The following is a 288,358-nucleotide window of genomic DNA, read 5'->3' as shown; positions in this document are numbered from 1 at the left end:
AAGAAAGAGGCCTAGTGGATATATATAGGACACTCCATCCCCAGAAACCTGGATACACATTCTTCTCCAATGTACATGGGACATTCTCCAGGGTAGACTACATGCTGGCACATAAAACATACCTCCATAAGATCAAGAGGATAGAAATTTTGCAGACTACCTTCGCTGACCACAAGGCTCTGAAATTATTTGTGAACTCCAAAGAGACTCAGAAGAAACACTTTAACACCTGGAAGTTAAACAGCCTCATGCTCAATAACCAGTGGGTCCGAGATGAAATCAAGGAGGAAATCAAAAGGTTCCTGGAAACAAATGACAATCAAGACACAAACTCTCAGAACTTATGGGACACAGCAAAAGCAGTACTGAGAGGAAAATTTATAGCTTTGCAAGCACACATCAGGAAGGAAGAAGGAGCTTACCTGAGTAGCTTAATGACACAGCTAATAGAACTAGAAAATGCTCAACAAAAGGACCCAAGAATAGGAAGACAGAAGGAAATAACAAAGCTGAGAGCAGAAATCAACGAAGTGGAAACTCAAAAAACAATCCGAAAGATCAACGAAAGCAGAAGTTGGTTCTTTGAAAAAATAAACAAGATTGATAGACCACTGGCAAACCTAACAAAGAAAGAGAGAGAGAGAAACTTGATAACTCGTATCAGGAATGAAAAAGGAGAGATCACTACTGATATGACAGAGATTCAAAGGGTAATCAGAAACTACTTTGAAAAACTCTACGCCACTAAAAATGAGAACCTGCAAGAAATGGATAAATTCTTGGACTCTTATAATCTTCCACGGTTGAAGGAAGAGGATGTAGCATATCTAAACACCCCCATCACCATTGATGAAATTAAAACAGTAATCAAATGTCTGCCGAAAAACAAAAGCCCAGGTCCAGATGGATTCACTAATGAATACTATCAAACTTTCCAAGAGGAACTACTGCCAATCTTGGCAAGACTCTTTCATGAAATTGAACAAACAGAAACACTTCCAAATAGCTTTTATGAAGCCAACATCACCTTGATACCTAAACCAGACAGAGACGCTACCAAAAAAGAAAATTACAGACCAATATCACTGATGAATGCAGATGCAAAGATCCTCAACAAAATCCTGGCAAATAGGATTCAATGCCTCGTTAAGAAGATCATCCACTATGATCAAGTAGGTTTCATCCCAGGAATGCAAGGCTGGTTTAACATCCGTAAATCTATCAACATAATACACAACATCAATAACAAGAAAAATAAAAACCACATGATCATATCAATAGATGCAGAGAAAGCATTTGATAAGGTCCAACACCCATTCTTGATCAAAACTCTCAGCAAGATGGGAATGGAGGGAACCTTTCTCAATATAGTGAAGGCCATCTACCACAAGCCAGTGGCAAATATTATCCTCAATGGAGAAAAACTGAAAGCCTTCCCTCTAAATTCTGGCACAAGACAAGGCTGTCCTCTCTCACCACTCCTATTCAACATAGCACTGGAAGTACTTGCTATAGCGATTAGGCAAGAAAAGGATATCAAGGGAATCCAGATAGGAAAGGAAGAAGTCAAGCTCTCACTGTTTGCAGATGACATGATACTCTACTTAGAAAACCCTAAAGACTCTATCAAAAAGCTTCTAGAAACAATAGACTCATATAGCAAGGTGGCAGGCTACAAAATTAACACACAAAAATCAATGGCCTTTCTATATACCAATAGTAATAAGGATGAAATTGACATTAAGAAAACAACCCCATTCACAACAGTGCCACACAAACTCAAGTATCTTGGAATCAACTTGACTAAATATGTGAAGGACCTATACAAAGAAAACTATAAAACTCTGCTCCAAGAAATAAGAGAGGACACATGGAAATGGAAACGCATACCCTGCTCATGGATTGGCAGGATTAACATCATCAAAATGTCAATACTCCCCAAGGCATTATACAGATTTAATGCCATCCCTCTAAAGATACCCATGACATTCTTCAAAGAAGTGGATCAGACACTTTTGAAATTCATTTGGAACAATAAACACCCTCGAATAGCTAAAGCAATCATTGGGAAAAAGAATATGGGAGGAATTACTTTCCCCAACTTTAAACTGTACTACAAAGCAACAGTTATCAAAACAGCATGGTATTGGAATAAGGATAGGTCCTCAGATCAGTGGAATAGGCTTGAATACTCAGAAAATGTTCCCCAGAGATACAACCACCTAATTTTTGATAAAGGAGCAGGAAATCCTAAATGGAGCAGGGAAAGCCTCTTCAACAAGTGGTGTTGGCACAATTGGATAGCCACTTGCAAAAAATTAAACTTAGACCCCCAGCTAACATCATGTACAAAGGTAAAATCCAAATGGATTAAAGACCTCGATATCAGCCCCAAAACCATAAGATATATAGAACAGCACATAGGCAAGACACTCCAGGACATTACAGGCATCTTCAAGGAGGAAACTGCACTCTCCAAGCAAGTGAAAGCAGAGATTAACAGATGGGAATATATTAAGCTGAGAAGCTTCTGCACCTCAAAGGAAATAGTGCCCAGGATACAAGAGCCACCCACTGAGTGGGAGAAACTATTCACCCAATACCCATCAGATAAGGGGCTAATCTCCAAGATATAAAAGGCACTGACAGAACTTTACAAGAAAAAAACATCTAACCCCATCAAAAAATGGGGAGAAGAAATGAACAAACACTTTGACAAAGAAGAAATAAACATGGCCAAAAGACACATGAAAAAATGTTCCACATCACTAATCATCAGGGAGATGCAAATCAAAACAACGATGAGATACCACCTCACACCCCAGAGAATGGCACACATCACAACGAATGAGAATAAACAGTGTTGGCGGGGATGTGGAGAGAAAGGAACTCTTATCCACTGCTGGTGGGAATGCCGTCTAGTTCAACCTTTATGGAAAGCGATATGGAGATTCCTCCAAAAACTGGAAATCGAGCTCCCATATGATCCAGCTATACCACTCCTAGGAATATACCCTAGGAACACAAAAATACAATACAAAAACCCCTTCCTTACACCTATATTCATTGCAGCTCTATTTACCATAGCAAGACTCTGGAAACAACCAAGATGCCCTTCAACAGACGAATGGCTAAAGAAACTGTGGTACATATACACAATGGAATATTATGCAGCTGTCAGGAGAGATGAAGTCATGAAATTTTCCTATACATGGATGTACATGGAATCTATTATGCTGAGTGAAATAAGTCAGAGAGAGAGAGAAAAACGCAGAATGGTCTCACTCATCTATGGGTTTTAAGAAAAATGAAAGACACCCTTGTAATAATAATTTTCAGACACAAAAGAGAAAAGAGCTGGAAGTTCCAGCTCACCTCAGGAAGCTCACCACAAAGAGTGATGAGTTTAGTTAGGGAAATAACTACATTTTGAACTGTCCTAATAATGAGAATGTATGAGGAAAATGGAGAGCCTGTCTAGAGTACAGGCGGGGGTCGGGTGGGGCGAAGGGAGACTTGGGACATTGGTGATGGGAATGTTGCACTGGTGATGGGTGGTGTTCTTTACATGACTGAAACCCAAACACAATCATGTATGTAATTAAGGTGTTTAAATAAATTAAAAAAAATAAATAAAGCTATGAAACTTCACAAGCTTCGACGCTTTTATCAAAGGAAGGACCCCTGATAAAAGTGTTCAACTATTTTGTTCAATTTTCAGAAGTTATCTGATTAAACACGTCCCTTTATCTCATAGCACCATTGTCACAAATACAGTGTACACAACATATACAAAGTTTAGAAGTATACAAGTGTCCTCTTTATAAAGACATTACTATATGACCTCAATCAATATTTTTAGAATAAATATATGGGAAAATAATTTTCTTTAGAGAAATTGTTAGTGAATAAATTATAGTAGGTCTAAAACGGGCCTCTCTTCAATTTAATGCAAAATTTTATCAAATTAAACTATTGGAGAAGAGTAATCCATATTATAAACTATGAGGAAGGAAATCAAACCCACAGATATTGCTTTATATTAAGCAGGATATGTAGAATCCAAAAGATAGATGAAAACTGTTCTGAGTGGAAGGATTAACCAGAGTTCTCAGACATTGCTATTGATAATGAAAAATTAATTCATTGTAGTATCAATCTAACACTTTTTATCTTGTCAAATATTTCTCAGTAAGATTTAGTCTTGTCCTCCTTGACATGTGTTCAAGAGAAAATATAAAATATTTTATATTAAAACATATACCAAACAAACACCAGGACTGATACCTGAGAATCAGTGCCAGAAGTATCCTCTAAGCACCACTGGTGTGGTCCTACCTGCCCCCCAAATTGATGTATTCTCCTTTCATTATGATATTATACATTATTGAAGAACAAATCTGTTAAAGTAAAACCTTGAATTTGATGTCTTTTCCTTGGGAATTCTTACTTCACAGAACAATTTATTTTGTATATTTCTTTCAGCATATTATTCCTTGGATGCCATCTGAGTCTTTTTTTTTTCAAAACTATACGTAATAAATTATGCAAATATTGAGATGATAAAGGCAGCACATGTATTTTGTGAGTTTGTATCACCTTTGATATTTTAAAAAAATATTTATTAAGAAAGAAATATCATGTGGGTATCTTATATTAGTCTTTAACTGAGTTACTTATGGCTTTTAAAACTCTGTGTGTGTGTGTGTGTGTGTGTGTGTGTGTGTGTGTGTGTGTTGGTTTTTGGTTACACATGGTAGCACTCAGGGGTTTCTCCTGGCTCTGTGTTCAGAAAGTATTCCTAGCAGGTTCAGGGAACCATATGGGATGCCAGGATTAAACCCCGGTCGGATGCATGCAAGGAAAATGCTCTTTCCTCTTTGCTACTGCTCCAGCCAAATGTGCATGCACATTCTTGTTTTTTTCTTACAAAAATCTCCATTATGCATTTTGGACCATACCTTTGCCACCCACATAATTATTTCTATGAGTGTCGTGATCCAACATGTTGATCAAAAATAACTTTGGTGGGGCTGGAGCAATAGTACTGTGGGATAGGGCATTTGCTTTGTAGGAGCTTGATCCTATCCCTGGGATATCATATGGTCCCCTAAGTATCACCAGGAGTGATTCCTGAGCAGCCAGCTAGGAGTAACCCCTGAGCACCTCTGGATTTGCCCCCAAAATAAGCAAAAATAAAAATGTACTTTCTCATGTCTTTGGAAAAAGACTGTCCCTCAGATGCAAGTGCATATTCTAAATACAGAAATTTTCCCCACAGCACTTAGTGCCTTAGGTCATACATTTTATATCCTCATATCCTCAGAAAGGTTACTTCCATATGTCTAGAATTGGTTTTTACACAAAGAAAGCATATTCCTGAAATAAAGTATGATTTCCTCTCTACCTTTACAGTTATCATAACAGTCTGTCCTTAGTAAGAATAGCCGTAATGTAGCATGGGTACTGATAGCACTAGGTAATACTAACTTGTAACTTTAGATTTAACTAAATCAGAGGTGGAATCAGATTTAACTAAATCAGAGGAAGATGGGTTCTCCTAGGAATCATTTAGTGATGCTTTACAATATAGGCCTAAGGCCACTTTCTTTTTATTTCTTTTCTTTTTTTTATTTAAACCACTGGGATTTGCAAAGTTATTCATAGTTGGGTTCTAAACATACAGTGGTTCTGGATCAATCCCACCACCAGTATCAACCTTCCCCCACCAATGTTCTCAGACTCCATCCCATACCACATATACCACCACCACCTTCCTCACCCCAACATGCTATCATAACAGGAACCTTTTCAAGTTTGGTTGTTAAAGTTTGAGTCCCATGATTTCATTGTTGTTGGCTCTGGTTTGGATATTTAGTTCTATCCTTTCTTAACTCCAACAATGCACTGAGACCCCTTCAAGGTAATGTTTTACTTGACCTAACTAGAGGGACTTTCTTGGAGGAAACAGAAAACACCAGTTTCACTCCTTTCTTCCGGTTGAATCTCTTTAAGACATTCCCCTTGTATTGGAGCTGGAAATGGCACAAAGTCTTTGCAAGGTTCATCTCAGGCTATAGTTGGGATCCACATTTTGGTGTGCTAGGAATTAAGGCCAATCTTAGGACAACTAGCTTCTTTTTTTTTTTTTTTTTTTTTTTTTTGGTTTTTCGGGCCACATCCGCTTGATGCTCAGGGGTTACTCCTGGCTAAGTGCTCAGAAATTGCCCCTGGCTTGGAGGAACCATATGGGATGCCGGGGGATCAAACCATGGATCGAACCACGGTCCTTCCTTGGCTAGCACTTGCAAGGCAGACACCTTACCTCTAGCACCACCTTGCCGGCTAGATTCATTTTTAATCAAATCTTTGCCATTGACTTCCAAGGCAGATATTTTTAAGTCTATTTTTCCCCTCAGAACTTATAGAATCAAAGTAGTAAAGATTTAATCATATACTCATCATCAGCAAAATTATCACCACAGGGAATGGAATATAATCTCATAGGCATTTAACTGTAACTGACATGTACAACAATTACTCAGAAGGAATCTATTTAGATTGGAACAGACAAATTCATAGACATAAAAAGCAGACGGAGCTTAAAGAAGGAAGGACGGACTGGGGAGATAATATCATAAATTTCAGTTTGGGAAGATGAACAAGTTCTCAAAATGGACTGTGATGATAGTTGTAACAATAACATAAAATCCATAGTCACACTGAATTCTTCTTCAAAGAGTTAAAGATACCTATTAAACTGTTTACATTTGACCCTACTTAGCATTTAGTCTTAATTTTTTTTGTTTGTTTTATCAGAGACCTCAGACCTTAGGAGAAAATAAGAGAAAGTTCTAAAAGTTTTAGGTCAGTAAGTCATCTGTAAAAGTACCTTATGTGGGACCAAGGGATAGCACAGCAGGTAGGGCATTTGTCTTGCATGGAGCTGACCCTGGTTTGATCTTCAACATCCCATATAATATCCCAAGCACCACCAGAAATGATTCTTGAATGCAGAGCCAGGAGTAATCCCTGAGCACTGCCAGGTGTGGCAAAAAAAAAAATTAATGACATGCATATCTCAATATAGCTTTCATACCATTTTACCTTCTTTAGAAATGCAAGCAAAAATCTTGTTCAAATAACCACCATCTGTTTTTATTTGGGTCAGAGATGTGGTATTTTTATATACTCAATAATTCTATGTAGTAGCTACTGAGATCCTTATATTTAGCATTCTCTGGTGGGAATATAGAAAACAAAAAGCTCTAGAACAATAAAAAAATCTTCCAGTGGACTCCACTAAGGAAGCAGACTTCAAAGTTTAGAGTTATTTAAAGGACACTTGTCAAGCTGTGAAGCATCAGCCTGTAAAAAGCTGCACCTAGAATAAGCTCAGCTGTGTCTGTCCTTCCATAGGATACCAAGGCCCATTATTGTTTGACTCCCAGATATTTCCTTCAAGCCTCCATCTGAAAATTTAATCCCAACACTTGTTTTTCTGTTTCAAATGATGGCAAGTGGCCAGTTAACTTGGGAAGAGAATCCGATTATTTTTCTTTCCCACCGTCTCAGGTATTTCAATAGCTGTGGTATGACATTCCAGAAATATTTTTGCATTGCCTTTTTTTTTTTCTATTTCTCTCTGATGTAGAGTGAAGGACATGGCTGCCTGTAGAAACTAAATAAACCAAAAAGAAAAGAATGGGGGAGGGGAGCAAAGGGAAAAGGAAGAGGAGAAGAGGAAGAGAAAGGAAGGAAAAATTAACCTCCCCAAAATGTTCAGACAGATGTGCCCAAGATTTGGAACAAGACTTCCCAAGATACAAGACAATGGCATACAGATGAAAGGCCGAAGTAAATGGATAAATTATATGTTAATGAGCAAGTTACCTTCTCTGAACTGCCTCACAGATTAAACATTAAGAAATAAGCCTTTGGGGCCAGGTACGTGGCACTAGATGTAAAGTGTCTGCCTTGCAAGTGCTCCGCCCAGCGTCCCATATGGTCCCCCCTAGCCAGGGGCAATTTCTGAGCGCATAGCCAGGAGTAACCCCTGAGCGTCAAACGGGTGTGGCCCAAAAAACAAAACAAAAAAAAAAAAAACAAAAAAGAACTAGGCCTTTGTTCTATTTTTTAACTCTGGATGCCTTTGTTTTACCCCACTGGCTTTACTTCCCACACCCAAGTGAATTTTCTTTATACAGAATATAAAGAACAGTAGTCCTTCTGTTCTATTAACCTTCTTAATATTAGTTGCTCAACTTGTACTAGGACAACAGATGGGTAGAAGGAAATTTCCTCTCTACCCCTGTTTTGCTCTTTACTATTGTAAATTAGATATTAAATATATAAATTAGAAAGCAGAGTAATTGCAAGTGACACATAGTGACAGGAGCCCTTAAGAACAGCAGAAAACTTAGCTAAAAAGCAGGGCCTTGTGACCAACACTTAGCTAAAATGCAGGGCCTTGTGACAGGCACAGAATTTAAGATTTAAGGGCAACAAACACAGAGCTATAATAAAAGCAGGCAGACTTGAGAATTAAATGTAAACATTTAGAAACAAAGAAAGCACAGGACTTTGGTCCTGGGAAACTAAGTCTAGTCTGTAAGGTCCCCTTACCTGTACATTTCATCTTCCGAAATTATCCCATTATCAGTACATCCCTGACCAGATGGAGACAGATTTCATTATCTGCACATTCCATCTTACCTGCCAATGAGTCCTGTTATTTGTCCTGTTCAATATATCTACCTCTTATTTACGAGCGAAACTGTGCCCACAAAAATGTATATAAGCCGAGCCTTGAGTTTCAATGAAATTGGATTCTGATTTGTCTGGAATCTTTTCCACTTTTGTTTGTCTCTGTGACTGTCTTTGTGTTTTTGCGATCTCCCTCCAAGAAAGAATAACCACATCTTAATTGGTGTCCCTGCAGGCAGGGGCACCCACAACATAGAGCCTGGTGTAACTAGTGGTTCCAAAATATCAAGTATAGAGCAGCTTTATCCTTCATGTACCTGTAAGACTGGAAATTTGGGGTGTTTATGTTTAACATTTTTTTCTTTATTTAAACATCTTGATTACAAATATGATTGTGATTAGGTTTCAGTCATGTAAAGAATACCCCCTTCACCAGTGCAACATTCCCACCACCAATGTCCCAAATCCTCTCCATCCCATCCCACCTCCACCTGTACTCCAGACAGGCTTTCCAGTTCCCTCATCCATTCACATGATTATGGTAGTTCTCTGTGTAGTTATTTCTATAACTGCACTCACCACTCTTTGTGGTGAGCTTCATGAAGTGAGCTGGAAGTTCCAGCCCTCCTTTCATAGTCTCTGAGGATTGTTGCAAAGATGACTTTTATTTTTCTTAAAACCCATAGATGAGTGAGACTATTCTGCGTCTCTCTCTCTCTCTCTCTCCTTCTGACTTATTTCACTCAGCATGATAGATTCCATGTACATCCATGTATAGGAAAATTTCATGACTTCATCTCTCCTGACAGCTGCATAATATTCCATTGTGTATATGTACCACATTTTCTTTAGCCATTCGTCTGTTGAAGGGCATCTTGGTTGTTTCCAGAGCCTGGCTATTGTGAATAGTGCTGCAATAATTATAGGTGTGAGGAAGGGGTTTTGTGTTGTATTCGTGTGTTCTTAGGGTTTATCCTTAGGAGTGAAATAGCTGGGTCGAATGGGAGCTCAATTTCCAGAGAAATCTCCATATCGCTTTCCATAGAGGTTGGACTAGACTGCATTCCCAGCAGCAGTGGATAAGAGTTCCTTTCTCTCCACATCTCTGCCAGCACTGATTGTTCTCATTCTTTGTGATGTATGCCAATCTCTGTAGTGTGAGATGGTATCTCATCGTTGTTTTGATTTGCATCTCCCTGATAATTAGTGACGAGGAGCATTTTTTCATGTGCCTTTTGGCCATTTGTATTTCTTTTCTTTATCAAAGTGTCTGTTCATTTCTTCTCCCCATTTTTATGTTTAACATTTCTAACATTATATCCTATTGGTATAGTTCCAGTGACTGTGATGGGTTGTTTTCTCTGAACTAATATATAGAAACATGACTCTTAACATTTTAGTTGCCTGCTAAAAGTGAAATAAATACCTTCAGTGCATTTTCAAAAGAATGTCGGATGTTAAAATGATATTAAACCAGTATTTAGAAAGATTCTGGGTTTCTAGCTTAAGGAAGTGAAAGATGAAGCGCCATATAATTAGCTATTTTCTGCTCCCCTGGAAAGTTCCTTTCAATAACGTAACTTAGTTGAACATGAAGAACTAGTTTTTGTACCAAACTGACTGTCCAGATTAGAGTACCTGAGATGAATTTATACTACAGAAGCTCATATTTTCAAAATGAGAGCCTTTCATTGTTTTCCCTTTTGCACCGTAAGCATCATATCTCTAAAATTTTTCCTTCAACACACCAAAGATGAGAGACAGGGCAAACATTCCAAGAGCTATTCCACCTCCTTATATCAGACCCTCCACCTTTTCAGGTGAGGTGACTTCTCAGCTGATATCCCTACACCCTATTCTGAAATAGGAAGCAGACAGATTTACATCCACTGTCCAATGTGTCAGCAGTGCCATCTCCGTATCTCATAAAACTGAAAGCTACTTACATGACCAGGCAATAGCCCGACTCATCAGCTCACATTTCTATTTCCTATTTCTGGGTAAAGACATTTAGGGGAAAATAGAGCAACACTCAGACTAATCCCCCAAATTTTCCCACTGTGTGGGAAATACATCAAACATAATGGGAAAGACATACAGAAGCCCAACAATGAGTAAAAGGCTTTGTCAGTAACAATCAGCCCTATAAGTTCTGGGAGATTGACTTCAATGCTATCAGGTTGAAATTGTCTCATGAGCTTAAAGAAACACTGGTATTATCTGTCCACCACTCACCTAAAAGGCTTAATATCCAAGATATATAAAGCACTGGTAGAAGTGCAAAAGAAAAAAAAATCCATCCCTATCAATAAATAGGAAAAAGAGATGAGCAGTAATTATCTCAAATAATACAAATAGCCAAAAAGTATATGAAAAGATGATATACATCACTAATCATCAGAGATATGCAAATCAAAACAACAATGAAATATCACCTAACATCATAGAGACTAGCACTCAGCAGAAAGAACCACCACCAGTGTTGTTGAAGACGTGGGACAAGAGAAATCTTCATTCTCTGCTGGAGACTGGTCCTGCCTTTTTGAAAATCAATAGGGACATTTCTCAAGAAAAATACAATTGAGCTTTTATATGATACCCAAAGGGCCCAAATAGGAGAATGCAAAAAAGACATCTGCACTCCTATATACATTGCAGCCCTATATACAATGGTAAAATATATATTCATAAACAGGTAAGTGAATAAAGAAATTATGATACATGTACATAATAAAATACAACTGGCTGTAAGGAAAGATAAAGTCATACAATTTGCTACTATATACATGGATCTGGAGAGAATCTATTGAGAAAAATATATTTGACATAAAGAAACTTCATAGGAGCTGAAGTGATAGCACAGTGGGTAGATCATTTGCTTTGCACATGGCCAACCCAGGTTCGATCCCCGGCATCCCAACCCTGCCAGGAATAATTTTGAGCACAAAGCTAAGAGTAAACTCTGAGCACTACCAGTTGTGCTCCCCCCAAAAAAAATACAAAACAAAACTTTTTAGGGGACTATCAATAGAAATGGCAATAGAAACAAAGAAGAAGCAGAACTGGTCTTCTGTAGAATGTTTGCCACTAGGGCAGGGACTGGGGGAAGTAAGGATAAGTTAGGGAAGGGAACATTAGTACTATGGGGGAGGAGGAAAAATGCCTATCACAGAGGCAGGTGGGATGGGGAAGGAGGGGCAAGAGATAAACTGAAGGGTAATGGCCAATGAAGAGATTGGTGTTGGAACAATGTATGCTGGATCCCACTCAAAAATATCTTTGTAACTTTGTAATTCATAGTGATTCAATTTTGCAAACTATTCCTAATAAGTTTTCTTTTAAATAATGGGCATAGATTTCACAGGTAGGCTCACTGAATTAAGGTGTTTTTTGTTTGTTTGTTTTTGTTTGTTTGTCTTTTTTTAAAAGAAGGGGCTAGAGTGATAGTACAGCAGGTATTTGCTTTGCATGCTGCCAACCCAGGTTTGATCTTCAGCATCCCATAGAGTCCCCCGAGCCTGCCAAAAGTGATTTCTGAGCACAGAGCCAGGAGTAACCCAAGTGCTTTCAGGTGTGGCCTCAAAACAAAAAACAAAAATAAATTCAAATAAAACTTTTTTCGGGGTTTTGGGTCATATCCAGCAGCACTCAAGATAACTCCTGGCTCTATGCTCAGAAATCACTGCTAGCAGGCTCAGGGGACAACATAGGATGCTGGGATTAGAACAACCATCCTTCTAATACAAGGCAAATGCCCTACCTCCATGCTATCTCTCCAGCCCCAAATTTAAATACATTTTCCAAGAAATATAAAGTGTAAAAATGATGGTAGCTAAGCAAAGCACAATAAAACACTAACATTATTTCCCAAGAGTTGAGTGCAGGCACCAAATCCAATTGGCCTGAAAGGTCCCAGTAATACAAATCCAAATAGAAAAACTATAAAACATATTATAATCAGGGGTCGGATCGGTAGCGCCTTGCCCGAATAGCCTAGGACAGACTGCAGTTCGATCCCCAGGGATCCCATATGGTTCCGGAAGCCAGGAGCGATTTCTGAGCATATAGCCAGGAGTGACCCCTGAGCATCACCTGGTGTGCCCCCCTAAAATAAATAAATGAACAAATAAAAAAAAACATTATAATCAGAATGACAAAAGCTGATGATAGATTATTCAAAGTAGCAAAAACAAAAAAGCAGGTACATGGAAAAATCCATTAAAATACAAATAAAAAGGTCTGAGGAGAAGAAATGTGGTTGAGGGATAAGAGTACTTGCCTCACTTGCATGAAACCATGAGTTCAATACCTGGTGTACTGTATGGCCCCTGGAGCACAGTGAAGCCTGAGAAACAAGTCACAGGCCCACATCACCATCCATCATTGATCACCCCTGAAGTGGACTTGAACCTCCCTAGTCACTGGATGCAGCCCCTACCTAAAAATAAAAACAAAGTAAAACCCTAGGTTTTTTGTGAAGGAAAGCTCTGTGGTCTTAAGCTTTCTTTAGAGTCATTGGTTGTATTGCTAGGCCAGATCCTGACCCAAGTTCACACTTACAGTCTTCAGAGACCACATTTGAGACTACAATTCTGTATGTACTGGGTCAATGAATGGTTTCCTAGGATCAGCCTGACTTTGATGCACTCACTATGAGGTACCTGGAATTGAGAGGCAAACCTTCACTTAGAGACTCTCTCAGTGGATGTTGTAAAATAAATCCCCACGGTTTGTGTAATCACCCCACACACTGTATCTCCAAACCCAAACAGATGGGTCTAAAGCAAGTAGGGTACTGCAAAGGCTTAATAAACCAAGCCAGTCAGGAAAGAATCAGAGAATCAGTGGCTTTTCGCCTTATGGTATCTCTGCACACCAAACTGGAACTGACCTTTATTAACCCAGTACAAAATTCACCAGGGCAGGGGGAAAGACGAATGATCTAGGTGGGCTTTTACTAAGTGAAAAAGAAAGAGAAAATTGAGAATACCTTTGTTTTGAGTTAATAGCTGGATGTCACCTTACAGGTGTAGAATGGGAGCTGTCTCCCCACATTCAAACATAAAGATCATAGACTGGGTTATCTATTACCTTCTGCTAGAGGAGAAATTCCATGCTGATCAATCTAGTATGCTTTTATTCTCTTTCAGTGGTGTCATGGTTACCATAATTGGGTGATCTTAAATAAGATCTATGCTGTCCGGGCCCTGATTTATGATCGAGTTCACCAAAGAGGATCAACATAGCCAGAGCTCAAACCTAGGCAATGGGTTGGCTCCCTTTGAAGTCGCTCTTTCCACAGTTATTTATTCCAAGTAATATATTAGGAGATTTTAGAACCTTGTAGGGCCTTCAAAACTAACAAAGCAAAGGGCCAGAGTAATATAATAGCAGGTAGGGTTTTTGCCTTGCATGCGGCTGACTCAAATTTGATCCCTGCCATCCTATATGGTCCTCAGAGCCTGCAGGAGTGATTTGTAAGAGCAGAGCCAGGAGTAACTCCTAAGCACCGCTGGGTGTGGCCCCCAAAGCAAAAAGATTTAAATTAAAAAAGTTAAAACACAAGCAGGAAAAGTATAAATGCCTTAAAAGAAAGACAGTTCTTAAATATCACTTGCTTCATGTCTGTAACAATTTCATTTTATGACACAAGTAGGAACACTCAAAGAGCTGTTGAGAGCTGAGGTGAAAAAAATGGAAGGAGCCTAATGGTGGAAAGAGCATCCCTCACTGCTCCTTGGGATTTTTCTCAGGCAGGCCGAACTGTCAAGGAAAAGCAAACAGGTTAACAAAAAACAGATCCAGCGATTGAGTTTTATAGACACTCTACAAGGATATAAACTCGAAAGTAGAATACAACAAAGGTAGTTCTATTGAGCCCAGGAATTTGATGGAGGCCTGGGCTTCTCTCTAAGGGACTTGAGGCAAATTCAAAAATCCTGTTTGTCCTAAACATGGAGCTTAGACTGAAACAGTATTTCTGAAAATAAAGCAAATGTGAGGAATCAGTTTAATTTTCATTTCTCTAGGAAATTCAAGATATTCATGTCCATATACCTTGTAAACCTGTAAGGCCTTGACTGACCTCACCTACCAAACAGACCACATGCCAACGAGGCATCTATTGGCAAAATCCATGCTGACAGCTAGGAAATGCCTACCCTCCAGTAAACATGTTAACACACTTGTTCTATTTTTGCTCACCTATTTTGTTTTGTTTGCATTGGGGGTCACAACTAGCTGGGCTCAGGGCTTATTCCTGGCTCAGAGGTCCCTTCTGCTGGTGCTCCAGGAACCATATTTGGTAACTTAACCCTTAACTGCTATTTTTCTAGGTTGCTAATCTATTTGAGATTATAAGGGATAATCAAGAACTCAGAAAAGGAAAGAGATATTATTTTCCCTTTCCTACATCATGAAAACTGCATTACTAGAATTCAATTTTCTGAGAGGTTCTATTAGCCAGTCCTCTAGACTTCTGTGGGTACATCATAAAAATAATATATTCCAAAAATAATCTCAGGGGGCTGGAGTTATAGCACAGCAAGGCATTTGTCTTGCATGCAGGTGGCCCAGGTTTAATCTCTGGTCCTCTGAGTCGCTAGAACTAATTTCTAAGTGTCATTGTTTGTGACCAAACCCCACTCCCAAAATCAAATTCTATAGATTAAATATTTACCTTCTTTTGCAGTCTAAAATGACTTACAAATAAAATATATCTTTAGAATGTAAGATAATAAAGCAATTAATTTAGTACACAGAGACTAACATTGATTATATTTCTAAACTAATGTTAGCTCCAAGTTAATCATTAAAAACCAAAAAGCACATGGGGCCGGAGCAGTGGCACAAGTAGTAGGGCATTTGCCTTGCACGTGCTAACTTAGGACAGACTGCAGATTGATCCCTTAGCGTCCCATGTGGTCCCCTAAGCCAGGAGAAATTTCTGAGTGCATAGCCAGGAGTAACCCTGAGCGTCACCAGGTGTGACCCAAAAGAAAAAAAAAACCCTAAAGCACAAAGAAAGCACTTTATTCTTTATCATTGTTTCAATTATTTTATTTTTTTAAGTAGAGACCTCTCCAATAGTGTTGGGTTGATTTCAGGCGTCACTACCGGCAATATTCATTGGTCACCAAAGCAAACCAACATGTTTCAGGTACCACTTTTGGTACCAAAGATCAATTTCAGGGCCTCATATATGCAAGGCATGTGCTTTCCTTTGAGCTATTTCCCAGGCATCAATACTTGTTTTAATTCCAGTAATCATACGCAAAGAAAGTCTCTATTCTTTAATTTTTTTAACATAATATACAGAACCACAATACTATTTCAATTTCAAATTATGGGTAATCACATCCAAATACATTAGATATGACAAGTTGCTATTACAATACTGAGAAAATTTTTGAAAAAGGTGTTTAAGAATTTATAAGATAATCAAGTATCTTTTCGCTACATAGGCCAATGCATTAATAATAATTTGTTTAAAAACATAGTCTTAGACTTCAAATTATTACAAAAGAATATCAAGATTGCTTCTGCTTTCTGACTTTCTCAACCATTCCAGTGTGAAAGCTTAAAGTCAAATGTTATATACACCAGAATATTTCATCAGACCATATTTTCTTTGTACTTACTAGAAAAGCCAAAAACTGAACTCTACTTTTCTCAATGACTTAACTATTTCTAAAATGCATTAGTGTATTCATGAAAGCCTACTATACCTAAATGATCATTTCTATAGGAACAATTTTCACAATACATCTCTGCAAAAAAAAAAAAAAAGATTTTCAAATATTTCCCTCACAGCACTTAACATAATAGAATCTTGTTTTAAGAAACACCTACTCTTTCCAGTTTCAATAAACACCTACTCACTTCTTCAGTAGGAACTATCTACACATCCAATTAAGTAGTCCAGTGAGATGTGTCCTTAGTTTCATAGATTAACATGATACAAAGTTTTTCTGCAGGTAAAAATGCTAAGAAAAGGCCACAGTGAACAGTGCCACATACTGTGAATAGAGTAGATTACAAGGTACCTCTGAGGTTCAGAGGTGACAAATTTCAAAACCGTTTCAGCAACAGAAGAAGGAAAACAGAAAAAGAAACGTAAAAAATATAATTCTTTTTTTTTTCCAGACACTGTTTCCCCACAGCCAAATTAGTTTAACTTAAAAGTCAAAGAAAGTGAACAAGGTTGAAATAGGAAAGATTTTCCTTGTTTGTTCATCAGAGGAATGCGCTAGGATTAGCACGAGGATCTTTCTGGTTCCTGTATCTATAGGTCAGCCAAACACCCAGGATCTGAAATGGAAGCAGAAAAAGAACAAGAAAGTTAAGAGTTATCTCTAAGGAGGAATTTGAGTGTAGATCATTTTGTCTTTCATTGTCATGTTCTCTATGTGTTTTTTTTTAGTCTCTAAAGGACATGTATTGTTATAACTTTTCAGATTTTAAATCAATGTGTTTTTTGATGTGCTATATTCATTTTTAAGTATTATAAATAGTCAAATATCTCCATTTTACCAATGTTAAAAAAAGACATCAGCTCTGGCGTAAAAGTAATAGTATAGCAGGTAGGGTGTTTTTCCTGCATATGGCCAACTTGGGTTCAATTCCCCGCATGCCATTTGGTTCCCCAGAGAACCATCAGGAGCAATTCTTAACTGTGGAGCTAGGAGTAACCGCTGAGTATTGCTATGTATAGCCTGCACTTCTCCCCCAAATCATCAGCTAACCTCAACCCTACAAAATTTCAAGTGAGAGAACTGATAAAAAATTTAACCGGTTTTCAACAGGAGACAGATCAAATAAAAAGTATGGAATCTAAATAAAAAATATGGAATAAGGATAAAATATAAAATAAAGTATATTTACAAATATCAATATGAAAGAACCCTGTAAAGTCTAAGACAAGGAATTACTTGTTTATTGTCTTTCTCTTACCCTTCCTCTCTCCTTTCGTTGCATTATCAGGGCCTCAGACAAGAAAGGTGTGTTATATCACTGAGCTGCATCTGTAGTCCCTGAGTTTAGATACAGTTTTGGTTTTTTGTGCTCAGGGGTTACTCCTGGCTATGTACTCAGAAATCGCTCCTGGCTCAGAGAACCATATGGTACACCAGGGATACAACCCAGGTCAGTCCTGGGCAGCCTTGTGCATAGCAAACACCCTACTGCTGTACTATCACTCCAGCCCCTAGATATAGTTTTGTTATTGTGGGCAACACCAGTGATGCATTGGAGTTACTCTGGGCTTGGTGCCAAGGGATCACTTCCGGAAGTTCTCAGGGGACCATGGCACAGGTCTGCAAACACAGGCCATCTGCACACCTCTCTGAAGAGCATGTGGTCCAATCTGCTGAACTGCCTCCTAGACCCTCTCTTCTCACTCTTTCCCTCTTTCTTCTTTCTTTCCAGGATGGGGAACTGAATCTCACACGCAAAAGGTAAGTGCTGCCTCACTTACTAAGCTGGATCTGTGCTCCTGAATTTTTGGTTTTCTGTTACTGGTACTGTTTTGTGCCTAACCTAGCACTATGTATGGACTACTACTCCCCACTTAGGTGACTGGGAGCTGCTACCAGGAGAGCTCTGGGAAACATATGGTGTTGAAGATCATCTACAGGACTCCAGCAAAGAAAGCACATGCTCTGGGTAAATCCAAGACCCTGAGAGCTTTTAGTTTTGTACTTTGAGCTATCTCCTGACCCTGAATTTATATTTTCCATGAATATCTATTTTAAATAAATTCCCTAATTGAATTCCCAATTTAAATAAATCCCCATTTAAATACATTTCCATTTTAAAAATTACAGGGCAGGAGTAAGTGGGAACTTCAGAATAGTACTAACTTTAATACTCTAAGTATTTTAGTATACTCAAAGAAAAGTACTATCTATTTATCTTTAATATTGCAAGGATAGAGATATAAAATACATTTGTGCCCATCTATAGAATGTTTTCAAAGAAACTCCTGGTATAAACTAGGGACTCTGCCAGATGAGGATTTGTCAGAACCAGTTTAGTAATTGGGACAAACGTACCTAAGGGAGTAATGCTAGCATGAGAACTATGCGTTAGTGGAAAGAAATATGTGGGAAATATTGTATGTTTTTTCTTTTCTATTTTGGGGGGATTGGGACCACCTGCAGTGCTCAGGAATCACACTTGGCAGGCTCAGGGGACCATATGAAATTCCAGAGATTGAACCCGAGTCAGCATGTACAAGGAAAATGCCTTATTCACTGTGCTATCACTCTTTCCTGTTATCTTTTATTATTACCATGAATGTAAATCAACTCTAAATAAAGTTTTTTTTTTCTTTAAAAGAAAAAAATAAGGCAAAACTGAGAATCAGAAGATTTGATGAGAAAATAGAACTCAGGACCGGCGAGACAGCATGAAGGTATTTGCCTTCCATGTACAAGGATGGTGGTTCGAATCCCGGTATCCCATATAGTACCCCATGCCTGCCAGGGGTGACTTCTGAGAGTAGAGTCAGGAGTAACCCCTGAGTGTTGCCGGGTGTGACCCCCCCCAAAAAAAAAAAGACAGAAAGAAAACAGAACTCACTGATGCTCTGACAGCCATTCACCAGAAGCTATTCTCTTTCTCTCTTAAACATACTTATTTATACATAATAAGCTATATGTCTATGCAATATATAAAGCATATGCATAAATTAATATCTACCTATATACTCAAATATAACACACAGGGGCCAGAACGATAACGTAGTGGTAGGGCAACATAGTGGTAGGGCGTTTGCCTTGCAAGCAGACAACCAAGGATGAACCAAGGTTCAATCCCCGACATCCCATATGGTTAGCTGAGCCTTCTGGGCCGATTCTGAGTGCAGAGCCAGCAAAGCCAAGAGTAGTTCCTGAGCACTGCCAGGTGTGGCCCAAAACCAAAATAAAAAAGTCAAATATTACACATATCTATGTGTTAAACATGCCACTGAAATGTGTCAATCTAAGTTATTGGTTACTATAGTTGATAACAATTATATATTTATATTTATATAATATATAATATATGTATTATATATAACAATTATATAGAATTATATATTTCTAATGTCTAAGAAAATGCCACCAAAATAGTCTCACACAAACAAGTAATATAGGAATAATAAATATGAATTAACTAGATTGAAGAATAAACTAAATGATGCATTATCACATTGTATGCTTTCAACATCATAATTCATTTGTAGATTTTATCAAGAAAATCATAAAAAATAAATATATGTAATTCCTATCATTAAAAGGAGAACTTGCTATACACACACACATACACACACACACACATACACACACACACACACACACAACTAATAAACCATTCAGAAGCCAGAGAAACAGTCTAGTGGTTAAGATACAAGTGTTTGCACTTGATCCAGCTTTAATCCCTAGCACCTCATATGATGTCAGCAACATCACTAGGAGTGTCCCTGGAGCACAAAGTCAGAACACGGAGTAACTTCTAAGCACCACCATGTGGGGAAGAGAAAGGGAGGAAGGGAAGGAGGGAGAGGGGGAGTAGAAAAATCATTCCAAAGAAACTGAAAGTGAGCAACCACCTTTGGTACCTGGATTTCTTGGACCATCCCTCCAACCTCAGCCTATGTGGACAATACTTATTTATTGCAGGAGAGTTGAGATATATCCTGTAGTACTCAAGGCATATTCTTTGCTCTGATATTAGGGATCACTCCTACCAGTCTTGGAGGACCATACAGGGTACTGGAGATTGAAACCAGGTCAGCTATGTGCAAGACAAATGCCCTGCCCAACAATACTTCTTAAAATGTTTTAGACCTAAGATTTGTACTCCAATCACAGAAATCCCCTTAGGAACAGACTGTTTTAAAGTTATAACATATATAGAAAAGACAAATTTGGGAACTAAGCAATAACATGGCGATAGGGCTTTGCCTTACACACTGCCAATTCGGGACTGACCCAGGTTCAATCCCCCAGCATCTTATATGGTCCACTGAGCCTGACAGGAGCGATTTCTTAGTGCAGAGAGGATCACATACCAGATGTGACCCCCCCCCCCAAAAAAAAAGGAAAGGAAAAAAAATCACAAAAAGAACAAAAATAATCCCCCCCCAAAAAAAAGAAGAAAAATTTCTCTTCAGATTTACTAGTGACATTTTCATCAATCATTTCACTCTAGATAAAATTAGAGCTAGATCTGAGGTATTCTGGACCTAAGCTAGGGCTCTTTCTTTGTAATACAATGCCAATCCTCAACAAACATAGCCATCAAGGAACAGACTGACAGTACCATGGGGAAGGGAGTTTGCCTTGATTATGGCCAACCTGGGTTCGATCCCCCACTCCCTCTCTATATGGTTCCCAGAGCCAAGTAGGAGTGATCCCTGAGAGCAGTACTGCTCTCAGTACTGCTAGGTGTGGCCCAAAACCAAAAAAAAATTTTTAAATAGCTATTTATATATTTATAAATACAAGATGCCAACCTAAGCTTAAATACCATGCCCTCCTGGCATGACTCAGAAATTCCCATGACAAGGTGCAAACTTGTGACAGACCCACTTACCTCCGTGAAACTGAAGAAGAGGCCGATGCCACCAACAAATCTCAAAACTTCTCCAGCATATTTTCCTATGATGGGAGCACAAGGCGAGCACTGCTGGCTGCTTTTGTAACAACTCTGCGGCAATTAAGATAAACAGCATCATTTCAGAGGACATTCAGCAAGCAAAGATCAAAACTACTCCCATAGAAAAATGAGCGTTCCACATCACAAAGAATGAGAACAATCAGTGCTGGCGGGGATGTGGAGAGAAAGGAACTCTTATCCACTGCTAATGGGAATGCTGTCTAGTCCAACCTCTATGGAAAGCGATATGGAGATTCCTCCAAAATCTGGAAATTGAGCACCCATTCGACCCAGCTATTCCACTCCTAGGGATATACCCTAAGAACACAAGAACACAATACAAAAACCCCTTCCTCACACCTATAATTATTGCAGCACTATTCACAATAGCCAGGCTCTGGAAACAACCAAGATGCCCTTCAACAGACAAATGGCTAAAGAAACTATGGTACATATACACAATGGAATATTATGCAGCTGTCAGAAGAGATGAAGTCATGAAATTTTCCTATACATGGATGTACATGGAATCTATCATGCTGAGTGAAATAAGTCAGAGGGAGAAAAAGAGAGAGAGACGCAGAATAGTCTCACTCATCTATGGGTTTTAAGAAAAATAAAAGTCATTTTTGCAACAAACCTCAGAGACAATGAGAGGAGGGCTGGAACTTCCAGCTCACTTCAAGAAGCTCACCACAAAGAGTGGTGAGTGCAGTTATAGAAATAACTACACTGAGAACAACCATAATCATGTGAATGAATGAGGGAACTGGAAAGCCTGTCTGGAGTACAGGTGGGGGTGGGATGGGATGGAGGGAGATTTGGGACATTGGTGGTGGGATTGTTGCACTGGTGAAGGGGGGGGGTGTTCTTTACATGACTGAAACCTAATCACAATCATATATGTAATCAAGATGTTTAAATAAAGAAAAAAAGTTCCAAATAAATTTAAAAAAAGAAAAGAAAAGTTATAGAAATGTCAAAAAGATAAAAGAAAACTGAGCGTTCATCACGGATTTGGGTCACTGTGCAGAACAGATGCCTGGCACACATGGGTTCGAAGCTTTGCAACGTAGGAGAAAACATGCATCTTCCTTTCATTCCCCCTACTGTTACCCACCATCCCCAGCTATCTGAATAGTCTTAAGATTTTTGTCCTGGTCTAAACAATGACCTTGGAGTGTTCATTATATTAGATGACCTCGGATTTATAAGCATGATGAGGTGACCACTCTCATGTTGTATTAAGTAAAACTCTAACTTGGCAGAAGGGAAATTCTCATGCTAGCTTTGATGCTAAGAGGTAAGAAGAGGACTGCATAGTTAATTTGAGAATAGTGGAGCTGAAAGAATAGCACAGTGGGTAGAGCATTTGCATTGGAAATGGCAGACCCAGATTCGATCCCCAGCATCCCATTTGATCCCCAAGCACTGCTAGCAATGACCCCTGATCAGACATAGAAGTAACTCCTGAGTACCACCAGGTGTGGCCCAAAATAATAAATAAATAAATAAAAATTTTTTTGAGAACAGCCTTTTAGAGCTGAGATCCAAACCAAAAACACAGGACTCCACCACAAGAAACTAACTTTGACCAATAAGCTTGCAAGAAAACTCCTCAGCTGACACTATAGTCTTGGATCAACATCTTGGATTTTACCTTGGTGAGATTCTGGGCAGAGAACCCAGCAAAATCACAATCACATTTCTTTTTTTTTTTTTTTTTTTTGGTTTTTGGGCCACACCCTGTGACGCTCAGGGGTTACTCCTGGCTATGCGCTCAGAAGTTGCTCCTGGCTTCTTGGGAGACCATATGGGACACCGGGGGATCGAACCGCGGTCTGTCCTAGGCTAGCGCAGGCAAGGCAGGCACCTTACCTCCAGCGCCACCGCCCGGCCCCACAATCACATTTCTGAGTCACAAAAACTGAGATAATACACCATAAATGGGTGCTGTTTTAAGGTACAAAAATGTGTGATTATGTGGTATGCTGCCCGAAAATGAATTGACCCATTGACCGTCCCCACCCCCCATGATTCAAGAATTCCATACAAGAGGCCTACATGCAGAGTTAATCAGCTCAGGTCTCAAAGACTTTGTAATAGCAATATTCCCTAAATACACAAGCACATAAACTTTCTAGGAGAGTAAAGTTCAGAATTTATATTTTCATATAGTGAGACTAGAACTAAAAATCAGAAATTGGGCCAGGGACATAGATTGATTCTAACTGGGCCCAAACAAGAGGGCAAAAAAGTAGTGATGGGGAAGAGGAAAGAAAAGAGTTTTTGTGGGGCCGGAGTGGTGGCAAAAGGGGTAAGGCATCTGCCTTGCCCGTGCTAGGCTAGGACAGACCGTGTTCAATCCCCCAACATCCCATAAGTTCCCACAAACCAGGAGTGATTTCTGAGTGCATAGCCAGTAGTAACGCCTGAGCATCACTGAGTGTGGCCCAAAACAAAACAAAAAAGAAATAAGAGTTCTTGTAACCTCTAGTGTTGGTGGTTGCAGATTAAGAAATACAAGCTTCACTATACAATGCTCTCTCCTACCAAAATTGATATGCTTGAATCAAGTTATTTGCATCTTTCTGAATGTTTAAGATGCACCCACAATTTTTTCTGACACAAATTTTTCGGGACTTGGATGGGAAGAAATTAAAAGGGAAAAGAGCATACAGGGAATATACTGTATTATATGTAAACAATTTTAAAATCAAATTGAACACTAGAAAGTCAACTTTGTCCATGTGAACCATTTGACATTTGTAAGCGATATATCTTCAAATGTCATTTTACATGTTGGATTACTTACAGCCAGGCAGGTATCATTTGAGTTGAAACTTCTAAAGCCGCAGCAATTTAAATTTCTCTGGAGGTCATCTCGAGCACTCGCCGTGTTGTTCCACCCAACCTCCAGAAGTTGACCCTAAGCAAATTCATGGAACATGTATATTAAAAAGTGTCATCCGGGGCACTAGAGGTAAGGTGTCTGCCTTGCAAGCACTAGCCAAGGAAGGACCGCGGTTTGATCCCTCGGCATCCCATATGATCCCCCCAAGCCAGGGGCAATTTCTGAGCGCTTAGCCAGGAGTAACCCCTGAGCATCAAATGGGTGTGGCCAAAAAAAAAAGTGTCATCCACCAAACTCTGAAAAACCATGGGTTTTTGTCAGTAGAAAGTTGGCAACATCGGGAAGAGACAGTGGGTCAAGTCCCCACCTTGCCAGAGCCATGCTTGTTGCATCCATCATCCATAATTGTTGTTTTGCCTGTGGCTCTGCCTCACCACTATCATTCAATGATTCACTTCAAGAACACCAATCTAACCAAACTTCAGGTATACCAGTGTTTGGGCTGATATCACCAGAACTTTTTTGAGAGAGTGCAGGCAGTCACCCCTCATATTTTCCTTCTTCTAGGCCTGGAAACTTAAAACAGCTTAATACACAAAAGCCCCGTAGCAGAAATAATGCTTTAAATTCCTGAGCAACTTCTTTCTCTGATGCTGTCATCCCTATAGGAACATACCAAATTAGCAGAATTAACAGCTAACAACAAGAGCTTACTAAATCTCTGACACTAAATTAATGACTTCACTGGAGATACAATAATATTCACAAATGTGCTTTCTGCTGTACTTCCTTTTTCTTTCTTTTCTTTAAATTTTCTTCTCTTCCTTTAACATTTTCCTATTTTTTTAAATAACTTCATTCTCCCTATCTGGGAACAAAAATGTGTTATGGTCAAACATGTAATGCATTTTCTTTAATTAAAGTAAAAAACATGTCATCCTGAATAAAAATTCTAAAAAATTAGGGGCTAGAGATAGCATGGAGGTAGGGCGTTTGCCTTGCATGCAGAAGGATGGTGGTTCAAATCCCGGCATCCCATATGGTCCCCCGAGCCTGCCAGGAGTGATTTCTGGGCATAATGCCAGGAGTAACCCCTGAGCACTGCTGGGTGTGAACCTCCCCCCAAAACAAAACAAAAAAATGTAAAAATTATAATTTTTATAAACTTCAGTAGTGAATTCATTCTTTATAAAAAAAAATTAAAACTTTTCAAAGAATCACACATTTATCTGCTACCAAAAATTAAGGTAAAGCTTTTAACTTAAGAATAAAATAGGGGCTGGAGAGATAGCATGGAGGTAAAGCGTTTGCCTTTCATGCAAGAGGTCATCGGTTCGAATCCCAGCATCCCATATGGTCCCCTGTGCCTGCCAGGAGCAATTTCTGAGCATGGAGCCAGGAGTAACCCCTGAGCACTGCCGGGTGTGACCCAAAAACCACAAAAAAAAAAAAAAAAAAAAAAAAAGAATAAAATAATATTTCTTTTACATGATTTTAAATGAAGTAATTGATTTGAAGGCAGGTTTCTCTGATAGTATTTCTGCTGTCCCAACAGAGAGCTATATTACTCCACAAATTATAGAGTTTGAAAACAGTACATTTTAGAAGGAAAACCACAAATATTCTAGAGTGAATGTTACATTGTCTGTACAGGTAAGGCAGGCATGGCAGAAATTAGCTGTGTAGAGTGACATGGCAAGAGGATTATCTTATTTTTCATTTGTCACCATTTCCCCCAAACGCAGTATAATAAAGCAGAAGGAAAATGTACTTGCTTACCTGTTGTTCCTCATTCAGGGCCAAACAAGCACAAGATACAGAAAACTGAACAATAAATACAAGCAAGAGAATAATCATGTACTGAAAATTAAAGTTAAGGACATTTCTAGATACTTTTAAGGACATAACATTAGAACGCACTAGAAAATATTCACCAGGAAAACAAAAAAAAGAAAAATAGCATTCAGGAGTTCCAAAAAAGTAAACAAAATATTCTGATACAGTGCTAATATATATGCATATGAAAAATAACAATTAATTAAGAAATGAATATATTACAAGCACATTGGTAAAAATTAAAAAATTTACATATGCAAAATAAGAAATAAATTTTCTGTAGACGAAGTGTAAAAAGAATAGCTCTGATATGATCAACCAAATATTAACGACTCTTGGAAGGAGCCCCCAAATCATTTAATCAGCTCAATGAAACTTTTATAATACAAATAGGCATATAGGGAACTCGGAGACTCTGGTGTGACAGTGTTAAGAGTGGGAATGTCTAAATATAGAAGAGCTTTGCTCTATAAAAATGTTTCTGATGTAGAATAAAGAGCAGGCCAGGACTGACTGGCAACTGCTTAATGTAATTTTTTGGGTGAGCTGCAATGATCAACAGAGTAATAAACAAGAACAATCCCAGTTGGGTGAGAAATTCTACACTGAAAAAGAAAGGATACAAAAAACAGCAACACTTGATGGTGCTTCACGGCTCCAATCAGCCCGACGAGTGCAATGAGGAATAAGAAGATGCCCACTGCAATGACAACGCCAACAACCCGGAGGCTGGATATCAGCCCAAAGCCAATACCCCAGGCAGCAATTCCAATCAGCAGCAGGCTGACCAACTGTAAGAAACAGGGAAAAGGAGACATGCAGGAACAGAGAGAAAGAGAACATTAACATATACAATATCAAAACACTTGCCCACTATATCTTATAAGATACAAGAATTACTTATTAATTTTCAGTGTTGGAAAGCTGACAATCTTGGAAGGAGAGAGTGGGCCAGGCCTGCTTTGCCCGCTGCATCCATCACCCAGAATCATCATTTTTCTGATGGCCCTGCCTTTAAAATTGGGGGTACCAATCTGACCAGGTATGCAGGTATTTGCACTGACATCAATAACCAGGGCTTTGTTGAGCAAATGTGGGTACCCTTCTACAACCCCATCTTCCTTCTTCAAGGACACCTGGCTGCTAAAAACATGCCCCTAAAAGCTGTGCTGTCAGTGCTTTAAATTCCTGGCTGACTTCATTTATTTAATGTTGTCACCTTAATTGGAGATAAAATAATTTTCACAGTGCTTGCTACTGTACTTTTCCATTTTTTTTAACCTTCTTCTCTTCTATTTCTTTTTTATTTTCTCTTTCTGTTCTTTTTTAAATAACTTTGCTTCCACTTATCTGGAAACAACCGTATTTTGTCAACTATGACAACTATGTGAAGCATTTTCTTTAAATAAAGTTAAAAATATTATCAATGCTGGACTAGTTCAAAGTCTAAGGAGATATCCTTATTTTATCAAGTTATACAAATATTGCTAATATTTTTTCCTGAGCCTATTTTTCATTTGCTTGTTCTTTTGGTGGAGCTAGGGATCACAGCCAGGGTGTCACAAATATGTCTGGAAGGTCATCTGGTTAAGTCTGAAGAATGGAAAGTTTTTAAGCTGTTAGCATCATACAACAGTTTTTATTAGAGGCCTGTACACCTCAGTTCAACATACTGGGCCTATAACATATAAGCTTCAAACCATGCTGTAATGATTCTCTCTGTGGTATTCCCCACAAACAAAAGTGTTCTTATTCTCCAAAGAATGACAGCCTCTTCCTTCTTAGAACTAACTCTGTTCCTTGAATATAGTTCTATTGTTACCTTATCACACATTCACACTGTCTTCTCTCTGAGAAGACTAGACCCAGTTTTATTGTTAAAGTCCTATTTTTTTACCTATCTGCAACCACAAAGTCTACCACACCACTGAACACACAAGAACACACAAATGTTTGTCACACAATTATTGCTTTAAATGTAATTTAAATGTCTCTAAGATATGCTGAGATAGTAATACAGAGATACTGAAAAAAAAAAAAAGCAAAACCTCATATCTATCTGTATTTGATCTACTAAAAAAAAACTATTAAAACTTTCAGGATGAGTGTTACCAAATTTTAGCTTCTTAGGAAAAATTATTCTGAGCAAGAAGAAATAATTTTATATATCTGATTTATATACTATTACATAAATCCAAGTGAAAAGGCAGAACTCATGCTTTAAAACTAGTTATTCCCTACAAAATTCAAAGGTACTGTCATAGAAGTATGTATTATTAAATTATAATTATTTAAAGCTACTAAATACCATATATAGATAACTTATGAAGATAGAGCAAACACAGGTGCAGGAGAAGCAAGGAACTACAGAGCACAAAGAAAAGGTATCTTTGAGGCTGGAGCAATAGCACAGCGGTAGGGCGCTTGTCTTGCGGGCAGCTGACCAGGCTTGATCCCTAGCATCTCAATTGGTCCACCGAGCCTGCAAAGAGTGATTTTTGAGAGTATTGCTGGGTGTGGCCCAAAAAGAAAGAAAAAAGAAAAAGAAAATGTATCTTCAAATCTATTCAGAATCAAACATTTCCTGGAACAAGTTGACCCAATTTGGAAAATGAGTACATAAATAGAATATACTTCCTAGTATCATTTAAAGGGTTTAAAACTATTGAAATACAAAATAAAGGAGCATTTATCCAAATACATTTTTTCACTCAAATGGGTGATTTCTTACAGGTGAGCTTATTAAATCCAAATTTTGTTTTATGTTAATTTTCCCCCTTCCCCAGAACACCCTTCACCTTTCAACACCCAAATTTTTTTAAACATATCTATTTATACAATTTGATTACAAACATGGTCGTAGTTGGTTTTCAGTCGTAAAAAGAACACTCCCCCCTTCACCAGTGCATCATTCCCATCACTAATGCTCCAAATTACTCACCTCCCTACTCTCCCCCCATCCCCGCCAGCATTTGAAACAGGCTTTCAACTTCCCTCATTCATTCACATTGTTATGTTAGTTGTCAGTGTAGTTATTTCTGTAATTGCACTCACCACTCTTTGTGGTGAGCTTCCTATCCTGAGCTGTACCTTCCAGCTCTCACCTCTATAGTCTCTGAAAATTACTTTTAAAAAAAGTCTTTTAGGGGCCTGGAGAGATAGCACAGTGGTGTTTGCCTTGCAAACAGCCGATCCAGGACCAAAGGTGGTTGGTTCGAATCCCGGTGTCCCATATGGTCCCCCGTGCTTGCCAGGAGCTATTTCCGAGCAGGCAGCCAGGAGTAACCCCTGAGCACCGCCGGGTGTGGCCCAAAAACCAAAAATAAATAAATAAATAAATAAGTCTTTTATTTTCCTTAAAACCCATAGATGAGTGAGACTATTCTGTGTTTATCTCTCTCCTTCTGACTTATTTCACTCAGCATAATAAACTCCATGTACATCCATATATATGAAAATTTCATGACTTCATTTCTCCTGACAGCTGCATAATATTCCATTGTGTATATGTACCACAGTTTCTTTAGCCATTCATCTGTTGAAAGGCATCTTGGTTGTTTCCAGAGTCTGGCTATTGTAAATAGTGCTGCAATGAAAACTGGTATGAGGAAGGAATTTTTGTATTGTATTTTTGTGTTCCTAGGGTATATGCCTAGCTGTATCATATGGGAACCCAATTTCCAGTTTTTGGAGGAATCTCCATATTGTTTTCCATAAAGTCTGGACTAGACATCATTCCCACCAGCAGTGAATGAGAGTTCCTTTCTTGCCACATCCCCTCCAGCACTGATAGTTCTTGTTCTTTGTGATATGTGCCAGTCTCTGTGGTGTGAAATGATGCTTCATTGTTGTTTTGCTTTGCATCTTCCTGATGATTAGTGATGAGGAGCATTTTTTCATGTGTCTTTTGGCCATTTGTATTTCTTCTTTGACAAAGTGGCTGTTCATTTCTTCTCCCCATTTTTGATGAGATTAGATGTTTTCTTCTTGTGAAGTTCTGTCAGTGCCTTGTATATTTTGAATATTAGCCCCCTATCTGATAGGTATTGGGTGAATAATTTCTCGCATTCAGTGGGTGGCTCTTGTATCCTAGAAACTATTTCCTTTGAGGTGCAGAAGCTTCTCGGCTTAATATAGTCCCATCTGTTTATTTCTGCTTCCACTCGTTTGAAGAGTGCTATTTCCTCCTTGAAGAAGCCTTTAGTCTCGATGTCAAGGAGTGTTTTACCTACGTATTGTTCTATACCTAAGGGTTTCAGATCTGATATCAAGGTCTTTAATCCATTTGGATTTACCTTCATACATGATGTTAACTGGGGGTCTATGTTCACTTTTTTGCAAGTGGCTAACCTGCTGTGCCAACATCACTTGTTGAAGAGGCTTTCCTTGCCCCATTTAGGATTTCTTGCTCCTTTATCAAAAATTAAGTGATTGTATGTCTGGGGAACATTCTCTGAGGACTCAAGCATGTTCCACTAATCTGAGGGTCTGTCTTTATTCCAATACCATGCTGTTTTAATAAGTACTGCTTTGTAATACAGTTTAAAATTGGGGAAAGTAATGCCTCCCAGATTCCTTTTCCCAAGGATTGCTTTTAGCTATTCAGGGATGTTTATTGTTCCAAAGGAATTTCAACAGTGTTTGATCCACTTCTTTGAAGAATTTCATGGCTATTTTTAGGGGAATCTCATTAAATCTGTACAAAGCTTTGGGGAGTATTGACATTTTAATGATGTTGATCCTGCCCCATAAGCAGGGTATGTGTTTCCATTTCCACATGTCCTCTCTTATTTCTTGGAGCAGCGTTTTATAGTTTTCTTTGTATAGCTCTTTCACATCTTTAGTCAGGTTGACTCCAAGATATTTGAGTTTGTGTGGCACTAATGTGAATAAGGTTGTTTTCTTAATACCAATTTCTTCCCTATCATTATTGGTGTATAAAAAGGCCATTGATTTCTGTGTGTTAATTTTGTATACTGCCACATTGCTATATGATTCTATAATTTCTAGAAGCTTTTTGGTAGAGTCTTTTGGGTTTTCTAAATATAATATCATGTCATCTGCAAACAATGAGAGCTTGACTTCTTCCTTTCCTATCTGGATGCCTTTGATATCTTTTTCTTGCCTAATCGCTACAGCAAGTACTTCCAGTACTATGCTGAATCAGAGTGGTGAGAAGAGACAGCCTTGACTTGTATCAGAATTTAGAGGGAAGGCTTTTAGTTTTTCTCCATTGAGGATATTTGCCATTGGCTTGTGGTAGATGGCCATAACTATATTGAGAAAGGTTCCATTCCTTTCATTCCCATCTTGCTGAGAGTTTTTATTTTTATTTTTTTTTATTTTTTATTTTTTTTTTGGTTTATTGGGCCACACCTGGTGACGCTCAGGGGTTACTCCTGGCTATGCGCTCAGAAGTCGCTCCTGGCTTGGGGGACCATATGGGACGCCGGGGGATCGAACCGTGGTCCATCCAAGGCTAGCGCAGGCAAGGCAGGCAGCTTACCTCTAGCGCCACCGCCCGGCCCCTGCTGAGAGTTTTTAATCAAGAATGGGTGTTGGAACTTATTCAATGTTTTCTTTGCATCTATTGATATGATCACGTGGTTTCATTTTTACTGTTGTTGATGTTGTGTATTATGTTGATAGATTTGCAGATGTTAAACCATCTTTGTATTCCTGGGATGAAGTCTACTTGTTTATAGTGAATGATCTTCTTGATGAGAAATTGGATCCTATTTGCCAGGATTTTGTTGAGGATCTTTGCATCTGTCTTCATCAGGGATATTGATCTATAATTTTCTTTTTTGGCAGCATCTCTGTCTGGTCTTTGTATTAAGGCAATGTTGGTGTCATAAAAGCTATTTGCAAGTGTTCCCATTTTTCAATTTTATGACAGAGCCTGGCTAGGATTGGTAGTAGTTCCTCTGGAAAAGTTTGAAAAAATTCATTAGTGATTCCATCTGGGCCTGGACTTTTATTTTTGGGTAGACATTTGATTACATTTTAATTTCCTCAATAATGATGGGGGTGTTTAGATATGCTACATCTTCCTTGTTCAACTGTGGAAGGTTATCTATACCCAAATTTTATTAAATGTCTTGGCATACAAAACTTTTTACCCAATGATAGGTACATAGGTACACATAATAGCTAAATAACAAAAAATGCTGCATCTCCTTAATTTTGAGCCATGTATTATAAAGAAGAAAAACTTGAGCATGAAAAAAACCAATTTCTAGCATGACAGAAGTAAGTTACATAACTGAGCATTGCAGTTAGCACAAACAGAATGGTGGTCAGAGCATGAATAAAAGAAAGGAAATTCTAAACAACACTGCCACCCGAAATTTGTCTAGTCCCTCTGGCTTTGTCAACTGCTTTTTGCCAGCAAGTCTGTCTCAGGTGTCTTTCAACTTACAATCCTCTTACAGCTTCTATTTGGAAATGCAAAAAAAAAAAAAAGTCTTTCACTCTATCACAAGTGAGCTTATTTCAGACTCAGCAGAATCCAAATATAGAACATTTCCTTCCACAAGACAGAAAGGGCTAAAGCCTATAGAGGTGTGAGGAAGAAGGGAGAGGTTCAGGGTTAGGCCTTGCCACGTGAGGAAAGTGCTAAAATTAGCATCCTCACTGCACTGTGGTACCAAACTCTGGAGACAGGACTCATCTGTCAAGCCTGCTGTATCACTCGGGGTTTTTCTTGAGAGAAATAGAATTGATCATAAAGACATCAGATAGATTTGCATGAAGGTACTGCACAGGCTTATGTTGCTGACTGGTGGAGGGAAATAGACACTGATGAAGGGATTGTTGTTGAACCCAATCATGAGTAACTTCGACAAATCACTGTGACTATACATAAAACTGGACGGAAAAAAAAAGAACTGAAGAGTAACTGCTAACCTCCAACTCTATGAGGTTTAAATATTAACCCCATGTGAAGAATATCTTCATAGCAACAGTTTAGCTCCTGTGTGACCAGACATTGGGGCACTATGTTCTAGCCAAATTGACACATAAAATAAACCACTGCATTTGCCAACACCAAGCCCTGAGTATAATGTCTATTTTTATATTAATGGAGTTCAGGGACACAGTCATGACACTGTTTGATTTTTTTGTCTTTTTTTATTTTTTTTATTTTTTGGGTCACACCCAGCAGCGTTCAGGGGTTACTCCTGGCTCTACACTCAGAAATCGCTCCTGGCAGGCTCAGAGGACCATATGGGATGCCAGGATTTGAACCAATGACCTTCTGCATGAAAGGTAAATGCCTTACTTCATGCTATCTCTCCGGCTCCACACTATTTGATTTTTAGAGCCCAAAAGATGAGAAGCATGAATAATATGATGCAAAAAAAAAATCCTAATTGTATAGCTTCAAAGGCATTTTTTCCTCATATACATATATATATATATATATAATATATATATTATATATATATATAACTGAGATTCTTACAAGTTAAATTTAAATCGACACTGGAGCCTACAAATTCAATGGCTTTCCAGTGTAAGATTCCATTGGATTCTGGGTAAAAGTTTACATTATGATTTATTCATTAGAAAGTTAAAATAAATGTCACTGGAGAGCCAGCTGAACTTCTCAAGACCATAAACAGCCTGTCAGACATTGTCTTCAGTCCAGCTAGATAGCTCAGACTGTTCAAAGCAACAAGCAGCTTAAACACTGCTGCTGGTGGAGAACCAATCTTTGTCAATGAAGCATCTTCCACCTCCCCAATTCTACTGTTGCTTTCTTTCACCATACTCTGTAATTCCTGAGCTTGTCAGCAGCATTTTCACCATGGGGATGTGAGAGTTTTAATTTCTTTTACTTTTTTTTTTGTTTGTTTTGTTTTTGTTTTTGGGCCACACCCGGCGGTGCTCAGGGGTTACTCCTGGCTGTCTGCTCAGAAATAGCTCCTGGCAGGCACGGGGGACCATATGGGACACCGGGATTCGAACCAACCACCTTTGGTCCTGGATCGGCTGCTTGCAAGGCAAACGCCGTTGTGCTATCTCTCCGGGCCCGAGAGAGTTTTAATTTCTTTTGAAGAAATAAACATACAAATACAACCAAAAGAACAAAACACAATATAAATTATCCTGAAAAACATCAGAACGTATTCTAATGGTTAAGCAATCAAAACCATGTCATGGACAACTAGGCCAATAGTGTGAATGGACTTGTGGAAAGAACTCAAAATTCCTAGGGAAAGAATAGCAATGGATCAGTTGCTTTCTTTCAGAGTATTACAGCATTACAGTATTGTGGTCAGTATGATAATACAATGGGTAGGGCACTTCCTTTGAACAAAGGCAATACCAGGTTGATCCCTGTCATCACAAATGGTACCCCACGCCTCGTCAGGCGTGATCCCAGAGCAAGGAATAAGCAAGAAAAAGAACAAACAAGTATTGAGTTGTAGAGATGGTGCATTAAAGTCAAGAGGCAGGTAGGAATAACAGTTATTTTTCACATGGGAAAAAAATCATGCAGGGATATTAGTAACTTGCTCACTCTTATACATAGTAAGAATGGAGTAGAACTGGGAAATGAATTCAGGATGTTGGGCTGCAGACAGTATACTCTTTGAGCCATGCTATCCTGTACACATCCAATTAAAATTTCTAATTCTAGGGGGTGGAAAGATAGTACAGCTGGGATGGTGCTAGCCATGCTTGCAACCAAGCTGGGCTAGATTCCCAAAAGCTTTATAGTCACCAATGCTCTGCCAGGAGTAACCCCTAAGCACAGAACCAGGAGTAATGCCTGAGCACCATGTGTTTTGGTTCAGGTATGGCAAACACACACACACACACACACACACACACACACACACACACACACACACACGACCACCAACAAAAAAACAATCTAAATTGCTTGTGTGAGACCCAAGGTTATTCCTTGCACACACAAACCCCCCCCCCCCACACACACACACACACAGCAAAAGTGACACTATTCTTTTGTTTTTTTTTTTTGGTCTTACTATTCTTACTTTGTTTTCCTTATTTTTTTTATTTTTGTCTTTTTAGTTTTTGGGCCACACCCAGTGGCGCTCAGGTTTTACTCCTGGCTCTGTGCTCAGAAGTCACTCCTGGCAAGCTAGGGGTGTCACATGAAATGCCAGGGATCAAACCCAGATCTGTCCTGGGTTGGCAGCATGCAAGGCAAACACCCTACCACTATGCTATCACTTGGACCCTGTTTTCCTGATTTTTACTGAATGGTAAAACTTTGTTTTGTACCTTACTGTCTTTTGGTCATTTTCCACTGTGTATTTTTTCTTGTTTGGTAAGCAAATGTTCAGAAGATATTGCCTACTGATCTTAACTTTATCCTATCTTAATTGGATATGTATTTTTTTACATTGAAGTTGTAATTTTTGTTGGTGTGGGGGGAACTGTACAGGAATAAGCTTGGGTCTCACACATTGCAAAGCATGAACTCCTCCTACGCAAAGAAACATTTTCTTGAATATTTATCAATTCCTATCTTATTAAGGCACTAGTTCTAAATTCCTCTTCTTTGTTCTCCACTGTAAATTGACCCAAATGTCTTTACCCACCATTGGCTTCTACAATTCCCCAAAGATAGTCACTTTAATCAAAATAGTCTCATTTGTCCTTCAAATATCCAGCTACCAAGTAAGCACACATGGAGTCGCACACATGGAGTCACACACACACACACACACACACACACACACAACTACACATTTCCATTACACACACTAAGAAGAGGTTGTACAGTTTAATCCAAAATAAATCCTATCTTTGTTACTGAAACAGTAAAATAGTTCAAATATATGAATTTGAGTCATCCATTTTGATTAAACCTGATTATTTTTAATTTAAAAAATACAAAACAGTTTTCTTCTGTATAACTGGTATTACTAATTTACTGTATCAAAAATAATAGTTTTCAAATTAGAATATCTAAATATTTATGACATGCTTTTAATTATATCTAATGAACAATGTTCTTTTCATTTTGCTAAAAAAAAAAAAGAATATTTAAAAATAACAATAAAACCAAGAGCTGCTAATAAGTTTCCGTTACAACTGGAGTGCAATTTTGAAGAGAAAGCATTTTTTTTTTTTTGGTTTTTGGGTCACACCCGGCAGTGCTCAGGGGTTCCTCCTGGCTCCATGCTCAGAAATTGCTCCTGGCAGGCACGGGGGACCATATGGGACGCCGGGATTTGAACCGATGACCTTCTGCATGAAAGGCAAACGCCTTACCTCCATGCTATCTCTCCGGCCCCGAGAAAGCATTTTTTATAAGGTCTTCTCAACTAGCTATCTGAAACTTAAGGATGCCAATGAAATTCCTTCGAAAAGCATAGTTAGAAATTTCAAGGGTGTGACTAGAACTTGGGAGACCAAAGGGCTGCAAGATCCCTTTGTTCAGGAATAATAAGTTTCCTTATGAAACCTATGGTTAACAGGAGGCAAAATTAGCACTATGACAAATAGTTTCCTTCCTCTGGGAGACAGAACACTGATAAAAACAGCTTCTAGATCTGTTAACTTGTTGATAGTCATGTCTTTATGGGCAGGAAGCACCAACCTTTCCTGTTTTTTTTCTTTCAAACAAAGATATGAAATCAGATAAAAAGAGCTTTACAAAAAAGCGACTCTAAGAGCTGTGATGGGAAAGGCACACCAAAGGCAAATGATGAACTTCTCTCTATAACTGCTATTGCTTCCCCTAAGCAAATTCCAAGTAGAGTAAGTTGGTGATAAAAGCACCAGTTTGTACTCACCTGGACAGACTGTGATGTAGATGAGGACGCTGAGCTACCCAGTCTCTTGAAAATCACAAATTCATAGAACCCCACCCTCCAAGTGATTCTAATCTCCCTCTCCCTCTCCTCTCCTCTCCTCTCCTCTCCTCTCCTCTCCTCTCCTCTCCTTCTCTCTCTCTCTCTCTCTCTCTCTCTCTCTCTCTCTCTCTCTCTCTCTCTCTCTCTCTCTCTCTCTCTCTCTCTCTCTCTTCCCCCCCCCTCCTTTTTCTTTTCTTTTCTTTTCTTTTTTTGGTTTTTGGGCCACACCCGGCGGTGCTCAGGGGTTACTCATGGCTGTCTGCTCCGAAATAGCTCCTGGCAGGCACGGGGGACCATATGGGACACCGGGATTTGAACCAACCACCTTTGGTCCTGGATCGGCTGCTTGCAAGGCAAACACCGCTGTGCTATCTCTCTGGGCCCTCCCCCCCTCCTGTTTCTGGGTAATAAAATAACATGTTGGCTGAAATGAGGGCAGTAGAGGCCTACTTCCGGTTTGGTGACATTTTTTTCTCCCTTCTAGGCCACATCAACATGATCAATGGGGCTACACCTGCTTCACTGCTGAGGTCATTCCCAGCTGTACAGCTGGTGTTAAATATAGAGCCAGGACTCATGTATGTAAAGCAAGTGCCTCGACCCTCTGAGTTATTCTCTTGGCCCTAGAGATAGGGACTTTTTAACACTGGAATTATAATACCATGAAGAATAGTATTAAGGGGCCAAAGTGACAGAATAGAGAGTAAGGTATTTGCCTTGCACAGAGCTCAACTGGGTTCATCCTCCAGCATCCCAAATGATCCCCTAAGTTGCCAGGAGTAATTTCTGAGCAAAGAGCCAGGAGTAACTCCTGAGTGCTACCAGGTGTGGCTCAAAGTCCTATCTATCTATCTATCTATCTATCTATCTATCTATCTATCTATCTACCTACCTACCTGCCTACCTATCTATCTATCTTTTATCTATCTATCAATCACTGGCATTATACATCTATCTTCTATCTATCTATCTACCTACCTACCTACCTACCTACCTATCTATCTTCTATCTATCAATCACTGGCATTATACATCTATCTTCTATCTATCTATCTATCTATCTATCTACCTACCTACCTGCCTACCTATCTATCTTTTATCTATCTATCAATCACTGGCATTATACATCTATCTTCTATCTATCTATCTACCTACTTACCTACCTACCTATCTATCTTCTATCTATCAATCACTGGCATTATACATCTATCTTCTATCTATCTATCTATCTATCTATCTATCTATCTACCTACCTACCTACCTACCTATCAATCTTCTATCTATCAATCACTGGCATTATACATCTATCTTCTATCTATCTATCTATCTATCTATCTATCTACCTACCTACCTACCTACCTACCTATCTATCATCTATCCAATATATATATATATATATATATATATATATATATATATATATATATACAACCACATATATATTATTAAGTATCAAAAGAGGTGCTCTGGGGGCCGGGCGGTGGCGCTGGAGGTAAGGTAAGCCTTACCTGCGCTAGCCTAGGAGACGGACCGCGGTTCGATCCCCCGGCGTCCCATATGGTCCCCCAAGCCAGGAGCGACTTCTGAGCGCATAGCCAGGAGTAACCCCTGAGCGTCACCGGGTGTGGCCCAAAAACAAAAAAAAAAAAAAAAAAAGAGGTGCTCTGGCTTTGTAGCAGACTTACATGTGTCTTACATAGCATCTCTTAATTACTATTCCCATAGCACCTGCTATGCATGATACGCCAAAGAACCATAAAATCCTTTATTCACACCATTTTTCTATTAACTTCAAAATGCAAGCCATATTCATTTTGTGCCTTTTGCTTTTATTCTATCAATCAAGAAATTATGTCATATAAGCACAAATCACACAGAATAGGAATTTGAAAAAAAAATCTAACTGGAAAGAAAAAGTCTCTGAGATCACCCTAGCTAATAGAACTTTTTTTTAGTTTTTGGGCCACACCTGGCAGTGCTCAGGGATTACTCCAGGCTCTGCACCCAGAAACTACTCCTGACAGACTTGTAGGACCATATGTGATGCTGGATGTCGAAACCAGGTTGACCATATGCAAGGCAAACAATGTCCACTGTGTATCACTTCAATCTCTAGGTAAGAGAACTCTTTAAAGTGATGGACCACAAAAACGCCCTCTTCACTCCTATGTTCATTGCAGCACTGTTTATAATAGCCAAAACCTAGAAACAACCCAGGTGCCCAACTACAGATGAGTGGCTAAAGAAACTGTGGTATATCTATACACTGGAATACTATGAAGCTCTTAAGAAAAATAAAGTCATGACATTTGTCTATATATGGGTAGACATGGAGATTATTATGCTGAGTGAAATGAGTCAGAGGGAGAGGGGCAGACATAAAAGAGTCTCACTTACCTGTGGGATATAACAAAAATAAAACATAGTATAGTAATAATATCCAGAAATAACAGAGATGAGGGCGGGAAGGTCCAGCAAACGATATGAAGCTTACCACAAAGAGCAGTGAGAGCAGTTAGAGAAATTAACTACACCAACAACTATCATGATAATGGTAGTGAGTGAGAGAAGTAGAATGCCTGTCTCAAAGACAGGCAGAGATGGAGAGGAAGGAGAGGGAGGGCATTGGTGGTGGGAAGGTTGCACAGGTGAAGGGTGGTATACATTTAATGACTGAAACCCAATTACAAACATTTCTGTAACCATGGTGCTTATATAAGGAAAGTATTTAAAAATAATAATAAATAAATAAAATAAAATAAAATTTAAAAAAGTATGAACCAGGGCACCAGCGAGATGGTTCCCAATAGGTTATGAGCAGGCCTGGCTTGAGAAAGCCCAGATTTGGTCCTTGACATCATATGAATATTCAGTACAGAGTTGACAGGAGCACCTCTGGATACTTGTCAGGTGTGCCCCTGCAAAGTAATCAATTAATTAAAATAATTAAACAGCAAAAGAGAGAACTGAGTAAATCCTTTGCATGGTTCTGTGTTTGAACTCTGGAACCACATGGTCACCTGAGCACCACCATGCTTAGAACTGAAAATAATCCCTGAATATCACTGGTTGTGGTGTAAAACCAAAAAATAAATGAAAGGAAGGGCAGGACTGATAACTCAGGGTTGGAACATGTTAGGCCCAAGATTGATCCTTAGCTTCCCATGGTCCCTGGAACATAACACTGGGCTTAATCCCAGAGTATCTACCTAGAGAAGCTTCCACTCACAACTGGGTAAGCCAAAATCCAAAACCTAAATAATAATAAAGTTTAATGTGTATTTCAATAATTATTTAAAAATAAAGAAAACTATATGGCTGGGGCAGGAGCAATAGAACAGTGGGGTAGGGTGCTTGCCTGCTTTGCACAGGGCCAACACAGATTTAATTCCTGGGCATCCCATAATACCCGATCCCTGCCAGGAGTGACCCCCTGATCACTGATCAAGTGTCCCCCGCCAAAAAAAAATTAAATTAAATTAAAAGAAAATAACATTGCTTATATGTCTTTTAATAATACTCTCAAAAGTTAAAGAATTCAGCCACTCCATTAAGTCCTTTAAATAATTGCTAGAACATTCTAGATTAAGACTAGAAGTTGCCAAGAAAAGGCATGAACTCTCTCATGTTCATGAGATGCTCTCTTGAAACAGCATGTCTATTTCTTATAAAATCTGATAGAGTCTCGCTGTCTAGCTAGCAGCAGCAGCAACAATATTCTAGTCTTTCCTAATCTATTAATCATTCTTTTGTCCACAGTGACTGACTCAAGAGATAGAGCAAAAACCAAGAAAGTCAACTGGTCTGTCCTATGAGGTAGTACATGAATGCGATTGTCAATGAGGAATGGGAAAAATGGGTTCCTATAAAGAGTCAATCTTCTTTCTCATATAAGCAATGAATTAGCCTCAAGAAGAATATATGGGACTGGGAAGAAGCTTACCATGCACAAAGTCGTCCTGGGTTTAGTCCCTGATAGTGCATATGTTCACTGACTGCTACCAGGAATAATCCCTGGGCACAGAGACCCAAGGACCATAGCGTATTGACTGAGATAAAAGAAACAAACAGAAAGAATATAAATACAAGTAAAGGCACTCAAGCTGAAAAGTAGAGAGAAGGATTCTGATCTTTGCTGAATTCTTAAGATTCCGACTATATATGATGATCCAAACATGAACAGCCTTGTCCCATGAACCAGTACATCTTTTTAACTCATCAGAAAGAAGTCTAATAATTTCAAACTTCACATTATCTTTTAAAGAAAAATTTTAAGGGGCCACAGCAATAGCACAGCGGTAAGGTATTTGCCTTGCATGCAGCCAACAAAGGATGAATCCCAGTTCAAATCCCAGCATCCCATATGCCCCCTCCACCAGCCTGCCAAGAGTAACCTCTGAGCACAGAGCCAGGAATAATTCCTGAGTGCCTCCAGGTGACTCAAAAATAACAGGAAACAAAAAATAAATAAATTTTAAGATGAGAGCCAAAGCAACAGTATAGCAACATGTAGGGCAATTTGTCTGGCATCCAGCTGACCAGATCAGAACCCAAGCATCCTATATGGTCCTCCAACACTGGCAGGAGTAATTCCTGAATGCAGAGCCAGGAGTAACGCTGAGCATCACAGGGTATGGTCTAAACATAAATAAGTAAGTAAGTAAATAAATAAATAAATAAATAAATAAATAAATAATAAATAAGTTTCAACTAAATATATGTGTTCTCCCTTTTAGCAGAGAAGACCTCCCAAACTTTTTACTGAGAATTTTAAAAAAGGGAATCAGGGGCCAGAGAGATAGCATGGAGGTAAGGCATTTGCCTTGCATGCAGAAAGACAGTGGTAAGAATCCCGGCATCCCATATGGTCCCCCGAGCCTGCCAGGAGTGATTTCTGAGCATAGAGCCAGGAGTAACCCCTGAGTGCTGCCAGGTGTGACCCAAAAACCAAAAATAAAAGGGGGGGGGAATCAGTGAGCCTGATAAATTTCCTAGATGATCTTCTTTTTTGGTTTTTGGTTTTTAGTTTTTGGGCCACACCCGGTAACGCTCAGGGGTTACTCCTGGCTATGTGCTCAGAAGTTGCTCCTGGCTCGGGGGACCATATGGGACACCGGGGGATCGATCTGCAGTCCGTCCAAGGCTAGCACAGGCAAGGCAGGCACCTTACCTTTTGTGCCACCGCCCGGCCCCCTAGATGATCTTCTTTCTACAAACAATTCTACTAGGCTCAACAAAATTTAACTCCCACTAAAATAATACTACTGAGCAGGTCAGTGACTATGGGCAGATTGGAAATAGGGCTTATAGGTTGGTAGAGAGAAATAAATTAAGAAGGCATGGGAAAAGGGGGGCATGGGAAGAGGGGGTGTGGATATGTTTTGAATTTAGCTCATGGGTAAACATGTCAAACTTACCCAATTTACTCTTTAAATATATTTTCCTGATTATCTTAAGCCTCCTTACAACCCCCTTTATAAACTCCCTCTCCAAAAAAAAAAAAAAAGCCAGCTTTACAAGAAAAGCATCAAATAACATCATCCTTTTCGAATCTGAGATGCAATAAGGAGACAAAGAAAAGAAATCACATGATAGGAATGATACTGCAGAACAGATGCAGAGTACTTCAAGACTAGCTACTAAATATGTTGCTACATGAAAATAGTAAACCTCACTATTTGAAACATTAGCTGCTGAATTTTTATTACCTACAACTGGACTTTATTCCTAATATGACGGTCTTATAAAGACACAGGTCAGAAAGATCATAGGGCGTTTGGCTTGCATACAGCTGACTTGGGATTGGTACCTAACACCACACACAGTCTTCAGAGCACCACCCAGATGGCACTCAAAACAAAACCATAAGATCCAGGGCTCCCATGCCAAATGGTTCGTATCTAACCTGAGAAAAAGGTTCAAAACCATAAAAGTTCCATGATGTGAAAAAAAATGAAGCTAACTCATCAGCCTCGATCAAGCCTTTCCATCAAGGCAATATTTGTAATGTGATATTTCAGTACCTGGCCATGTGTTTGCTACAGAGGAGGGACTCAAAAGAGTGAATAAAAGCTAATAAAATGGCTTCCTAAGCTTTAAATATGAGCAAATGTTTATTCCCTAACATATACAATATCTGAGGGAAATATTCTAGATGATATTCTAACAGATCCTTTCTCTCTTGACCTTCTAACAGAGAATTCGGTTCTTTCATCAAATATACACATCTCAAAGATAAGATTAATAGAGAAATCTGGGTTATTTCTAAGATAGTTTCTTCTTATTTTTTTTTTTTTGAGCATCCAAATTCTGCCAGGGTAAATGAAATGTTTTGGTGACAGATCACAGCACATTTGAAGAAGAAATAAATGTATCTGAATAAATAATACAGCAGGTAGAGCACTTGCCTTGCACATAGCTGGCCTGGATTTAATTCACAGTACCACATATGATCAATCCCCTAAGCGCACCAGGCATGAGTTCTGAGTTCAGAGCCAGCATGTAAGCCCTGAGCATAGATAGGAGTGGCCAAAAATGTAATAATTCTAAATTAGTGCCAGAGTGACAGGAAATAATGTGGCATGCAGAGTGACATGAGATAGTGTTTTAAAAGTTCTGTGAACAGAGATGACTAACTGGCATCACAGCTATGAACAAAGTCTGCTCCTGTGCGTATGGTTCCAGAAATTGTGCTCTTTCATAAATACTAAGTGTGCTGTTAGTTTTCTTTAAGGTTACCGAGTTTTTGAGTCTCTAAGAACGTGCATTTCACATGGAATCATACAGATGTTTGCCTTTCTAGAAAGCACACACACATCGTGTCAATGGGCCCTTGTGTTCTAAAAACTCAACTATGAGACAGGTTTTACATATTAAGAAAGGAATCATAGGTCAAACCAATAGTATAGAGGGTTGGGTGGTTTTTTCACCAACCCTAGTGTGATCACTAGATGGTCCCCCGAGGCCTGCCAGGAGTAATTCTTGAATGCTGAGCCAGGAGTAAACTGTAAGGTCTGAGCATCACCAGTTATGTCCCCAAAAGGAAACAGAACAAAGCTTAACTTACTCTAGTCTTTAAATTTTGTTATTCAAAATTGTTTTGTTAAAACTAAAGAGAGTTGCTGTGAAAGCAACACAGAGTAAGAACTTTAAAGTGGTAACAAGATTTAGAAGCTCTACCCCCAAAATATAACATCCACAGTATATTGTATTACACAGATTTAAAAGCACTATACCAAAGTACAATATACTATTTCTTTCCTACTCATGATAGAAAAGAGTCCAGACATCTGTCTAATACATCAATGTCATAATGAGGATTTACACCTGAGTAGCAAATGCTTTCCTGAACTTCAGTTGACTGTGGAGTCAAGTCTACAAGAGATGATCAAGCATAAAGCCAAAGGATTGAATGAGAAATTGAAAACTCTGTAACTTAGTCAAATGTCCAGAAATTTCTTGTTATCAACAAAATCTCCATTCTGTTTCCTTTTCTTTTCCTTCTTCAAATTATACCAGAAAACCAAAGTACCTTCACCACGTATTTTTAGTCTTTATGTTCCTTACAGTTCCAGGTAGATTATTTTAAATGTACTAGGCACAAAATACACAGTATATTATTTCTACTGGGGCAAAAAATTGGGGGGGAGGGAGGGACTTTATGAAGAGAATCAAAAGTAAGGCTTCTCAACAAGACCATTTCCAAAGGCAGCAACCATGCTTGCAATAAAACTAATCCCACCCTATATTCCTTGCTTCCTTGGAGCAAATATTGGGATTGCAAGGACAGAACCAACACCTCACTGATTCCTTCATTCAGTTAACCGAAAGTTCATACCAGAGGCATATGATGTGTACTCAGCAAAGCACCTTTTTTGTAAATGTTGAGGCATATAATTTAGCATAAAAAATAGAGGGTAATAGCTCCTCTGCATGACTTATAAAACTCAAAACTAGCCATTCCTACTCAGTCTCTTTCCTTGGATCCTTAGAACTTCCTGAATGTCCTGGGTTCAATCTGGGTATCACTGTCCTTTCTCCTTCTAGCCTCACTCATTTGTTTTTAACCCATCTTAGCTTTACAATTCTGTCTGCTGAGGGCTCCTTGAATTTACACTCCAGCCACGCCCTTTTCCTTCATCCCAGGTTTAACACTTGATATCTCTTCTTTGCTATCTGCTGGACCACACAAGTAATCATGAACTCTTAGTTCATGCTCCACTCCTGACACTAGCAAATCAGTCCCTTTAACTGCTGAAGTCATAAATCATAAGTAATCATGACTCATGTCTTCATCTGAACACTATTCAAATCCACCAGGAAATTACAGTTGGTCACCTCTTAAAAATATAAACATACCCAAATTCAATTCTCTTTTATTCACTGTTCTGTTCTCATACTAGTTCAAGGCTACACAGCCTCGTCCCAAACAGCATCACTATTTCCACAATTCCTGACTGTAATCTAGTCTCAATTCAATGGGTGTACTGTTTTCAAAAAATAATTTAACGAGTATTTCAGATAAGGAAGGGGCTCAGACCCAGAGATGCTCAGGGGCTCAGACCCAGAGATGCTCAGGGGTTACCCTAGCTCTGCACTCAGAAATTACTCTTGGAGATGCTTGGGGACCATAAGGGATGTCAGCCACATGCAAGGCAAGCACCTTAGCCAGTGTACTATCACAACGGAACCAGCTGGATAGTATTTTAATATGAAAACCATGCCAAACTCACAGATAGTTTACACATTCTCTCACTGGAATAGGTCAAATCCTTATAATACTCTGCAGTTCCTTAATAATTTGGTACACAAGATTCTGATAAGGTCCTCCCCCATTCTTCCCCCCACTCTGATACAACCATATAGGACGCCCCTCTGTGCGCTGTGTAAGCCTGGAATATTTCTCTACCAGGATCTTTTTGAAGGCCATTTCTTCTATAAAAAACCCTATTTTCCCCCGATGTCCATTTACTTTAAGTTTTTATTTCAATGCTTTTGATACATGCCTGAAAGTCTGACCACCATACAGGAAACTCTGTACTAACCCATTCGCTCCACCCAATACCCTATCACTCCTTGCTCTTCTTACTCTACTTTTCTCCATACCACTATATAATGAATAATGTATTTACTTGTTTGCTTATTATCTCTCTTCAACCAGAAAAAATGGAGGCTTCAGTGTTTCTTCACTGTTGTTAATGTTCAATTAATATTATATTTTTGTTTGTTTGTTTTTGTTTTGGGGTCACACCCGGCGGTGCTCAGGGGTTACTCCTGGCTGTCTGCTCAGAAGTAGCTCCTGGCAGCCACAGGGGACCATATGGGACACCGGGATTCAAACCAACCACCTTTGGTCCTGGATCGGCTGCTTGCAAGGCAAACGCCGCTGTGCTATCTCTCCGGGCCCTCAATTAATATAAATAATGGAATTCATGAAAAAAAAATTACTGGGGTTCATCTTGGAAAATATTTATGTTAGGACCAAGAAGCAGGTGTAGAGGACTAAAGTACATGCATTGCATGCAGGGGCCCCAGTTCAATCCAAGCATCTCATTGGCCCCCAAATATGATTGAGAGCAAAATCCTCACACCAAGGAGGGTGGTTTCCCCCTTAATATCAATCTACAAAAGCCCAAAAAAAAATTGTTAGACTAGTAATATAAAGAATCCAAGTGCGGGCGGTGGCGCTGGAGGTAAGGTGCCTGCCTTGCCTGCGCTAGCCTAGGACGGACCGCGGTTCGATCCCCCGGAGTCCCATATGGTCCCCCAAGAAGCCAGGAGCAACTTCTGAGCGCATAGCCAGGAGTAACCCCTGAGCGTCACAGGGTGTGGCCCAAAAACCAAAAAAAAAAAAAAAAAAAAAAAAAACTCAAAAACCATAGCAGACTTGTCACTGGCAAAAGGAATTTGTATTATTTTAAGATTTGAAAGTATTTGGCAAGATTTTTGGATTCGGGGCCGGCGAGGTGGCGCTAGAGGTAAGGTGTCTGCCTTACAAGCGCTAGCCAAGGAAAGGACCACGGTTCGATCCCCTGGCGTCCCATATGGTCCCCCCAAGCCAGGGGCAATTTCTGAGCACGTAGCCAGGAGTAACCCCTGAGCATCTAACGGGTGCGGCCCGAAAAACCAAAAAAAAAAAAAAAGGTTTTTGGATTCAATTTAGGTCAATGTACCATATTTTTCCGGCGTATAAGACGACTTTTGAAACAAACAAACAAAAAAAAAAGTCAACCAAAAATCGGGGGTCGTCTTATACGTATATCCCGAAAAATGTTTCAATATGCCCCTAAACAAAACAAAAAAAAAAAGAAAATCAGGCCAGAGTTTCCAAATCTCTTTTTTGAGGGCTCCCAAACAGTACTCAGGAGATCTGGGGGCCACTACTGACAAAACCCAGCTAACCGTGTTGGTGGTTCAGTTCTAGGGTCCGAGGATGGGGTGTTTGTTTGGTTCATGTAGTGGGGGAGATTAACTGGCACCACCAGGGAATTGCCAGAAAAGGTGCCTATAATAAGGGACCAATCACTGCAAGGCTGCTCGGACCGCCTCTCTGACTCAGCCAATCCAAGCAGGCTTTTGATGCATGCAAATTAGACAATGTTCTGGACCTGAATCTACACTGTCAAAAGCCTGCTCAAAGTGGCCAGAGTCAGAGAGAAAGTCTAGGACAGTATGACCTTTGAACCTTTGCTTGTTGTGATTGGCTCACTGTGGGACATACAATTGCAGCACAGGAACGTTCTGTCTGATACAGCGAATAGAGGCCTAAACCTATGCGTTAACTGCAAAATTAGGGGGTCATCTTATACGTCCAGTCGTCTTATACGCCAGAAAATACAGTATCGTTTTCATGTAGGTTTTCATTAGGTATATTATATGTCTCATGAGAAGACGTCTGTAACCTCTGCAAATTTATTGAAGAAATAGTTACAGGACCAAAGAGACAATTAAGAGATAAGGCACTTATCTTGCAAGCAGTTGACCCAAATTTAATCCCTGGTGTCACAAGGTCCCTCAGCTTCACAGAAGTAGGCCCCAAGAACCACCAAGTGTTGCCCAAAAACAAAACAAAAGGAAGCATTAAAAAATAGAAATTCTGTGTTCAACGCCACCAGAGCTCAAAAGAATAAACATGATAAGATTGTTTTTGTTTTTGTTTTTGATCAATTTGTAAGTTAATGTTTCAGGGGAGGGAAGAGCAAGAAACACAAATGTTATCTCCAAAGCCAGAAAGTAGGGGTGTGTCAATGATAAAACAGATTGAGCTCATTCTCAATTTAAAGTTGTATTTTTAAAAAAAAAAAAAAAAAAAAGAGGGCTGGAACTCAGTACAGCAGGTAGAACTCTTGCCTAGCTAGAGTCCATCCACTAGGAGTTAACCCTTGGGCACCCCTGGATTTGGCCCCAAAAGAAACAAACAAACAAAAATGTACCGAAGATCTTTCTAGAATAACTAATTAGTGGGGTGACTGGCAGTAGGCATTCTGCTCCAAGTGTTTAGATCCTTGGCTCCACAAAGGCAATGAGAGCATTATGGGATTAGATCCTGCTTTACCCAATACAAAGACCTTCCTCAGCTCCCAGTATAGGTCTTCTTTCACCCACCTCCTTTTTACATGAAAAAGGCCCACCTAGACTACATTGGCTGGAGAAAGGTACTTGTCAATCTCTCTACCCTTCCCAGCCCCCTGAGAATTGAGCGTTCAATAGAGATTGGGGATGGATTACAGACCACCACATCCAATGAGGGTGGGATCCTCAGTCCCTCTACAGGAGTTTGCGATCTGTGAATCCAAGTAAACTTAGATTATTTATTTTGCTGGAGCACTCCAGTGGGAAAACACGTGACTAAGCATCTATTTAGGAGGTACTGAGTTCGATCCCCAAAGCATCACATGTTCCACCAGCACTTCCAGATGTGGCCCCTGCCACAATAAAAAGAAAATGAATGTAAAATGAATTAAAAAATATTTTTGAGGGGCCCGGAGAGATAGCACAGCGGTGTTTGCCTTGCAAGCAGCCGATCCAGGGCCAAAGGTGGTTGGTTCAAATCCCGGTGTCCCATATGGTCCCCCGTGCCTGCCAGGAGCTATTTCTGAGCAGACAGCCAGGAGTAACCCCTGAGCATCGCCGGGTGTGGCCCAAAAACCAAATATATATATATATTTTTTGAAACCTAGAAACTTAAAAAAAAAAAAGCCAGATGGTTTAGTACACAGGACATAAAGGAATTTTTTTATATATCTTGTATATGTGAGTTACTAAATTTAATCCCAGCACCACAAAAAATGGGAGGAAATAAAAGAATTATTCATTTTACAGTAGCAAGTTTGGAGGATAAAATGCAGTGAAATGTAATAAAAAAGAAACTATATCTAACAGGTATTATTCACCAGTAATTCATATGTGCTTAATGTGAAAGAATCCACTTTTATAATCTTAATTTTTTGGTTGATACGCACTGGTGTGAAATGTAAAATCAGCTTTCATAAATGTTCCACACCACCAAACTTCTAGTATCATTTGCCAACACTACCATTCTCATGGACGTTTTTTAAAATCTCCCAAGACTAGAAAAATTAAATCTTCACATGTGAACTGATATGTAATTTTTCTCAAGTATGTTTCTCAGAAATCTTTTACTTTGGGGGTGCAGAAAGGGAGAGGTGGGTGCCACACCCAACAGTGTCCAGGAGTAGCTCCTGTTAGTTCAAGGGGACAGATCATATGTGATTCTGGGGTCAGAAGCATTCAGAACAAGTGTGTTACCGCCATACTACCACTCTGGCCCTTTAGAAATGTCGTTTAATTACATAATTAAACTTGGTGAAAATCAGTAACTCACTTGGAGTAAAATAAATCGCATAAGGAAGCCAAAGTGATGGCACAGTGGGTAGGGTGCTTGCTTTCATTAGGCCAACTCAGGTTCAATACCCAACATCCAACATGGCCCCCTGAATCCACCAGGAATGATTCCTGAGCAGAGTGCCAGGAATCCTGGCACACCACCAGATGTGACCCTGCACCCCCCCAAATGGCCTAGAGTTGGAGATGTGGCTCAATAATAACACACACACCTTGCATGCATGAGACCTAAATCCAAATTCCAGCACAGCAGACACACTGTTTCTCCAAGGTACAATGGCACCCTTCTGACATTCTATAATTTCAATCAAAAATTGGGAAATTTTAGAAACATTTGGTAAAAGGCAGACTCAAATAATAGCACAAAAAAAAGCATTAAGTAAAAACTGCTGGTTCTTTTCATGGTGAATCATTTCCGTTCAAATGCAGATATTCAGATCACTTAATTATTTTAACAGTAGCATGAACATGAATGAGGTCATTGGAAAAACATTAATCTAATCTCTCATTAAGATATAAAAAGGAATTTGAAAAATAAATAATCGAGACTTTGAAAAATGTCCAAAGCAGTAATTTAAAAGCAACTGTACTAAATCTACTTCTTTTTTTTTTCTTTTTTTTTTTTTTTGAGGGGGGTCCATACCTGGCAGCACTCAGGGGTTACTCCTGACTCTACGCTCAGAAATCGCTCCTGGCAGGCATAGGGGACCATAGGAGATGCTGGGATTTGAACCACCATCCGTTCTGATCTGCTGCATGCAAAGTAATGTGCTATCTCTTCGGCCCTGAAATCTACTTTTCTTTGACTGAAGCAGATCACACACAACACTTATCATTTATCATACTTCATTGTTACTTACAACTGAAGGGCTGAGATAACTGTTGTGGGGAATATTACTGTTGCTGTCATTTGAACTAATAATGCACTAACTAGCCTGTTAGCTTGAAGATCTTTTTTCTTTCTGTAGTAAGTATCTGTAGTAAGTATCACATACTTTTTCTATGTCCACTTATTTTATCATCATAAAAATTCTTTGAGGTGAAAAAGTCTCACAAAATTATTAATTTTAAAATACTGAAGCTTTTTAACATTGAGAATCATTATTTTGCACAAGGTGAAATCCCAAGTGAGGAGGGAGTTATAAAGTTGGTATTCAAATTCAAAATTACTCTGTAGGTGGTAGAGTTAAAAATTTGATAATTTGATAATAATTTTTGATAAACAATTTAATAATAATACCGCAGGTAGGTCATTTGCCTTCATGCAAAGGACATCAGGTATAGAAACCATGGAGGCCTCAAACTACCAAGGCATTTTTATGTTTATTTTTTTATTTGAAAAAAATGCATCACATAGTTGACATAACCGGTAATAATACATTTGTTTCAAGATAAGAAAGAAAAAAATTAGAAAGAAAAACAAAAAGATAAACCAAAAAATAAAATGAAAGAAAAGAAAAAAGAAAGATGAAAAATATTTCTGAAAATTATTGTATCTCCAACAAAGTCATTAATACAATAGCAGATAGTTTAGTAAGCTCTTATTTTTTTTAGATAGAAATAAAAAAAAATACAATAGAAATGGTGTGTGTGCAGCAGTTGTTTGTACAAGCACAGCAAAATATGGGGGAAGTAGAAAGAAAAAACCTTAAAAATCAAGGCAGACATTTTTCTAGCCCCTGAGCAATCTCCCGCTCCTCTAAAATGACTTTTTTTTTTTTTTGTGGTTTTTGGGTCACACCCAGCAGTGCTCAGGGGTTATTCCTGGCTCCAGGCTCAAAAATTGCTCCTGGCAGGCACGGGGGACCATATGGGATGCCAGGATTCGAACCATGACCTCCTGCATGAAAGGCAAATGCCTTACCTCCATGCTATCTCTCCAGCCCTAAAATGACTTTCTTAATCTGATCTCTTCATACACACAAGAACATATGTATATCAGCAGTTCAATTGCAAAAATCTTGTTTACTGCTTAAGAGACACAAGCAATAGAACAGCTGGTAGGGAGTTTGCTTTACACAGGCTGATTTAAGTTTGATTACTGGCACCCTGTAGGGCCCCCTGAGCTGGCCAGGAGCAATTTCTGAGCAGAGGGCCAGGAGTAACCCTTGAGCAGCATGGGTGGGCCCCAAAAACAAAATTAAAAAAAAAAAAAAAGAATAAGCACAAGTATTACAGATCTGGAAAATATTGCCTACTTGGAAGCCAGGCACAAAGTTCAAAAGAACAGATCTCATGCAAATATAGCAGCCTCAGATTTGGATCCTCAAAACCTAGAACTTTCCCAGGGCCCAGGCATAAACTACAATATTAAAAAAAGAAAAACATTCGGGACCAGAGAGACAGCACAGACATAGGGCTGCCTTGCATGCAGCTGATAGAGGATGGTTGGTGGTTCGAATGCCAGCATCCCAAATGGTCCCCTGTGCCTGCCAGGAGCAATTTCTGAGTGTAGAGCCAGGAATCAACCCGGAGCACCGCCGGGTGTGACCCAAAAACCAAAATCCCCCCCACAAAAAAAAATCATAAAATATCACATTATGTCACATATTAGGCACCAGCCACCATAGTTTGTGTCATTTTAGCCACATCCATGCAGGCAACACTGACATCAGCTGCAGTAATGATATTTTACTCATACATAGTTTTAATCTTTACTTTGTTTCTCTCTCTTTTTTTTTTTTTTTTTTTTTTTTGGTTTTTGGGCCACACCCAGCGGTGCTCAGGGGTTACTCCTGGCTGTCTGCTCAGAAATAGCTCCTGGCAGGCACAGGGACCATATGGGACACCGGGATTCGAACCAACCACCTTTGGTCCTGGATCGGCTGCTTGCAAGGCAAACGCCGCTGTGCTATCTCTCTGAGCCCTGTTTCTCTTATTTGTCAAACGCTTTCCATCAAAATACTCTTTAAAAGTGAGTTGGAAACAGTACAGTAGGTATGGTACTTGCCTTGCGGCTCTGCTGACCTGGGTTCAAGCCCATGCACCACATAGAGTCACCTGAGCACTGCTCATGAGTAAGCCCTGAGTACTACCCAAGGTGTGGTCCCCAAACAACAACAAAATGATCTTCAGTGAGCTACTGAAAATAAACAAAACTAGAAGGAAGAGCTGCCATTTAAATTTCCATCCCAAGCAGTATGAAAAAGACCCATGCAATTTGATTTCAACCATATCTGCTTCATTCCACCACCTTCTCTCACTTAGAGTCCCCTGCTGCTAAAATGTTGACACTTCAGTTAGCCCTTTCCTCAATTGTAATTAATGCCTCTGTTGCATGCAACTTTGTTTTTACTAAATAGGTATTTGCCCTTGTATTTGTTTATATTTTCCGTGCAATAAAAGCAGATTGTTTACTGAAGAAAGGCATTGACATAAGGGATAGGCTGCAGAATAGAAAGAAAGAAAGAAAGAAAGAAAGAAAGAAAGAAAGAAAGAAAGAAGAAAGAAAGAAAGAAAGAAAGAAAGAAGAAAGAAAGAAAAAAAGAAAGAAAGAAAGAAAAGAAAGAAAGAAAGAAGAAAGAAAGAAAAGAAAGAAAGAAAAGAGAAAGAAAGAAAAGAAAGAGAAATCATTCCTGGCAGGGGATCGTATGGGATGCCAGGGATCCCAGGTCAGCCGCATGCAAGGCAAATGCCTACCATTGTGCTATAGCTCTTGGCCCCTGCCTCTTTTTATCTTGAAACCTCTTTGCCAGCAGGAAAAAGAGAAAAAGAGATAGATAAGAAGAAAGAAAGAAAGAAAGAAAAAGAAAGAAAGAAGAGAAGAAAGAAGGAAGGAGGAAGGAAGGAAGGAAGGAAGGAAGGAAGGAAGGAAGGAAGGAAGAAGGAAGAAAAGAAAGAAAGAAAGAAAGAAAGAAAGAAAGAAAAGGAAGAAGAAAGAAGAAGAAAGGAAAGAAGGAAGAAAAGAAAAGAAAGAAGAAAGAAAGAAAGAAAGAAAGAAAGAAAAAGAAAGAAAGAAAGAAAGAAAGAAAGAAAGAAAGAAAGAAGAAGAAAGAAAGAAAGAAAGAAAGAAAAGAAGAAAGAAGAAAGAAAGAAAGAAAGAAAGAAAGAAAGAAGAAAGAAAGAAAAGAAAGAAGAAAGAAAGAAAGAAGAAGAAGAAAGAAAGAAGAAAGAAAGAAAGAAAGAAAGAAAGAAAGAAAGAAAGAAAGAAAGAAAGAAAGAAAGAAAGAAAGAAAGAAAGAAAGAAAGAAAGAGAAAGGAGGGGCTTCAAGAAAGATTAATTTTCCGGAGCAAAAATAGAGAAGGTATCGTGCTTGCCTTTTTTCGGTCAACCTGGGTTCATATGATTCCCTGAGCACCACCAGGAGTGCTTCCCAAGTGCAGAGCCAGGAGTAACCCCAGAGCCTGGCTGGATGTGCCTCCCAAACAAAGCCAAAAAGAAAACAAAGATGTTGGATTCAAAGATAGTAGTGGTTCACTGCCATCTTGTCAGAGGACAGTGCCCTGCACACAGGAGGCATTTTCAGTTAGTTTAAATCTAAGAAGTTCCAAAGTCAAGTCACTCTCTTTCTTATGAAGGTACATGAACAGACTGTAACTTCCTCCTATTCACTACACTAACATAGCTGATCAGTAAAAGGAATCCTACACATTCAAACCAATCAATAAATAATAATAACAAAATAAATGGCACCTTGGACTAGTGATCCACTAGAAGAGTGGTTGGCAACCTGCGGCTCGCGAGCCACATGTGGCTCTTTACACTTTTAATTTGGCTCTGCTGTGTCTGCTGTGTGCGGGGCGGCCGCTCCAGGAGTCAGGACTCTGCTCCTAGCCTGTCAGTGCGCGCCCTGTGTGCAGCCAAAACCCAAACACTCCCCACCTCCCAAAAAATAGGGGCCGGAGAGATGCACAGCGGTAAGGCGTTTGCCTTGCATGCGGAATGTCACTGGTTCGAATCCCGGCATCCCATATGGTCCCCCAAGCCTGCCGGGGGCAATTTCTGAGCGTAGAGCCAGGAGTAACCCCTGAGCGCTGCAGAGTGTGACCCAAACACCAAAAAAAAAAGGGGGGAGGCCGGAGCCAGGAATAACCCCTGAGCATTGCCGGGTGTGACCCAAAAACCAAAAATAATAATAAAATAATAATAATAGTAGTAGTAGTAATAATAATAATAATAATAATAATAATAATAATAATGTGGCTCTCAAAATAAATTTCAATCGTGGTTTTGGCAAGATTTGGCTCAGTTGAAAAAAAAAAAAAACGTTGCCGAGCACTGCACTAGACCATAAGAACAACGAACAGGTAGCACAGCACTCTTACCTTGGCTGACCCATTCTCAATTTCTGGTAACCCATATTTCCCAGAGCACAGCCAGGAATAATTCCTGAGCAGCGCCAGGAATAACCCCTGAGCATGGCTGGATGTGGCCCAAAAACAAACAAAAAAGGGCCTTGACAAGTTCGGGAAGTGTTCCTTCTCCACTATTTTAACAACAGGATCTATGCTGGAGCATGATCTCTGCTATAGGCATGGGCTCATAGCAGCCTTCTCCACTATTTTAACAACAGGATCTATGCTGGAGCATGATCTCTGCTATAGGCATGGGCTCATAGCAGGCTACCGTAATATATGGATGGCCACTTTGACTGGGAAAGTCCCAAGTTCCTCTCAAGAAAATACAGATGCGGGCCCGTAGAGAGAGCACAGCGGTGCTTGCCTTGCAAGCAGCCGATCCAGAACCTAAGGTGGTTGGTTCGAATCCCGGTGTCCCATATGGTCTCCCGTGCCTGCCAGGAGTTATTTCTGAGCAGACAGCCAGGAGTAACCCCTGAGCACCGCCGGGTGTGACCCAAAAACCAAAAAAAAAGAAAATACAGATGCAAGGGCAACGTGGTTCACGGCTGTTCGTGGCCTTTACCCCTGCCACTCCCATACACAATCGTGGCTTTACTCACTTTTATAAAAGACCTCAGAATGAATTAGGAGCACACAGAAAAGTAGTTACCCAGACGGTGATTAGACCCTACAAAGTCATGAGTCTCTAGATTTCAATCTCTCCCCCAACTACCTCACCTCACACAACCTATCTTAAAATATTATGAGAGACAACAGAGACAAAATCTAAGTCAGGGTTCCTTTAACTTTTTCCACTTGGCGATTATTTTTCACCAGGGAAATTCAACATGGGTAAATGCTGCCTGAATCACCTAGGATTCATTATGTCGTTGATGCTAAATTTAACTTTTGGTTACACGTTCAGAAACTTTTGTGGGGAGACGCTCAGAGCTCCTGGTTCTGCATTCAGCAATTCCTCCTGCCATACATGATGCTGGGGATAGAACCTGGTTAGGTCAGATGCAAAGCAAAGTATCCTACCCTACTGTACTATCTCTCCTGCCCAGATTCAGAAACTTTTTAGTATAAACTATTTGTGTCTGTAACCCCTACCTTAAGATAAGATAGTGACCACAATTTAGGTTGGGATCTCAACACCAGCAGTGACAAATTTTCAACCATCTACTTACTAATTTAATGTTTCACTTAGTTGGCATAGACCGCCGGTTCAAACTGTGAATATATTTAAAGATGCACACCATATATAAATAGACACTAATTTGTTTGGGGAAATACCTTTTTAAAAGAGCTTAACATTCTTACAAGGCTGCGACTGTTCACCTCATTACATTTTTCTGCCTCACTATTAAAAATCAAGAGGATATGCTTTAAAAGTGACTAATTTAGAATGATATGGCTGAATGTTAGTAACATTTTCACCTTGCTAGTAACACTGTAAAGGCAACTAGAAATGATACAACACAATAAATTTTCAGCGTAAAATAACTTACCTTTTACGTCTACACCACATATCATAAACTATACACTCTACATATTTGATAAATTCTTTGCATTCACGCGTATTTCCTTTACAGGTGTATATTATGCATGACTTATATTCATTATACAATTATAAAACATATAGCAATATGTTGCAATATGCATATTGCACTTTCAATTAAGCCTGCAAAGCAGGGATTTTACTGTGTGTGAGAGAATTAGAATGCCAGTCCAGAATACAGGCAGGGGGCAAGGGAGGAGGGAGATGGGGGGGGGGATTGGTGGTGGGAAGGTTGCACTGGGGAGGTGTTCTCTTTATGACTGAACCCCAACTACAAACATGTTTGTAACCATGGTGCTGACATAAAGAAGATATGACTAAAAAAATGAATAATAAAGTGAAGCATCTAGTGAACAGATAGGTACTATTCATGGCGGTGGAGGGTAGAGAAGCCAGGGCACAAAGTAGGGACTAAGAATTTCTAAGCAGCTCATGAAGTAATAAGAGAAAATACCTGGAGAATTACTCAGCATTTACTTAATACTCAATGTGATAAGCAGGCTTCAGGTGAGACAAAGGTGGAGTTTGATCAGACTCCAAGTAGATCTCCAACTGCAAGAAGCTGTGTATGGCAAAAAGGCATTTCTGAATTTGGTCTCCAAGTCTATCCTCAGTGACAATTGCTGGTCGGATAGATTCCTTCAGACTAGCCAGAGAAGGAGACTTGATTCTAGGATTTAAGGCTCTGCAGTCTCGTACACAAACACACACACACACACACACACACACACACACACACACACACACACACACACACACACACTCACACAAAGGAATGGCAGCGGTAAAGAAGCCAGCCTCACTCTACTTTCTCTCTCTGCCTCTCTGTCTCTGTCTCTCTCTCTCTCTCTGTCTCTCTCTGTCTCTCTCTCTCTCTCTCTCTCTCTCTCTCTCTCTCTCTCTCTCTCTCTCTTCTCTCTGTCTCTGTCTCTCTCTTCTCTCTCTCTCTTTCTCTCTCTCTGTCTCTCACTCTTTCCACAAGCAGCCTCTTCAATCCAGGCCTGTAACCTAAGCTCGCACAGATGGCCAGCTCTCTACTAAGGCAGGAAACGGGGTTTGTTTTCAGGGTGGGAGCTGGAACACGCCAGGTGTATTTATAGAAGGGATAGAGGATGGAAGAAAGGAGACAGAGGAGGAAGTTTCTTCCCTCTAGGAAGCAAAGCCTGCAGAAATGATATCCATTGATGGCATCCCACTTCTAGTCTTGGGCTGCTGGACTTATTACCAGCTAGGTCAAGGTGTTCCAAATTCCCTAATTCCCTTGGTTACCCCAAGGTAGATTATCTTAAATATCATAGATCATCTTAAATATTATATCATATTAAATATTAGATTTTATTAAATATTACAGATGATCTTAACTCTGACATGTTAACTAGATTCCCTTGCCCATCAGGGGGCCTTCAGAGCATGCGTTTGGTCAAACAGGGGTGGGGCCAAGGAGGCAATCAATAACTACTTGCTCCCCCCATCCTTGGGGTCATCCTGAATCGCACCTTCTAAGCCACAAAAGGCAGGCTGCAATCTGCCCATTCCAAAGGCCTAGAGGCTAGAGGGCCAAAGAAGCCTTTCAATAGATCTCAGCCATGCAAAGGGGGAAACACATGCAAAAAACATCCAGCATGGGTTCCCACAGGGGGGGTGGGGTATCCCTTTATGTAACGACCTAAAAAACTTCGAAAGATGCGGATATCCTGTCCACCTTCTCCATGACCTCAATATTAAAAAAAAAAAATCCCAGAAAAAGCATAAAGCATGGTTGGGAGACCCACACCCACAGCAACCATATGCCACCACCTCGGAATCCTGCCAGACCCAGCAAATTTGGCTTAACTGTCCTCAATCCTCAAGATGGGGAGTGTATCTATGTATGGGGATGGGGGTGGGAGGAAGATGGGGTTCTCCAGCCTCCAAATCCCGCAACCCCAGAAGGTGTTTGTTTGCAAGCCAGGCTCGGGTGGGGTAAAAAAGCAGAAAGGCCAGGGATCTATCTGGGCAAGAAAGGTGAGGCTGAGAAATACAAACACAGGGCCTTGGGGATGGGGGTGGCGGGGTGGAGAGAGGTGGCAGAGACAATCAGGGGGCCCCAGAAGCGAGGCCAACCTTGCACCAAGCAATGCATTGATGGCACCCGGCGAGGGCAGGCCGGGGGCGTGCAAAAAACGAGTGGCAAGAGCCCAGCAGCTGGAGATGCAACTAGAGCGTCTCCGGCCAGGCAGCCCAGGGTGCAATCGAGCAGGTGCATAAAAAAAAGGAGCAAAAAAACCCTCCTGCGGGAGACCCCCCACCCCGGGTACTCACGGTGTAGAGCAGATTGAGCGCGCACAGGCAGTTCTTGGAGCACGCGAAGCCCCCGCAAACCATCTTGGGCGCCTGCGGATCCCGGCGGCCGCAGGGGAATCTGGCTAGGTCAGCCTTCTTGAATCGAGCTTGCTTTTTTGGGGGGGGCAGATTTTGGGGGGCGCTGGCCCAGGCGGGGTAGCAGAACAGCAAAAGCAGGGGTGCGGCGCGGTGCAGCACGGCGATCGCAGAGCTCGGACACCCGGACCTTGTCGGGAACCTGCGGCCGTTCCAGCACCAGCCGGGGCCCCGCCCACCAGGCCCTCTTAGCCCCGCCCACCCGCACGCTGATTGGCCGTCGGCGGGAACAAAGGTAGAAAGATGCAAATCGGGGCTCGCAGCCAGCCTCGCTCGCTCCTCGCCCCGCCCCGCACGCTGATTGGCCCACCTGTGATGAACAAAGGTAGAAAAGAAGCCAATCAGTGCGCTCAGCCGGAAGAAGCCCCGCCCGCCCGCCTTCTCGTCCCGCCCCGCGCGCTGATTGGCCACCGATGAGGACAAAGGTAGAAAGATGCAAATGAGTGCGCTTAGCCAGCCGGGAGAGGGGCAGGGCTAGGCGGCCTGGGCGCGCCATTGCATTGCAGCAGTCAAAGGTCCCAGCTAGAGGCCTTGTCTCAGTTTGCTGGGAAGCAGGTGATCTGCCCTCTGGGCTCTGAGCAATGATGACAGCAAGGATGACGCCCTGCTGGTGACCCAGCGGGTGACGTGGCACCGTGTTGAAGATTTTTACCAATGGAAACAGCTGGCCTGGTTGGAAGAAAAGAATGCATGCAACCCTTCAGGGAATGAACCAAATTGAAGAGCATTTGAATTGGGTTGGCATGGGTGCAGGGGAGCAGATAAAGAAGAAGAGTGAAAGGTGACAATGAGACCTCAACTGGGGCAAACAGAAGATAGGAAAAGCGCCTGGTCTATAATTGGGACTCTGAAATAGAAGGCCTGTCTTAAATACCAGCAAGGGTTGGGGGAAGAGGGAACTGGAGGGCACTGGTGGTGGGAAAGTTGCACTCACTGGTGAAGGGGGGTTGTTTTATTTTTATAAGTAAAACCCAAACATGCTTGTAATCAGGGTGCTTAAAGGTATTTTTTAAAATAAAAGAAAAAATTCATAAGATTTTATAAATGCACCTGTTTATATATGTATAAAAATATAATTGGGACTCTGATCAGAACCATATTTATCTATAGGCTTTTGGAAAATACTAATGAATTTTGTTAATGCAAAAGGAAATAAAGAAATTGGAGCTGGGGATAATAGGACAGAAGGTACAATCCTGGCTTTGTTTGCAACCAACCCAGATTTAATCTCAGAAAAACTACAGGGTCCCCAAGCTCACCAGGAGAGATTTCTGAGTACAGAGTCTGAGTAAGTCCTGAGAACTGCCCCCAAACAAACAAACAAATAAATAAGGAAGTCAATAAGTTATTTCATTATTTTGTTTCCCAAATCCAAATTTCTTTTCACAAATAAAAGCTTAAAGCAATTATTAATGGGGGCCAAAGAGATAGTACAGTGAGTAAGGTGCTTTTTTTGTATACAGTCAACCTGTCTTAGGTCCCACACATCCATAACAAGAGCCATCACACCCCGGAGAGATAGCACAGCGGCGTTTGCTTTGCAAGCAGCCGATCCAGGACCAAAGGTGGTTGGTTCGAATCCCGTGTCCCATATGGTCCCCCGTGCCTGCCAGGAGCTATTTCTGAGCAGACAGCCAGGAGTAACCCCTGAGCACCACCGGGTGTGGCCCAAAAACCAAAAAAAAAAAAAAAAAAGAGTCATCACAGCACTTCCAGGAATGATTCCTGAGCACAATCAGGAATAATCCCTGATCATTGCCAGGTGTGACCTAAAAAACACAAAAATTACATAGATATTAACGACCTTATACTCACTTTAGTTATTCATCACTTTATTTATATGTCTAATACATGAATGCATTTATTATTTACCTATAAATAGGAATTGTGACAATAAGTCAACTCATTTTGCATGTTATCTAGTATGGAGTAAGGGCTCAACAAATGTCACTGCTATTGGTAGATCTAACAATTTTAAATAATTATTGTTATTCCAGACACAAAGTGAAGTCGATAAAGATTTGATTTTTTATTGTTGTTTGTTGTTTTCTTGTTTTTGGGTCTCACCCGGCATTGCTCAGGGGTTCTTACACTCAAAAATCACTCCTGGCAGGCTCAGGGGACCATATGGGATGCCGGAATTCGAACCACCATCCTTCTACATGCAAGGCAAATGCCTTACCTCCATACTATCTCTCTGACCCCGATTTGATTCTTTTTATCATGTTACTTATTTGTTTTGTTTGGAGGCCATATTCCACATTATTCAGGGCTTTCTCCTGATTTTGTGCTAAGAGATCACTTATAGGCTGGACTCAGAGGACCCCATGTTGTATCAAGGAATGAATCCTGGTTGGTTGCCTGTAATGCAAGTTCCTTGTCCCCTCTACAATTTCTCCAATCCTTCGTGTACTTTGTTGGAAGGGGGACACTTAGTGATGCTCAGGAGCTATTCTTGGCTCTGTACACAGGAATGATCCTTGACTGTGCTTCCTGTAACAAATATGGTGCCCTGAATTCCAGCCCCTGGCCAGAGGGATGTAAAACAAGAGCCTTAACCCATCAGTGACATTACTTCTTTTTTTTTCTTTTTTTTATTAAATATAATTTTATTTAAGTAACATGATCATATTTGGGTTACAGTCATAACCAGAACACCCCCCTTCACCAGTGCAACATTACCCCCTCCCCCTTCCATCCCCTGCCTGTATTCGAGACAGGCATTCTACTACAGTAATTTGTTTTTAAGTTCAGTAAGTTGTATTTTTTTTCCTTAAAGGATAAGAGTAAAAAAATATAGTAAAGGTGTGATAGTGGCAATCACCAATGTTTGCATAGGTCCAGAAAAATGGAGAAAATAGTGACATTACTTCTACTTCAGATGACTCACTATCTCTCCGCTTCTAGTCCATCATGTTTCATATCAGAAAAAGTTCCTTGTAAAGAAAACGTCCAGAGGGGCCGGAGAGATAGCATGGAGGTAAGGTGTTTGCTTTTCATGTAGAAGGTCATCAGTTCAAATCCCAGCGTCCCATATGGTCCCCTGTGCCTGCCAGGAGCAATTTCTGAGCATGGAGCCAGGAGTAACCCCTGAGCACTGCCGGGTGTGACCCAAAAACCACAAAAAAAAAAAAAAAAAAAAGAAAAAAAAGAAAACGTCCAGAGCTGGTGACATAGTATAGTGAGCAAGGCACTTGCCTTACATGCAGCCAACCTGTGATTTAATCCCTGGCACCCCATATAGTAAATACAGCCCCTCCAGAAGGAATTTCTAAGTGCAGAGCTAGGAATAAAGTCTGAGAACAGCTGAGTGTGACCCCAAAACAAAACAAAATAAAACAGAATAAATAAAAAAAAAAAAACACAAACAAGAAGAACTTAAGATACTTACGAACATGTTCTATAAGTGTGAAATCATCCCATATGCCTTTTTCCAACCTCAGGTGAATGGGTCTAAAGCAGGTACCCTTGAAGAATGAATAAACCAAGCCAGTCAGGAAAGTATCATGGAATTTGGTTGGTCTCTCTGCTCACACCACACCAAACTGAAACCTGTCTATTACACCAGTACAAATTCCACTGGCGGGGGGGGGGGGGTGTGTGTGTCAAGTGAGACCCAGGTACACTTTTACATATCAAAAGGATAGATGAAAAGAAAAGAAATTGGGGGAATGCCTTTTTGGGGGGTGATAGTAAGGTGTCACCTAACAATTAGTAACAGTTCATATTTACAAGTAAGTTAATTGTGGATAGTACATTCCTGAATGAAATCTATCATGTAATAATAAATTGAAAAAGAAAAACAGGCTGGAGCCATAGTACAGCAGGTAGGTCTTTCTTTGCCTTTCTGATAAATGATTACTATGACTTGAGTTAAGGGAAAAAAATCACTACAAAGGGACAGGAGGTGATAAATTATTATATGTATTTATTGCATGGTTGCACAACAGTATTTCAATGATAGCTTGGTGTTGGAACATTGTGTACCTGAAACCTTATCATTAACTTCATTGTCAATCACAGACCTTCTAATAAATAAATAAAACCCTAAAAAATCACAGAAACTTACACTAAAAAGACTGAGCAATAAATGTTTCAATGGTAAGATCTATAAAAATGATGACTTTGGGCCCGGAGAGATAGCACAGAGGTGTTTGCCTTGCAAGCAGCCGATCCAGGACCAAAGGTGGTTGGTTCGAATCCCAGTGTCCCACATGGTCCCTCGTGCCTGCCAGGAACTATTTCTGAGCAAACAGCCAGGAGTAACCCCTGAGCACCGCCGGGTGTGGCCCAAAAAAATAAAATAAAATAAAATAAAATAAAATAAAATGATGACTCTGTCTATTTTATCTCAATCAAGTTGACTTTAAAATTATGTGATAATAAGTGCCAACCAAGTGCATGTTACATAAAAGGGGTTAGAACAATAGTACAATGGGAAGGGTGTTTGTCTTACATGCAGGAGAACAGGGTTTAATCCCAGTCATCCAATATTGTCTCTTTTTCTTTGTTTGTTTGTTTTTTGTTTTTCGGGCCACACTCGTTTGATGCTCAGGGGTTACTCCTGGCTAAGCGCTCAGAAATTGCCCCTGGCTTGGGAAGACCATATGGGATGCCAGGGGATCGAACCGCAGTCCTGATCCTTGGCTAGTGCTTGCAAGGCAGACACCTTACCTCTAGCGTCACCTTGCCAGCCCCATCCAATATGGTCTCACCAGGAATGATTCCTGAATACAGAGCCAAGAGATCTGAGATCTCTTAGAGCTATAGGACGTGACCTCTGAAACATAAATAAAACATTGTGACTCGTTAAAATAATTCATCCTTTTGGAAACTTGTATTCCTTCTTCTAACCTTTACTGATCTTCTAAGCATCACCACACCAAGAAGACCCCCATTAATTCATTAGCTTCTGTGTTCTGCATTAATTTTTTTGTCTATAACCAGAAGTATTCCAAAAATAAATCTGGGAAATGACCCTTAAACCCTAACCATACATTTTTGCTAAGTTTTTTTTACATCAGACAATTATAAAGTTATGGTAAGAAAATATATTCTTACTCTTCCCATTTCTCCATATCACAATATTGCTACTACTTGAGATACTCAACCAATAATAACAATGCTTTCTGTGCCTTCTTCATGCTGTCCTCTACTCCATATAATTTGAACCTCTTTCTATTATTCAGAAAAGCTTTATCTAGTAGTCAGAGGACCAGCAGAAAGGAGATGGTTGGCACTTGGTTGGCACTTATTATCACATAATTTTAAAGTCAACTTGATTGAGATAAAATAGTCACCATTTTTATAGAATTTACCATTGAAACATTTATTGCTCAGTCTTTTCAGTGTAAGTTTCTGTGATTTTTAGGGTTTTATTTATAATAATATAAATTTAATAGAGCCTAATTTCAAAAGTGTGGGCCCAATGAAAGGACTCAATAAAGGATGATGACACAGAACAGAGTTAGCAAGGAATGGAGGTTATGATTTTCCTTAAATCTAAGGGGCAATTGAGAAGAGGTGTTACAAAGTCAGAAAGGAGTTGTAGTGTTATGAAGGTCAACGGATAAGAAACAAGGCCTTTACAAAGGAACAACTACAAAACAGAAACAAAACAAAGAATCAGGCCAGATATAAACTACAGGAAGTAAGGCACTTGTGTGATTGCAACTGAACAACTCAGTTTTATTTTTCAGCACAGCATAATTTGCAATGGCACTATGAGGAGTAATATCTGAGCACAAAGTGAGGAGTAAACCTGAGTATTGCCCCTAAAAAGAAAGAAAACAAACAATCATGGTAGAGTTTTTCTTAAGACTTGAAGGTAGAAATATGTATATATTTATGTAAATACATATATACATATCCCCTCCCAACACACACAAAACTCAAAAATGTTAGTCCCACCCTAACATGGAAGACAAGCTACAGATAATTAGATAACTACAAAATCCAAGATTGGTTTTTTTGTTTTTGGTTTGGTTTGGTTTGGTTTTTGGTTTTGGGCCACACCCAGTGATGCTCAAGGGTTATTCCTGGCTGTGTGCTCAGATATTGCTCCTGGCTTGGGGGACCATATGGGACCCAGCAAATCGAACCCAGGTCTGTCCTGGGCAGCCATGTTCAAGGCAAATACCCTACCATTGTACTTCGCTCCAGCCCCCAAATCCAAGGTTTTTATTAACAACTTATAAAAAGCGACTGGGGAAGTGGCTCAACAACAAATCACATTGCTTTGCATGCAAAAGACATGTGTTTGATCTCCAGCACCACATGAAAAAAATGCTGGGAGAAAGTACTGCTGAGTAATATATGATGCATACTGTTCAACATTTCAAAAAAGTATTAAGTCTAAACAAGTAGACAGCATCACATTTTGATAAATATGGGTATTGTAAGAATTGCAGTATCTGCAATCTGAATGGAATTTCACAAAAAAAAAATCATTTCTGTCAAAGTCCTGAATGTGAAGCTTTTCTTATCTTTCAAAAGGGTCTTTAAGGGGCTGGAGTAATAGCACAGTGGTAGGACATTTGCCTTGCACAGGGCCGATCAGGACAGATCTTGGTTCGATTCCTGGTGTCCCATATGGTCCCCCAAGTCAAGATTGATTTGAGTCAGAAGTATCACCTCCTGAGCATCACAGGGTATGGCCCAAAAAATCAAAAAAGAAAAAAAAAAGGAGGTCTTTAAATGTTTCTTGCAAAACTGGTTTCAAAAGTATGAACTTCCTAAGCTGCTCTTTATCTATTCAATATTATTATTATTATTATTATTTTCTGTTTTTTGGGTCACACCCAGCAGCGCTCAGGGGTTACTCCTGGCTCTATGCTCAGAAATCACTCCAGGCAGGTTCGGGGGACCATATGGAATGCCGGAATTCGAACCACCGTCCTTCTGCATGCAAGGCAAATGCCTTACTGCCATGGTATCTCTCCAGCCCCATATATATGTTTGTTTGTTTTTTTTTATCTTATGTGGATTGGCTCCAAATATAACACAGAGTGAAAAAGAGTAACTAGGTAATCATTTAACAGATGTTCCAGGGCCCATGTGTGAACTAGCATGGGACTTTGTTATTCAAGAAGCCACAACCACAGTGCAGAACCACAGCTTCTTGCCATTTCAAACCTTTGACTTTTACCTACTATCAAGCGAATAGTCCCAAAGATTGTGGTTAGACAAGGGTGCTCCCTCTCCAACTATCTCAAGGTTCATAGGCCTTCTCTGAGTGCAAGATAGTGAATAAAAGCTCAGTTCAGGACATAAAGGTTGAGAAAATGCCTACAACCTACCTGAATATTCATCTCTCTTTTTTATTTTTAATTTTAATTTTAATTTTTATTTTTGGCAAAGGAGAAGCTCAGGGATCACTCCAAGGATCAAATGCGCGCCAACTTCATGCAAAGCAAGTACCCTACTTGCTGTTCTACTGCTCCACTCCAAGTACCTGAATCTCAACATGATCCAAACTGGTGGTTGCCAAAGGCTAGGGAATAGCAGAATAGAAAAATTTCTCTTTGCTAAAATCATGATGCAGAAGCAAAGAATATTCTCAGCCAGACTTGCTTTACAAGCACATAATCACATATTTCACTTGCTTGTCTCTGTTTCCTATACCACTCCGGAGAAGAGATATTCTCCCTTTAGCACGTATTTCTGACTTTCTCTCCCCTCACATCTCTCTAAATAATTTTCAAGAAAAACTATCTTACACACACACACACACACACACACACACACACACACACACACACAAGTTTTTTCCAGCAAACAAAAAACATTGTAATACAGAGATTTGCCCCTGCTCAGAATATCAATGAATTGACTTTGAAAAAAGCTCAAAGACATTTCCACGCAGACCTTCCTATAGAAGAAAAGCCTTTCCCTGCCAAGATACTTGAAGCCAATAATTATCTGAATTGAACAGATATCAATACTAATCTAGTTCAGCTACAAAGGGTACCCATAAAAAGGTACCCATAATTAATAATCTATCCTATAAAGAATGTACCCATTTTCTGGAAAGAAACATTATTTACTTGCCTTGGTTTTTCTTTTATACATGCTGGGACACATGTTTAAAATTTTTATTTTTATTTATTTATTTATTTATTTATTTTGGTTTTTGGGTCACACCCGGCAGTGCTCAGGGGTTACTCCTGGCTTCATGCTCAGAAATCACTCCTGCCAGGCTTGAAGGACCATATGGGATGCAGGGATTTGAACCAATGACCTTCTGTATGAAAGGCAAATGCCTTACTTCCAAGCTATCTCTCCTGCCCCTTTAAAATTTTTGAATATTTGAATGATCAAAACATATGAACTGTGGTAAAAATAATTCATTAATAGAAGCAAATTTAAAAATGATCTAAATATCAAAATTATCAGAGAAATCCTGAAAAAGAAATATAATATGTATTATAAAATAATCATAATATTAAAGTTTTTATTAAAAACATGCAGGAATATATGAACAAATTCAGCAGAAAAAAAACAATTTTTTTTAAAAAAGATCATAAAATGAAAAATACTCTCACATCTTCTAAAAATGTCACTTTAGAACATGGGGTGCAACAGAAGGAAAATTAACTTGAAGCCTGGAAGATAAATTATGCAAGATAAAGTACAAAAATAAAACTGTGAAAAATGAATCAGCACATCTGATATTTGTGAGACAAAATCAAGCAGTGTACGATTGAAGTGTGAGAAGAAAAAAATGGCGCCGAGAATTATGTAATTAGATATTATTCAGGAATTTTGCAAAGCTTATCAAAGAAAGCAATTCACAGATCACAGAACTGTAGACTGGACTTCAAGCTTGATCAGGTTCAAGGTTAAGGAAATGGAAATTCCACCTCCTAAGTATTAGGTTGCTAACTCACAGCGCCAAAGAATAGAATGTGAAATAATTTGGTTTATGTTTGCAAAAGAAACTTAGCAAATAATGTTCTTTCCCCATAATATGTCTTCTATTATTTCACTTGTAACAAATTGCTGGAGATTTGGGGGGATGCCATTTGTTTTGTTTTGTTTGCTCCACACTGGACTGTATTAACTCAGGGTTAAGGCTGGTGGTGCTCTGAGGCTCAGATATACAGTATCAGGGATCATCTGGGTTCATGCCTTATCTTTTATACTATCCCTCTGGTCTCAAAATTGGCTTTTGATATGTGTTTTGTGTGTCTGTATGTGTGTGTGTGTGTTTAAGTAGTGTATGGGTCTGTGGTTCTTTAGAAAGTTGTATTCGAGACCAAGAGACTATTTTTCTTAAATATAAGTGAAAGTTTGATAAATAAAAATGTGTTGTTGTTCTTTTTGAGCCACACCCGAAGATGCTTATGGCTTTCTCCTGGCTCTGTGCTCAGCAATTACTCCCAGGGGCCAAAGCAATAGCACAGAGGGTAGGGTGTTGGCCTTGCATGTGGCCGATCAGGTTTGATCCTCAGCATCAGTCCCCCAAGATTGCCAGGAAAAATTTCTGAGTGTAGAGCCAGGAGTAAACCCTGAGCACCACCAGGTGTGGCCCAAAAACAAACAAGAAAATAAATTACTCCTGGCAGGCTTTAGGAACCAGATTGGATACTTGGTAGACCACATGCAAGGCAAACGCCCAATACACTGTCTATCACTCCAGCCCCTTTAAATGAAATTTAATTTTTAAAACCTGAATCTCTGATGTAAACTATTTTTAAGTTTCAAAGATGCAAATTAAATCTAATCAGTTTTATTTATTTTTTTAGTTGCTGAATAAATCTTTAAAGTAAGTGAATTTTTAAAATAATTTAGGAGATTGTTCTACTATCTTCTCTTTCTCTTGTTCTCTATTTTAGTTATATTTTGTGCCAGTGAAGTAGCAATTCATGCTATTAATAGAGATCCTCTCAGAAGCTAACACCAAGACAGAATTATTGTACAGGACATTTTGTAGGAGAAGTAAATATAAAAAAAAAAATAGAAAAAATATTGCAGCCTCGGAGAACCACAAATTAGGAAAGAGGGAGGATTGAAAATAGAAAAGGATTAATGAGGCTTATCTCCATCAGGGATGGCTTTGGCTGACAGGTTGGGAGTCTTGTTGGCAGACGGATTAAAGTATTAAACTTTATTCCAGTTGTGTGGTCTCGTCTTTCTACTCTGGAACCATACATGTGGGGACTCTGCCGGAATAGAACTGACATGACCAGGCGCCAATAAGGCTTCCCAGGTCCCATGAATACACCAGGACACCCTCAAGGTATGTAAAGGCCTAAAAGATGGAGCTCCAGGGAAAAGCATAGAGGGAAAAACCAGAGGTGGCACTTCTCTCGATGGCAGGGGGCTAGAGGGATGCCATAGTCCTCCCACAGGTCACAAGTTGGGGCAGACACTGAGTTTGAGTCCCACTCGGGGATGCAGTTGCATCTCTGCCTGAGGTGATGTATGGGTTTGAGTCCCACCAGGGAATCTCGTGGGTTTGAATCCCACCAGGGGTTCCAGTGTCTGGGGCCTGCTTTTGTCTGTGGTTTTGTGTTTTCTCTATTCACAACTGGTATGGGGGGGGGGTGAGAAACATCATGTGGGTTCGATTCCCACTAAGTGCCCCGTGCATTCGAATCCCACTAGGGGTTGCCTTTGAGTCACTGCCAGGGGAGTAATGTGAGTGTGAGTCCCACCAGGGAATCTCGTGGATTTGAGTACCACCAGGGGTTTCAATGTCTGGTGCCTGCTTTTGTCTGTGGTCCTGTAAGGGCTGGAACACAGTTCCAGGAAAAGAGCTTGACTTTTCTGAAAGGCGGGGCAAGGTGAAAATTCCCATCACAGCTCATTGTAGGGACCTTCCTCGTATAACTATCATGTGATATCTTGTACTCTTCCACTGCCTCTGAATGTCTTAGCAGATGTTATGCCCTTATAAGAAATGCTAAATCATCCCCTACCCCCTCTCCCCTCCTTATGGTATATAAGGACTGACAAAGCCACGAAGTCCTTTGCCTCTGTTCGGTTCTGGACGAGCACTGGACCCTGGCCGGCCAAAATAAAGAACCCACTTGAGCTTTTGCCTGAGTGACTGTCTCTTCATTTCTGTGTCGGAGCAGCATTTGGACTACCGAACCTTTCAGTCCTGTGTCCTGTGTTTTCTCTGTTCACAACTGAGGGGTGTCCTGTGGGCTCCAGTCCCACTCGGGGATGTGTTCGTGTCACTGCTAGGAGTGGTATGTGGCTTTGAGACCCACCAGGGAATCTGTGGGTTCGAGTCCCAAAGGGGTTCCAGTGTGTCTGGTGCCATTGTGGAATGTGAGTTTGATAGCAACATGGGCCCTCATGGCTTCAACTCCCACTGAGAGTTCCAGTCACTCTGTCTGTTTTTGTCTGTGTGTCTGTGTTCTGGCTTTTCTTTGTCTTGTCTGGTCTGAACATGGAGAGAAACTCTAGGGAGAATGCCACCCCTCCTTAGGTCAGAAATTGTGTGTTGAATTGGCCTTACTGTTTTTGTGCAATTTAATTTGTAAGCTCTTCTAGGAACACAGCAGAGGGTGGAGGAGGCCATAAATTCCAGATTTCTCAATGACCATTGGGATATAAATTTGTCTTGAAGAATATATGGACTTTGCGACCACTCAGATGTTTTCCTGCCATGCTTTAGTTGAGGCCAGAGAAAGATGAAATTATCTACATGTGGAAAGAGAGGGAGGAAGGACAGAATCAAAAACATCATGGAAGCTATTACCTGGCCGCTTTTTGGTTAAAAAGTGGCTGAAGGAAAAAAAAAAAAGTGGTCGTTTTAAATTTCCTACTGGAGTTTACCTGAAAAAGAGAAATTTACCTAGCTCCCCTCCACCCTCCAGAGTTTATTATCTCTAATTTCAGATTCCACCTGGCTGGGAGGTGGAGGATAGGCAGAGTGATCCAGGTGGGTCCTTTACATATCAAAGGAGAGATATGGCTAAGGCAGAATGTCTTTGTTTTGTTAATGGATGGGAGTTCAGAAGGTAAAAATTGGGCCTTTAAGTTTCTACTGGAGAAAATTTCTGACTTAGATGTTTCTAAGAATGAATAATTGGTGGGAAATGTTGCAAATTATTGTGGTTGGTCTTTTTTAGATAATATTGTTAATTTTGTGAGTGCATAATATTGTTAAAGTAACTCAATACCATGTCAAATTTATTTCACCAAACTTAATATTGGTTTTAAGATAGTTTTAAGGACCAGAAAGATAGCAGAACTGGTAGGGTGTTTGCCTTGCAAGCAACCGACCCAGGACTAATAGTGGTTTGAATTCCGGCATCCCATATGGTCCCCGGTGCCTGCCAGGAGCAATTTCTGAGCAGAGAGCCCAGGAGTAACCCCTGAGCACTGCTGGGTGTGGCCCCCCAAAAATATGATAGCTTTAATGTGAAAATCTCAATAGTACTAGGTTGTGAATCTGAAGGAAAGGAATCAACAGAACTAGTTTAAAGATCTTTAATAAGTACTATAAAGAAATATTTGATTCCGCTTGCAGTGGTCCTCAAACTATGGCCCGCGGGCCACATATTGTATTTGTATCTGTTTTGTTTCTTCATTGCAAAATAAGATATATGCAGTGTGCATAAGAATTCGTTCGTAAGTTTTGTTTTTACTATAGTCAGACCCTCCAATGGTCTGAGGGACAGTGAACTGGCCCCCTGTTTAAAAAGTTTGAGGACCCCTGCTAGGTGCAATAATATTTAGCAATGTGGTTCCAATTGGCAGCAGACAATTTAAAGCTTCTCTCCTAGGGCTGCAAGGTCAAACTATTGTTACTAGTATATCTCTAAATTAGTAATAACCTTATGTGGGGTTAGAGTGGTGGTGCAAGCCATAAGGCATCTATCTGCCTTGCATGTGCTAGCCTTCGATCCCCAAGCATCTTATATGATCTGAGTGCATACCAGGAGTAACCCCTGAGTGTCATCAGGTGTTGCTCAATAATCAAAAAATTAAAAAATAAATAAATGACCTAATGTTTTTTTATAGAGGATTCTATAGTAAAGGAGTTTAGACTCTATAGACTCATGTTACAGTGCTCTTAGAAAAATTGGATGGGGGGGTGATTTGAGACATTGGTGATGGGAATGTCGCACTGATGAAGGGGCTGTTATTTACATGACTGAAACCTAAGTATAATCATATTTGTAATCACAGTGTTTAAATAAAGATATTAATAAAAAAGAAAAATTGGATTTTTACGAATTACATGGAAACAGATTTCCCAAGTGGAATTTAAAATTGGGATTTAAATTATATGCATAATGATTGTACTGTGTGTTCTGTCAATTGTGAAACATTGCTTTTTCTTTTTTCTTGGCACCTTCAGTATTTTTAACATTTCATAGCATTATGTTGATTTCCTCTCTGTATTGGAGATCAGTCTTTATGCAGAAGGGAAAGCTTAAAAGTCAGCTAGGAGACCCCAGAGCCCTCTTTCAGGGGAACAGATTTGGAAAGGGTTGAGATTGTGTGATAATCAGGTACCTTAAGCACCAGAAGTCCTTCGAGATGTAATGGCCTGAGAAAATCAGAGATCTTCTAGAAGTTTCTGATTAGCACTGACTGGCCACAGTCTGGGTTCTTCTCTCAGCCTCCAGAAAAGTTCCAGAGGTCAGGATCTATCTCAACCCTGAAGAGTGGTGGGGCAGGCGACCTCTAGGAAAATCCTACAGAGGGTGAGATGTTCAAGGCCATTCTTCAGATTATCGTGCTGAACTGACCATCTCATCTTTACATTGGTCAAGCCTGTGTGACCATGATATGATGGATGCCTTTATTGGCAAACCATCCTTAACTGATCCTCAGAAATTCCCTGTAAATAATGGGGTGCCGGGCCCAGAGAGATAGCACAGTGGTGTTTGCCTTGCAAGCAGCCGATCCAGGACCAAAGGTGGTTGGTTCGAATCCCGGTGTCCCATATGGTCCCCGTGCCTGCTAGGAGCTATTTCTGAGCAGACAGCCAGGAGTAACCCCTGAGCATCGCCGGGTGTGGCCCAAAAACAAAAAAAAAATGGGGTGCCCCAGAAGGAGATTTCTCCACTATTGCTGTATTGATGCATATAAACAAGCCAAAATGATTCAAATATCTGGCAAGATTCAAGGTGAAAGTGAAGAGAAAAGCTATTTTTGTAGCTGATTAAATTAAATGCATTCTAGTAGCCCTAACTTAAAACACACTTCTTTCGGGTACCCTATGTGGAAATGTTCTTACTAGTTATAATAGACCAGATCATAATGAATTAAATGCTGTAAATGCAATCATTAGTCTGGCTGAAGTAACTCAGAGCTGTGTTTATTGATAATGCTATGCTGCTTTGATTTTTGTTGTTTAACTTTTGTTATCATTACAGATAACAAGGACAGAGCTGTACCACTTACTGCTCCAGGGCCTCACTGAATAAGTAATGATTGATGCCTAATTGACCTGTTCATTTTCAGTTGTTGAGACAGCAGAACTGAACCACGTTTTTTTTATATAGTTTTTATTTTAATTATAGTGGCTTACATATAGTTCACAATAATATTCCAGGTACATATTTACATTGAATCAGGGGGATTCCCACAACTGACTTGTCCTCCCACAACCGCTCCCATCCTGCCTCCCATATCCTCCACTCCCCCCCACCCAGGGGCTGCTAGAATGTGTGGTCCCTTCTGTGTCTAGTTTATTACTTAGTGGTCTTATAGCTGTTTGGTCTTGGTGCCTCCATTACTGCCCCCTCTAATTGGGAGGTGGGACTAGAAAGTTCAAGTTGTGTGGTTTTGTTTGAGGAAGGTAATATAATGGGGTAAAAATCGACTACGCTGACTATGAGCAGAGTCATTCTAGAGGCTCTTATCCTTGGTTTAAGGGGCGAAGGGGAAAAGAAGAAGGTGAAACACCAAAACAGTTTAAAAAGAGGAATCAAATAAGATATCCAGTGAGTACTGCAGCAATAAAAATATGCACCACATAGTTGCCATGGACTTGAGATAGGAAATATGACAAGGCGCAAAGAGGAAGAAGAGAAAAGAAGAAAGAAAAATTAAATATATAATTAAAAAATAGACAACTACTTCAATATCTACCACAAAACAAAGAAATCGACAAAAACTAGATAAAATAATTAAAAAATTAAAAATTAAAAAAAAGGATTATTTAGTGTTTTTGTCCCCTCCCCCCACCCGCATAGGCATAGTAAATATTGCAGTCATTCGAAACGGGAGTCCCCTTGGCTTAAGAGATACAGGGTTTCTCTACCCTTGGAATATATTGTCATGGGATTATCTATAGACTTCTTTCACATTCATTTACTCTCCCCTTGGTGTTTTTGTGCCATATGGAAGACTTCTGCTCCAATCGGGATGATAAAGACAGACCTCTAAATCTAGAGGTCTCCGTCTGTGCACAGGTCAAGGAGTGGAACTTATGATGAAGACTTTCTTTGTGATTTTAGAAGTTCTGTTTCCTCGATGTAATTTTAACCTGTCTTCTGTGGTTAGTGGTCTTGGCCCTTGCACTGAAATTTGGATGGAGTCTGGGATATCGTCTTTTGTTATGTTTCCAGAAGACCCGTTCAGTTGCAATTGCCTCAGTCAGGACTCTGGAAATTGAGGTCATGATTGTTATGCAGGACATAGACCAAACCCTAGACTAGGCCTTTCTTGTTGGTCCCAGAATACAAACTGCCCAGTCATGGTTCTATCAGCCGATCATCTGTAGATCACGTTCTTGGCTTTTGCACAGCCCATAGTGTGGTAAGTCTTCTGATTTTGTTTTATCATTAGTTGGTAAGGTAGGATAACCTGGTCTTATGTCCATTTGTTCCCAATTTCCTCATTGTCAGGATATCATATTAGAACTGGCACATGTTGGAGATCGAGTAGTATTCAGGATGTCCCAGATGGGCTTTGGTTCCTGTGGATGTTGTGAAGAACTGTGTCAGTTCTATGTCTGGGGTTCAGGATTCAAGTCTGGATGGTCGGTGTATAATCTTCTGGAGTCTAAGATGGATGGATCCACATGACCACTTAACTGAAGTAACCTCACCCCTGTCTTCCTGCATAAACTTACCTGATGGTAAGACCAACCCATTTCTGAGAGAGGTCTTTGGAAGGTAACAAAAGGATTGCCTCGGGGGCAGAAAGGGGACTGAGAGAGAGATTCAGTGAGAAGCAGGATAGAGGGTTAAGAGAAAGGCTTGAATGCAGGGCTAATTATGGAGCTGGCTTAAAAGGTTTTAAAGTTTAGGATCCACACATGGTGGCTAGGGCCTTAATATAGTTGATGTCTCCTGAAACCTAACTGTCTGAGGATCATTTCCTAGTGGCTATCTTGAACCCTCAGACCTTCTGACTGGAGGTAATTGCAGGTGCATGGCTAAGACCAGCAAAGAAACATCTCTCTCCATTCATCTCACCATCATCCAGCCCCATCCAGGACTCAATAATTAATGTTTTTCAACAGAGTAACATGAGATTTAGCCCCTATTTAGGGAGAGTCCATTGCCAGCCTGAATGGATTACAGTCCATTGCCAAGAAATGACCATTTCTTCTCTATCATTATTGGTGTATAAGAAGGCCATTGATTGTTGTGTGTTAATTTTGTAGCCTGCCACTTTGCTTTATTGTTTCTAGAAGTTTTTTGGTAGAGTCTTTGCGGTTTTCTAAATATAGTATCATGTCATCTGCAAACAGTGAGAGCTCGACTTCTTTCTTTCCTATCTGGATGCACTTGATATCTTTTTCTTGCCTAATCACTATGGCAAGAACTTTCAGCACTATATTAAATATTAATGGTGAGAGAGGGCAGCATTGTCTTGTACCAGATTTTAGAGGAAAGGCTTTTAGTTTATCTCCATTGAGAATAATATTTGCAGGGGCCGGAGAGACAGCGTGGAGGTAAGGTGTTTGTCTTTCATACAGAACGTCATTGGTTCAAATCCTGGTGTCTCATATGGTCCCCCGTGCCTGCCAGGGGCTATTTCTGAGAAGATAGCCAGGAGTAACCCCTGAGCATTGCTGGGTGTGGCCCAAAAATTAAAAAAAGAAAATATTTGTGGGGCTGGAGAGATAGCATGGAGTTAAGGCATTTGCCTTGCATGCTGAAGGGCAGTGGTTCGAATCCCGGCATCCCATATGGTTCCCTGAGCCTGTCAGGAGCGATTTCTGAGCATAGAGCCAGGAGTAACCTCTGAGCGCTACCAGTTGTGACCCAAAAACAAAAACAAAACAAAAAAAAAAAGAATAATATTTGCCATTGGCTTGTGGTAGATTGCCTCTACTATATTGAGAAAAGTTACTTCTTTTCCCATATTGATGAGTTTTTTTTTTTATCAAGAATAGATTTTGGATCTTATAAAATGGTTTCTCTGCATCTATTGATATGATTATATGGATTTATTATTTTTTGTTGGTATGGTGAATTTTGTTGATTTATTTATGTATGTTAAATCATCCTTGCATTTTTGGGATGAAACCTACTTGGTCATGGTGAATGACCTTTTTTTGGCTTTGGGGCCACACCCAGTGGTACTCAGGGGTTACTCCTGGCTATTCGATCAGATATCATCCTGGTTTTAGGGATCATATGGGACACCAGGGGATTGAACCATGGTTTGTCCTAGGCTAGTGCCAGCAAGGCAGATGCCTTACCACTCTGCGCCATTACTCTGGCCCTATGAATGACCTTCTTGATGAGGCATTGGATTCTGTTGGCCAGAATTTTATTGAGGACCTTTGCATCTGCGTTCATCAGGGATATTGGTCTGTAGTTTTCTTTTTTTTCTTTTTCTTTTTCTTTTTTTTTTTTGCAGCATCTCTGTCTGGTTCTGGTACCACAGTGACGTTAACTTCATAAATCCTGTTTGGGAGTGTTCCTGATTCTTCAATTTCAGAAAAGAACCTGAATAGGATTCAAACCTCTTGAAAGGTTTGAAGGAATCTGTTAGTGAATCTATCTGGACCTGGGTTTTTGTTGTTGGGAAGACTCTTGATGACCATTTTAATTTTCTCAGTAGTGATGTGTCTGTTTAGATATGCAAGGTCATCCTGGTTTACCTGTGGAAGATTATAGGAGTTCAATAATTTATCTATTTCCTCCAGTTATTCATGTTGTGTGGCATAGTTTCTCAAAGTAGTCTCAGATTACCATTTGAATCTCTGCAGTATCTGTGGTGATCTCGCTCTTTTAATTCCTAATCCGGTGTATTAGATTTCTCTCTCTCTGTTTCTTTGTGAGTTTTGCTAGTGCGTTATCGATCTTGTTTATTTTTTCAAAGAATAAAGAATTTTTTTCAAAGAATAAAAATGCTTTTGTTGATCTTTTGAATTGTTTTTTCGATTTTTATTTCATTGATATCTGCTCTAAGCTTTGTTATTTCCTTCTGCCTACCTATTTTTGGTTCCTTTTGTTGGTCTTTTCTAGTTCTAAAAGCTGTGTCATTAAGCTTTTTATATAGGCCCCTTCTTTCTTTCTGATGTGTGCTTGCATACATTTTCCTCTTAGTACTGCTTTCGTTGTGTCCCATAAATTCTGACAATTTGTGTCTTTATTGTCGTTTGTTTCGAGGAATGTTTTGATTTCCTTTATGATTCCATCTTTGACCCACTGGTTGTTCAGTAGTGTAAGTGTTAAAATAAGTAGATACCAATCAACCTATGGGTTCGGGTTCTGGGGAAAGGGATTTTCTTTGCTGGATATAAGCATGAGTCAGAGTAGACATCTGGCAGCACAAAAGGAGCTAGACCCTGAGGCTAAGGCTGAAGGTCTCAGGCAAAGTTTTGGGAGTGCTGTCAACTTGAGCTGTTTATCCGAAATATCAGTCGGGCCTTCAAGAGAATGTACCCAATCTAAGTCTAGTGGGGAGCATCAGTTAAGGCAAATAAGTAGGGAGTCGGCAGCTTAACAGCCTTAAGGTGCCAGTGTATGCCCCTTAACCATATACCTCTTCTTGTCCCAATAACTAGAGGGGATGAATCACTCAGGACCATAATAATGAAGGCAGTGGTCCAGAAAATAGACTGGCTGCTCCTGGACTGAGGGGAGGACCACCCTGCAGAGAATACAAGATTTGGGCATGTGCTTCTTACCCACCCCTGGAGGGGCAACCAAGGTCCCCTCCCTTACCTAGACTATTGCAATGAGACTTCAGAGGCCAACATAGTTTCATGGGGGAAATAATCCCCATCAACTCTACATGGAACATGGCTTTGTGTGAATCAGGGAACTGACCCTCTGTATGTTTGCCATTGTTTTTGCACACCCAGATTATTTTTGCGTCATCAGTCATTCTCCCATCCCAGGTGTCATACCTGTCGGGAGAGGGTTGGTGAAAACATGATAAACTCTTCCATCAAGTGGATGCTGATCAGGATGTTAGCTGAAGTTGCTTTCCAGAGCAGGTGAGGACTAGACCAAAGCTCTGGGGGAACAATGCATCTATGCTAACAAGTCAGAAGTCACCCATGAGACACTGCAGCAGGTGAAGGCTAGTTTTCAGAAACAGAAAAGGGCACAGAATTATTCTGCCACCTGGTATAAACAGTGGTTCAATACCTCCTTGGAAAACCTCTTTGATTAAGATGCCTGTGCTAAGGTCCCAGTCTGTGCCCAAAAGCAGGGACAAGGAGAGTCAAAGATTTGACTCAGGTCCTTAAGAAGAGGATGGAATGTTGGGACCTGAATTCTGAACAAGGAGGGGTGCCATTTTGAAAGGCCACATGGCAGGCTTCTTCTCAGGTTCTGAGCAGGGAGAGATGCCATTTTGTAAGGACCACATGGTGTAAGCCACATGGTAGGTCTTCACAAGCCTATTTCCATTGACCCCACCCCAAGCTACGTGACCATCCCAGGTAGTCTATCACGGAAGGACAAGGGAATAGTAGGAAGGTACACAAGGGAATAGTAGGAAGGTACCGAGACAAGAGCCAATCATCTTAAGGATCATCAGAAAGGTGGAACCTCCCTTATCCCTTCCCTATATAATAATCTTCATCATGACATTGGGAGGGGCTCATCTCCTTGGGGGCTGGCCCTGGCTGGCCAGGCAGGGGGTCTTGTTGGCAGATGAATTAAAGTATTAAACTTAAAAAAAGGGTTAATGAAATGTAATGTAACCTTATAGTATAGGATCATATATTGTAGTATCATATAGTATTATCTTATTGTATAGTGTCATATAGTATGGTATCATATAATATAATGTAATTGTAAGGTGTCATATCGTGTAGCATCGTGTAGTATTGCATAGTATCCTATTGTACAATATATGGTCCTCCGAGCCAGGTGTGACCCAAAAACCAAAACAAAAAAAAAGAAAGAAAGAAAGAAAGAAAGAAAGAAAGAAAGAAAGAAAGAAAGAAAGAAAGAAAGAAAGAGAGAGAGAGAGAGAGAGAGAGAGAGAGAGAGAAAGAAAGAAAGAAAGAAAGAAAGAAAGAAAGAAAGAAAGAAAGAAAGAAAGAAAGAAAGAAAGAAAGAAAGAAAGAAAGAAAGAAAGAAAGAAAGAAAGAAAGAAAGAGTTGAGAGAAGGAAAGAAAGAAGGGAGCAAAAAAGAAGGAAGGAGGGAAGGGAGGAAGAGGAAGGAAGGGGCTGGATGGAAGAAGGAGAAGGGGAAGGAAGGGAGGAAGGAAGGAAGGGAGGGAGGAAAGAAGGAAGAAAGGAACGAAGTGAAGGAGTGAGGGGGAAAGGAAGGAGGAAGAGAGAGAAAGAAATGGAGGAAGAGAGGGATGGAGGAAGAGAGGGAGGGAGAAATGGAGGGAAGAAGGGAGGGAGGAATGGAGGGAGGAGAGAGGGAGGAAGGAAGGAAGGGAGGAAGGAAAGGAGGGAGGGACGGAGGAAGGGAGGAAGGAAGGAAGGAATGAAGGAAGGAAAGAAGGAAGGAAAGAAGGAAGGAAAGAAGGAAGGAAGGAAGGAATGAAGGAAGGAAAGAAGGAAGGAAGGAAGGACTTCTTACATGGCAAAGCTGTTTTAAGATTTTGGTAAGACAAACAGGAATCTCTGAGTCAATAGCAGGTATTTGAGAAATTCAGAAGTGATCTAGAAATGTTGTATATTGTTGTATATTGGTTGTATATTGGTTACCCACCCTCTTCTCCCCCAAGTCTCAGAGTTCTGTCCTGAGATTCTGGTCATATTCATATTTGTTGGAAACATCAGCAGAATACAGCTGCTATAATAGATTTCTGAGCATCACATCAGGTCTGTGTTTATGTACTTCACAACACATCTAAGAGGTGCATTTTCTTGAAAAATTCTAGCCTATAAGAATTTATCTAGTCAGATTTCAAATTGTCTTTTTTCTTTTTATTTTAGCAGGAAAGGGAATTATCAAATTTAGCCTAGATAACCTATCCCAAGCTTTAAAGGTCTTTCAAAAATCTCTTCCTGAAAGAGTGAAAGAGTGTGTGAGAAAGAAAGGGGAAGAGAGGTAAAGAGAGAGAGAGAGAGAGAGAGAGAGAGAGAGAGAGAGAGAGAGAGAGAGAGAGAGAGAGAGAGAGAGAGAGAGAGAGAGAGAGGTGTTTCCTAATCTGCTGTGAGCCTGCTGTAGGATCAGGAAAGCTAGTTGTATAAATCAAAACAAAACAAAATCCCGAAAATTGGCAGAGTGGGGGACAGTGGTAATGATATTAGCCCAGATTCATTTGGAAACTAGATAACAGAAGTCTTAGTGTCCAAGGGCAGGCAGAAGAAGACTGCAGACATGTCCAAGATCAAAGCAAATGGAATTATTTTTGCCTTTTCTTTTTTTTTTACGATCAGTTTCTCAACCAATTGAATTATGCATACACATACACGAATCTGGACTCTTTTAATTAGTCTGACAATTCATACCTTCTAAGACACTGAAATACTCAGATATCTGGGTGTTTCTTATTCTTATGAAATTGACACATCTGACTAACTGAACTGAACTGGAGAGACAGGACAAGAATTAAAGCACTTGTTCTGCTGTATCTGACCCTGGCTTAAACCCATCACTATGCATGTTCTGAGCACTCTCAAGAGTCCACTGTGAGCACAGAGCCAGAAGTAAAGCTCTAAATATCCCAGGATGAGGCTTTAAAACAAAATTAAAGCAAAACTAACCATTAAATAAAAGGGCCAAGAAGACCAGTCCATGGTAGGATCTTGCCACAATTAGCAGGAGAGTGCAGTTAGGGCAAAGAAGGAACCAATATGACAATAATAGTTGGAAATGATTGTTCTGGACAAGACGTAGGTGCTGAAAGGAGGTAAAGTGATAGACATGATACTCTGTCAGTAACAGTATTGCACACTACAGTAACCAAAATGAAAAAGGAATGAGAGAGAAAGAGAAAGATGTAAAATGTCTACCACAGAGGTAGCCAGGGAGGAGGACAGGAGGGAAATTGGTTCCAGAAATGTGCACTGGTGATGAGTGTTGTATGATGTAAACTCAATCATGAACAACTTTATAACTATATTTCATGATTGTTCATTTAAATTTTTTATTTATTTTAAAAAGAGGGACCAGAGCCATAGCACAACGGGTAGAACATCAGCCTTGCATGCAGCCTACTCTGGTTCAATCTCTGGCATTCCCTATAGATCCCCTGTGCCTGCCAGAAAGAATTGATTTCCCTGTGCAGAGCTAGGTGTGCCCCAAAACAAAAAACCAAATATATATATATCTCAAATTCTCCAGCTCCAAATTTTTTCATTTTTCTCTGGCTTTTTCATTGACTATATTTAGCCAAATTGTATTGGTTACTTATTGCTTTATACTACTTATGATTTCAGAAGTCTAGCTTCACATATCCATAGGTATAAAAACGATATCTATCAAAAATTCTAGATTTTCCTTATCAAAATGACCCAACCTTCTTATTCCTTCCACCTCCCCCCTTTTCCCTAATATAACCTTTAAGAGATTAAGAGCTATTTTTGTTGTTCCTATTTCCACTTGGATAGTTTTTAATTATTTATATCTCATCTCTGAGGAAACAATGTGGTAATTGTTTCCTGATTTATTTCCCTTCACAAAGCTGTCTATGGACATTTTCACAAAGAACATGGAGTACTCGTTAAGTACTACTAAGTATTACTACAGATTCCTTAGCCAATCATTTACCTGTGGTCTATGTAGGCGTGTTTTGGTTGTTGTGAACAAGGATGCACATTTCCACTCAAAGTAGTGTTTTCCTAATCATCGGATACATGCTGAGTGGTACCACTATTTGTTCATATGGTATTTCCGTTCTTAGTTTTGTATTAAATTTCCTACTGTTTCCCACAGAGGCTGTACTAATTTACATTTCCGTCAATAATGTGCAATTAGAGTAACTTTTTTCCTCATCCTTGTCAGCACTGGCTTCCAGTCTTTTTGGAGTGAGGGAGGTGGATTACTGGGCCACACCCTGCTATGCTCAAGAATTACTCCTGGCTTTGCATTTAGGAATGATTTCTAGCAGTACTCTGAGAACTATGGGAAGCTAGGGATTGAACTTAGATCTGCTAATGGCAAATCAAGCACTCTACCACTGTATAATCTCTCCAGTGCCTCTTATTTTTGTTTGTATTTGTGTCACACCCAGTGGTGCTCAGGAGTTTCTTGTATTCTTGACTGTGCTTAGGAGACTATGTTGGTGTTGAATCCAGGTCGCTCAGATGCAAGGCAAGTACCCTACCCACTATACTATTGCTCTAGCCGCTATATTAAGTCTTTCTGATATTACTATTCATTCTCATGGGTATGAGGTGATATTTCTTTATGCTTTTATTTACAGTTTCATGTCGCTTTTTAAAAATAGTTATTTTAGAAATGCCTTTAAAAATAAACAATCTTGGTTGTATTTGTTTTTGTTTTTGTAACTTAGTTTTCAAATCTTCGCCAAACCCTCCAAATCCTTCCCCTCCCTTTTATTCCCTTCTGTCACATCAAATCTTTGGTCTCCTGAGGTGGTAAAAATGGTTCACTCATTTATAATAAATTCTTGCACTCTCCCCTCCCCCCCCACACACACCAATAAGTGCTTAGAGCTTATTCTAAACTGTACCCAGGAAGCATTCCTGATACTATTTGGAAGACTATCATATAGAAAGTAAATGTCCTACCTGCTATAACATCGTTCTGGCCCCCAGAATTATTATTTGTTTTATCCTGTCCTAGTTCCCCAAAACACTTCTCTCTGATCTTGTCCTGAACAAATACTACCTGCTTTTTCAGTTTTCAGTTAATTTTCCTCATTCTAAATTAAATACACTTAACTAATGAGGAACCTGTCACTATTCTTTCGAAGTATATCCACACAACTGGGACTATTACATTTTATCTATGTTTATCTTTCCCATTAAAATGATACTTTAGCAAAGCCTTTAGGTTGTCTTGTTAGTGCTAGTCACCACAGATCACATTGCTGGTCTCACAATCCACAGTCGTCAAACACTATTCGTTTTGAAAATCATTGAAATGGGAGCTATCTCTCCTCAAGGTCTCTGTATAAAACTCTGGAAAGTGGATGATATCCCTGAATTCCAGCTTGGCTTTAGTAGGAAGGAAATGAAAATGAGGATCACACTAGTGATGCTCAGGGATTCTTCCTGGCTCTTCACTCAGGAATTATTCCTGACAGGCCTGGAAGACCATTTGAGATGCTGTGCATGGACCTTGTTGCATTGTCTACAAGGCAAGTACCCATCCTACTGTACTATTCATTCCAGCCTTACTGCAATGGCCATAATAAGAAGTTCTACTTGCTATAGAATTTTCAAAATAATAGCTGGAAAAATTAAAATACTCTCTTAAAAATTCTGGGAAATCATGAAACTTATTTGCAATGACAAAAGATTTCAAGTAGCCCCTAGAGAGATAGCATGGGGGTGGGGGTAATGTGTTTATCTCATATGTATTCAATCCAGGTTTAATCCCTGGTTTTCATATGGTGCTCTGAATACCTCCAGGAGTAACTTCACTGATACTCATGTGATTATCAGTTTTATGGTTATTATTTAAAAAAATAAATATCAGAAAGATTAGGAAAGAAGGTACCTTTATATACTGCTGATGAAAATGTATAGCTAACGAAAGCAGCCTAGATTTCTCAAAGCATTCAAATAGAAATGTTGCTTATACCACTTCTAGCTACTTACCTGAAAAATAAAAAATAATAATTTGAAAGATATGTGTACCCCATGTTCACTACAGTTTTACTTACAGTAAGCAAGAGCTGGAAGTCTAAATGTCTATCAAAAATGATTGGATAGATGTCAGAGTACTAGTACAGCAGGTAGAGCTTTGCCTTGCATGTAATTAACCCAAGATCAATCTTCTAGAGCTAGGCCTGAATACTGAGTCTTTTTATCTGAGTATTTGGGTAAATATTTCCTCAGCCTATAAACACTATTTGAAAGAGCTCCCCAAGAGCCAACTTTGGGATCAGAGAGAGTATGGTAAGTAGGACATTTGCCTTGCATGTAGCAGACTTGGGCTTGAACCCTGGAATTCCATATGGCTTTTCTTTTTTTTTTTTATAATTTTTTTATTTTGAATTATGAGAACAAAAGATGCAAAGAAAGAGGATAAGGTAAAGTTACAGTCGAAGGACAATCACCCATAACATAATTATCAGAAGAAGTCCCCTTGCTGATATCTTAACTTTGAACTTTCACCAAAGAAAGTTAAGATAAATAAAACAGAATCCATGTGCAATTACTTTGTCCCTCAAGTCCCCAGATTGTAGCACATTATAATATTTCTTAACAGCACACAAGGCAATCTAAAGCCATCAAACTTACGTAACTCCTTAAACATTAGAGGCATAGTACTTTTTACATTTCCATGTACATGCATATTAGCTTAAGTTAACCTCAAATTTTAAGTGGGTGCGTTTTAAGGATTAGAGTCAAAGGAGCACAGTAAAAACGGTGTTAGAGTGGCAATTGTTGTTTGCATAGGCCCACCAAAATATGAGAGGCATGGAAAGGAATAACCTTGGCCTAAATACAAAGAGATCCTACCCCTGAAGTTTCCTGGCATAAGACCGGCTCTAGGCCTCAGGAAAGTTATCGTTCGCTCCAAGACATTGTCCGTAGCGCCAACACACTTATCACACAGTCTGTTGTTGGTCTCATGTTTCTGTATTAAAGATTTTGGAATCTGCATGTCCTACATTGAAGTCATGATGTGGAGTGCCTTCTCGTTTCACCTCACCATGAAAGGGCAATGCAGGAAGCCCTGTCCTGTAAGCGGGTCGTTGTTGTTAAGTCTTCTCAGTGTTAAGGGAAGTCTCTTTTGAGCAGGACGATGTCTGAGCAGTGGTAGGGTCTTCCGTGGTAGAGGATTGCTTCCAGGTGATGTTATAGACAAACCTCACCATAAAGGGGCAATACAGCAAGCCCTGTCCAGTAAGCAGGTCATTGTTCTTGTTGTCTTCCCAGTGTTAAGGAGTGTCTCTTTTGAGTAGATCGATGTCAGAGCAGCTGTAGGGTCGTCACTGGTACAGGAATGCCTCCGGGTGATGTTATATACAACCTTGGATGTTTTGTAAATGTCTTCTGTAGATCAAGGGGTAAATGGAGAATGCCCATTCTTCTGAGGCCTGTGCCAGGTCTTTATGTCAATGTTCAGGGTGTAAGGTCTCATTGCACTACAAGATTTGTGTGTTCCCATTTCTATTAGATAAGAACTTATTGGTATGTATAGTATTTTCCCATGTTAGTGTGCCTACGCAAACAAGATATAAAGCCACGTGGTGCTATCAGATATATGGGGGCATAAGAACATTTCCAACAAGACCCATGACTTGGTTCAAACATAAGTATTAAACTGAGGGATTCTTTCACACCAAATTCCATATTGAGCAGTTCACAAAGAGAAGATAAAAAACATGGGGGGATCATCACTGTATAAGAAAGTATTTAGCAAAAGTTATAGCCGTCAAAGAAAACACCCATAAATTGTGGAAAAGATATGTGTCCTTTTTATGCCTTTTAAAATAGTTGGGTGGGTGTTAACTCTAGGGCACCACTTTGGTCTGTGACTTAGGACTCAACAGTACTTAAGTTAGAAAGGGTAAAAAAAAGGAGTAATGATGATAAGAGTTAAAGAAGTTAAAGAGAAATATGAACTTATGAAGGGGTATGCAAAAGGGCAGAGTACAAAATGGACATTCTGCATACATAAAAACATAATTCAATGATAGTGAGTACTATTAATGTTTCTTGTGAGAGTACTATTAATGTTTCTTGTGAGAGTACTATTAATGTTTCTTGTGAGAGTACTATTAATGTTTCTTGTGAGAGTACTATTAATGTTTCTTGTGAGAGTACTATTAATGTTTCTTGTGAGAGTACTATTAATGTTTCTTGTGCGCGCGGGGGCAATAGCCCCCGCGCGATTTTGAAAATGTAGACTGAACAGAGATTACCAGTGCCAGCCAAACCTCCTCCTGCTAGAATCCCGGCTCCCAGGAAGGAGAGATCCTTCAAGAAGCTGGAAGACCAGAAGTTCAGAGCCCCACCCAGACCCTCCCTAAGGAGACGCATGGATAGTAGGGGAAGGCCTAGGGTACCTTCAAGCTCCACCAAGGGACCCAACTCACCGGCTTGCCCAGGCGTGTGGCCCGGGGAAGCCCTGGAGATCTGGAGCAAGGCGGCAGAGGGGTGCTGGGGTCACCCAAGTCCCGCACCCCCCCTAGGCCCGGCCAAGCAGGCCTCCGGCATGGCGGGGGCCTGCCAAACCTCCTCCTGCTAGACTCCCGGCTCCCAGGAAGGAGAGATCCTTCAAGAAGCTGGGAGACCAGAAGTTCAGAGCCCCACCCAGACCCTCCCTAAGGAGCCGCATGGATAGTAGGGGAAGGCCTAGGGTACCTTCAAGCTCCACCAAGGGACCCAACTCACCGGCTTGCCCAGGCGTGTGGCCCGGGGAAGCCCTGGAGATCTGGAGCAAGGCGGCAGAGGGGTGCTGGGGTCACCCAAGTCCCGCACCCCCCCTAGGCCCGGCCAAGCAGGCCTCCGGCATGGCAGGGGCCTGCCAAACCTCCTCCTGCTAGACCATATGGCTTTTCTGAGACTGCCAAGAGTTATTTCTAAAACCAAAGACAGTAGTAACCACTGTGCATTGCCTGGAGTAGCCCATAAATCAAACATCATCAGTCCCCCCAAAATAGAGTCAACCTTAACTTGCAGATTATATATTCCATGAAAAGTTCGAATTTTAATTTTTCATTAAAATTATGAGACTTTTGGGGGCCATAACAATAACCCAGTGTGTAGGGTATTTTCCTTGCACATGCCCAACTTGAATCCTATCTCTATATGGTTTCCAGAGAACTTGCAGAAATGATTCCTGAGGGCCCGGAGAGATAGCACAGCGACGTTTGCCTTGCAAGCAGCCAATCCAGGACCAAAGGTGGTTGGTTCGAATCCCGGTGTCCCATACGGTCCCCCGTGCCTGCCAGGAGCTATTTCTGAGCAGACAGCCAGGAGTAACCCCTGAGCAATGGCGGGTGTGGCCCAAAAAAAAACAAAAAAAAAAAAAAGAAAAAAGAAATGATTCCTGAGCGTAGAGCCAGGAGCAATCCCTGAACACTGCCAGCTGTGTTCCAAAAACAAAAACAAAAAAAGGAGAGAGACTTTCAAAACAAACATAATAGAATTTATAGTTGAAAGTATAAACTATTTCTATAAAGGTAAGTAGAATTTGTTTCAGTATTCCTAACTCAGACTTCCATGATTTAATATTTTTGGTGTATAAAAAATTATTTTTGCTCATCACATTTACAGTAGACTACTTAGTTAACTACTATATTTAAATCTGACAAATGTTTACATCCGCTTTCAAGTTGGCAAAATCCCCAAATATTGAAGTTTTATAGACACAGCATTATACTGTTTATTTAATACCATGTGTTATAATCATCTGTTTTTTAAAAACAATATCCAATCTATTTTTAGATGCTCACAAAGTTCACATTTAACCAAAATTATCCTGAATATTAACAGTATATTTACTGGAAACCTGATTTTAGACAAATATCTGGGCTGTTTGTGCTTCATAGTCAACAAGCGTTTCCTCAAGAATTACCTTTGTACTGGCTGGTATGTAGCTTTAGTCATTGTAATAAAATACCATTGACTGGGAGACTAAAACAATAGACATTTCTCACAGGTCTGGATGCTGATAAGAATAAATACAGAGGCCTACTAATGTTGGCTTCTGGTTAGGACTCCCTATTGCATACCTTCTTCCCATGTCCTTAAAGAAGAGGGTGGGAAGAAAGAGCGCATGCCTGAGAGCACTCTGTGTCTGTTTTTCCAACATCACACTCTCACTGAAGTCTAAATATCTACCCACGGCCTTACTTTCAAGCATGATCACATCTGCAAGTTAGATCTGCAGTAGGCGTATTCTGCCATAAGCAAAGACTAAATTTTGTAACATCTGGCTAAGGCACATAAACAACTGACTTGGGCTGACAAAGTACCACGAACTGCATAGCATTTGTGACTTTAGAAATGGATTGTCGGGCCGGAGAGATAGCACAGCGGCGTTTGCCTTGCAAGCAGCCGACCCAGGACCAAAGGTGGTTGGTTCGAATCCCGGTGTCCCATATGGTCCCCCATGCCTGCCAGGAGCTATTTCTGAGCAGACAGCCAGGAGTAACCCCTGGGCATCGCCGGGTGTGGCCCAAAAATCAAAAACCAAAACCAAAAAAAAAAAAAATGGATTGTCATGGAACAAGAGCCAGAATGACGGTACAGTGGGTAGGGGGATTGCATTGCACACAGCCATCATAGGTTAGATCCCCAGCATACCTATGGTCCTCCAAACCCATTAGGAGTGATTCCTGGGTGCAGAGGCAGGAGCAAGCCTGCCTCAAAATATTGTCTGATAGTTAATGTAGGCTGTCAGTGTGAAATCAGTGTATCAGTGTTGTCGATGACTTCACTGCTGAAAGCAATGGTTTGGTTTACGAAATAATTGTACCTCTTCAACACCAAAGTGTCCATAACTGTTGTGCCACACCTACATTTTGATATTTGTTGTATTCTGTAAAAAGTATGTGACGCTTAAAAAGTAAAATTTTAAGTTTGTAAATAAAAAGAAAAATTATTTACAAAAAGGAACTTTCTTTTGATGTGTCATCTTAAATTACTCAGCCAAATCAAATTAGCAATTCACTTTGTTTCTTGGTCTCTACTTCCACTGTTAAAAAGTGGCTTCTCAATTGGCTGGTCAAAGGCATTTAATTATGCAGAAAGCAGCTTGCACTAGAGAGCCTTAATTAAAAGTCACTACTCAATTATTTATATACCACTCAGAGTATTCAAACGATCAAGAAGCTAGCAAGAAATATTGAGCACATCTGGCATATCACAGCTCAAGGTGAATTCAAAATACTTTTATGACGTCCTTCTTTGGGTTAGTACCATTAGCTTTCAAGAAAACTGTTAGCTAATGTCTAATGAAATCAGTAGTCAAGAAACTGCTAAACCTATTCTGAATAGGTTAGATTAATTTGAAGCTCTTCTGTTTTAACAGCTCACAGAAAAAGAATTAAGCCTGTAGCAAATACATTTTGCAGAGCTAAGTTATAATTACAGAGAAGGAAAAAAGAAAAAGAAAGAAAAAAGAAAAACAGAAAGAAAAAAGAAAGAAGAAAAAAGAAGAAAAAGAAGGAAGAAAGAAAGAAAAAAGAAAGAAGAAGAAAGGAAGGAAGAAAGAGAAAGAAAGAAAAGAAAAAAAAGAAAGAAAGGGAAAGAAAGAAAGAAAACAAAGAAAGAGGGATCAGAGAGATAGCATAGTGATAGGGCATTTGCCTTGCATGCAGTCAACCTGGGAGAGACCCAGTTCGATTCCCAGCATCCCATATGGTTCCCTAGCCTGCCAGGGGTGATTTCTAAGTGCAGAGCCAGGAGTAACTCCTGAATGCCACTGGGTGTGGCCCCAAAACCAATCAATCAATTTATCAATAAAATAAATTTGAAAAAGAAAGAAAGAAGAAAGAATTAAAACCAATCAATCAATTTATCAATAAAATAAATTTGAAAAAGAAAGAAAGAAGAAAGAAAGAGAGAAAGAAAGAGAGAGAAAGAAAGAAAGAAAGAAAGAAAGAAAGAAAGAAAGAAAGAAAGAAAGAAAGAAAGAAAAAGAAAGAGAGAGAGAAGAAAGAAAGAAAGAAAGAAAGAAAGAAAGAAGAAAGAAAGAAAGAAAGAAAGAAAGAAAGAAAGAAAGAAAAAGAAAGAAAGAGAGAGAGAAAGAAAGAGAGAAGAAAGAAAGAAAGAAAGAAAGAAGAAAGAAAGAAAGAAAGAAGAAGAAAGAAAGAAAGAAAAAGAAAGAAAGAAAGAAAGAAAGAAAGAAGAAAGAAAGAAAGAAAGAGAAGAAGAAAGAAAGAAAGAAAGAAGAAGAAAGAAAGAAAGAAAGAAAGAAGAAAGAAAGAAGAAAGAAAGAAAGAAGAAAGAAAGAAAGAAAGAAAGAAAGAAAGAAAGAAAGAAAGAAAGAAAGAAAGAAAGAAAGAAAGAAAGAAAGAAAGAAAGAAAGAAAGAAAGAAAGAAAGAAAGAAAGAAAGAAAGAAAGAAAGAAAGAAAGAAAGAAAGAAAGAAAGAAAGAAAGAAAGAAAGAAAGAAAGAAAGAAAGAAAGAAAGAAAGAAAGAAAGAAAGAAAGAAGAAAGAAAGAAAGAAAGAAAGAAAGAAAGAAAGAAAGAAAGAAAGAAAGAAAGAAAGAAAGAAAGAAAGAAAGAAAGAAAGAAAGAAAGAAAGAAGAAAGAAAGAAAGAAAGAAAGAAAGAAAGAAAGAAAGAAAGAAAGAAAGAAAGAAAGAAAGAAAGAAAGAAAGAAAGAAAGAAAGAAAGAAAGAAAGAAAGAAAGAAAGAAAGAAAGAAAGAAAGAAAGAAAGAAAGAAAGAAAGAAAGAAAGAAAGAAAGAAAGAAAGAAAGAAAGAAAGAAAGAAAGAAAGAAAGAAAGAATGAATTACTGATGAGCCAGGATATCTGCTGGTCCTTGAGAACCAGATGACTTCTGGAGGTATTGGAGTTGCTTTTGAGACCCCTGAAGCCGAAAAAACTTTAAGAGCATGTCCATAGTCCTTGAAGACAATGAGAAAACAAATGAGTGACAGGGGATATCATCACTTCTCCTGGCTACCTTAAGTGTATCCCTGAGGTGCCTACTTGTTAGATATCTGCTGCAGTGAATACTACCAAGGATACATTGATTTATTAGGCAAAAGTGATCTGGGGGAGCTGGTGGGTTTGTAATCCTGAGAGCAGGAATCAAATATCCCCCTCCTCTTGAATGTCAGGGGTCAGGGCATGACGTATGGAGTGACAGGGAGGCTCTCTAGCCAAAGCCAATTTCATAGTAAACCTCAAACCTCCGTTTTCATATATGCTCTGATATTGAAAGTATTAGTTTAATTTTTAAGTCTTAGTTTAGTTTTTTTCTGTTTTTATATCTTTTTGAGTAGGGGGCATACTGGTGGCACTCTGGTTACTCTTGGCTCTGCACTCAGAAATCACTCCTAGCAGACTTGGGGATCACATAGGATGCTGGGGATCAAACCCGGGTTAATAAGTCAATGCAAATGCCTTACTTGCTGTGCTATCGCTCCGGCCCCTGTTTTCATATCTTTGTCTAAATGATGCATTTACGCATCATTTGGAAGACATCCCTAAGCATTTGAAAGACTATTTGATTCCTCTACCACTCCTTGGCTTTACAAAACATTGAAAAATTAATAGGGCACTTGTAATTTTAATGCCCTGAAAGATAGATGAGTCAAGTAAAAGATTAAAGTGCATTATTTGACCAATAAACATATGAAGATACTTAGCACAGATCATTGGGGAGAGAGGAATCACAGCCTCTGTAGCATTTCACCACCACTTTTAGGAGGCTGTTGGCAAAATACCAGACAATTTTACAAGTGCTAGTGGAGAGACAGACCATTGTTGATGGGAATGTGAGATGATATCACAACTTGATGGGCTATGGTATGATCTACTTATCTTATTTCTGGTTATTCACCTAAAATAACTGAAATCGGGTTTTTGCTGTTGTTGTTTTGTATTGGGCCATACCTTGTTGCACTCAAAGACTATTCCTCTATTCCTGTCTCTGTGCTCAGGATAGATTTCTGGAAGTGCTCTGGGAACCATCAGGACAATATAAAACAGGAGACTTAAGCCCTGTGCAATCTCTCCAGCCCTAAAATCAGGGTCCTTGAGGGATATTTGCAAGTCTACTGCAGTACTACTCATAACAGCCAAGTAACCCTGACAGTGATGGGTAAGTAAATAAAATATGGCATCACAATGGAATATTAAGTAACCTTGAAATGGAAGAAAATTCTGACACATTTTGTCATAAATGAGCCTTGGGGATGTTATGCTAAAATAATGTAGTCAAAAAAGGGCAGCTACTTTTATGATTCTATTTATGTGAAGTATTTTTTGAGAAGTGGTGTCAAGTGGTGCTCAGTGGGTCCAAGTGCTAGTACCAATGGTGCTTGGGAGTCCATGTGGTGTCAAGGCTCAATATCAAGGCAGGCAAGTTTGCTAATTCCTGTACTAACTCAGTACTGCTAATGCAGAGCCTTCTTCAGTACTCAAACTCACAAAAATAAAATGTAGAGGGCCCGGATATCTATCTATCTATCTATCTATCTATCTATCTATCTATCTATCTATCTATCTATCTATCTATCTATCTATCTATCTATCTATCTATCTATCTATCTATCTATCTATCTGTCTGTCTGTCTGTCTGTCTGTCTGTCTGTCTGTCTGTCTGTCTGTCTGTCTGTCTGTCTGTCTGTCTATCTATCTATCTATCTATCTATCTATCTATCTATCTATCTATCTATCTATCTATCTATAGAATGTACAAGCATTGTTAGCATGGCTGCAAGAGAAAGAGTTCTTAATGAGTCCAGGCTACATTTCAGATGAGAGTTTGGCTTTTGAAGAATTTACATTATTCTAAGAGTATTACAATTTAAAATATTTTAAAATATGAGTTGTCTTCTGACTTGCTACAGGTGTGGTTTACACTGTGCACTATAAGTGGGGTTTAGTTTAGGGAACATTTGATTGCACTGAATCCTGACTGCAACAAAACTTCTGTATGAGTTTGAGTCAACAAATATTAATAAGTCTAGTGAATACGTTCAGCTTCCTAAGACAAAAACATTGTTCACAAATACATTGTATTCATAAACATCATTCTCCAAAACTCAGGTTTCACTAACATGAGTCCCTAAAAGATAATATGGTTTCCATAGTAGAGTTAAAAATAATTCTACATGAAATAAAAGAAATTGGAATAATTTGAAGAAAGTTTGAATATGCTGAATTATTATTTCATTACTTTTTCACATTAGGCACAGGAATTTATAGTATGATAATAGTAGGATTCCATGCATACAACATTTTAATACCCAACCTGCCTCTCTCTTTCTCTCCCTACATACCTCATCATGGTAAGCTCATAGACCAGTTCTCAGGTTTGCTTCTGCTTGATTTGTTTTTGTTTGTTTGTTTGTTTTTGGGTCACATCCGACGATGCTCAGGGGTTACTCCTGGCTGACTGCTCAGAAATAGCTCCTGGCAGGCATGGGGGACCATATGGGACACCGGGATTCGAACCAACCACCTTTGGTCCTGGATTGGCTGCTTGCAAGGCAAATGCCGCTGTGCTATCTCTCCAGGCCCCTGCTTGATTTGTTAATCCCTTCCCGTGTTTCTTCTTATCTCTCACATATGACAGGAAGGTCAATTTTAGGTATTAGTAAACAAACTAAATTTAGAATTTCTTTCTTTTCGTATGATGTTCAGGGATTATTCCTAGCTCCTCATTCAGAAATTACTCTTGGTGGCTCAGAGAACCATCTGGGCTGCTAAGGAGTAAACGCATAATAGGCTGCATGCAAGGCAAAAGCTCTACCCACTGTACTATTACTCCAGCCTTTGTTTCAATTTACTTGTTTATTTGCTTGTTTATTATTTTTGTATCACACCAGGTGGTGCTAAGGGGACCATATGTGGTGCCAGATATCCAACCTGGATTGGCTATATAGAAGATATGTATCTTAATTTTTATATTATCTATTCAGCCCTTAAGTTATAATGAATCAAGATATGTATGTCTAACATAGGCCAATGATCAGTTCTTTGAATGGCGTTATTAAACTGTTTATGTAGGCCTCCTCTTCCTTTCTGATGTGTGCTTGCAAAACTATAAATTTTCCTCTTAGTACTGCTTTTGCTGTGCCCCATAAATTCTGATAGTTTGTGTCTTCATTGTCATTTGTTTCCAGAAATGTTTTGATTTTCTCTTTGATTTCATCTCTGGCCAATGGGTGTTCAGCAGTGTGCTGTTTAATTTCCAGGTGTTAAAGTTTTTCTTTTGTGACCCTTCGTAGTTCACATCTAATTTTAATGCCTTGTGATCTGAGAAAGTAGTCTGTAAAATTTCTATCCTCTTGATTTTATGAAGATATGATTTGTATGGGCCAGCATGTGGTCTATCCTGGAAAATAACTCATGTGCATTGGAGAAGAATGTATATCCAGTTTTCTGGAATATATATATATATATATATATATATATATATATATATATATATATATACTAGGCCATTTTCTTCCATTTCTCTTTTCAGAGCTAGTATTTCAGCCTGGTTGACATATCAAGGGGTGATAGGGCAGTGTTGAGATCTCCCACTATTATTGTGTTGCTATTGATGTCTTCTTTCAGGTTTGTCAACAACTGTATTAAATATTTTTCTGATCCCTCATATGGTGCATATATGTTTAGGAGAATTATTTCTTTCTGCTTGTACATATCCTTTAATTAGTAAGAAATGACCATCTTTGTCCCTTACAAATTTTCCAAGTCTAAATTTTTGTGTCATATGATATTAATATGGCCACTCCAGCTTTTTTAAGAGAGTTATTTGCTTGGATGATTTACCTCCAGCCTTTGATTTTGAGTCTATTTTTGTTCTGACTATTTAGATGTGTTTCTTGTAGACAACAGGATGTTGGCTTCAGCTTTTTGATCTATTTTGCCACTCTGTGTCCTTAACTGGTGTATTTAGTCCATTAGCATTAAGAGAGAGAATTGTCATGGGATTTAGTGTCATCTTTGTGTAGAAGTTTTTGTGTCTCTTGGTCTGTCTTGTCTTAAAGTAGACATTTCAGTTTTTCTTTTAAGGCTGGTTTTGAGTCTGTAAAGTTTCTGAGCTGTTGTTTATCCATGAAACTATGTATACTTCCTTCAAACCTGAAAGTGAGCCTAGCTGGGTGCAGTATTCTAGGTGAAGTATTCATTGCATTGAGTTTTCACACTATATCCCACCATTGCCTTCTGGTCTTGAGTGCGTATTGTGACAGGTCTGCTGTAAATTTCAAGGATGCTATCTGGAATGTAACTTCCCTTTTTGATCTTGCTGCTTTCAGTTTTCATCATTGTGACTAGTATATGTCTTGGGGTGTTTTTCTAAGGGTCACTTTTAGCTGGTACTCTTTGGGCATGCAGAATTTGGTTGCATGTAGTCTTTAGCTCTGGGAATTCTCTGCAATGATATCCTTGACTATTGATTCTTCCTGGGGGTTTTCTTCCTGGTTTTTTGGGACTCCAATGACTCTTATGTTGTTTCTGTTGAACTTGTCAAGGACTTCTATTTTCATCTGTTCACAACCTTTAAGTAGTTTTTTAATTGTCCAATCATTTGCTTTAAGGTTCTTTTCCAATCTCTTCTGCTGTATGGAGTTCTGCATCTCATCTTCCAGCTCACTAATTCTGTCCTCAGTGCTGATACTCTGTTGGAGAGACTTTTCATTGAGTTTTTAATTTTATCTACTGAGTTTTTTAGTCCTGCCATTTCAGTTTGGAGTTTTCTGATTTCTATCTTTGTGTTCTCTCCAGCTTCATCTATTCTTTCTTTGAGTTCTATGAGCATCCTACATATTACTATTCTAAACTCCTTGTCTGAGAGGTTCAGTATGTGGTTGGTACTTTCTGAGTCATCAGAGTTACCATCTTCATTCTCTATGCATGTTGTTGTCCTGCGATCTTTCCCCATTAATACCCTTGAAGTCTGGTTCTTACTACATGCTGCGATGGAATTCATGTTCTAGAAAACGTGTGCAGCCACAGAGCGAAGCAGAGTGGCCACACTTTTTTTTCTGGGGTCTTCTTTGTTGTTGCTCAGTGGGAATGAGGAAGCGGTGACTGCTGCTACTTTTTATGGAGTCCCCCTTGGCACAAAGAGGCAGGATTCAGTGCATGTCCTTGTGGGCAGAGACAAGCCTACCTGTGCAGGGCATTTGAAAGCCATTTTTTGCTGGGGTTTTCTTGGTTGTCACTCACCAGGAATGAGGAAGCTTGGTCTATCATATCTTAAATTAGACCTTTTACTTTATTTTTTATTTTTATTTATTTTTTTGGTTTTTGGGTCACACCCGGCAGCACTCAGAGGCTACTCCTGATTCTATGCTCAGAAATCGCCCCTGGCAGGCTCGAGGGACCATATGGGATGCCAAGATTCGAACCACTATCCTTCTGCATACAAGGCAAACACCTTACCACTGTACTATCTCTCTGGCCCCTTCGTTTTTTAGGCTGGTTTTAAGTTTTTAATGTTTCTAAAGCTGTTGTTTTTCTATGAAGCTGTGTATCTTTCCTTCAAACCAGAATATAAGTCTGACTGGGTGAAGTACTCTTGGTGATGCATTCATTTCATTGAGTTTTGTCACTATATCCCACAACTGCCTTATGACTTTGAGGGTTTCTTGTGACAAGTCTTAAAGATTCTCTTTTGAGTGTAATTTCCCTTTCTGATATTGCTGCTTTCAGTATTCCATCCCTATCTACAAGTTTGTCATTCTGACTAGGATGTGTCTTGAAGTTGCTCTTCTATGGATCTCTTTTGGCTGAAACTCTGTGGGCATATAGGATGTGGTTGCATGCACTTTAGCTCTGGGAGTTTCTTTGTGATGATGACATTGATTATTAAAACTTCAAGGGGGTTTTCTTCCTATGTCTCTGGGACTCCAATGATTCTTGTTGTTTCTGTTGAGTTTATCAAAGACTTCTATTTTTGTCTGTTACCATTCTTTGAGAACTTTTCCCACTGTCTGATCATTTGTTTCGAGACTCTTTTTCAGCCTCTTCTGTTGTATGGCATTGTTATTCATCTCATCCTCCAGCTCACTGATTCTGTCTTCTGCCATTGTTATTCTGATGGAGAGGCTTTCTAGTGAGGTTTTCATTGTGCCTACCAAGTTTTTCAGCCCTGTTATTTCAGTTCGAAGTTTATTTTTAATTTTCACTCTCAAGTCCTCTTGACCCTTATTTGTAGCATGCTCTGTTCATTCCATGCTTTCTTTTAATTCTATGAACATATTCCATACTTCTTCTCTAAAGTCCTTATCTGAGAGGGTAAATAGGTGGTTGGTATTTTTGTGTCATCTGATCTACCATCTTTGTTCTCTAAGCATGGTGGAGCCCTGCATTGTTTCCCATAGTTGTGGTTGTAGGTGATTTTTTTCTATGTCCTGTGCATACTAGGAGCAATGTATGACCATGGAATAAAGCAGAGTGGGTTGTCTTTAACTTAGATTCTGTTTTTCACCTAGGGACTATTGATGTGACTTCCATGTCCAAAAGCCTCCATGTTGCCTCCTGTAGCCTTGTTGGGCTTGTACAGATTAAGCAGCTCTTCAAATTTTTATGATTTTAAGTTATTCAATTTATGGTGATTTTTAACAAGCTCCATAATCTATAAGCAGCTTTCATTTCACTCAGATGTGAAATCCATTTATGTAGTTTGTTTTGATGTTTTTAAGTGTGTTTGGGTGGCATGTACAGCTCATAGTGTGTGTGGTCAGTTACCCAAAAAGTGGGTGAAACCCAAGAGAAATGGTTCACAAGTTGCCTTATAAATAAAGACTTAAATTTCTTCCCTGAAGGAGAAACCTAAGTAGTCTGAGCTACAGATTAAAAGACTTATTCACTATAGCAAACATTAACCAATTAATTTTGACTAAGAGGAAGATGCATGGAAACACCAATAGGTAAGCCCAATAAGTGACTCTACTAAGTCAAAATGAATTATTTGTCATCATTGGTTAACCTGAGATTTGTATAAATTTGAATAAAACAGAATCACCTTAAATCTTTACTGCATTGATATAATTCTGGAACTAACAGATCAAATGTTTTCCAATGGCAATACTGTTACCTTCCATAATTAAATATCGATCTTGGATCCTTTCTCTGGCTATATCCGTTCACCTGGTTGGCTCAGAGCTCAGACTGTCTATAGCTTGCTGCTGAGTTTATGGAGACTTCAAAATATTTTTATTTCTTTTAATTCTCTTGGATGGTATTCTGGATTACTTGCTTTTTATTAATCCTTAATTTACCTTTCAAAATTCTAATCTTAGAGTTGTTGCTTCTGCAGCTGGTGTGTGTGAATTATCACTCTGTAAAAAATCTTGCTGGAAAAGGACCTGTAAGAGATCTACATTTTGGGAGGTTTGTTTTGGGGGCCATATTCAGTGCTCAGGGCTTACTTTTGGCGTTGCATTCAGGGATCACTCTTGGTGAGCTCAGGATTTCCTTCGGGAATTTCACCTGAGTGAATGGCATGTAACACAAATGCCTTAACCATTGTTCTACTACTTTGACCATGAGATAATATATTTAAAAGATGTGGAGTTATATCAGTTTACTTTGATAATATTTAAATCACGATTTTAATATTTTGTATTAAATTTATATTAATTTATTATTTGTTTGTATTATTTAATTTATATTAATATAGTTAGTTCATTATTTTTATGATTATAATAATGATAGGGGCCGGTACTATTTCTAAGTATTCAAGTTTCAAAGATTAGAGCTTTAAAAATTTATGCTTAACTAAAATACAGAATAAATATAATGAATAGCTATAAGTTGTGGCATATTGAATTTTATACAGACACTTGAATATTATGCAGTTGCAAGAAATGATGAAATCATACAATTGGTTGTAACCTGGTTGCAATTAAAAGATATCATGTTGGATGAGGTAAGTCAGAAAAAGAAAGACAAACACGAGATGATCTCTCTTATCTGTGGTATATAGAATAATAAGAAGAGGAAATGTAATTTAGTAAGTGGGGAGGTGCCTAGATCACCTATGATCCCAGAGCTTAGAGAGAAGGACAGAAAAGGAAAGAGCTCAAGGTGGGAAGAAATAGATGAGAAGGGGAAGAAATGGGGGAATAGGGCTCAGGGCCTTGGCTATATGGAGATGTGGGGAAGTGATCTAGCTCATATATTCGGAGCACAGACTCACAAATTGAAAACATGAACTCTAAACTGCAATTAATACAATCCTTGTCATTTCAGAAACATATTAAACAAACCAAAAATGTAATAAAAATAATTAGAATAAGGAATTTTTACTAACTTAAGGATGTTTTGTCTTTTGAATTCCAGTCTGATACTCTTGGCCCTAATGGTCTTCCCAAACTATCATAAAGTTTGAATAGTTTTAATATCTATTTAGAAATTTGCCTGGATAGTTGAGGGATATTATTTTGATCTGAAAAAACATGGAATATTACAATAATTTCCAATAGAATTAAACTGTATTTTTATTATTCCATGCAATTTTCTTTTTTTCATGCAATTTTCATGCAAAATAACTTTTATGTTCCCATGTATATGTGTGTGTATATGTACATTTCTTCATGTACAATTAATTATACTTCTCTCTCTTTTTGTTTCTTAGAAGGGGGCATACCCTGTGATGCTCAGGGGTCACTCCTGGCTATGCACTTGGAAATCACTCCTGGCTTGGGGGACCATATGAGATGCTGGGGATAGAACTGCTGTCTGTCCTAGATTAGCGCGTACAAGGCAAACACCCTACCATCTTCGTCACTGCTCTGGCCCTGAGTTATACTTCTCTTTTAAAATTCGAAGTAATTCAGATATTGACATATGTATAATTTGATATAAGACTATAATAAAAAATAAACACAGAACATTTTAGAATATAATATAATCCACAATCTATTGCTGGTTTGTTTGTTTGTTTATTTATTTATTTATTTTTGGTTTTTCAGTCACACCTGGTGATGCTCAGGGTTTACTCCTGGCTATGTGTTTAGAAATTGCTCCTGGCTTGGGGGATCATATAGGATGCCGGATATCGAACCAAAGTTTGTCCTGGGTCAGTTGCGTGCCTTGCACATGAATGACCTGGGTTTGAAATCTGGCATCCCATATTGTCTCCTGAGCCTACCAGGGGGGCAATTTATAAGTGCAGAGCCAGGAGTAAGCCCTGCAAGCTGCAGGTTGTCACCCCAAAACAAAAACAAGCAGAAAAGAGAACTGAATTTTCTCATGCTTTTAAATGAGACTAGTGCTACAGAGTTGAAAAATAGCTTCTATCTTATACATATATAAGTGAATAATTAAAAGGAATGGTGGATCTGTCAATAAAATTTCTAAGACAAGGCCAGAGAGCTAACTCAAAGTTTTGAAATAGAACTCATTTTTTATTTATTTTTATTCTTTGGGGTTACACTCAGCAGCACTCAGAGGGTTATTCCTGATTCTGTGCTCAGAAATTGCTGCTGGAAGGCTTGGGAAACCATATGGAATGCTGGGAATTGAACCGGAGTCTGTCCAGGGTTGGTTGTATGCAAGGAAAATGCCCTACTGCTATGCTATTGCTCGGCCCCTATAAACTGATCTTTTACCTGTGGAAGTCCTGAGTTTGATCTCAGGCTTTTCCCTGACCTTATTGGTATTTCTATAACTTTCTTCTCAACAATTGCACATGTAGTAATTTTGTGGGTATTCCCTTCCCCAACCTCTTGTTAGCCCTACCTGAATGATCATAACCTCCCACACTTGAAATGGGCAGTATGCCTGGGGGGAGTGAGAGGATAAGAAGGAGAGTTAGAGTAAGCAAAGGGGCAGTCAGCAAGGAAGCCTGGAGAGCAGCTGAAAGGGAGACAGAAGCAGAGAGAGCCAGAGAAGGATCAGAGAAGTGGCTGTTTGGAAAAGCTTTAGCATCGAAGCCATGTGAGGAAAAATACATTGCAGTAAGGAATGTGAATTCACGGAAAGCTGGCTGACTCCTAGAACTTCATCTGACTGCTTTGTGAATCTCTCTGCCCTCACCCTGCAACCTTCAGACCAGACAGGCCACAGGGGCTGCAGGAGCTGGGCTGAGCTGAGGAAGGCCTCACCACCCCCCTACCAACACATGTGGGCGGTCTATATAAATTAAAATAACACAATTTCACCAAGACAGACCATCTGCTAGGCTACAAAACATGTCTCAATAAAATGAATAATTATTGTTATGTAAGGCCTATGTTCTTTGAATACAATGAAATTAAACCAGAAAATAATAACAGTATATTAGAAAATCCCAAATATTGACTCTTAGAATACATGTATAAGGCTCAGGTATAGATCTGACGTTACTCTGCATGCTCAGTGCAATCACTGACACTAACTATGGCAGTTGCAACCAAACATATGAACCACAACTGTGTGGAAAATAAAATCATCATCGCATGGATGTTAGGGAGACAGAGAGATAAGACAGTGGGGAACACCTGCCTTGCACATATCCAGCCAGACTTCTATCTCTAAGCACAGAGGGATCCGTAAGCACATGGCTAGAAGTAAATTGCAAACACAACTAGGTGTGGCCCAAAAGCCAAAAAAGAAAGAAAAGGGTTTGCATTTAACACACATTCCCATTTTGGCATGAGGGAAATGCTAAAAAAAAAAAAAAAAAAAGCGATTATATGGGCTGAAGAGATAGCACAGTGGTAGAGCGTTTGCCTTGCAAGCAACCGATCAAGTATGAATTGCTGTTCAAATCCTGGCATCCCATATGGTCTCCTGAGCCTGCCAAGTGTGATTTCTGAGCACAGAGCCAGGAATAACCCCTGAGTGCTGCCAGGTGTGACCCCCCCAAAAAATCTATTATAAATAATGCAGGGGCTCTTCATAAATAATTTAATGTGTTTATTCTATATTGTGAAGCTTTATTTATTTATTTATTTTGGTTTGGGGCCACACCCTATGGTGCTCAGGGGTTACTCTTGGCTCTGTGCTCAGAAATTGCTCCTGGTAGACTCAGGGTACCATATGGGATGCCAGGAATCAAACCCAGGTCTGTTCTGGGTTGGCCACGTGCAAGGCAAATGCCTTACCACTGTGCTATCTCTCCAGCCCCATGTGAAGCATTTTAATGTGAACAAAAGACAGGATACCAGATGGATAGTTTTTTAAATTTGTGTTAGAACTTAACTTTGCCAAAAATTATTAAAAAGGTACAGTATTTCATCTGTTAGTCTATCACCAGCTTTAAATGCTGGTGATAATTTGAAAATCTTGTATTGTGTTACAAATTAGTTAGCATCTCACCCTAGGCTTCTACAAGAATGTGCCGATGAATTTTCAAAGACTGTCCCGAGTCTTTCACTAGTCTGTTGACAGATGATTCTATTTTCTGGAAGTCTACCTTGAGATCAGTGTTGGGGCCAGATTTTATAGAATTTAGAAAAGCATCTGCTTGTGACTGAGACCTGTTCATTGGTGGCGAGAACATTATCAGAAAGAATTGTTTTCGGGCCGGAGAGATAGCATGGAGGTAAGGCGTTTGCCTTTCATGCAGAAGGTCATCGGTTCGAATCTCGGCGTCCCATATGGTCCCCCGTGCCTGCCAGGAGCAATTTCTGAGCGTGGAGCCAGGAGTAACCCCTAAGCACTGCCGGGTGTGACCCAAAAACCACAAAAAAAAAAAAAAAAAAAAGAAAGAATTGTTTTCATTTTTGTGCTAAATACATAGTGATTTTGAGAGGAACTGTTCCTTTTCAGAAGGTGTTCCCATGTACGGGAAATGACTTCAGATTAGTTGCTCACTGTTTCTATAACTTGATCTGAGTCATACAGTGACAGAGCACTGCCATTCTCTTTCTTCATATGCCCTACCCCAATACATAGAAGGATGCGAGATCATCTTGCCCTCTCCAGAGACATTTTCCACTCTGATTAATCTTTCCTAAAGTGTATGTTAATATAGTGGCTTATCTACCAAGTAGTACTTTTCTACTGAACTTTTTCCTTGCATCTGCTCATCTTTCCTTTTTCTTTTTTTAAGGCGAAGCTTCAGGGAAATATTGGGAAGATTCCTAAGCACTGGACATCAAAACATATGAATACATTTATTGTAGCAAAGCCTCTCTTTTGGTTAACATGGTTGGGTGAGAATAACATCCTTATGGAGTCGCTGAGACAGCTCAAAAAGAACAGGATAATCATCATGTTGAATAGTCCTAAAAAATGTGGTGTCCAGGTCAAGTCGGGTAGCCAGCTGGTAATCTAGTCCAGCAATGACCAAGAGCCTTTTACAATATTTCTATCCTTAGCTGACTTTCTTGTTCTGGTGGGGGCAAGGTAGGGTACCCTGATGATGGTCATGGTCTTTTTTTCTGAGTGGACAGCATGCAGGATACGCCTTAGCTCTGCCTCCTTAGCTTAATTTCTGGTGTTTTTAGTATTTCTGCTTGAATTCATTGACTGTGCTCACACAAGATGAAACCACATATTTCTAACATATGGACATCTCTTTCTGGCTTAGTAACAGACAGTAATCAAAGGCTGCTCAATTATCCAGAATGGCAGCCTCAATTCTGTCTGTCCCAGTGTAGATAGGAAGAAGGGTCAAGGCTTATGACTTAGAATTGCGGGCCTTGACCAAGACACGGGCTAGCCATTGTTATTTCTCACATTCTGGGAGGCAAATCCAGGTAACCCAACTAAGAATAGAGCTAAACTCACATTCCTTGCTCCTGCTCACTGCTTTATCTTCATTAATGCAGGGTAACAGTACGAGCTACTCTATTTTCTTTTCTCCAAATACATGTGCCAACCCTGGAACAGACAACATTATTTGTCTTCCTGGTATAGTCAAAATCAGTAACTCTTGGATGAATAATATAACTCTTTAAGGTACAGCTGCTGCTTCTTATGAATAATTCTACTGTGTCTGGGGGGTACTGGTCCATCAATGCCAGTTGAAATCAATTCCAATCCTGCTTCAGTTGTGATGACTTGTGCATTTCTATTGACTAAATTGAGACTTGCACTCCCTACTGCTCCCTCTACTCTTTTATTCTGTTGACCATGTCATGGATGAGGTTTTAGAATATTCTCTTGTATAGGGCTGAGGACTGCTGCCTCACTTCCCCTATCCCTGCTGAATGGTTTTACCTTCCATATCATATTTAAAATCATGTTAATAAACCCAGTGATTTCCCTTCCTACAATGGGGCATGTCCCTGGAACTCTCTGTCTGCCTTCTGTTGATCCTTTTTCAATCTTTCTTGAGATGCTCCTGGCGCTCACAATGGAAGCAGGTCTTGTCATTTGCCTTCTGCACCTATGCCAACATCACCATATTGTGCAACATTCTGTATCAAATGGACCCAGGTTAGCAAATGGGGGAGTGCATAAGGGAGGGGCAGACTTTTTGTGCTTAATCATCTCCTTTTGAACTTCCATCTTTGCGATTTTCTTTCTAATGCTTTTTGTACTCTTGTCAAGAAAGGGGGTGAAAGGTTCATCTGCCCCTAAGCTCTCAGCAGCTGTTTGCTCAGTCAGTGTAAACTGACACCAAAGCAACCAGGGCACAAAGATGCCACTGATCAAAATTTTGTTGAGGCCTCAATGGAACCTGTGTGTCTGGGCTATTAGCCTGTCTTTCCCTTTGAGTTCTTAGTCTCTTTGTTTGTGTGGTTTGGCCACACTCAAGCAGTGCTCAAGGGTTACTCCTGGTTCTGACTCTCAGAAGAGGCTCTATGGGATGCCAGAGATTGAAACAGGGTTGGCCACATGTAAAGCTAATGCCCTCCTTGATGTGCTATAGCTCCAGCCCTGAGTTCATTGTCTCTAATGTTGATTCCTTAAGCTTTATTCTGCTCCCTTTGCTCAAACATTCATCTCAATACCTATTCCTTCATTGCCAATATTCACAACCTTCAAAAGACAGCTTGCACATCTCTACAGGGCCTCAGGGAACACAGTGCAATGCATAAGGGCAATAGTGAATGGGGTATAAAGACCACTGTACCTTACACTGTCCCCCAACTGTCTCAGCATCTTCCTGTCTACTGATTGGTTGGTTACTTCTCTGCCTCACTGGCTTGTGGGCCACAGGGAAGCAAAATGGCTCTTCTGGCAAGATTGGCTTAAGCCAGTCATTTGCAGAAGGAAACAAATCTGCTCCATCTGCAGCAGTGGGAAAAATATTCAACTTGGTTGTTCTGAACTATATGCAGCTCATTGATATCAATCTTCAGGTTCTAAAGGGACTTCTTTTTTTTTTTTTTTTGGGTCACACCCGGCGATGCTCAGGGGTTCCTCCTGGCTGTCTGCTCAGAAATAGCTCCTGGCAGGCACGGGGGACCATATGGGACACCGGGATTTGAACCAACCACCTTTGGTCCTGGATCGGCTGCTTGCAAGGCAAACACCGCTGTGCTATCTCTCCGGGCCCAAGGGACTTCTAATAGGGCTGGATGAAGTAGGATTCGAGAGGGGACAACAAGGTGGTGCAGCAGCTTTTGGAAGGCCTCTACTGGCATTTTATCAGATTGGCCTCAAAGGATTCATCCCCTTTACCAGTAGATCTTTTGGGGTTTCTCTTAATGACTCCAAGACCTGAGCTACAGTGGCCAGTGTGAGCTTTTGCAAAAAGCCTTGGAGGAAAAGACTTCTGAATATACCTTCTGGATATTTGGACAAATTCTGTTTCAGTGCTCTGGTATATTGTGCCCTTCTCTGGGATTGTACATCAAAACCTGATGCATATACTCTGATGTGTATAACTATTTTTTTTTTTTTTTTTGGTTTTTCGGGCCATACCCGTTTGATGCTCAGGGGTTACTCCTGGCTAAGCGCTCAGAAATTGCCCCTGGCTTGGGGAGACCATATGGGATGCAGGGGGATCGAACCGCGGTCCTTCCTTGGCTAGCACTTGCAAGGCAGACACCTTACCTCTAGCGCCACCTCGCCAGCCCCTGATGTGTATAAGTTGATACTCTTTTAACTGCTCCTTTGTTATTGGGTTTCTGCTTGTTCATATGTAGTTTACTAAAGTCAACATAATGCTCAACTTTCCACCTAGCAATCGCCCAGAACTTCTCTCCCAAATTTAGTTTACTCAGCAGCTTGGAAGTTCCTCTTCTTTTGCTCTCCATCCAGGGCTGTCCAGTCTCCTTTGCTTTCATTGTTAGATCCAGTGTTTTGGCGCCACCTGAGACACTTTTTTCACTTAACCCTTTCCTTGCATCTCCTTCAGGTTAAGGCTGTGTTTCTGTTGTTTGTGTTTGTTTAATTTAATTAATCAATTAATTGGTTTGGGGGCCACACCTGACAGCCAAGCTCTGGAGTTACTCCTGGCTATGCACTCAGAAATCACTCGTGGCAGGATCAAAGGCAGTTTAGGGATGCTGGGGATTGAACCTGGGTCAGCCATATATGCAAGGCTCATACCCTATCGATTTTTTGGCCACACTCAACCAAGCTCAGATATTACTCTTGGCCAGTAACTGGAATTGAACAGTGCCCAAGGTAAGCTTGTAAATTCCAGCCCTCTTTTGGCCCCAAAGCATTGGATTTCAAACCTAAACTCAAATCAGAATCACAAAGGGCCCTACTCAAATAGATTGCTGAAATGAGTCAGAGATTCTAATTTAGTGGATAAATTGGCTTTTAACTAGCTTTCAGGTGACAATGAAGCTCAGTTTACATTGAGAAAAATCATTGGGCTTTCCTGTTAAAGCAGAAAGGAAGAGAATGCTTTAAAAAAAAGTTTCAGAATTTACTCAGTGCCAGTAGGAAGTCAAGGCAATTTGAATTGAGATATTAGCCAAACCTTCTGGTGCCTCTTAAGCATATTTTAGAATTGCTTAGAATTTTAGAATTAGAGGGGGCTGAGTGATAGCACAGTGGGAGGGCCTTTGCTTGCACGCGGCCGACCCAAGACAAACCCCGGTTTGAATCCTGGCATCCCATATGGTCCCCCGAGCCTGCCAGGAGTAACCCCTGAGATTTGCTGGGTGTGGCCCGCCCAAAAACATTAGATTTAAGATGACAAGACTTTTAGTACTCAGTAAGAATGGTAGATCAGGGGCCGGCGCGGTGGCGCTAGAGATAAGGTGTCTGTCTTGCCAGACGTAGTCTAGGACAGACCGCGGTTCGATCCTCCGGCATCCCATATGGTCCCCCAAGAGCGACTTCTGAGCGCATAGCCAGGAGTAACCCCTGAGCATCACCGGTGTGACCCCCACTCCCCCCCCCAAAAAAGCTTTCAAAGTAGTGTAAATCAAGATGCTGTTCTATGGAGGCTGGTTTGAGGCAAGAAATAGGTTACTAAGGAATTAGAATGACCTAGATTAGATGTAGGAAGAACTCTATATCAGCACAAAAGTGCAAGTTGGGGGCTTGTTAAGAAATCCAAATCCTGCAGTTTCCTAAGGAGTACTGACTAAATCAGGAACTCCAAGACAGTTGTTGCCAACATTGTCTGATGAGGGGATGCTTAAAGTACAGCATGTAGGGTACTTGCTTGCATGAAGCTAACATAGGTCTGATACCCAACACCCCAAATGGTTTCCTGAGCACTGACAGGAGTGTTTCCTGAGCACATAGCCAGAAGTTAAATCTTGAGCAAAAGCCAAACCTCTTCCTACTCGCTTCTCACCAACTAATAAACAAGCTTTCTAGGTTTTTATTGAAGGCAAAGAATGGTGAACTGGTGTGCAATTTCATTTTTGTAGGCTAGCCAATATTGTGTGGTCAGCTCCTACAATTCAGTTCTAGTCCTGTAAAGACAATCTTCACAGAAAGTTTGTTTTTCTTTCTTTTTTAAAACAAGGCATGGAGTCAGATGTAGTTTATCCATTTCATCAGGTATCCACATTTTACCAACTCTTCTCCAGTGAATGGCATAAATCACTATGGTGAACTTAGAATATAATCTGGAATCTCAAGTATTTGACAGGTTGTGGTCCCAATGGTGAATTTTTTTTGGTTTTTGGGTCACACCCGGTAGTGCTCAGGGGTTACTCCTGGCTCCACACTCAGAAATCACTCCTGGCAGGCTTGGGGGACCATATGGGATGCCGGGATTTGAACCACCAACCTTCTGCATGCAAGGCAAATGCTTTACCTCCATGCTATCTCTCCGGCCCCAATGTTGAAATTTTTTAAAGGAAAAGGAATACAATAGAATATACCTGCAATTGAGGTCAGAGTGGTAGCCCAGCAGTTTGCCTTGCACGAGGCTGACTTAGGTTGGACCTGGGTTCGATCCCGGGCGTCTCAAATGGTCTCCAGAACCAGGAGTGATTTCTGAGCACAGAGCAAGGAGTAAACCCTAAGTGAGACTGGGTGTGGCCCCAAAAGCAAAAGACTTAAGCAAAATGATACTTAAAAAAAATATTAAAACTAAATAAGTGTTCATCTTTGTGGTAGAACATTATGTAATATTTAATTTTTTTAATAAAAGTTCCTTTAAATTTTCTAAAACGGTTTTTGATTTTTTACTATACAGATTTTATATACATGCTACTGTTGACAAAATTCATTATGTAAAGGGAAAATTCTCTTATCCTTTTCTCCCAGCCATGACTTATTTTTTTTTTTTTTTTTTTTTTTTTGGTTTTTGGGCCACACCCGGTAACGCTCAGGGGTTACTCCTGGCTATGCGCTCAGAAGTCGCTCCTGGCTTGGGGGACCATATGGGACGCCGGGGGATCGAACCGCGGTCCGTCTCCTAGGCTAGCGCAGATAAGGCAGGCACCTTACCTCCAGCGCCACCGCCCGGCCCCCCAGCCATGACTTATGAGTTATTCATTTTTCATACATTAATGAATATTGTTTTCACATATCTGATAAAAAGTAATCTGTGCAATTTGTTTTAAATGTCCAAATGAGTCAACAATCTTTTCTAGCATCTTTATTCATAGATGTTTCCATAATATGTCATTAATTCTGTTATTTTCCTCAAAAATATTTTCCCCAGTTTGTTGAAATGCTTATTTCCACCTGTTTTGGTGCTTCTATTTAGTTATCTTTCATTCAGAAAAATATATGTATATACATTGATGTATATGTATATATTATATATATTTGTTTGGGGACCACAACTGACAGAAGCCAGGGGCTGTTCTTGTGCCTGGTAGTATTTGAGGGGGTCTTAAGTATTGCCAAGGACTAAGCCAGAGCTGCAAGCAAGCAAAGCAAGCTCCTTAATACAGGTACTATCTTTTTGAAAAAGATTTAGTTGTTTTTTTTTGTTTTTTTTTGTTTTTGTTTTTGTTTTTGGGCCACACCCGTGGTGCTCAGGGGTTACTCCTGCTGTCTGCTCAGAAATAGCTCCTGGCAGGCACGGGGAACCATATGGGACACTGGGATTCGAACCAACCACCTTTGGCTCTGGATCGGCTGCTTGCAAGGCAAACGCTGCCGCTGTGCTATCTCTCCGGGCCCGAAAAAGATTTAGTTTTATGTCAAGACTTTTTTGAGTTCTTTTGCATGCTTTCCCAATGCCAGTTTTTTTTTTGGGGGGGGAGGCCACACCCGTTTGATGCTCAGGGGTTACTCCTGGCTAAGCGCTCAGAAATCGCCCCTGGCTTGAGGGGACCATATGGGATGCCAGGGGATCGAATCCCGGTCCTTTTTTGGCTGGCACTTGCAAGGCAGCCACCTTTCCTCTAGCGCCACCTCACTGGCCCCTCCCAAAGCCAGTTTTACAAAGGCATTTCTTTTTGGCTATAGCAGGTGGTACTTAGGGCTTATTTCTGTCTCTGCCCTTACTCCTGGTGGTGCTCAAAGGACCATATGGAGTGCCAGGAAGGAATGTGGGTTGGACACTTCTAAGGCAAGCACATAAACCACTGTACTACCTCTCCAAAACCTACACAGGTATTTCTTATACCTTTTCTTAGTGTTCTAATATTAGATGAAGATTTCAACCCCAAATTATTGCCTTTGTGATTTCTGTGTAATTGTCCTCAGTGTTGGCCCTCAATGGTTCTCCTTCTACCATGTACACCTCCAATTCCCCCTTCTATGGGGAGCCTGGGCTGACTGGGCTCAGGTAAAGAGAATTCTGGGGTGATTTGTATTTCTTTCTTTTTTTTTTTTTTTTTTTTTTTTGGTTTTTGGGCCACACCCGGCGGTGCTCAGGGGTTACTCCTGGCTGTTTGCTCAGAAATAGCTCCTGGCAGGCATGGGGGACCATATGGGACACCGGGATTTGAACCAACCACCTTTGGTCCTGGATCGGCTGCTTGCAAGGCAAACACCGCTGTGCTATCTCTCCGGGCCCCAGGGTGATTTGTATTTCACTCTAAATATTATAAAGAATGAGTTATGGAGACAGAAGAGACCGTTGTTTTTATAAATGCAAAGAAGTGTAATGATTGACAATTCTAATTAGATGTTCGATTCAGGTGTTAAGTCACATGTCATCCCAGTGAGACTAGAAAAGAAGTCCCAGCTCCGAGAAGGTAAACCCAGATTTTTAAAAAGTCATTTATTTTAAAAAACTGGTTTTTCAAATTACATACACGAGCAGATACACAACTACTAAAGCGGCCCCGTAATAGACACCAGTGGAGCCTTTACCACACAGTACCTGAAAAATACAGCTAAAAAAGAGGAGTCTTTTTGAGCTCCTAGTTTCCGATTCCTAGTGACTCGGATTGAATGGCTTGAAGTTAGCATTTAGTGAACAGGAGGTAGAGTCCCAAGAATAACAGCTGATGCCTTAGGGCTCCATTGAAAAAACAAAACAAAAACAAAACCCTCCTCCCCGCTCTGTATGGGGGAAGTCTAGCCTATTCATTATTTCTTGTGTGAAAACAGAAGCCATGTGCCTCTTCTCCAGAGGTTCAGCATTTCCAATCGTAGACTTGTGTGGTGAGCTAGGTATTGTGCTTCTTGCTTGAGGCGTCTAATTTTCCTCACCTTCTGATTCCGATTCTATGGAAGAAAGAAAAATCTTTGTTACTGTTTTTTTTTTTTTTCCTTTTTGGGCCACACCCTATGATGCTCAGGGGTTACTCCTGGCTATGCGCTCAGAAATTGGTCCTGGCCTGGAGGGATCATATGGGATGCTGGGGATAGGACCAAAGTTGGACCTGGATCGGCCAGGTGCAAGGCAATGCCCTACTGCTGTTACTGTGCTATTGCTCTGGCCCCTCTGTAATTTTTTTTTTAAGTTTGTATTTAACCTTGAAATTCAGGTGCCTGTAAGTGATGAAGCTAGTGTGAACTTTCAGGGCCTCACACTTCAATGTGGCTTCATTAACAGATTTAAGCAGCCAGACCCTGAGTTCCTACTCCTAATCCCACACTGATCTACCCCACGTACATGTTAGACCTAGGGCATCAATTTACCAGATAAAATATGTCCTAATTTGATGGCAAAGGAACTTTGGCTCCTTTTGGCTTTTAAACATAAATATTTCTAAATATATCATCATTACAAAAAAATACAAAACTTACTCTATGGGTTGGCTAAAATAAACTTCTCATGCTTAGCTGGTTTCACTCTCATTCATTATTGCTCATAGACTTTGTCATCCCATTTTATAAATTTGTCACCCAGTAAAAGTTTTATAAAAATCTCTATCATGCCATGATGTGCGATCATGTCAATTTATTTTTGCCCTTTAACACCTGCTAATCATTTCCTTCTCTTTTGTCCTCCAATAGGGCAGATGATTTAAGAATTTGTTTTGCTTTTCTATCTTCTAGAAGTTTTTACTGCCTTGATTTCAGAAAAGAATAAGAAACTGAGATGCAGGCAAATGTTTCACAGGAAAGTCATCTTAGGAACTTTAGTGTTAGGAAAGGAAGAATAATTGGTACAAGAGGTAGATAATAAGTTGAATTATAATAAGAAAGTATTTGTTAAAAGGCCACCAAGATCTTTACGTGGAATCATACCTTCTTCTGCATTTTGGAGCCACTCAACAAATTTCTTCATCTGGTCAAGAAAAACACTTTTGCCTTTGGCAACATGTGCTTCTTTGTACCACTTTAATATTGCTTCTTCACTCAGTACGTCAGCTGCAATTTCAAACCAAAAATTTTATATTTACTACTATTATAAAGCCAACATATACTTCAAATCAATTTGATGGTTTAGAATTTAATTATAAGCAATCATTTCACGGTATCTATACATTGACATATTTTAGCAGTTAATAAAAATTGAATAGAACATATAATCACATCAGGTATGAAATAATTATTGGAACTACTGGAACTTGGAAATCACTTATAGTCTATTTGCTGGTAGGGAACTGAGCCATTTTGCAATTTTTCAAAGAAATCCGCAACACATGTTGATTAGGAAGCAACCTCTAAGAGCATTTACCTTCCGAATGAAAAAAGCGCAGGTGAAACAGATCTAGATAGGACACATTAGTAGCATCAACAATTCATTATAAAGATGGATCTCCTAGGATCAATTAGTATGACTGAATTAGTTGACTGAAATGTATGTGGCTGTTTTTCCTTCTTCTTCTTCTTCCTTGTTTTTGGGCCACTCCCAAAGGCATGCATAATACTACTGGCTCTATGCTCAGAAATTACTATGGGCAGGCTCTGCCAATCATATGGGATGTTGGAGATTGAACCCATGTTGGCCTTCTGCAAGGCAAAAGCCCTACCTCTCTGCTATCACTCTGGCCTCGTATATGGCTATATTTTTTTAAACATAGCTTCTAAAAGTTGTTTACTTTTATCATTAAATGTACTACAAGTTGCAGAAGAAGGAAGACTGGAATGAATTTGCTTATTTGTAAGGATAACCTAGACACGAAAGTTATAATTAGAAATTTTGTTTGAGCCCTAGAGATGCTCAGATGTTGTTCTTGGTAAAGAGTGACCTGACCCTTGGCAGTGTTCAGGGGACTATATTTGGTGCCAGAAAATGGAACCAGTGTCACGATTATTTCTGCCAAATACAAGGCCCAGTGCCTTGCCCTCCTCACACCGTACTCAGTAATCTAATGGAATCGCTATTTCTGTTTATTTGCTTCTTGTGTTTCCAGTTCCACATTCCCAACTGCAAGAGAACTTTCCCACTCATTTACTATCAAAGCCCAGGTCTTCCCGAGGTAAGGAACAGGTCAATTTAAAACAGAAGGAAGTGATTTGTTCCTTTATGAGACTGATTTGCAGAAATTTTTAAAGATTACTAAGTAGCTCAAATATAGGTTTTCAAGTTCCTTTGAGTATGTCAGTAATTTCAAAGCAATTCTATCAGTAAGACAACTTAAAGCATGTAGATGTCATACACACACACACACACACACACACACACACACACACACATATATTTGGTTAATAAATTATATGTAGGTACCATTGAACTATTATCAGTCATGTTCTAAAACATGAATTCAAATGTGACAAGCAGGTATAATGGAATTCTCTTTCTTTTTTGTTTTTGGACCACACCCAGGGATTATTACTCTTGGCTATTTGCTCAGAAATCGCTCCTGGAAGGCATGGGGCACCATATGCAACATAGGGGGATCAAAATGTGTGATCCATCCTAGGTCAGCCGTGTGCAAAGCAAACGGCCCACCACTGTGTCACCACTTTGGCTTTGGATTTCTATTTTTTTGAAGAAATTTCGCACACACATGTTGGAAAGGTGATGTAATGCTTCCTGTCTGAGGTTATCCTCCTGTAAACAGAGAGCTTATATCTGTGTTCTATTGCCCCACAGAGGCTGAAAGAGGCTTTGCAGTCAACTACAATGATTTTCTTTTTCTTTTTTTAATTATTTTATTTAAAGAAAATGCGTTACATGGTTGACATAACTGATAATAATACATTTTTTTAGAAAGACCAAAAGCAACATACTTTTAAAAATATAGAAAATTGAAAGAAAAACTAAAGAGACGAAAGAGAAAGGGAAGAATATTTTTTTAAAATTACTGACTCACAATGAATTCATTGAAGCACTAACAGAAAATTTAATAGGCTCTTTTTTGTTTTTAAAAAAAGAATAAGAGTACCCGAAGATAGCACAGTGGCATTTGCCTTTCAAGCAGCCGATCCAGGACCAAGGGTGGTTGGTTCGAATCCCGGTGTCCCATGTGGTCCCCCGTGCCTGCCAGAGCTATTTCTGAGCAGACAGCCAGGAGTAACCCCTGAGTAATGCCGGGTGTGGCCCAAAAACAAAAAAAAACAAACAAACAAACAAAAAAAAAGAATAAGAGTTAAAAAATACAGTAATAACGGTGTGAGAGTGGCATAAGCCCAGCAAAATATGGGTAAAATTAAAAAAATACAAAACACAAAAGCCTTGGCCTAAATACAAGGAGACTGTATCCCTGAAGTTTTCTGGCATAAGACTGACTCTGGTTCCAGGCATACTAGGTTGTCCAACTCCTGAATCATTCTCCAAGCATGTGCCCTTGCATCTTGATTATTAGTGGACAGTACATAAGACAACTTTAATCTAGTACACAGGCATGGCCATAATTAATAAATATACATGTTCAAGGCCAAATTTCTTGCGACAAGAAATAAAAAAAAAAAAAGCACAGAAACCATTTAGATGGCAACTTCTGAGATTAAGCAAAATAAGAGTTTAAGAAACTCAACTTTTGCTCAGTGAAAAGTTTAATGGTAAAAGTTTAACTTCATACTTCTTTGGAAGTATGAAAAACAGTTAAGAGGCCGGAGATGAACCTCAATAGAGGAGTACTTGCCTTCCAAGTTCAAGGGTATGTGGTGTGTGTGTGTGTGTGTGTGTGTGTGATAAGGTGATTGCTGCATCTCTGGGAAACAACTATGAAAAATAAAAATCAGTGGAAAGGAAACAAGAACAAGAGATTTTGCAATTTGCACATAGATTTTTCATAGAATAAAACAGTGTGTCGTCTCTCTAAAATAAACTTTTCTTCCTCTCCGCAAGTAAGCTTCTTTGCAGGAACATATGTGCCCCAGGAAAGCTTCTTGCCCCGTCAAATTAGGAAATTAGGTTCCATTCTAACTCCAGGTCTTCTCTCAATGAGTGCATTCTCTTCTCTTCCACTCTCCCTCTCTCTCACCTCCTGTCTGTCACTTTTCCTCTTTCTCTATCTCCCCCATCAACACTCACCCACAGAGCACAAGGCTGAGTCCTTGCTTTATATACAGGGAACACTCTGGGAAGGCTCAGGGAAACATATAGGATGCTGTGAATTAAAAATGAACTGGCAGCATGTAAGGCAAATACCCCTTTACTACTGCTGACTCCTAGATTCTTTTCCTTTTAGCAATCAACTTGATGCCTGTAATTCTTGACTTTCTTCTAAGTCCAGGAAGTCAGAGACTATGTAGTTCATTTCCAGCACCTACCCTTTGGTATGTATGTAGCCAATGCATTTAAAATGGTTCCATTCATTCATTTGATGAAAAAAAAAGTTAAGTTGATTTATACAACAAAACAATTGTTTTCATGAGGAACAGGGAGACAATGTTATAAAGGGTAATTGAGAAAACCAAGGCTGGTAATTTAGATAATTTAACCTGTGGAATTATTGTAAAAAATAAGGGACTAGGTTACAATGGGACTTGAGTAGCTTTACATTTTCCAGCCCTGGTGCTTGAGGACATGGCACTAAATTTCAGAAAGGTAGAGAAATTTTTTAAGAAGTTATTGTGATGTTTGAAAATAAATGCAAAAAAAAAATAAATAAAAGAGAAAGAAAATAAGTGCAAGCTTACTCTTATTCCTTTCTGTCTTAGAGATACAAAAAAATTACAGAGCTGAGTGGGTAGCACAGTGGGTAAGGCATTTGCCTTGCACACAGCTGACCCAAGTTTGATCCCTAGCATCCCATAAGATCCCCTGAGTCTGTCAGGAGTGATTTCTGAGCTCAGAGCCAGGAGTAACCCCTGAGCAGTGTTGAACGTGGTGCAAAACAAACAAACAAACAAAGTGTATGTATGCATAAAATTAATATAAATGTACAATGTAAAATGTTGCAATGCTTCAAAGAATATTGTCTCCACCTTTAGGCCTACGGTCCTAGAACAATCACTGTATTCCCTGATAATTGCTTATAATGCAAAATCTCAAGCCAAAGCCAGGTCTCTAGACTTCTGTGTTAATAAGCTCTCCAGGTGATTCAGAAGGAAGGAGAGCTTTCATGCACACTGCTCACCAAATCTTTCTAGTTAGTCATACGTAGTGCAAAATAAAAACCACTTAAATCCTGATTAAAAACATACCTTGGTGCACAGGTATTTGTTAAATCAAATAAAGTCAAAGGCAAAGCCATTTTAAAAAGATGAGGAGGTAAACACTAATTCTCCTAATAGTGGTACAAAACAACCACTCCCCAGGGATCTTATGTTCTCAGGAGAAAAATCTTATTATTTCATTCAAGAAAACAAAGAGACTATGTGCATTACTTTGTAGAAGATTAGTTATCTAAAAATGACGTTTAGTTTTTTATCATCTCAATATAGCCTAGCCTGTGATATGACTCATTAATTTAAGCTTATTTTAAGAAATAAATGATTGCATTTAAGAAAAAAAATGTGGGATAGAAAAAAAAGTGGAATCATCCAGTTAGTTTATTCCCTAGTGAAAAGTCACTGCCTCTTGTTTTAATATAAACTTTTTGTTCTGTTTTGTTTTGGGGCCATACCTGGAGATGCTCAGAGATTACTCTTTCAGGGATCAAACCTGGTTTTGCTGCATATAAGAAAAAGCTCTCAACCTGCTATACTATTGCTCTGGCCCAATAATACAATAGATTTTTTGTTATTTTTTTTCTTAAACTGCATGGTGGTTGCTTTTAAGTTATTTTGTAGCTTCAGGTACTGTTCTTTAGTATTTGGGGCTAAAGAATAAGAAGCTCAAAGTAGCCTGTTTTGGTTCCTGTAAGAAGTATATGCTGATATACAATAGGGGGAAATGTTGACATTACTGTTTTAAGACATCTGAAAGATTTTAATGTTTTATATGCTACCTGGATGCCATCATTCATTAAAAAATATTTGATTCTTTTGTAAAGTATAATGGAATAGGATCTCATGCAGATATAACTCAAATAACTGACTTAGTTGGGGGAAAAAAATAACTGGTAAGAAACAGGGCCTGGAGATATAGCACAGCGGTGTTTGCCTTGCAAGCAGCCAGTCCAGGACCTAAGGTGGTTGGTTCGAGCCCCGATGTCCCATAGGGTCCCCCGTGCCTGCCAGGAGCTATTTCTGAGCAGACAGCCAGGAGTAACCCCTGAGCACCACCGGATATGGCCCCAAAATAAAACAAAACAAAACAAAACAAAAAGAGAAACACTGACTGGGCTAACTATTGATTTACAAGAATGTGCTTAGGCTATCATTTTATTTTATGTATTTTGGTTTCAGAAGAAGCAACTTTTCAGTTATTTAAAATCATTTTTACAAGATTAAAAAAATACCAAAAATATAAGAAAAATATTTCTTATACTCCTAATTTCTTACCATGGGGAAACTACTTTTGCTGTTAATGTTCACTGTTTTATATTTCTTTGTTAACTACCGTAATATACTTGAGTATAAGCTGAGTTTTTCTGGCACAAAATTTGTGCTGGAAAAGCCAAACCTGGCTTATATGTGGGTCATACAGTTAATCTGATCCAGTGCGCATGTACCGAATCAAATGCACGTAGTCTCTGGTCATCTTTTGCAGTCTGCTGGAAGGGGCGGTGCTTTACCTCTGTCCACAAGTCGCAGGTGAGCTGAAGAGGTAGGCGGCTGAACTGAACTGCATGCCACTGAACTGTTTAACCCGCAATATTCTGCACTTTGTATGAGACTAACATCAGTGATGATGATATCTGCGAGCTCAGTGATGATGACAATGTCTATGCTGATACCCTCACATCGGATATAGCTGAAGCTCTGTTTGGACTTACAGATGAGGAGGAGGAGGAGTCCAGTTTTGAAGGATTTTAACCTTTGTGATTTAGCTGGATTACCTGTTAAGCTATGGTTTCCTGCACTTTATTTAAAGTTTTAAAGTTATTGTTGCTAGTTTACAGTTTTTCTTTAGCAATAAATGAAAAACATTTAACCTACTGATTCCTCAATTATTGTAAATGTTCGGGGTATATATTTTTATTTTTGAAATTTACCAGTGGTTGCTGCATTTTCCACCTCAGCTTATACTCGAGTCACTAAAAGTTTTCCCAGTTTTTAGGGTAAAATTGGAGGGGGTGGGCGGTTGATTAACAGGTCGGCTTATTCTCGAGTGTATAGGTATATAGCCTCAAATAGAGTTATCTGGATAAAAATCATCCAATACCTGTCTTTTTCCATCTGAATTATTTCACTTTAAACCATCTCACTGAGCTCTTTTAATTTTGGTGCAAATAGCAAAATTTCATCTCGTCTTATAACTCAATAGTATTCCATTTGGTATATAAACCCCACCATATTTTTTTAAATACTAGACATATATTTTTAATAACTTTATATTAATTTTTTGCTTAGTCACAAAGTTGTTCATGATTAAGGTTTCAGTTATACCTAAAAAGGTAACATGTAAATCCCTTTATCTCCTTTCAGCACCTACTTCTTTTCCAGAGTGGTTGTTTCCAACTACCTTGTCATAGTGGTCCTTTCTCTAACTATTCCCTCCCTATTTGTGGCAAGCTTATATATATATATATATATATATATATATATATATATATATATATATATATATATATATATATAAAAATATATATTTATATTCCCTCCCTATTTGTGGCAAGCTTCCTATCATAGGCCCAAATGCCCAAGAACAGATGAGTAGACAAAAAACAAAAACAAAAACTATGCATCTATGCAGTTATATACATATACAGTTATGGGATAGTTTTATGGAATATGCAGCTATGGAATAATTCTCTGCAATATTTTGCAGCTGTTAGGAAAAGAGAGGTCATGAAATTCACTTATACATGGATGGATTTGGAGAGTATTATGCTGAGTGAATTTAGTCTGTGGGAAAGGGACAAACATAGGATTATCACACATTCATTTGTGGGATATAAAACATATTAATAGTTCCCAAGATAATAGATATGAGGGCCAGAAGGACCCGTCATGGCAGGAAGCTTAGGTTGCCATTTTAATAAAGCTTTCTTTTATTTATTTTTTTTATTTTCCTGGGAATACTGGGACTAACAATTATTAGGTAACTAACTGCCAAAAATAATTATGCTCTGAAATCTCTTGATGTCATCCTGCAAGTAGAACAAGTAAGCTGCTCTACAAGTGTAGTCACAGCAGAATCCCTTTTTTGAAGTAGAAAATTCCAACCACCCATTATGTAAAACCTTTTCACAGATCTCTTCACCTGTGTAAAATAGAGCTACAATGAGTATAGAATGACCAATGGTGGAATGTTGGTTGGGTGCGATATTACTTCTTTCTTGCGATATATTTTTCAGAAATCAGAGGTGGTTTCTGAATCTTAACAGCTGATCCTGAAAGCCACATTAGGTATCTTTTCATGAGCCCTAATTTTGTTTTTTGTTTCTTTGATATTGGGGAATGAACCCAAGTGCTTATATATGAAAGTCACATGCTCTACCACTAAGCCACATAAGCAGCCAAGTAAGGATATATTTTACTTCTAAGAGGGCTTCATTCAAACTTGACCAGACCAAAAGACCAACTACTAAACTTTGTGTGAGATCAGGCAGTCCCTGGATTCTTTAGCTGATAGAAAAATTGTGCTGATTTCTATGTGCTCTGATAAAAAAAGATGAAATATTCCCCAAATAACATCTAGGATGTATTGGAGAAATCTAGAGGACAGTTTAAAATGTTTGTGAAATGTTATTATGGTAAACATTTAAAACTGGATATAATTAAGAATAGAATATTTGACACTCCAAATTATCATTAAACACAGACAAATGTAAGACTACACCAGTGGGTGGGATAGATAGTTCAGCAGTTAGGGTGCTTACACATGGTTGACCCAGGTTTGATCCCTGGTCCCCTGAGTCCTGCTAAGAGTGAGTCCCAAGTATAGAAGTAACCCTGAGCACTGCCAACTGTGGCTTCAGAACAACAAACATGCAAAAACAAACAAACAGAACCCTATCCATAAAGCAAAACAAGAAACCTCTAGAAGGAAATTAACTCTTTGATTAATATTAATCTTTCTCCCCTTCATAAAACCAAATAGTAGTCCAGGACTACTTTTTATAGGCTATATATATATGTAGAAATTGAGATTAGCGAATAGCAATATATTCTTTTATTAAAGGCCAAGCCGGTTGTCATGGCAACGTAATCCTTACAAACAAGATGAAAAGGCAGGAAAATGTTAAAAATAAGCAAATATCTCAGTCAAGTAACAAAAATATCAAGTCAAAAGACTAATTGTTTCAGCAATTTTAAAGTCAGTTCTATGGCTCCTGAAAAGGGACCGTATCATAAAAGCATTCTAATAATCACAGTTATTCAAGCTAATTGTCACAATTCAAAAAAAAATGAATCTATTATGTTATATAATTCCATTCTTTTTACTTACTCCCCACCAAGAATATAATAGCTAACTCCTCACTAGTCTTAGCAACTTCCAATAGTGGTAACAGCTCAGGGTGCCCAAACCTTTATTGCCCCATAACATGGTGCCTCATTAAAACTTGCCAAGATTAGAATGAATGACATGAATCTTTTGCTCCTCCCTGGCTTGTTGCTCAGAACCTCAACAAAACAGACAGGGAGCAGTAGGGCAATATGAATGGGTACCTTTGTAAAAGAGAACCACGATCTTCTGGAAGGCTTTCATGAAATGGATGTTGTCATAACAGTATTCTTGAACTTTCTGGAGGAGGATCAGCTCGGACTGGCCTTGGGAGCTGAACACAGCCAGCAGGGGAGCATATTGCTAGAACAGAATTGAAAAGAAAAACTGTGAATTTGGCGAGAGTTACAGGGCCTAAACCACCAAGACCCTAACACTCGTCGAGAGGTTTGTTTAGAGACTTTTACTTTCTGATGATCTTATTATAATTTATTTATTATTCTTTTTCAGGGGAGCACATCTGGTGATGCATAGGACTGACTTCAGATTCTGTGCTGAGTGCTCACTCCTGGCAAATGCTTGTGGGGCCCATATGTGATACTGGTGACCAAGTCAAGTTAACCATATGAGCAAGGCAAGCATTTTAGATTTTGTGTTCAATTAATAAATTCTTTTACCCAGCATCTTATTAGATTTCTTTCACTGAAAGATATAAAACTCAGACTATAGGGGCGAACAAGAGCACAGAGGCTAAGATGTTTACCTTGCACCTGGGCAACCTGCTTTGATTGTTGGCATTCCACTTACATATAGATCCCCAAGCACTGCCAGAGTGATTCTGGAGTGCTGAGCCAGGAGTAACCCCAGTGTATTGCTGAGTGTGTCCCCAAAACAAGAACAACAGAATACCTTGTCCCCAACATTCATTCTATATAAAGCTAACAGCTGTAGGTTTGGGGACAGAGCTGTGATGCTGTCTCCAATCCATGGGGCATGATTCTACCATCTGGCTGAGGAGTCCGGCCTTATCCCCCATCAGATCTTGATGACTTTGTGCATATTCTTCCCTTAGTTTCTTGGTTTCTAGCCACAGAAGTACAGTCATGGTTTTCTCTAAGTGTAATAATTGCTCCCTCCTAGTAGTTTCCCATGACCAACCTTACCTGCAAGGTTATACTAGTTTCTACCTAGTTTTAATAAGAGCCTTTGACTTGTCTGATCAAGAGTACACTCTATAGACAGGCCCCAAATCTTCCAGTTGTCTTAATACAGTTTTAGATTTGTTTGTTTATTTTAGCCACACCCAGTGATCCTCAGTAGTTACTCCTAGCTCTGCACTCAGAAATTGCTCCTGGTGGTGCTTGAGGAGCTAATATAAGGTGCAGGGTATCCAACCCGGTTTGACTGTGTGCCAAGGAAGTTCCCTACCTGCTGTACCATCTCTTTACTCCTGATTCCCTTCCCCTCCGATTTTCTATTTTTGGTGTTTGGACCACACATGGCTGTTCTTAGGGATTACTTCTGGCTCTGTGCTCAGCCAACTAGGGAGCAAACTCATGCTGACAATGTGCAAGGCAACTCCATGACTTGCTCTACTATCTTTCTAGACTTGTCTTCATTTAGTTTTATAGAGAAAAGACAGTTTAAGCAATACCCTATGTATTTATGCATAAACACAAGCAAGGTATTTCTTATAAATTTTAATGCACCCTACAGATTATGTAAACATATTTAAATATTAAATATGTACACATATTTAAACAAGTGTGTTCTATGTCAATAAAAATATCTAAGATTTTGAGATGCCAGAACAATAGCACAGCAGGTAGGGTGTTTGCCTTGCACTCAGCTGACTTGGGTTTGTTCCATGGTATCCCATATAGTCCTCTGAGCCTACCAGGAGTAATTTTTGAGTGCAAAACCAGGAGTAGCCCATGAGCACTACAGATGTGTCCCAAATACCAAAAACAAACAAACAAACAAAAAACAACCTCCCCCCAAAAAACCAAAAACCAAAAAATAAACCCACAAACCAAAAACCCTAAGGTTTTATTGTTTAGGAAAGATATTTCAAAGGTTTTTCTCTTTAATATTTAGTACATAAAATGAAACTATTCTGGAAGTTTTTTTGGGGGGATGTTATCAATAAGAACTTGCCTTTAAATATTTGGCTTTGACACCTGAAACATTTAAGGCACTAACAATCTGAGCAAAGAAAACTCATTGGGAGATATGTGTGGCCTGAGTGTTGGGGAAGGGTGGTCATGACCCATTTGCTGCCATGTCAGGAGTTGCAGTTGCTGTACTGGGCTGCTTTCTGACTGGCCACTGTACCTTCAGGTGCTTCAGTGCCTGCTCAGCAACAAGTTCTTCCTTCTTGTTCCACTCCACAGCATTCATGATACAGGTCCACAGGAGCCCAATCACTGCTGTTTCAGGAAGGTCATTCCTCTTCATTTCTTCCTTCACATAGAGCACCACCTACATGTCACAGGAAATCTCAGATCAGGACACAGACAAAACATACAATGACTGGTTTACAGAGCAGAATCTTTAGTCTTCCCATTAGTAAGTCTAGGTGAGGCTGGAGCAATAGTGCATAAGGTGGGGCATATGCCTGGCATACATTTGACCAGTGTTCAATCCTCAGCACCCGTGTGGTCCCCTGCACATGCCATAAGTCACCCTTAAGTGTATACATATAATTAGAGCTTAAAAGTCAAGATCACACATAGATATCAAAAAATATAGTTCCATTATAGGAACACATAGCTAATGGAGATAGATCATAGAAGATATTGGTTTCATTTTATCTTCAAGATAATCAATTCCAGGGCTAGAGAGATAGCACAGCAGTAGGGCATTTGCCTTGCATGTAGCCAACCCAGGATGGACAGTGTTTCAAATTCCGGCATCCCATCTGGTCCCTGGAGAATGCCAGGAGTGATTTCTGAGCATAGAGCCAGAGCCAGGAGTAACCCCTGAGTGCCACCAGGTGTGACTCAAAAACCAAAACCAGAAAAACAACAACAACAACAACAAAAACAGATAATCTACTCCAAAGCATCAACCTTTTGCTCTTCAGATTTAAAAAACAAACCACCAACCACTGGAGCAATAACACATCAGGGAGGGCATTTTCCCTTCATGCAGCCTACCCGTGTTCTATCCCCGGCACTCTTTTTTTTTTTTTTTTCATTTTTTTCTTTATATGAACATCTTGATTACATAAATGATTGTGATTAGGTTTCAGTCATGTGAAGAACACCCCCCTTCACCAGTGTAACATTCCCACCACCAATGTCCCAAATCTCCCTCCATCCCACCACACCCTGACCTGTACTCTAGACAGGCTTTCCAGTTCCCTCATTCATTCACATGATTATGGTGGTTCTCTGTGTACTTATTTCTATAACTGCACTCACCACTCTTCGTGGTGAGCTTCATGAAGTGAGCTGGAAGTTCCAGCCCTCCTCTCATTGTCTCTGAGGATTGTTGCAAAAATGACTTATTTTTCTTAAAACCCATAGATGAGTGAGACTATTCTGCATCTCTCTCTCTCTCCCTCTGACTTATTTCACTCAGCATGATAGATTCCATGTACATCCACGTATAGGAAAATTTCATGACTTCATCTCTCCTGACAGCTGCATAATAGTTCATTGTGTATATGCTGTCTAGTCCAACCTCTATGGAAAGCGATATGGAGATTCCTCCAAAATCTGGAAATTGAGCTCCCATTCGACCCAGCTATTCCACTCCTAGGGATATACCCCAAGAACACAAGAATACAATACAAAAACCCCTTCCTCACACCTATATTTATTTGCAGCACTATTCACAATAGCCAGGCTCTGGAAACAACCAAGATGCCCTTCAACAGACGAATGGCTAAAGAAACTATCCCCGGCATTCTTAATGGTCCTCCGAGCCAACAGGAATAATTTCTGAGTGCAGAGCCAGGAGTAAACCCTTCTCCAGCACATCTCCACCTTTAGCAAAGGGAGATTTCCTTGAGAGAGGCAAAGGTCATTCTGGCCATTTTATTTACATTCTTTCCTGGCTGGTTTTTCTGCAATGCCAGCCCTGGGCTCTCACCTCCTTGATAGGGCATTCCTGAGAAAGGCGCTCTTGGAGCTCCTTCTGCAATTCCTTCCTGGTGCCCAGAGATTGCTGCACACGCAGGAAGTCGGAAAGCTCCTTCAGACCTGCATCAGTGAAGTACTTGGCAAAGTGATCCACACTCTGCCTGTTCACTGGAAAAAGTTCCTGCGTGAGATAGAGAACAAAAGAGAGCCAGTTAGGGAACAAGTGATTCAAACTCGGCATGCATCACGTACAAAATTGCCATGTAAAAATAGCACTAGGAACATCTCAGATTTGAGAGAACAAAGCTGCTTTCCAAATGAATACCTCTTAGGCATAGGTACTGAGCAGCCGCTAAATACCTTTTGAAACTACAACGTTGCAAAGAGAAAAGGCTAGGGTGCTTAAGCAAATGAGCTCTGTTCATTTTGAGCTATTATTTACTCCTCACCCCACTTTCATCAAGCAGAGTATGTGTAAAGATAGGTCTAAATTTGAGAAATTAAATGCAAAGAAAATAATGCTGAATGATAGTGAAATTGTTTTAGAGATGAGACACATTGAAATCATCAGTGTCACTTTTTCTTAAGTATGATTGAATAAAGGCAGCTTGGAAAGTGCTGAAATAATCTGAGACGACAGTAGGAAAACAACACTGAGCATTATTCTCTCAAGGATTGCTTCACATTCTGAGAAAATGCTATTATTCTTACTTGTTAGGGAGAAAAAAAAAGTTTGTTTTATTATTTAATAGTAGTGACTCTCACAAACAGTAAGTCTTGGTAGAAACCTATTCTACTAATGCTTAAATTCATTATATAATTTTTTTTTTGTTTTGGTTTTGGGCCACACCTGGTGGTATTCAGGGGTTACACCTAGCTATGAGCTCAGGAAATCACTCCTGGGGACCAAATCAAATTACTCAGGGGACCATATAGGATGCCAAGGATCAAACCTGGGTCGGCTGCGTGCAAGTCAAGTGCCCTACCTGCTATGCTTTTGCTCTGGTCCCTCATTATATAATTCTGCTGGAGACGTGGAAAGAGCAAACAACAACATGGCTGCTTTCATATTTTTACCGAGTTTTCATTTTACCTAATAAAGCTCGGCAGAAACTCAGGAACACTTAATCATAGCTCTGATCCTGTGATATTTTAACACCCAACTAAAATATCAAGACAGCTGTCAACGTTCTCATGGTTTTCCAGACTGCTGCATTCTTAAAAATTAGATTCACACTAGTATGTGGATTATTTTGCATAAAGAGATGATGCTACGTGGTTCCAATGAGAATCTAAGTAGAAAGAGCTGTAAGAGACAGAATCATGTAAGTGACATGTATGTCCATAGTAGGGAGCTAAGCCAAACAGCTCCTGGTCTTCACTCAAAACTTAATATTCTCTCTACCATCATCCTCTAGCTTCCCTTGTTGAGTTATGAGTTTCAACCCATGAGAACAGAGTTGGTGGGAGTAGCTAACAAACACATTCCTATTAAAGCAAACAGTTCCTATTAGATTAAAACATTTTTTTCTTTGGAGGGATTATACCGAGCAGCATTTGGGGCCCTGTGCTCAGAGGCTCTTTCCAGAGGTGCTAAATTAGACAGGGTTTGAGCACAGGACTAGTGTGTCGTACAAGACAGGTGCTCCAGTCCTTTGAGTTCTTTGGTCTCAGGGCCCAGTCTAAAATTTTCTGACAAAGGTCTTCTGAATTTGGGAATGGAAGGACTACTGTATTTTATCTTTTGTCATCTTTTTTTTTTCCCCTATTTAGGCCACATCTGGAGGTGCTCAGGGGTTACTCCTGGCTCTGCACACAGGAGATCATATGCAATGATGGGGATCAAACTCTGGTCAGCTATGTGCAAGGAAAATGCTCTATCTCTCCAGACATAGTTTTATCTTGATTTTGAGTTATATGTCATGATTTTATTTTTGTGTACAATATTGGGATTCTGGGAGCCAAACTGGATCATCTAGATGTGTGCAAGAGTCCTACCTACAGTACTCTCTCTTCAGTCCTAATCAATTGCATCTTCTTTGAGTGTACAATTAAAAAAAGTAGAAATTTCTGTAGATTAACTGAAAGTATAGTGAGTAGGGTGTACTATATTTTGCACCACTAGGTGTGGCCTCTCCCCACAATAACAATACAAAACAAGAGTTAAGTACCCTCCCTTAAACTAGACAGCCAATAATATCGAAGGATTGAATCATGTGATCTGATGTTAGTATTCACTCTAATAATGCAGATATTCAACATTTAAGAAAAGATAACTGCAACTGTTCATATAAACTGTGTTCAGGTCACCAAATACTGAAATAAAGTCATTTTCACCAAATATTATCAAGGTTTATTGATACACAAGAAACTAATATATAGATGAAGTTGCAGCAAAGTCCATACAAATTATATAATATTTACTGGCTTGGTATTTGCTTTGCATTTGTTTGAAAAACTGACTTGTTTTTCATAAATAGAATTCCACACTCAATTCATTCTTAGACTTATGTCTTTGACCTGCCTCTTGTTCCTGAGACTATAAGCAATGCACCTGACCTGCCTGAGTAATGCTGGCTAAATCGTATTATATGAAGCAAAATCACAATATAAATTATTTTGCAGAGAACTTCCCCAAAGTTTCCCATTCTACACAAGAAAAATACCTAAAATTTTAGATGGTACTTGGGAGTTTTCTCTTTCTCTCTCTCACAATTTTTGCTAATTAAAAGCTTTTCCTTCTTCCTGCTAAAAACTGAATGCCCAACTAACATGCTAACACTCTTTAGCTTTTTTTGTGGTATTTTATTTTGGGGGTATACTGGTGATGCTCAGGGGTCATTTCTGGTTCTGCATTCAGGGATTACTTCTGGTGGTGGTGCTTGGGACCATATGGGATGCTGGAAATGGAACCTGGGTTAGCTGATTGCAAGGCAAGTGTCCTACTTGCTGTACTATTGCTGTAGCTCTTCTTTAGCATGTTATCTTAATTTCCTTCCTTATAGCACTTTTCCTGTATTTAATATTACATATTTAACTATGAATTTAGTTTATTTCCTGTTTTCCTGAAACAATATAGACTCCATAAAAATAAGACAACATTAATGGTGGGAATGCCCCTAATTCAATGTCACTATGTACTTGAAATACTACTGTGAATGATTTGTAATCCACTTTGGTCAAAATAAAAATTATTAATAAAAAAATAAGAATGTGTATATTTGATTCTTTCTAATATCCTCAACTCTAGAAGCTTCTGGCTACTACCTTTGTCACTGTTCCTTTTTCAAGTGTTTGAAGTAGTGATTGCTAGACCATTTTTGTTTTGCTCTGTAATATTAAGGGAAGTACGTAAAATACCTAAACTCCAATAATGTGCTACTTTTTCTAAAATGTACTACTAGTATAGCAAATTAGACTTTGCTGTAAGTGGCAATGAAACTAACATTCTTTTACTGATCCTCTAGTTCCTCATGTCTTAGGTGAGTTCAAAGTTTCTGGCCTGCAGAGTACTGGAGTACTACAAATTTATCTTATCCTCAAGCTGCTTCTAGCATTTCTGGTAGAAACTACCACCAAAGCATCTGATACCTGATGTATAAGCAATCACGGAAATATATTAAGAAGAGCTCATTGTGTTTTCAAAAAGAAAAAAAAAATCTTTATGAGATCTTCTCATTGTGTTAGTCGAGCTCTACCTACATTCTTCAAGGAACTATGTTCTAAGAAATAACAGCATTCTGCAGCAAGTTGCCATAGACTGTTTCTTTGTTCTAAACACTCCAGCCTTTCTCTATTAGAGTAGTAAGTGAAGCCCAGTCTTGTGTCTGTCTGCAGGGGTGGAGAAACTGCCTGTGAGTGGGCTGAAATTTCTCACCCACTACCAGTGACTTCTTTGGCTCAGTGGTTTTTTCATGTGAGAAGATGGAGTCACCAGGCTCCCTTGTTTCATGTGGACAGAAGGGGCCTACTTGGAGTGACTCTGTCAGCCTAACAGATCAGGATCCCACACGGAAAAGATTCAGCTGGTGTTAACATTCCTTTGAAACTAGGAGTCACAGCCAAGACATCTCAAACATCTGACAGATGTGACTGATGGAACTTTATTATATTCAAACTGCAATACCGTGACCGGAAACTTCCAATTGGAAAGTATCTATATTCCCCATGACTATTTTTAATTTGATAGCAGATGAAAGTCAAATTGTCTACAAATAAATGGAACCATGCTTCTATTCAAGATAGGCTCAGGCCTTTTAGCTACTGTATTACACCGCGGGAATTGCTGATATATATCAAAGACCAGAATATTTTCCTAGTTAGAAAATAGCTTATTTGAAGACCATTAGAGTCACTTCTTTCTTAGAAGTATCAGAAACAAGAAATCAATAGATGCATGGAAGAAAGAGAAAAAGTAGCATTCTCAATCCTTTTGTAACATACTTTTCAAACCAATCTTCATGATTTGGTGAACCAAGATTTTAACAGCCAGCGCTGGAGGCACATTCATTTAAGAAGAAAGGGTAAGAGACCTAAAAGGTAAGGGGCCAGAGTGATAGCACAGTGGTAGGGCGTTTGCCTTGTACGTGGCTGACCCAGGACAGACCTGGGTTCAATCCCAGCAGGAGACAGGAGCATAGCCAGGAGTAACCCTTGAGCATCATCAGGTATTGCCCCAAAACAAAAACAAAACAAACAAACAAACAAACAAACAAAAAAGGAGACCTAGAAGAGTAGCAGAATTGGGCAGAACCGTTTCCAGTGCACGAGTTTCCCCACTTTACGTTTTTTCCTTTGCCTATGTAAGAACGATATTTTACTGCAGTTTAGAGGAACTGTATAAGGAAGACAACAAAAAGTACATATGTGACAGGTATAATATTTATGGCTGTAAAGGTAATAAAACTCTTCTAAAAATCCACAGAATGGGTTGGGAGATAGTACAATGCACACTTGGGGGTGGCCCTGGTGGTCTCCAGCACCACATCTGTAGATCCTAGTAATGACCCAGAAGCCTGGTTGGCTGAATATCATCAAGAGTGACCCCTGAAATCCCTAAACGTTGCTGGGATGGGAGCACAGACAATCAAATCAATATAGAACAAATATGGACTTAGACAAATTCTTCTCTACTGAGTATTTCATTATCATTATTAGATTTTCTGATGGTGATCAAAACAACCCCCAGATTGCCTCCCCCAATTAGAGATCACTTACCAGCAGTCTCTTGTCAAGGTTGGCTTTTCTCAAAGAAGAGGTAACAGAGTTAGCATCTTTCTCAGCCATCCATGCTTTGAAAAGCTTCACAGCAAATGAGGCCGCAATGCCTGTGTTAAAAGATTCATTTCTTTTACAGGGAAAACTCGTGGCAATGATGTACAAAGCAACATTTCTTACTAAGTTTCATTTATTTATTCATTCATTCATTCATTCACTTATTTATTTATTTATTTTGTTTTTTGGGCCACACCCGGTGACACTCAGCAGTTACTCCTGGCTAAGCGCTCTGAAGTCGCTCCTGGCTTGGGGAACCATATGGGATGCCGGGGGATTGAACCGCGGTCCATCCTAGGCTAGCGCTGGTAAGGCAGACACACCTTACCTCTAGCGCCACCGCGCCGGCCCCTTACTAAGTTTCTTGAAATGAGTAAATCACTTGATTTGGAAGAAAAAAAAATCTAGCTATCTTTTTAAACAAAATTCTTTTCTTTTTCTTACTAAGAAGAGGAAATTTTTATGAGAAACACACATTTTTTAAAAAATAAGATAGTCTACTTACAAATGGATATAATTTTAATGTATAATTTTATGAATTATAAATTTATTTATATATTTTATATAATTTATATATTTTATACTTTATCATTCTAATTTTAAATTTTAATTTATATTTTTTATAAATTCTATTTTTATATTATTTATATTTGTTTGTAATTTATAATTTTTATTATGGTCAAAAATAGATTGATGTCCAGTATTTTTTTAGTTTTCCTTTCACCCTGGAGTTCACCAATATTTCATACTTTTAAGAGTGGTCCAGTGGGAGAGGGGGAAAAAAAAAAGAGAGTGGTCCTGAGGTGCTAACAATAATTTGAGACATAAAACTAAAATGTAAACATATCAATAAAATTGCTAATAAGTAATACCAATAAATAATATTAATGGTATTAGTGGTGACAAACAGTCATAGCTGAACATTCCTATTTACTTTATTATTTTACTTTTTGCCAAGGGATTTTGAAGTCAGTCATGAGCTAAGCGAAAAACTTATCCAGTGCTATTTCAAGTTGAATTTTTTTCTAGATATTATAAAATATATCATGAAAAAGCTATTTAATTGGGAAACCACTCATATCTATATCCAAATCAAGACAAGAATTTATTTCTAACTATAGTCAAATAACTAGTAGATAGCACTTTTGGGAGCATTTCAAATTTCTAAATTAACATTGTTATTGAAACAAGAATTGAAACAGAGTTAAAATACACAACTGATATTTCTGAATCAAAAGCTTCACTATAGTTGAATATAATTGCATAGTATGAATAGTCTCTTTTATTTTTTTCCCCCCTAAGAAAAATTTCTATTTTGTGAAGGTCGGGTAGTTTTTATTCAGTATAACTCTAGCATCATCATTTTGTACTTTGATAACTTCAGAGATCTGAGCTTGAGCTCTTCTGTGCCTGGTATTCCCTAGGCAAAATGGTTCCTGGGCCATGTGATCTATGTCAGTTAATTAGCTGAAGGTAAGATAAATGATCATATGTTCAGAGGAGATCTTCCATCAATTCTGAAAATGAGTAAGGAAATCATCCTTAAAAATGTCAATAGGGCCCGGAGAGATAGCACAGCGGCGTTTGCCTTGCAAGCAGCCGATCCAGGACCAAAGGTGGTTGGTTCGAATCCCGGTGGCCCATAGGGTCCCCTGTGCCTGCCAGGAGCTATTTCTGAGCAGACAGCCAGGAGTAACCCCCGAGCACCGCCGAGTGTGACCCAAAAACCAAAACCAAAACCAAAAAAAAAATGATGTCAATAGTATTATTAATAGGGGCAAAAAAAAAAAATCCAAGTTTTGAATAATAAATTCAAGTCCTGAATAATACGAAGAATTTTACACTACTAGTATTTTAGCTACCAAAAAAAAAAAAATAAGTATTCTTAAGAGTCAGAACAATAGTACAACAGGTAGGGTACTTGTCTTGCATGAGGCTGACTCAGGTTTGATCACTGGCATCCATATGGTTCCCAGAGTCCCTGGAGGGAACACTGAGTATAGAGCCAGGAATAACCCTGACATAGCTAGCCCTGACCCCAAAAACAAAATAAACATATATTCTACTTACTTTGAGATAAACACATTCACTCAAAAGATCATTTGGAAACCAACTCAGCATGAATTCATTTGAAAAAGCAGAAGAGTAGGCCAGTGCAGTTAGAACACTTGAATGCATGAGGCGAATCTAAGTTCAAATCCCAGTAACCCATGAGTACTGTGAGTACTCTGAGTATTGCTTAGGATGGTTTCCTGAGCACAGAATCAAGAGCAAGCACTTCTCACCTTCACGTGTGGCCCCAAACCAAAATCAACACCACAGAAAAAGCAGAGGAAACAAGTGAAAAAAATGAATGCTATGACAGTAAGACAGGCTACTATCTGAAAAAAAATAGGCTATCAACTTAATAACATGGGTTTTAATGCTTATGAGTTTATATAAACAATGTAAAATATACACACATTTGTATAATTAAAGAAAAAGTAGTAGTTAGTATAATAATCTTTTTTTTCCCCTGTTTTCAGGCCACATCTAGCAGTGCTCAGGGCTTACTCCTGGCTCTGCGCTCAGAGATCACTCCTGGTGGGCCTCAGGCATCAGACACAGTGCCAGGGATAGAACCCAAGTCAGCCATATGTGCAAGAATAGTATCCTACCCATTGTCCTATTGCTCTGGTGTATGCATGAACTTATTTTTAAGATTATAAAAATGTTTGGTTATAACTTAAATATTATCATTCTCCTCTCAAAGAATCTACTTTCGTTTTATTCTATAATTAATTCTATGCATGCCTATCAAACTCTCATATGGTAAAATTCTTGATGCAGCCATCTGGACATCTAAAGTGAAGACAGTGAATATTTTAATGAACATATGAGCATAAGATTTGGGCAGATTTTGAGAGTAAAAAAATAGTTTGAACCAGGGAAAACTGAGGGGGTAAAAATAACTGGAGAAACTTTGGAACTTGAAGGGACATTTTGATGGCCATATAAAATAAAGACAGTCCTATGGGGCTGGGTCTTTTCTAAACGAGGACAGAAAAGTTAAATGCCTCCAAAGGCACCCAAATCCTAACGGAGCAAGCACTATCTCATCAAATAAATCTACCAGAAAGAACAAAGATGAGTTAGAAATAGCTTAGGCCCAAGTACATCAGCATATCTAACCCAGGAAATGAATCATATCAAACAGGACTGGTTTGTTAGCACTTACTGTTTCTAATTAGGTAGGCATACATTTCTCATTTTAAATTTCTACAGCAAACGAGTACGATCTGCTTATTGCTTGAGGACACATTCTGTCACTGGGGCAGATGGGCAGACAGTAGAAACACTCAGAAGTACTGTATGATTTTTCTAGCTATCTAACAGATTTGCTTTCCTTTTTTCACTTTCACTGGAAAAAAAAAAGGTGCACTAGTCATTACCTTCCTTGACTAAGCTGTCAGTGAAGAGACTGGTGAGGATGGTGGCGGGAAGGGTGCCATTGCCCAGAAGGATGCCTGACAGCATAGCCAACTTAGTCTGTTCGGTTTCAGAAAAGGCTTTAAGGAAGAGGAGAAGCTGTGGGTGAAACAAGAGAAACCATGTAGTTAAAACAAAGGACTCATGTAGGAAAACAAGCGATGATGTAAACCCATTGTTAGCAGGACATAGGCAAATCACAGATATTCTCAGCTAAAAATACCAGGTCTATTTAATTACAAATTAGATGGCATAACAAAAATGATCTGACTGGGCATAGTATATATATATATGTCTTCCAGATTTACTTACTTCTATAAAGCACTCGGGAAAAGGAAGAGACAGTCTGAGTATAGTGTGACCAGTTTACATAAATCATTTACAGTTACCTCTGTATATGACAAAGAATCAAATATGGCTGATGAACATCATGTTTTCTGAAACAAGCATTTTTTCTAATCTCTTGCTTCTTTGGCTGCCTTTCTCGTCCATATTTACCCAATTTCACAAATTTTGTTATAGCAAAAACACAACTAACTGCCAATATAAGAAGGATCAACTATAAGCTGTGGCTTCCCATGTACCATCTCTTGTGAGTGCAGACAAGGATATCATTGATATTTCAGCTGATCATTTTCATTTGTGACATATGAGACTCTTAAAAAAAAAGCAGGACTGCTGCGAGAGAAAGGAGTTGTTTACCTTTTGGTAGCTCTTTACTTTTCTTTGGTGCTCTGGCGAAATATGACAAGGAGTCACACCTTGTGGCCATGGTACTTGGATATCCTTTTAATTGTGGGACTTCCTACGGGCCTCACCCTTGCCCATGGTGCTTAGACACACCTGCTTCTGGTATGGCTGGAACTCACTCTCAGTGATGCTGGGTGAATCACAGACAAACAATTCTGCTCAGCCCATAGGGCAGACGGAAGGACTTGAACTCACATCAGATGCTTGCAAGGAAGGTACTCTAAGTCACATAATTTTTCCCTCCAGGTCCTTCTATTTATTTCTTAAATAATGAGATTTGAATTTGGCATTTCTGTCTTGTGGAGGACACTCCTAATCAGTGCTCAGAGGTTACAGCCAGTGACGCTTAGGGCACCTTCAGGGCCATACCTACTGATGCTCAGAAGGCTAAATGGTACTGAGGATCAAATCTGAGCCAGGCACATGCAAGGCCCAAATAAATCCTTATAACTGTATTTCAATCTCCATATTCAGCCTTTCTTAGATCACACAGTTAACTATGAGCCCCACTGGATGAAGCATGAGGTAAGGAAAAGTTCCTAACACAAAGAAAGAGGTCTCTCGGGGTGGAATGGCAGGTGCTTGTCTTGCATGCACTTGGCCGGGGTTTCATCCCTGGGACCATATGGTGCACTGAGCCTTGCCAGGAGTGATTTCTGTGCACAGACCTGGGAGTAAGCTTTGACCAATTCAGGGTGTGGCCTTGCAACAGAACAAAATAAAACAAAATGCACAAAAAAAGAAAAACTGAGCGATTTAAGAGGGAGAATCAGAGGATTAAGATGCTACTTGGGCCCAAATGGATCTTAGTACTCCCATCCTTTTACCCTAAGAGTAATAGAACTGAAAGCAGCAAACCAAATATGGTAGAAGGGGGAAAAAAAACCCACTCCAACTTCGGAATCTAGTCTTGTGGAATGTTCTGATCTTTCCGAATCTTTCGCCACCTGTGACCATTTTCTGTGTCTATTTTCCATTTTATTAGTCCTTGGGCAAGCTACTGAGACCCTGCAGGGGCAAACATCAAAAACTCAGCTGACCTTTTCATGACCAGTAAGGCCCTTGGCATCAATAGCTCATGGAAATGAGCCAATGAAATTCCTTTAATTCTGCGTAGTAGTGAGTTGGGCAATATTAATTTACTATTCCCAATAGAAAAAGGAACCTACAGGGTTATGTGACTCTCCAAGTATTTATAGAATGACTATGGAGCAGCAATTCAATCAAGCCAGTCCATTTTTCCTGCAGTGTATGGCTATAAAAGTCTCAATGAATTAAAAAATCACTGTTAAGAACAAGGCAATAGGGGCCAGATCGATAGCACAGCAGTAGAGTGTTTGCCTTGCACGCAGCCGATCCAGGACGGACAGTGGTTAGAATCTGGCATCCCATATGGTCCCCCATACCTGCCAGGAGTGATTTCTGAGAGCAGAGTCAGGAATAATCCCTGAACTTCACCAGGTATGACCCAAAAACAAAACAAAACAAACAAACAAAAAAGAACGAGGCAATACTGGTTTGAGGGAGCAACAAGAAGGGGGAAAGCAAAATAAACAAAACAAACAAAAAATGAATTCTCTGCAACAATGAAACTATAAACTTTATAGTTTATAATTTAGAAATTAGAAAATTTAGCCCTTTTTCTCATATAAAAATGATCAAGATACAAATGAATGATCAAGACACAAGTTAATAAATAAAGTCTCAAATTAACTGGACAAATTAGCTTAAATAGGTATTCTTTTTAAAATGTTGGGAACTACCTTACTAAAATTATTCAATTCTGAAAAACTGCACAAAAGTTAACATTTCTAGAACTTTAATTTAAATGTTTTGCATCATTAAAAAGAAAATAATATCACACCCATTCCTTTAAAACAATATTGTCTTGTATATTTTGACCATGCTCTGGCTGCATGCAAGGGTCACTCCTGTCCATACTTGGGGAATGGAGTGCCTGGGTCAGTGGCACACAAAACAACGCACCTCTCTTCTGGCCACTCATTTCTTTCTAAGCACATCACAATCTGATACACTACATTTCCCATTCCTGCCAGAGAGACAGCACACAGTGGGCTGAGCACATAACTGTATTTGGAAGGCTCGTGATTTAATTGGTTCCCAGTAATTCATGGCCCCCAAGTACCACCACTAGTGATAGCCAGTGGAGCAGCATATGAACACTGCTGGATGTATCCTGTCCCACCCTAAATCCAACATCTCCTCATGAATAAGAAAAGTGCTATTCTTTCCTCTTAGAGAAACATTATTAACAGGTTGATTATAGCCTTCAAAATGAATTTACATTGCCTGCTTCTTATGAGTACACATATCCATACATATTATTTTTAATCTGATTTAATCCTATGATGGGTAATAGCTAAAACTGAGTGAAATTCAAACTGATCTGAACGCACTTCACTCCTCTCAATCCCCACAACTTTGATTTTTCATTTAGTGATGAATGAGACACACAGTAATTTGCTAAGGTTAAATCACTACCAAATGGATGCCCTGCTTTTTGCTATTTCATTTAACAATTTCCCATGGGCATCTATCTTCCCTCATGAGCTCATGGGGTTCAGCCTCAAGTAGACAGTACAGTATTCACTTTAAGGATAGGCTGCAATTTCATCATTCACTCGCTCAGCAGTTCATATTAAGTCATATCTTAATACTGTGATAAACATATCTATATATTAAGTTTTATGTGTGAAAGCTAAAGAATTCCTTGTGAATATATGCTGGGTCACCAGGTCATGGAAATGTGATTCTCTTTTTTGTGATTTGTTTTTGCCTACAATTGTGGCAGAGTTGTAGAGATAGGCTCCAATTCAAATGGAAATGACCCATATGAATTTGCTTTGCTGTCACTGGAGCATCTCAGCTGTCCCCCATACCAGCATGAGGCAGCAAGAAATGGGAAAGATTTAGATGCTGAGAATGTAAATAAACAAAACAAAAAAGTGTTATTAACAGAATATTCATTATATATGGGACCACTTTAAGTAAGGGGAAGCAAGTAAAAAAATATCAGAATAAATATAACCCCTTTCTTCCTGTTTATGATACATTTAGGCAGTAATCTAAAATTAGAAAAATATGATAAAGCAAAATATAAATCTCTAACAAGATAATGTAACATTATGTAAGAATAACATAAGGATATGTAAGAGGGAACATATTACAACACTAAAAAGAGTTTTTTATAATAAGGTATTAACTTTCATTTGATTGCTTACTAAAGTCAGTTACTATATATCATTTTTAATTTTGGGGCCACATCCTGAGCGGTGCACTGGGGTTACTCCTGGCTCTGTGTTTAGAAATCACTTTGGCAAGCTCGGGAGACCTTGCGGGATATCAGGGACCAAAACTGGGTCGGCTGCATACAAGGCAAAAACCCTACCCATTGTGCTATTGTTCCAGCCTCAAGATAATTTGTTATCTTGTTTATTTCCTTTACAACTATAAGGCATTATTCTAACTGCTCTTTTACAGATGAGAAAAACCCAGTAATTTATACTTAGAGACTCGAAACATGTGCCATATCCTTTGCCTGACAGTTACTTCTAAAATTTATGGCTGTTATTGTGTATTACTTGAGAACTTTGTACTTTTCACATGCCTCAACTAACTTAAATGACCTTATCTTGATTCTACTAAGGTAAATTATTTTTATGCCTGTAATAAGTAATCATTATAATTATTCTTATATTCTGCTTGCATATTTGAATGCTTCTGTTTTTATTTTAAGATCCACAGATGACAGTAGTTAAGACAATTTCTATAGCAGGCTGTCTTATTCTTAGGGCATGATGTCTTACATTATTACAATTTCATCATTGTTCCATCCCATCACCTTGAAAGGTAAAGTATTACATTCAATTTTTACCTTTTTCATTTCGTCCTCAAATGCCTTTTCCAAATACTTATATCTCCTGATGAGTTTGTTGAAGACCTAAACATAGAACAAAATTATTAAATGTGACACAATTTTAAAAGGTAAAAGAAGTAAAAAAAAAATACAACTTAACTAAAACCCAAATCTACAAAACAGTATGGATGTGCTCTTAAACCTGCTCATGATATAATAGAAATAAGAGCATTTTAAATAAATAACTATGACATAGGGTAAGAAAATTGGGTCAAAATGCACACGTAAAAGAAAAAAAATCATGCAAAAATAAACAGAAACACAACAAAAAGAATGCATTAAAATAAAATACAACATCATTTTAAAACTGAGAAGCAGAAATAAAATAAAAATAAAATGAGGGGAGGATTACAGATTAAACACAAAGACAACAAATACGAATGAATAGAAGAAATCAGAGAAAACTACTCTCTTAAGGGACACCAATATATTTGCAGCAGATGAACAAAATATATAATTTGATGGTGCTAAAATTATTAAAGACCCCTCAATCCTGTATGAATACTTAAACAGAGTATAGCAACCAAATACTTTTAAAATGAAACCATGTTTTTGATTCAGATCAATTGAATTTTTGTGCCCTTTAGTCATACTTTAAGAACCCAATACCGGGCCCGTAGAGATAGCACAGTGCGTTTGCCTTGCAAGCAGCCCATCCAGGACCAAAGGTAGTTGGTTCCTTCTGGCTCATTTATAAGGTCTTTTTAGATTTAGGCTTCACTCACAGAACTTTTTTTTTTTTTTTTTTTTAAAGAGCTCTGTTAAAAGCCATATATTTTTTTCAGAGTGATTAGGGGAATCTTTTTTTTAAATTATTACAAACATGTTTGTAGTTGAGTTTTAGTTATATAAAAGGACACCCCCCCCTTCACCAGTGCAACATTCCCACCACCAATGGCCCCAACTCCCTCCTCCCCATCCCGTGCCTATATTAGAAATAGGCATTCTACTTCTCTCACTCACTACCACTGTCATGATAGTTGTCAGTTTAGTTATTTCTCTAATTGAATTCACCACTCTTTGTGGTAAGCTTCATATTGTGGGCTGGTCCTTCCAGCCCTTATCTCTATTATCTCTGTGTATTATTACAGTAATCTCTTTAGTTTTTCTTAAATCCGATAGATGAGTGAGACTATTCTGTGTCTTTTTCTCTCCTGACTTATGTCACTCAGCATAATAGTTTCCATGTCCAACCATGTATAGGAAAACTTCATGACCACATTTTTGCTGATGGTTCTATAGTATTCCATTGCATATATGTACCACAATATCTTTAGCCACTCATCTGTTATCAGGAATCTGAGTTGTTTCCAGATTCTGGCTATCGTAAATAGCACTGCAATGAGTATAGGTGTGTAGAAGGTATTTTTATATTATGTTTTTGTGTTCCTAGGGTATATCTCTAGTAGAACTTACAGAACTTAATTTAACCAGAATTGCTTGTCAAATCTTGAACTGTAAATACAGTTGTTTGAGATATTGGGTTCTTTTTTTGTTTGTTTGTTTTTGTTTTTGGGCCACACCTGGCGATGCTCAGGGGTTACTCCTGGCTGTCTGCTCAGCAATAGCTCCTGGCAGGCACGGGGGACCATAAGGGACACTGGGATTCGGTCCTGGATCTGCTGCTTGCAAGGCAAACACCACTGTGCTATCTCTCCGGGCCCAGACCATACTTTTTAACCATCCTCTGTAATAGTTTAAATTGAACAAAAATCCTATGAAGAAGGTGAGACAGGTAAAACATCACTATTTGGCAATTACTTTTAAGTATTAGAGCTCAAATAGAATTCAAACTCTGATTCTTAGTAAAGTGCCTTTATCTTACAAATTGGAGTTAATTTATAAGAACTCAGCTCTTGAACTGACTATGCAGACTCAACAATCATTTAACCAAGGTGCTGGCAAAAAAAAAAATATTTCAAGAGTTTAGGTCAGATTCTGCTCTATCTGATCCCAGAATGTTTAATCTTCTGGCTCTTTTTTTTTTTTTTTTTTTGCAACCCCACCCCATTCTGGCTCACTTTTAAAGACTTAAACCCCCCAAAAAAAGGCCTATTAGGGACTGGAGCAATAGTAAAATGGGTAGGATATTTGCCTTGACAGAAACAACCTAGGTTTGATCCTTGCCATCTCCTATGGTCCTCCAGGTATGACTAGGAGTGATTTCTGAATGCAGAGTCAGGCATATATCCTGAACACTACTGACTATAACCTCAAAAGCCAAAACAATAGAGAGAGAGAGAGAGAGAGAGAGAGAGGAGACAGGACAGGGAAAGAGAGAGAGGAGGGGAGAGGGGAGAGGGAGGGAGACAGGGAAAGAGAGAGAAAGAAGAGAAAGATTGCTTATTGAATTTGAACTCACTATTTTCCCAAATTCTATTCTGTTTCCCTCCTAATACAATAGCCCCTCAACTTGTCTTTACCTGAGCATAATTTCGAATGGTTTCATGATCTTCATTTGCTGAAAACACACAGTGGTTGGTCATCTTGGTCTTATCCCCATCATCTATGCGTGTTCCTCCGGGGGCTGCAAATAAGGAACTTGTAGTTAGGATAATGTTGAAATGAGAGAAATATCTGAAGCACCCATGAGTTCCTATATATCAGGGAGAACAGGAAGAGTATCTCGAAGTCACAACAAATTTCAAAGACAGGATGAAGATATGGCTCAATGCCTAGCTTGTGTGAGCTCCCAGATTTCAATCTCAGGGATGTAAAAAAAAGATTTTTTAGGGGGGGTGCCCAGAGTGATAGCACAGCAGGTAGGGCGTTTGCCTTGCACGGTGGACATGGGAGACAGATCCAGGTTTGATCCCCAGCAACCCATATAGTCCCCTTATCCTGCCAGAAGTGATTTCTGAGTGCAAAGTCAGGAGTAACCCCTGAGCACTGCTGGACGTGGCCCAAAAATAAAAAAAAATTTTTTTTTCATAAAGTGATGTCTAGATGTGTATTTATGTTATTAAGATAGTTCAAATGGGCAGTTCCATACTAGATCGCTATTGTAATTTTGGTTCTTTTCAAAAACATTTCTTTTACCATGGAGCTAAAGAGTAACATTTACTCACTGAGCTTAATCTACCTACTCTTTTTTTTTTTTTTTTGGTTTTTGGTTTTTGGGTCACACCTGGCAGCTCAGGGGTTACTCCTGGTCTATGCTCAGAAATCGCCCCTGGCAGGCACAGGGGACCATATGGGATGCTGGGATTCGAACCACCGTCCTTCTGCATGCAAGGCAAACGCTTTACTTCCATGCTATCTCTCCGGCCCCAATCTACTTATTCTTAATGCAGTTACTGGTAACATCAGGACATGTCTCTATTTAGGCTGAATATCACTTATTACACTGCAGCTCATTAACCCTGCATTGGACTAGAACTGGCTTTAAAGATCTGAGGTATTCGGACTTGAATGGAAAGAATGGCTCCTTCCCTCACTAACCCAGTTCTCTAGGCAAGTTTGAACAGATTGCACTCTGGTTCCTTGCCATATGTCTCTGCTTACACAGCAGCTGCCCTGCTAAGACAGTCAGTGTTTTGCTCTATCTCAGTCTTTCCTCCATAGCCCACTTGGTATCCACACATAAATGCGAGAAGAGAATCATGTCCTTTTTGTCCATAACGCATTCCACTTTCCACCTTTAAAGTTGAGTCAGTCTCAATAGGAGTTAAAAGCATTGGTTTAATCTTAGATAAACAGAAGCTGAGCTCTGCATTTAGCATTAAATATATAAAAATACTCAGTACTATTTAGCAAATACTATAGGCTAAACAGTAACTTTTTCTTTTTTTTCTTTTTTTTTGTGGTTGTTGGGTCACACCCAGCAGTGTTCAGGGGTTATTCCTGGCTCCAGGCTCAGAAATTGCTCCTGGCAGGCATGGGGGACCATATGGGACGCCGGGATTCGAATCATGACCTCCTATATGAAAGGCAAACGCCTTACCTCCATGCTATCTCTTCGGCCCCTAAACAGTAACTTTTTCATTTCATTTTAGTGGATAACTGCCTTGATCTAACTCATGATATCAGATCGATTGGCAAAAATAAAACTACAAAGTCAATTTGTATCAGACATATGAAATCATTTGTATCAGCAAATGAAAACTCAACTGAGTTACTTTCATTAGAGTGCCACTGCCCCAAGAGTTGCAGACTTTAGTATAGTTTTATAAGTGATTTCATTTTGAAGGAAGCTGGATCCATAAGAAGTCTACTTCCATGCAGTCTTTGCCTGAGAAGATGCCATTATGCCTGACATACCGAGCATACTGCCAGCCACCAGGATGTCGAAGAGTGTGTCTGCATAGCGGCGGTAATCTAATCTTGAGCCTGTAGAGTCTAAGAACTTGGCTACAGCTTCGAGATCATCACCAGCTTCATTAAGCCCTTGGACAAGTGTATCCCGAAAAACTGTGGGTTCGAATTTCTCTTTTTCATCTAAAATGCACAAATATTAATATTAATTTTTATTCATATACATTTTCAACACAGCGCCATTCTTTTTTTTTTTTTTTTGTTCTTAACATAGTATGATGATTTAATAGTTAGAGGACAATTGAAGCTTTTCTACCAAATTGTGATGTTATGAATTCCCTGGTTTAACAATTTTCTGGCCCCCCAGTGACGCTTAGGGGTTACTTCTGGCTCTGTGCTCAGAAATCACTCCTGGATCGGCCGCTTGCAAGGCAGAAGCCTTACCGCTGTGCTATCACTCTGGTCCCTAGAAGTTTAAGTAAGTTTTACTGACTCGAAAAGCTCGAGTTTCCTGGACTAACAGTAACGTGCTCATTAACATGGAATTTCAGAAAACAGCAACTCTCTAAAGTTACAGAGGTGAATACAAAATCACATATCAGGCAAAGAAACAGACAGACAGTGACAACAATAGAAATATCAGAATGTTACCAGAGTTTTGGAAATACTACATATTTCCTCAAGATTCTGAAGGAAAATGACTTCCTACTTAAAACAGTCAAAATATTAAAAAGTAAGGATAGAATAAGAACAGTTTGAAATAATGTAGACCGCACAATTTATCTTGGGACTGGAGCCATAGCATAGCTGGTAGGGTGTTTGCCTTGCATGGGACCAACCTGGGTTTAATCCTCAGCACCTCCTATGGTCACATGAGCCTGCCAAAAGTGATTTCTGAGACCAAGAAGTGCTAAGAGGCCAGGGAGATAAGATAGTATAGTGGACAGGGCATGTGCCTCATATACAGCCAAGCCAGGTTCAACCTCCAGCATCCCATCTGGCACCCTGAGTCCCACTAGGAATTATCCCTGAGCACTGAGAAGTAAGCCATGGACACCTCTGGGTAGAACCCAAAAACCAAACTCTAAATCTTCCTTCTACCATTCCCCTTGACAATATATATATACACACACACATACATATGTATATATATCTACATATACACACATATATAAATGTCTAATAATTAGATTTCAGGAAAAAAGAGAATATAAAGAAACATGTAGTACTTAAGATGACTATGCTCTGGGTGAGCAGTCACATGGCCATTTCAAACACTGCGTGTTGGCAATGGTACAGCGAGTTGGCCGACAGAGCAACTGGGATCGAGTATTTAAATATAGTACAAAGTGATATACAACAAGAATTTCCACTGACATACACAAGAGTTTCTAATGTAAAATTTTTATCTCACATTCCTCAAAACTCGGTAGCAAGCAATTTATTAAACAAATGAGAAGGCTCCATGAGATAGCTGAAAAGAATCAGCAACTCAATGGAAAAAGTTGGAGTATTATAGTGTGTAAATAGATAAGGGGCCAGAGAGATAGCATAGAGGTAAGGCATTTGCTTTGCATGCAGAAGGTCGGTGGTTCGAATCCCAGCATCCCATATGGTCCCCTGAGCCTGCCAGGAGCGATTTCTGAGCAAAGAGCCAGGAGTAACCCCCGAGCGCTGCCGGGTGTGACCCCTCCACAAAAAACAAAACAAAACAAAAATTCTAGAAAAAAAATCAATACAGCTCAGCTGTGAATGACATGTACAAAGAGATAATAATACAAACCTTCAACAGCACAGCTATTACTGTAAAATAAAGCAGGGCAGGGCGTGTGCAAGAAGTGGTGGGGTCAATAAAATAATCAGAGTCCTCATACCGTAGTAGGCAGTGCATAGAGGATGCCATTAATAGAGTTGAGAAATAAATTGTCACAAGCCATTAAAATGTTATTTGGCTACACAAATGTCAATATTGAAACAAGCAGTTTAAAAGCTTGAAAGAACACTTCTCAAGAGATTTGCTAGCATGCCATGTCCTGCAGAAGATTTTGGCTATTTTTAAACCAAGTGCACATGTAACTTAGCTATCATACATTGAAAAGCCAGACAACACCTGTCTGGTAGGTTCAGATCAACCATGGGGTCTGTGCAGTTAATACCGCTGCACCAGAACTAGTGAACAAAGATAATTCCATTACCAATCGGAGTCACACACCCTAAGATTCCAGAGGGATAGGCACAGATGAACTGCTTTTCATCATGAAAGAAAAAAAAAAGATAAAAATTTCTTTTGATGCTCTCAGCAAAGAAATGGCGATTACAGATCAAATAGAATAAGGGTCTTGTACAGAGGGAGAGGAGAGAAAATAAAAATTAAAAAATCATAATGGGGCTGGAGTGGTAGCACAAGTGGTAAGGCATCTGCCTTGTCCGAGCTAGCCTAGGATGGACCACAGTTCGATCCCCAGTGTCCCATATGGTCCCCCAAGCCAGGAGTGATTTCTGAGGACATAGCCAGGAGTAACCCCTAGGCATCACTGCGTGTGGCCCAAAAACCACTCCCCCCAAAAAATCATAAGGAATTGAAGGAGGTAAATCATAGCAGTGATTCCACATGAGGAACAGATTAAGAAGCCCAAGTAACTAGTAACTTTGTCCCCCCCCCCCCCCCACACATGACACAATTCTGTCATTCTCTATGCCTTTTGGAGAACAAATGTGTTCTCTTCTAGAATAAGAATGTATGAAAAGTGAAAAATCACAAGCTATTATTAAATTTTGTACCCAGCTTCAAAAATCAATGGAGGTTATACCTACAAAGGCATGTTTGCTATATGCAACCAGGTTTACTTGGGGTGGAGGTAAAACTGAGTTTTGTAATTAGAAATCGAAGGCAGCATAAAAAATTAGATGGATAAATAAGGTAAAACCAAGACTATGCTAAGAATTCATGCAGAGATATTTTGAATCTAAGAGATTTTTTTTAAAAATTGTGTTTATAAAAAGGCCTTCACACTCTGCGTATCCCTTTCTAGAAAACTTACCAAGGACTTTAAAGGTGGAAAGGAGAATGTATGTCTGAAAAATATGAAAGAAAGAAAGAAAGAGGAAAGAAAGAAAGAAAGAAAGAAAGAAAGAAAGAAAGAAAGAAAGAAAGAAAGAAAGAAAGAAAGAAAGAAAGAAAGAAAGAAAGAAAGAAGAACGGAAGGAAGGAAGGAGGGAGGGAGGGAGGAAGGAAGAAAGGAAGAAAGAGAGAAAGACAGAGAGAGAGGATGGAAAGAGAATTAGTGTGTGTGTGTGTGTGTGTGTGTGTGTGTGTGTGTGTGTGTGAGGCATTAAACTTGGCCCACAATCCATGTCATGATAACATATTGCTTGATAATTTTTTGGCTAAAGAAAATTCTCATCCAGAGGAATATGATTTTCTCAAATAGTGATGGCATTTTGTGGAAAGAAGTTAATTTTTTGTACAAAAGCTCATTGTCATCTGAAACAAGTCTATGCAAGGTACACAAAAACCGCTCTGCATTTGAAGACAGTCTAGTAAAACTAACAAAAATATGCCATTGCTTCTGTGAATTTCCATTCAGCAGGCTTCCAGTGTCAAAATCTCAAATTGACAATGTTGGTGAATTCTGAGTGTGATGTTAAACAGTGGTCTTTACACTGAGAGAAACATGCTATTTCTCAACTCCAGCATGCCAGGAAGTTATCTGACTACATCTTTTCTCTGGGAATGACTGTAACTGACTAATTATAAGATCATCTTTTGAACCTGCTTAATTGAAAAATATCTAATTCACTTCCCTGAATGTGACTGAAGGTTGCGAGTACAAAGCAAAACATTAGTTCAGGGGGGAAGCCTGATTATGTCCTTACTTAGCATGGTTGCACTTTTCTTTTCTTTTTTTTTTTCCATATCCTATTTTCACTAAGCTTAATAGTTTCCTTAAAAAATTGCTAGAAAGGTCTGAGTTCAGTTATTAAATATTTCATTTAGCTAAAGTTACAATAGCCATTGCTTCTCGGCCTTTTGGCTAAGATCAAGTGTAAAGTCACACTGGAGAGCCCAAATTCTTTGGAGAACACACCACACAGACATGAAATTCAGAAATCAGGAAGAAAAGAATCAGGCTGTAGTGGGTATACTTATGTGCCACCATAATATCTAATTTCAATGCTAAGCAATAAAAAGTCGTCTATGCTGAATTGTCATCAAAAAACCTGTGTTTTGCCCAGTCAGTTTTCTATTGGAGAGATCTTTAGAAGACAGCTATCAAATGGCCTTGAAATATCCTTGGTTTTCTTCTCAGCTCTGCAAAACTGCTGACCATTTAGCTAAAGTCACCAGCACCATAATAATAGCAAAGAAAAGCACAGAAAATCACCAGGAGGTAATTCAGTACATCACAAGAAAAAAAAATAGTTTAGTTTTATTTTTCAGCCCTGGCTAGCAACTTGTCACCAAATGGTTGAAGCTTTTGTTTAAATCCCCAACAAACAGACCTGAGTGCCATAAATCCAAATCTGCTGAAAAATAATGTCTCCAGCAGCAATAAGATGCAGGCAGTAGATTATGGGCCTCTAGAAAAATCACAGGCAAATCAGACTTAGCCAGAGCTTCCCAATTCTGAACTGAAGATGGACTGACTATAAAGGCTGGTTTAACCTGCTGAATCTTGTCTACTGTTAGGCAAGACATTCTTGAGCCCTCTTTTGGCTTTTGAGCATAGCACTAATAAAACTACTGGAAGTGGAAATCCACTCTGAGATCACACATTCTCTTAGCAGGCCAGCAATTGGCTTCATCACTGGCTATGTGTTAAATATGATCACATGTGTAGGCCCAACAATACATTAACTGGGTTTCTGCACTCTAATGTTTCTGAGTGGAATACATTTTTTTCAGTCATTTATATCGTCCCCCAACCCCATTCTGTAAAGACTGTCTAACATAGTAAGACAATGGATTCATGCTGGTTGGGTTAAGAGCCTAAAAGACCTTCCATTTTGAAAAAAAAAAATGTAGGAGGAAGACAATTTGGAAGAGGACTAAGAAGAGGGAGGTGACTTGAGTTAAACCTGTATTTAGCTTCCAGGGAAGAATGAAAGAAAAATAAAGCAGAAATGGAAGACAATGAGAGAAAGAGAATAAAACAACCATTTTCCCCTGTTATTTATATTTTTCATTTCATTTTATAATGGTAATATGAATCTTTCAGCCTACAGCATTATAGGTAAATTCTACCTTGCTGTTCACATAAATTCTTTCAATCCAAATGCTCTGCTTCTCTTTCAACATGACCACTTATTAATACAGAGCAATGCAAGAGAATAGCCAGAGCCAAATTCTGCATTAACACTGGAATGCCCGAGGCAAATGCTCTGGGTCATCAGTTCAACAATGAATCTCCTCTTTCTTTTCCAGTTAGCTTCACAGTCAATGAGGCATACAGAAAGGCAATGACCATTATGTTTTTTTTATATGATACTTCCTTACACATTTCCCCATCTTTCGCTTCAGCTTGGTAGATTTATTAACTGCATCACATATTTCTTGCTTAAGTTTCTTATATCAAAGAGAATTGCATATAATTGTGCAAAACTGACTAAACATTAAGATTTTTCAAAGGGGGCCAGAGTGATAGTACAGTAGGTAGACGTCTGTATGCCACGCACGCGGCTGACTGGGGTTTGATCATTGGCATCCCATAGGGTTCTCCAAACCTGCTGAGAGTGATTTCTGAGTTCAGAGCCAAGAGTAACCCTTGACCATAGCCAGATGTAGCCCAGAAACAAAAATAAAATAAAATAAATGGGAGTGATAAATTCCACAAAAATGACTGGGACAGGAGCAGGAGCAATAGCACAACAGTAGGGTGTTTGCCTTTCACATGGCTAACCTGGGATAGACTGGAGTTCGATCTCCAGTATCCCATATGATCCCTGGAGCCTGTCAGGAGTGATTTTCTGAGTGCAAGGCCTCTGAGTGTCTCTGGTTGTGACCCAACCTCCCCCCTCCATTTTTTTTTCAAATACTTCTTTACATAGAATAACTTCTAGTTCTAAGACGTGAATTCAAAATTGTAAAGTCTCCATCTAGCACCATGTTAAAATTAGGCCAGTTGAAATATAACAAGAATCTGTCTTACTTTTTATATGTCTGAACCAAGAAACACATAATACAACTTACCCCTTTTCCGAGTTTTGAACCGCTGGCCTGTTAGCACTGGCTTCTGATGCTTATTCATAAAATTTCTGAAACAAACAAAAAAATTGTAGATATGAAATAAGCAGTTAATAGAAAAAAAAGTGTATTGTTAAGATGATTTTTAACTACTAAACAGCAAAATTTTTAACATTTAATAATGTTTCGTGTTAACAAAAGACATAGGGGAAGCACCACAGGTTAACATGTTAGCATACAGTATATATATATATATATATATATATATATATATATATATATATATATATATATATATATCCCATAAATACCTTTGTGAGGCATTTGGTAAAAATTTAAAATTATTTCCATGTGTGTTACAAAACCTAAGGCCTAGTAATTCCTTTAGTAAGAGTTTATTCTATTGTCCTATACACATAAGTAAGGAAATATCTCTGTGTAAAACATTTTGTTCCAGTATCATTGAAATCATTAATGCATGGCAAGCTTGTCTAGCTATATAAGGTATGACATAATCATCAAATAGAACATTATGTGTCTTTATAAGAGAAATGAATTAGATCTTAATGCATGACATTTCCCAAGCCATGACTACCTCTCTAGGTTTAACTTTTTCTATCTCTCTTTCCACTGCTCATTCCTGTGACATTCCTGTTTCTTCTTCACCACAATCCTCTCTTTTCTGAGGAGGTTCATTCTCCATTTAGTCCTGAGACTTACTCTCTGCTCACTTTCAAAATCCTCCTTTTCAGAAATCCCTTCCCTAACCATCCAGCTTAATGGAGTCTCTTGTTATATCCTTTCTCCTTATAACTTTATATGGCCTCAAAGACCTTAGTGTCTGTAGTTTCATTTTCCTGTTTACCTGTGGTTTATTTGTCTGATGCGAGTGTAACCTTTATGTGTGTAAGGATTTGTAGCTTTTACTCAATGCTTCCTAAAACAAAACAGAGAAAGCACTTAGAAAATAATTGTCAACTAAGCTGATGCTCAAGACATATTTTTAGTGAGAAAAATTCAAAAGAATATAAATATATTTGCTTAAAAGGGGTATGGGCTCTTCTATGCCAGGAAAACAAAGGATTCAAGCAATTGTAATAGTTTATTTTTTAATTTGTTTAACTCAGAGGACAGGATTTGTGATTGTAATATAAAATATCATATTTAACACAAAATTTATATTAAGTTTATTATTTTTTATTTATTTTTAGTTCTTGAGCCACACCTGATGGTACTCAGGGCTTTTTCCTGCCTCTATACTTAGGGGTCATTCCTGGTGGTGTCTGGGAGACGATATAAATCCCAGGCTGGCCATGTACAAGCAAACCCTTACCCTCTGTACAATAACTCTTGCCCCTTAAATATAAAATATAAATTTAACATATTTTTGAAGTAAGTAAAAACCTTTATAAGATTGCTTATAAATTGAGAATAAGCTTGTTAGAAATATGCCTAGATTGTCTAAATTATGAAGACCAATTAATGTAATATTATTTAACTACCTGTAAAAGTTTTATAAAATTGTGATTTAAAACTTCCTAGATTTTTTCCAATATCTTCACCATTAAGCAATCAAGACATTATAATACAAATTGCTTACTTACTTTTCTACACATTTAAAAAAGTGTTAAGAACATGAAAAAATATTATTCAACACATGTGTCAAGTTTTTCTTCTCACACCCTAAAGAAGAAAAGCATCTAACTTCATATAGACATCACAACAAACACCATTCGTAATGTAAAATGTGACAATAATTAAAACAAAAGCAGTGGATTCATAAGGTAATTATTTTTAAGGTTTAAATGGACAGAACCTTATAAAGGAAGTTACTAAATGACCTTAATGCATCATACTTAAAAAAAAGGTGACTAAGGGGCCAAAGAGATAGCATGGAGGTAGGGCATTTGCCTTTTATGCAGAAGGATAGTGGTTCGAATCCCGGCATCCCATATGATCCCCCAAGCCTGCCAAGGAGCAATTTCTGAGTGTAGAGCCAGGAATAACCCCTGAGCACTGCTGGGTGTGACCCAAAAACCAAAAACCAAAAAAAAAAAAAAGGTGACCAAAACAATATACTCAAGTAAACAAAAGCTGGTAGGATATAAAATCTAAGTTTTTTTTTTTTTTTTTTTTGGGCCACACTCGGCGGTGCTCAGGGGTTACTCCTGGCTGTCTGCCCAGAAATAGCTCCTGGCAGGCACGGGGGACCATATGGGACACCGGGATTCGAACCAACCACCTTTGGTCTTGGATCGGTTGTTTGCAAGGCAAACACCGCTGTGCTATCTCTCCAGGCCCCAAAATCTAAGTATTTTTAAGTCTATGTGATAGGTGAAACAATAGAAACACAGACATTGAACAAGAAGGGCTAACTACACATCTTTAGGAGAGTTGAGTGAGCTGAAGCTTATAAGACATAGTTATAACACAATAAACAAATCAATGCAGTATCATCCCATTTGATAGATGTTGAAAACAGAACTATGAATGTATTATCTCATTGTAAAACTCTGTCATTTATAAATTCTCCTGTTGACATTTTCAATAGATTCCACCCTGAATCAGCAAACACTTTCTTTATAGTGGTGTAAGTAATGAATAAACAGAAACAAATACATGTACACATCTACAGACCATGCAATGAATCTGCATGAATGAGAATTTATGTGGTCATTCATTCCCGCAACTCATGAAACACATCAAATACATTTTCATTCTGCAATTAATACAAAACATCTTAGACAATATTTTTTAATTGCTGCATATCAATAACATCAAAGGGAAGGGAGAAAGAACAAAAGAAATGGGAGAGAAAATAGCTTTGATACATAGGTCTAAGAAAGGATCTTATTCAGGAGACATTTTATATATATATATAAATACATATATATATATATATACATATTTTTAAAACTCTAAAAGGTAATTCATTTCAAACTAACCTACCCAATGAAGTAATTAAACAGATAAAATGTCCTGACCACAACTGATCTGATTCATAAGGAGAACTAATGCACACTAAGATTTACTGGTGGAGACTAAATTGGAACATTCAATTGGAATTATATTGCCAGTGACGTGGTTGAGTGGGGAGCAAGGGAAATTGACTCAAGAAAAAAGTTTCCGGGGCCGGAGAGATAGCATGGGGGTAAAGCGTTTGCCTTTCATGCAGGAGGTCATCGGTTCGAATCCCGGCATCCCATATGGTCCCCCGTGCCTGCCAGGAGCAATTTCTGAGCCTGGAGCCAGGAATAACCCCTGAGCACTGCCGGGTGTGACCCAAAAACCACAAAAAAAAAAAAAAAAGAAAAAAAGAAAAAAGTTTCCATCTCTCTGCTCAACCAAGGTAGGCCACCTGGCTTGGAGAAGTACCTGATGTACATTAGGTCAGCCATAACCTTGTTGGTCCATCACCTTTTCTTCACAGAAAAGAATTTCAGGAGAAAGCAAAACGATGAAGCAAGACAGTCTTTTCATGAAACTTATTATTTTAATTAAAATGTGTTCAATAGAGAACACAGGCTTCCTCAGAGTGGGTAAATAGAATGCAAAAAAACAAGCAAGCAAACAAGATTCATGTTCCAGAAAGAGAATATGGGCTTGAAGACTAAGCCACAAAACATCTTTTAAATTCTTGACAAAAGGTCAAGGGAAACTCAGATAGTCCCTAATGAGCTCTCTTTTTTTCCTATACTTTTCTGTTAATTGAGAACTTCTAATTTGAACTTCTTATTTGAGAACAAATCTATGAATTACTCTATTTTAAAAAATCTTCAGTTTTATATACACCGTCTTCCATTCTAAACCAATTATTTTTCAACAGCTCATGTTTTTGATCTTAGAATGTTCCATGAGGAACATGGGATAAAATAAAAGCTTATGACAACGTTAACATTACAACAAAAACTAAAACAAAATGAAAAACAAAAACAAAACAAAACAAAAGACTCACCTACAGGTACTGAAAGACTAAAAATGAAGCTATTCGGTTCACCGAGTAAGTCTCTGCTGTTTAGCTGTTACTATTTAGAGCAGAGGCTTGGCTTCCAGCTAAATTTAGTTCGCCATGCTACATTATAATCTGTCCAGTGAGGGTCAGCCTTTATAAGGCACTCCCTGAAGGCCTGGCCAAAGTTATGCTAGTTTAAGAGACAGTAGCAAAGTCAAACGTCTGGGGGGGAAGTGTGTATCATCAAGATTGACTTCTATACAAAAAAATAAATCAATACACACACACACACACACACACACACACACACACACACACACACACACACACACACACTGTCCAAATGGAAAGCTGTCTGTAGGAGACCGAGAGAAAGGAGAGCAGGTAGGGCTTTTGCTTTGCAGGACAACATGGGCTCAATCCCTTTTCTCCATATGATCCATTAGCCCCACCAAAAGTGATCCCTGAACTATGACAGAAAAGGCCCCCCGAGTACAGCTGTATGTGGTCCCCAAACAGAACAAAACAAGCCTGTCCATAAAATGGTCAAAGTAAAATAGGATTTATCTCTTTCATATGCCAACTAAAAGAGCATAATTTTTGAAAATCTCTTAACATCAAAATACTAAAATGATACAATAGGTCAAAAAAATAAAGATAGGTGCAAATGAAAGAAACATTTTAAAAAGCCATCCTTACTGAAGCAACACAAAAAGAATAAATGAAAATACTTGGAAAACTAATAGATCAATTTCACCTTACTCTATTAATGCTGACTGTCCTGGGAACTTTGTAGATTCCAACTTTCCTTAATTCTGATACTCTGACAAGGGGCCAGCAACATGGGTGGGCCTCACAGCATCTGTGTAAAAATTCTGCCAGTAGGTCAGTTCACCTTAACTAGTATGAAATTCTAAGTGTCAATAATTCAATGCTAACCTGACCTGATATTATTTATTTCTCTTTGCTTTGTAAATAATTTTCCCTAATAGAAAAGGGTTTATCGTTCAGTTTTCCTTACAAGGGTCCACTCTCACTAACCCAGAGGTTTGGCTGAAAGACTGCTTTTCATTTTTCTGGTCGAGCTCTTCTTTGAACTCGACTTACATGTCAGACTAATAACATAGGCTATGCATATAATGAGTGTCGACTCAAATAACTTCAACTTCATAAATATGTATACAATAAAAAATAGGTCACGTCTTTTCTGTAAAGAGTACACATTTTTTTTAGGTTTTATGGGTCACATGGTACCTGTTTCAAAACTCAAATTTGCTATGAAAGCCTGAAAGAAGATACACAATAAGTAAATAAATGCCATGGTTCTACTCCAATGAAATTTAATTTACAGAATGACCTGGGTCAGAAGGGACCTCCAAATTGTAGTTTGCCAACTTTGTTGTAAAAAAAAAAAAAAGAAAGTATTTGTCTGAGATGATGGGAATATTCTAGCGTCACACACTCTAATATGGCACTTGTGGTTACTGACCCCTTGAAATGTGGTTCGTGGAAATAACCAAAGGTAGAATTTCCAGTATTAACATTATATACAAATGGTCAATACAGTTAACAGCAATCAGATCAGGCAATACAGATCTATTGCATTTCTATGGTCCAACGCACTTAAAATTCGATTAAAAAATGTAAAAGCAGGTTTGGAGAATAGAAAATAGAACATCTGAGATTTCTTCTCTTAAATTAGTATAACTATTTGCCTTGAATGCACCTGACCTAGGATGGACCGAGGTTTGATCCCCAGGCATCCCATACGGTCCCCAAGTCAGGAGTGATTTCTGAGCACACAGCCCGGAGTAACCCCTGAGCATCACCAGGTGTGGCACAAGATACCAAAAAAATAAATAATTAGTATAACTTATAAAGCTGGAGTAATAGCACAGTGGGTATGGTGTTTGCCTTATATGTGTCCAACCAGAGTCTGATCTCAAGCATCCTATACGGTCACCAGAGCCTGCCAGGAGTAATTTTTGAGTGCAGAGCCAGGAGTAACATCTGAATGCTGCAAAGTGTGCCCCCCCAAAAAAAAATTAGAAAGAAAAAAGACCAACTTCAAAGTTATAGTGTCCCAAGTAATTAATATTATTTAAGACAACCAGGACAAAGGCTTTCAATACTCAATAAAATAAAACGATCAGGTAATAATATAATCTTCTTACAGGTGTTTTATAAATATACTGTAATGGTAGAATGTAATAAAGTTATGTTACTTCAGGGTCGGGAGTGATAGTACTTCAGGTAAAGCACTTCTCTTGAATGTGGCTAAAACAGGGTTCAAAATCCAGCCTCACATATGCCTCTTGGGTTGATTCCTTCATGCAGTGCCAGGTGTAATAACCCCTGATTATCGCAGGGTATGCATACTCAAAATGCAAAACATTGTGTCACTTCATTGTAATATTCTGAAAAAATAAGCATTTGATTTCAAGATACTTATGGCAGTGGTGGAGTAGAAAAGTATTTTCACTTTTTTTTTTTTTTTGGTTTTGGGTCGCTCAGGTTTCTCCTGACTCTCTGCTCAGAGATCGCTCCTGGCAGGCCCGGGGGACCATATGGGATGCCAGGATTCCAACCACCATCCTTCTGTGTCTAAGGCAAACGCCTTACCACTGTGTTATCTCTCCGGCCTCAGTATCTTTACTTTATATTCTAAATGAGTGAATTAATTTATCAGAAAAGAACTAAGATTTTTCTATAATTTCAGGCTGTCCTTTTCACAAAAGCTAAGAAAGAGATAGTATAGTGGGTGCGCCTTTGTTTTATCCCTAGCATAGTCTTCAGAGCATCCCCAGAGTAATCCCCAAGTTAAGAGTGAGAAGTAGGGTCCGGAGTGGTTGTACAAACGGTAGGGCAGGGCGTTTGCCTTGCATGTGCTAACCTAGGACGAATGGTGGTTCGATCCCCACCCCCAATGTCCCATATGGTACCCCAAGCCAGAAGCAAATTCTGAGTGCACAGCCAGGAGTAACCCCTGAGTGTCACCAGGTGCCCCCCCCCCAAAAAAAAAGAGTAAGTAGTAATCTCTGAGCATCAACTGTGGCCCCAAAGCAAAACAAACAAAAGTAAGTAATAGAAAACCGACACATTGAGGAATCATTCAGGTTGATAACATTAAAACATTACTCTCTCCAAGAGAAACTTAATAAACTGGATTAGAAATGAAAGGAGGAGATAACTGTAAATACTACAGATTCTAAAGGTATTCAGAGACTACTTAGAGAAACTCTATGCCACAAAAAATGAGAACCTGGAAGAAATGGATACATTCTTGACCTCTAATAATCTTCCATGGTTGAACTAAGGATGATCTACTAAATCTAAATAGTCCCACCACTATTGAGGAAATTAAAATGGTAATCAAAAGTCTTCCCCCAAACAAAACTGCACACACACAGATAAGGATTCACTAATGAATTTTTCAATGATTTCTAGAGAAACTACTACCAAACCTTTCAGGCTCTTCCAGGAAATTAAAGACACAGAAACACTCCCCAAAAGTTTTTATGAAGCTAACATTACCCTGATAACAAAAGCAGACAGAGATGCTGCAAACCAACCAACCAAAACAAAACAAAACAAAACAAAAAAAAACAACAACAACCAACCAAGCAAAGCAAAAATCTACAGAACAATATTCATGATGCAAAGATCCTCTACAAAATCCTGGCAAATAGGATCCAACACCTCATCAAGAAGGTCATACACCATGAACAAGTAGGTTTTATTTCAGAATGCAAGGATGGTTTAACAAATGTAAATCAATCAATATCAACAAAAGGAAAAATGAAAACCATATGATCATAGCAAAAGATGTGGAGAAAGCATTTAATAAGGTCCAACACTCATTTTATTCATGATAAAAATTCTCAACAAGATGAAAATTGAAGGAACTTTTTGAAATATAGTCAAGGCCATCTACCACAAACCAGTGGCAAATATTATTCTCAATGGAGATAAACTAAAAGCCTTTCCTCTAAAATCTGGCACAAGACAAGGCTGCCCCCTCTCACCACTCCTATTCAACATAGCACTGGAAATGCTTGCCAATTAGGCAAGAAAAAGATATCAAAGGCATCCAGATAGGAAAGAAAGAAGTAATATCCTCACTATTTGAAGATGACATGATATTACATTTAAAAGCCCTGAAGACTCTACCAAAAAGGCTCTAAGAACAATATATTCATATAGCAAAGTGGCGAGCTACAGAATTAACACGAAAAAATTAATGGCCTTCTTATACACAAATAATGAAAGAGAAGAAATGGACATTAAAAACATCCTGTCCACATTAGTGCCACACAAACTCGAATACCTTGGAGTCAACTTAACTAAAGAGGTGAAGGACCTATACAAAGAAAACTACAAAACACTGCTTTAAAAAAATAAAAGAGGGACACAAGAAAATGGAGCCATATTCTGCTTATGGATAGGGAATATTAACATCATTAAAATAGCAATATTCCCCAAAGCATTATAACTAATGCAATTCCTTTAAGAACACAAATGACATTCTTCAAGGAAGTGAATCAAACACTCCTGAAATTCATTTGGAAGAATAAAATCCCTCAAATAGCTAAAGCAACCCCTAGGAAAAAGAAGATCACTTTCCCCAACTTCAGTTTATTTTACAAAGCAATAATCATTAAAACAATATGGTACTAGAATAGACACACTCTGATCAATGGAAAAGAATTGAGTAGTTGAGTAGTCAGAAAATGTTCCCCAGACATACAATCAGTTAATCTTTGATAAGAGGGCACGAAAGACAAAATGGAGTAAGAAAAGCTTCCATTTTTTTTTTTTTTAAGGAAAGCCTCTTGAACAAGTGGTGTTGGGGCAATCGGACAGCCTCACGCATCTACTACCATGCACAAAGGTCAAATCCAAATGGAATAAAGACCTTGATATCAAACCCAGAACCACGAGGTATATTGAAGAACATGTAGATAAAACACTCCATGACATTAAGTCTAAAGGCATCTTCAAGAATGAATCACCAGGGGCCGGGCGGTGGCGCTAAAGGTAAGGTGCCTGCCTTGCCTGCGCTAACCTTGGACGGACCGCGGTTCGATCCCCCGGTGTCCCATATGGTCCCCCAAGCCAGGAGCAACTTCTGAGCACATAGCCAGGAGTAACCCCTGAGCGTTACTGGGTGTGGCCCAAAAACCAAAAAAAAAAAAAGAATGAATCACCACTGTCCAAACAAGTGGAAGGATCGATAAACAAATGGGACTACATTAAACTGAGAAGCTTTTGAACCTTAAAGCAAATAGTGACAAGGATACAAAGGCCACTCATAGAATGGGAGAAACTATTCACCCAATACCCTTCAGATAAGGGGCTAATATCTAAGTTATACAAGATACTGACATAACTTAAAGAAAATAACATCTAACCCCATCAAAAAAAAATGGGGAGAATAAGTGAACAAACACTTCCTCAAAGAAGAAATACAAATGACCAAAAGGCATATGAAAAAAATATTCTACATGGCAAATCATCAGGGAGATGCAAATCAAAACAACAATGAGGTACCATCTCTTGCTACAGAAACTGGCACACATCACAAACAACAAAAACAAGTTAGTACATGTGGAGAGGAAGGAACTCTCATTCACTGCTAGTGAGAATGCTGTCTAGTCCAGCCTTTATGAAAAACAATTTGGAGATTATTCAAAAAACTGGAAATTGAGTTCTCATATGATCCAGCTATACCATTCCCAGGGATATAACCCAGGAACAACAACAACAACAACAACAAAAACAATACAAAAATGCCTTCTGCATACCTATATTCATTGCAGCATGTTTTACAATAGCTAGAATCTGGAAACAACTCAGGTGCCCTACAATAGAGGAGTGGCTAAAGAAACTGTGGTACATATACACAATGGAATATTATGCAGCTGTTAGGAAAAATGAAGTTATGAAATTTTCCTATACATGGTTGGACATGGAAAGTTATTTTGCTGAGTGAAATGACTCAGAGAAAGAGAGATGGAAACATAATAGTTCCACTCATCTGTGGGATTTAAGTAAAATAAAAGATAGTATGGTAATAATATACAGAGACAGTAGAGATGATGTCCAGTCCATGATATGAAGCTTACCACAAAGATTGAAGAGTGTAGTTTGAGAAATAACTACACCAACAACCAACATGAAAATGGTAGTGAGTGATTGAAATAGAATGCTTGCTCGAAGACAGGCTGGTAGTGGGGAAGGAAGGAGATGGAAGGCATTGGTGGCAGGAAGGTTGCACTGGTGAAGGGGTGTGTGTGTACGTTTTTATGACTGCAACCCAACTATAAACATGTTTGTAACCATGGTGCTTAAAAAAAGCGATCAATAAACAAAGAAATTGAGTATTATAAATGTATTTCTAAGATTAAAATACAGATTATAAGAAAACACAACATTTCTATGTCAAGTAAACTTGATATTCCTATGGCCCCTTAGGGCTCTGATATTAAATTTTTATGATAAAAAATCAAACCAAAATATATTTAAACTGTATAACTGAGTTTGCCAAGGGGATGTCAGGAGACCTTGAGACTTCGGTGGATGGACATTCATATTGGTGGTGTATATGATTCTGAAATATTTTCTGATGGAAACTCCATTACTAATAATTTTGTAATCCATAGTGCCAAAATAAAGAGTAAAACAATGAACACAAAACAAAAGTTCACTCTCATAAAACAAAAATACTTATGTTGCTAAAAGTTGAAATTATTAATCCTCTAAAATGTTCTTAAACATATGCCTACAATAACATTGTACAATTTGTTGTCCAGAATACATAAGCTTCTTTAATGCCTTTATCATCATTTTCTAAAAGCCTCCTCCTCATCAAAAATCACTCAGCTCTACAAATGCACCATGACTGCCAAAAAATTCTATGCAAATATTAGTACTTACAATAGAAAAAAGCATTAAGTATTAAAATAGCCTACATAAAAGACAGTGGTTAATAAAATATTCCTTTAATACAAAAATGTCACAATTAATATAACTCTTTCATTTTTATCTCTAATGACATAACGGAACAATCTTTCTTAAGAGCAATAGAACTTTAATAGTTTTCTACTTGAATTTTTACGATATTTTACACTGAAGGACATTACCAAGGGAATCTTAAACTGTACTAAGCAACTTCCTTATAAGGAAAGAATGAATTAAACCTAAAAGAATTGTATTGGAGGGGAGCCCCAAGATTTAACTGTGTTAACTTAAATCTTTTTTTTTTTTTTTTTGGGCCACATGCGTTTGATGCTTAGGGGTTTACTCCTGGCTAAGTGCTCAAAAATTGCCCCTGGCTTGGGGGGACCATATGGGACGCCGGAGGATCAAAGCGCGGTCCTTCCTTGGCTAGGGCTTGCAAGGCAGACACCTTACCTCTAGCACCACCTCACCGGCTTCTTAACTTAAATCTTGCTTAAGAATATTTAGCATAATATTATGGCTCCAAAGCTACTTCCCATCTTTTTTTTTTGTTTTTGTTTTTGTTTTTTTTGGGTCACACCCGGCAGTGCTCAGGGGTTATTCCTGGCTCCAGGCTCAGAAATTGCTCCTGGCAGGCACGGGGGACCATATGGGACGCCGGGATTCGAACCGATGACCTCCTGCATGAAAGGCAAACGCTTTACCTCCATGCTATCTCTCCGGCCCCCGCTACTTCCCATCTTAAACTCATTAGTATATCTATCTAATTTCTAAAATGCTGGTTATTCTGCTTTCCTTTGAACACAAGGGGAAATCTCCAAGTTTTAACCAACAGCCTCCTCAAAGAAAGAAATTTAGATCACTAGGTAATTCTACTTAATTAATTTCAATGAAGGCATTGCCAAAACTTTTAGGATGCATAATTAAGTGTCAGAGTGACAGTAAAGTGCTTGTCTTGCATACAGATGACACAGGTACGATCCTTGGTATCCCACAGGGTTCTCAGAATGAGTGAATCTTGATCAGGACCAATAATTAAGCCCCAAGCAAAGCCACTGTGGATACAAAGTAAAACCCAAACAATGTACAGTATATTAACTCCCCAAGAAATTTTACTTTGCCTATCTACTCACAGTACTTTAACTCCCTATCAGTGGTCTTCAAACTATAGCCCATGGGCCACATGTTGTATTGTATCTGTTTTGTTTCTTCATTGCAAAATAAGATATATGCAGTGTGCATATGAATTCGTTCATAAATTTTGTTTTTACTATAGTCAGACCATTGGAGGGTCTGAGGGACAGTGAACTGGCCCCCTGTTTAAAAAGCTTGAGGACCCCTGCATGGTCCTTTTTCCACCCACCAAAAATCTCTCCCAGATTCTTCAGGTTCTCCAATATTTACAAGGTTCATTCAAACATTTTAAATGATCTAATCTTGATAATGTCATTTTCACTCTCACTTTGATCTGCCTGCCCCAAAACCTCTACAAACATTATAGCATGTTCTGAATTTTTGAAAATCTATATTAGAACATACCACATTAGGTTTGTTTATTTGTTTTATAATGCAAAATGTACAAAGATAACTACTCTTTTTTTTAAATTTTTATTGTGAGCAATAAAAGTACGGACAAGCATGAAGGATGGACAAGAACACAAGAACACACTCAAACTCACACAATCACTTGCACACACATAGACTTAGAATTTTCTTGCTTCTAAACCAGAAGATGGATCCTGCTACAAAGGTAGAGTCCCCCAAATCCTTAGCAAAACTGAGCTATGATCCACTTTACTATACCCTAAGCTGTATGCACAATTTCTGCCATTGGACCATTCTTTTATGTTGCAGTCTTATATATCATGGAACGAACAAAGTGAAAAACAAGATGCCGATTTTCAAAGACAAGAAATACTAACTTGGGATGAAGAGTGTACAGAAGCTTGCCTTGCACTCAGCTGTCCAGGGTTCAATCCCCAGCACAAAAGATCCACAAACGCATCAGGAGCTCAGAACGAGTGATTATGGTCCAAACACCTACCTATCCCCTCCAAGGAGATCTAACCCCTCCAGAAGATCTAACCTCTAGTGATTCTAAAGGCTGAGCTCCAAAATAACAAGATTTATTTTATTTTATTTTGAATTTTTTCTTTATTTAAACATCTTGATTACAAATATGATTGTGATTAGGTTTCAGTCATGTAAAGAACACCCCCCTTCACCAGTGCAACATTACCACCACCAATGTCCCAAATCTCCCTTCATCCCACCCCACCCCCACCTGTACTCTAGACAGGCTTCCCAGTTCCTTCATTCATTCACATCATTATGGTAGTTCTCTGTGTAGTTATTTCTTTTTTTTTTTTAATTTTTTTTAAATTTTTTTATTTTTAATTATGAGAACAAGGATGCAAAGAAAGAGGACAAGGTAAAGTTACAATGGAAGGACAATACATAACATAATTCTCAGAAGTCCCCTTGCTGATATCCCAACTTTGAAATTTCATCCAAAGAACATTAAGATTGTAACACACTGTAATATTTCTTAACAGCACACAAGGCAATCTAAAGCCATAAAACTTACATAACTCCTTAAACATTATAGGCATAGCATTTTTTTTACATTTCCATATTCATGCATATTAGCTTAAGTTAACCTCAAATCTTAAGTGGGTTCTTTTTAAAGATTAGAGTCAAAGGAGCACAGCAAAAATGGTGTTAGAGTGGCAATTGTTGCTTGCATAGGCCCACCAAAATATGAAGGACATGGAAAGAAATAACCTTGGTCTAAATACAAAAAGACCCGACCCCTGAAGGTTCCTGGCACAAGACCAACTCTAGGCTCCAGGCAAGCTAGATCGTCCAATCCAAGACATTGTCTGTAGTGCCAACACACTTATATTTTTCACACAGTCTCTGTTGTTGGTATCAAGCTTCTGTATTAAAGATCCTGGAATCTGTATATCCAACATTGAAGTCAGGATGTGGAGCGTCCTCTGGTTTCACCTCACAGTCAAAGTGCAATGCAGGGAGCTCTGTGCTGTAAGCAGGTCGTTGTTGTTGTTAAGTCTTCTCAGTGTTAATGTGTAGTTATTTCTATAGCGTCTTCACCACTCTTTGTGGTGAGCTTCATGAAGTGAGCTGGAAGTTCCAGCCCTTCTCTCATTGTCTCTGAGGATTGTTGCAAAGATGACTTTTATTTTTCTTAAAACCCATAGATGAGTGAGACTATTCTGCGTCTCTCTCTCTCTCCCCCTCTGACTTATTTCACTTAGCATGATAGACTCCATGTACATCCATGTATAGGAAAATTTCATGATTTCATCTCTCCTGATGGCTGCATAATATTCCATTGTGTATATATACCACATTTTCTTTAGCCATTCATCTGTTGAAGGGCATCTTGGTTGTTTCCAGAGCGTGGCTATTGTGAATAGTGCTGCAATAAATATAGGTGTCAGGAAGGGGTTTTTGTATTGTATTCTTGTGTTCTTAGGGTATATCCCTAGCTGGGTCGAATGGGAGCTCAATTTCCAAATTTTGGAGGAATCTCCATATCGCTTTCCATAGAGGTTAGACTAGAAGGCATTCCCACCAGCAGTGGATAAGAGTTCCTTTCTCTCCACATCTCCGCCAGCACTGATTGTTCTCATTCTTTGTGATGTGTGCCAATCTCTGTGGTGTGAGATGGTATCTCATTGTTGTTTTGATCTGCATCTCCCTGATGATCAGTGATGAGGAGCATTTTTGCATGTGCCTTTTGGCCATTTGTATTTCTTTTTTATCGAAGTGTCTTCATTTCTTCTGCCCATTTTTTGATGGGATTAGATGTTCTTTTCTTGTAAAGTTCTGTCAGTGCCCTGTATATTTTGGATATTAGCCCTTTATCTGATGGGTATTGGGTGAATAGTTTCTCCCACAAGATGGGTGGCACTTGTATCCTGGGCGATATTTCCTTTGAGGTGCAGAAGCTTCTCAGCTTAATGTATTCCCTTATGTTGATCTCTGCTTCCACTTGTTTGGAAAGTGCAGTTTCCTCCTTGAAGATGCCTTTAGTCTCAATGTCATGGAGTGTTTTACCTACGTGTTGTTCTATATACCTTATGGTATCAGGTCTGATATCAGATTTATTTTAAATTTTTATTATTTGTTTGTTTTTTGGGTCAGACCCACTCTGCTCTCAGTAATCCCTCCTGACAGATTTGGGGGAATCATAAGAGATGCAGGGGATTGAACTGGATTGGACCCAGGTCAGCTGCATAAAAGGCAAATGTTCTACCCACTGTGCTGTTGCTCCAAACCCTATTTTTAATTTTTTAATTAAATAGCCCATAATCTGTGGTGTTGAAATAGGTACATTGGAAATCATCATGAACACTGTAAATCACAATTATCTCAAATAATAAACGTAAATTTTACATATAATAAATATCAATGTAAAATACAAGTACAATTTTTATACAAGTACATCTATAGTTTATCTAATTAAAAATCATTCAAAAGGGGCCGGAGAGATAGCATGGAGGTAAGGCGTTTGCCTTGCATAAATAAGGGCGGTGGTTCGAATCCCAGCATCCCATATGGTTCCCCCGAGCCTTCCAGGAGCAATTTCTGAGTTTAGAGCTAGGAGTAATCCCTGAGCACTGCCAGGTGTGACCCAAAAAACCCAAAACAACAACCACAACAAAGAAATCATTCCAGAATTTGCTTCAAAAATTAAGTTTTCTTCAGTACAGAATAACTATAAACTAAGCTAACAATTCTCTCATTCATCAAAACTTTCATTAATATAGTTTATGAGCCCATTCTCTTTTAATCTTTCCCAGTCGCTCCTCATCATTATATTCAATGAGGAGAAATTTCATCAGTTGATGAAAAACACCATCTACTCTACAATCAGTTGTAAAGAGTAATTGGTTATTTTAAAGTTAGCTGATATGTTGCCCTATCTCCCTATCCCCAAACCCGCTGTTTTTTGTGCATGCTATTTTTAAAATAAAATATTAAGCAGAACAAAACCACAGGGGAACAAACTGAGCAATAACAGTACTTTGAGAATCAAGTTAAGAGATAGACAGATCAAAGGGCCAGAGCATATGCTTTGCATGAGGGAGCCCTGGCTTGATTGGAGGGGAGCAATCTCTAAGCAAAGAACTGGAAATACCCTACCCCAACTGCAGAGCATCAGAACTGGCATTGCTAGCTGTGGCCCCCTAATGAACAAGAAAACTTTACAAAAGTGAATGGTGAAATAAAGCAATAAGATTGATTTTTAGTTTGAAATGTTTAAAGACATTTTCTTTATATAATCTTACATCATACCCGGTTTACCCAACAAGATAGTATTTTCATCTACTTGCCAACTCTTCACTCTGAACTCATGTCCTTCAAGTGGAATCTCACTGTATTAAAAGCACTTCCTTAATCCTTTAACATTCTTTTCTATCCCTGCCAAAAATGTCTATGCAAGTGGGACAAGAAATAACCTATCATGAGTGTATGTGTATGTGTGTCTTAGGAAAACATTTTATAAATATTTATGAACATTTCATGTCAGACATCCAATATGTGGTGCTAACCACTGTTATCAAACAATCATACATTCATCCAAAATCACAAATGTACCACTTACTGGGGAGTGAAAATAACAGGGAGAGCTGTATGTATGTGGTTTCAGAACCAGTTCCTTGAATATCCTCAACATTTATCTCTAAAGTCCTTCGTAGAGAGGCTACATAGGTAATTGAGACTCGTTGGGTCTTGAGAGCTACCATCTTCACTCACTAAACATGGCGGGATTCTGTGTTGCTTTCCCATTTGCAGTCTGCAGACGTTACTCAGGTGTTGTGGTGTGGCTCAATGGCAGGAAGAAATAAGCAGATGGGGAGTCAAGTGTGACTGTGTGTTCTACAAAAATTTGTCTTAAAAACTATTCAGCAGGGAATGTCAAATTCAGCAGGAAATGTCAAATGCGACGAGGTAAGAAAATTTATAAAGGTTGATCTTGTATCAGACAAAATAAAAGAAAGTGTGTTTATGACTACGGATTCAAACAGGAAGTTAGAAGATAAATCATAAAGACCAGGAGTATTGAAGCATATTTCTCACAAATTAGAGTTTTTGGTTTCTCTATTTTTTTTTTTTTTGGTTTTTGGGCCACATCCGGTGATGCTCAGGGGTTACTCTTGGCTATGCACTCAGAAATTGCTCCTGGCTTGTGGGACCATATGGGACATGGGGGATCAAACCGAGGTCTGTCCAAAGTTAGCCGAGTTCAAGGCAATCACCCTACCGCTGTGCCACCAGTCTGGCCCCTCCTATTTTATTTTTTTTTGAGAGTAATCAAGACCTCCCACATATAATACATGCATGTACCCAACCACTGAGCTTTACCTCTTTTCACCATTTTAAACAAGGAAAACAGAAAGAGAATGCTCTTCTGGACTGAATTTTGAATTTTTCTTTAGAATCATTGCCTACACACACACACACACACACACACACACACACACACACACACACACACACACACACACACACACACACACTATAGTTAGTGGTGGGCCTTCAAGAAACTTAAAAGGTGATGGTGGGCAGCACTCCAAATATTTCCTCCCTTACCAGTTTTCTCAACCAAGTCACTCTTACTCTCTTCCTCCCTGAAGCAGATCTGCCCCAGCCTGTCTAGTGATGATGCATTTATGAACATACAGTAAAAGTTATAACACACATGTCTATTTCCAAAGAAGACCATAAGTAGGACAGAAATACCAAAGACCAGCTAGAACTTGATGGGGTTGATAATAACATGTTGATACCAGACTGTACTCACCAACACAGTATTTGAAGGGAGAAAGTGGAAGGAGTGGGAGAGAGACAGATCAGCAAAAGCTAGAAACTCTCTTAGGTTTATGCTTTAGAAATGTTCAAAACATACAGACATTCATTTGTCCCAATTTTATAGTATAGGTGCTGCTGAAGTAAACACAACAGGCCCTCATTTATATACATGCATACATATACACATGTTTGTTTCTAATCAATAAAAATGTAGCAGGGGCCAATCGACAAGTTGTCTATGCTTTCAAGCAAGTGGAGCTTTGATTCAAGCACACACACACACAATCTGGACATGTTACAAAGAATCATCTCTCTAACATGTGAAAGAACATCACAGGATCCCTCTGTATTGCAGCTGTGTTTTGTAATGTTTCAATCAAAGCGTTTTTAACTTAAAAAACCCTCGTAATTTCACACTTGAATAAAGCTCTGAGATGTCACATCATTAGTCGGAGGCCCTTTATTCCATTTTAACATTGTGACTATGGCAGAGATCAAAGGGAAAAAAAGTGTATCTAGGGGCTTGCATATGTGGGAAGAATCAAAATCAGAATTTGATACACTTGATATATCTCTCTAACAGCCCTCCAAGGTTGCTGCAGTTATTTTGATGATTCTCAAAGGCCACCTTTTCATTATTTGTCTCGTGTTTTATGGTTGAGAATCAAATAATAGTCAAGCATAAATATTAATTTGAAAATCTAGTTAGGTACTTGGATAAACTGAATTAGCATATGTTATCTCCAAAAGGCCAAACATTCTCCATGGGGTTCTATTAAGGCAAAAATTATCTTTAGTTGAGAAGATTTCACCACAATCCTTCCTCTCAGAGACATAAAAATAGTAGGAAATTTATGGCACCAATGTTCCTATTACCACAGGAGCTGGTTATCAAATTGCTTCCTGCAGTGGCTTAATTCTAATAAAAACAAAAACACTCATAAACATCAAAGCTACATTTAATTTCCTCTAGCTAGCAACTTCCTCTGTACCATCAACTTGGAGTTCTCCTTCCTGTTTATAATAACTCCATTCTATTACCTTATAAACCAAGAAAAACATGTCAATTTTTTTACTTAGAAATGATCATAAATCTAGAGAATCAACAAGTTTAGTTCGGAAAACCTGAGTAATTTGTATGAACACACACAAAAAAGAAGAGGATAACAATTGAATATCATGACACCACACAGCTTAGAGTAGTTTATATTTTCAATGGATCCAGGAATTAATATCCCTTATTATTGGTTATGTCTACATTGTAGTTTCCATGAAATTTATTTGGAAGACCTCAAAAATAGTAAATAGAAGTCACCATGTCTGCATCTGTCCAGCTCCACAGACTCACTGCTCTCAAAAGAGACATAAACTGAACTGTGAAAAATTATGGATATACTAGCCACGTAGCTGAAAGCTGGCAAACTTGGGTGGAGAGAGTGATTCAAGCCTCCACCCTATGACAGCCACACCTGTTGCTCCCACCACTCACAATCACTGCATTACCTATGCCCTGTTTCATCGCTCCTGCAGAAACACCAATCTGACCAAATTCCAAGTACACTGTTATTTGGACTGTTATCACCAGGACTTATTTTGGAGTGAGTGAGGACACGCTTCCCTCACCTTCTCAACTTCTGGAAGCCCGAGAAGCCGAGAATATACCACACAAAAACCATAGTATCAGGAATAGGGCTTAGAATTCCTGGACTGTGTGACAACATTTGCAGCTGCACAACAACTCTAATTTCTTTTTTTTTATTACTGTCATGCCCTTAGAAACACACCAATTTAGAGCCCAATGTGTATCTGAAGCCACTTAATGTTGAGAAACAAAAGAAGGCCCAGAATAACCAACTATCATAAGAGCACCTTTGATCTCATTTTGAGATACAATGATTTTCACAAATTTTCTTGCTGTTGTCTTTTTCCTCCCTTTTTAAATAATTTGGTTCCCACTTACCTGGAACAAATGTAGTTTGATCAACTATGGCAAGTATGAGATACCATGCCTTTAAATAAAGCAATTAATATAAATTCTTAAAAATGGTAAATTGAGGGGGCTGGGCGGTGGCACTAAAGGTAAGGTGCCTGCCTTGCCTGCGCTAGCCTTGGACGGACCGCGGTTCAATCCCCCGGTGTCCCATATGGTCCCCCAAGCCAGGAGCAACTTCTGAACACATAGCCAGGAGTAACCCCTGAGCAGTACCGGGTGTGGCCCAAAAACAAAAACAAAAAAAGGTAAATTGAGAAATTATTTTTTTTAAGTCCCGTTTCATTACAGAAATAATTTGGAATCTGGAAAAAAAATCCTATATTTTATAGCTATTTAAATTAGTTACCTACTTAGATATTTCCTTTGTTAGAATTAAAAATAGCAAGGAGGCAGATTTAGTGCAGGATTAGGGTGCATGTTTTACAGGCGTTTAATCTCTGGCACAAATGGGCTCTCTAACATGGCTTGGTACAACTCTTGATTTCCCCAAGAAGCATCCAAACATATCTGAGAGACACTTTACCACTGAGCTGACTCAGAGAAGGACTGCAGGGCTTTTTAATACTGCATTCTGGACCCTTAAGCAATTGCAACTACTTGCTGAATTGGCCTAGTTTTACCAGGAGTGGCTCCAGAGGTTCCCTGCACACTGATTGGAAGATCAGCTATCCCAGCTAATAATAACATATACTACGTTGAGTACTAATATTGCATATTAGCCTTTCTTATATGAGAATGTTTTTGGGCACTCAACACATGCCACATTTAGAACAGGTAAAATCATTCCACTTGACACCTAACTTACCAAAGATACTGTTAATTTAAGAGAACTCAGGGATTCAATAGGCACAAATCATCTAAAAATAAAAATCCTTCTTGTGCATACCTTGTTAATATTGGTAGATATGTTTTTAAAAATTCAGATTATTTTTTGTTTGTTTGTTTTTGGGTTATACCTAGTGGTGCTCAGGGGTTACTCCTGGCTCTGCAAGCAGGAATTACTCCTGAAGGTGCTTAGGGGATCATAAGAGTTACTGAGATCAAGCCCAAGTCAGCCCTGTGCAAGGCAAATTCCCTACCCACTTTATTATTGCTCCGGCCCTCAGAAAATCTTTTTCAGTTTATTTCTGATAAACTGTTTCATACATTTATATCAAAAAGGTTTAAAAATATTTAAAAAGTACTGAAACAAGTCAATTTGAAGATAGCCAAATTGAAAATTAATAAGTTCTAATAATCCTTTAAGGTAGATAAAAACAGATTAGATATTCAGAGATTTTTTTTTCAAGACAGCCTCACAAAGGATTTTCTACATGTTTGCTAATGCTCTGGATATTTATAGATAATTTATAATATACCAAAATATATTTATAAATAATTTTGTATTTGAAAGCAAAATGTTCTATTTTTCAAGAGTAAGATTTTCCCTGTTATTGTTTACTTTTGTGTCCAGTATTAATTGCCTGAGAGCAAGAAAATACCATAACAGTGAAACTTGAAATAAAATTTCCCACACCTTAATGATTTTAAAAAATTTTATTAAAAGAAACATATTACTAAATGAAATAATTTCTAGTTTTGCATAGCTGACATAAAATTATTGCCAGTATCTTTCAAATAGTTCTATTTTGTGAAGTTGTTTTCTTCAGGGCTCTTCTAGAATATGTCTCATTTTTAGCTCCTAGGCCCCAATTCACCAATTCTACACTCTTCAAAAACTCACTTTTTGAAGCTGGAAAGAGAACACCATGGGTAAGGCACTTATTTTGCATGTGGATTGACCCGGGTTCAATCTCTAGTGTCCATATGGTACCCTGAACACCATATGACCAGGAGCAATTCCTGAGTGTAGCCAGGAGTCAGCCCTGTACATTGCTGGGTGTGGCCCCCCAACAAAGCAAAACCCCTTAAGAAAAAAAAAAAAAAAAAAAAGAAAACCTCACTTTTATATGTCATAGTACAAGTGGTGTATATTTTATGCCAATTTTTCAGGGAGAGGAGTGAAAGTGGTATATGACTATCAAGTGAACCTTTAAAAAATACTGGGCAGAAAAAAGAAATACTGGGCAGGATTACTGGGGTGGATTCTGCAGAGAAGTATGGTATCATTCTCTCACTGAGCTCCACCCTTCCGGAATTTGCATTTATCTGGGGTTGGGAAAACAAAAAAAAAGGGCCTTATGGAAAAGGGGTCATTGAGCAGAGAAGTGTTTGAATAAAATCTGTATGCAGATATGCCTGGAGGAGGACATTCCAGTGGCAGGAGAGGCTGGGTGGGTAGAGGAAAGAGGTGGAACAACACTGTTCAGTGAAAGACAGGGAAGAGTGACTGGAGCCAGCCAGCCAGCAGGCAAAGAGAGGTTGACTCAGGAGTCAGTCTGTATGGAAGCTAATAGAGCAGGGCTTTGGGGGCATGACCTTTGACCCAAGGGCCTGCCACCTTCCTGGAGGACAGAGTAAGGCTTTGAAAACACAAATCAGGTCTCATCTTTGTGATTCCTTGAGCAAAACAGAGAGAGGCATGCCAAGTCTTGTTTTCATTCCCATTGAAAGGAAAGTCAGGGACTGGGCATATGGCTCAAATGGCATTGCACAGGTTTGACATATCTGTAGAGATTACAGGTTTGATTTCATTCCATCATCCCACCCTCTCACCCGACTCCCATCCCGGAGTCAGCTAACCCAACAACAAATATTCTACAATAAAAAAAATTCTACAATATAATCACTATAATAGCTCATACAAGGCTTCCCTCTAAAAGTAGTTTTTCTTTGTTCCTAAGAAGGAATATAGGCTTATGGTATGTATGAATTCCTGTACAATTTTTCCTTGGAAATGATTTAACATATAGACTAGAACTGTGTTCATCATATGCTTTTTAACTAAGTATGACAGAATTGTCCATACTTTAATAGGGACACTTTTTATAACCCCTCTGCAGTTCCTAGGAATCTCAAAGATAGCCTAGAAGTTTGATTCTTAATATAGGAGGAAATCAAGAGTAAGGAAAAAAGAAATAGCTTTGAAAAACCTAGCTTATTAAACAGGTTGGAATCTTGGGTATCTCTTAAGGATTACCCCAATCCTTTCCTACCAGGTCAGAAGAAGCTACTTAATGGGGTTGTTGTAACTCCTCCCCCAAACCAGAAAATGCTTGTACCTAGAGGCAGAGATGAAGGTAGTTTTAGGAGTTGCTTTGTTTGAAGGATCTATAACAGAACCCCACCATATATAACCAAAAGATCAAAGAACAATACCAACCACTTTTCTAGCTTGAAGGTATAATAGAAAGGTGGAGGTACTTGCTCTTCCCTTTCAAATCCAAAAATAACTTTCTTCTTTCTTTTGTGGAAGGAGGCAAGTGGAGAGATCACTCTCAAGGGATGATCAAGAGTCTGCAGAGTCCTGCCTGGGATTCTAACCCTCAAATTCAATGCAAAGGACAGAAAATGTTGGACTTACTGCTTGGGTCTCTTGAGTCTGGGCAAACATTCAGGGGATATTTGGGAACTGTGTGCCCTTGTACTATCTCCCTAGCCCATGACTTTTTATTCAAAAAAACTGAAACAGTTTTTATTATACTCAGAGAAGAGGCACCTACATAGTTTTAAATGCCACAAGAACATATATAAAGGCAAAAGTGATTTGATGGATACATCCCAATCTGTGTATATCAACATTCCCTGGCAGCCATATTGCATTGGCTCTAGATTATTATGAACACTTGATTTGAATCTATATTCATTATGTCAAAAACTCCCTATGTCTGATGTTATAAATAACAGCAAAAACAACAGTTTGGACCTTGTAAAACATAATATTGAGTAAGTTCAGATATAATGAATGTTAAGAAACAGAAGGTTTCAAGGACAGAAGAAAACCAGTGTCTCTGATTTATTCATTTCTTGTGCAAGAAATATAGTTGCACATAAATTACTTGTCCACAAATTACTTTGTCAGTTTATAAAAAAGGATAAAGATCAGGCCAGTAAGTTACTCAGAAGCCAGCGAGACTATGAACCCCACCTATCTTCTAAATTCTTCTAAACGCCTTCTAACTTGATTTTTTTTTCTGTGCAATTTAAATGTGATGCGAACAGTTTATGGAAATGCCTCATTCACAAGACAGCCTTCTGCAGCTTCAGGCCTGTTTTACCATTGAAATGAATAATTGCATAAGCTAAATTCCAAGTATAGAGAAAGAACATTTGTACTCGGAATTTTTTTTGTTTGTTATAAAAAAAGATCAACCCATGAGTCAAGCCAATAATACCCTTTTAGGAACCTTTGGCTAATAAGTTGTGAGGCATTGTTGGCTTCTTTCCTTGGTTCACACTATCTTGCTTCCTCCAACTTAAAGCTCTGATAATGTTACTGCAAAAGTCACTGTGTCTCCAAACTCTACCAGGGTGCCTGGAAATCCACCAACAGGCAGAAGTGCCAGGCCAGAACGTGGCTGGGCCCCGGGAGAGGAAGGATTCCAGCAGCAGTAAAGTCCATGATAAGAATATGAAAGAGGAACATAAAAAACTCCCAGCTCTTCCCCTGACTACACCCTAACAACAGACTTTATCAACACAGGAAAAGTGCCTAGTAGGAGGATTTAGGAAAAAAACCATAAAATTAATGTTTTGTAAGCAGTACACCCCACATCTGGGCATTACCCTTCACACTCCCTGGAATAAGTTCCGTTCTTTTCCATCCCCTAATTATTTCCTGAATCAAGATATTCTGTTTTACTAGCGAAACAATAATAACATACCACAGACTCACAGATCTGTTTGGGGGCTCTAGTCCTTTTAAATTTCTGTTAAAAACCTAATTATGGAAATAACAAACATATCTAAAAATAAAGAGTATATTAATGTAGGCTGGATACTCATTGATAACTCAGTTCCAATTGTTAATATGGTCAACTTTGTTTTATTTATACTCTTACTCAGTGCCTGTCTTTAGCCTGGAATTATAAGCAAGTCTCAAATATTTTATCATTCCTCCCTTTAATAATTTGTCCATCTCTTTCTCCACCATCCAAATCCTCACCCATCCACCCCCACTCACATAAGTCAGATAATATTTTCATGTTTAGTAAAATTCCTGAGGCAAGAGATCTAGTACAGGGGTAGGGTGCTTGCCTTGGATGTGGGTGACCTGGGATTTACCCATGAGCAGAGTGAGTAATAAGCCCTAAGTGCCACCGAGTGTGGCCTCCAAACAAATCAAAGCAAAAGTCCTTATTTTGGGGTTGCTCAGAGTTTACTCCTGGTTCTGAGCTCAGAAAAGAGTATCAAAATGGATTTATCCAAAGCAAGGCAAATAAAGCCTTAATGTCTGTATCATCTCTCTGTCCTCTAATTCCTTAATATTAACTATCTACTCAGTCAAGAAAAGTACCTAGGACCAGAGCAATAGTATAGTAGATAGGGCACTTGTCTTGCACATGGCTGACCCAAGTTCGATTCTCGGTACCACATATGATCCCCTGAGCCTGCCAGGAATGATTCATGAGCAAAGAACCAGGAATAAGCTCTGAAAACTGCCATGTGTGGCTTCAAAACAAAACCAAAAAAGGGATCTAAATCTAATAATAAAAAGTTATAATCTTTCCTTTCTCTCTTTTATTCTTTCTTCCTTCCTTTCTTTTTCTTTGTCTTTCCTTTCTTTCTCTCTTCCTCCCTTTCTTTCTTTCATTTATTCTTTCTCTTCCTCCCTCTTTCTTTCATTCTTTCTTTCTCCCTTTCTTTCTCGTCCTCCCTCCCTCCCTTTCTTCCTTCCTTTTCCTTCCTTCCGTCACAAAAAATTAGAAAAAAAATTTAAAAAGTTATATACCAATAATAATAATAAATAATAATAAAACAATAAAACAAAACAATAAAAAGTTATATACCAAGTCCCCAAAACTATTACACTCAGCAGCATTCTAGAGAAGCAGAGAACTAGAAGTTGGGGAAACTGAGGAATGACAAGTAAAACTGTGCAGCATATACGTGAACTTTCTCCTCTTTCAGTTGAAAGCATTTGCCAAGCAATCCGAGACGGAAAACATTTAAACTTTCTGCCATCAGTTATAGCTTTGTGGGCTTAGTGCCACATCACCTCACATTGCCAGGAAGGATCAGTCAAGTAGGAAATGCATCTGCCGAAAAGAACTTAGAGGTTAAGTTGAATTCAGCTGTGCATAGACCAAGCATACATGAGTGAGTCAGAATCTTGAGAGTGCAAAGGTAAATTAGTTTAGCGAATTCATTGTTCAGAACAGGCTGACTCAAATTTCCCCCCTGGACCTTTTTTTTTGCCTGATGAATTTTATGTGACTCCAAGTATACCAATAGGTACTTAAACATCAAAGTTATTGATAAGAAGCCATAAGAAATTTATTTTAAACAGGATTTATTTTTAATCCCTCATTCAATCACATGGTATGGAATTGTGATGGACTGTTTTAAGAAGCTGTGGGGTCTAGAAGCTGGAGAATCAGTACAGCAAGTTAGATATTATCTGTGCATGCAGAAGACCTGAGCTTGATCCCCGACACCAAATATAAACCCTGAGAACATTCAGTAAGCCCTGATTGCAGGACTATGTGCAACCCCTTGGCACAGCAGTTGAGTGTAACCAAAACAGACCCCCCACTCTCCCAAAAAAGGGGAAGAGCTGGGAACTGGTGGCATATGACAGTGTGTCTCAAAGTGTGCATCTACAGTGCTACTACTGGGGATTAGAATCATCCAGGAGGGCTGTACTGAGCTTACATGTTTTCTGCTTGTTCAAAATGTAGGCGGCAATCATATATTTAGCATGCAGAAGACTTAGGTTTAAGCTCAGGCACCACAAGGGAGTGACTCCAGAATATCACCAGGTATGGCACCAATACCCACCAACCTCACCCTTAAAAAAATAAAACAAATAAAAATAAAAAGAGATTTCCAGAGGTGCAATGATTTTTTTTCCCAGACAATAGGCAGTAGGCAAATAAGTTTGGAGGTCCTGCTCTAGAAGAAGGGGTTAAGCATAGTACAGATAATTTGGGAATATGTATGATGAATAACCTTATAACCATGGGGTTTAAATAAAATAATTAATAAAAAATAAAGAGAAACAAATAATTTGGGAATAGATGGTAAGAAAAGATGATGCCAAGTTGGGTGAGGAGATGCCTGGGCTCAGAGAAAGAGAGGAAAGAATTAGTGCTGGACACAGCTGGACAGTCATTTCTGCTGAAAGATTTCCCTTACTCCTTTTGCTAAAAAAGGGTGAAGAAATGAGCCTGGTAGTTGACACTCCCCTCATTGCTTTGGAGAAGTGAGTGGGAAAACTAAGTAGATGCCACATCAGGGTTATCTTGAAACTGAGCCGCTCGTCAGATCTTAAGCAGGAGATTCAGGGAAGAGGGAAGGGAGATGATTTCAGGAAGAGAAACACAGGCACAAAGGCGTGGAAATGAACTGGCATATCAGGGAACTGGCTGTGAGGTGGCAGAGTGCAGACTGTGTGGGAGGGACTGGTTGGCTGGAAAATCAGGAGGGGTTGGGACTCTAGTTGGAGCAGTCCAGGCCAGCACTGAACCTCTCTTCTGGAGCCAGAGATATGTTGGGAGTTAACCGGTTTTGTCTTTAAAGAATACATAAGTCTCCCACTTGGAGGGATGCTGGGTACTCAAAAGTTTACTGACTGGTTCCTTGAATACGCTGGATGGGTAAGGTGCGAGAAAAGCAGGTGACCTTCAAAAGATCTAGTAGAGGAGACCTTGCACTCCTGGCAGACATCTGAGAAACTTTTTTTTAAGGTGAAGCAACAGAAGTAAGAGCAAAGCTTCATATAATCACACACGGGTAGAACAGTATGTTAGTGTGTTCCCTTTTCTGAAAACAAAACCGTGGAAATGTGTTTATAAACTATGAATACACAAATATTTCTCAGGAAGTAGCTGAGAGAAATAAATAGCATTGGTCATAGGACGAGAAGGCAGCATTGGGGAGAGCAGAGGGATACTTCTGAATCTTTGACATGCTCCAAGAAACACACACAATCTACTGAAGCTATAGAATGCATTATTTGTGCCTTTTCCAACAGCCACATAGGCAGAACTGGTTACTAGAGTGATTTGGAAGGGTAAGGTGAGAGAGAGGTAGGCCATCTCAACAGGTTTTGAAGACTTATCTAAATGCCAAATCTGGCTCCCTGAAACTTCTTAACTGTGGTACCAACGGCAGATTAACTTCTTTTGTTTCTGTCATCTTATTTGCAGAAATCAAGGGTATACATGTTAATTTCTGGGTCACCCTAATAAGAACTCTATTCTAAGCTTATGGTAGGATAGCAGAAGAAATGTTCACTAAACAGCAGCTGTTTATCAACAAAACTTCTTGGATGTCCATAAATTCTTCTTCTTTTTTTTAGCTTTGGAGCTATATCCAGAAGAGACTTCAGATAGAGGGCTGGGATAAGGGACTAAGAGGTGTCAAGGATCTAATCCAGGCCTCCTGCATGCAAAGTTCTCAGTCTGTTAATCTCTCTCTTCATCTTGTAAAAACATTCTTAGGGAAAAAAAAAATCCCTCATCTAGTCTAAGGTAGGCTCATTAGCTAATCTAATTCCTACATTAAATATTTACACTGTACAAAATGGTTAATGTAATCCATCTGATGAGAACTATCCATTATGTATGTTTCTAGGAATTTAAAATTACATTATTTATTTGCATTTCTAGGCAGATGTCTGCTTTGTCTTTAAATGGCACTGATTTTACAATTACTGACGTTGTTTTTAGAGTGAAATTAAGCATCAACTAAATGTCGCTGGACTTCAAGAACATAGATGGTAAACTGCTCTCCTCTAGAAAATAACACTCTCAGTAAAAGGAACAGGTGTGACCTTCAAGTAACAAGGGCCCAAATCTAGCACAAAGGGATGGAGACCCTGACAATGAAGCATCTAATTCTTGCCACAGATTTCCTATTGTTAAAAATCACACATTTGGGGGGATACTGTTCTGCAGGAACTTCCAGTTTGTGGCTTTCTTCTTTCTGCATAATTCCTTTGTAAAATCAATCCCAAGTGCAACAGTATCCTAAGTGTTACAAAGAGCTTGGCCATCCACTTTCAAAGGCTTACTACTTGTTTGAACAGTCCCATCATTATTAAGGCTTTATCAAACAAAAGTTTCTTTGTGAGTAATTTCAAACCGTTTGTATCTGAGCTGTTCTGACTCAAATCGGTCATGGGCTCGAAAAATGGTGCATTAGAAACCGGCTACAGTTGAGAGAGATTAATTTGTCCGAGGCAGGAAATAATGAAGAACATCTATGATTTCAAGAATGCTTTAGTGAAGGCCCCAAATGAAGAAACATGGAAAGAGAGGAAAACGCATTTCACTTCAAAGATAACATTTTCTCCAAGCCTAGAAAAATACCCAGTTGATCCAATTAATCATTCACATATTTCTCTTTGATGTATGGGTCTTGGGGCAAATATCAACAGTCTTCTGGAAAGAAACCACGTCAAACATGAACATGAATTTCCAAAGCAGCTTGCATGGATGATGTTAATACGTTAGAGATGCCTTCCCCTGGAGGAATGACTGACTTGAGGTTAAGCAAAACCAATGGCTTGAAGTTAGCAAAACCAAGCCTGCTTCATTCAACCCATCAACTAGCAAGGGGTTGGGGGGCAGCTCAAGGTTACACCATAACGTCTAATGAAGACGGATTAAGGATTAAGGAGCTAATCTAAGACTCCTAGAGACAGTAAAAACGGTGTGATCTCCTTCCCTTCTCCTCCCCTCCCTATTTCCATCCACCCTAAACTCCTAGTTACAAAGATACGGAGAAAAAGACCAAGCCTCCTCCTGCTTATCAGGCCCTCTGGGCCAAAACTAGTATCATCAGAGTGAAAATCCGCTCCCAAACACCCTTCAGAGAGACTGTATTAAATATTTTCCATTAAACCAGGCCTGTGACAAATTTACTCACACTCACTGCCATTGCATTATAAAAATATGAGTAAAGCTCTACCAATGAAACAACAAAAAATAAGTACAATAATCCAAATAGAAAACAGGTCCAACTATCACGACCTGTCAATGATTTGATAAAATGCATATAAAATCTTAATGCCTTCAGTAAAAACTATTAGAATTAATTAAGCTACTGCAGTGAGTGGACAGACTACAATGTTCCTATATAAAAATGGTCTGCTTTTCCTATACACCTAAGAAGCAAATTAAGTACATTTTATATCTTAATATTTCTAATATTTACAATCACACGTATACAATATTTATTTGCATTTATACAATAATATTCACAACCAACAATGATTAGGTATATGCATTTAAAGTGAATCTGCTATTAAAAAATCATAAACATTTTTTATAGAATGTGGAAATAACAAGCAAAAAAAAAAACCAAACCCATCAGAGTCATAAAGATATTTTAACATGGTAAAAAATAAATAAATAAACTTCATCTAGGGCGGTCCCGTCCTTGCACAACCACCTAGGAGGATGCACCCCAAAATTAGGTGCTGAAAGGGTTGAGACCTGGGAGGCCCAGTTCCAGCCCACCGCGTGGCCGGCGCCTGCCAAGCACCCTCCCAGCCAAGGCTTCCTCCTCCTGGGCTGCCAGGCGCCCGCAAGACTCTCTGCGTCCCCAGGGCTTGGATCCTCACCTGTCCGAGGAGGTAGCGGCGACGCGCGAGGCTGGAGGCTGCGGGGGTCCCGGTAGGAGCAGCGATAGCAGCAGCAGACAATGGAGGAGTGAAGGACAGACACATTGACATCGACTCCCCTGTCTGGCGGCCACGCCCCCTCCCTGGACCCGCCCCTAGCCCCGCCCCTAGATCGGGATAAACCATTTCGGAGAGATGGTAGGGGAGCAATTATTACTGCTACTAATATAGCTCTTTATTATCCTATTCCAAGTAATCGTCTATACACTATAGAAATATTGTATGAAACGTTTTTATATACTTAGCAGATCGGCAAAGAAGTGCGTAGAATAGAGGAGCAAGTTAGAGTGATTTAATTATGTATACCCCTCTATTTTTCTCCAATTGGTATCTTCCGGGCCACGCCTCCCTCCCGGGACCCACCCCTTAGCCTAGCCCCTAGCTCGGGATAAACCATTTTCGAGCAATGGAAGGGGGGTAATTATAACTGGTACCATTATAGCTCTCTATGACCTTATTCCAAGTAATCTTTTATACAGTCTAAAAGTAGGATATTCAACACATTTTATATCCTTAGCAGATCGGCAAAGAAGCGCGTAGGATCGAAGAGCGGGTAGAGTAAAATTGAATTGTGGACACCCCTCTATTTTTCTCCAAGTGGTATCTTCCCCAGAACAAGCCAATGGTAGCGGGTCGATGCGGCCACGCCTCCTTCTTTGGACCAATCACACGCAAGGGAGGGCGGGGACTCGCCGCAGGGGCCAGCGCCGAGAGTCCTCCCGGCTCGCCCGAGCTCGCCTGCTTGCTTGCTTGCTTGCTGCTCGCCTGCAAGCCGGCAGGGAGGGGGGAATTGCAATCCTTGGCATCCAGGGTTTTCCGTCCTTGCAAGGATCCCAATCCCCTTGAAGCTGGCGGGGGCCATGGTGCACGTCCAGAAAGGCCAGCTGAGCGCGGAGGAGCAGGAGTTGCTGGAAGTCATCGGGAAAGGTAGGAGTCGAGCCTGGGCCTGCGCATTTTTTTGCACTGGTGGCCATCTAAGGGGAGAGGAAAGTGCATTGCTCTCCCCGCTCTGCTCTGGGAGCAGGTGGAACCCCTGGATGCATCTGGCAGGCTCCAGACTGCCTTCCCACTGCTTGTCATAATAGCTTTAGGAAATCTTCACTTAGGCCCTGACTCCCCCCAAATGATTATCCCAGGAGCATCCCAGGAGCCTTGGCTCTGGCCATGCATGCCTTCTCCAAAAATAAATAAATAAATAAAATACCATATATATATCCACAGAGGCCCGGGGGATTCACCATGGTTCATCTGGGCCCACCTTGCACCGTGGCCTAGTAAGGCCAGGTTCAGCTTGAACGGGTGTCCCAGGGGATCCAGCTCTGGGGGTGGTTGGGTGGGTGGGATCATCCTGGGATCCGGCCCTTGGGTGGGTGAGGTTATGTTGGGGATCCAGCTCTGGGGGGGTGGGGTGGTGGGTGACAGGTGGGACTCCCTACTCTGAAGGGCTAGGGTTCTTGAAAGAAGCACACTGAAGTAGGCCTTGTCATTTGCAGCATTGAGTTTTGTCCTTGCAGGGGTAAGTTTGGGTTTCTATGCCTCTTTTCCTTTCACCCCACCCCTCCACCCCCACCCCTACAATCTTCTGGGATATAGGCTGGAGGAGTTCCTGCAGGTCTGAACTGTTAGCTTGAGTCCCGCCCACTCTTTCCTTTCTGCTTTCCCAGCCCAGGCCTGCTTCCGCTGCCCTGTGTGCAGGGTGGGAGTTGCAGGCCTTGGGGACTGGCCTCAAGTTCTGCCCTCTTCCCCCTCCTTGGTCTCCCAGAGGAAATCCCAGATTAGTTCCCTGAGAAGTCCCGAAGTATTTGTTACCTGGCAAGTGACGCCAAGATGACCTCTTGGCTCTCATACCAACTGGTCCCCGAGATAATAGGTGGTGCATGAAACTGCTGGCGGTCACTGCTGATTTTAACTTCAAGGTCTAGGTGGGCAAACTAACCATGGCAGCCTGAAGGTGTCCCAGTTTTCAGTTTTAGTCTTTCTCTCTCCGTCCTCCTCTTCTGCCTGTCTCTAGGTACATTTTCCCTGCCCCTTATGGCCTTAGGATTCAATAACATAAATGTGTGAATGCCACAGGGCCTGTACCAGGTGAGAGGAGACAAAGACTCAACTCATTGTCCACCAAGGATGCATAGTATCTTTTCCTAACAGCCAGCACTATCATCTTCACTCAGAAGTGAATACAGAATCCATTTTAGGACATGGATCTCTTTGAAGACTGTGTGCCCCTCTTTGGCACCAAAAAACGGTCTCCTGAATAGCAGGAGAGGTAACCCCTGAGCTCATTGCCAGAAGTAAGCCCTGAGTACTGGCAGATGTGGCCCCCAAACAAAAACAAGGAAGATCAACACACTGATATCTGCACTTACTTTTGGTGACTGACACTTGGATGTGGCTTAATTCACATAAATTGCAGTAGCAGAGTCTTCTTAATTACAAGGATATATGATGGGCAGAGATTACAAGGATATATGATGGGCAGAGATACTACAGCAGTGATGTTCTGGCCTTACAGGAGTGACCGCAGAGAGCCAGGAATAAGCCCTGAGTACAGCTGGGTGTGGTGTCTCCCTCTACCCTCCAAAGAAAGGGAACATGAATTTATCCTCATTTATGTGTTATTTCTGGACCCACACCGTACATTAAGTTGCACCCATGTTGTTGTGCTTGGCTGATTTAATTGGGCCAAGTGTATGAGAAAATATGAAATGAGTTAAGATGTCACACGTTCTGATCCATTGAAGATCTGTGGGGCATCAGTGTACTGTCAAGGAAAAGTAATGAGAGATCTGAGAAAGAAGCTCTAGCCAAGGCTTATTGAATTTTATTAGGAACCTGGCATAATTCTTTGTACACAGGCAGTGGCCCACTTTATCTTCATGGATTTAATCATTTTTTTAAGCTACAGTCTTGGGGAATAGCCTGATCTGGCAGCTAACCCTGCTCATCTGGTTTGGATATCTACCTCAGTCACTGACTGTAAAGTGACCTTGGCTTATCTCATTATTTCTGAGCATTTAGTTCATTTCCCTGTGAAAAGTAACACCCCTCTTTAGAACACTTTGAAAATAAAATGAGTGAGACTCTGGCTATGAAAAGAGAATTGAAAATGTTCTTTGAGTTGGCATCTAGTATATATATTCCCTTCAACACAGAAAGTGGAAAGTGAGATAATTTGTCCAGCGGCAGAGTTGAGACTGAATAGTGTAGGAAGTGGCAGAGTTGATGCTGCATCTTCTATAATCAGAGGAATGTTCTGGGATTAGCAAGAAATACAAACTGTAACCCCACTTCATGGTCTCTTACACCATGTTCATAGGAGAGGAACTTTAGTTTCAACGAAACATTAAATTGGTTTCATTTTAACTTTTACTTTTCATTTGAACTGTCACTGATGTTGTAGTGTTGTGTAGGTTTTATTTTCTTTTGGGTTTTGGCCCACACTGGGCAGTACTCGGGTTACTCCTGGCTCCTTACTTAGAAGTCACTCCTGGCAGGCTTGGTGGAACCATGTGGATTCTGGGAATCGAACCCAGGTTGACTGTGTGCAAGGCAAATGCCCTACCCACTGTACTATCAATCCAGCTTTGTCTTGGGTACATTTAATCTATAGTATAATTTCAGTTTGAATTAAAGTAGTAAAGTTTTATACTAATACTCATTAGGTACATTTTTTAAGTAGTTGGGTGAACCTCTTAATTTTTTTCCCCTTGAGACATTTCTCAACTCCCAGATGCACCACATAGTCAGTTCTAAACTAACAATAAGTTTTCAGCAAAAGTCTGGCCTGTCTCCATGGCCTGTCTATCTAAAATAAATGCACAGTTTTGAGTGTCTCCTGCTTGCCAGAAGTTAAATTACAGTGGACTCAGAGTTCAGACCATATTGTACATTGCTTTTGGAACTGTTCAGAACACTTTCTTCAGAGTATATTTGCCTCTATTCTACAGATTGTATATTTATGAGAACAGTGAGGAGTTCCAGAGGAAGTGGAGAAACTTTTCTCTAGGCCCATTTTAGTCCTAAGAAGAGCAGCCTCCATTTCATAATGGCTAAGAAGAGAAAAACTGGGATAGCAGCAGTACATTTATCTGATTTATGTGACCTCTACACTGGCCCCTTCCCCTAAACTCTGCAATCTTATTCACTAAACACCAAGATGCCATTACTTCAGAATAAACCTCCTCTAAGAAAATAAATTTAAAAAAGTTCTATTATCTTTTTAGTATCTGAAATCACTGTTGCTCAGTGAACAGGAAAATATTACACATTCTCATGTATTTTTTTTTCTTAAAAATAATCTCTCAAATTTAGTCCATACTGTTTCCCCCCATCCCCCCTCACAGAGTTCTTTTTCCTTCCATTTTCCAATAAAATTTTCCACATTCTTAAAAACAAAAACCCTTCACCATTTTTATTGTGCCAAGATTAACAATACTGATAAGATAGTTTTGCACAAACATTTTCAAATACCACTCCCACCTCCAGAGCTCCAGTGACTTTTTCCGCCATTAACCGAAGGATCTGGCCTTCAACACCCACCAAACCCCACCCCATGATCTCAATTCTTTAGACAAAGTATTGAGTTGTGATACTTTTGTATATTTTTTCCTTTTAATTACTTTGTTGAAAAGATGCTATGAAATAGACTTCAACAATAAGGTTTAATATACCAACTTTATTAAGGAATAATTAAAGTAAAAAAAAAACAATGGCACAAGTTGGGGCCAAAGCAATAACACAGCAGGTAGGGCATTTGCCTTGCATGCGGCCAACCATCCTGGGTCCTATCCCTGACATTCCAGAAGATCCCCTGAGCCTTCTAGGAGTAATTTCTGAGTGCAGAGCCAGAAGTAATCCTTGAGTGCCAGTGGGTGTGGCCCAAACATCAAAACATACAAATAAATTAGGTACATGTTTCAGCTATATATTTAAAATTCGATTTTATTCAATTCTGCATTCACAATCATTCCAATCAAAGCAATGAACTCACAGTTCATCTCAAAAGGTTTGTCATGACCCTATACAATCTATGATAGGTTTCTTTCTGTAGATTATATTTCTTTTCTAAATTTTCTATAAATGTAATAATTTTATAAATAAGATAATGTAATGAAAGTGACTTCTTTAACTTACCAGTTTGAGATCTGGCCATCTTGTATATTGCAAGCCTGTTTTTGTTTTCCTCATTATATAGATATTAAAACCATTCATTGGCTTTGTCATTCACTTCAAAAACAGTCCACTTCTTTCCAAATTGCACTATTAAAGTAAGATACTGCATTGAGGTCCTTTGTGAGTAATAGTGGTAGCTGTAGTGTCTTTATGATTTAGTCAGTGATGGTAATCAGTGCTTTATAGGCATCAGTCCACAGGCATAACAGGTTGTAAATCCACTGGTTTTTCCAAAGTGGTTTTTAACTCAGGTCCAAAAACCAGTGCTTGGTTTAAAAACCATAGTATCATATTGATCAATGAAAAGACAGACTTAACTGTTATCCCCTCTGTCCACCCCCAACCACACCGACAATACAATGTGGCTCCACCTCCCCCTGCAAAGACACACTAAATAATGGGGAAACCTTACATATAAAAAAAAGAGCTCTTATCTACTAGAGATAGGAACTCATAGTTGTTTACAATACAGGGGTATCTCCTACCTTGAAAATATGTCATATGGAATCACTTAGACCTCAGATGATTAGATGCCATTCATCCAGCCTTGAACCCTGGATCCCAGACATAGAATCGGCACAGCTCTTCACAACAGCTACAGGAAACAAACTCCATCCGGAACAGCCTTAATACTGTGGGGTCAACAACAAGGGCCAGCTCTAACATGATATCCCGACAAAGAGGAAAATGTGAACAACTTGACCTTAGAGCAGATTAGCCTACCTTACCAGCTAACGACAAGACAAATCCAGAAGACTCGGCACCCTTTGGTAGGTCCAAAAGCCAAGATCGTGACCTACAGATGACTGGCTACTAGAACCACGACCAGACAGTATACATCTTGGGACCAATAAAAAAGCCCTAGTTTAGGGTTTGAACTATGACTTGCACAATAAGCATGATCCCCAGTCCCAAAGGTCTGACAGAGACAACTGCAACAGAATGGGCCTTCTGGAAGCACAAAGAAAGACGCTAACCTAGGTGCCATCCTAGGTTCAGTGCAAAGACCAAGGTCACCAACCACAGAAGATGGAATAAAACGACACTGAGGTAACAGAACCTCTAGAACCACAAAGACTGACCTCACCATAAGTCCTACCTCAGGATCTGTGCAGATACTGAGACCTCTAAACACAGAGCTCTGAGTGTATCACACTGGACAGAACAGAAGTCTTCCACACACCAAAAAACACCACCGGGAGAATAAATGATCCTGAGCAAAGTCTAGAGCTGATCCCATGACAGTATACTCCAAGGATGGAGAAACCTCATATTTCTTAGGCCATGTGAATTCCTTTTCGAATGACCCCAATATTTACTGTGCCAGGGCAGGAGGGGAAAAAACAAAAATACAAAAAGCACAAAACCTTGGTATTTTATATATAGGTATATATATGTGTGTGTATATATATATATATATATATATATATATATATATATATATATATATATATACACATATATATCTTTTACCTTCATTTATTATTGTTATTATTATTTTTATTTACCTATCTATTTTGGTCGATTTCTCTGTTTGGGTGTGATTATTGAAATCGTCGTCCCCAATTATACTTATTTTTTTCTATTCTTTTCTTTTCCTTCGTTATGTGCTATGCCATGTTTCTTATTTCAAGACCATGGCGTGTTATTGGTTTGTTTGTTTGTTTTTGTTTTGTTTTTTGTTTATTTGTTTGTCTGTTTTGCTTTGTTTTTCGGCTGTTTTTTGTGGTGCTTATCGATATAGCTGGAGTCCTCACTGGATAATTGACACTTTTTTTGGTACTGGTGGAGTGTTTCACCTTCTTTCTCTCCTTCATCTCCCAAATCGACGATGAGAGCCTCTAGAAGGATTCCACCCATTTTGGGAGTATTAGACTCTTACCCCAGTTTATTTATCTTCTCCTTTTCAGGCAAAACCACGCAACTTGAACTAGCTAGTCTTGCCTACAGTTAGAGGGGGAGATAAGGGAGGCATCAAGACCAAACAGATGCAAGACTACTAAGTAGTGGGTTGGATACAGAGGGGACCACATATTCTAGCCGCCCTGGGGGTGAGGGAAGAGGAAATGGGAGGTAGGACAACAACGGAGGGGTAGGGAGGACAATTTGGGGATGGGAATCCCCCCTGATTTTATGTAAATATGTACCTAAAATGTTATTGTCAACAATATGTAAGACACTATGATCAAAATAAAAATTATATTAAAAAAAAAAAAAGAAAAGACAGACTTAAAAGTATGTATTTCTGGGCAGGTTATGGAGATTATTGTCTTAATTTTCAGAAACATAGCTCTTTTATTTATGCTAAACTATAGACTCCATAGTTTTTATGCCACAATTTCGTATCCTAATTTAAGGCTTGTCAGAATTGAAAAAGGGCTCGATTAGGAGATCTTTATTTATTTATTTTATTTTTGGTTTTTGGGCCACACCCGGCGGTGCTCAGGGGTTTCTCCTGGCTGTCTGCTCAGAAATAGCTCCTGGCAGGCACGGGGGACCATATGGGACACCGGGATTCGAACCAACCACCTTTGGTCCTGGATCGGCTGCTTGCAAGGCAAACGCCACTGTGCTATCTCTCCGGGCCCTCGATTAGGAGATCTTACAGGAACTTCATGCGTAATTAAATTCACTATTTCAAAAGAATATGTTCTAATTATATCTGTTTCTAAAAATGCATTTATAACTGTATAGCTGTGACCAAATCTCTCTCCATGTGTTGCTTTTTTTTTTCTAATTTAGGCACTGTGGAGTGTGTGTGTTTATGTTTGCATATGTATTTATGTTTCATGCACTCCAGGTGATAAACTAGAATTCTGTACTTGCAGAACATGAACTATGCCATTGAATGAGATCCATGCTGCCAAGCTGTTAGATTATACCTGGTTTTATCCAAAACCAAGATCATCCCTGGTTTTTTTGTATCTGTTTGTTTACAACTTGTTATCACCCAAAACAAAGATTGTCTTATATGTAAACCTGAGCTGGACAGGCTCAGAATAGCATGCCTATCTGCCCTTATTCTGTTATTAATTCCCCACTTAGGGGTGTTTTCTGTACTCAATAAAAACGGTTCTGGCAGGCAACCGGCTCTCAAAATGAGGTAGAAGATTATCAAACTACACATTTCACCCTCACCTTGGTCTGGATTATTTTGAGCAGTGTCTCTGCATTAGACTCGTTCACCTGAGTTTGGAGATATGATGCGTGGGATGATTTTACACCAAACTCATTTTTAGAGGAGTTTACTTACATATTAAAATTTCAAGCCAAATAATTAAAATAGAAAAATAATTCATATTGGGGCCAGAGTGATAGTAGTACAGAGAGTAGGACGCTTGCTATGTGCAGACTTGGATTCAATTTCCAGTATTGTCCCTTGAGTCCTGCCAAGACTGAGGGTTAAGTGCAGAGCAAGTAGTAAGCACTGAGCAACACTAAGTGTAGCCCAAACAAATAAAAAAGAAATTTTTGTTGTTGTTGTTTTTGGGCCACACCCGGTGATGCTCAGGGGTTACTTCTGGCTGTCTGCTCAGAAATAGCATATGGGACACTGGGATTCGAATTAACCACCTTTGGTCCTGGATCGGCTGCTTGCAAGGCAAATGCTGCTGTGCTATCTCTCTGGGCCCTGAATATGGAAATTTTAAAACAGTTCTTTTTAGGGAATTTCAAAAAATACTGATTGATACTTATAACCCTCCCCCCAAAAAGAATGAACAAAACAAATTCAAGCAAAAACAAATTTGTTGTTCTCTTTTTATTTGTTTCGACTATATTTGATATTCTTCAGTAGAGGCACTTGGACCCATGCTTAGATATTAGAAGTATCATAATAATTTATATATGTTCTGTTGCTCTGAATATATAGTAACACCCATATCTAGTATGAGCTTGAAGACTTACTCTATCCCCTACATTAAGAACCTTGTGGGGCCAGAGAGATAGCACAGCAGCGTTTACCTTGCAAGTAGCTGACCCAGGACCTAAGGTAGTTGGTTCGAAACCCGGCGTCCCATATGGTCCGTCCTCCCCCACCCCACCCCACCCCTGTGCCTGCCAGGAGCTATTTCTGAGCAGATAGCCAGGAGTAAACCCTGAGCACCGCCGGGAGTGCCCCCCCCCCCACCAAAAAAAAAAGACTCTTGCTTTTTCCTCATTGGAACCATATGGGATGGACACTACATAGATTAGCTTTTACAACATTTACTGAGTTTTATAGTGTTTTTTAGTCAGATAGTGACTGAAAATACTTTATATAATGAATTTAATTAAGCGCATTTAATTTAAGCATAAAGTTTTTGAAAGTTCTCCTAATGAAGCTCTTTTCCACTCAGATAAAAAAGATAGTTAGCACAAAGGTTAAGGTCCTAGCATTGCACATGGCCCAGTCCAGTTCAATCCCTGCTACCACATATGGTCCCTGAGCAGTGCAAAGATTTATTCTGAGCACAGAGCCAGGTCTAAGCAGCCCAGAGCACCACTGTCTGCCTCATATGTTCCCTTTCTTCGCTCCCAAAATATTTTTTTATAGTGGTTTTAAAATGGCAACTGGTAGAAAACAGCAACAAACAGAACATAGCTCTTCTCATCATGCCTTCTCTACAAAAATGCTGTTTCTTTTGAGTAAGTTTATCTCACCCAGGAACCTTGGAGGCAAATTAGGTTGTATTTTCTTCCTTTTTTTTGTTCTTTTTGTTGTTTTTGAGCCATGCCTAAAGGCACTCAGAGGTTATTCCTGGTCCTGCACTCAGAAGTCACTCTTGACAGGCTCCGGGGACCATATGGGATGCTGGGGATCAAACCTGGGTTCATCCCAGGTCAGCCGAGTACAAGGCAAATGCCCTACTGCTGTGCTATCACTCCAGCACCTGCATTTTTTTTTTTTTTAATTTTGGGTCACACTTGGCCCAGCTCAGGGGCCACTCCTGGCTCTGCACTCAGAAATCGCTCCTGGCAGGCTCAGGGGACCATACGGGATGCTGGGATTTGAGCCTGGATTGGCTGAATGCAAGGCAAATGCCCTACCCCAGGCCCCTACATTTTCTTTGATTTCCACAACCTATTAGAATTCTCACAAGGAAAACAACCATTTGTTTTAATTTTCATTAGCTCCAGGTTTGCCAGTTTTATCTCCATTCAAGATAAATCTTGGCTCATTTCACACAGTCCTTATATTCTTCATCTCAGGAGTTTGTTAAATCAGATTTCTCATGTTTCCCAGAGAAACACGAGTAATTAAGCGTTTAAGTTTAATTGCAAAATCTTGTTTGAGTGTCAGTGATGAAGAGTAAATATGATGATAGGAAATGAAAAATCATTCAGCATGACTGCATGTTTCACATTTCTGTACACATTCTATCATTTTCTCTTACTGGTGTTAATGTAAGAAAACCAAATTAGAAACCATCACACTTTTTTTTTAACCTTTTGGAGTATTCATCAATTTCTTCCAGTACCCCAGTTTTTATTCTTTAAGAAGCCTGTGTCAGGAAGTGTTCTCATTCTGATCAATGCAGTTCAAAAGACTAATTAGTGACCTGTGATATATGAAATGTGGATTTCAACTTTTTGTTTATTATTTTCTGACTGGGTAAATTTAACAACACAGTTGGCCATAAGTAGAATTTTGGGTTCTATTTCCTAATGTGTTTGATTATAATTCCCTTACTTCTAATTTGTAGCTGACTTTGACTTGCACTCACATTCCCTATAATATTCTCACTTAATTTACAAACATCTACTCACCAAATGGAAAATAATTTCCACTACTTCTCAGTGGATAATGAAATTCTGTTGGAGTATCTTCCTGAAGTAAAAGTAGGGTGCTGAGGTTTTTTTTTTTTTCCTAATCCTATTTTTTAAAATATGTTTCTGAGAATCTTTGAGGAGAGTATTTGGCTAAGCTTTCAACTTGCTTCCATTTGTGAAGGTTTTTTATCTAATGTTATGGCCACTTAGCTGGTAACATCAGCTGCCCATAGATGAAAATTGCACTACTAATAAAATGGGCTCTCATAAACTGGGCACTTGGAAATCATTTACTGCCTTCCTGGGAGAGCTATTTATCTGTCAATCTAAGATTGACTTCTGTGTCCGCTTTGATGATTTGCCTTAGTAACAGATGAGGGAGAGGGAGAAGCATGTTAATACTGATTCTGCATTTCACCTTTAAATCTTGACTTGGAGCTGGCGCCATAGGTAGGAAGGGTGCTTGCCTCATATGTAGCAAGCCTGGGTAATCTTTGAGCATCACCTATTGTTGCCTAAAAAAGCTACCTCCCCCACCCCCACTCCCCCCAAAAAAACAGATCAAAAATTACTAGGCTTGTGGAACTTACCATGTTTTGGAATCATTGCTAAAATGAAGAAGAAATAATTCCTAGTAAGGGAATGCTTGTCTTCTTTTATGTTCTGGAGAGAAGTGTATCTCATCCTTTTTCCCTGAAGACATTCAGTTGTATTTTTTTCCTAGTCAAACCAGAATATTTTGTTCTTTTGGCAGAATATATGTGACTGGCTCTTTCTAAAGATGATAATAGCTGTATTCTCTCCTGCAATTACTTGATTCTGTCAGTATGCCTTACCCAAGACTAGAAAAACCTGATGGTTGTAGCCTAATTACAACTTATTTTCAAATTTGCAGACTTACCTTCAGGTTTTCATGAAAGACTTTTGAATACTAACCATAGGGTACTATTATATAATAATAGGTGTCAAAGTTATGCTCACCTAAGCAGTTCTCTTAGAAGCAAAAAGATCTAATTGTGATACTACTGTAGATTAGAGTCCAGTTATTCTGTTGACTGGAATTTAAGACTTAGATGGAGGGTTGGACATGCCCTTTTAAGATTTGTTTCAGTGTCAAGAATCTCAGTTTTATGGTCATTGAATGATTGCCAGAAAAATGGTTGCCAACATAATAAGGTCAATGGAAGTAAAAAAACAGTATGGTGCTGGGAGGTTTTTTTTTTTGTTTTGTTTTTATTTTGGTTTTTGGTCCACACCCAGTGATGCTCAGGGGTTACTCCTCACTTTGAGGGGTAACACTGGCTATACGCTAACAAATCACTCCTGGCTTGGGGGACCATATGGGACACCAGGGGATCAAACTGCAGTCCCTATGTGCAAGGCAAACACCCTATCACTGTGCCACTGCTCCGGCCCCAATATGGTGCTGTATTTGTTTCTATAAATTTATTCTTTTTTCTTTGATGTTTTATTTTTATAAATTCTTTAATGAATCATTAAGAGAGACACAGTTACAAAATTGTTTATAACTGAGTTTCTCTCATACAGTGTACGATACCCTTATCAAATACACATGTTCGTACACCAATGTCTCCTTCCCCAGTTCCCACCCTCTCCCCTGCCTCTCTTGTGGCAGACATTTTTCTTCTCCCTCTCTCTTTCTCTCTCTTGTATACCCACACACATATACAAACACTCTCCTCTCTCTCTCTCTCACACACACATATTCTCTACCTTTTTTTCCTTTTAGACACTGTAGTTTGCATTGTTATTATTTAAGGGATATCATGCACATCAGTATCTCTATTTAGCATCCAAGTCTTGTCCAGTGATCATTTCCAACTATCATTGTCATAGTGGTTTGTTCTCTGTAGTAAGGTGTTTTTTTATAACGGCATTTTCAACAAATATCTTTGACCTTGAAATGATAGAATTATGAAGGTTTAGAGCCTAGTGTAATTTTTTTTCTTTAACATTTTTTTTTAATTTAAGCACCCTCGTTAACAGAAATGTCTGTAGTTGGGTTTCATTCATAGAATGTATACTACCCTTCACCAGTGCAACTTTTCTGTCAACAATGTCCCCCATTTTTCTTCTCTTCCTTTCCCTGTCTGTCTCTGGGACAGGCATTCTTCTTCTCTCACTATTATTTTCATGGTAATTATCAGTGCAGTTAGTGCTTAAACTGCGTTCACCAGTCTTTGTGGGAAGCTTCCATATAATAGGATTGTCCTCCCGGCATTCACCTCTACTGTCTCTAGATTTTATTACCATACTGTCTTTTATTATTATTATTATTAATAATAATATTATTTTGGTTTTGGGGCCACAAGTGGCAGCATTCAGAGATTACTCCTGGCTCTGGGCTCAAAAATTGCTCCTGGCAGGCTCAGGGAACCATATGGGATGCTGGGAATCAAACTTGGCCTGTCCCGGGTCATCTGCGTGGAAGGCAAAACGCCCTACCTCTGTGCTATCTCTCCAGCTCCAGTCTTTTATTACATTTTATTTTATATCCCACAGATGAGTGAGACTATTTTGTGTCTATCCCTCTCCCACTGACTTATTTCACTCAGCATAACAGTTTCCATGTCCATCTCTATGTAGGAAAATGTCATGATTTCATCTCTCCTGACGGCTGTATAATATTCCATTGTGTATATGTACCACAGTTTCTTTAGCCACTCATCTGTTGTATGGTACCTAGGTTATTTCCAGATTTTGGGTATTGCAAATAGTGCTGCAATGAACATAGTCATGCAAAGGGCATTTTGTATTGTGTTTTTGTCTTCCTAGGGTATATCCTCAGGAGTAGTAATACTGGATCAAATGGGAGCTCAGTTTTGTTTGTTTGTTTGTTTGTTTGTTTTAGGAATATTCTTATTGTTTTCCACTAGTTGGTATTGGACTAGTTGGTATTCGCATTAAAAGAGAATGAGTGTTTTTCTCCCCATCTGCACACCAGCACTGATTGTTCTTGTTCTTTGTGATATGAGCCAGTTTTTTCTCTGAGATGATATCTCACTGCTGGTTTGATTTGCATCGCCCTGATGATTAGTGATGTTGAGTATTTTTTCATGTGCCTCTTGGCCATCTGTATTTCTTCTTTGAGAAAATGTCTGTTCATTTCTTCTCTCCATTTTTTGATGAGGTTAGATGTTTTTTCTTGTTTAGTTCTGTCTGTACCTTGTATAACTTAGATATTAGCCCCATATCAGATGGATATTGGATGAATAGTTTCTCCCATTCTGTGGCTGGCCTTTGTATTCTAGTCACTGGTTTCTTTGAGGTGCAGAAGATTCTCAGGTTAATATAATCCCATTTGTTTATCTTTGCTTTCAGTTGCTTGAAAAGTGGTTTTTCCTCATTTAAGATGCCTTTTGTTTCAATGTCATGGAGTGTTTTGCCTATGTTTTCTTCTATATACATTATAGTTTTAAGTCTGATATCAAGGTATTTGATTTATTTTGATTTGATCTTTGTGCATGGTGTTAAAGAGAGGTTTGAATTCAGTCTTTTTGCATGTAACTGACCAACATGTTCCAACACCACTTGTTGAAGAGGTATTCCTGACCCACTTAGTGTTTCTTGCCCTTTTATCAAATATTAATTGATTGTATAACTGGGGGTCAGTGTCTAAATACTCTCATCTATTTAATTGATCTGAAGTCCTGTCTTTATTCTAATACCAGACTGTTTTAATAACTATTGCTTTGTAGTACAATTTACAATTTAAAGTTGGAGAAAGTGATGCCTCCCATTTTGTTTCTTTCCTGAATAATGCCTTACCTACTTGTGGGCATTTGTTGTTCATTGTTCCAAAAGTATTCAGTAGTGTTTGATCCACTTCTTTGAAGAATGTCATGGGTATCCTTAGAGGGATTGCATTAAATGCTTTGGGGATTATTGCCATGTTAATGATGTTAATCCTAACAGTCCATGAATATTTCTTGTGTCTTCTTTTATTTCTTGAAGCAGTGTTTTGTATTATTCTTCGTAAAGTTTTTTGTTTTTTTTTTTTGTATAGCTTCTTCACTTTGTTAGTTAAGTTGACTAAAGGTATTTGAGGTCCTGTGGTCCTATTGTAAATAGATGGTTTTTAATGTCTATTTCTTCTCAATAATTATTTGTATATAAGAAGGCCATTGACTTTTTGTGTTAATTTTGTAGCCTGCCTCTTTGCTATACAAATACAAGTCTATACAAATCTATTGCTTCTAGAATTTTTTTGGTAGAGTCTTTAGGATTTTTTAAATATAGTGTCATGTTGTCTGCAAATGGTGAAAGCTTGAATTCTTTCTTTTCCTTGTTATCTTTTTCTTTCTTAATTGCTATGGCAAGTACTTCCATTACTATGTTGAACTGAAGTGGTGAGAGGGGGCAAACTTCTCTTGTGCCAGATCTTAGTGTAAAAACTTTTAGTTTTTCTCCATTTAGTATAATATTTGCCATGGGCTTCTGGTAAATGGCCTTGTGTGTGTGTGTGTGTGTGTGTGTGTGTGTGTGTGTGTATATATATATATATATATATATATATATATATATATATATATATTGGTTTTTGGGCCACATCCGGCGGTGCTCAGGGGTTACTCCTGGCTGTCTGCTCAGAAATAGCTCCTGGCAGGCACGGGGGACCATATGGGACACCGGGATTCGAACCAACCACCTTTGGTCCTGGATTGGCTGTTTGCAAGGCAAACGCTGCTGTGCTATCTCTCCGGGCCCGGCCTTATGTATATTGAGAAAAGTTCCTTTCTTTCCCATCTTGAGAGTTTTTATCATGAACAGGTGTTGGACCTTATCAAGTGCTTCCTCTACATCTATTGATATGATATATGGTTTTTATTTATCCTTTTATTGATATGGTGTATTACATTGATTGAGTTGGTATATTAAAACCATCCTTACATCTTTGGAATGAGTCCTACTTGATCATGGTGTATTACCTTCATGATAAGCCATTGGACTTGAGAGAGGAAACCTTGAGAATGCATGAAAAACTAAAGGAAAAGTCTTTATTGGAGAGGCTATATAGGTGGCCAGTACTTGTTTGGTCAGCAGAGATTCCAGAATGGTATTCTGCATTGCTTCCCCATTGTGTCCTTTGCAGTGTGCTGTTTTCTACATGTTCTGCTTGGGTTCTTGATGTGCAGGTCTTGCTGGGTTCTTAGTAGGCTGGAGATAGGTACTACTTTTACTATCACCTCTGGAGTTCTTGGGGAGCCCTCCACACCACTGGTCAGTCTTCCTTGTATGTCCCATTGGGGCCTTGACTTGCTGCCACCTCTGGAGATGGGGGAGCTCACCACATTGCTCAGTGAAATATTTTATGTACCAGATACATATCAAGTATAGGAAGATTCCTAACCCCAAATAGCATGTTTTAAAATCTCTCTCTTCCCTCTCCAGATCTTCCTTTCAGCCATAAAGGTATTCTTCTAGATTAAAAACTTTGTGGAATAAGTAGTATGTGTGTAAGTAGATTGTTTTTTTTTTTTTTTTTTTTTTTTTGTTGTTGGTTTGAGGCCATACATGGTGATACTCGGGTTGGTTACTCCTGGCTCAGATATCACGTCTGGTAGTACTTGAGGAACTATATAAGATATCTGGGGAATTGAATCCAGATCAGCCACATTCAAGGCAAGTGCCCACCTATTTTACTTTCTCTGTGGCCATGCATATTTTATTTATTTATTTATTTATTTTTGGCATTGCTCAGGGGTTACTCCTGGCTATCTGCTCAGAAATAGCTCCTGGCAGGCACGGGGACCATATGGGACTCTGGAATTCGAACCAACCACCTTAGGTCCTGGATCGGCTGCTTGCAAGGCAAACGCCCTGTGCTATCTCTCCAGCCCCGGCCATGCGTATTTTATTTCTCAATAGCCCAACCTGTCTAAAACTAAGATAGCTTTATTACCATATATACTCAAGTATAAGCCGGTTCTTTCAGCACAAAATTTGTGCCGAAAACCCGAACTTGGCTTATACTCGGATCATACAGGGTATTTGATTCAGTGCATGTAAATCAAATGCACATAGTCTCCAGTCGTTTTCTGCCCTCTGCTACAGGGGGCGGTCCTTCAGCTCAGTCCACAAGTCATGGCTGAGCTTGAGAGGTAGGCAGCTGAACTGAACTGTATGCCACTGGACTATTTAACCCACAATGCTTTGCACTTTGTATGAGACCGACAACAGTGATGATGATATCTGTGAACTCAGGGATGATGGCAATGTCTATGCTGATACCCTCACATCAGATACAGCTGAAGCTCTGTTTGGACATACAGATGATGATGATGAAGAATCCAGTTTTTGAAGGATTTTAACCTTTGTGATTTAGCTTAATTACCTGTTAAGCTATGGTTTTCTGTACTTTATTTAAAGTTTTAAAGTTATTGTTGCTAGCTTACAGTTTTTCTTTAGCAATAAATATTGAAAAACTTTTAACCTACTGATTCCTCAATTATTGTCATTGTTTTGGGTACTTTTATTTATTTATTTATTTTTTAGTTTTTGGGTCATATCTGGCAGTGCTCAGGGGTTACTCCTGGCTCTCTGCCCAGAAATTGCTCCTGGCAGGCACAGGCACAGGCACGGGAGACCATATGGGATGCCGGGATTCAAACCACCACCCATTCTGGTTTGGCTGCGTGCAGGGCAAACGCCTTACCACTGTGCTATCTCTCCGGCTCATATGTTTATTTTTGAAATTTACCCGTGGCTGCTGCATTTTCCACCTCAACTTATATCTGAGTCACTAAGTTTCCCCAGTTTTTAGGATAAAATTAGGGAGTTCAGATTATACACTGGTCAGCTGTCAGTTTATACTCGAGTATATATGATATATATAACTTATCGAGTTTTCTTTTTCTTTTAAAGGAACTGTTCAAGAAGTTGGGACACTCTTAGCCAACAAGGATGTTCGTGTCAACTGTTTAGATGAGGTAAAAATTTTAAAATTTCACAAAGGTTTTTACTTCATAGGATAATGGATTATGTGTAAAACCTAACACTACAAGTTGTTTTCTATCATTTTTGCCCAAGTTAAGCTAATTTCTGATCAGATATTAACAGATAAGAAACAGATTATAAATATATAAGTATGTGCTTAATTTTATTCATTTTATTAGGCACCAAGTAAGTGCAAATAGTTCAAGTCATAACCTTTATTATAAAGTATAAGGAACAATAGAGTTTTATTTGCTAATGGGTTATAAATTGTTATCACATACTAAAGAAGACTTAGAATATGGGTTAATTTTAAATGGACATGCCCTGGTTTTAGCAAGTCTACTTCTAGAGAAAGGGGCTGGACCTAAAATCAATTTTGTAGATTAATTGCTACCCAATCTTGCTTTCTGAGATGATGACAATGTTTTTTCTGTTCTAAGCATTTGATATGGTAGCTTTTTGCCAATTCTAATGCTAAAGAACAAAAGTTTCACTTCCTCTTGCAAAGGGAATGGAATTTTGTTAATGCTTTAACCATACATAGCTAGAAAACATTTAATGTCAAGAATTTTGCCACAGACTAGTCTTTGAGTTCTCTCGAGGAGAGTGGATGTACAGGTGGTGAAATATTAAGAAAATGAGAGAACCACAAAATCTATGTGGAAGAAACAACGTTCTAAATTTTAATGTGGGGGACAGGTATATATATATATATATATATATATATATATATATATATATATATATAAGGTAAATTGCCAGTCACAGGTATGAGAAGAATGTTTATGAATAAAGCATAGATTAACAGTAAAACAATTCACCTGGCTAGGGGGATATGCAGACCTGATGATAAGATCTATATTAAGTAAGAGTCCTGAGTTACAATGGAAAAGGTTAATTTTAACATCTCAGAGCAATTCTTGGCTGACTAGCCTCAGATGTAAAATAAGAGATTAGTGAGAAATGGGAATTCTCTCTGTTTCTAAGGGGAGAGCTTTTATTGTTTAAAGGTCGAAGTGAAGGAGACAAGCTATATCTAAAATGATGTCATTCTTTTTCTGGGAAAAGCTCAATAGCCCAAATCTACATCCTGGCCAAACCCTTTCGATCCCCAGAAGTAGAAACTGCAAAGGTATTTTAAAGACAGAGGAGAAAAATGCTGTTTCTAAGTGTCTGTAATTTGGTGCTGGAGTTGCCCAAGTAAAGAGAATTTAATCCAGGCTATTCTCGCCTGTAATATACATGGCAGAAGAGAGAATCAATTATAGGCCAATTAGATGTGAAAGAAGCATAATATCAGAACCGTAACACGAATCCCAAAAATATTTCTAAAGGAATTAACCAGTAATACACACAGGGGAGAAGCACCCCAGTGGGCCTTCTGGTGAAATATTCCTTGGGAGTATTTGAAACAGCCATCCGCGCTAAGAATATGACATCCTGTCGGGCCTTCTGTCCGTCCTCCTTTTAGAACTACAGAAATTTCTATCAATGGTGTGACAGAATTTATTTGACCAATATTTCAAAACCAAAAAATTGATAGTTCAGCACTACTTTCTTATAGATGAAACTAACAGTCCACAGAGTATAGTTGCCATATGCCTTTGTTTATTGGCTTTAAGGTTCATAAAGAGATAGAATTCAGTGAAGAAACTATTAAACTGAAGTAGCACCTCTCAGAATCTGTCATATTAAATAGAAAAACATATAAGTCAGGGATAGAAAAAAAATAGGATAATCCAGTGTAATTAAACTATGTACTCTAATTTTATTGTTGTTTCTTGGTCACACCCAGCTATGTTCTGGTTACTCCTGGTTCTGTGCTCAGAAATCACTTCTGGCAGGCTGGGGGGACCATTTAGGATGCCAGGGATTGAATCTAGGTCGGTCACATGCAAGGCAAATGCCCTACCCATTGTGCTATTGCTTCAGCTCCTGTACTCTATGTTTTAATACAGATACTTCTCATTTTCATATGGAGCATTTGTAAACATTAAATAATTTATGGAACAGAATGACATTACAATGTGTTATTACTTGTCTTGAATGTGCCTGACCCGGTTTAATCATTATATCACATATGGTCATTCGGGAGTGATCACTGAGCTCAGGGCCAGAAGTAAGCCTGATATGATCTTAAAACAAGGAAAAAAAAACCCAAATATTTTAAGGTATTCTTTGTAAAAGGAAATATTAGCTAACTTATAAGACGTTTATGAAATGTAATAGGGTCCATTCAAAGTCAAAACTGTGACTCAAATAATTTGATCTAATATGATTTATTTTAATTTGACACAGTTTTGGGATAAAATAAAAGAAATAGTAGATGTTGCCTACTCATTGGAACTGAGTAAATCAGAAGCTGTTAGAACATTTTGTAACATTTGTATTGTTATAAATTTTAATCTTTCTTGTATTTTGAACTTTAACTCATGAAATTAAGACAAAGTATAAGGTGTGATTATTCAATAGCTGAATGAATTGGGTAAAAAAATAGAAATAAAAATACTTAAAGATATTTAAAGATAGCAGTAATATATAAATGGGAAATACTCGAAGTTAAAAATTGGTGCTTCTTAGTTCCCAAGCAGTGCTCAGGGAATCTGAAGGCCATTCTTGGCTATACTGGTCAACCAGAGGGCAAATCAGTGAGAAAGAGAGAAAGACATATATAAAGAGAGAAAGAGAAAGAGAGAAAGAAAAAGAAAGAGAGAAAGAGAAAGAGAGGGCCTGAGTGATAGTAAAGTGGATACAACATTATTATATTGTGCCTGGCCACTTAGATTCAGTCCTTGGCATCCTTTATGATCCTCTGAGTACTGCCAGGAGTACCCCACCTTGATCCCTCTGAGGAAGGAAGGGAGGAAGGGAGGGAAGGAGGGAGAGAATAGGGGATAGAATGTCAAGATAATTATGCGGCCAATTCATTTTGTTACTATTTTTTAAAATCATATAATCCTAGTACATTTGATCAATAATCTCAGTACATCTAGCCCTGTACTAACATTTGATTTTGGAAGAAAAGACACACTGTACTGTAAACATATCAATAAAGGCTTTCAGAGCTTTTAATAAGCAAAATAAATACTTTCAAAAATTCACATTTAGATCTTACATAACGAATATTATGACTGAGATAACTCATTTTTTGAAGGAAGATGTCCTCTTATTGATTTGTTTTAAAATTTGATCGTGCTTGGAAAAACAGCTGGCAAAAAAAGAGCAAAAGAGAAAGTGGAGATTTTCTTTCTTTTTTTAAACAATAAGAGAAGTAGTAAGACATGGGGTATGCAGGTAAGTGGGCATTGGCTCACACAGATGCCAGATAACACACAAACAAATCGAAGGAAATGGGGGCACTTAGCAGAACTATGCGTATTTCCCCTGATCTTGTGTTATTTTCACATGGTGCTCAAAATTATTTTTAAGTTTTAGGACAGTTATGCAGTTCCAGACTCTCTGTCTTGGAACTGGATTACTGAGCTGTAGGATGGAATTGCTAAGTAATGAGCTGCATTCTTGTGCTGTCTCTTTATTGTATGCTTGACAGTATACAAGATATGCACAAGTTAAGCCATCCCTTAGCATCTGTTACCTAGGCATGCTCTAACATGTGTTTTTTTTTTTTCCAAAAGGTAACGGAGTAATGGAGTTAGTGGACTCCATTTCATCAATATTCTAACTACCTGCTCAACTACCCCTAACATTTAAATAACCCTTCTTGTAGATACCTCCAATGAAGGGAAGTATCTACATTATATATTGTATATATATTTGCTTATAATTTCTCATTTCTGTTCCCAAGAAGTTACCGCTTAACTTGCTCTTCCACCTTTGTTCTCCATTGAACATTTTTCATTTGCTTTGTATCTCACTATGTTTACTTTACTTCCTTATATCTTTACTTCCTTTACTGGAGAAGCCTGTGAACTCTCATGAAAATGTATTTCTCCCTTTCTCTTCCCTCATATCTTTCATATGTTTCAATAAACTTTCTTGCTTTACCAAAAAAAAAAAAAAAGTCACCTCTTGTACAACCACATGGAATGTCTCAGTTTTCTCACAATGACAACTCCGAGACTACTAGGATAGTGTTATCTATAATGCTTATGATAATATGACTTATGATAATAGACTGAACTTATCAAAACCCATACTAGCTAAATTACAATTATAAGGCTAACTTAAATAACTACATATTTTAGAGAAGTTTGCATTCAAATGTGTTCTTGAGCCCCAACACTTCTAAATTACTAAGAACATTCATTTACAGTGATTGGCTCACTCATTTGTCCTGAAAATAGTACTATATACCTAGAATATAAAAATAGATGTTTCATTGGCTACGGAAAAAAATACAATGGCAGCATTAGCTAGAGTCAATCCTGTCAACCATTTCTCCATATTTATATAGTCAAACATGTATGTTTGTATGTATATGTATGTCAAATATGTATAGTCAAATTATAAATGTAATTTTGGTGTTCATTGTTTTCAAAATGGTACCATTTATAAAAATATGTTCCTCACATCTTATTTTTCTCTTTGGTTGTTATTCATGAAAATTTATTCAGCTTTCCTTTGATAAGCGTTCAACTTATTTTGAGGGCTGTCGTCTTTTTTTTTGGTTCCTGATTGTAGCTGTTGGTTTATTGTATGGTTCATGTTTTCCCAGGAACTAAAGATGTGTGATAGAGTTGAGGGTTGTGTAAACTTGGGATTTAGTTTCCTGTGCCAGCCATTTTCTATCCACATGAGGTTGAAAAGTCCTTTCTGAATCTCTTTGCTAATCTATAGAAAAACTTTCTAAGGGCATAAAGCTATCTTTCTTTCTTAGTAGGTTATGGAAGATTTTACTACAACAGTAAATATGAAAATATAGGCTATAAGGATGGTTTTCAAATTTATTTATATTTTAAATGCAATTAAATAATAATTTAATTATTAATAGGGGAGAAGGTAAAATAAGACAAAATTAATATTTTTCCTTTCTATTAAAGAATGGAATGACACCTCTAATGCATGCTGCATATAAAGGAAAACTGGATATGTGCAAATTACTTTTGCGACATGGAGCAGATGTAAACTGTCATCAGCATGAACATGGATATACTACACTCATGTTTGCTGCACTGTCGGGTGAGCTTTTAGCCTTTATTCTAAAATATTAGTATTATTCACCCATACAAGATTGTTATAAGCATAAATGCATTCAAATAGGTGAATTTTTTGGTATGTTTTAAGATCAAGAATGATGGGGGAAGGGGTTTGAGTATCAAATTTTTGAAGTTATCATGTATGAAATGTTATAAAGTTGATTTGGTGATCAGTTTTGTGTATATCAGCTGGTTCTTATATGATAATGTACTATAAATATTTTAGGAGCTAGATGAATTGTTCTTCCAAGTTCCTTTGATGATCTATGTTCATGATTTTTATAGAGTTATCTGTTTCCTTGCCAGTACATGGGCCTTTCAGCATTACTGGGTACAGCCCTGCAGGCTCTCAAGCACATAGACTTGGGTCATCTCTAGTACTGCAGGGCCTGAGAAACACCTTGTCTTTGGACTCTTGCATTGAACCACTGGCCCAGTTGGTTCAGAATCCTGGAAATGGGGACCAGAGTGGTGGTGGTTCAAGCGGTAAGGCGTATGCCTTGCCTGCACTAGCCTAGGATGGACAATGGTTTGATCCCTTGGCTCCTGGCATCCCTTATGGTCCCCCAAGCCAGGAGTGACTGGGTGTGCCCCACCCCTCCAAAAAAAAAAAGGAACAAAAAAAAAGAAGAATCCTGGAAAGGGGATTCTGGGCCTTTTGAGCACTGCTTGGAATACCACCCTCTCTCCCAACCTCCCTCCCCCAAATAATAATATTTAGCAAATTGTCACTGATACTTCCTTGCTCTGTTATAGTAATGTAGATTACTCTAACCTTGTGGCAAGGGAAGCCAAACTACAAATGCATTTAAAATATGCATAATTGATCCTGCAGTGTTTTCCAGAAGCTGTATCTAAGGACATCATACTTTAAATTTGGAAAAGTTAATAGAGTTCATTGAGTATGGATTATACTGTAATATCTGTAATCCCTTTACCACAATGCAAATAGAATACCTATTTTTATTTTTGCTAAGGGCCACTCTCAGCTGTACTTAGAGCTTACTCTTGGCTCTGCATTTAGGGATCACTCCTCATGGGCTTGGGGGACCGTTTAGGGTGTCTGGGATCAAACCTGGGTCAGTGTAGCAAGGCAAATGCCTTTCCTGCTGTACTTGCTCTGGCTCCAAATTTTGTATGTTTAGACAGAAAAAAGTACAATAAGATAGTTCCAACTGATAGTAATCCCAAGGCATATTGATAGCAGGGATAGGATACACTAGAATTTATATCTATCACATCCCTATTTTGCTTTTAATGTTTTATTTTGCCTCTATACTAAGCATAATTATTTTCAGTCCTAAGATTAATTAGTTTATACAACCCTAGTTCCTGGGAGACCAAGAAATGCATGAACTGGAGTCCCAGACTGCTGCTTTCAAAACATGTGCTCTGGCCCTTTGAGTCATCTCCCCAGTCCAGTATGCATTAATTTTAAGAAAAACATGCTTTTTTTTTAAAGTGTAATAATATTCACTCCATATTATTTTTGTATTGCCTGATGTCTTTTTAAAAAATGCAGGTCATTTTAAAAGTATATTTTTATAGCATTTTAGACTTTACAGGGATTGCAAATTATATTTTGGCAAAAATGAAGATATTCAAAAGGTTAAAACTAAGGGCTGGAGAGATTTGTAGGAATTAAGATGCTTGTCTTGCTTGTGGCCAATCTCAGTTTAGTTATGGGCACCCTATGATCCTCAGAGTGGCACCAGAAGTGACCCAGGAGAAAAGAGCCAGGAGTAGCTTCTAAGCACTACCAGGTATGACCCCATCTCTGCATCCACCCTATCCTCTCAAAAACAAGCAAACAAAAAGCCTAAACTAAATATGAGGGGCTGCAGCCATTATACAGTGATAGGGCCCTTGAATGTGGCCGACCTGGGTTTGATACGGCATCCCATTTAGTCCCCTCAGCCTGCGAGGAGTGATTTCTGAATGCAGAGCCAAAAGTTGCCCTGATCACCTCCTGGTTTGGATCCCAAACAAACAAACAAACAAACAAAAATTCCAAATAAATTCTCCTGACATTTGTTAAGAATGTGAACCAAATAAAATTTAAAAGCAACAACAGCAGCAACTAAATGTTGAAAAATCTCCAGGTCATTTAGAAGGGAACATTTATATTATGCATTGTTAATAGTAAATATTCTCCCCCTCCCCTTTTTTTTTATTCTAGGTAACAAAGATATCACGTGGGCAATGTTGGAAGCTGGTGCTGAGACAGATGTTGTCAACTCTGTGGGAAGAACAGCTGCTCAAATGGCAGCCTTCGTGGGTGAGGGTTTTTTTTTTTTTTTTAAAAAGAGTTTTATTTCAATTCAGGCAACATTACTACATTCCTGGTAATGTTTATGGTCTTAGCATGCAAAGTTACTGTATATCCCCACCAAAGTGCACAAGATCCCCTACCCCAATTATCTCAATAATTGTAGTCATCTTTGTTTTGTTATCAAAGCCCAAGAATTTGTCATCTTTTAAGACTAAGGATTTCCTCGTTTGGTTTCTGTGTACAACACACTAGTGAAATCATCTGACATATGTCTGCCTTCTGACTTAATGTGCTTAGCATCATGCTCTTCAGTGCCACCCAAGTTGCAGCAAACTGTATAATTTCATTTTTTTTTTTTCCACAGAAGCATAGTATCCCATTGTGTCTATATGCCATGACTTCTTGTTTTGTTTTGGGGCCACACCTGGTGGTTCCATGGACTGAACCAGGTCGGCAAAGTGCATGTCATATTCCCTAGTTACTATCTCTTCAACCCTTACCACACTTTCTTTATCCATTCATTTGTCATTAGACTTAGATTATTTTTATATCCTGTCTATTGTATTTAGTGCTGCAATACACACACTCACACACACATATAAACACATACATCTTTTTCATTAATGTTTCTGTATTGGGTAAGTGTCAAGATTTCACCAGATTTCATGGAAGCTCTATTCTGACTTATTGGAAAAAATCTTAATACTTCTCATCCAGAGATGTTGAGCCATAAAATAGTCTCACTAGCTGTGGATAAGAGTTCTCTTTCTACCATATCCCCATCAACATTGGTTGTTTCTGGTCTTTTTTAAGATGTTCCATTCTTGCTGGTACCAGATGAGATCTCAGTGTCTTGTTTTGATTCACATTTACCTGATAATAAGTGCTAATATGATAATAAGATGATGAATACTTTTTCTTATTTCTATTGACTATATTAATCTCTTTAGGGCAGTTCCCATTCCTCCCCTTTTTCCTATTTTTGGAGAGGTTATTGTTTTGTTCTTGATGTTGAGCTTTGTGAATAATCTACTTATCTTGGATATTAGCCCTTTATCCTAAGTGTAGTGTGCCAACATTTTCTCCCATTTAAGGAGGTATATTTTTATTTTTATTTTAGCTTGATTTTATTTTACCATGGAAAAACTTTACAGTTTGTGGTAGTCCATATTTTATTGTTACTTTTTGTTATCTTTGCTGTGTAGTGAAATCATTGAAGACATCTCTGAGGTCAATATTGTGAAGAGTTCTGTCAGTGGTTTCCTTAATGTGTTTATGGATTCTGGTATAATTGAGGTCTTTAACCCACTTTGAACAACTTTTGAAAAAACTTTACAGTTTGTGGTAGTCCATATTTTATTGTTACTTTTTGTTATCTTTGCTGTGTAGTGAAATCATTGAAGACATCTCTGAGGTCTATATTGTGAAGAGTTCTGTCAGTGGTTTCCTCAATGTGTTTATGGATTCTGATATAATTGAGGTCTTTAACCCACTTTGAACAACTTTTGTTTATGGTGTGATATGGAAATTGAGCTTCATAATTTTGCATGGGGATACCCAGTCTCTGAACACCATAATTTCTTTATCCACTAATCTGTTCTTGGGCACTTGGGTTATTTTCGTATTGTTTTGGCTGTTGTGAATAGAGCTTTGAAGAACATAGGAGTGTAAAGGACTTTTCTGCATTGTATTTTTGGACTTCTGGGTATACTCCTAGGAATATATTACTGGGTCATGGAAGTCTGATTTTTAGTTATTTGAGTAATATCTATATTGTTTTCCAAAAATATATTCTTGTTCTTTGTGATGTGTACTGGTCTTTGTGGTGTGAGATGGAACCTCAATGTTTTGATTTGCATCTCCCTAATGATTAATGTTGTGGAGCATTTTTTCATGTGTCTTTTTCTGTTCTTTGAGGAAGTGTCTGTTCATTTCTTCTCCCCATTTTTTGATTGGGTTAGATTTTTTTTTGCTTGCTAGGTCCTACCAATGCCTTATATATCTTAGGCATTACTCCCTTATAAGATGAATATTGAATGAATAGTTTCTTCCAGTCTGTGGGCAGTCTTTTATACTGGTCACCATTTTCTTTGAGATGACACTATTTTCTTTGCTTCTGCTTCTTAGCTTAATGTAGTCCCATTTGTTTATCTATACTTCTACTTGCTTGTTATTTCATCCTTAAGATATCTTTAGCTTCAGTGCCATGGAGAGTTCTGCCTATGTTTTCCTTTATACATTATGGTTTTAGGTATGGTATCATGGCCTTTAATCCATTTTTTGACTTTTGTGCATGGCAATAAAGGAAGGTCTGAGTTCAGTTTTCACATGTGGCTGACCAATTTTTCTCAACACCACTGTTGAAAAGGCTTTCCTTGTTCCACTTAATATTTCTTGTTCCTTTATAAAATGCCCTACTGTTTGTGCCACTGCTCTAGCCACCCCCCCCAGACTTCTTTTAATGGCAATACAATTATTTAAAGAATTTGTATCTTTGTGATATTGTCTTTTTATCCTCTGTGATGGAAGAGCCAACGCTCAATGTATGGCCTGCAGGTTCTGTTTGCTGCCTAGAGTGACCCTTACTTGCTTTAGAACAGTATCACTAGGGAAGACTTTGCTTTTTATTTCTTTACTTTTGTGTGTTACTCTTTTAGTAATTTTTATCTTTAAATATTTTAAATGTACTGCAGTTCTATAATTTACAATATTTTTAATGATGATTTCTACATACATAAACCAATACACACCCATCACCACTTTATCTACCTTTGTTCCTCAAGGAACTCCATCCCCCTTCTTCCTTATGTGTGCTTGAACAGCTATAGATATTCCTTTAATATTGCTTCTGTTGTATTCCACAGGGTCTGGTAGTTGGTATCTTGCTTCTTATTTGTTTCTTCTTTGATCCATTTGTTATTTAGTAGTAAGTTGTTTAGTTTTCTAGACTGTTCTAAGAACAGTTAATAATAATAGTAATAATAATAATAATAATAATAATAATAATAAAAGCACTTAAAACAATATAAACTTAAATTCCTTTCAAAGAAAGCCAGGTGTAATTAGGAAAGTATGGCCATGATTTGTATATAGCAGGGCTCCTCAAACTTTTTTAACAGGCGACACTCAGGGGTTATTCCTGGCCTGCACTCAAAAATTGCTCCTATCAGGCTCGGGGGACCATATGGGATGCTGAGAATCGAACCCAGCTTCATCCTGGGTCGGCCGCATGCAAGGCAGATGCCCTACCACTGTGCTATATCTCCAGCCCCCAGGAGCGATTGCTGAGTGCAGAGCCAGAAGTAACCCCTGAGCATCACCAAGTGTATCCCCCCAAAAAAGATACAGATATATGTCTATTTCTTAAGAAAGTCATAACTTTAATAGAGGAAATGTCTTATTTTCAACAAATTCCATATTTTTTTTCTATTGAAAGGTCAACATGATTGTGTCACCATAATCAACAACTTTTTTCCTCGAGAGAGACTGGATTATTACACTAAACCCCAGGGGCTGGACAAAGAGCCAAAATTGCCCCCCAAATTGGCAGGTCCTCTGCACAAGATTATTACCACAACAAATCTTCATCCTGTCAAGGTAGTATGGGATTTATTATATTTTCTTTTTGTTTGTTTGTTTATAATTTCTTTTTTTTATTTAAATGCTGCTCCAGAATTTACAGTACTCTGACAATATGAGTAATGTCTTGCATTGAGTTTTGTGAATGTATGCCTTCCAATAGTAGGGCTCTGTTGAGTTGATGCAGTGATACAACTGATAATCATGGGGAAAACTTGCAAAGACTGAAGGACATAGACTACTGCAGGAAGCAAGATAGGTCGAGACATGGGCTGATGCCTTCTTTTTGGTATTACTGTGAACGACTCTAGTAACTATTACTCTAGTAACTGTCAGTCGCTGAGGACAGCTCTCAGAGGAATATTCAGCCTTCCACAGAGTAGCAAGTGAGATAATTTCCTTTATTTGTATATTTATTTATTATTTTTCTTTCTTTTTAATACCTCGAGTATTTTTTAAATTTAATTCTTGTGTTTACAAAGTTTTATTTATTTTTGGGTTTTGGGGGGCACACATGGCAGCACTCACGGGTAACTGCTGGCTCTGTGCACAGAAATCACTGTTGGCAGGGTCAGGGGATGCTGGGAATCGAACCCGGATCCATCCTGGGTTGGCTGCATGTAAGGCAAATGCCCTAAGCAGTGCTACCTCTCTGGTCCCTTAAAAATTATTTAATACTAGGGTTTCATCATAGAATATATACTATCTTTCACCAGTGTGATCTTCCTACCACCAATGTCTCCCCATTTCCCTCCCCACCCTAGCTCCCTGCCTGTCTCTCAGACAGGCATTCTGCCTCCTTCACTATCATTGCCATGGTAGTTGTCATTGTGCGTAGTGTGTGTCACCACTCTTTGTGGCAAACTTCATGTCATGAGCTGTTTCTCCCAATGTTCAACTCTATTGTTTCTGGATATTATTGCCATACTGTCTTTTACTAGATAATTTTCTTTAGGTCTAGGCAGCTCCCTGAAGAAGCAGATAGCTCTGAGTTCATAAGCCAATATGGCAGTTGAGCCCTGATACACAGGCCTTCCTTGTAAAGAACGTCTTGGTGGGGCTCCCATATATATATCTAAACATGCATTACAAGAAACACATACTATAGAACATATTTTGAAATGTAATCTGAACTTTTTTTTAAATGCAACAGTGATTTGATGCATTTAAGTTACACAATTTGTCCAGGAGTTGTTCAAATTACTTAGATTTTCTTTCCTATTTATAAATGTTTTTTGTTGTTGTTATTTTGGTGTGGAGTCACTCCTGACAGTGTTCAAGAATTATTTTTGGCTCTGCACTTGGGGATCAGTGCTTGTGGAACTCAAGACCTGTCATGCTGGGGATTAAATCCAGGCTGGCAATGGGCAAGTACCTTACCTACAGAACTATCTCTCCAGCCCCTTAGAAAAAAATTTTTTGATTGAAGTAGTGATTTTTAATATTAATGATGGTTTTCCACTTATATAATTCCAGCACCGAATTCATCACCAGTATATTCATCTCTCTCACCAAGATATACTTCACATATTTTTTTCAAACTTCAGATAAAGCAACTAGGTATTCAAGTGGGTTAACTGGAAAACTAGTTGTGAACTATTTTCAACATATTGTGTGTTCTCTTGTTTACAAATGATTTTTAAAAAATATTTATTCAAATGAGCATAATTTCTTCAAGTAATTGTCACATAAAACTCTATGGTTGCTACATTGCTTATGCCCCCCCCCCTTTTTTTTTTTTTGGTGTGGCGCTCAGGGCTTACTCCTGACTGCATTCAGAAGTCACTTCTGGCAGACTCTGGAGACCATATGGGATGCCGAGATTCAAAGATTCAAACCGGGGTCCATTCTGTATTGGCCGTATGCAAGGCAAACGTCTTACTGCTGTGCTATTGCTCTGGCCCCTGTTATAGCCTTTCTTAAAATTGAATTTCTGCCATATGTCTTCATTTATGATATATAGATTTGATGGTATTTTAGAACTCTTTCAGGACAAAACTGATTGATGGAGATTGAACATTATAATATAATGAAATATGTTTCCTCATAAACCTGTTTCAAAAGAATAATTAGGGGCCAGAGTGATTGTACAGCAGGTAGGGGTCTTGCCCTGCATACAGCCAACCCTAGTTCCCATAGGATCCCAGCATCCCATGTGATCTCCTAGTCTTGCTAGGAGTGATCCCTGAATTCAGAGCCAGATGTAATCCTTGAGCACTACTGGCATGGCCTAATAAAATAAAAAAGAATGATCTATGACTGCCATTAAAATATGTAGATGGTTTTTATAACTTGGTCTTTTGAAGACTAACCCATAAAAATAACACTACCAAAATGTAATATTACTTAAATTTTTGATGCATACTCTGCATACAGTCTGAAGCTTAGAATTTAAGTACACCACCATTACCAACAAAATACCTGTAGCAGTGTCATTCTTCACCCAAGTTACTTTTCTGGGCTCTCACCAGAAATAACTAGCAGATTATAACTAGCAGAAATATAATATAGCAGATAGATAATACTGTTAGACAGAAGTCTAACCTTGCACGCAGCCAACCTGAGTTCAGCCCCAAAGGCTCTGCCGCCAGATATTCCTGAGTACAGAACCCAGAGTAAAGCCCTGAGCACGGCTAATTGTGGCTTCTGAACCAACCAACCAACAAGCAAAAACCAGCAACCCCCAAATCGAAGACAAATTTGATTTTTCTGTTTTTCACAAGCTACTGGGATGGCATTTAATATTGGTGCTGAAATAAAATGCACAACACATCGTTTGTCTGCTTATGCAATTAATAGCATAATAGCAATTAAAAAAACTCAAACCAAAAAACCGACCATAGATTGGGTGTCTCAAGTAACAAATACAACTTTCTCATAGTTTGAAAAGCTAGAAAGTCAGACAAGCTGCTGGTTGTTTTGATTTCTTGTGAGGCCTCTCTTTCTGGCTTACAGAGAGCTGTCCTCTTTCGGTGACCTGGCATAAATTCAGAGCCATGATCGACAACCAGCAGTGTTGTGCTTGTTCTCCTATGTTAATTCTTCCCTGATGACCTCATTTGACCTTAATTACCTCCTTTCCTTTCTCCAATTACATTCACTTTAGGAGTCAGGCCTTCAACACTGGAATTTTAGGATTCAGTCCACATGTAACTCTTTTACTATACAGATGTATTTTTTAATACAAAACATTTTTATTTCTGCCTTTTTCAATTTACTTTCTTTACCCAGAACCTTAAATTCTGAATTTATCTGCATAACATATTCTTTTTTTATTAAATATAATTTTTATTTGAATCATAGTGGCTTACCTATCGTTGACAATAATATTTTAGGTACATATTAACATAAAATCAAGGGAATTCCCATCACTGTACTATACAGATTATATTATATAATTATAGATAATAATGATAAAAGAGATAAACAGGAATCTTAGTTGTTAATATTTTCTGCCTTTGCTTTCAATAGAATTCAGTGAACTTTATGTTTATATCACTGGTCTTTTCATAGGAACACAACCTGTTTTCCTTGGCCTTTTGACTTGATTTATTTACATCACTGAATGTAAGCAATTGTGATCTAAGCAGAGGATTAAAAGCATTTGCTCTCTGTTTTTCTTCTGAAGTGATTGGCCTGTCCATTCAATGATCTGCTCAGTCATAAGCTACATTCTTTCATTAGTCCAATGGTAGGACACACGAAGAAGCTTCGGTGCTTCATTATCACAGCCATTTTAGTCACCAACAGCTACCCTAATTTAAGAGTCTTTGGTCACCTCACAGATTTGTGAGGGAGGGAAGTCAGCCAAGATTGGAAGACTGTCTGGCTTAGACACTCTAAGTTGTCTACTCACACAGAACTGCATAATGCTAAACAAATTGAATTCCAATGGAAACTGGAAGCTGAATCAGAACATTGCTTTTGATGGCAAAGGTATGATAAGGATTGGTGGGTACATGCTACAAAAAAGCACATGTAAGTTCCAGATGAGAGATGAAAGAAAACTCAGGTCCTAAGATACACAAAGCGTTGCTTTATGAAACGGATTGACATTTCTTATCAATTTTATTATTTTTATTCGACCGTGGGCTTGACCTCATCATACTATTATGGAATGTAAATCTAGCAGCAAGCTGCTATGGTCATTATGCTCTTATTTTACAGATGAAAAGCATGAGGAATCTGAGAATTTTATCCATGATATCAATCAGGATTCCACCAAAAGTAGGGATGGGGAGAGAGGCTTGTTCAGTTTTGAGAGCCAGTGAAGCAAACCTGAAATTCAAAGGGCCGGCTATTAAGGAAAGGCCAACTGGAACTTGAAGATTTAAACTAAAGTTGTAGTCCACAAGCAGAATCTTTTTTCAGGAGGATAGGTTTCTTTCCTTCTTTAGGTTTTTCAGATAATTTTGTCAGCTCCTGTAATTATCTAAGATTGTTTTTCTCCTTAAAGAAAATGGATTGAGGGATAGCACAGCTGTGTTTGCCTTGCAAGCAGCCGATCCAGGACCTAAGGTGTTTGGTTCGAATCCCGGCGTCCCATAGGGTCCCCCGTGCCTGCCAGGAGCTATTTCTGAGCAGACAGCCAGGAGTAACCCCTGAGCATAGCCGGGTGTGGCCCAAGAACCAAAAAAAAAAATGGATTAAGCACTTTATTCACATTTATAAAATGCCACCTAGATTAGTTACTTAATTAAGACTGTGATTTAGACAAATTGACAGACAAAAGTGATCGTCACATCATTTCAAAGTCATAGGATTGAATTTTCAATGCAATCCCCTGTCAGCAAATTTCAAGGTCTGTGCCTTCTTATATCCCATTCAGCAACCCCACTGGAGGCCACCTCATGAAAATCTCAGTCCTGGCCATTATCAGCAGTTTGCAATCACAATCTGTTTAACCATTTGTAGGAGATATGGGAGAGTTATTCCTGCTATGAATAAAGATTAGACTAGAATGCAGTTCAGCCCTGAAATTCAGCAAATCTCTGGTTCAGTAATACTAGGTTTGCCTAGTAAAGGCTCTTTGGTGTATACATGAGGAGATAGAGAAAGATTTGTGAAGAGTAAGATGTGAAATTAATTCATTTATAGTGTTTAATTAGGCTACTACAAATGGTTTTTAAAACCCTATCTTTGCAATATTATTTTGAATATTAACCTGAGTCTTCGATAAAAGACTATTTAGCAAGAAAAAGGAGAAAAGTATTTCTGCTATCAGTATTTCTGAAATGTTGTATAATTGGCTTTAAGGAACAGTACGAATCAATTCCAGCACGTCACAAATTAGTATTGGAGTTAGTGCTGAAATTCATGCACATACATATATATTTATATATATATATGGTTTTCATTGAGATAAAATTTAATTATAACATTAGTTTCAATTGAATATATATATATATATAATGATCACCGCAGTAAATTTAAGTATTTAATTTATTTTGGGTCCATACTTGGCTCTGTGCTCAGATCTCCTGTTGGTGTTCAGGTCACAGTATATGGTGCTGGGAATCCCACTGAATTAGACTTGTGTAAGGCAAGCAAGCACCTTAAACCCCCCCCCCCCCCCGTACTGTCTTTCTGGCCTCAGTGTAGTGAACATCTGTCATCATGTCACATTTTTCTATTTAGCGGGCAACACAATATTATATATTCCATCTCCATGAGTTATTTTTATTTAACCAAATTACATTTAAAAAGTAAACTTGGGATTTCTTTGTTTCTTGGTTCTGTTTTTTTATTTGAACACTTAACGTTTAGTTGATATCCTTGAAAGAACCTGTGGAGGCAATCTTTGTGGTCCTAAGTGCAACAAGTATATAAATCCACTTCATTCGTAATACTTCTCATAGAGATTACACAGAGTATAGAATCCAAATCCTACAAAATCTTTGGCCTCTTCTGAGTCATAGTCTCCCCACAATGACCTGCAGGAATTCTTCCCTTGGTACCAGGCACCTTCTCAGCCTGGAGCTCCTTCTTTTAAGCTGAACCGAGACACGGGATTTTCTTAGGAATGTATTTTTCAGTATAGAATGGGTAGGGTTTTCTTTTGATGTTCGGCCTCTAGGCTGAGCATTATTGAATTTTCTAGTTTAGATGAAACTTTCTCAGCATTTTCCAAATTCATTCTTTTTTATAACTCTATATTCTCTGAGATCACCACAATCTCAATTATTGCAATAATTGAGTCAATGGAGTAACTTTTGATGTTGACATGGAACCTAGTCTCTCAGGACTAAATATCCCAAGTATTATTGCACCTCCAGTTACCGTTTTTTTTTTATTTGGGGGGGGGGTCACACCCGGCAGTGCTCAGGGGTTACTCCTGGCTCTATGCTATCTCTCCAGCCCCTCCAGTTATCTTTAAAGGTGTTTATTTGGAAAAAATTTGATTAAGGTTATATTTCTGCAGAAAATAACTTCTGGAGTTTTAGCAAGCAGAATACTCTTTTTAAACATTTAGAGCATCTGATCTTCAAAGGAAACTACTCTATGTCTAGTATATTCCTTCAAACAAATCATGCTTTTCATAGGTTTAATTGATCCCTCTTGTTTTGTTTTTGGCACACCCCAGCAACACTCAGGGATTACTCCTGGCAGACTCTGGGGACCAAATGGGATGCCAGGACTGAACCTTGGGTCAGCTGTGTTGAAGGCAAATGCCCTTCCTGTTGTGCTATTATTCCAGCTGATCCCCCTTGTATAAATGATTTTATTCATTTGAAAATCTTCTTTTGCATCTATATTCAGTTTAAAAATTGTGACGTTGTTTCTTTGCTGGAACGTTTTATTGCTTTCCTACTTTCAAGCGGATAGAGGGCTCCTGAGAATAGAGTTTAGAGAGGAATTGTCAACCTATCTATAAAAGTGAAATGTCTTTTGAAACAAGCACAAAACTCAATGTGGATGCTTAGTTTATCCTGAGCTCTAGTTCTCCTAACTCAGCTGCATTTATGTGACATGTGAGTGGCTGCTATAGCACTAAGGATGCTTGTTTTCAAAAGGGATTTGGGGAATTGTGCTGTTGCCCAGAAAGAATATACACCTAGAAGAGAAGAAGAGACTCACAGAAAAAATGAAGACAGTTGAGAAAGCACTGGAAGTAGTCAGGAGGCAGATTTACACTAGGGATCCTGTCTTGAACCATTATAACATGAATCTTGAGGCCAGACTTTTTAGTAGTTTTTAAAACTGTTTAATTCAAATTGCCACTATATAATTTTAGATTACAGTAAATTTGAGCTTAATTTGTGCATGATTGAGAAGTCTGCAACTCAGAATGCTTCAGATATCTCTAATTTTCCTCCTTTAAAAGCTATTCTTGCTTTTTCTCTTTGACCTAGTCTCATTATCATAGATGATTAGAAGCATATTAAAAAAAGTTCCACAGAGAATGTAGTTAATTGGAAAGTAATTCATCTTTTAGTTTTAGATTTCTTTCCGTGAAATCTCATTTTTCTTATTAATAAGATGTAATGAGAACTTTAGTTCTCCTGCAATGAAATTCTAAAGCACAATAATGTTAACTAAAATCACTGTATGTATCAAAGAAATATGAATGCATCATCTTTCTCTCTAGTAAAATTGCTCTTAAAAGAGAGTAAAACCATGGCTCTGCATGAACACCTGATTTAGCCGGTTATTAGAGCAATGTGATGATTTTGCCGTGTAAATTTTATAATCACGTGGTCTTTCTCTTTGTTAGACTTATAATTGATGACAATTTGAACTAACTGTTTAAGTTTTCTGAACTTCTTCTAGATTGTGATGCTTATAAATGAGAATCCTCTGCTGGCAGAAGAAGTAGCTCTGAACAAATGCTACAAGGTGATGGACTTGATTTGTGAGAAATGTATGAAGCAAAGAGATATGAACGAAGTATTGGCTATGAAAATGCATTACATCAGCTGTATCTTTCAAAAATGTATTAACTTCATGAAAGATGGAGAAAACAAACTGGACACTTTGATCAAAGGGTATATATATTTAATCATGTGATAATGAAATAACACTCAAATGAATGTCTTGTTATGATAAAATATCATGATAAATGTAATAATCAGACATTTTAGCAGTTATTATTGTTGGGATCACACTTAGTCTTCAAGAAACATGAATGATATATTGAATTCATTTTTTTTTTTTTTTTGGTTTTGGTTTTGGTTTTTGGGCCACACCCGATGATGCTCAGGGGTTACTCCTGGCTATGTGCTCAGAAATCACTCCTGGCTTTTGGGGGACCGAACATATGGGACGTTGGGGGGATCGAATCGTGGTCCGTTCTAGGTTAGCACATGCAAGGCAAATGCCCTACCGCTTACGCCACTGCTTCAGCCCAGCTATTGAGTTCTTTACTTTTTTATAGTGCACTGATTATCCCTCTCACAGAAAGATGAGGAATCTAAAGTTTGGAGAAACTAAGCAGTATATACAAGACCATTCAACTTAGGAGATAGCTCAGTCTTGAGGTTAGATGTGCTCTGTCATCAGTTGCTGCTCTGAAGCCAGAGTAGCATCTTAATATCTGTTGTTGTACTTGGAGCAGTTGTATGTCCTTTGTTATCTGACCATCTGGAACCAAATTCTCCTCTAGTTTCACTCAGGAAAGTAAACTAAGTTCCTCAGTGAGAGTGGTAAGAAGTTGCTGACCTGATAACATTGGGGGGAGAGCCACACCCTATGACACTCAGGGGTTACTCCTGGCTTGGGGACCATATGGGACACTGGGAGAGTGAACCAAAGTCTGTCCTAGATTGGCTGCGTACAGAGCAAATGCCCTACTGTGCTATCACTCCGGCCCCATGTAATCATATTTAATGTGTTTTAAGTCATAAGTCACTTATATTATGTCCAGTTAGGGGTTCCTAAACCTAATAATTAGACTTTGTCTAATGGTAGGAATGTTGCACTGGTGAAGGGATTGTCTTTTTTATATCTAAAACCCACAAACATATGTGTCATCGTGGTTCTTATATAAAGATAATAATAAAAAAAGAAAAAGAAAACGTGTAGATAGAACAGTAATTTGAATTGAATGGATGATCATGAGCTAAATAAATATTTAAAATTTTAAGTAGCAAAGAAAAAACTAAAAGCTCATGAAAGAAATGTTTAGGAATTCAAATCATTCACCTTTAAAACAAATTATCTTTCAGCTTGTTAAAAGGTCGCCCTTCTGATGGTTTTCCAGTGTATCAGGAAAAGGTCATAAGAGAGAGTATCAGAAAATTCCCCTACTGTGAAGCCACACTCCTCCAGCAGCTGGTGAGGAGCATTGCTCCTGTTGAAATTGTAAGAATCATTGTAAATATGTTACTTCTATTACTAAAGCAAAATTAATGTTGTTTTTGTATTTCTTGAAATACAAGTAAGTTCTCTTATATCCTATAAGAGTAATGATGCGAGTGATTAGATAGAATGGCTAGTTATAAATCCCTCATGCTTCAAAAACACTTATAAAAATAACTTGCAAATAAAATGTATTGTACTCATATATAAATTTATAGATATTTTAGTAAGCATCTCTCTATAGCTTACTCATCTAACATTGCTTTTAAACATGTATCCTGGTTTGCTGGTGTGTAGACTGGAGGTTGAAGACCATTTTCTTTAATACTTGTTGCCTGCCACACTTCGTCAGGTGTCACTGAATTGAAGAATAATATGAAATTTTGGAAGCAGTAATCATTTCTGTTAGGCCAATGCCACACCAGGCTTGAGGTGTTGGTAGTACGTTCTGACTAATCATGCATCATTCAAGTGTCAGCCGCCAGCGCTAACATATATATATTTCACATAAATTGCATTTTGCTTTCTTAATATATATTTAACAGTTCATAACACACTCCCTACTTCCTCCATTTTGAATCAGTTTCTATTCACATTATCTATAGATCATGTATATTTTTTAATTTTGTATTATTCTTTTCCTCCTCTAGACTATTATACTTGTTTATATTTTCTTAGCGTGAAAAATCAGAGCTGTAAATAGGTCCCAGAAACTCTTATACAAGATTTCATATCCTGAAAACTATGAAATAAACAAGAAAGAGCTGGACAACGAAGCTAATCTATTGTTTTTTACAGAGTTTGCATGTGAGCTCTCTGTGATTTTACATATTTATTTTTATTCTTTTAAAAATCTCATTATTTGGTAAATATTTAAGCCTCTGGAAGACTACAGACAACAAATATGAGGGTGATTGATTATGAAGCTTTGGCCACATAACCAAAGAGGAATTAAATAGATAAGCATTTTAAAAAAATTTTTTTTTTAGATAAGCATTTTTTTTATAGGAGAGAAGCACTCCTGCTAGTGTTCAAGGGTTACTTCAGGTTCTGTACTCAGGAATCACTCTTGGCAGTGTTCAGGGAATACAATGGGGTGCCAGAGATTCAACCCAGGTCAGCACATGCAAGGCAAGTATCCTACCCATTTTACTGTATATCTCAAGCCTCAAATAGATAAAGATTGATTCAGATATTCTCAGAAGCCTAAAGGCTTGCAGGCCAAATCTGGTAGAGAAGCTCAAAAAATAGAGTATGATCCAGTACACACTTCCTTTTCCTCCACCCAACATAGATTATCCTCCTATTTTTATGACCTGTACAGATCTGGTCCTCTTCCTTCATGCTTATGTTCTTATCTCTAGCAAGTAAGAAGAGAAAAGTGGAGTATAGTGGGGTCATTATTATTATTATTATTATTATTAGGCATATTGCCCAGAACCTCAGTCTCTGAGCTGTATCTTCACTCTGAGCAACACAGACATTTGTGGAGAGACTTATTTCTGTTGGTTAAAACATTGCTGCTCTGAGCCAAATCATGCTTCTATCCATGAGGAAGTTGGCAGAATAGCTACCAGACAAACAACTTGCAGTGCCTACTGTGGGAGTTTCCATCACCAAATTGTAGCTGAAATTCTACCTTCAAGCAAGAATACAGGAAAAACAAGAAATAGGGCCCATAGTAATAGAACTGAAGGTAGAGTGCTTGCCTTGCACACAGTTGACCTGTGTTCACTATAGGTAAATGGATCCCACCCTTAATTGTACCACTTTTGGGCCAAAGTGATAGCTCAGTGGACTGAGTACTTGCTTTGTATTTGGAGGACCCTGCTGGTCTGATTCTCCTGCTGATTTCAAAGGTATGGGATGGAAGCTGGAAATTGGATTCTATTCATTTATTTGATATGTACCAACATTTGAGCGCATCTACCATAGAACTTTTTTTCCCTATAAAATTACTGACTTGAATATTTAGTAGAGGCTTGCTCTTCAAGCCCATGTTCTCCCTTGCATACATAATTCATTTGCTTGTTTTTGTGTATCTTTGCTTGTGTTTTCCACTCTGAAGAATCCCATGCTCTCTTTTGAACTTGTACTTTCTCTCTTTTTCTCCTCTTTCATTTTTTCTAAATAAGTTTCATTTAATAAAAACTATCTCACTAAAAAAAAATCTTGTATATATGAGGTGACATGTTTATACCTTTTTTCACTATTACACTGTGTTCCTTCCAAGGGTCTTCTTAAGACTCTTAACATGAAAGGAAACCCATCATGATTTTCTCAAGGAGCATGAGATTCTCTACATATGTACTACATTTGGGGGAGGGGGGGTTGGGTGCCACCGGAGTGGAACTTGGGGACACTGTAAAGTGATCTTGTTCAATTAGGCAAACAAGATGAAACAAAAAAACTCACAGATGTGGGTTTAAATGTCACATATTAAAATATGTTTTTAAAATTTGAAAATCGTTGAATAGTTCATAAATTAAAAATATTTTTATTCACCAAATAATAACCACAAGAGTGAAAAAGAAAGAGAAAAGTGGAAGAAAAAAGAGAAGGAAAATAAAGTAAAAAACTAAAAAATCAAAACAAAACAACAAAAAGTAGGGGTACTGGAGTGGCAGGGTTTGGCTTTCCCACCACTTTTTTTTTTTTTTTTTTTTTTGCACAGACACAGTAAGCATTGGGGAAGAAAGGGAATTCCCGTGGCCTAAGGGATTCAGGGTTTCTCCATCCTTGAAGTATACCATCATGGTATCAACCCCTGGCTCCATATATACTCATTACTCCATCCCAAAGGCTTTTTTGTGATGCCAGGAAAGTTTCCTCTCGGTTGTGTGTGAGAAAATCAAGCCACTGTAGCTAGTGATCTTGGTATTTGCGCGGGTTATAGGTCAGGGTCCATTTTAGAGTCTTTACGGTTCTAGAGGTTCCTATCCATCGTTGTTGTTGTATTCAGTCTTCTGTAACACTTGCTCCCTGTTTTCGTTCAGTCCCTAAGCCGAAGCCTAGGATATTATGGATCCAAAGGTTCTGCTCAGTCTCTGTTGTCCAAGTTGGGCCTCTGCAACAAGACATCTTGTTGTTGTTGTTGTTGTTGTTGTTTATGTGTCCTGGGCTACAGCCTAGGGTAGGGTTTTCCTTATTGGTCCCAAGGTTGGTTCTGTTCAGTCACAGTTGTCAAAGTCAGTTTTCTGTTGTTGGTGCTCTTATTTTTCACAGTTCAAAGGACGATATCTCTTCTGATTTCCATTTAGTGTTAGGTGATATGATAGGACAGCCTGGTCTTAGGTCAAGTTGTCCTTTCCCGGTTGTCATATCAAAACTGGCACAAGTTGGTGCCAGGGCAGTGTTATAAATCTCCCAATGGAGCTTAGTTCCTGGTGGTGTTGCCTGGGATCTGGGATTTGGGATTGGACTAACACTGTTCAATCTCCTGGAGACTGCGTTGTTTCCACATTTCTTCCATTTTTTTCCTTCTCTTTCTTTTTTTTTTTTTGGTAGTCGTTACCAAATTTTTTTTCTCCTTTTTTTCTTATTCTTTTTATCTCCAATGATGGTGGAATGGATGCTCAATCTACAACAAGCTGTAAAGTGGATACCAGTTGCACTAGTATTCTGGAGGGTAATGGAGGGATATATGGGATACATGCTGGGAACAGGGGTGGAGGGAGGACAGCACTGGTGGTGGGAATGCCCCTCATTCATTGTCACTATGCACCAAGAATGATGCTGTGACAGATTTGTAATGCACTTTGGACACAATAAAAATTTAAAAAATAAAATAAAAATATTTTTATTCTAGAATAGAGTCATTTTTTCTTTTTGAATATTTGATTTCTGGACTTATTTCTCTATACTGTGTAGAAGAAAATATACTCCAAGAACATTTGTCATTTTGTCATCAGAAAAGTGTGTCATCTTAATGATTTCCTCTCATGTGTCTGTTTCTAAGGATTGTTGGTCAGAGGATGTCATTTCTCTCATTCCTTCATAGTAATTTTCTAATGTTTTCTTCTCTTCTTGCCTGCTTCAGGGTTCTGAGCCCACCGCATTCTCTGTGCTTACTCAGGCCATCACGGGGCAAGTGGGTTTTGTGGATGTTGAATTTTGCACCACATGTGGAGAAAAGGGAGCAAGTAAAAGATGCTCGGTCTGCAAAATGGTAAGAATGAGGTTCATTTTTTTTTCTTTATTTAAAGAAAATGCATCATGGAGTTGACATAGTTGAACATAATACATTTGTTTCCAGATAAGTTAGAAAAAAGTTATTTTAAAAAGAAAAGAAAAAAGATAAGAAAGAAAGGAAGAAAATAAAAGTAGTACAGTAGCAAGCACTTTTGTGAAAATTATTGTATCTCCAATGAAGTCATTCATACAATAGTAGAAGGTTGAGTTAACTTTTGTTAGTTGTCTGTTCTTTATAAATTGGGGTGTTCCTATAGGGATGGCAGCATCAAACAAATGAAATTGTCCAGAAATTCAAAGCACTATTACTGATACTGCGGCTTTTGTGAGGTATGTTCTCAAATGCCAGGCCTCTGGAAGATGGAGAATATGGAACTGGAAGGGTGGCTTCATTGGCTCCAAGAAGCCCTGGTGATATCAGCCCCCAAACCAGCATACACAGGTTTGGTCAGAATGGTGTCCCTGAAGAGAACCAGAGAGAGAATCAGAGCCATACGTAAAATGGTTAATCTGGGTGATGGATGTCGTAGGTTGGTTTCAGCAGGCAAACACTTGACTTGCTCTCTCCTTCTAAGATTGCCAGCTTTCTGCTGTATGGCCAGTGTACCCTGATATTTCACAACTCTATTTACATCTCTTTTGAGAAAACAGTGTGAGCTGGCCCAATGCAAACATGGTGACAAATGAAGTTCTTTTATGTTCATTAAAACATAATGCGTTTTAGTTTTATTTACATTATCATTGAATTTAATATCTTTTAGCCTTCCTTTTATAGCAGCATGTTTACAAAGTTGTTCACAATTGTTATTTCATCTCACAATGTACACCACCCTTCACTTGTGCACATTTTCTGCCACCACTGTCTCCAGTTTCCCTCCCACCCTTCTTCCTGCCTTCTGGGTAGGCATTTTACTCCATCTCTCTCTGTCTCTCTGTCTCTGTCTCTGTCTCTCTCTCTCATTCTTTCTTTCTATTTATCTATATCACTCTCACCATTTTTTTCTTTATACATTGTGGTTTGCTCTATTATTAATAACAGGTACTGTGCCCTTATCACTTTATCACTTTATCTCTATTCAGCACCCAGTTCTTGTCCAATGTGATCATGAACTGGTCCTCTGAATATTATTACCTTACTATCTTTTTCTTGGGCCATACCCAGAAGTAATAACCGAGAGGTTATTCCTGGTTCTGTGCTCAGAGTTCACTCTTGGCTCAGGAAAACTATATGGGATGCCAGGGAATTAAACCCAGGTCAGCCACATACAAGGCAAATCCCTCCCTGATGTGCTATTGCTTTGGCCCTCTATTTTTTTTTCTTATAATATTTTTCTAATAACAATATCATTTTCTAGAGCAGGGGTCTCAAACTCAATTTACCTGGGGGCCGCAGAAGGCAAAGTTGGGGCGATCCTTGAGTGCAAAGTCTGTAGTAAGCCTTGAACATTGGGGGTGTGTGACCCAAACAACTAAAACAAAACAAAACAAAACAAAAAAGATTCCTCTAGGGCAGGGCCACAAAATGTTGTACGGAGGGCCACAAACGGCCCGCGGGCCGCAAGTTTGAGGCCCCTGTTTTAGAGTATTGCATCCAATCATTTAAAATAATCATTTAGGGGCCGGGCGGTGGCGCTGGAGGTAAGGTGCCTGCCTTGCCTGCGCTAGCCTAGGACGGACCGCGGTTTGATCCCCCGGCGTCCCATATGGTCCCCCAAGAAGCCAGGAGCAACTTCTGAGTGCATAGCCAGGAGTAACCCCTGAGCGTCACAGGGTGTGGCCCAAAAACAAAACAAAAAAAAAAACAAAAAAAAATCATTTAAATAATTTCAGAAGACATTAGATTGTGCCCTGTCATCTAACAAACTGTCAGATGCCATCAGCTTCTCTGTTGAGCACTTCAAAGAAAGTGTATGAATAAATGGGTTAATGAAAGAAAAGGACAAAAACTGTCGCCTAGGAAATGAGACTGCTGTAATAAAAATAGAATAAAATATGTATTATTATATAACCTTAAATCTTCTGATATTAACTTTTTCTACAGTTTTCATAAGTCTTTCTTTTAAAAGTACAACTTTATTGGACTAAAGATAACTCAAAAGAGTAAAACACATACTTTGCATTTAGAGGGTCCAGATTAGGTCTCTTAACACTAAGTGGTCCTCTGAGCAAACACTGTGAGGTACTACCCTCTATGTACCACTGGTTGTGATCCCCCCCCTTATAAAAAGAAAACCAAAACAAAACAAAGTAATTTTCTTCTCAAGGTCACCAGTCGTTTGAATCTCTGAGCTATACTATTTTCTTCTGCCAAGGTTAATCAGTATCCAACTGATTAGGCTTTTATTCTCACGTTGAGATATGACTCAATATATGCAAATCTACATTCAATTTTTCTTTTTGATGATGTTAATCTGATTTTAAAGTTTAGGGGCTGGAGAGATAGCATGGAGGTAGGGCATTTGCCTTTCATGCAGAAGGTCATTGGTTTGAATCCTGGCATCCCATATGGTCCCCCGAGCCTGCCAGGAGCAATTTCTGAGCGTGGAACCAGGAGTAACCTCTGAGCGCTGCCGGTGTGACCCAAAAACCAAAATAAATAAATAAATAAATAAATAAAGTTTAAATTCATCAGCATATAAACATAACCCAATACAATCTATTATAATGAACCTGTTCTCCAGCTTCCTCTCTTTTAATTACTTCTTCAAACTTTCATTTCCTTATGTGTGAACATGGACTCTAGTTGTGAGAATTGAATGAGATCATCTGCATTGGTTAATTACATAGAAAAAGACTTCAAGGGAGAGGAGAGAGAGTACAGGGGTTAAGGCATTTTTCTTCCATGTGGCCAATCCTGGTTGAGTCCCAAGTACCATATATGGTTTCTTGAGCACTGCCACGAGTGGTCCTTAGTCACAGAGCCAGAAGCCCTGAACACCACTGAGTTTGGTCTCAAACCAAAACAAACAAAACAAGATCACCTCACTGATACGTTAAACAATTGTTTGCCATTTCTCCCGTGTTTATTACTGACTCGGCTCAGCTGGGGCACTTCTCCCTCCATAGATGCTCCTTATCCTTGAACCAGTAGGCCAAGTGATCAATTCCTGGTGTCAACAAAAGAGAAGCATGAAAACTCCTGAGGTCTAGCTTGAAATTTAAAATTTTCTCATTCTACTAGTGAAACAAGTAACATGGTTCAAGTTTATAATTTTTGTCCATATTAGTGAGAATAACTCTGAAATGATGTAAGGAAATGCTTCCCTCGCATTGCCCCATCCTGATCTCTATCCTTGCTTCCTCTGGTGGAGCTATCTCACCTTTGTCATTGTCCTGTATCTATACTGGCACATAGTATGTTCTTATGTCATTGTGAGAGTTTTGATAAGCCATTTGTATTGATGTTTTAAACTGTAAGCCAAAAGTGCAATAGATGTCATGGTTTTTAAATAATGTATAGAAAACATGATAGATCGTTTTTGACAAGGTTCTTGGTTTATTGTTCTAGCTGGAAAGTTATGTTACCAAGCTTAAAACAAAATGTATATTTTTTTAAATAATGTATAGAAAACATGATAGATCGTTTTTCACAAGGTTCTTGGTTTATTGTTCTAGCTGGAAAGTTATGTTACCAAGCTTAAAACAAAATGTATATTTAATAATTATATCATGGAATTAAAAGATATAATTTTATATATGATTAAAAGATACTTATTGCTTTCAGGTAATATATTGTGATCAGACCTGCCAGAAAACCCACTGGTTTACACATAAGAAAATCTGTAAGAACCTCAAGGACATTTATGAGAAACAGCAACTGGAGGCTGCCAAAGAAGAGAGTGAAGAGAGTAGTATGTATATGAATGTTTCACTTACACTGCTTCTCAAAGAAATAAAGGAGGATGTCAAATTAGTGCACACAGTAACTGACTTTTCTCTAGGCACATTGAGAGTGGCCAAAATGAAGAGGATAGTTAGGCTCAAGCATGACCGACTTTGAGTTGTTGGTCTATGTATGGTCAGTCTAGAAGTCCCTGGGGCAAGCAAAGAGATAAAACAGTGTAGTATATTCTACATTCCACATTTTAATTCAAAAGATTGCTCTACAATAATGAGACTCTTAACCAATAAGCAGTCACTTCAGTTATGTTCATTAAGAGTGTTGAGGCCCCCAGCCATCTTTGTCTTTTTCCCCTGACTCCAGGCCTTCCCTGGGTGCCAGCTCAGGTGGACTCTTAGTGGTCCTCAGGCTTCCCCCCTCCCTCCATACTCCAGGGGGGAGGTACATGGGGAGGAGGGCGGGCAGACATCTGGCCTCCGGTTTCCTCCTTGATTCTGGAGACCAGCTCTTGCCAGGTATGGGGTTTGGGGAGGCCCCATACCAGAGCCTTTCTCCCTAGCCTGGAGAGTGCTGGGAGGCTTGACAGGCCCCCAATCGTCCTTGTCTTTTTCCCCTGACTCCAGGCCTTCCCTGGGTGCCAGTCCAGATGGCCAGAAGTGGGTTCAGGTGGACTCTTAGTGGTCTTCAGGGTCCCCCTCCCTCCGTACTCCAGGGGGAGGTGCATGGGGAGGAGGATGGGCAGACATCTGGCCTCCGGTTTCTTCTTTGATTCTGGAGACCAGCTCTTGCCAGGTATGCGGTTTGGGGAGGCCCCATACAGGAGCCCTTCTCCCTGGCCTGGGGAGTGCTGAGAGGCTTGGCAGGCCCATAGCCATCCTTGTCTTTTTCCCCTGACTCCAGGCCTTCCCAGGGTGCCAGCTCAGATGGCCAGAAGTGGGTTCAGGTGGACTCTAAGTGGTCCTCAGGCTTCCCCCCTACCTCTCCCTACACTAATGGGAATGTGCTTTGGGAGGAGGGCGGGCTGTTCTAGCACTGGTTTATGTTGGGACAGTCACTGGAATTTTTTTCTCCTTGTTTTTCTATTGATAGTATTGTATGCATATATTTTATATATCCATAACATTCATCTTGAATTGTGACCTTGATACTGCCCTACAAATCTCATTTCTAATATTTTACTGCCTCAGTCCCAACCATTATTTCTCCCCATCTTCCCATGTAGGTGCAGCTCATGACATGAAGCTCACCACATAGAGTGATAAGTGCAGTTAGAGAAATAACTACACTGAAAACTATCATAACCATACTGTCTCAAGTACAGGTGTGGATGGGGTGGGGAGTAGGTAGATCCGGGAAATTGGTGGTGGGAATCTTGCACTGGTGAAGGGGGGTGTTCTGTATATGACTGTAATCATACAACTACAATTATATTTGTAATCACGGTGTTTAAATAAAGATAATTTATATATAAAAAAAAAGAGTGTTGAGGCCTTTAGAATAGGAGAATAACTTGCCATTAATGGCTACCCAAAGATTTCAGTGATGGAAGGCTTTAAAAAATGTAATTAACTTAGAATTTCCCAGGTGATACTACTTAGTAAATTTATAAATGATAGATTTAGTTGCAGGACTAACATACAACTAAAAAGTCTTCAAGAGTAGGACCAGTGGGTACTGAATTATTTTTCTTCTCCTTCCCTCTCTTACATCAGAATGAACAATAAATTTTGCAGTGATTGAGGAGACATCCCCAAGAATGTCAACTCTTCTCCCAAACTCATTTCCAGCACAAAATATCAAAATTTCTGGGAGAGTCTGTGATAGCTTGAAAAGGTTGCCCAGATAACTTGTATACTATAAAGCACTTATAACTTCATCTCTCAAAGGACTGCCTTCTTATTCTTTGGTTGAGAAATATTGTTATTGGGATTTAGAAATTTATACAAAATAAAACTTGACACAATTAAATTTAATCTGTATAAATTTACTGTGAATATTCATCACATTTTAGGGGAGGGCACACCGATGGTGTTAAGGGCTTACTCCTGGCTCTACACTCATAAATCACTCCTGGCATGCTCAGGGGACCATATGGGATGCCAGGAATCGAACCTAGGTCCACTCTGGGTCAACTGCATGCAAGGCAAATGTACTTCCAGTGTGCTATTTCTCTGGCCCCGCATCATACTTTTTAAAAGCCATAGCAAAAGGCCATGCTCCTTATCCTTGAACCAGTAGACCAAGTTGATCATTTCCTGGTGTCAACAAAAGAGAAGCATGAAGAGTCCTGAGGTCTAGCTTGAAATTTCAATGATTTCTCATTCTACTAGTGAAACAAGTAACATGGTTCAAGCACTTATATTTGCTATAGGGTCATACCTTCTGCTGTTGTCTGGAATAAACTTATATCTTGTGAATTAAAGACAAAAGAATGATAGCTACTGTGTATTAAACAAGCCAAAAGAGCTAACAGGGTTGTCAATATAGGGGGAATGGACTGGTTGGTAAGCATAAGCCCATGCAACTCATAATTCTAAATATTTCAATATTGTCCTCTAAAAATGGAAAATAAGACACTATTACCCCGATTTCATAGACAATAGGCAATTATCTTTCTCAGAACAAGTTATGAAATGGTGCAGTTGTCTTGGAGCACCAGTTTTGTTAGAACTCAAAGACACTGACTCAAGGCTGATGTTCCAGCCCCAGACTTGAGTTCAAATACAAGTTCTGCTGCTTTACTACCTCTAAAATTTTGAGCAAACTATCTAACTTCTCTTTCCATTTCTTCATTCTCAAAGCTGTGATACTAGTGATACTTGAGGGGCCAGAGCCATAGCACAGAGGTAGGGCATGTGCCTTCCACATGGCAGAGCCTGGAAGGACCCAGATTTGATCCCCAGTATTCCTTATAGTTCCCTGAGGAACCATTTCTGAGAGTAGAGCCTGAGCACCACTGTTTGTGTCCAACCCACTCCCACCCACCCCCAATAGTAATACTCGAGAGGATAATTTGCTTCCTATGGCACTTGTGAGGTTTCAGTGGTTCACAGACAGCCTTGGAAAAGTTCCTTGCATGTGACAAGAATTAAATATCTTTTTCCTTTCCTTCTTTATCAGATAACAAATTTGACATCAATTCCAACTGTGTTACTGAAGAGCAGCCAGAAGCCGATAAAGTCGCCTTGCAAGAGGATTGCAATATCAAACATTCCACGGAAGGATCGGAAGAGTCTCTTCAAAAGCCATCTATGTTGGAAAACATAGCAAATCCACCTGTGGGACCACAGGCAGCTGAGGAGTAAAAACAGGAGCAAGAAACAGCATGAATGGTCCTCGGGGCAGGTAGCTGGGAAAACAGTATGACTGTGCCCTCATTGTCTAGTGTTCCCCATGGCACTGTGGCCAGAGTCCACATTTTATAGAGTAGATGCTTTCACACCAAGCAAAAGCTATTCCCTGCCCTAATTTCCTAGTAATTCATTGGCCATGACTGGACAGAAATTCCCAAGGAAAATTTTTCATTTCAGAAACATAGGAAAATCTATAGTCTTGTTTCCCAGAAGTTGCTCCCAGAAGAAAACAAATCTCCTTAAGAAAAAAAAGAAAGATGAAATATAGGCTCTAGAGAAGAAAGAGAAAACAGAACAAGTGTATGAGAGATGGTTTTTAGAAGGGGGAACATTTTTTTTATCCATGGAAAATGGGTAGTTCAAAGAATTCTTACTTAGACGTGGCTAAAGCTCAACAGAAATAACAGGAGTAGTGAAGTTCTGCTTCTTAGGATGAAATGTCATAAAAAAAAAAAGGCTGTTGTGTGTTAAAGGGTCTTTGTCATAGTTCAGGAGATCATCATAGTTTTTTTTGTAGATATTATCCAGAGCAGCCTGAACTATATGTAGTTTCCACAGTGGTATTTTATTTACAGTGTTTATATGTTTAGTAATGTCAAAGCCTTTACAAGGTATAGCCAGAGCAATTGCTGTCTGTGTAGTAAAAACAGAGTTTTATGCAGACCAAGGATGTGGCTTGGTGTTCGAGCACATTCCTTAGCACACACCAAAATAATAATAATAATAATAATGACTTTTTAATTAAAATAATACCTAAATATATAGTACCTACAATTATTATAAAACTATTTCATGTGTCATTCTTTCACCTGAAAAACTATGTTGTCTTTCTGTCAAGAAAATGATTTAGATCTACCATTTAATATTCTAGCATCAGATTTAACATGTAGTATTTAAACTACTAATGTGTGATATATGAAGATAGTAATGTTTAATTTCTTGTTGAAACTTTAAAATAAATTGTGCCCATTAACATAAAAATCAACTCTTGTTGGATAGTTTATTGCTTCCAGGGAATAGAAAAATATTAGTAAACTCAACAAAATTTAATGAACAGCTGATTTGGGGGGGTAGACCAATAGTACTACAGACAGGACACTTGCCTTACACATGATCAATTAGAGATCGATCCATGGCACCATAACCGGTCCACAAATCCTACCAGAAGTAATCCCTAAGTGCAAAGTCAGGAGTGAGCCATGAGCATATATATATATATATATATATATATATATATATATATATATATATATATATATATATATATATTTAATAATGAAAAGGGCCCAAGATAGTGTACAGCAAATAAGGAACTTGCCTTGTACACAGGTGACCTTGGTTTGATCCCTAACATTCCATATGGTTCCTCATGCACTAACAGTAGTGATTTCTGAGTGAAGAGCCAGGAGTAAGCCCTGAACATCAACATGCGTGACCTAAAAACACAACTAAACAAAACAGGAAACAGCTAATTTGGAAGAACAAAGTAATAATATTTAATACGCACAATTGCAAGTAAAATCACAATAATTCTCTTTTCACTTCACGGATAAAATTATTCTAATTTTCTGGCTCTCCACTTCATTTAAACTCTATTACATCTATTGCAGCGCAAAACGTGAAAAGTCCTAAAATGTACTGTACAGGCAAAATAGATTTTATTGCTCTCAGAAGAAAGACTATAACAGTTCAAGATTTTAATTAGATTGTAACTATTTTAATTGGGAAAATGGGGTTTTTTGCATCTCTTCCATTTTTACAAAATGTTTATTTGGGGAATAAGGAAAAATGTTTTATCATTTGGGGACTTAATGTTTTCTGTAGCTGTTTCCATTTTAGACTTTTTCAGCTCCAAGCCTACAATAAAGGAGGGAGAAAAAAAAGCCAGAGAACAATACTAGGTGTTGTTACCTGGATTCTGAGGCCCTCACGCTGTCTGACTTTTTCCCTTAATCTTCTTACATTTTATAGATAACATAAATTATTAAATTTATGTATTTCACACAGGAGAAATACAGGAAAGTATTTCCATCTTCTCTGAAGCGGACATATTAAGAGTAATTATTAAATGTAGTTGAGTAATTATTCTTCCCTGGTTTCTGAATTTTAATATCATAGCTAGGATGAGCTCCTTTATGATAGTCGTTAAGAATTCTCTTAAAAATAACCTGGATCTTGAGCAAATGCTAAAGGCTTTTCTGTTTTTACTTTTCTTTAACAACAAGCTCCTGCCAAAATTAGTATTATCAGATTAGTATTACCAGAACCGGCCAAAGCCTCTAAATACAAGAATAAATCTCAGGGGCCAGAGCAATGGTAAAGTGGTAGGGCATTTGCCTTGCACGCGGTTAACCCAGGATGGACAACATTTCGATCCTCCAGCATCCCATATGGTCCCCCAAGCCAGGAGCAATTTCTGAGTGCATAGCCAGGAGTAACCCCTGAGCCTCACTGGGTGTGCCCCCCCCCCCAAAAAAAAATAGCTTCAATAGGCTGGATTAAGAAAAACCAGTGCAGCCACTTACCAGGGAAAAGGCATTTGAGAAATTCTTCACTAGGTGTTTGGACATTAGGAGAGCATCACTGAGAATATTTACACAAACATAGATGGGAGGTCTTAGTGCATGCCTACACTCTCCTTAAGGGCCAGTATCCCTCATACATTAAGTCCATAATGGACCAACCCATTAAGCAATGCATCGTTAGAAATTATTGCAATGAAATTCTACACATTCACGAAAACCAGAATCAGTGCTACTCCCTACAATAAGAGTTTTGCCATAAATGGATCAAAAAATTGAATCCAACCTTCTGCTGCCTACAAGAAACACACCTGAATAATCAGAACAAACAGACTCAAAATCAAAGGCTGGAGGAAAATCATCCAATGAAACAACACCCTTAAAAAAGCTGAGGTGGCCATATTAATATCTGATGACACCAACTTTATACTTAAAAAAGTTGTAAGGGACAAAGATGGACACTATGTACTAATCAAGGGATATGTGCAACAGGAAGAAGTCAGACTATTAAACATATATTCACTCAATGAGAGACCAGAAAATTATATAATACAATTACTGACAAATCTGAAAGACATCAATAATGACACAATAATTGTGGGAGACCTCAACACGGCCCTGTCAACACTTGATAGGTCAACCAGACTGAAACCCAACAAAAACATACTAGCCCTGAAAAGAGTGATGGAAGAAAGAGGACTAGTAGATATATATAGGACACTCACCCCAAAAAACCTGGATACACATTCTTCTCCAATGTACATGCGTCATTCAATTTCATGGAAGAGCCTGGCTAGGATTGGTAGTAGCTCCTCTTGAAAGGTTTGAAAGAATTTATTAGTAAATCCATCTGGGCCTGGGCTTATCTTTTTGGGCAGATGTTTGATTACAGTTTCAATTTCCTCAGTAGTGATGGGGGTGTTTAGATATGCTACATCCTCCTTAACTGTGGAAGATTATGTGTCCAAGAATTTATCCATTTCTTCTTCGTTGATCTTTCGTATTGTTTTTTGGTTTTCCACTTCATTGATTTCTGCTTTCAGCTTTGTTATTTCCTTCTGTCTCCCTATTTTTGGTTCCTTTTGTTGGTCATTTTCTAATTGTTGAGCTGCATCATTAAGTTATTCAGGTATGCCCCTTCTTCCTTCCTGATGTGTGCTTGTAGAGCTATAAATTTTCCACTCAGGACTGCTTTTGCTGTGTCTCAGATTCTGGCAGTTTGTGTCTTCATTATCATTTGTTTCCAGGAAAGTTTTGATTTCCTTTTTGATTTCATCTCGGACCCACTGGTTGTTCAGTAGCAGGGTGTTTAATTTCCAATTGTTAAAGTTTTTCTTCTGTGTGTCTTTGTAGTTCACATCTAATTTCAGAGATTTGTGGTCAGCAAAGGTAGCCTGCAAGATTTCTATCCTCTTGATTTTATGGAGGTATGTTTTATATGTCATCATGTAGTCTATTCTAGAGAATGACCCATGTACATTGGAGAAGAATGTATATCCAGGTTTTTTGGGGGATGGAGTGTCATATATATATATTATTTGTCCATTACTCTTTTCAGGGCTAGTATGTTTTCAAACAAGCTTATTTTATAGAAATATGTTGAACAGAACACATTGGATTTCTGTCCATTTATTTTTCCTTAATCTTTTTCCTCCATGTATTTTATTTATTTTTTAATTTAGGATTACCTTTTTTTTTAAACAATATTTTTTATTTAAACACCGTGGTTACAAACATGATTGTGGTTGGGTTTCAGTCATATAAGAGGACACCCCCCTTCACCAGTGCAGCATTCCCACCACCAATGTCCCAAATCTCCCTCCTCCCCTCCCCGCCCCCACCTGTACTCTAGACAGGCTTTCTATTTCCCTCATATATTCTCATTGTTAGGATAGTTCGCAATGTAGTTATTTCTCTAACTAAACTCATCACTCTCTGTGGTGAGGTTCATAAAATGGGCTGTAACTTCCAGCCTTCCCCTCTTTTGTCTCTGAAAATTATTGCAAGAATGTCTTTCATTTTTCTGAGTGAGACCATTCTGCGTCTCTCTCTCCTCTCTCTCTCTCTCCTCTCTCCTCCCTCTCTCTCTCTCTCCTCTCTCTCCTCTCTCTCTCCTCTCTCTCTCTCCTCTCTCTCTCTCTCTCTCTCTCTCTCTCTCTCTCTCTCTCTCTCTCTCTCTCTCTCTCTCACGGCCTAGCAGGCTGCAGCGCTCACACTCTTGTGCTCTCTGAGGTTTGCAGTTTGGTAGATGTGGTATTTGCAGATTTGCTCACTGGGGGATATGCTCTTACTCGAAGCGTACACATTGTTCATGTGGTATTTGCTGAAGGTCTCTGCAGTGTTCACATCTGTACTTTTCAGGGGTCAGATGGTCAAGGAGCACACTCAACTTTTTACTTCCAGTGCTCCCCTGGGGCTACTCCCCTTTGTATGACTTACACACTTTTGGCTCTAGTGTGGCCAGAGATGGTTTATAGTACTGGGTTACCAGTAGTAGAGCAGCAAGCCTCAAACAGATGAGCGACCAAAATCACACTCAGCGATAGGACACAGGATTCTGACAAAAAGCAGATATTCTAAGCACTGACACATCTCTCTGGGTCCTTGTATTCATTCATTCTTTCTTTCTTTTTCTTTCTTTCTTTCTTTCTTTCTTTCTTTCTTTCTTTCTTTCTTTCTTTCTTTCTTTCTTTCTTTCTTTCTTTCTTTCTTTCTTTCTTTCTTTCTTTCTTTCTTTCTTTCTTCTTTCATTCTTTCTTTCTTTCTTTCTTTCTCTTTCTTTCTTTCTTTCTTTCTTTCTTTCTTTCTTTCTCTTTCTTTCTTTCTTTCTTTCTTTCTTTCTTTCTTTCTCTCTCTCTCTTTCTTCCTTCCTTCCTTCCTTCCTTCCTTCCTTCCTTCCTTCCTTCCTTCCTTCCTTCCTTTCTTTCTTTCCTCTTTCTTTCTTTCTTTCCTTCTTTCTTTCTTTCTTTCCTCTTTCTTCCTTCTTCCTTCCTTCCTTCCTTCCTTCCTTCCTTCCTCCTTCCTTCCTTCCTTCCTTCCTTCCTTCCTCCTTCCTTCCTTCCTTCCTTCCTTCCTTCCTTTCTTTTTCTTTTTTTCTTTCTGTTGTTTTTGTTTCTGTTGTTTTGTTTTGTTTTGGTCATACCCAGCAGCGCTCAGGAGTTATTCCTGGCTCTATGCTCAGAAATCTATTGCTCCTGGCAGACTCGGGGGACCAAATGGGATGCCAGGATTCGAACCACCGTCCTTCTGCATGAAAGGCAAACACCCTAACTCCATGCCATCTCTCCGGCTCTAATGTATACATTTTTATATCAATATTTTATTTAAAACTTCACATGACCAAGATTGATTTTTATATTATGTAAAGAATTTCTGTATCTATATGATAGCTGAACCACAGAGACATTTAATACAGTATTGTGAATCACTAGATTGGCTAAAATGCCAGTGTTTATCTCAGTGTAACTGTGAGGATTTGCGAAGGTTTCGTTTCATTTTCTGCTTCGTACTTCTCCTCTGATGTTGGCACTGTGTCCCAGTCCATAGATGTAAAAGTCATGATTGTTCTTTTGAGGGACCTTACAAAAACAGCATCTTCTGGGTTATCAAACAAAGTCCTGGAAAAAATGGTACTCATGTCAGAAAATAATTGTATCAAAATAATTATTTTTTAGCACAGCAATATCATATTTTTATACTGTAGTATGATATCTAATGAATCATTTTGAACTATATTAGCAAATGACTTTTAGGTCGTAGTTATTTTTTATTTTATCTATTAATTTTTAAGACAGCAGTTTGAATGTTATTAGCTATTACAGTTCAGGTGTCATTTTACTATATACTTGTTTCATAATAAATATTAGTTGATAAACTATTTATGAATGTTTACTGAAATACCTGCAGGTTAAAATAATAGACCAATATATTTTATGAGAAAGTGAAGTCTCTAACTGATGCTGTATTTCATAAAAGCACTCAAACTATTTTTGAAGGGAATTCAAAGGAAATTCCTAAGAACAGATTACAAATCAAAGATGATTTGTAAATTCATCAGTATTCATGAACTTAAATATTTTGCATGATATAATTAAGTATTTGTTTATTTAAATTACAAATTTAATTTGTTTTATTTAATCACAGTCCATGTAAAGTGTTAATTTACATATGCTGACCTTACTGAAGCTATTTAGAGGAACACCCAAATAGGAAGAAAATGAGCTTTGTTTGTAATAGCTAATAATTTTTTGTAGGCTTTTATATGTATTAAGTCATCCATTCCTTTATCTTAGGTTACATGTTAAAATTATACAAAAAACAAATATGCCAATTTATTCCTTTATCTTAGGTTACATATAAAAATTATATTAAAACAAATATGCCAAATATGAACAGTTTTTTAATGTATTGGGCCACATTTGGTGATGTTTAGGGGTTATTTCTTCTCTGCACTCAGTTTAGGGGGTCATATAGGATGCTAGGAATGTATTCTGGATTGATCACATGCAAGACAAGTATTTTAGCCAAGAAACAGAAAATTTCATCAATTTAAAAGTTAGTTTTCTAAATAATTTACTAAAGTTTACTATGGGAAATGAGATAATTTAAGGAGTTAACACAATTATGAAATATAGTAAAATAAAAAATTTAAAAGCCACTTACTTGTCTACATTATTTCCAAATGTAAAATCTGAAGAAAAGAAAAGAAGTAGTGTTTTTCAAATGCTTATCAGGAATTAAAAACAATAGACCAATCTGATAAATGGATACTCGAGGGCCTAGTTCTCTGGTCTTTAAGCAGTCCCTTTGGTGAGCATTTCAACACCATCATTTAGATGTTTGATTCAACTCATCAAAGATGCCTTGGTACCCAAGAACAAACTGAACGAACATTTCTCACAGACATCTAGTACCTTAGGTTTATTTTAAGGTTCTTTTTGTTTGTTTTTGCTTTGGGGCCACAGCTGGTGGTTCTCAGAGGTTACTCTTGGTTTTGCACTTAGTAATATATCCATATCTATATCTATATCTATGCACTTCTGGTGATACTAAGGGAACCATGTGGGATATTGGGGATCAAACCCTGATAGAGCATCACCCTAGCCCAGAGACTGAAATAGTCAACTTCACCTATCTCCAAGCACCACAAGGTATTGTCCCAAAACAAAGCAAAAAAGATGTTTGATGCTTGCTTCCATATGCCTATGTATATATGCATATCCTGGCAGATTCACACCTATACACAGAGATTAGTTTGCTGACAATATTCTGATTTTGTTATTATTTAGTATATTACTCCATGATGAACCTTTATATCAAAGTACATTAAGGGTTTCACTGACTAGCTTCACACATATGTCTCTCTTCATATATATAAATATAGATGTCAAAGATTTGCAATTGAACTGCCATGTTGAATGACTTGACTTTGTATATACATATATAAATATATATTATATGTAATAATGTATTTATAATTATATAATGAGCGCTGCCAGGTGTGACCCAAACATACATACATACATACATACATACATACATACATACATACATACATACAAATTCAACGGTAGGGGCCAGATTGGTGGTGCAAGCGTTAAGGCATCTGCCTTGCCCGCACTAGCCTAGGACAGACCACAGTTTGATCCCCGGTGTCCCATATGGTCCCCTAAGCCAGGAGCAATTTCTGAGTGCATAGCCAGGAATAACCCCTGAGCATCACCTGGTGTGTTCCAAAACCCCCTTCCCCAAATTCAAAGGTAATTAAAAACCTTAATATATCACCTGAAACTATGAAATACTTAGAAGATAAAGTTGACTCCATGATGTCAATGTTAAAGGTATCTTTAGGGATTCAACCCCAACCACAAGGGAAAGCAAAGATAAACAATTAGGATTATATTGGATTGAAGAGTTTTCATATAGGAAATGAAAATATAAACACGATGAAAGGATAGCCTCTTGAATGAGAGAGGATCTTTATATATCATCCTTCTGATAAGAGATTATCTAAGGTGTATGAAAACTCATACAACTTAACCAAATATCCCAATTAAAAAATGAGCAGAACCCGTGCCTGTTTTTGAGAGCTGTTCAGATGGCAAATAGGCTTATGGAAAGATGTTCATTGTGGATTATCAGAAAAGTGCAAATTAAAACTCCAATGAGTTATGAGTATAAAGTTCCAAAAGGAAAAATAAGCATTAAAGAGTGTGGAGAAAAGGAAACCTAATGAACTTCTGGTAGAAATGTAAACTGATGCAGCCATTTTGAAAAATGACATGGAACTCTAAAAAAGCTAAAACTAGAGCTAGTATATGACCCAGCAATACAATTTTAGGGAATCTTTGCAAAGACTATAGAAATGTTATTATCTCCTATATGTGTTGCAACATTGTTTGCAATGGAAAAGTTTGGCAGCATCCAGTGTATCCAAAGGTGATTGGTGAAAGAAAAATGTATATTTTTCATAAGTAGCTCACTTAAAGATGAAATTTTACCATTCATGACAAAATGGAAGGATCTTGAGAAGATTGTGCAATGAAAAAAGCTTTGTATATAAAGGTTTACAATTGAAAGACAGACAAAAGAAATAAAGAACCAGTAGTCATTGATGCCAGAACTAAAGTTACCATCGTTTATGAATCCTCCCCACAAGTAAAACTCACTTTTATTATGTACATATGAGTAATTAATATAATCTAATCAAGTTAGACTATGGGTTAAAATACTTTTTTTAGGGGGAAGAGTACACTCAATGGATACCTACAATGGATTCTAGGACTCCCACATGCAATACAATCTAGCCTTTTAAGCCATTTCCTTAGCCTTTGGTATCATTATATCTTTAACTATATGTTTTTTATGGTTTTAGATGAATTTTAATTAGCGAATCTAAGAATTCATATAATTGATCAATTTTAGAAAATTATTGGTTCTTATTTTAAATATCAACTTCTGCTTAATTTTTCTACAATTTTCTTCTCCATTAATTCTATACTTACGTTAGACCTTTTGTTTATATTTTATATTTACCAATAGTTATCACAATAGTTCATATTGTTATATTGCAGCCTGGTAAATTTCTTAAATTTTTCAATTTAATATTTGCTTAACGGTTTTTGTTTTTTTGTTTTTTTTTTTTTTGCTTTTTGGGCCACATCCAGTGATGCTCAGGGGTTACTCCTGGGTATGTGCTCAGAAATCGCTTCTTGCTTGGGGGGTCATATGGGACACTGGGGGATCGAACCGCAGTCCATCCTAGGTTAGAGTGTGCAAGGCAAATGCCCTACCACTTGCACCACCTCTCTAGCCCTTACTCCTTAACTTTTAAAATAATAATTTTGTATCTTGGGCAGAATCATGAGTCTTCATACATTTTTATTATACCTTCCTCCTCCATTATTATGCCTGACAGTATAGCAACTATTTCATAATCTTAAGCACACAGATGATAGCTGAAAAACAATATTCTTTTTTCTTTTTTGGGCCACACCCAGTGTTATTCAGGGGTTACTCCTGGCTGTCTGCTCAGAAATAGCTCCTGGCAGGCACGGGGGACCATATGGGACACCGGGATTCGAACCAACCACCTTTGGTCCTGGATCGGCTGCTTGCAAGGCAACGCCCCTGTGCTATCTCTCCGGGCCCGAAAAACAATATTCTTGAACACTGATTAAATCATTGAATTTATTATTTATTATTAACTCTGAGCATCAACCTTCATAAGAGTTAATTGTTTTAAGTATTTGCTTAAATACTTTTTGAAACTCTAGGTTCAACTGTCATTGAAATTAAATAAATTTAATAAAAAGGACTGAAATTAAATTTAAACTAATAAAGCTTCATGAAAGATAAAGTTACAAAACTAAACTTGCATGTAATGACCATGTACATATGTGAATAAAACCAAATTATTCATTGTGCTTCTTTCCCATCACCATTTTTAGGGGAGGGGGCAATTCCAGCCTTTACTGTCCTGGGTATAAGCTCAAGGATTACTCTTGGCAGGCTTTGTGTATCATATGGGGTTCAAGAACAACTGTGTGCAAATCAAACCCCATACCCACTATATTATTTCTTAGGCCTCTTTGTAAGAATTGCAGAAAAAAATATATCATATTATATATTAATTTTTTTATTAAAAACCTTTATTTTTCTTTAATATTTTCTTTTTTTAATAAAAATGTATAGCCATAAATCATTAATTTGTCCATAAAAATAGTATTAACAACTGTGGCTCTTGCTGAGTCAGTTAGCCTAGACACTGGCATAAGGAATTAAATATCATTATTATCCCATCACTTCCACAAAGGAAGAGGATTACCTATTTATTCTAATCTAGATGAATACAATTAGAAATATTTTACTTTCTCAGTAGCCTATGATAAATTGAAATTATTATCTTATAAGATTACTCAAAAGTTTGAAGTTTTAATATTTTTTTTTTCAAAATACCTAAAGGCACACTGCGGGCTGTCTTTTGCTTAAATGATGGCTGAGAATTCCATGAAGCATCTACTCTTGTATTGAAAGCAATTGATTGAATAGCATGTGCCTTTCTATGGTTGAAAATAGCGATGGTTGCTTTTCTTTCTTTTTCTGTAACAGCTGGTGAATGAAAAGTAAATGAAAGAAATATTACTGTATAAGCATCATAAAATCATGCAGGATGATTTTAAGTATACTTGAACACCTTCAAAAACATCTGAAACTGCTAGATGCAAATATACGATCAAAATTAAATTGTCATGGTACTATCATTAATTTCCATTTGCCTATAAGAGTTCATATATAGTGGAAGATTAGGTTTGTTTTTTTTTTTAGAAAATTTATTTATTTATTTTTAAATATCTAAGCACAATGATTACAAACATTTTTTGTCTTGTTTTTGTTTTGGGGCCACACCAAGTGACACTCAGGGGTTACTCCTGGCTATGTGCTCAGAAATCGCTTCTGGCTTGGGGGACCATATAGATGCCGGGGATCGGACCATGCCCATACTAGGTCAGTGTGTGCAAGGCAAATGCCCTATCGCTTGTGCCACCGCTCTGGCCCCAATTACGAACACTTTTGTAGTTTGGTTTTATTTATAAAAAGAACACATTCCCCCCTTCACTACTTGAAGATTGTTGATAAAGCACTTTGGGGCCATACCAAGCAGTGCTTAGGGCTTCTGGCTCTGAGCTCAGGGACCACTCTAGGCAGTCCAGGGAGACCGTCTGGGATGCTAGAGATTGGCAGCGCGTAAAGCAAATTCACCACTTACTGTATTACTGCAACAGGCCCTCAAGTTTTATTTTACTGTTTCTGGTATATACATCGGTCATAGCTATTCTACAATATGTATAGCGATAAAGAATTTGACATTGATTATACAAAATTTAGTCTACTTTTACAGAATGTCAAAGAACCAATTTTCTACAAATTAAATAGTCCTTAAAAGATTTAGTTGAATTCTTACACTTTTGTAGGAAAAACTAAGATGTGAGTCATTGAAGTTTCTTTTCTTTTTTAACCCCAGGGGTAAATGTTTTGACATCAAACATATTCATGTAAAAACCAGCACGAGAGCAGATCTTCCATCAATTTCAATTAGGTCTTTCCAATAAAGTGGTCAAGAAGCATGACTTGCCGGTCTTGGACAAGTTTTGTATAATAAAAACTTTAAGAATACTTGAAATACTTTTATTTTCAAAGTGTTATTTTCCACAATAATTCACCATGTTAAAAATTACTAAATTATGAGACTGACTCAAATATTTCTCTGCAGGAAAGGAAAGAACTTACCTTGTTGATCAAGCAGCTCTACTCTTGGAAGATGGTAGATGACAAATAAACGGTATAAGTTATATTGGCACAAAGGGTTTTGAAAAAGACCTACAAAAGAAGAATCCAAACACAAGATAGATTTCAAACTTAGTTTCCTTTGCCACTTGATATTGGAAACTGCAATGTGAATATAAAATGGTAATACAAAAAACATAAAACAGTATGTACAAAGCTAACCTCACGAATCAAACATTACCTTCACTAAATCTTTATCCAGAGCATCACTTTATTTGCCTATTCCTTAAATTCATTTATTCCATAAATACTGTCTGAGTACTTGGTACCTAATAAGAATTGTTCTAGATTCTGGGATATATTGTTTACCCACTAGTGAGGAGAAATTCAACCTTAAGTAAATTAATGAAGATATCAACTGCATGGGATGGGGGAATCTGAACACAACCAAGCTCTTTATTCATTAGTTGATTTTCTTTTCTCTGTCTCACAGTAGAAGATGTACATGCTTTCTTCTTCCACTTCATCTTGTCTGTAGCACATAAATGCAATAGCAATTTGAGCTGTCTGCAGTAGAAAGTGCATCTTGACTTCCTCTGGTCAAACTTTTGAGGCTCTAGGTGCTAGGAAAACACAGAATAATTCTCCCTGTGCAGACTTTGGAGGCTAGATGATGCTTGAGGAGACAGAAGGCCTCAACAGCTGTGTCTCACAATCCTAGGAATCAGCACCAACTCCGTCTCTTAAAATCTTCTACTAGAAGTTGTGAGGGCTTTATTTTCAAGGAAAAGAAAGAGCATTTCTTTTGGTTTTAGACATGATTAAATATGATGTTCTCGATACAATATGTAATGAGACCTGTATGATTTTTTTCTTACTTTCCTCCCTCCCTCTTTTCCTCCCTCCCTCCCCCTCCCTCCCCCCTTCCTCCCTCCCTCCCTCCCTCCCTCCCTCCATCTCTTCCTTCCTCCCTCCCTCCATCTCTTCCTTCCTTCCTCCCTTCCTCCCTCCCTCCCTCCCTCCCTCCCTCTTTCCTTCCTTCCTTCCTTCCTTCCTTCCTTCCTTCCTTCCTTCCTTCCTTCCTTCCTTCCTTCCTTCCTTCCTTCCTTCCTTCCTTCCTTCTCTTTCTCTTTCTTTTCTTTCTCTTTATTTTTTATTTCTTTTCTTTCTCTTTCTTTCCTTTTTTCTCTCTCTCCCCTCCCTCCTCCCTTTCTTCTCTTCCTCTCCCTCTTTCTCCCTCCCTCCCTCCAATTGGAATCTGCATGCCCTTGATTTCTAGGAAAATACTTCTGAAAATGCCTCTAAAGCAGATAACCACTAGATGGCAGTAGCAGAAAGAGCTCAAGCTATTGTACAAATAACACCCGTTATTTTGACTCTCATTTTTTACTCTACGTGTTCAGTTTAGGAGTGGAACTATGGCATCAATCTAGGGATAAAATATATGGGTGCTTGATAAAAATAATGATAACATTAAGCATAGAAACCCAGAAGAAACAGATTAATGTCTCCAAGCGGCACTTTTAATATAAAGGACATGACGACCTGCTTAAAAGTCACAAACTAGATTAAAATGGAAAAAGTTACTCATTTGAATGTTTTCTCTGTGGGTAATAAATCATTCTGATATTTGTCATCCAACTACAAACTTCCTTAGCTAATAACTTTGGAAAATATAAGCTCTAGAAGGGTGTAAATTGGGCAAAGGAAGATACCTAGTATAAAATCAACAAGTTATATGAGTGCAGAACGACAGAACAGAAAATACAGTGCCAGAAGCTGCAAGAAATTTAGAAGGAAGGAAATGATGAGTTTATGGGTAGAAATAAAGGGGGATAGATGGAACGTTTTCAAGATTTCTGGAAGGACAGAAATGGTTTGCATTTTAATCTTAAAAGAGAAAAAATCAACTTGGTGTATATAACAAGTAATTATAGCTAGAGATGATGGAATGGATATATATATATATATCCATATATATACTACTTCAGTAATAGAGACATAGAAGAAATAGAGACATTTGAAGAAATCCACAAGGATCTTGAATTGTACTCTGACCCAGGAAGAAGAGAAATCAATACCCTTCAAGGACATAAAACCCAAGCACAATTGTTTTTAATGAGAATGTAGCAGCAGAAAGAGTCACAAATGGTTTGGTGCAGAGTATACTCTGTGGTTACTGTCTCAGAGCATCCCATTCGACACCTCATATCCTGATAGCAACTGGGCACAACACGATATTAATGAACAATATATCATCGGTACATGATGCTTACATCTTGGTATACACTTCAGATTCTTTCCTTCCCCTTTGAAAACATTATTCTTTCTTTTCTTTCCTCCCTGCTACTCTCCCTTCCTTTCACTATTGTCACGATGACCAGGACTCAACACACACTTGATTGCGATGCTGTGGGGATAGGAGAGGGAGGGTTGTGTGTATGTTTATTTAGTTGTAGGACTTACACACCGACTGAAGGTGCTCTGAAGGGTTGTGTTCTCAGCTGCAGGACTCACACACTTTTGTGGTTCTTGGCCAACACACTCTGTGATGGTATCTCTCCTAATTCTGCTTCCTAGCACCAGAACCTGGGGTCAATTCCCTGTGTGTGCACATGGCTGGTACAAGAGATGAAACTCAGGACCACACATTCGCAAGTAGGACACTTTTTGATGATCCATTCTCAGGCTCCCACTAAAATGCCATTTCCTTGGCATTTTCTCCTACTCCTTAATAAATTAACTTATTTTAATAAAGGTTCACACCTCTAGGGCAACAAATCACCAAATTTGATTGGCTATCATATTCCTCAGGTTCTCACTACTAAAATTCTTGATGTGCTTATTATGGTTTATTTTGAATCAAATTTTTGTTTGTTTGCTTTGGGGCCATACCTGGCAGTGCTCAGGAATTACTTAGCTCTGTGCTCAGGAATCACTCCTGGTATTGCTCAGTGTACCATACTGGGATACTGGGGATTAAACCCAAGTCAGTTGTATGCAAGGCAAACTCTCTACCCTCTGTGCTATTGCTCTGGCTTCTGTGGTTTACTTTTTACTTTATTCTGAAGTAAAATCTGAATGACACCAGTTCAGAAAACTGAGATGTTGCTTATTATTTGGTTTCTTGGGTTTTCTTTTATTTTTTTTTTTTGCGGGGGGGGGGTGTTATGTCTGGAGATGCTCAGGGCTTACTTACTCCTGGCTCTACCCTCAGGAATTATTCTTGGTGGTAGTTGGTGGATCATATAGGATGCCAGAAATCAACCCAGGTCTGACTCTTGCAAGGCAAGAGTCCTACCCACTGTACTATCTCTCAGGAAATGTTACTACTCCAACCTCTTATTTAGTTACTTTAAAAAAAAATGAATAGAATTAAATACTTCTAAAGGCTTGTTATATTTATTATCTTTCATCACCACCCACTATCCCCACCCCGATTGTTCAATTTTTGAAGGAAGCAATCTTACACTCCTCTTTTCCCTTCCCTACTATTAAACATTTCGCCTTTTGGATTTATGAGTTTTGGATTGACGCTACTAAAATTATCATAAATTAAGTTCCTGAGATATAAAATTGGTTTTCTATGTACTTGAAAGTTCTGAAAGCTTTCTATGATATATGGATACATTCCTTTCAAAACGATGAAGTAAAATTGCTTACACTTTCACTTTCAATAGGTTAATACTATTTAATCCACCACCCCCCTAGGCTACTTCTAGAGTACACCTCTGTGGCGCCAGCACTGTCTTGCTTATCTTAATTTGGGATTCTGAGCAAAAGCAATTTACATCTACCCAATAATATATCAAAATGTCTTTGCTTCCTTACTATACAAGTTTGAGTTACATGAGTCACATGTATGAAGCTACTTATTACTGAAACAGAAGAAGAAGAAGAAGAAGAAAAAAAAAAACAGTCATTTAAAGAATTAGCTCCAGGTTAACTTTTTAAACTTTTAAAGCAAAATCAGAAATCAGAACTTTAAGACTACTTTTGAAGAATGCTGATATGATTAATAATGTAACAACATCTACTTTAATAGATAGGGGAAATAATAAAAAAAAAAAGGCTCAAAGTAGTTTTTCTCTCTGTCCATCCAGAGGAGCCCAAAGAAGGAAGCTCAGCTGTTGTCAGTGATTTGGAGATTTTAACTCAAATTGACTAAGAACAATATCTTCACGGTTATCACAATAACTAAAATCTGTGGATCACTCTACACCACTTTGAGGTTCTGGACATGGAAATTATTCCTGAGAGAGTTGTTTGTTTGTTTGTTTTTTAATTTTGTTTTGTGGGATACACTCAATGCTGCTCAAGAATAACTCCTGGAGATTTTCAGGAGAACATCTGTGGTACGAGGGATTGAATTTGAGCCTGCAAGTCAAGCACCTTAACCCTTACATTATCTCTGGGCTCCTTCACACCTAATTTTTAAAAAGACCAAATATATCAAAAGCGGAGAATGAAAAAAGTGGAAACCTAAAATCATTCTTCAGAAAAAACAACAGGGAAAGGCTAAGGTATTTTCATTGGGTGAATTGTTTTGGTTTTTCTTTGTCTCAGCTTGAGAGGAGTTTTAGGTTAAGAGTAAACTCTTTAAAAGAAAGACACCACTGAGAATAAACTCCCACCCCAAGCATGGGTCCTTCATTTTCTGGTCATTTGTGAACTTAGACCTCACTGAGTAGAAAATGTTTAAGAGTAGAAACTATAGAAATTGGTAAAAGAACAAAGCTCTTCAAAAGAACTTGCTGCTCTGCAAGAAGGCAAATCTTTAAAACCTGTAAAATATAAGTATACTACTCTAATAGTAATAATACAAGGTAATACAAGTCTACTTTCTAATGGTGGGTATCAATAAAACAGAATAAGAGAAACAAGACTCAAGTATTTTGTGGCTGCTGGTGGTGGTATTTTCCCCACCTCACACTTGGGGAAGGGACAGGATGACTGCATGTTAGAAAAAGTTTTCAGCCTCCTAAGTATTTCAACTTAGAGTTTGAAGGAAGGAAGGGGAAGGGAAGAGAGGAAAGAGGCACCTAGAAAGGGAGGCTGTGGAAAGGTAATTTGCCTGAAGGGAAGAGGTGGGGCCCTTGTGACTCAGCCTGGAAGTCAGGAATTCCAGTTTCCAGGACCTCACACTCTGCAACTGTTTTCAGGCCTCCCTGAAGCATCCACCACCAAGCGTCTCCTGGGCAATCTCTTGGCAAACCCTCCTCCTAAATGCCAATAGAGGGTTCAGTGTTGAAGTGGATTAGAGGTTCTGCCTCCAGGCTATTTTCTTGCCCTCTAAAGAACGTGTAATTGGAGTGGGATAATAATAATAAATACTTTAGCATTTTATACTGCTTTACAACTTGAAAAGACAAAAGTTTTTAACATTTGAAAATACATAGGTTTTTCATTTTGGTTAATGAGCTGGATCTAATCTGCTCTTGCAGATGAGAATCAGTGGAACTTAGACTGAAGAAATAAACTGAGGAGTTTATTAAGTACAAACTTTCCCCTCTTTTATCTCCAACCAGAATAGAGCAGCTGTTCAAAATGGGGCGACTTATTACTAGAAATTTTGGGAACACACTTTTATTTTAATTGGATACAGCACTTTTCCTTTCAAAAAATGATCAAGATATTCCATAAGAACAGTGTTACTTATGCATCTCCCATGATCTTGGCATAATTTTTAAGAGATCACTTTATTTGTTGGGACAGATGTGATTGGTACTAGATAGGCCTAGATCTAGAACCATTCAGATAAGTAGAAAATCACTTCCTGAATATATAGTGGCTGCCATTTTGTTTTTCTGATACAGCAGGTTTGGAAGTGTGGGATACCAGCAGAGTTTGGTTGGTCAGATGAAATCTCAGCCATTGAAAAGGTATCCAATAAAAATAGAGAGATGGCTCAGTGGTGGGATAACAGCAGATTAAAAGAAGCCTTCAGTGGAGAGGGCAGCAGATTCACCTTTTGGCCTGAAGGCAAAGCTGCTCTCAAGCACACCTGACACCCTCCACAAAAAACGGCCCAGCTCCATTAGTTAACCTTCCTAATCTTTCCAAATCCATAGCTCCAGGACACCTCCAAATTTTATAGTACTGTCAACTCTGTAGGATCAAAGCAAATCCAATGAGAAAGCTTAGAAAACCCACCAAGTTCAGTGAGCCTAATCAATAACAAAGAAGATAACAATAATGATAGCATCAAGAGCACACTAAATCCTTAGACAATAACTTTAGGAACACCACTGTGATATAATTATTACCACAAATTTACTTTGATTGATCTAAGTATTGATTATTCCTTTTGATCATTCCAGTGTTGTAACAATGTGTGTTTAACAGTGTGTAAATATGTCTGTGTGTTCAAGTGAGTAGCTGTTGTACTGAGTGGGAAACTAGGGATGTGGGTGCAATTGGTGCTAGAACGTTTAGTTCCTGAAACAACTGTATTATGAACTTGATCAATCATGATATTATGATTAAAAAGAAAAGGAAAAGAAAGCCTCCTGTCAGCCTCTCCCTCTTCCTACTCACTACTCTTCTAGATTGTGCCCAGATGGACTATGGAATAAATAAGGATTTGTCCTCTACACAGATGGCTGAGTCCAGGCAGGCCACAGAGACCCAGCAGGGTCAGAATACAGGCAGAGCTCAGATGCCCAGAAAAGCTCAAATTCAGGCAGAGCTTGGTTGCTCAGGTAGTGACAAAATGCAATACAAAAGGAATCTCTTTCACCAATGGAGCAGTGTGGCTAGGATGATGAAAACTGGGAAGACAGCAACTGTTGAGGTACAACTGATAAAGACCCACCAGCAGGTATAGAGCACATGGATCTCATCCACATCTCTCTAGAGACTAAGGAAATCTAACAAGTCAGGGAACCAATTGGTGCAGTCCAAGAGAGGCTCAATGATAAGATTTTGTTATTGTTGTTGTTGTTTGGGGAAAAGGCCACACCCAGCAATGCTTAGGCTTTACTCCTGCATCTGTACTCAGGACTCATTCATGGTGGGTTCAATAAATTATAGAGGACACCTGATATTGAATCTGGTTTGTCAGGGCCAAAGCACTTTTTTATCTTTCTGACACTCTTGCGACAATATTTTGAAAATCAGACACTGGACCAGACATAATGAGACAGAACAAGTGACACTCTTGCATGGGTAATGGAGAGGCCTGAACATTTGGGAAATGGACCCAGATCCATCTACCTCAAGTGTACAATGTCTCTCACATTCAACCTTCCCACTTTTGAATGCAAGTTTTTCATACAATTCTCAAGATCTCACCAGGACAGAAAAATCTACTTTTGTTCTACTAGTTCCATGAAGGATGAATTTCAAGCTCTGTTTCCTCTCCAAACATGCATCAGAATGCATCATTCAGAGTATAATTCTGCAGTTACTTACGGCAACTTTCTTAAAGAAACCCTAAATATTGCAAAGTAAGTTTGTTTAAAAATTATTGAGAAGACCATTCCTATCAGGATTTATGGACCTGAGTTTTCCATGAGTGACCCCTGAGCAGAGAGTTTGGAGTAAACAATGGGCACAAGTAGATATGGTCTCCATCAACACCCCAAAAATGAATTAAAATTTTTGAATTTTGACTCTTAGAAAATTAACAAATTACTTTGTATCTTGTCTTTTCAGCTGACTAAGAGATATTTAAACTAAGAATTATAAAACTGTAAACCCCAAAGAGTCCAAATGAAGTTTATTTTTTGTTCATTTCATTATCCTTATTGCTCTAGTAGAATGTCACATAGTGAATGCATGGCAAATATTTATAGAATGAATGAATAATTATAAATATTTATAAAAACAAGTGCCTGAATGAATAGATGAGTACAAGATATAGCCATAAGTTTCAGTATTCATTAGCATTTGGATTACCCTGCAAGACTATATCCTTATTGAGAATAGAAAACCCATCGCTTTTTCAACTCTTCTCTTCCTACTTTCTAATTCTGATAGTATTCAGATAGTATTTGCTATTCACCCAATTGAAATCTTAAAAAAATCTGTTTGTTTTTTGATGGCAACTTTACTAGTATAAATCAATCCATTTTGAGTATATATTTTAGTATGTTTGTGTTGTTTTTATTTTAAGAAATAATACATAAGCCTATGTTCTTTCTCAAACACATACCACACCTTGTTTATGTTTTTGTTTTTTTTTTGCTTGCCTGTTACACTCTGGAAAAGCCTATTTTCTTTCTCTTTTTTTTTTCTTTTTTTTTGGTTTTTGGGTCACACCCGGCGGTGCTCAGGGGTTACTCCTGGCTGTCTGCTCAGAAATAGCTCCTGGCTGGCACGGGGGACCATATGGGACACTGGGACTTGAACCAACCACCTTCGGTTCTGGATCAGCTGCTTGCAAGGCAAACACCGCTGTGCTATCTCTCCGGGCCCACCTATTTTCTCTCTCAAATACACACTTTTCTCTTTCTATAACCTCTTACATCTTAATTAAATTTTATTAATTTATTTATATTCATGATCTTGCTTCACACACAAAATCAAACAACAGAAAAATAAACTTTCATATAGTTTATGCTTTAGCCATCATTGTATAATTCCCTCATCTCAACAACGTTGGGTCAAATACTAAATAACTTCAAAATATTAATCTCTCTGTATTTCTCTCTCTAGAGAGGTTTCTACTCTAGATATGATTTCATACAAAAAGAGTCATGCATTAAATAAAAATTAACTTAAACCTATAAATATAAACAAATAAACTTGTTACTTTTGACATGTATATTTGGTATATATTTAACAAATGTTCTCCTTTGCTTTTGCTCATTCAATGATATGGCATTAAAAATATTAAGATTTAGTTTTTTTTCTTAGGAAAATCTAAATATTTTAGATCTGAACACTGGTCTGCTAATTTCAAATTTGAAAAAGGAAAAGAAATTCTGTTATTAAAATGTAAACTTATTGCCATTTAAAAGTGCAAATTAATCATCTGGAGATATAGCACAAAAAGATGGAATACAGGGGCCGGGCGGTGGTGCTAAAGGTAAGGTGCCTGCCTTGCCTGCGCTAGCCTTGGATGGACCGTGGTTCGATCCCCCGGTGTCCCATATGGTCCCCCAAGCCAGGAGCAACTTCTGAGCACATAGCCAGGAGTAACCCCTGAGCATTACCGGGTGTGACCCCCCCCCAAAAAAAAAAGATGGAATACAGACTTTGCATGTCCTTAGCACTGTATATTCAAATACCAAACCAGGATATGGGTATGGCCTCAAACCACATAGAAATAAAACAAACCCCAAAAAAGTACAAGAACCAGAGATATAGTTCATTGGGTAAAGAACTTGTCCTGCTGTGGTTCAATCCTTGTCATCCCATATGGTTCCTCGAACCTGCCAGGAGTGATTCCTGAGTGCAGAGCCAGAAGTAACACTGAGTACTACCAATTGTGGCCCCAAACAAAAAAAGCTAAAAGAACCCAAACGTATAAATTTATACTTAAGGTCTTCAGATTCATCATTCTCTTCAATTCTTTTACAGTTGCATCAATGTTTGTTAGCTCATTGTGGTGTAGCAGGAGTATGTGCAATGAAGGCAAATAGCGCAAACCTGAAAAACATACATACACACACAAACACGCACAATTTTTATACGAAACTTTAAATATTGCCAATTAAACATGTTAAATATACAAAAGCAAAGAATACAAAAGAGTTGATAAAGGCAAGAATTATCAGTAATACTATGTATGACTTATTCTCTTATGCATACAAGAAAGCAAAAATTCAAGTAATTTATCATTATGCGGGAATAGAGTCAACTTCTTTTTTTTTTTTTTTTTTTGTTTTTTTTTTTTTGTTTTTTTGGGCCACACCCGGTGACGCTCAGGGGTTACTCCTGGCTATGTGCTCAGAAGTTGCTCCTGGCTTGGGGGACCATATGGGACACCGGGGGATCGAACCGCGGTCCGTCCAAGGCTAGTGCAGGCAAGGCAGGCACCTTACCTTTAGCGCCACCGCCCGGCCCCTAGAGTCAACTTCTTCCCATTGCTATCTTTTAGGTCTTCTCTCCTGTAGCAATGAATATGTGTGATATTGGCATACATTAAAAAGAACAAAACATCTGGTGTGGATATGGAGAGGTTGTGGGGGACCCCTCATCCAATGTCACTGGGAATGTTAACTAATTCAACCTTTATGAAAAACAATATGGACAATTGTAATAAATTAAAAACTGAGCTTCCATATGACTCAACTATTCCACATCATAGTATATATGCAAAGGAACCAAAAATACTATTATGAAAAGATGTTTGTGTCCCTCCCTCTGTCAATTTTACCACTCTTCACAATAGTCAAGATCTAGCCACAACCTAAGAACAGAAGACTAGACAGAAACTGTTATATATACACAATGAAATACTTTTAGATTATCAGAAAAGATGAAATCATTCAATTTGCTGCTACATGGATAGAGCTATACTGCATCCTATTGAGTAAAGTCATTCAGAAGGAGAGAGACAGTTAAGAATAACCTCTCTCATGTGTGGGATAGAAAGCTACTAAGGGAGGGGCCTGTGAGGTGGCGCTAGAGGTAAGGTTGCAAGTGTCAGCCAAGGAAGGACCACGGTTTGATCCCCGGCATCCCATATGGTCCCCCCAAGCCAGAGGCAATTTCTGAGCGCTTAGCCAGGAGTAACCCCTGAGCATCAAACAGGTGTGCCCCCCCCCAAAAAAAAAGAAAGTTAGTAAGGGAGCAACAAATGGCCAAAGGCACCGAACTGGAATGTTGGTCTACAGAAATGAATTTATATGGGGTTTGGACAGGAGGTGGCTGAAATGGATCCCTGGAACAGGTGGAATATTGGAACAATATATACTTGAACCACTCATCAAATCAAGTACCTTAATAAAATGGTAAAAAAAAATAAACAAAACATTCCTGTATTCAAATATTTCTCTTAACATGCTAATAATAAGTCAACTAAAAATGCAAATAGGGGACTAGGTGGCGCAAGCGGTAGGGGTTTGCCTTGCAAGCGCTAGCGTAGGACGGACCTCGTTTCGATTCCCCTCATCCAGGAGCTATTTTTGAGCACATAGCCAGGAGTAACCCCTGAACGTCACTGGGTGTGGCCCAAAAATTTAAAAGAAAAAAGGATAGTTGGGATTGAAGAAATAGTTCAAAGCACAATGCGTGCTGCTGATTGTGGTAACATACCAGGCACTCAATCTGGTTCTTTAAATACTCCATAAGTGATACTGGAGCAGCAGTAAGCCTTGATATGGTGGGGATATAGTTCTAAAACCAACAAAAACATGAAAAACGTTGGTCCCTTAGCGAACTGTTCAATATTAAGAATATTACGAATGAATAAACAGGCTCTTCATTTCCTCATGTCACCTATTTCTCTTCATAGTGTTTCTGTTTTTCTTGGTAAAAACTCTTTCCCAGCCTTTGTTGAGTTGATCTCCAGGTTCAACGTGTTTTGTTTTGTATTTTCTATTTTTGTCTCTTTAGGAAGGGGATCTCCCACAAAATGCTTAGGAGGCATAGGGACCACATTAGTGATTCTTAATCAATAAAGACAGTAGATAGGTTTAGTGCCAGGGCCTAAGAATGTGGAGTTCCTGGACTCTGTAGTGCTGGGGACTAACCCAGCTATCCTAGTGGTTGAAATTTCTAGGGATTCATCCAATGATGTTTGGAGAACAAGATGGTGCTGGCTATTTCTTGAACCCAGTACAGGCACATGCTAGGCATGCACACTAAATTTTGTACTTGTCCTGAGTGTTAGATTCTTGACTTTGAGTGGCACAGTTATGAATAGGGTATTTTATTGATATTATGTTTTCTCTTATATTTTATTGTTTATATAAAAATTCCATTGATATCTACATATTGATTTTATGGATTGCCACCTTACTTCTTCTATCCTTAGAATTTTCTTAGTATGTCATTTGTGAATGGTTATAGTTTGACTTATTTTCCTACTTAAATCCCTTTACTATATATTTCATGCCTCATTGCTGTAGCAAAGATTATCTTGAATGATGTTATATTGACTATGTTAGATTGATTGATGAGAGTAAACATCCTTACTTTCTGCCTGATCTTAGAGGATGATCTGTTTTTCATCACTGAAAATATTAGCCATGAACTTATAATATATAACCTCCACTGCATATTTTTAAAAATTTCATAAATGGATATTGGATCTTGTCAGATGCTTTCTCTGCACCTATTAATATGGAGTTTTGTCTCTCTAGTTGATCACTGTTTTGAAACTTGTGCAAAACCTAGTCATTTGCTAGTTACAGTTATTCTGTAGGTCCACTCGCAAAAATATTTTGGTCATTTTTGTGTTTGGATGTGTGTGTACATGTGATGTGTGTGTGTATGCACACTAAGGAAAGCAAAATAGTTTGATTTAAAGAGACAGTGGAGATATGTAAAGAGGGAGAGAGAGATGTAGCAAGAGGAAACTGAGATTTTTTTTATAGTAAAATAATTAGAATGACATTTTGCGAGAAGAGATTTATAAATTTTCTAAGTTATTCTTCCCTGGAGTTCTCTGAGCACATAAAAGTTAATCTGTCCCAGGAAAAGACTTGACTCTTGATTAACCTTCCATATTATTATCAAGACAGTCTCTGTGACTTCTTTTTTTCTGAGGAGGTCTATCCTTTTTTTAAGTAGCATCTCAGTTGATTCATCTGGGTTATGTCTCAGTTATATTTTGCTGAGTTTTGGACCTGTGCACCCTTATATCTTGATTCACCTCTCTTCAGACATTTTTCGTTTGATTTTGGAGGTTATTTTCTTTGTCCATTTTGTTATTCTAATAGCACTATATTATAGTGCCAATAAAATTACTCATTTAACTAAAATATTTTACCTAATTATTTAACTAAGTGTTTTTATTTATGCAATAGAAAGTCAAATAATCATATTATTTTAACTTTAAATTCTACATTTTACCAAAATGTTTAATTTTGAAGTGAGAGTAATGGTGCATTTTAGGGTTTTATGTTTGTTTGTTTGTTTGGTGGAGTCACACCTGGTGGCTCTCAGAAGTTACTCCTGGCTCTGTGCTCAGAAATAGCTCTTGGCAAGCTCGGGACCATATGGCGTGCTGGGATTCGAACCACCATCCATCCTGGGTCTGCTGTGTGCAAGGCAAATGCCCTACTGCTGTGCTATTTCTCCGGCCCCACATTTTGATAGCATTGTCTTAATTTAACTGGCAATTTTTTTCCTTTGATGGAGCTTAAAATTTATGATATTTTGGATCTATGATGTATTAAATAAATGGATGTAATGCCTTGTATTTATTGATCACACTAAGTTTCATGTATAACAGATACAACAAAGATTTGGCTTAAAATCATCAGTTTAGAGATTGAGAAGGATGGCAACATTTCTGGTAAAGAGACATATTTTTATTAATAATAATATCAATATTAAATTAAGTCCATAAGTAAATATTTTATTTCTTTAGATATGTACATAACATTAACAGGTAAGATTCCATAACAAATTTTCAACAGAGAGCTAAAGAGATCTTACATGTGATTAACAATTCTGTATTTTAAGTTCATAATTGGCAACCAATTTAATCAATACAGAAAATTGAAAAACTTACCTTCTATCTCAAATATTGCATTGTTGTTTAAATATAGTTCTGTCAGACAATAGTTTTTAGTAAGAAATGCTATTCCATGGAGCTAAAAGTAAGTCAGAAAAATATTTTTCAACAATAATTTCATAAACGATACAAGGTCTTTTGCTGTTATTATTTTTAATCACTGGGTTTTGGGGGATACTATAATAAACATGATAAAAAGCAGTCAACTTTAAATAGATCATTCCTATCACATCTTTACCAAATTCCTTACTTAGTTTTTAATATTTCACCATCTCACCTAGTCTTTTTGTTTTAGTAAAATCTCTCATGGTTGTTTCCATTTCATTGGATTTAACACCATCTCCACTAATTCATCATCACATATTAAAGACTATCATGTGTTGAGTGTTTACTTCTGGGGTCATTTCTATTCCTATGGATGAATCTTTAATTTCCTTGTCTGGATGACTTTCTAATACATTTTAAGTTTTTTTTTTAAGGATGAGCCATCTGCCAGCATAACATATCAAACCATGCTTGAGCAGGCTGCAATCGAAGAGTTCTACTGATGCTGAGACTTATTGGGACTCTTCTTTGATTTCTTGTATCATGCTACTGTCTTCTTGTTCTGCTTTGGCCTGTATTGGATTCTCTAAACTTCAACCTGTTGTAGTGCTCTGAATGCTAAAAGTCCTTAGTTTGATGGCCTAGTTTCTGAACTTTATGCCTTATTTCCTACAAGAAAATCTTTTCTTCAAGTTCACTTTCCTTCTGTTGAAGATTGCCTCAGTTTAGCTAAACATGACTCTTCAGTTGGAATGGACAGGTTAGAACATCAGTGCTAACAGATCCCTGGTCACTATCCGAAGAAGAAGACAAAGCGCAAGGTCAATGCTTTAGCTTTTTTATCTATCAGTTTAAACCATATTTTTCTGATAACCTTGTGCCATGAACCTTCATTACTTACTGCATTCTAATTCTTTGCTTTGTACAATTACTTAACCATTGGAGTTTTCTATCTTCTTCTTTAAGGAAAGAAGCAAATTTCCTCATTACTGATTCCTTTATCATCTTCTCGTTTTCTTATAATATGATTAAGTTGAAGGATTTTAATATTAGATTAGAAATTTACTTAGTATGAATCATAGATGACCAAATACACTTGAAAATTCCTCCAATGTATCATTTATTTCTATATACCTGACACATAACTATAAATTCAAACTCTTTAAATGAAATGTCTGAAATATTTCTTTTACATAGCAGCGATCCAGATTGTTATTGTTATAAATATTCATTCTATAATCTTAAAAATTCAACATATTAGTTTGAATTATGAAGATGAGCTATAGCAGATTAATAGATGTTTTTCTAAAAGCAACAGCTAACTTAAAGATTAAAAAATGATAACTCTACAATTCAATATAAAATTTATCAAGGGGAAGATTCTTGCAAAGTATTTATTGTTGTAACATTTTATATGTATAGAAATGTGTTTATAATTATAAATTAGCTTTATAAAACATAAAGTAACCATTATTCTCAGTTAAGTAGAACTGTTTTAGCTTTTGGTAGATTGACTCAGATGCCTAGCTCTCTAATTTAGGAAGAATGTTTGGAAATTTTGTTTGTTCTCTCATGTCTCACTAAAACTATAGTAGATTTGTTTTCAAAATATGAATTATCTAATAAATTTTATTTTTCCTTATGTTAGTAATATTCACCAGTGAATAATTTAATCAATAAAAAGACAAACTATATAGATGATCCAGTACTGCTCATCTTGTCATTTCACACATTCAGATATACCAAATTATGTCAGAACTCATGTAAAAGGACCACCAGTCATTTCACCTCAGCTTTTATAAGTCCTTGTTAGAGTCATATTTTGTCTCTGCAGGAGAGATCACTCAAAGTAGTGAAGTGGGTTATAACATTTCCTTTTTCTCCCATTCAGTGACTGGCCTTCTGAGAGCAAAGCACTTCTTCCTTGTCCACACCACCCCCTGACCTAATAAGAGATATGTGTCAAAAAAGAATGCCATTTGGAATTCATGAACTTTTCTTCTTTCCTTTCCCAGTAACTTGCCCAACTAGACATTGTAATTTGTTAAGTTTTTTTATTTCTTTTAAATTAATCACAAAAAATACCAAGAAACTCAGCTATTTAATCTTGATTATGGAATCACAATTTCCCCAAGAGGATGGTATCTTAATTTCCCTGAGATAATTGGTATTTTGCTATCTTAAAATCTCTTGTTATTTGGGATTTTAACATTACACTGGAGTAAGGAGATAGGAACTTAGAAATAAAAGTCAGATCTTGAGGACATTAGATCTTGAGGAATTATTCAAAGAGCTTTTACAGGAGACAGGGAAATAGTACAGTAGGGAGAATGCTTGCCTTGCACATAGCCATCTTGAGTTTGATCCCTAACACCCATGGAGTTTCCTGAGAACTGTCAAGAGTGACCTCTGTCTGCAGAGCCAGGAGTAAAACCTAGCATATTCGGTGTGGCCCTCAAACAAAGCAAAGCAAAACAAAAGATCTTTCACATAAGTTCCTTACTAATTAACTTTATTTTAGAAAGACAATGGCCAGGAAGAATACAGTATAAGAGGAATAGTAGGTGTAATGACTGAAGATGTTTATATTACAGAAGAATATTAAAAAGTTCAGAGTACAGTAATAACATTGGAAGAAATGAGAACTGGACAAACACACACAGTTTCAAGATAAAATTGTCAGGAACAAATATGCATTGTTCTAGCAAATTGTTAAAAATCATGATTTAAACAAGAATTAAAAGACACACAAATTATCCTGATATGTAAACCACAATTAAAATAAAATATAATTATCCAATTAGAAAAATGAACCTATTAATTTTTCATATTTATTTTTAGTGTGACATTTTATAAATTGTATATCTTAGCTCAAATCTTGGTACATAACAAGTGCTTAATAAGTAATAATTATTATCTAATTATTTAAATAGAGGCTTAGAAGTAAAGTTTGGCTTTGTTTATATTTTGTTTTGTAATGCCCAGGAACCATGGAGATAACTTGAAATACTACAGTGCTTCACATGAGAAATGCCTGAGTTTAGTATCAGCCATCACATTTCATAGCAGTCTCCCTGATGTGTGTGTGTGTTTGTGTGTATGTGTCTTCATGCATGCTTGTGTGTACAAATTTTAACTTGAGGCAGCATTTTTTCTAAGAACAGAGCATTTTAGCTCCTATATCTATTGATGTTTGGTCCAGGTTAAATGTTGGAGTTGAGTTTAATTATTTCCCTCATTCATGTACTGCTCTGTGTGTGAACTGTAGTATGTTTAGTGGTGTCTCAAGTCTCTACCTGCCAAGTAGCCAGTTGCACACATACCCCAGATGAGGCAAGTAGATGCCAAGTGCCCCCTTTGTCAGAAAGGTTCAGGGGGGCTGAGCCAGCAAAGTCCATTCACATAATCATAATCTTAGTTTTTCATGCAATCTGAGTTTCTCTCCAAAATTTCTAACCAGGAAATCTTATTTTGGGCCAGCACTGGGTCCCAAGCACTATTCCATCTCATCCCCTCCCCAGTAGAAGTTTTTATCATTTATTTTTTCCAATGAATTTTAAGAAGAATTTACACGCACACAGTTGAAAGTAAATACAAACTAAAAGAACAACAGACTAATGGTTCTAAGGATTTTTAGCTACAAAAAAAAAAGTCCATTTGCTCTTAACTTTTTCAGATCTCCCTCTGATCATTTTTATTTTTAATTTTTGTGAATAATTTTTATTGTGATCCAAGTGAGTTACAAATCTTTCACATAAGGTACATAGAGACAATGAATCAGGGGCATTCCCACCACCAGTGTTGTCCTCCCTCCTCTCCTGTTCCCAGCATGCACTCCATATCTCCCTCCTTTGCCCCCTGGACTGCTAGTGTAACTGGTCTTCTTTCTGTATAGCTTGTTATAGATTGGGTATAGGATCTGTTGTCATTGACTTTAGGTTTAGTGTTTAAGTCTGATCATTTTTATTTCTACTCAATGTTCATACGACTGTTTGGTCTTGGTACCATCCATTTTTATCCCCCTCAATTTATGAGGTAGAACACGTTAATTCAATTTATGTGGTTCTGTTTGAAAAAAAGAAAAAGAAAAAAGGAAAAAAAACACTAGGAGGAGTTTGTTTAGAGGTTATAAATATAAATTTATAAAAAGAAAGGGAAAAAAGAAAAAACAACAAAAAAACTGCAGCGACTACATAAAAACACAACAGCAACAAGAAACAAACAGATAATAGCCACAAGAACAAAAATTAAAAAAAAAAAAAGGGAAAGAGGGAGGGCTGGTGTGGCAATGTTTTGTGTTGCTTCTTCTTTTTTCGGGGGGGGGGGGGAGGTTTAGGCACAGTAAGTATTGGGGAAATTAGAAAGAAAATTCCCTGGGCCTAAGGGATGCAGGGTTTCTCTACCCCTGAAGCATACTGTCAAGGGAACAACTACAGGTTCCATACACGCTCATTTTCACACCCCAAGGTCTTTTTATGCTGCCAGGAAACCCACTGAGTTGTGTATGATAAAATCAGGCTTCTGTAAATAGAGATCTTGGTAATTGCATAGGTCAAAGGACGAAGCCTTCATTGTTTTGCTGTTGTGTTTTGGTTCGGAGAGTCGGGGGTGGGGGTAATGTGGGGAATAATGGTGGCGACCCTGGGAGGGTTTGGTCCTGCCCTCCGGTCTCAGCCCTCCTTTTTCACATGTGGCATGGGGCTGGGTTCCTTCTATGGAATGTGGCCCTAAACAGGGATGATGGCAGCAACCACACAGAGGTTTGATGCTGTCCTTAGGTTTCCTCCCTCCCCTGTTAACCTGTGGGAACTTAGAGGGTCCTTTCTCTGCTCTGCAGCCCTTAAGCATGGATAATGGCGACCTGTGGTTTTCTTTTAAGGTTGAATATTCCCATATTCCTTTATCTTTTTTATTTCCCTTACGTGTTTTGGAATCTCATTTAATAAAACTAACCTAAATCATTGCTAAGACTGATGCTGGTTTTATTTGCTAAATTGGTTGATCAGGCTGTCTCACAGAAGTAGCAAAATTTAAGCAAATGTCTGATTCAGAGAAATGAAAATATAATAGATATTTATGGGTGGTGTCTTCAGAAAATAACCAGAATGCTGTGTGCTAGGTGTGGCTAAATTAAGAGTGAAGTAGGAAAAAAGATAGGTAGAGAAAGGCAAATCTGTGATGGGGAGGATTCTTTGCAGGTTACTCGTAAGAACTTGCCTACCATCAACAAGAACCCATTGTAAGTTTTGAGCAGACAAGTGAAATGTTTTGACTTAGGTTTCCATTGATCACTTTCTGAAATTATTTTTAGCCAGGATAAATTTGTGTCTCACTTCACCAGAAGGTATCTGACAATGGAAAGACTAATGGCAAATCACTCTTTACTCTAGTGGGCAGGGGAAAGGAATGGCATTAAGCTTCCAAAACTGCACAGGTTGGCTCCCACCACCAAGAAGTATTCAACTGCAAAAAATACCAGTAGTGGGTCCAGAATATGTTTTTGTTTGCTTGTTTTGTTTTGATCACTCCCACCAGTTGTGGCTTATTCCTTGCTCTGTGGTCAGAGATCACTACTGGCTGAGTTCAAGGGACTATATGAAGTGCTGGAGAAAAAAAGATGATTTGGCTGTGTTCAAGGCAAGCATCTTTTCTGCTGTACTATATCTCCAGCCTCAAAGATAAGGCAAGAAATTTGACTCAATGAGTGAGCACCTGTCTTGCACTTGTGATGTTGTAACAGTCTAAATTGCAGATTTCTCAGTCTCCAGTACCACATTGAAAGTAAATGATACCCAAGTACAACACAACAAAGAATGCAAACCCCACTGCTCTAACACAAAAATAACAAAACATGTCAGTATTAACTAATAAAAAAATTCTAGGGACTGGGGCCAGGATGGTGGTGCAGCAGTAGGGCGTTGGCCTGGCATGTGGCTGACCTAAGATGGCCAACAGCTTGATCCTCCAGCATTCTATATGGTCCCCCAAGCCAGGAGCAATTTCTGAGTGCCATGCCAGAAGTAACTTCTGAACCTTCTAAGTGTCTCCAGCTGTGGCCAACCCCCTCCCCCAAATTCTAGGGACAAAGATTCATAGACCAGTGATTGAATAACATGATGAAATTCTGAACTAGTTTATAATTGTGAACTGGAATGAGGACCAGAGAGAAGGAGAACAGTAGAAAGTGAAATTGCCTTGCATGTGGTCAGTCTGGCTTTGATCCCTAGCCTCCCATATGAATATCTGAGAAGTGATTCCTGAGCACAGAACCAGGAATAAGTTCCAAGAAAAGCAAGATATAGTCCAATATCACCCCACATCACAACTGAAGTACTTTTTCCAATGTTGAATGAAAATGACACTACCAAAACTTACACAAAAATCCAAGTATTAGGGATTATTTATAAAAGTATACATTAAATTATAGAACTTATAAAAGGAAAAAGTAATGATCATGTAATTACTGGTACCCTATTTTAAAATATACAGTGCTAAAAATAGCATCTGGATAGGTAGCCATGAACAACCCACCAGAACAGATTCTGAGGGCACAACAACACAGAACATCTCCTGAGGGCACATGAACAGAGGTGAGCTGTTTTGACCCACAAAGGGAGAAGATATAGGACTTCAATTCAAGGCTTTGCACATCTTCTAGTCAATGAACCTCAGCACAAGATGTAGAAAACATTACATTACAAGCATGACAATGGGGAAACAACACAGGCCAACACCATGCATAGAGAATGAGTATGGCAGCTTTGATGACCCAAAAAGTGAAACTACCTATTTAGCTTCTTAGATAAGCAGTTTAGAGAAGAAATATGGAGGAAGTTCATAGATCTTAGAAAAGCATGGATCAAGTTGAATGAATCACAAATAAGAGTCAAGAGGATATGAAAATAGAGATGAGAAAACTCTAAACTGAAATAACAGGATTGAAAAACTTGATAGGTGAAATGAAAATCTCACTGGAAAGCCTCCCCAACAGAGGAACAGCAACTGAGGATTGAATCAGTGAGCTAGAAGATAAGATGCATAACAAAAGAAGAGATTGGAAAACAGCCTTAAAACAAATGATCAGACAATAGAAAAAATCTTCAAAGAATGTAAACAGACAGAAAAAGAAGTCTTTGATAAACTCAACTGAAACAACATAAGAATCATTGGAGTCCCAGAGACCCAGGAAGAAAATTTCTGGGAAGAATCAATAGTTAGAGGCCTCCGCATGTGTCAGTGGCCTGGAAGGAGTTGACGGGGCACCCTGGGTTTTCCCCACTCCCATGCCGGGTCTGTCCAGAGACTGGCTTAGGGTGGGGCTGAGGGGGTGGAGTTTGATCTGGTGGGTGGCAGATAGCTGCTCAGCTATACTCAGGCTGTCACTGGCAATGTCATACCAATCTACATATTGCAAACCGAACATATGCTCCTCCCAACCATCAGTACCCCAGATTTACCCTTCTTAACTTCAGTAACACACAGTTCTAATCTCTGACCTAAAACATACAGTAGATCTAACAAATTCTAGAACTATTTAGAAGGACACAAATTGAACACATACTGAACTCATATATCTTTTGTATATTTTATGGGTATTTTCTTTAACTGATATAACTCTCTATATATTCTTCTACCATGATGTTTCTATCCACTTTTCATCTTGTCTTTTCTTTGTAAGCTGTTCAGTAAGGATTGTTGTTGGAACTGTCCCTCAGTTTGATGCCTATGATTGAACTATGTCATAGAAATTGCTGGTCTTGTTCCTATTGCTTCCAGATGCACCAATAACGCTTCATGGCATTGATCCTTGTTTGCATAGACACATTAAAATGGGAAAACACCATACATACAGATAAGTTCTTATCTAATAAATCTCAGTACAATGTACCTTACACCCTGAACATTGATATAATGACCTGGCACAGGCCTCAGAAGAATGGGCATCCTCCATTCACGCCAGAACCAGGCAAGCTATCTACGAAACATCCAAGGTCTTATATAGCAACAGCTGGAAGCAGTCCTCTACCAGAAAAGACACTACCAAGGGTCTGACATCGACCCCCTAAAAAGAGACTTCCATTTACACTGAGAAGACTTGACAACATCAATGACCTGCTCTACAGGACATGGTTCTCTCTATTGCCCCTTAAGTGTGAGGTGAAACAAGAGGATGCTCTGCACCATCCTGACTGCAATATGGGATATGCAGACTCCAGGATCTTTAATACAGAAGCATGATACCAACAACAGAGACTATGTGAGGAATGGAGGTGTATTGCCACTACAGACGATGACTTGAATTGGACAAACTAGTTTGCCTGGAGCCTAGAGTCAGTCCTGTGCCAGGAAACTTCAGGGGTAGGGTCTCCTTGTATTTAGACCATAATTTTTCTTTCCATGTCCCTTATATTTTGGTGGGCCTATGCAAACAAATGCCACTTTAATACCGTTTTTTACTATGTTCCCTTGACTCCAATCCTTAAGAAAAACAACCCACTAAAACGTTTGAGGTTAACTTAAACTAGTAAGCATGTGCATGGAACTAGATAAATGTACTTTGCCCTCAATGTTTAAGGAATTACATAAGTCTAATGTCTTTAGATTATATTGTGTGCTGCTAAGAAATAGTATGTACTACAACTGGGGATTTGAGGGACAAAGTAATTGTATTGTACATGGGTTCAGTTTTGTTTTTCTTAATGTTCTTTGGCTGAAAGTTCAAGGCTGGGATATCATCGATGGGACTACCGAGAATTCTGCTTATGGGTGATTGGGCTTCCACTGTAACTTTACCCTGTCCTCTTTCTTTGCATCTTTGTTGTCATAATTAAAATAAAATAAATAAATAATAAATAAATCCTCAAAAAAATAAAGAAGTAGTTTATGCTAAAAAAAAAAGAATCAATAGTCAAAAACAACATTGCAGAGAAATTCCCAGAGCTAAATACTGCATGCAACCAAATCCTGCATGCCTAAAGAGTACCAGCTAAAAGAGACCTGAAGAAAAGCATCCTAAGACACATTCTAGTCACAATGACTATTCCCTCAGCTAGGGATAGAATACTGAAAGCAGCAAGATCAAAAATGGAACATCTTCAAAGGACTACCTTCAAAGGAACATCCTTTTTTTTTTTTTTTTTTTTTTGGTTTTTGGGCCACACCCGTTTGATGCTCAGGGGTTACTCCTGGCTATGTGCTCAGAAATCGCCCCTGGCTTGGGGGGACCATATGGGACGCCGGGGGATCGAACCGCGGTCCTTCCTTGGCTAGCGCTTGCAAGGCAGACACCTTACCTCCAGCGCCACCTACCCGGCCCCAAAGGAACATCCTTAATATTTACAACAGACCTGTCACAAGAAACCCTCAAGGCCAGAAGGCAGTGATGGGATATAGTGACAAAACTCAATGAAATGGATGTTTTGCCTAGAATACTGTACCCAGACTCACTAGGTTTAAAGAAGGTATATAGCTTCATGAATAAATGGCAGAAACTTTGCATACTCAAAGCCATCTTAAAAAAAAATAACTGAAAGATCTGCTTTAAGACAAGACAGACCAAGAGACATAACAAAGTCCTATATAAAGATGACACTAAATCCCATGATAATTATCTCTCTCAATGTTAATAAAATAAATGCACCAGATAAGAACAAAGTGGCAAAATGGTCAAAATGCTAAATTCAACATTCTGTTGCCTACAAAAATCACATCTGAATAGTCAGAACAAACAAAGACTCAAAATCAAAAGTTGGAGGAAAATCATCCAAGCAAACAACTATCTTAAAAAGCTGAAGTGAGGGCCGGAGAGATAGCACAGTGGTAGGGCGTTTGCCTGTGTGCAGCCAATCCAGGACGGATGGTGGTTAGAATCCCGGCTTCCCATGCAGACCCCCATGCCTGCCAGGAGCTATTTCTGAGTGCAACACCAGGAGAAACCCCTGAGTGCCAATGGATATAACCCTCCCCCAAAATAAGCTGAAATGGCCAGATTAATATTGAATGAAACAAACATTAGACTTACAAAAGTTATGTGACAAAGATGGACATTTAATAATGATCAATAAATATGTACACCAGAAGGAAATCACTCTCCTAAATGCATACACACCCAATAAGGGACCAGAAAATATTTAATACAATTGTTGACAAATATGACTGAAGACATCAATAGCAACACAAAAGTAGTGGGAGATCTAAACACTGCCCTGTCACTGCCCTTGATAGGTCAACGAGGCTGAAACCCAACAAGAATATACAAGCTCTAAAATTAGAAATGAAAGAAAGTAGTCTAGTAGATATATATAGGGCACTCCATCCCCAGAAAACTGGTTACACATTCATCTTCAATGCACATGAGTCATTTTCCAGAATAAACCACATACTGGTCCATAATACATATTGTCATAAAATCAAGAGAATAGAAGTTGTATAGATTACCTTCTCAGATCACAAGGCACTGAAACTAGAAGTGAACTACAGAGACACAGCATAAAAAATATTAACACCCGGGGGCCGGAGAGAGAGCATGGAGGTAAGGAGTTTGCCTTGCATCCAGAAGGTCGGTGGTTCAAATCCCGGTATTCCATATGGTCCCCCGAGCCTGCCAGGGGTGATTTCTGATCGTAGAGCCAGAACCTGAGCGCTGCTGGGTGTGACTCAAAAACAAAAATATTAACACCTGTAAATTTAACAGCTCACGATTGAACATTAAAGGAGTCAAAGATGAAGTGAAAGGGAAATCAAAATTCCTGGAAATAAACAAGAACAAGCACACAAATTATCAGAATTTGTGGGACATAACAAAAGTGGTATTTAGAGATAAATTGATTGCTTTACATGCACACATAAAGAAGGAAGAAGGGGCCTACATAAATAACTTAATAACAACTTATAAAATTAGAAAATGATCAACAAAAATGAACCAAAAATAAGTACGCAGAATGAAATGACAAAGCTTAGAGCAGAAATCAATGAAATGAAAATCCAAAAAAGTCTGAAAAATCAATGAAAACTAAAGTTGGTTCTTGGAAAAAATAAACAAGATTGATGAACCACTAGAAATACTTACAAAAAAAGAGAGAGAATGAAACTCAATAAACTATATTAGAAATGAAAAGGAAAGATTTCTACAGATACTAAAGATATTCAAAGGGTAATTAGAGAAACTTTGAGAAACTCTATGCCACAAAGCTAGAAAACCTGGAAGAAGTGGATACAATTTTGGATGCTTATAATCTTCTAAAATCATCCTGGTTGAACAGGAATAATCTAGCATATATAAATAGACCCATCAATACTGAAGAAATTAAAATGTCTTACCCAAACCAAAAGCCCAGGCCCAGATGAATTCACTAACAAATTCTTTCAAAACTTTCAAAAGGACCTACCAACAATACTCTTCTGGCTCTTCCAGATAATTGAAGAAACAAAAACATTTTCAAATAGTTTCCATGAAGCTCACATCACCCTGATACCAAAACCAGACAGATATACTGCAACAAAAGAAAACTATAGACCAATATCCCTGATGAGCACAGATGCAAAGATCCTCAAAAAAAAAAAAAAAACTCCTGGCAAATAGGATCCAACGCTACATCAAGAAGGTCATACACCATGACCAAGTAGTTGTCATTCGAGGAATGTAAGGATGGTTTAACATGCATAAGTCAATTAACATAATACACCATATCAACAAAAGGAAAAAAAACCCATATGATCATATGAATAGATGCAGAGAAAGCAAGTGATAAGGCCCAACACTCATTGATAAAAACTCTCAACAAGATGGAAATGGAAGGAACTTTTCCAAACAAGGCCATCTACCACAAGCCAATGGCAAATAGTATTCTCAATGAAAATAAACTAAAAGCCTTTCCTCTAAAATCTGGTACAAGACAAATCTGCCCCCTCTCACCACTCCTATTCAACTACTGGAAGTACTTGCCACTAATTTTTTTTTTTTTTTGTCTTTGGATCACACCTAGTGATGCTCAGGAGATACTTCTGGCTCTACACTCAGAAATTGCTCCTGGCAGGCACGGGAGACCATATGGGATGCCAGGATTCGAACCACCATCCATCCTGAATCGGCTGTGTGCAAGACAAACCCCTACTGCTGTGCTATCTCTCCAGCCCTCCATAGCACTTTTAACTCAGTTCTGAGTGTTGCTTCTTAGAAATGCTTAAAAATCACATATGGTTTATTGTAGTCCCATTTGTTGATCTTTGCTTCCACTTGACTGGTCAGGGTGTTTCATCTTTGAAGTTGCCTTTAGCTTCAATTCATATGGTGTTCTGTCTATGGTTTCCACTACATACCTTATGATTTCAGGTCTAATATAATGATCTTTAATTCATTTTGATTTGACCTTTGTGCATGGTGTTAAAGAGGGATTTGAGTTTATTTTATGGCATATGATTGACCAGTTTTCATATCACCACTTATTGCAGAGGCTGTCCTTGCTCCACTTTGTACTTCTTGTCTCTTTATCAAAAATTAATTGATCATATACTTGGGGTCAACTTAGAAGCTTCTGTACCCAAAGAAAACAGTGATTGAGCTACAAAGACTATGTATTAATATCTAAGATATACAAGGCACTAGTAGAACTTAGCAAGAGAAAACATCTAACCCATCTGAAAATGGGGGAAAGAAATAAACATACATTTTCTCAAAGGAGAAATACAGATGGCCTAAAGGCACATGAATAAATACTTCACATTACTAATCATCAGAGATATGCAAATAAAAACGAGATATCATCTCACACCACAGAGACTGGCACACATCACAAAGAACAAGAACAACCCATGCTGGCTTGGATGGAGAAAAGAAAGGAATTCACTGCTGGTAGGAATGTAGACTGGTTCAGCGTTTTTAGAAAACAATATTGATATTCCTCAATAAAATGGAAATTGAGCTTCCTTATAACCCAGAAATCCCTTCTTAGGAACATACCCTAGAAACCCAAAGTCACCATTAATAAAAAGCCCTCTGTATTCCTATGTTCATTGCAGCACTATTTATAATAGCCAAAATATGGCTATATATTCAAGTGCCTGAGAACAAATGAGTAGATAAAGTAACTGTGGTATATCTACGCAATGGAATACTACACAGCTGTTAAGAGAAATGAGGTCATGAAATTTGCTTATGAGTCAAAGGAAGTGGGATAAAAATAAAATAATATCACTCATTTGTGGGATATAAGAAAAATAAAAGGTTATATGATAATAATATCCAGAGATAATAGAAATAAGGGCAGATGGTAGGAAGAGAGAGTTATAGAGAATGAGAGAGAAAGAGAGAGAAGTAAAGTATCTGGGGAGAGGAGAGATAGAGAGAAGTAAAATATGTTTCTCCAAGGCAGGCAGAGTGAAACTGGTGGCATTAGTGGCAGGTAATGGTGGTGTACATTGTAAAACTGAAACTCAATCATAAACAATTTTTAATCATGACACTTAAATTTAAAATAATTCATAATCGTTTCCATGGATTGATTCCCTTCATGCAAAGCATGTGCTCCTGGATATTGAACTATTTTAATGTAACTTGAGTATCTTAATATTTTGTTTGTTTATTTGTTAGTTTGGGGGCCATACCCAGAAATGCTCAGAGTTTACCACCTGGTTCAGTGCTCAGCAATGACTCCAGTACTGTGTAGTGCCAGAATTTGAACTAGAGTTAGCCTCATACAAAGCAAGAGCCTTAGTCCTATACTATCTCTTTGGGCCTTCGTTGTTTAGTTAATTAACTTTGTTCAATATTCTCTTTAATATAATATTTCAATTATTCTTTAATCATATTTATAAACAATTATTTTGCTGTTGTTTTTATTTAAATTTGTTCTAAAAATGGTCAAGTATTTTTTTTAGTACCTGGAATGAGTAACTCAGATTACATTGTACATTGTTGCTTCATACATTATTTAGGTTTCTTATTCAATGCTTATTCTATTATGTTCTTCTATAATGAAGGTATATCAGAGTACGTCTAACAGCCCCTAAAAAAGCTATGAATAGAGTCTGGATATACTATGGGGCCCACACCAAACTGTTTAAGTATGGCATTCATTCAGTGTTTTATGAACTAAATAGATATGCATTTTTTGAAGAACAGTTAAATGATGATAATATTAGAGGCAGTACAGTGACTTTCTTGTCTAAAAAACCAAGTACGAGAAATCTAATCTACTTTACCAATTCCTTTTAAAACAAAATCGTTGGCAGCAAATGAATTTTTCCTATGTTCATAATTTATCTATAAGTTAATCATACGAACACTCAATAAGTGATTGGAGATGCACTCCTAGAAAGTCAACAAATATTGCAACAAGCCTCATTTATCTCTACACTTTGACATATTGCCAATATTTATGTTTGCTCTTCACTTTAAAAGACACCACTTATCACATGGAACACAGGAAAAACAAAGATCTGCTATTTTGCTATTGTTGTTTGTTTTTTGGGGGGTTATTTTTGTTTGTTTGTTTTGTCATATTTTATGATCTCCATTCTGCTCTAATCAGTTTTTACACTGTGAACCAGGTTACATTTTGGCAATGTTTAAAAGAGCTTGTGTGCCTCAGAATGTGAATGCATTTTTAGCTGTTTGTTGCCTGAATCTCAGGGAAATTAATATTTGGTCTCCTAGAAATTATTTTAAGCTGATGCCTTATGCTTATACTGAACACTAGAAGCACTTTCATCAAGTCAGCTTGTTTAAAAGAAGACTGAAAATGCAATGGAACACGGAATTATTTTTATAAGCATGGCTCCTATTTAAAAATTCTAATTTTAGACTATGAATTACTACTTGACAAGCAGATTACCACAGAGATGCACATAAATTTAACCCTTTGATGTAGGAAATGGAACAGAATGCTAGTCCTTGAAGTTAGGGCACAACCTATAGACTATTTTAAAGTCAACCAGAGCATGAATTTTGTACATTTTGATCTTTGATCAGAAGGACTGAGGGCTGCACTCAATTTGCCCTCTATGAAAAAGGTAATGGGAGGGCACCACATCCAAAACGTTTAGAAACTCTAGAGCCTGAGAAGTGTAATCTGAAAATAGTGACAAGGTGTTCTACTGCTGCCAGTTCCTACAGAAGCTACATCAGCAGTTGAGCAGTAATCAACCCTCTTGAACAAAGGTGCTAAATCCCAGGATCCAGATGTGGGGGACTACTATAGGAATTTAGCACTTTATTATTATTATTTTTATTTTTTTTAATTTTTTATTTTTAATTATGAGAACAAAGATGCAAAGAAAGAGGACAAGGTAAAGTTGCAGGCAATCACCCATAAACAGAATTCTCAGAAGAAGTCCCCTTGCTGATATCTTAACTTTGAACTTTTAGCCAAAGAACGTTAAGATAAATAAAACAGAACCCATGTACAATTACTTTGTCCCTCAAGTCCCCAGATTGTAATACATTATATTTCTTAGCAGCACACAAAGCAATCTAAAGCCATAAAACTTATGTAACTCCTTAAACATTAAAGGCATAGTATTTTTTTTACATTTCCATGCACATGCATATTAGTTTAAGTTTTTTTTTTTAAGGATTAAAGTCAAAGGAGCACAGTAAAAATGGTGTTAGAGTGGCAATTATTGTTTGCATAAGCCCACCAAAATATGAGGGACATGGAAAGGAAAAACCTTGGCTTAAATACAAGGAGGCCTTACCCCTGAAGTTTCCTGGCATAAGACCAACTCTAGGCTACAGGCAAGCTAGTTTGTCCAATCCAAAAATTGTCTGTAGAGCCAACACACTTTTATTTTTCACACAGTCTCTGTTGTTGGTATCATGTTTCTGTATTCATGATTCTGGAATCTGCATATCCTACATTGAAGTCAGGTTGTGGAGTGTCTTCTAGTTTCATCTCACAATAAAAGGGCAATGCAGAGAGCCCTGTCCTGTAAGCAGGTCGTTGTTTTTGTTAAGTCTTCTCAGTGTTAAGGGAAGTCTCTTTTGAGCAGGTCGATGTCAGGGCAGCGGTAGGGTCTTCCCTGGTAGAGGATTGCTTCCAGGTGATATTATAGACAAACTTGGATGTTTCGTGGATGGCTTCCCTGGTTCAGGGGTGAATGGAGAATGCCCATTCTTCTGAGGCCTGTGCCAGGTCATATGTCAATGTTCAGGGTGTAAGGTCCTGTTGCACTACAAGATTTCTGTTTTCCAATCTCTATTAGATAAGACCTTATTTGTGTGTATAGTATTTTCCCATTTCAATGTGCCTATGCAAACAAGGAACAATGCCACATGGCATTAACGGCACATATGGGGGCCATAAGAAGAAGTCCAACAATCCTTATGACATGGTTCAATCATAAGCATTAAACTAAGGGACTCTTTCACCAAAATTTCTTATTGAACAGCTCACAAAGAGAAGAAAAGATAAAAAGTGGTTAGAATCATCACTGTATAAGAGAATATTTAGTAAGACTTATAGCTGTCAGAGAAAAAACATAAAATATTCAAAAGATATACATGTCCATTTTAAGTCTTTTAAAATAATTGGGGGTTGTTAGATCCAAGGCACGGCTTTGGTCTGTGATTAGGATTGAAGTTAAAAAGAGTAATGTGGGTTACTGATAGTTGCAGGGTGAGAGAGTTAAGGAGTAAAAATGAACTTTAAAGGGGTGTGCGAAAGGGAAAAATACAAAATGGACATTCGGCATATGCAAAACAAAACTTAAGGATAGGGAATACTCTTAATATATACTGTGAGTGCGGTTTCCACAAACCCCATGCCGGCTAGAGCTAGCCTCCAGATCAAAAAAGGATTCTATAGAGAGCCGGAAGCCAGGATCTGCCCGCCCTCTAGCCTGTGCCCTTCCCACTCTAGTGCTGGGGAAGAGCATGGAAAGCTTGGGACCCCATCCAGGAGGAACCACCCGACACCCACCTTGTCTGGCCGCCTCGGCTGGCACCCAGGGAAGGCCTGGAGGCTGGGGGCAGAGGGAATGGCTGGGGCCCCCATCGCACCCAAGTTAGGGAGAAGGCCTTCAACATGGGGTCTTCACAAACCCCATGCCGGCTAGAGCTAGCCTCCAGATCAAGAACGGAATTTAGCACATTAAAGGGGGGGACATGGAGTATTTTATAGGGATCTCATTTTGGACTATCCAAGAAAATAATTTGCCAAACCCAGTAGACACTCATTGATAAGGGCCAGAGTAATCAATGTTGAGAAATCTGAGTCACCAGGAAAAAAAGATTCAGCTAAGAGGAGGAACTTCTGATATATTAGAATCAATCAAATTTGAATATATATTTAAAATGAAGGACAAACAAAAAAATAGAAACCCGTTATTTTCACCTTGCATTACTTCATTGCTTATTGCCTCTGGAGAGGACACAGGTAAAGGGGGAAGAAAAACCAGTTAAAAAATGAAAAAGAGTACAGTGGCCTTAGCTGATTAAGAGAAATGATGTGTGTATGCGCATGCAAATTATTTGTGAATAAAAATTGGCAGCTGGCTAAAAATCTTGGACACTCTTACTTCTTATTGGGAATATTATGATTTGAATGAAACAGAAAATTTATATGACCTGTGAGGTATGAAGAAATTACCTAAATATTCTTTCAGGACCAGAGTAAGAAAACTTTTGCTAAGGAGTTTCTATAAAACTTTGGAGACAAAAGTAAAGTTCCAGCTCTGTGTGTCTGTACATAAACATATGTGTATACATATACATACCTAAATTTAGAGCACACAATATTAAAATTTTAAATATTAGTTCCACAGAAAACATAAATTCAGAAAGTAACTATAGTTAATTAAGCAAAATTCTACCTTGTTATGATGCAGCCATAAATATTTCAAATATTTAAACCTAGAAAGATCAATGACTTCTGACAGGTCCCTGAAAATAACAAAAATGTCAAGATTAGCAAAGATTGATGCACTCATAGGGAAAGATGGCATGGCTTTGCAATAATTGGAAAGGTCTCCATATTTACTCTTTGTTGTACACATACATGGTAATTTTAAAACCTTTTAATTTCCAATTACAATAGGTTTTACTAACAGGAGAGCATCAGAAAATTATGCAGAAGGCATTGAACTTTAAATCTGTGTGGAAAAAAAAATTGGATTTTGTCTCAATAGTGTTTGCAGAATTCTTTTGGGGGTGGGGAGAAAGAAGCCACATCTGGCAGTGATCAGGGATTATTCCTGGATGTGTACTCAGGAATTACTCCTGGGCCAGCTTTGTGCAAGGCAAATGTCATTTCCCACTGAACTATCTCTTTAACCCTAATCTTGATCTCAATTTAAGATAAAAAAAATTAAAAAATGCCAAAAGACACAACAGAAAAGTATTTTATTCATTCTTTAGCTCTTTGTTATATTAGGATCTAAAGTTTTATTTAGAATTAACTATAACCTGGCTTTGTCTAACCTAAGTGCAGCCATATTGGGAGCTAATATTACAAGCTCAGCTCAGGTGTGTGACCTGGGAACAAGGCCTAAAATAACAAATGCCAATCTCTGGAACCTGGTCTTGTGAGCAAATACCAGGTTCAGTCGGCAGACCACAAAATGCAGAATGGCCTAAGAGAGATAGCAGAAGAACTACAAACTGAACACTCGCCTTGGGGTCTGCAAAGATAAGATTTCCTTTGCTAAACATACAGCCAAACCTGCACATTTGTCTGATGCCATATGAGAACCAATAGATTTAAAGGTCAATTATGGCTATGCGGGAACCTTCTAGAATCCCTTTAAAAATGACTAGCAAGCTATTGTCAGTCTTCTTGCCTAACTAGCGGAGACCCTAGGATGCTGGCAAATAAACTTTCCCCTTATGTGCTTGCAGATTGTTCATCTACTCTGTTATTTGTGGGGTGGATCTTGAATTTAGAGTATATACTCTGCATCTTTCTTCAATTAGGCAGGACTCAAGATATCTCAGTGTTCTGTGCTTGCTTTGTTGCAGTTACAGACAGCTAAGTGTTAGTTATGGGAAGAAGAGAGGGATGTCAGCAGAGAAGTCCTCTGTGGAAAACAGCTCTTTTGTTGGCTGTGACTGGAGTATTAACATCTTTTATTTTTCCATTTAGAGTAAAATTTGTTGTCCATGAGTGGAATACCTATATGTTTCTGTTCATTAATATAACACACATAGAGAATATAGTATATAAATTATTTACCTAGTGCATACACAGGTACTTGGAAAAACTATTAATATTACATATATGAACTCACTCATGTTAATATATTTTCACAATAGTTTTGTCCTTGGGACACCAAGCTACTACTTGTATTAGTTCTTGTAATGCTCTTATTCCCATTAATTTGCTCATAAGTCATCCCTGGTACAGCTTGGGGAGCCATATGGGGTTCTGAGGATCAAACCTCTGTTGGGTGTGAAAGGTAAATACCTTACTTGATGTGCTATTGCTCTGATATTAAAAACATATTTCTGAAGCAGTGAACAAGCTTTCTTACCAAGGGATATCTTTCTCACCAACCTTTCAAACTAACAATATTCAGATGAACACAGACATAAAGATCCTCAAAAAAATCTTAGCAAATAGGATCCAACACTTCATCAAGAAGGTCATACACCATGAACAAATAGGTGTCATTCCAAGAATGCAAGGATGGTTTAATATACATAAATCAATCAACATAATACACCATATCCGCATAAGGAAAAAATAAAAACCATATGATCTTATGAACAAATGCATAGAAAGAATTTGATAAGGTCCAACACCAATCCATGATAAAAACCTCTCAAAATGGGAATGGAAAGAACTTTTCTCAATATACTCAAGACCATCTACCACAAGTCAACGGCAAATATTATTCTCAATGGAGATAAAAGAAAATCCTTTACTCTAAAATCTGGTTCAACAAGGTTTTCTGTTTTCACCACTCCTACTTAACATAGTACTGAAAGTACTTGCTAAAGCAATTAGGCAAGAAAAGATATCACTATCACGGGTATCCAGATAAGAAAAGAAGAAGACAAGCTCTCACTGTTTGTAGATGACATGATATTATGTTTAGAAAACCCAAAGACACTACCAAAAAGTTTCTAGAAACAATAAATTCATATAGCAAAGTCTATTCATATAGATTCATATAGCAGTCTACAAAATTAATACACAAAAAATCAATGTCCTTCTTTTACACAAATAATGAAGAGAAGAAATGGACATTAAAAAACTAATTTGGGGCTGGAGAGATAGTACAGCGGTAGCACATTTGCCTTGCAAGCGCTGACCCAGACCAATGGTGGTTCAAATTCTGGTATCCCATATTGTAGAATTAATTAATTAACGATGGGGCTGGATGGCGGTGGAGGGAGGCCTTTGTGCTTAGGCCCCAGCCACGTGGCTTCATCCCCCATCCAGCTGGCAAGTTCCAGGCCCAGGTAGTCGGCGTAATCAAGACTCACTCACACGCAGGCTTCAGGAAGAATCATCTTTATTCATGCCCTAGCCACCACAGGTGTGTGGCCTATGTCAACCTTTTAAGCATTCGCCCTGCATCTTATCTCCTGTTAGCCATCTTCCCTTTGGGCTCCATGCGGCCCAAAGATCCAAAAGCCAGGAAGCCAAGCCGGGCCAAGAGAGAAACGGCAAAAAGGCCAAAAAGGCCAAAAGGGCAAAGAGCCAAAAGGCCCAAATTCCCTTGGTCCCAGCCTTATCTACCTTTTTCCAAACCCCTCCCAGGAATGGGAGGGGCTTGCAGGTAAAGTTACACCTACTATCCGGTTCAGACCCCTCCCAGAAATGGGTGGGTCTTAGGGTACACCACATTTCCCCCTTTTTTAAATATTTTCATGCGCCAACGTAATAAAGTGAAAATTAATATACCAGCCCTTTTCAAAAACATATCATTTGCAAAATATACTTTACACCTGTAACCTAAAATTCTATTAATGCTTTTTTATCAAGCACTATTTTGGAACTTTCATGTTCCTATATTTTTAAACTATATTGGGGGAACTTCACTGTTCCTATATTTTTCCTATACACAAGTACTTCAGCATACATGCATAACATACATTTTAAAAACAGGCTAAGTACATTAAAATACACAGTAAAACATTTTGCAATTGAAAATATTAACTCTGAAAGACAACAAAACACATTTAAATTATAAAGAAAATGACTTAAGACAAAGATGCAGGTGGTTAGAAATTAGATGTTTAAATGAGCTAAACTGAATGACTTCCCTTTTATTTTTATTTTTTAACTACTAAGTAAAACTTATCCCATTACCAACTATGAGTAAAATATTACTACCCACTAATTTTCTACACCTAAAACCATAGTTTAGATTAATTTGTCCCACGCTGATCTCACCACGTGGCTTTTGTAAACTTTTAAAGTTCAGATGTTGGTTTGTTCCACGCTGATCTTACCACGTGGCTTTCTTTCGTAGTTCCAGGCTCCGCTGCCGGTTTGTGATCTGGAGCGAGGATTCCAGGTTTTTCGCTTTTCCGGGCAAAGCTGAGCCCAGCCAAGCCGATCCCAGCCGAGATTCCAGCCGAGCCGAGCTGCTTGGAGCTTGCCGCTTGGAGCTTTTTGCCGCAGGGGCTTCACCGCTGCCTTTTTTCCCCTCTGGGAGCACTTTGGATGTTCAGAGTTCCAAGTGATTTAAACTAAAAGTTCAGTTCGAAATTTCCAAAGTCGAAATCCAAATTCAAGCCAAAGGTCATTTTCAGAAAATCAGTTCACTTTAAATACAGTGTTTTTTCTCCTCCGTTTCCAATTTAGACTTTTAATTAGTTTTTCTACAGGCCGAGGTTTTTGTTTCTTGTAACAAAGTTTCAGTTCTGGGCCTGGGCCTGGGCTGGAGGTGATGCAAGCTTCCACCTCTTTTGTTTTAATTGCCCTTGTTTCCCTAGAAGGGGTCACGGCCATGTTTGAACATGGCTTCACGTGGCCCAGTGTTTTGGGCTCAGTGCACCCGAAAAGAGCCAAAATGAAACAAAAGAGCAGAAATCTCACCATTTTTGCTGTTTTGTTGGGTACAGGATTCAGGTCAAAGTTCGGAGCGCCATTTGTTGAATTAATTAATTAACGATGGGGCTGGATGGCGGTGGAGGGAGGCCTTTGTGCTTAGGCCCCAGCCACGTGGCTTCATCCCCCATCCAGCTGGCAAGTTCCAGGCCCAGGTAGTCGGCGTAATCAAGACTCACTCACACGCAGGCTTCAGGAAGAATCATCTTTATTCATGCCCTAGCCACCACAGGTGTGTGGCCTATGTCAACCTTTTAAGCATTCGCCCTGCATCTTATCTCCTGTTAGCCATCTTCCCTTTGGGCTCCATGCGGCCCAAAGATCCAAAAGCCAGGAAGCCAAGCCGGGCCAAGAGAGAAACGGCAAAAAGGGCAAAAGGGCCAAAAGGGCAAAGAGCCAAAAGGCCCAAATTCCCTTGGTCCCAGCCTTATCTACCTTTTTCCAAACCCCTCCCAGGAATGGGAGGGGCTTGCAGGTAAAGTTACACCTACTATCCGGTTCAGACCCCTCCCAGAAATGGGTGGGTCTTAGGGTACACCACACCATATGGTCCCCCATGCCTGCCAGGAGTGATTTCTGAGCAGAGAGCCAGGAATAACCCCTGAGCATCGCCCAGTGTGGCCCAAAAACTAAAAAAACAAACAAACAAAAAAAACCCCCAAAAACAAAAAAAATGAATTTAATTCACAATAGTGCCATAGAAAGTTAAATACCTTGGAGACAACTAAAGAGATGAAGGGCCTATACAAAGAAAACTATAAAATCCTGCTCTAAGAAATAAGAGAGGAAACGTGGAAATGGAAACACATACCCTGCTCATGGATTGGGAGGATTAACATCATTCAAATGGCAATACTCTCCAAAGCATTGTACAGATTTAATGCAATTCCTCTAAGGATACATATTACATTCTTCAAAGAAGTGGATCAAACACTCCTGAATTCATTTGGAACAATAAACATGGACGGATAGCTAAAGTAACCCTTAGGAAATAAAGAAGATGGGAGGCGTCACTTTCCCCAACTTTAAATTGTACTGCAATGCAATAGTCATTAAAACAACATGGTATTGGAATATTGGAATAAAGACAAACCCTCAAATCAATGGAATAAAATTGAGTATTTAGAGGATGTTTCCAAGACATATAATCAAAGTATTTGATAAAGGGGCAAGAAATGCAAATAGAGCAAGGAAAGCCTCTTCAACAAGTGGTATTGGGAAAATTGGTCAGCCACATGAATCCTCAGCCTGGTCAGGATTATTTCATGCACTAGCCTGATTCAGACTCCTTCACCTTGAGTTGGATATAAAGACATATGGTGATTTTCCAGGCCTAGGCTTTTGTTTTGAGGAAGGCTTTTGATTACCATTTTAATTTCCTCAATAGATATGGGTCTTTTTAGATATGCTAGTTCATCCTGGAGATGATTATAGATTATAGAAGATTATAGGAGTCCAAGAAATTATTCATTTCTTCCAGTTTCTCTTGTTTCATGGCATAGAGTTTCTGAAATTAATATCTGATTGCCCTATGAATCTCTGTAGTATCTGTCATTATCTTCTTTTCATTTTTAATTTGGTTCATTAAGTATCTCTTCCTTTCTTTGTGAGTTTTGCTAGTGGTTATTTAGCTTGTTTATTTTTTCAAAGAACCAACTTTTACTTTTATTGATCTTTCGGATTTTGGAGGTATTTCCAATTAAGTTTTGCTATTTTATTCTGCCTATCTATTTTTGGTACATTTTTTTCACTTTCTAATTTTATAAGCTGTGTTCTTAAGTTATTTCTATAGACAACTTTTTCCTTCCTGATATGTATATGCAAAGCTATCAATTTTCCTCTAAGTACTGCTTTTGTTGTGTTATCAACACAATAGAATGAATCACTTTACCCTAATACTAGTAGCAATATTTTTTTTTGTGGTTTTTGGGTCACACCCGGCAGTGCTCAGGGGTTATTCCTGGCTCCAGGCTCAGAAATTGCTCCTGGCAGGCACGGGGGACCATATGGGACGCCGGGATTCGAACCGATGACCTCCTGCATGAAAGGCAAATGCCTTACCTCCATGCTATCTCTCCGGCCCCACTAGTAGCAATATTAACTTATAAATGCTCAATGGTTGCATATTGTGCAACTATTCTCTTTTATACCTTTCTATTGCATATGATCTTCACAACAAACTTGTGAATATCCCATGTGTGCCAGAATACAATACAGAGAAACTGATATTAGAATGCTATCTGGAACATACTGATGCTAAAGCCAAGCATAACAAAACAAACAGCACCCCACACTTTCTTGAACTCTACACATAATTGGACACATTTCTTTTAACTTGATTTTTTTTTTTTTTTTTTTTTTTTTTTGCTTAAAGGCATCCTGTCTGTGCTCATGGATTGCTTCCAGTTCTGCACCCAGTGATCACATTTGGTGGTGGAAGTGATCATATGCAATGCTGGGGATCAATCCCCAGTCAGCCCCGTAAACAGCAAGCATCTTATTTACTGTTCTATTTCTCTGGGTTCTAATTTTTCAATTTGATAAATGTGACACCCCACAGGGAGTTTGCATAGCATGACCAGAATAACCCAGTTGGAAAAGAAAGAGCTAGGATGAAAAGTTGGCCTGACTCTACATCTTTGTTTTTATTCATTTCAATATTCTGCTCCTCCCATAGAGATTGTGTACTCCAACACTTGCTAATAAGAATTAAAATGTGGGGCCGGAGACATAGCATGGAGGTAAGGCATTTGCCTTTCATGCAGAAGGTCATTGGTTCGAATCCCGGCATCCCATATGATCCCCCGTGCCTGCCAGGAGCAATTTCTGAGCATGGAGCCAGGAGTAACCCCTGAGCACTGCTGGGTGTGACCTAAAAGCCACACACACACACACACACACACACACACACACACACACACACACACACACACACACACAAGAATTAAAATGCAGTACTTCTAATTTAGACCTGGGGGGTTATTAATGGAAATGCGCATTTGAATCTATGTGAGATTATAACATAATGTGCTTTTTATATCTTATATGAAAAGTACACTTACTTTTGAGAAAGGAATAGCTCAAATACATCAGCATCCCTCTTGTGACCACGTATCTTTAGTTGATCTTCAACTGCCTGATAACATATAATTAATCTGTCAAGCCACATTCCACTGAGCAAAAATACTGAGACATTTGCAGTCAATAACAATAACGTCTACAAGAAGATCAAAAGAAGGTGAATATGGAGGCAACCACCCTAAACTGATAAATTCCAACACTACAATTATATATTATTTAATCATTTTTGTGGTTGAATTTCATTATCCTTAATCCTGAGCACAGATGTGTAAATAATTTTTAATCAAAGAGAAAAAATTGTGTATGTATATGAATAGCCCCCCCCCAAAAAAAAACCTTTCTCTTTTTTTCTGAGGCAGGACAACTGGAACGTGAAATAATTCATCTTAATTGTTCCTTCAAACACATAATTTGTATTTGGTATTTTATTTTGGCATAAGACACTTAGATTGAGGGTATTAGTTGAGTGAAGCACATATATAAAATGTAATATATATAATATATAAAATGCATTATTAGAAAAGATTCATTTTGTGTCCACTCCAATGTGCCTGCACCCTGAAAGTTCTCAGAAAATGTTAGATAAATTAATGCATGATTTTTGTCACATTTTTGGATTAAAAAATGTGTTCCCTTGCTTTGCAAAGGAAGTGTATTAATTGTTCATAAATTATTGGCATACTTGAACCATTCTTGAATTGAATAGTCTTCCTTTTGAAAACCCAAACTGGAAGCAACTATTAAAATACTTTCTTAAAGGTCCTTAGCAAATTACAAACTAATATATATAGACCACATGGTCTAAGCAATGAAAAACAATCGATCTATAATTTTCCATAAAGGAATTCTGGTCACAAGACACAGAAAAATTGGAAATATAATCATTGCATTTCTAAAATTGGATATAATTTGTAATTGACAGTAAAAAGCAACAGCCAGATTTCAGTTGGACTATTTTATGGATAATGTTAGTGATTTTGTTTTTGTTATTGCTTTTGTATTTTTGCTTTTGGGTCACACCCAGTTACAGCTCAGGGGTTACTCCTGACTATATGCTCAGAAATCTCTCCTGGTTTGGGGGACCATATGGGATGCTGGGATCGAACCAAGGTCTGTGCTGGGCCAGCTGCATGCAAGGCAAATGTTCTACTGCTGTACTATCACCTGGCATTCTACTTTTTTGAAGTGTTGGCAATGGTTTTTCTATTTAGTAGTGGATGTTATGATGTGTTATATTTAATGGATTGAGCAACTGAGAAAAATAGGAATGGGTCAGCGGGTAATTTATAGACCAAAACTAACTTTCTTGATCTGTTGATCTATTTTGTAGCTCAGATAAACAATGTGAATCTGGATCTTACACACACACACACACACGCACACACACACACACACACACACACCTGCGCGCGCACACACATACATACACACACACACACAACTGATTGGAAAAGGCTGAGGCAATCACATCAGAGTATTTTAACGAAAATTTCTAAACTAGTAGTAGTTTTCAACCTTTTTATACTTGAACACTAACAACTGTCTGCTAGTCTTACCATCATCTTCTTCTACAGCAAGTTTATGTACCTGCTCAAAGTAGAAATTTTTTTCAGCTATTTATTTAAATAAACATGTTTTTAACACAATCTCATAATCCATATCTAGGACTAGGAAAAACTGTTAGAGCACTCAAAATTGTACCAGTATATATATATATGTATATGTATACACAAAACATGAATGGCATTACTCAATCTCATCTTACTTTATTTGCAGTTGTTAAATATGTCCTATTAAAAGAAATTAAATTCAGGAATAAATTCAGATTCTACTTCACAGTTGCTTAAGAATATAGAAAGATGCATGTCTAAATGAATAAAGATATCTAAAATCCATTTAAGATAGCTTTTGATAATAAAATATATGGAAGTAAACAATGTTATCAGTACCCATGATATTTATACACAGATAAAATGTACACACTCAAAACTGCTAACAAAAGTCATCACCTGAGATTCTGGATGAATATTCATTTTCTATAAAATACAAACTTTAACAGTGCTTCAATAATTTAAGCCTCTGTCAATGTCATAAACAAAAATCAATGCACATTTTGAACATTTGAGCCATGTAATACACATTTAAGTCAAAGATAAGGACATGAAACGGAAAATTGAAACTATGGGTCTAATATGCAAATTATTAGCATATTTAATTATTTACATTACTTTTTCTCATAGTCTGTTTCTTTTCAACCACAAATTTTATAAGAATCTTGTACCAAACACAAATGTCTGAGTGCCAAAGAACACAAAAATGTGCCAAGAAGTTTTGAGTTTCAGCGAATCCCTGGTGGAGCAGTTCCAACACCCAATCAACACACAACTTCACTGGCAGTATCTTCTTTTCATCTAAAGAAACACAACAAGCATTCTTTCTCTAAAATTTTTTTATGTGGTGGTGATGGTAATAAAGTAGATCTAACATAAAGTTTACTGTTTTTCGGTGAAGTTCTGTGACATAGGTGCATCAAATACATTCGTACAATCACTACACCATCCACTTCCAGAATTTTCTTCATGGCTTCTCTCACTGAAACCTTGTACCCACTAAACACTAGTTTCTTATTACCCCTTCCCCTCAATATCAACAAAACCACCTACTTTATTTTTAATGATTTTGATGACTCTTGGTTTATCAAAGAAATAGAAGATAGTCCTTTTGGTGACTATATGTTTAATTTAGCTTAATGTCTTCAAGATATTTTCATGTTGTATTGCGCGTAAAATTTTTCTTAAGTCTGAAATATATTCCATTTTATATGTCTTGCATATTTGTCTACATATCTGATAGATACTTGAGTTTCTTTCATCTTTTGGTCTTGTGAATGATGTGGCTATTAACATTGGATCTACAAATATCTCGTAAAGTTCTTTCTCTTACTTCATTTAGGTTTATACACAAAATTGAAATTGTCTTAAAGATATTTTTTTCTGAAGAATCACCAATACCATTTTTCATAGGAGTTGCACTCTACAAGCATTCAACAAGCACTTGAAAAATTGTAAATTCAAACAGATCATTTATATTTATTGAACCACGAACTAGAGTACTTATTTCAGGCTGTGACTAGTTCAACCTCTGACTAGCTAGTAAGTGTAATAATGAATTGGGCAAAGTGCCAACCTTTTATGAGAAAATCATTTAGTATGAGATTTTATGCTCATAGAATGCCTTTATAGAAAGTAGCAAGTGTTATACTCTGGTTTATTTAGAGATAGAAAAAATTACTGTGTGTGTGTGTGTGTGTGTGTGTGTGTGTGTGTGTGTGGTTTTTGGGTCACACCCGGCAGTGCTCAGAAGATACTCCTGGCTCCATGCTCAGAAATTGCTCCTGGCAGGCACAGGGACCATATGGGATGCCGGGATTCGGATTACCTTCTTCATGAAGGTAAGGCAAATGCCTTACCTCCATGCTATCTATCGAGCAAAAATTACTTTCAATCTGGGAATCTGGAAGATTTCAGAACAGAGATATATTTTGGTTGATATTTTGATATAGGCTCAATAGTTATACCTCTGACAGAGATAGGGAAAAATTAGAACCTGAACACTTTTCGATGATATTTTTAGTCAGAGGGGAGTAAACACATAGAAGAGGAGGAGAGAATTCAGAGAGGGTAGGTAGCCTTTGACTACCTAAAAAGTAAAAGTAAAAAGTAAAAGTTAACTGTGAGAAATAAATTTAAATATAAAGTTGATCGGCATCATGTTATTTATTCTAACTGAAAATTTGAGTTCCAAAATGTGCATTCAATTAGAAATCAAAGCAAACTTTCATAGACCCTGAGAGCTCTAGCTTACAATCACATTTTAAGTGTAATTTGTAATTTAGAATTAATTTGATTTTGTAATCTATGCAGACATACAGGTGGAATATACATGGAATATATGTTTATATGTAATCTATATTTGTATAAACAATCACATGGAAAAATTAATGTTGGACATTCTAATTAAGTTGTGATTTTTCCACCCACCTCAATGTGTTTCTTTTAATTTAGGGACTATTATGACAACATAATTTACAAAGTGTTCATAAGAGTTATTCCAGGTATACAATGTTCTAACACTCATCTGCCACCAATGTTTTCTTCCCTTCACCAATACCCAGGTTACCTTCCACCCCCAGTCTTTCCCCCATTGGCAAGCATATAACAGATTTATTTCATATTTCTTGGACCAATAAAATTTAAAGAAATGACAAGTAAAAATATCAGAAAATAAATCAAGAAGAGTCACTTGTGGTTAATAGCTATATGGTTTTTTTTTTCTTTGTTTGTTTTTGGGTCACACCCAGTGATGCTCCTGGTTACTCCTGACTATTCCCTCAGAAATCCTTCCTGATTTGGGGGACCATATGGGATGCGGAGGGAACAAACCAAGGTCTGTCTTAGGTCAGACACGTGCAAGACAAATGCCCTACTGCTGTGCCACCACTCCAGTCCCAATAGCTATATGTTTTTAACCCTTTTTAATTTGATAGAAGACAACCATCTGTGCTACTACTAAGTGCCATACACAGTGCTACATGATAGGAAGTTCCTGCCCTTTAAAGGAGCTAGTTTAATACTTCTTACAAAATGGGTTTTAAGATGATAAATTCCTTAAGATATTGCCTTTCCATGCAGCTCTGTACTGTCCTTAAAATCTGAATGATAATCCAGCTGGACAAAGTATTGTTAGTGAGGTGTTCATTTCATTGATATTTTATACTATATCCTTCCATATTCTTCTGGCTCATAGAATGTTACAGAGGGTAGGGGAGGAGGGTTTTTTGTTTTGTTTTGTTTTGCTTTTCAATGGATCCCCAAGGCATCAGATGATATTCTTTGGACTCCACCTCTTGTTCACCAAATGCTAACATCAAGCCATTTAACCGGAGTCAATAGGAATCCGAAACTAGGAGCTCAGAAGATTCCTCCGTTTTAGCTGTATTTTTCAGGTACTGTGTGGTAAAGGCTCCACTGGTATTATTATGTAGCCATTTTGGTAGCTGTGTATGTGCTCCTGTATGTAATTTGACAAACCAGTTCTTTTAAATAAATGACTTTTTTTAAAAAATGGGTTAAAAATTATCACCTCAATGTTTTCAAATATCAAATAATTAAAAAAAAATGGTTTCACTCTTCTGGTGCCCTTGCTTTGTTGATATTAGAAAAGAATGGCTATAGTTAACTGTTAGGTAATTTCGCAACAAACACAAATCAGGGACAATAGGGAAATATTAGAGCATTAAAAAAACTGGAGGAAAGATAGTGACAACATTAGGCCTAGCCTAGGAGTATTGCTTTAGCAGCAACATATGTGAGGCCCTGAGAGCTGCAGACAGGAAGCAAAGTGACTTCTTGAAAATCAAGGCAAAGACTGAAGATCCTGTCCCAGGATAGTGGCAAGTGGGAGTGAGCAGGTATAACAGACAAGGTGAAAATAGAATTGATAGCGATTGGCAAGTATTTGGAGGTAGAGCTTGAGACCAAGGGAGGTCCCTGTTGAGAGTGATAATATAATGATATGGACATGATAGGAAGGAAGATAAATTCAAGTAAGACTATTGTGCATGGCATCCTGACAGCATTTCAGTGAGAAAGCTAATCTTCCCAGAGATGTCAGGATGAAAATACCTAGCTGGTGAGACAGATCAGCATAAAGGAGTGGGACCCAGAGATCATTGTGAAGTATGGTGGGGACCAATCTGTGAAGGCCTATAGGTGGATGTTTATAAATTTGGTGGGAGAGTTATAAAAGATAGATGGATGTGGAGCAATTCTGATAATTTTCCTTTCACCAAAGTATTCTTTTTAGACTTGTCGCAATCACCCTCAACACTGCTTGTATACAGTTCATCGGAGAACATTTGATTTTCATTTGAGGAGAATATTTTAGAGCAAGAGGATAGAGCTGTTATATGTCTGAATATGTTTTTACATATCTGCAGCTATATCTGTGGCTATGCAATATATCTTTTTTGTATCTATAATTTACCTTTATATTTTACTTATCTGTATCATATATCATATATACATATCATATATACAGCTTATCTATATCTTTATAGATGACCTGTATTTATAGCCTCTATCTGTTGGAGATCAAGACTCTTATTTATATTTGTAATTTCTAAACTGTCCTGGTTAAAAAAAAAGGACTATATATATATTTCAGTATAGACTAGAACAATTCCATACTTTCCCTACCCATTCGACTAAGGACCTCACTAGCCCCGGTGAAAAAATGTCTGAAGGGACCTTCCAATTCTGCTCCTTCCCTACTTTGGAAGTTCCCAGGAGCAACCAACCTCAGGAGGGATGGGGCCAAAGGGCAGAGAGTGGAAGGTCTCAGGGTCTTGGACAAGGGGATGGCATTTACCTTGCGGCTGATGTCCAGGCTCCCTTCCCGGGCCTTCCTCCGGGTCCTGGGACAGCGAAACTTGGTGGCCATGGGATCACAGATAATCCATATACCGCAGGCTGCAGTTGACTGGGGCAGCACCCTACAAGCAGGCCACTCTGGGTTGGGTCCACAAACCCATCTCGCCCTCTAAACACCGATCTAAAGGAGGAGACATCGAAGCCATTACTGGCTTCTGTAACGTTCAAGATGTGTGACCCAGCAAGTGCCTACTGTGGCTTGTGTCTTAGACTGAACGCTGATTCTCGAGATATGGTAGTTATGGGGCACGTGCTCTGGTGACGACAATAGTAAGTTAGTCCCGGACACTGAGCTTTGCAGGAGAGTGCAGAAAGCAGTTCTCAAGTAATGGCAGTTTCCTTTATCTGAGGTCACAATATCAAAAAGAAACGTTGCTTTGGAGAAATTAGATGCATCTAGTAACCACTGGCCACATATGGACTTCTCATGAGGCATAAGGAGGCAAAGAGACAAAAATGAAAAAAATATACTGTGGATCCTGTCTCGACTTAAAATACTGACATTTGTGGTACTCGTGGACTGTTTGGAGTTTTCTTTTAAACATTTCATTATGCTTAATTTTTACTGATTTTTTTTAGATGCTCTCACATATTTTCATTAAGGCTATTTATTGGTCACTTATTCTCCAATTCTTATGTGGAAATGATGAGTGATTTATATTAAGGCCTCCTGAGTCCACACAGAAAGATCAACTTTTATCCTGGCTTTATCAGCCAATATATATACATAAATGTTTATTTGTAGCTGAGTCCTTTTTAACATAAAATGGATATGTTGAATCACTTGAGGGCCCCATTACTTCCAACCTTGAAGATTTAAAAAAGAAATCAATGTTCCCCTTAGTTTCATTAGATGATCCATCAGAGACTAGCCCATCATACATAGTATCTGATGGAAGTTATTTCTTTGATTGGCCACGAGCTTGAGAAACTTGGGAGGCAAGAAAATGGCCCCTAATTAGAAAATCCTCTTCTGCCAGAGCCTAACTAATCCAAATGTTGGCCCAATTGGAAGAGTTGTCTGCTGCTTCCGGTCCAGCGTCAGCTGTGTTATATTTATTGTGTCACTGGCTCGCATGTTAATGATGAGTTGGCTTCCTGATTCCAGATTTGAATTTGAAATTTAAGGATTAAAAATAGCTTTCTGAAGTGGGCCTGGTTACTTTTAAAAATGTTGATATTGGAATAAAGCATTTATTATGAATAAATCAAACTCCATGTAGTAATATTTTTAGGGTGGTTGGGTAAAACTCACCACAGAGGAAGTAATCTCCTGAGAACCAATATTTAAATAAGTGATTATGCCAGAAATTAAAATCTGATAAGAGAAATGATTCACAAAATAACTTTCTAGTCCATGTCTTCCCGTTTTGCTGTTTATATGTCCTATAGCATTTTTTTTTGTTTGTTTTTTGGGGCCACATCTGGTGGTGCTTAGGGATTACTCCTAGTTCTGTGCTCAAAAATTATTCCTGGGATGCCATGGATTATACACAGGTCTGCTGCTTGCAAGACAAATGCTTTACCTGCTGTACTATCTCTCCAGCCCCATGATAGCAATTTTTTTTCTATCATTCATGAATGTGTTAAAAGAAAATGCAGACAGGTTGTATATATTTTACATTTTAGAGATGTGAATTTTAAAGCCATATGTAAAATATTTTAAGATAGCACCTTTTATAAACTATTAATTCATTTTTACTAAAACTGCAATGAACTTTTCATATTTAGGCCACTCCATGACAGTGTTCAGAATCTCCATGACAGTGTTCAAAATCTACTCTTGATTCATGGAGCCAAAGCAATGGCACATCAGTGGGGCATTTTCCTTGCACATGGTTGACTTAGGACAGACTGCCCCAAGCCAGGAGCGATTTCTGAGCACATAGCCAGAAGTAACCACTGAGCATCATCAGGTATGCCCCCCCCCCAAAAAAAAAGAATCTACTTCTGATTCAATGATCAAATTGAACCCTAGTGTCTGGCATGGAAAGCATGTCCACTGGACCTTTAGACTCTCTCTCTACCCACCCCCCATTTTTATCTGAGACATTTCTGTTTCTTTTTATCTCAAAACGATTAAGAAAAGAAAAAAAAAGACTAGTTCTGTTTTTAGAAAAACTTAATGTTTTAAAAGTTCTTCATATGTCCCCTTGTCAAGAGAAATGTATAATATAATTGATGCCAAGCACTAAAATAATACCCATTTTATTATGAGGGAAGTAAAGTCAC

At 38.5% G+C, this 288,358-nt stretch overlaps 4 protein-coding genes and 1 non-coding gene across 5 annotated transcripts; 1 reads left to right on the top strand and 4 right to left on the bottom strand.

Annotated features, from left to right (window-relative positions):
* Positions 1-16,844: 16,844 nt before the first annotated feature.
* On the bottom strand, positions 16,845-59,145 carry TSPAN13 (tetraspanin 13). The gene is made up of 6 exons (XM_049785703.1): positions 58,888-59,145; positions 26,662-26,829; positions 25,982-26,062; positions 24,164-24,277; positions 21,286-21,399; positions 16,845-17,016 (listed from the first exon to the last, which is right to left on the bottom strand). Exons 1-6 carry the CDS (start codon positions 58,948-58,950, stop codon positions 16,942-16,944), a joined length of 615 nt encoding a protein of 204 aa, XP_049641660.1. The 5' UTR covers positions 58,951-59,145; the 3' UTR covers positions 16,845-16,941.
* Positions 59,146-110,555: 51,410 nt separating this feature from the next.
* Positions 110,556-179,053, bottom strand: BZW2 (basic leucine zipper and W2 domains 2). Its single transcript, XM_049785696.1, has 12 exons — positions 178,945-179,053; positions 148,534-148,598; positions 142,350-142,526; positions 140,513-140,616; positions 138,048-138,113; positions 133,366-133,501; positions 129,878-129,987; positions 124,671-124,841; positions 122,907-123,053; positions 120,797-120,935; positions 111,989-112,111; positions 110,556-111,019 (listed from the first exon to the last, which is right to left on the bottom strand). The coding sequence occupies exons 2-12, from the start codon at positions 148,589-148,591 to the stop codon at positions 110,991-110,993; spliced, it is 1,260 nt and encodes a 419-aa protein (XP_049641653.1). The 5' UTR covers positions 148,592-148,598; positions 178,945-179,053; the 3' UTR covers positions 110,556-110,990.
* On the bottom strand, positions 136,954-137,090 carry LOC126026969 (small nucleolar RNA SNORA55). The gene has a single exon (XR_007502149.1). It is a non-coding gene; the product is annotated as a small nucleolar RNA SNORA55 (small nucleolar RNA).
* Positions 179,054-179,715: 662 nt separating the features above from the next.
* Positions 179,716-228,601, top strand: ANKMY2 (ankyrin repeat and MYND domain containing 2). Its single transcript, XM_049785695.1, has 10 exons — positions 179,716-179,931; positions 196,813-196,877; positions 201,885-202,023; positions 204,220-204,318; positions 207,749-207,909; positions 215,662-215,876; positions 217,056-217,191; positions 221,228-221,356; positions 225,104-225,230; positions 228,341-228,601. Exons 1-10 carry the CDS (start codon positions 179,865-179,867, stop codon positions 228,523-228,525), a joined length of 1,323 nt encoding a protein of 440 aa, XP_049641652.1. The 5' UTR covers positions 179,716-179,864; the 3' UTR covers positions 228,526-228,601.
* Positions 228,602-234,546: 5,945 nt separating this feature from the next.
* LRRC72 (leucine rich repeat containing 72) lies at positions 234,547-286,136 on the bottom strand. Its single transcript, XM_049785976.1, has 10 exons — positions 285,893-286,136; positions 283,213-283,334; positions 279,617-279,771; positions 272,368-272,437; positions 254,512-254,593; positions 250,365-250,475; positions 240,885-240,974; positions 239,553-239,705; positions 235,758-235,785; positions 234,547-234,712 (listed from the first exon to the last, which is right to left on the bottom strand). Exons 1-10 carry the CDS (start codon positions 286,134-286,136, stop codon positions 234,547-234,549), a joined length of 1,221 nt encoding a protein of 406 aa, XP_049641933.1.
* Between the last annotated feature and the right edge of the window lie 2,222 nt (positions 286,137-288,358).

Source organism: Suncus etruscus, chromosome 13 (assembly GCF_024139225.1).
Source record: "Suncus etruscus isolate mSunEtr1 chromosome 13, mSunEtr1.pri.cur, whole genome shotgun sequence".
Lineage (NCBI taxonomy): Eukaryota > Metazoa > Chordata > Mammalia > Eulipotyphla > Soricidae > Suncus > Suncus etruscus.
The sequence above is the reverse complement of the archived record's forward strand: the minus strand, read 5'-3'. Positions and strand labels throughout refer to the sequence as shown.

Coding starts and splice junctions, on each gene's coding strand:
- BZW2 (XM_049785696.1), bottom strand. CDS start 148,591: ATGAATAAGCATCAGAAGCCAGTGCTAACAGGCCAGCGGTTCAAAACT. Junction 120,936..122,906: donor AGGCACTGAAGCACCTGAAG/GTACAGTGGCCA, acceptor ATTCTGTTCTAG/CAATATGCTCCCCTGCTGGC. Junction 112,112..120,796: donor CGTGGTTCTCTTTTACAAAG/GTACCCATTCAT, acceptor TTGAAATTGCAG/CTGACGTACTGAGTGAAGAA.
- ANKMY2 (XM_049785695.1), top strand. CDS start 179,865: ATGGTGCACGTCCAGAAAGGCCAGCTGAGCGCGGAGGAGCAGGAGTTG. Junction 215,877..217,055: donor CTGGACACTTTGATCAAAGG/GTATATATATTT, acceptor ATTATCTTTCAG/CTTGTTAAAAGGTCGCCCTT. Junction 221,357..225,103: donor GATGCTCGGTCTGCAAAATG/GTAAGAATGAGG, acceptor TATTGCTTTCAG/GTAATATATTGTGATCAGAC.
- LRRC72 (XM_049785976.1), bottom strand. CDS start 286,136: ATGGCCACCAAGTTTCGCTGTCCCAGGACCCGGAGGAAGGCCCGGGAA. Junction 283,335..285,892: donor TGAGGTCCTTAGTCGAATGG/GTAGGGAAAGTA, acceptor TTTACTTTTTAG/GTAGTCAAAGGCTACCTACC. Junction 234,713..235,757: donor TTTGGAAATAATGTAGACAA/GTAAGTGGCTTT, acceptor CATTTTTTCCAG/GACTTTGTTTGATAACCCAG.
- TSPAN13 (XM_049785703.1), bottom strand. CDS start 58,950: ATGGTTTGCGGGGGCTTCGCGTGCTCCAAGAACTGCCTGTGCGCGCTC. Junction 24,278..25,981: donor CCCTGAATGAGGAACAACAG/GTAAGCAAGTAC, acceptor GAATTTGCTTAG/GGTCAACTTCTGGAGGTTGG. Junction 21,400..24,163: donor CAAATGATACCTGCCTGGCT/GTAAGTAATCCA, acceptor TAATTGCCGCAG/AGTTGTTACAAAAGCAGCCA.